The 246,074-nt window shown below is 48.6% G+C and overlaps 9 protein-coding genes and 1 long non-coding RNA gene across 30 annotated transcripts; 5 read left to right on the top strand and 5 right to left on the bottom strand.

Moving 5' to 3' along the window:
• Window positions 1-1,827: 1,827 nt before the first annotated feature.
• Window positions 1,828-10,944, bottom strand: Pgc (progastricsin). Its single transcript, XM_070023780.1, has 9 exons — window positions 10,811-10,944; window positions 8,141-8,300; window positions 7,731-7,848; window positions 6,459-6,577; window positions 5,834-6,033; window positions 4,730-4,852; window positions 4,213-4,360; window positions 2,969-3,067; window positions 1,828-2,107 (listed from the first exon to the last, which is right to left on the bottom strand). The coding sequence occupies exons 1-9, from the start codon at window positions 10,867-10,869 to the stop codon at window positions 1,955-1,957; spliced, it is 1,179 nt and encodes a 392-aa protein (XP_069879881.1). The 5' UTR covers window positions 10,870-10,944; the 3' UTR covers window positions 1,828-1,954.
• Window positions 10,945-28,855: 17,911 nt separating this feature from the next.
• Window positions 28,856-46,087, bottom strand: Frs3 (fibroblast growth factor receptor substrate 3). 2 transcript variants are annotated; one of them, XM_070023774.1, is made up of 7 exons: window positions 46,002-46,087; window positions 37,226-37,369; window positions 35,764-35,852; window positions 33,679-33,865; window positions 30,842-31,003; window positions 30,200-30,333; window positions 28,856-30,108 (listed from the first exon to the last, which is right to left on the bottom strand). In XM_070023774.1, the coding sequence occupies exons 3-7, from the start codon at window positions 35,827-35,829 to the stop codon at window positions 29,251-29,253; spliced, it is 1,407 nt and encodes a 468-aa protein (XP_069879875.1). In that variant the 5' UTR covers window positions 35,830-35,852; window positions 37,226-37,369; window positions 46,002-46,087; the 3' UTR covers window positions 28,856-29,250. The 2 variants fall into 2 exon arrangements, with proteins under 2 accessions (XP_069879875.1, XP_069879873.1); XM_070023772.1 differs by lacking the exon at window positions 46,002-46,087 and adding an exon at window positions 39,136-39,338.
• On the top strand, window positions 39,835-46,611 carry Prickle4 (prickle planar cell polarity protein 4). Of its 3 annotated transcripts, XM_070023775.1 has the most exons (8): window positions 39,835-40,106; window positions 40,205-40,388; window positions 41,872-42,021; window positions 43,198-43,305; window positions 44,509-44,646; window positions 44,933-45,136; window positions 45,608-45,812; window positions 46,281-46,611. In XM_070023775.1, the coding sequence occupies exons 3-8, from the start codon at window positions 41,911-41,913 to the stop codon at window positions 46,556-46,558; spliced, it is 1,044 nt and encodes a 347-aa protein (XP_069879876.1). In that variant the 5' UTR covers window positions 39,835-40,106; window positions 40,205-40,388; window positions 41,872-41,910; the 3' UTR covers window positions 46,559-46,611. The 3 variants fall into 3 exon arrangements, with proteins under 3 accessions (XP_069879876.1, XP_069879877.1, XP_069879878.1); XM_070023776.1 differs by lacking the exons at window positions 39,835-40,106; window positions 40,205-40,388 and adding an exon at window positions 40,911-41,009; XM_070023777.1 differs by lacking the exons at window positions 39,835-40,106; window positions 40,205-40,388; window positions 41,872-42,021; window positions 43,198-43,305 and having other exon boundaries at window positions 44,345-44,646; window positions 44,938-45,136.
• A 220-nt stretch (window positions 46,612-46,831) lies between these two features.
• Tomm6 (translocase of outer mitochondrial membrane 6) lies at window positions 46,832-47,987 on the top strand. 2 transcript variants are annotated; one of them, XM_070023779.1, is made up of 3 exons: window positions 46,832-47,044; window positions 47,422-47,522; window positions 47,747-47,987. In XM_070023779.1, the coding sequence occupies exons 1-2, from the start codon at window positions 46,917-46,919 to the stop codon at window positions 47,516-47,518; spliced, it is 225 nt and encodes a 74-aa protein (XP_069879880.1). In that variant the 5' UTR covers window positions 46,832-46,916; the 3' UTR covers window positions 47,519-47,522; window positions 47,747-47,987. The 2 variants fall into 2 exon arrangements, with proteins under 2 accessions (XP_069879880.1, XP_069879879.1); XM_070023778.1 differs by having other exon boundaries at window positions 47,422-47,526.
• Window positions 47,988-51,831: 3,844 nt separating this feature from the next.
• Window positions 51,832-121,742, bottom strand: Usp49 (ubiquitin specific peptidase 49). Of its 11 annotated transcripts, XM_070023754.1 has the most exons (8): window positions 90,589-90,610; window positions 79,972-80,160; window positions 69,419-69,616; window positions 63,455-64,825; window positions 61,723-61,927; window positions 56,962-57,070; window positions 56,259-56,464; window positions 51,832-55,253 (listed from the first exon to the last, which is right to left on the bottom strand). In XM_070023754.1, the coding sequence occupies exons 4-8, from the start codon at window positions 64,796-64,798 to the stop codon at window positions 55,063-55,065; spliced, it is 2,055 nt and encodes a 684-aa protein (XP_069879855.1). In that variant the 5' UTR covers window positions 64,799-64,825; window positions 69,419-69,616; window positions 79,972-80,160; window positions 90,589-90,610; the 3' UTR covers window positions 51,832-55,062. The 11 variants fall into 11 exon arrangements, with proteins under 11 accessions (XP_069879855.1, XP_069879853.1, XP_069879852.1 ...); XM_070023752.1 differs by lacking the exons at window positions 69,419-69,616; window positions 79,972-80,160; window positions 90,589-90,610 and adding exons at window positions 97,531-97,599; window positions 121,710-121,742; XM_070023751.1 differs by lacking the exons at window positions 69,419-69,616; window positions 79,972-80,160; window positions 90,589-90,610 and adding exons at window positions 97,531-97,599; window positions 120,409-120,713.
• A 121-nt stretch (window positions 121,743-121,863) lies between these two features.
• LOC138827742 (uncharacterized) lies at window positions 121,864-123,203 on the top strand. The gene is made up of 3 exons (XR_011372171.1): window positions 121,864-122,052; window positions 122,231-122,463; window positions 122,791-123,203. It is a non-coding gene; the product is annotated as an uncharacterized lncRNA (long non-coding RNA).
• Window positions 123,204-127,127: 3,924 nt separating this feature from the next.
• On the bottom strand, window positions 127,128-138,344 carry Med20 (mediator complex subunit 20). 3 transcript variants are annotated; one of them, XM_070023769.1, is made up of 4 exons: window positions 138,142-138,344; window positions 136,027-136,181; window positions 131,089-131,360; window positions 127,128-128,878 (listed from the first exon to the last, which is right to left on the bottom strand). In XM_070023769.1, the coding sequence occupies exons 1-4, from the start codon at window positions 138,153-138,155 to the stop codon at window positions 128,663-128,665; spliced, it is 657 nt and encodes a 218-aa protein (XP_069879870.1). In that variant the 5' UTR covers window positions 138,156-138,344; the 3' UTR covers window positions 127,128-128,662. The 3 variants fall into 3 exon arrangements, with proteins under 3 accessions (XP_069879870.1, XP_069879871.1, XP_069879872.1); XM_070023770.1 differs by having other exon boundaries at window positions 131,089-131,342; XM_070023771.1 differs by having other exon boundaries at window positions 138,235-138,259.
• A 146-nt stretch (window positions 138,345-138,490) lies between these two features.
• On the top strand, window positions 138,491-146,974 carry Bysl (bystin like). The gene is made up of 7 exons (XM_070023766.1): window positions 138,491-138,950; window positions 142,089-142,251; window positions 144,114-144,252; window positions 144,543-144,676; window positions 145,487-145,647; window positions 145,836-145,938; window positions 146,343-146,974. Exons 1-7 carry the CDS (start codon window positions 138,689-138,691, stop codon window positions 146,686-146,688), a joined length of 1,308 nt encoding a protein of 435 aa, XP_069879867.1. The 5' UTR covers window positions 138,491-138,688; the 3' UTR covers window positions 146,689-146,974.
• A 1,921-nt stretch (window positions 146,975-148,895) lies between these two features.
• On the bottom strand, window positions 148,896-219,291 carry Ccnd3 (cyclin D3). 4 transcript variants are annotated; one of them, XM_070023765.1, is made up of 6 exons: window positions 154,311-154,887; window positions 153,680-153,787; window positions 153,148-153,363; window positions 150,353-150,512; window positions 149,661-149,797; window positions 148,896-149,292 (listed from the first exon to the last, which is right to left on the bottom strand). In XM_070023765.1, exons 1-6 carry the CDS (start codon window positions 154,662-154,664, stop codon window positions 149,125-149,127), a joined length of 1,143 nt encoding a protein of 380 aa, XP_069879866.1. In that variant the 5' UTR covers window positions 154,665-154,887; the 3' UTR covers window positions 148,896-149,124. The 4 variants fall into 4 exon arrangements, with proteins under 4 accessions (XP_069879866.1, XP_069879864.1, XP_069879863.1 ...); XM_070023763.1 differs by lacking the exons at window positions 153,680-153,787; window positions 154,311-154,887 and adding an exon at window positions 218,849-219,291; XM_070023762.1 differs by lacking the exons at window positions 153,680-153,787; window positions 154,311-154,887 and adding an exon at window positions 218,444-218,556.
• Window positions 219,292-219,434: 143 nt separating this feature from the next.
• Window positions 219,435-237,383, top strand: Taf8 (TATA-box binding protein associated factor 8). Of its 2 annotated transcripts, XM_070023767.1 has the most exons (9): window positions 219,435-219,599; window positions 220,597-220,753; window positions 221,477-221,575; window positions 222,011-222,073; window positions 222,405-222,529; window positions 223,611-223,758; window positions 225,822-225,964; window positions 229,962-230,101; window positions 230,376-232,696. In XM_070023767.1, the coding sequence occupies exons 1-9, from the start codon at window positions 219,561-219,563 to the stop codon at window positions 230,386-230,388; spliced, it is 927 nt and encodes a 308-aa protein (XP_069879868.1). In that variant the 5' UTR covers window positions 219,435-219,560; the 3' UTR covers window positions 230,389-232,696. The 2 variants fall into 2 exon arrangements, with proteins under 2 accessions (XP_069879868.1, XP_069879869.1); XM_070023768.1 differs by lacking the exons at window positions 229,962-230,101; window positions 230,376-232,696 and adding an exon at window positions 236,962-237,383.
• Window positions 237,384-246,074: the final 8,691 nt, after the last annotated feature.

Genomic DNA, 246,074 nt, shown 5'->3' with positions numbered 1-246,074 from the left:
TCCCTCTTTTCCTCATTCTTCTCTTCCTTCTCCACCTCCCTTTCTCTCCACCTGCTGCTGCTGCTGCTGCTGCTCCTCCTCCTCCTCCTCCTCCTCCTCTTCCTCCTCCTCCTCCTCCTCTTCCTCCTCCTCCTCCTCCTCTTCCTCCTCCTCCTCCTCCTCTGTTTCCTCTTCCTCTCTATCTTTCCTTCTCTTCCTTTTCACACCATGTTAGTTCAAATTTCTGAGGGTTTTGCTAGGCAGCTTCTAGTGAAGACAAGTCTACAGGGTCGGAGCAAGTGGGCTTAATTTCCATGTAACTCAAGTAATTCTCCCTCATGTCCATATCTGAGGTCATACCTCCATCACATACTAGTCCTAGGACATACATAGGAGTTTGGACAATAATACCATCAGTCTAAGCCTCACATCTGTAGCTCATGCCTGTTAAGTACCTACTCAGAAGCTGAGATCCAGAGAATCAATTGATGCTTGAACCTAGCCAGGGCAGAAAAGTTTGAGAGTCCATCTCCAAAATAACCAGCAAAAAGACAGGCTGGAGACATAGCTCAAGTGGTAGAGTGCCAGCCAAGCAAGCAAACTAAAGTAGTGGGAGGCCCTGAGTTCAAAGTACCAAAAATAAGAAAGCATAAAAAGTCTGTGTAACTCAGCCTTGGCTCATGGAAGTCCTTCTGGAAATACCTGGCAGCAGCCACCTCCTGAAGGTCCCATATTGCAAGTGCACATAGGTATCTAGCATCCTCCAGAAAATTCCAGTCTAGGGGCTGGGAAAGTGGCTCAGTGGTAGAGCGCTTGCCTTGCATGCCTGAGGCCCTGGGTTCGATTCCTCAACACCAAATAAGCAAAAAGAAAAAAGCCGGAAGTAGCGCTGTGGCTCACGTGGTAGAGCGCTAGCCTTGAGCTGAAGAGCTGAGGGACAGCGCCCAGGCCCAGAGTTCAGGCCCCATGACCAGACCCCCCCCCAAAAAAAAAAGAAAGAAAGAAAGAAAATTCCAGTCTACTTACAGCTAAGGAAAGTGGCACCCAGCTGTGGAAGTGCTTCAGCCCTCCCCCCCCCCACTGTGAGAGGGCATGTATGAGGTCTTGAGTCAGTGGGGTGGTTCCAGGGAGAATCACTGAAGTGGATCAGCAGAGCATTTCTCATTGTTAAGGGTTGAATCCGTATCAGGTGCTAGTGGCTCACACCTGTAATCCTAAGTACTCAGGAGGCTGAGATCTGAGGATCATGGTTCATAGCCAACCCAGGCAGGAAAGTCCATGAGACTTATCTCCACTAAAAACTACCAAAACAACAACAAAAGCCGTAGCTCAAGTGGTAGAGCACTATCCTTGAGCGCAAAAGCTCAAGGACAGCACCTAGGCCAAGAGTTCAAGCCCAGGACTGGCGAGGATGATGATGATGATGATGATGATGATGATGATGAGTTGGCCCCTTCACAAAGACATACACATAAGCAGGTGACTCGCGCCTGTAATCCTAACTACTCAAAAAGTAGAGATCTGAGGATCTTGATTCAAAGCCAGACCAGACAGGAAAGTCCTTGAGACTTGTCTCCAATTTACCACCAGGATATCAGATGTGGGAGCTGTGGCTCAAGTGGTAAAAGCACCAGCCTGAGGTACAGGGGTCAAACCCCAAACCCAGCCTCAGGCACTAATTCTCTTAGAATCTCAGTGACCCACCAGGACACCTTGGGACCACTCAAGTGGACAAAGAGGGAAATCTGCCCTGACTGTTATTCTTCCCTTCCCAGAGACCAGAACACCTTATAGCCCCCACCCCTAACACCTTCAAACCAAAACAAAAGGAATACACAACAAGCTGGCTAATGTGAAGATCTATTTATTATTAGAGAAAGTCCTGGATCCAGAGAAGGAGGACAGAGAGAATATTTCCTGGGATGGTGGTGGGAACTATGAGGAAGAAGGGTTCCCAGGGGTCCAGGCAGGAAGTCTAGATGGCAGTGGCAAAGCCCACTCTGTTGTTGGCTATATCGAAGATAGAATAGTAGGACCTGAGGAAGACATCTCCAAGGATCCAGAAGGGCTGGCCACTCTCTAAGGTGATGTCAATGGACTCGATTCCCACCATGCAGAAACCATCTTCCTGCTCAACAAAGAAAGGAATTTCTTTGCTCACATGAGTTGGACACCACTCAGCCCTGACCCCTGGGTCAACAATTACACTCATTGGCCAGTTGGCCCACCAGAGCAGGGGATGAAGGGAAAATTTCTCCAATTGAGAATCTGGACTCCAGCGGTCCTTTGCCAGTGGCAGGGCATTTTTCTTTCTTTTTTTTTTTTTTTTTTTTGTCGGTCGTGGGGCTTGAACTCTGGGCCTGGGCGCTGTCCCTCAGCTCTTCAGCTCAAGGCGAGCGCTCTACCACTTGAGCTACAGCGCCACTTCCGGTTTTCTGGTGGTTTATTGGAGATAGGAGTCTCACGGTCTCTCCTGTGCGGGCTGGCTTTGAACCGCGATCCTCAGATCTCAGCCTCCTGAGTAGCTAGGGTTACAGGCGTGAGCCACCAGCGCCCGGCGGCATTTCTCTACTTACATGCTCCCCTCCAGCTCCTGATTTGCAGTCTGTTTGTTTCACCTTGGAACCAGACCAACTTGGATGCTAACTTTTGCTTTCTGCTCCATAGCCAAGTGGCCTTAGGTCCATTATTCAACCTCTCTGATCCTCTAAGTTTTCACTCGTAGGATCCAAATGAGGGTCTCCCTCCTCAGATACTGTGACAATGAAGCACATTGCCTAGCCCTCATCAGCACTCAATAGGAGCCCAGTTCCTGTCTCCTCTAATAATGACAATAATCATGGATCATGGATGATGCTCTGGGGCAAATAAGTCAGTGTTGTGATTAACTGGGGCATAGCACAAGGCAAGGAGGTGGAGCCTTCTTGGTGATGCACCCATCTCTAATGCTCCAATCCTGGAGACTCCACCTACCAGGGCCAGGACTTACTTCAAGGATGTAGGCGGAAGGCTGCAGAGGAAACTCCACACCGTTGATGAGGAACTTGAGGGTGGGCAGGCTCTCCACGTTGTTACAGTTCACGTAATACTGCAGAGAGGAACAGAGCCCTCCTAAGCCTGCCTCCTCAGGCCACAGGCCTGAACCCCTCTCCTGCTTCTGTACGGGAGGGCTGAGCTTCAAGGGAAATCCTATGCAAATTTCAATAGCATTCTACAGTGGACTCATAGTACCTAATAGACAGTATGGATTTGGGGGAGACCTAAAAATCTTCCCCACCCCAGCTTGAATTACTGCCCTCACTGCAAGTACCTTTATGCGTGTGAGTGTACGTGCATGTTGGGGATTGAGCCCAGGGCCCTGCCTTATGCTAGGTAAGTGCTCTACTTCTTGAACAACATCCCTCGCTTGGCTGGTGCTCTAGCCCTTGAGCCACAGCTCCACTTCTGGCTTTTTGCCATCCGAAGTCTCATAGACTTTTCTGCCCCAGCTGGCTTTGAACCTCAATCCTTATATCGCAGCCTCCTAAGTAGCTAGGATTTTACAGATGTGAGCCACAGTGCTGGCCTGCAACTATATTTTAAAACACATAAATGTATAGAAAAAGTAGCACCATTGGGCACCCCCCAAAGTTAGCAGGAAGGGGTTCATTAGGCCACCCTTTCACTGGGCTCAGACAGACAGCAGCTGGGGTATGTGGCCTAGAGTAGATTACAGGGTGTCCTTTGTCACTCGCTTGCTTTGCTTCACTTTTTTTTGGGGGGGGGGATGTGGTAGTGGGGCCTGAACTCTGGGCCTGGGCGCTGTCCCTCAGCTCTTCAGCTTGAGCCACAGCGCCACTTCCGGCTTTTTTCTTTTTGCTTATGTGGTGGTGAGGAATCAAACCCAGGGCCTCAGGCCTGCAAGGCGGCCTCAGGCCTGCAAGGCAAGTGCTCTACCACTGAGCCACTTTCCCAGCCCCCTTTGCTTCACTTTCTAGTTATTTCACTGTAAGCCAAAAGGCCCAGAAGGTTTTAGTCCATTTCCCTGAGCAATTGTAGCTCAGAAGAAATTCCTGCCTAACACTCTCCACCTCCGGGCCCCTCCCTACTGCCAGGGCCCCCGGGCTCCTGCTGGCCTCTTCCACCAATGCCTTGGGTCACTAGAGCCCTGGGGACCAAGAATTTAGATATTTGGAGTAATTCGCAAATGCCTCTGGGCTAGCCTGGGGGTGTGGGGGCTCTTGCCGTACCCACCTGTCCATATGCGCTCTCCTGGGCTCCTATGACCTCCAAAAGGGTGCCCAGGTAATTCTTAGGGACGGCGAGCAGAGAGGTGCCTGTGTCCACGATGCCTTGACAGCCCTGAGAGCACCAGCCGGAGGCCTGGTCACCAACAAAGAACCTGAACGCAGGGGGACAAAATGGCAGCCTCGCCCTACGAGTTCAGCACCGCCGGGGTGCGCTTCCCTGCCCCTGAGAAACAGCCCCGGCGCAGACAGGTTCTTATCCTGGGCAAGGTGCAGCCCCTGCAGAGCTCAACCCAGTGAGTCCCTCTCAGACCACCCCAGCCTGCCCCCCCCCCAGCCCTCCAAGTAGCCATGGAATCCATTTCTAGAAAGTTCCGAGGAAGGCTGTCAAAATTCATCAAGCCAGGGCCACTGAGGATTGGTTTGTAAGGACTGAGACGCGCCACAGCAGTGTCAGTATGTGTGTGGCCTGGGGTGCCCACTCCAGGCAGGGGCACGCCCCCAGGGTCCCCACATGGACTCACTCCTCAAGGGCGATCTGCCAGTAGAGCTCCCGGGTGACAGGGGCCCAGAAGATCTCTCCGGTGTACAAGCTCTCGTCCACACCCCCGAAGACGATCACTCCTCCGTCCTCAGAACCCTCCTTGCTGTGGAGACAGAGGGAAGGCTGAGCCACGGAGAGGAGGCCCAGCCCTCGCAGAGGGAAACGCTCCTCCCTGGCTTCAACTGTGAAGCCTGAGCAGGGGCCTGTGTCCCCTCACATTGGGGCTCCCCAGGGACAGGCTGTGTCCCCCTCACACTGGGACCTCCTGTCTAGGCCTCCCTAGCTCTGGGGGAGCTGCTAGTCTGTGGGTCCCACTCCATGCCACACGGTGCTCTCCTCATGCCTCTGGTAGAACATGTCACCAGGAGCCCCACTCCAACCCAACTTGTCATGTTTCTGCTACAGGAGAGGGAAAGACTTCCCATGTCTGTTCCAGAAGCCTTCCCTGCAGGGAGCTGGGTGCTGGGCTGGGAGACGTTTCCAGGGGTCACATGAAGAATGAGTGTACACAGAGGCACAGCGCAAAGCCAAGGACATCAGCCACAGAGGACGAAGCTGAACGTCAGGATGAAGGGGTAAAGCTGTGGCGGGTAGATGGGAGCCATCCCTGGAAGGCGGCTAACAAGAACCGCCTTCTAGCAGCCAGCATATGCTTTCTGGAAGGCCTACACCAGTACGGAGTCAATAGTGAGCCTAGACCGGAAGACTCCAGGACCGCTTAGAACAATAGATCAAAGCAGATGAAGCAATAGATTATAATACAAAAGAGGTACACGGGAGAAAATGGCAGTCAGAGCCATGAGCTCACTGCTGTTAAGGGCGGGAGTCACCCCAAGAAGTGTGGAGAATCTGAGCCGCTGGAAGCAAAAGAATGCAAAGAAAACGCAGAGTAGACTGGGGGCAGACACCATGCTGGGGGTGGAGCCTAGGATCCAGAAGGATCTGGAGCCAGCGTAGCTGGAACCACAAGCCTGCTAGGGCTCCTCCAATCCTGAAAGCACTGAGCTTTCAAATTCCGGGGGGTGGGGATGGAGGGACAGGGGCCCTGGGATAAAAGGTGGGGAGCGGCAGGGAAGTTGCTCACCTGCCCAGGTAGACGCTGAAGAGGGCGTTGGAAAGGGCGCCTTCCTGCAGCATGCCCTGCAAGGCAGTGGTGGCCCCTCCGGCAGCCAGCCCAGGGTAGGCAAGGCCCATGATGCCATCGAACTTCGCATAGACAAAAGTGTAACCTGGCTCGTTCTCGCTCAGGCCGAACTCCTGGTTGGGCACCTGGATGCTCTGGAGCTGGAGGGAGGACAAGAAAGAGGAGGTGACAAGTCTGACTGCTGCCGTCTCCCCAGGCTTTGGTCCAAAGAGAACCTCCTCACTTAGACTCCTCCCCCTTCCCACAGGTCTTGCAAGGGCTTTCTAGGCTGCCCTCCAATTGGTCTCCCCTAACTGTCAATCATAGCATCCCTACCCAATCCTCTCTCTCTTCTCCCAAGCTCTTGAACTCCTAAAGGGAAAGGGCCAGATCAGATTGGTTCATTATGGTATCCCCAGTCCCCAGCAATGGAATGGCCCTCAGCAAGTATCCGAGCCATGCGTGGAGGAAACTCTAGTGTGCTGACTTCCTGTCCAGTATTCCTCACACTTCAGGGGCTGCCTCTCAGCCCCTCTCTGCCCCTCTCCACGCCCCCCCCCATCCTGGGGTGGGAAGAGATGCTCACAGTCAGGGTGTCATAGCCAAAGAAGCCAGTGAGGCTGCCAGTGCCGTACTGCAGGGAGAAGGTCTGTCCGCTGGTGGTGTAGGTGGAAGACTGGCCGGGGTTGAAGCGCGGGTGAGTGGCTGCAGAGGAGGTGGAGAGAAGTCAGGCTGCCACGTGTAGGCCGGGACTGTCTGGCGCTTAGGCCTGCAGGGTCTCCTGCCTCCGTCTTTCCTTAAGCCTGTGCCCCCACCTGAGATGTCCAGCTGTCTGGTCAGTCACAGAAGGATGGCAGAGCTGGGTGACCTGGACTCCTTCTCCATGTTCCAGGGGAGCCCTGGCCCACAGGCTAGTCAGTGACTACTCAGTGAGGATGAAATGGGCCTCTAAGGCACACCTGTACTCTTAGCTACTCAGGAGGCTGAGATCTGAGGATCAAGGTTCAAAGCCAGCCCAGGTAAGAAAGTGTGAGACTCTAATTTCCAGTTAACCACCAAAAAAAAAAAAAAAAGTTGGAAATGGATCTATGGCTCAGTGGTAGAGTGCTAGTCTTGAGCATAAAAACTCAAGGACAGTGCCTAGGCACTGAGTCCAAGCCCCAGGACTGGCACACACACACACACACACACACACACACACACACACACACACACACACACACACACACACACACACACACACACACACACACACACACACACACACACACCCCTCCAGGCTTCCTCTCATCCTCTGCCTCTGCCCCTTCAAGAAGCTGATCATCCCAGGGTCTTGAGGTAGCAGTGCGTGTGGCCAAGGAGGGACCCCCTTGGACTGAGATGTCAGGACCCCAAATCCCAAGGCTTTGGCAGGGAGCCAGATAACCTTCAGGTATTCAGACAATGAGCAGTGTCTTCCCAAACCACTACCGGTGGGGGCATGGGGGGGGAGAGGACATGTCAGTGTAACTCTTTCCTACCTCTTGGAGACACTCAGTGAGAACTTCCTAAGTCGTAGAATAGAATAGAACGTCACAGAATTGAGTAGGATGGAAAGGTGTGGAAATTATCCACAGGAAAAAGAATGAGTTGATTAGAATGGGGTAGGGAGGAATAAGATGGAGATGGGCAAGCTAGGCTGGCACACGTTGAGGGGCACTGCTCAGCTCTAGGTCTATCTTCTTTCCTCCAGCTTGGGCATTCCATGTGACCATGCCTGTGCTTAATTCTCTCGTGAAGTGATGGTGCCCAGCATCTCTGGGGGGGTACCAGCACCCTGCTCTGCCCCCCAGCCCTCCTCGCCCAACCCCATACTCACTGCAGGCCTCGCTCTTGCAGTAGATAGAGGGCACCCACAGGTTGGAGGAGCCGGTGTCGAAAAGGACCAGGAAGTTCTGGGGTGGAGTCCCGATGCTGATCTCGCCAAAGTAAGCAGCCTGGGAGGTCACAGGGCAGGCTCTTAGCACCAGAAGGAGCTAGGAGCTTCTGGGCAGAGTGGCAAAAGGGGCAGCACCTGCTCTCCAGCCTGCACCATCAGCTGCACCCCAAGTCATCCTTCCTTCCATAGCCCTTCTGTCTGGACAAGCACAAAGTTCTCAGTGGGCTCCAACTGGCCACTGGTCAGTAGGAAATGGGCCCCACAGCCTGCTGGCAGGACTGGGAGAAGGCCTAGGCACAGGAGGGCTTTGGAAGCAGGATCAGGGACCACCTGCGAGTGTCAGGACTCACGTTCATGTAGGCCACCGGCTCATAGAGCACGCTGAAGTCATCGAAGCTATTGATGCGGTACTTCTGAGCGGGGTTGTACTTGTGAGTCTTCAGGAAGTCGTCCAGTAAGCCCTTGTCCTTCAGGGTCTCTCGGATTGTCTTACGTCTCTTCAGAGGGATTCTGCAGAGGGATGCGGGTGTCCGGCTCCTGTCCTTTTCCAGTATCTCCCTGTGTCTCTCTGTCTCTATCTCTGTGTGCCTCTCTCTGTCTCTCTTTGTGTGTGTCTCCCTCCCTCTCCATTTTTCTTCCCCTTTCTGCATGCTCTTAAACCTTATCCCAATGCTTGCCTCGAAGTTAAAAAAAAAAAAATTAACCAGGCACCTGTCATTCACACACCTGTAATCCTAGCTACTCAGCAGGCTAAGATCTGAAGATCGAAGTTTGAAGCTAGCTGGGGCAGAAAAATCTGCAAGACTCTATTTCCAATTAAATAGCAAAAAAAGTTAGACTGGAGGTGTGGTTCAACTGGTAGAGTGCAAGCTGTAAAGAAAAATGCTGAGAAAGGGTGCAAGGCTCTGAGTTCAAGGCCCAGTACTGGCACACACACACACACACACACACACACACACACACACACACACACACACACACACACACACACACACACACACGAAGGAAGGAAGGAAGGAAGGAAGGAAGGAAGGAAGGAAGAAGGAAGGAAGGAAGGAAGGAAGGAAGGAAGGATAGGAAGGAAGGAAGGAAGGAAGGAAGGAAGGAAGGAAGGAAGGAAGGAAGAAACAATGGAAAGGAGGAAGGAAAGAAGGAAAGGAAGAAGAAAGGAAGGGAAAGGAACAGTTAACTTCTCTGACACGTGCTGTCACCCCATCTTGCAGGTATTCATGCTGCTGTCCCTCCATTTTCAAATATCTCCAAAATTCCTTCCCAGGAAATGAGAGCGACTTCAGGCACCTCCCTTTATAGGCATCAGTGCATTTGTTAAAAAGATTTCAGAGAAGGCAAAGTTCACCCCAAAGAGAGTCTCCCTCGGGCATCAGCTGGTACTACAGTGCATGGGACAGTGAAGGGCGTCGCCATCTGCCATACTGTTAGCCATATGGACCAGAAGCCACCACCACGCTTCTCAGGTCGCCAGGCCCACAGGGAGTGGGAAGGTAGGAATCATGGATGCCTATATCATCTCTTGGCTATCTTCCTCCCAGACCTGCTGGCAGCCATTGTCCAGGGTTCTCCATGGGGTCCACCCATGCCTCGTCCCAGGATTCAAAATTTCTGCTTCTCTTACCTCTCTCCCTGTCTTAATTTCCATTTGTCGGGACCTTATATTCTCCAGAAATTCTCTGCCAAACCCCTTCACATGAGCTATGGAGCATGAGATTTGCTTCACACCCGTCTATCAAGTCTGCATGTTAGAAAACGTTTTCGAGGAAAGCTAGCTCTTCCCCTAAGATATTCCCATCATACCCTGGGGCTTTGTTTGAAGGAGCCCCATGGGTACCAATGTCTGTGAATGAATAATCCACCCCACAGCTGAGCATGGTCTGTAACATATGTGCACACACCCATGTACTTCAAATCATCTCCAGATTATGTGTGGTATCTAATCCTTCAACTAAACTGTATTTTGTCTAATGACAAGAAAAATATCTACACAGGGGCAGTATATACACAGCTTCTTTCTGAATGAGTTGAATTCACAATTAGTTGAATTTATGGATGCAAAATTGCATGTGCAAATGGCTGACTCTACTCTCACAATGCAATGTGTGGAAGTGTGGCTGGCTGGTTCCATCCTCTGTCCTGTGAGCCAATGCCACGTGTACCACCATGAGATTGCTCCTGGCAACTCACGGTACAGAGAGACTATACAATCACTGCCGCTTCTGCGAATACAGTTTTGGCATCTGCCAGTACCTTGTGGGGGGAGCTGTCTTTAGGGAATTTTTAGAAAGGATTACTTTCCTTTGGCTGGCATTTGAGCCACACTTCTAGATTTTTTGCTAGCTAATTGGAGATAAGAGTCTCATAGACTTTCCTGCCCAGGCTAACTTTGAACCACAGTCCTCAGCTTCCAGCCTTCTAAGTAGCTTGGGATTATAAAAGGAGCCCCTGGTGCCTGGCAAGATTGCTCCTTTCTATAGGAAAGCCACACTGGCCACCCAGGGCTGCCGCGACCATAGTCACCCTAACTCTCCCTGTTTCAACTCCATCTTTTTTTTTTTTCTTTCTTTCTTTATTTTGTCCTTTGTGGAGCCTGAACTGTGGGTCTGGGCGCTGTCCCTCAGCTCTTCAGCTCCAGGCTAGTGCTCTACCACTTGAGCCACAGTGCCATTTCGGGCTTTTTTTTTTCTGCTGATGTGGTGCTGAGGAATCGAACCCAGGGCCTCATGCATGCAAGGCAAGCGCTCTACCACTGAGCCACCTTCTCAGCCCCACTCCATCTTTATCCCAGGAGGGGAAGGGACTGTGCTCACTGAAAGGCAACATCAGTTCTTTTCCCCCACCCCACCCCCCTGGAGAGTCCTGCAGAACACCCGCAGAGGAAACCTTCCTTTCCCCTCCCAGAAACTCCTCCCTAGTGACAGAGCAGCCCTGGGCCCCAGGGGCCTCGCAGGGCTCCAGGCTCCAACCTGGGACACCCAGCGGTGCCACCAGCCCGGCATCAGACTCACCTGACCAGAGTGGCCTCCAGCAGGGGGAGGCAGAGCAAAACCACCACCATCCACTTCATGATGCCAAGTTCCTTAGCTGCCCACAGAGGAGAAACCACTCGGAGTTCACCGGCACAGTGGAGTGAAGCCCTGAGTCCTCCATCTCCTTTTATAGCCCCAGGATCAAGGCCGGCCCCTGCGTCCCTGCCCTGAACAAGCATGACCCCCAAGCCAGGGTGTCCCTTGGGCGCCATGTATCAATGGTTTCTGTATGTTTTTCCCTCTGGAGCATGGCCACCGCGGACTTTTCATCTTATTGACTTTTCAATTTAAGCAACAGAGGCCAGGAGGTACCAGTGATAAGAGAGAGCAAACTTGCTTTAAGATGGAGTAGCAGAGATTACCTCTGTTTGGGCCAAGAACCTCAGGCATGATGTAGGTATTTTGGGGTGAGAGCCAGGAAGGAAAGAAAAAACAAAAAGAAGGTAGAGCCAGAGTGAGGGGCGTGGGATCTATAGACGAGATTTCTCAAGCTGAGTGTTAATGACATTGAGAGTAAATAAGTCCTGGGTACTGTGGGGTGTTTCACAGAATCCACTAGATGCACCTAGTGGCCCCCAGTTGGAACAACCAAAAATATCCCCTCAGGAGGCATAAATTCCTTGAGGACCTCTGGTCTGTAGGTGATGTGCTTTTGGAGGTTCAATCAAAGCCCTTGGGAGGTGGAGTTTGGGGTGTTTGGGGGACCCAAAACTAGATTGATGGTTATAATCAAGGTGGGTTTTGTTTGTTCATTTTGTCAATACTAGGGCTTGAGCTCAGCTCCTTGAAACTGTCCCTAAGCTTTTTCGCTCAAGTCTAGCACAACTACTTGAGCCACAGTTCCACTTCCAGCCTTTCTGGTGCTTAATTGGAGATAAGTGTTTCATAGCTTTTCCTGTCCAAGCTGGCTTTGAATTGAGATCCTCAGATCTCAGCTTCCTGAGTGGCTAGGATTACAGGCCTGAGCCACTGGTGCCCAGGTGAAGAATCTTTTTTTTTCTTTTTTCTTTCTTTCTTTCTTTTTTTTTTTTTGGTCGGTCATGCAGCTTGAACTCTGGGCCTGGGTGCTGTCCTTACGCTCTTCAGCTCAAGGTGAGCGCTCTACTGCTTGAGCCACAGCACCACTTCCGGGTTTCTAGTGGTTTATTGGAGATAAGAGTCTCACGGAGTTTCCTGCCCAGGCTGGCTTTGAACCTTGATCCTCAGATCTCAACCTCCTAAATAGTAAGATGACAGGCGTGAGTTACCAGTGCCTGGTTTTTTTCTTTTTTTGTAGCTCATCTTTTCTTACTAATTTTATTTTTGTGCTGGTCCTTGGGTTTGAACTCAGGGTTTGAGCACTGAGTCACCTTTTTTTGTTCAGGGCTAGTGCTCTACCACTTGAGTCACAGCTCTATTTCTGGCTCTTTCGGTGGTTAATTGAGATAAGGGTCTCAAGGACTTTCCTGTCTGGGCTGTCTATAATCAGAGATCCTCAGACCTCAGCATCCTGGGGAGCTAGGATTATAGGCGGGAGCCACAGGCGCCTAGCACCAGGGTGTTGGATGAGCAATGATGATGTGAGCAAGGTTGATAGTGATAGCTAGATGCTGATGGCTCATGCCTATATTCCTAGCACTCCAGGAGGCTGAGAGCTAAAGCTCAAGTTTAAAGCCCGCCCAAGCAGACAAAATGGTGAGACTTTTATCTTCAGTTAACCAGCAAAAAAGCCAGAAGTAGAACTGTGGCTCAAGAGGTAAAACCAGTCTTAAGTGAAAAAGTCAAGGCTTTGAGTTCGGTGCTGGGGTGGGACTGGGAAGCTGGTGGCTAAGTGGGGTTCTTCCTCTCAGAGGCTTTCCAGGAAGAACAGGCACATGGAGAAATCTTGACCCTAATTCAGTATGTGTCCAGGACTCCAAATAAGCCACTCTGGCTCTGGCTGTGCCTCTCACACAAAGCCGAACACAGCCCTGGAGCAGTACAAGAAGGGGGACACACCTGCCCATCTTTGGTTCTAAAACACCTCTGTCTGTGGCATCACCATCCCCTAAGCTCGGTCTGCCTTTTTCCTGTCGGCCCACCAGGCTGAGCTATGCGGGCTCTCGGTCCCCATCTGTAGCCTCACCTCTACCCTGTCCCTTTCCCCAGCTACCAGCTTCCCATGGCCTGAAGTGGCCTGGGGCTGGACGGCCAACCAGGTCTGAGAAAGCTCTCTGCCTGGGGGGGGGGGCGGGTGTGAATGGAAAAAGTTCCCTGCCAGCGCCCTCTCGCCCTCTCTGCTGCCTCGTATTCACACTCCGGGCCCCAAACAGATTTGTCAGACCCTTGGGCCAAGGCAGGAGGCCAGCCCAACTCTGCCAAGCGCCGATAGCATCCGGCCAGGGGGGATTTTCCACTCCAGCCATCATCGCCCACTGCCCAGCCAGAGCTGGGGTGCCCAGCCCCCTCCCCCGCCCTTCCTCCCCTCCACCCTGTGATGAGGGAGAAAGAGGAGAGACCAGAAATCTGTTTGGGGCCAGACACAGGGAAGTCCCTGTTACATTGTCTCACAGCTAGCGCAGACTTGTCAGAATCTGGGGTGAAAGTATACAGATTCCCCAGGGCTAGGGAACCCCAAGATTTGAATTACATTCCAATCTATTAAAAAAGATGAACTGATCAGCACCTCCCAGGTTGTTTTGTGGTCCACTTTGTGTGTGTGTGTGTGTGTGTGTGTGTGTGTGTGTGTGTGTGTGTGTGTGTGTGTGTGTGTGTGTGTGTGTGTGTGTGTGTGTGTATGTGCTGGTACTGGGGCTTGAACTCATGGAGGATCCAGGAGCTATCCTTTAGCTATCTGGCTCAAGGTGCTCTACCACTTGAGTCATACCTCCACGTTCTGCCTTGTGTTGGTGAATTGGACATTAAAGTCTCATGGACTTTCCTGCCTGGGTTGACAGTGAACTGCAGCATCCTGAGCTCTCTGCGTCCTGGGTAGCTAGGATGAGAGGTGTGAGCCCCTGTGAAAGGCCATGTGGGGGAGGGGGGCCAGGGGAACAGGGCACGGAGGGAGCTGGGCACACAGGATCCCCTGTGACCCAGGAAGAAGTGGCAAAGTTGGACAGAGCGACAAAGCTGGATCCCGCAGGCAGCTCTGAAGTGGGACTTCCCTCCATCCTGGCCAGCCTTGCCCTCCTCTGCCTTCCTCCACACTGTGGACCCTGAGCCCCAGCCTGCTCCCCACTCTGAGGGTCACACCCGATTCAGTCCCTGCAGACCCGTCTCCAGCTCTATTACCCTCTCTCCTTCTCGGGTCATCTGCAGGGCTGGTCGTATGTTCCAGTAAAGGCCGCTCTGGCCGGGTGTCAGTGGCTCACGCCTGTTATCCTACTTACTCAGGAGGCTGAGATCTGAGGATCATGGCAAGAAGTCCATGAGACTCTTATCTCCAATTAACCATCAGAAAACTGGAAATGGCGCTGTGGCTCAAGCAGTAGAGCACTCACCTTGAGCTGAAGAGCTCAGGGGCAGCGCCCAGGCACAAAGTTTAAGCCCCACACCAGACAAAAAAAAAAAAAAAAAAAAGGTGTCTCTGTCTTGTTCTGCTATGTCGTGGGCTCACAGCGAAGGCAGGCTCTGCCCTCCAGCATGGCACAAACTCTGCAGGGGGAGAAAGCTGCCCACAGGCAGGCAGCTGCCCCTCGCCCTCTTTGGCCCCGATTTCTGTCGACAGCTCAGAAGCAGGGCTGGAAGGTTGATATGGCAAGGGGACATCTGCCCATTGCCACTGGAGAGTCGGGTCGCTGACCGAGGCGCACCTCCTTGGCATGGCCCTGCGTGGCTCAGAGCGCTTCCCAGACAGCTACTTAATGGCAAAGGCACCAAGATTTCCTTGCCCCACCCCACCCCACCCCTGCTGCACCCTTCTCCCTCAGGCCTTCTCCCTGTAATTGCCCTCTCCTGGTCTTCCTATTCAAGGTGGCCTTGCTTGCTTGGACTCCATCTTCATTTTTCTTTTTTCTGTTGGTCTTGGGGCTTGAACTCTGGGCTTAGGCAATGTCCCTGAGCAAGTTTGCTCAAGGCTAGAGCTCTATCACTTGAGCCATTGCTTCACTTCTGGCTTTTGGGGGGTTAATTGAAGAGTCTCACAGACTTTCCCACCCAAGCTGGCTTTGAACCACAATCCAATCTCAGCCTTCTAGCTAGGATTTCAGGTGTGAGCCGCCAGTGCCTGACTTCAGCCCTTCTTTTATAGATGTGATTTTTTTTAAATATAGAACTCTATCTCTGAGGTCTGAACACATAAACGCATAGAGGAAGAAGCCCGGAGCGGCCCAGCTGGCTACCTTTCCATCCAGGTCGCCAAACGCAGAGCAAGAGCACTGCAGTCCACAGAGGTCTTGCCTTCTCACCCCGGCCTCGGCCTCGGCCTCTACCCAATGTAAAGAGAGTCAGACCAGCTGAGCCAAGATTGTCATAGCTGTCCTGATGGTGTCCTTATGGACTCAGCAACACATCAGGGCAGAGGTTATTACCCCAATTCAGAGACCAGCACGCTGGGACTCAGAAAGGGCATGTAGATTATCAGGGGCAAACGTACAATCACAGTCTAGATGGATCTCCTAAAGTCAGGTTCATTACACGTCACATACATATGCCTCAGTGTGTGCAGAGGTGTGAAGGAAGGTAGCTGCGAGGCCAGGCACAGCTCAATCGGTGTGGACATCTCTGACATTGTCCCTGCAAACAGCCCTGACTGCTTGGGAGTCCTCCTTTCCCACTGTGAACAGTGCTCCTGCTACCTGCTGGTCCCAGAGGGCCAGATCAGGTGCGGCGCCTGACCCACGCAGGTCCAAGCTGTGGTCTTCCCTAGGAATTTTGGTCTCTGTCTTTCTGTGGAAGTAAACTCAGCTGTTTTCAATCAGTTAACACAGAGAAAGCTAGATGCAACAGCATGGTGGTACCTGCCTGTAATCCCAGCACCTGGGAGGCCGAGGCAAGAAGACCTAAGATCATTTGAGGCCAGCATTGTACCATACAGAGAGATGCTATTTCAGAGAGAGAGACAGAGACAGAGACAGAGAGACAGAGAGAGGCAGAGACAGAGAGAGAGAGAGAGAGACAGATAAAGAGAGGGAGCACACACATGGGGAGAACAGGAATAATAAAAAGAAAGGGTTATAGGAGTCCTTTCTTTCTTTCTTTCTTTCTTTCTTTCTTTCTTTCTTTCTTTCTTTCTTTCTTTCTTTCTTTCTTTCTTTCTTTCTTTTGGTTGGTCATGGGGCTTGAACTCTGGGCCTGGGCACTGTCCCTTAGCTCTTCAGCTCAAGGCTAGTGCTCTACCACTTGAGCCACAGTGCCACTTCTGGTTTTCTGGTGGTTTATTGGAGATAAGAGTCTCACAGACTTTTCTGACTGGGCTGGCTTTGAACCGTGATACTCAGACTTCAGCCTCCTGAGTAGCTAGGATTACAGGTGTGAGCCACCAGCGCCTGGTGTTTTTTGTTTGTTTTTGTTTTGTTTTGTTGTTGTGGGGCTTGAACTCAGGCCCTGGGTGCTGTCCCTGAGCTTTCTCACTCAAGGCTAACATCTACCACATAAGCCATAGTACCATGTCTGGTTTTCTGGTGGCCGATGGAGATGAGAGTCTCATGGACTTTCTTGCCTTGCCTAGCTTCAAACCATCATCCTCAGAGCTCAGTCTGCTGAGTAGCTAGGATTACAGGTATGAGCCACCGACACCAGTATAGGTGGTATATTCTCTCCTTCCTTTTTGTAGCTGGTTGTTCTGTTCATCTACTTTTCCATCAAAGCTAGACAAGCAAGAATCATCTATGAGCAAGGTAGGTTAACTCATAACCCAAAGGAAATATCAATCCATTTTAGCTGAGTGCTGTGGCTCATGCCTATAATCCTAGCTACTCAGGAGGCTGAAATCTGAGCCACCAGCCCCTGATGTTTTTGTTGTTGTTGCTGTTGTTTGTTTTTGCTTTGTTGTGGGGCTGGAACTCAGGGCCTGGGCACTGTCCCTAAGCTTCTTTCTTTTGCTCAAGGCTAGCACTCTACCGCTTGAGCTATAGCATCACTTCCGGCCTTTTTTTTTTTTTTTTGGTCAGTCATGGGGCCTGAACTCTGGGCCTGGGAACTGTCCCTCAGCTCTTCAGCTCAAAGCTAGCACTCTACCATTGAGCCACAGTGCCACTCCCAGCTTGGTCTGCTTCTGTGGAGCTGAGGAATGGAACCCAAGGTCTCATGCACGCAAGGCAAGCACTGTACCACTGAGCCACCTTCCCAGCCCACTTCCAGCCTTTTCTGTTTATATGGTGCTGAGAAATTGAACCCAGGGCTTCATGCATGCTAGGCAAGCACTCTACCACTAAGCCACACACCCAGCCCCAAGCCTAAGTACTCTTGATAGCAGTGGGAAACTGGAAAGCACCCAGATGAATAGGCCCACGGGGTCCTAGCCACCACCATGACAGAGCTATGTGGCCAGCACAGGTGATAAGCATTAGGCCTATCTTAATGCATAGAAATGTACGTGTGTGTGTGTGTGTGTGTGTGTGTGTGTGTGTGTGTGTGTGCATAAGCCTGCCTGATAAGAGAAGAACAGAGTGGTGTTCACACACTGATTGTAGCTATGCTGAAATCTTAAGTGTGTGTAATAAGGGCCAGAAGATAATTTAGAAAGGTGTAAACAGGGCTGGGAAGGTGGCTCAGTGGTAGAGTGCTTGCCTTGCATGCATGAGGCCTTGGGTTCGATTCCTCAGCACCACATAAGCAGAAAAAGCTGGAAGTGGCGCTGTGGCTCAAGTGGTAGAGCACTAGCCTTGAGTTGAAGAGCTGAGGGACAATGCCCAGGTCTAGAGTTCAAGCCCCATGACCGACAAAAAAAAAAAAGAAAGAAAGAAAGAAAGAAAAAGAAAGGTATAAATAAAGGTTGCCTCAATTCTTTAAACTTCTCGGTTTTTCTCTCAGCCCTGGTGATCAAACTCAGGGTTGCACACCCATTAGGCAAGCACTCTACTGTTAAGCAACACCCCCAACTCCGCCTTGATTTTTAGAAATAAAGTGATATGAATATAGACTTTTAAATGAAATTCCATCTCCAGAATTGTTTAAAAACTGGGCACTAATGGTTCATGCCTTGCTACTCAGGTGGTTGACATCTGAGGATCATGGTTTGAAGCCCATCCAGTGGGAATCTATCTCCAAATCACCAGCAAAAATGCTAGAATAGAGGTGTGCCTCAACTGGCAGAGCAGCTGTCACGTGCAAAAATAGCCAAATGAGAATCTTTGAGCCCACTTAAAAAAAGAAAGAAAGAATAGATCCATTATTTATTGTTACCCAACATTAGAAAAAAATGTATAATTCAGTAGTAAAATAGAAATCCTTTTCATGACTACTTAAATTCCTTGTCTTTTTTTAAAGACACTTGTTTTCATCTAAAAAAGTAGGCCTGTCTATTTTCTTCATGTGATTTTGATGATTGAAGGTGCTTAATGAGAAGTCAAAATCTATTAGTAGTCCTTTGCAATCAATTTTCATTTTTTCTTCTTGGAGAATATAATGATCAAAGCAATAGTTCAGAATCAGCAAGCAATAGTTCAGAATCATGCTTTCAGTGCAAGTGGATCACCAGTAGGTAATCCTCAAGACCAGTTTCCACAAAGTTTTGTCACAGATACAATCGGCCTGCCTTCTCTAGCTGCTTTCCTAGCCTGGACCTATTCCTTCATTGTACAGGAAAAGTGTGATTCAAATCATTTCAGTCAGATCTGTTACTAAAATTATCAAGGATTTAGATTCTTGTCTGTAATTTGGTCAAAGCTATGTTTCTTTATGTAGGCTACTAAAAATGTATTTACTAATTTCAAGTAAACACGTAAATTCGATTTCCATCTCTTTTAAAAAATAAAATTTTGCCGGGCGCTGGTGGCTCACGCCTGTAATCCTAGCTACTCAGGAGGCTGAGATCTGAGGATCACGGTTCAAAGCCAGCCCGGGCAGGAGAGACCGTGAGACTCCTATCTCCAATAAACCACCAGAAAACCGGAAGTGGTGCTGTAGCTCAAGTGGTAGAGCGCTCGCCTTGAGCTGAAGAGCTGAGGGACAGCGCCCAGGCCCAGAGTTCAAGCCCCACGGCCAACAAAAAAAATAAAAATAAAAAATAAAATAAAATAAAATTTTGTTTGTTCTATTAAAAAAAAAAAGAAAGAAAAGCCAAATGAGAGCACTGGGCCACAAGTTCAAAACCATCAGTGCATGCGCATGCATGGGCATGCACACACACACACAGATCTTAATTTGATTATGTGGTGGGAAGGATGCTACGGCCCTATCTGAAGACTGTGGGAAAGAGCATCATGCTCGATTAGTGATGTCTGCCCTGGGTTGAAGGATGCGTTTTAGGCACGTGGACAGGGCACTTTGAACACGTGATCACCACGTGGACAGGACATTTTAGGCACATGGACAAGGCACTTTGATCACATGATTGCCCCATGGACAGAGTGTTTTTGGCACGTGGACAGGGCATTTTGATCATGTGATCAGGACATGGACAGGCTTTTTAAGCACATGGACAGGGCACTTTGATCATGTGATCGCCACGTGGACAGGACATTTGGATTATATGATCACTACATGGACAGGGAGTTTCAGGCACATGGACAGGGCGTTTTGATCACGTGATCACCACGTGGACAGGGTGTTTTAGGCACGTGGACAGGGCAGTTTGATCACATGATCGCCATATGGTCAAATGGCAGTGTCCATGAAGGGTTCTCCTGATTAAACAGTGGTGTCCATGTGGACACAATGTGATTAAAACAGTGGTGTGGAGATGGTGTCCATGTGATCAAACGATGGTGTCCACGTGGGGATCACGTGACTAAACAGTGGTGTCCGTGAGGTGTCCACATGATCAAACAATGGTATCTATGTGGGGATCATGTGATTAAACAGTGGTGTCCACGTGAGGATCACGTGACTAAACTGGTGTCCACGTGGGGATCACGTGACTAAACATTGGTGTCCACATGGTGTCCACGTGACCAAACGATGGTGTCCACATGGGGATCACGTGACTAAACAGTGGTGTCCACGTGATCAAACGATGGTGTCCACGTAGGGATCACGTGACTAAACAGTGGTGTCCATGTGACCAAACGATGGTGTACACGTGATCAAATGGTGGTGTCCATTTGGGGATCACATGACTCAACAGTGGTGTCCACGTGGTGTCCACGTGACCAAACGATGGTGACCACATGGGGATCACGTGACTAAATGGTGGTGTCCAGGTGATCAAATGGTGGTGTCCACGTGGGGATCACGTGACTAAACATTGGTGTCCACATGGTGTCCACGTGACCAAATGATGGTGTCCACGTGGGGATCACGTGACTAAACAGTGGTGTGCACGTGGTCTCCACGTGGTTAAACAGTGGTGTCCACGTGGGGATCACGTGACTAAACAGTGGTGTCCACATGGCATCCACGTGATCAAATGATGGTGTCCACGTGGGGATCATGTGACTAAACGGTGGTGTCCATGTGACCAAACAATGGTGTCCACGTGATCAAATGGTGGTGTCCACGTGGGGATCACGTGACTCAACAGTGGTGTCCACGTGGTGTCCATGTGACCACACTATGGTGACCACATGGGGATCACGTGACTAAACGGTGGTGTCCACATAATCAAACGGTGGTGTCCACGTGGGGATCACGTGACTAAACGGTGGTGTCCACGTGGGGATCACTTGACTAAACAGTGGGGTCCACATGGTGTCCACATGACCAAATGATGGTGTCCATGTGGGGATCATGTCACTAAACAGTGGTGTCCACGTGACCAAACGATGTTGTCCACGTGGGGATCACGTGATTAAACAGTGGTGTCCACGTGACTAAACAGTGGTGTCCACGTGGGGATCATATGACTAAATGGTGGTGTCCACGTGGGGATCACGTGACCAAACGATGGTGTCCACGTGGTGATCACGTGATTAAACAGTTTAACCCCTGTTTTCACTGTATTTGATTTTTTTTTTTTTGTCGGTTGTGGGGCTTGAACTCTGGGCTTGGGTGCTGTCCCTGTGCTCTTCATCTCAAGGCGAGCGCTCTACCCAGTGAGCTACAGTGCCACTTCCGGTTTTCTAGTGGTTTATTGGAGATAAGAGTCTCAGGTACTTTCCTGCCCGGGCTGGCTTTGAACCACAATCCTCAGATCTCAGCCTCCTGAGTAGCTAGGATTACAGGTGTGAGCCACCGGCGCCCGGCTTGTATTTGTTTTTATGTATTTTATGTATGTGTTTTTATGTATTTGTGGAGGGGAAGGGAAAAAACAAATTGTTTAAATAGGGACACAGGTGGACCCATTGCAACAATGAGATGTACAAGAGGTTATGCTGAAAAACGAACTTTACAACTTTGGCTTGGGGGTGGGGGGTAGGGAAAGGGGGAGGGGGAGATGGTGTGTGTGGGGGGAGATGGGAAGGGATGGGAAGGGGAAACAAAGGAGGAGGCAACAATACTTGATAAGAAATGTACTCATTACCTTGCCCATGTAATTGTAACCCCTCTGTATGGTATTTTTCACAATTAAAGAAAAAAAAAAAGCCTGGGCTGGGAAGGTGGCTCAGTGGTAGAGTGCTTGCCTTGCATGCCTGAGGCTCTGGGTTCGATTCCTCAGCACCACATAAGCAAAAAGAAAAAAGCTGGAAGTAGCGCTGTGGCTCAAGTGGTAGAGCGCTAGCCTTGAGCTGAAGAGCTGAGGGTCAGCACCCAGACCCAGAGTTCAGGCCCCATGACCGACCAAAAAAAAGCCAGAAGTAGAAGTAGAGTGCACCAGCTTTGAAAGAAAGGCAAGCAGGATTGTAAGGCCCTGAGTTCAAATCCTATTATAAGCACACACAAATGAAAATGCCCTGCAGTGGGCTTTCTAGATATGGAGGTGGAGATAAGCAGGTGGGGGTGGGGGTGGTGCCTGGGGACCTGAGGAGTCCGCTGAGCCGCCCGGGGTCAGGGTGGATGCGGGGGGGGGGGGGGGGGGGGGACTGCAGAGGCCCGGAGCTTGGCAGCTCAGACGAATACCCAGAGGCGTGGAGCAGGGCAGCTGGGGCACAGGGAAGGCCTGGCAGGGACGAGACTGCAGGGCTCCTACGGATCAGGAAAGGTTTCTGGTGGTTTATTGGAGATAAGAGTCTCACGGACTTTTTCTGCCGGGGCTGGCTTTGAACCCATGATCCTCAGATCTCAGCCTGCTGAGTAGCTAGATTTCAGGCGTGAGCCACGGGGGCACAGCAAGATAGCAGGATTCCACGCAAAGCTGAGAGGGCTCCTCGCTCACCCAGACACACACACTCATGCTCAACAAACAGGCATGAGCGCGCAAGACTGGCCACGGCCTCCCGGCCACCCCCGCGCACTCTTCTATTTTGATTTGTTGAGATGGGGTCTCACTGGTAGACCAGGCCCACCTCTGATTCTTCATCCTCCTATCTCTGCCTCCCAGGGGCTGGGATTAGGCGGTGCCACCACCCCCAGCTACCTTCCGGGTCTTGACTCATCTGCCCCCCTTAAGGCTCTAGGCCTAGAGACTCTGCAGAGGTGGCTGGGGCGGAGGGAGGCATAGGGAGGGGTTGTTCACTGGGTGGGTGGGGGCAGGGGAGGGCAGGGCTGAGTGTGGGGATTGGGCAGCTAGGAGGGGAGGGAGGGTCTTGTATCTTGTCGGCTAATCAAAGAGCCGGAGAATCTAATCGCCGGGGGCTGGGTAGGGAGCCGGATTCCAGCCTGTTCTCCAAGTCCCTAACCAAACACCGATAATGAGCTCCCGCAAGCTCAGGCCTGCCCCAGGCAATGAAGCCTCGGGTGTGTGCAGTTACAGTGGGCTCTGGGTCTTCACCAGCCAGGCTTGGGTTGGGGAGAGGTCTGGGTGCCTGTAACCTGCAGGGCAGAGTCGGCCAAGGCGCTTCCAGTGTCCAGGGAGGCTCCCATAGGGTGCCTGGGGCAACAAACAACCTTTAACTCCTTGGCTTTTCAAGAAACCCCACGCTGGAGCACCTTCTGCCACAGGGCCTTTGCACTAGCTGCAGGCATTGCTTATAACTCCCATCCTCAGCTATTGCTGGGCCCTTGTCTTCAAATCTCTGCTTTAGGGTCACCTCCCTAGAGACGTTTTCTCGGGCAAGCCCCATCCCTCCTCCCACTGAACCCCAGGACCCTCTATGCATTTTCTTCAAGGTTTTCTCTTTCCTGAACTTGTCAGGGGAATGTGTGCTACTTTATCTTCCTACTCCTGGTTGGACGGAACTCCGAGGGCGGAGCCTTATCTGTCCCTGTCACTGCGGGTTGCCCAGCGTGAATGTCCACATCTGGGCTCAGCCCAAATCTTCCTCTGGACCCACATCTGGCCCCCATAGAGGATGCTCATGCCCTCAGCCCACCCTTCCACCCACACCCCCAAAGGGGACCCCCCCATCTCTGCATGTAACAAATACCCACAGGGCCCTTGGTGAGCAGTTTTCTTCTGGAACTCGTCCCAACAGTCTGATTAGTCTGATTACGTATCTTTCGTTTTTTCCCAGGTGGAGGAACAGGTTCAGAGCAGTTAAGCGATCTGCCTGAAGTTACCCAGCGGTCATATGGCCAAGAGGCCCTCCCCAATCCGAAACTCCTGTTTTCTGTGCGTCTCTTTCCTCCCATGAGCTTAATAAAGCTTGGGGAGTGGGGGCCACACAGCCCAGATTTCTGTATCTGGGACGTCCTGCGTCTAATGTTTACTTGGGGAAATCAAGGCCACCATCCTGGTGTGTGAACGTGGTGGCCCTTCGCCTGTGTATCAAGGCCCTGATATGGTCCTGGGTAAAGAGAGACAAGCTCCCTCCAAGAACACCTGGTACCTCCCCCCCTTCCCCCCCCCCCTTCCCTGCCCTCCCTCCGCAGCAGCCGTTGGCACACGCAGGCAAGATTTAATCACCTCCCACCCACACAACACAGTCCCATCTTCTCCACCACGCCACTCCTTCTGGAACCATCTCCCCCCCCCCCCCCAGAGGGGATCCAAGCCAGGCTTGAAGGGGGACAGGTGGAAGCAGCAGCAGGGAGGGGCCTTGTTCCTCCGACCATCTCTTAGGAAGAACAGAAAGACAACTTACCTCCACCCACAAACTGGGCACAGAGGGCGCTGGGAGGGGTCGCTGGACCAGGCGGAGGCCCTTGCCAGCCTCCCCCAGGGAGGACCCTTTCCCCCCTTCCTTGCCCTCCTCCTGGGACCCCCTGTTCATCCACCACCTCCACAGCGAAAGCTCCCCTCCCCCAAGTTCCACAGAGCCAGAGGAGCGAAAGGAAACGAATGGCATCAGGACTCAGACCGGGTCAGATTTGAGCAAACCCGACCCCTACACTAGAGGCCGAGGCCAGGTGCGCTGCGGTAATGGTGTGGAAAAGACCTGGGGGGTTCAGGTCAGGTGTAAAGCTCCCAAGAGCCAGCCGGGCCAGCGAAGGGAATTGAGGAGGCGCCAGGCTGATCGTCCGGCAGTGCACACCAGGCCTAGGACCTGTACTGGAAAGGGGTGAGCACCAAGAGTGCTGGATGCCCCGTGTGAGTGGAAGGGATAAAGGCCGAGACTCACTGAAGCCTGGGGCTGTGCAGCTGCGTCAGGCCCGTGACACAGAGGGGGAATCTGTGCACCGCCCATAGCCAAATGGGGACACTAAGTCTCCACGTCAGCATACGCTGCTTCCCTGGTCAGGAACTGAGTTCGTACCCAGTAGAAGGGAATGAGGGCTTCCGAGCCCGTGTGCTCAGAAGAATGAGGACTGGGATTTTGAACTCAGGGCTTTATACAGCTGCCATGCCAAGATTTTGAGATGGAATCTCTGAACACATCAAACTTTTGGCCTCAAAAATCAGTCCTCTGAATCTCCCCTTCCTGAGTGCCTGGAATTATAGATCCATGCCACCACACCCGCCCCACTAGGAGTTGTCTAGAAGGTCCTGGGCTGAAGGCTCTCCTTGAAGGGGTTCTGAACCTCGGCCCTTGAGAACAGCCTCTCTGGAGGCTGAGGCGTGGAGGGCGGAAAGCAGGGAGGAGGAGGCCCAGTCCCCTCTCACGGACCCAGCCAGTTCTGAGGATGGCGAGATGGAGGAACAGAGCTCTGGGAGCAATGGGTGCTGGGCTGGCCCGGGAGAGCGCAGGGCCACCCCGTCTGCCCATCACTCAGAGCCCAGGCTTGGCGCAGCTCACCTGAGGGCAGGCTGGGGGCAGGGGTGGGGAGGAGACTCCCACTGGCACCCGCCTCTGCCCCGGCCACTAATTAACCCCTGGCCCCAGGGAGGCCGGGGCTCTCCTCCTGGCCTGCTTCCTCCCCTGCTCTGGGAGATAGCAGCGAGAGGCTGACAGATAAATGGCGCGGGCCCTGTAAAGGAAGCCGCTGGCTGTTTGTCCCCGTGAAGAGCTGTTATTACCCAGGGGTGGGCTCGGGAGGGCCCCTCCCGGTCCGACCTGAATTGTCACTGGTAGACAGGATGCCAGAGCCCAGTCCTTTCCGGAGGGAAGCCCGGGGGGCTGGGTAGGGCCCCCACTTCTAAAGCAGAGAAGGGAGCCCTCCGTAAGCCCAGCTGATGCAGGTGATGGTGTTTAGTTGGCTGATCCCATCGGCACACCACGCCCAGAGGTCAGAGGCCGGCTGGCCGGGCTCCCCCCCCCCCCGCCCCCCCTTCCTGCCAGGAAAGCTGTCCTCTCACACGCTGCCCTTGCCCTCCTTTGCTAGAGGAAAATTCCTGCATTGGGAATGGCAGGGAGGCAATTCCTGAGGCCTACCTGCCCCCCGCCACATGCACTAAAGCAATGATCGCTCTGTGTGTGTGTGTGTGTGTGTGTGTGTGTGTGTGTGTGTGTGTGTCCCCTCAGGGCATCTGTGGCCTAGAGAATGAGGATAACTCTCCTCCCAGAGTGGTTCACACAGAACAGCCATGAGCCTGAAGACTGGGGCCAGACTGGGTGTTCCTGTCTGATTCTGGTTTATTTAGATAGGGGCCTGGTATATAGCATAGTCTGGTCTTGAACTTGTATGTATCTCAGACTGGCCCCCAAATGGTGATCTTGCCTTAGCCTCCTGTGTGCCAGGTTCCAGGTATCTGCCACCACACCTGTTAACAGCTAGGTTCTGTGTGTGGGGTGTGTGTGTGTGTGGTATGTGTGTGTGTGTGTGTGTGTGGTGTGTGTGTGTGGTGTGTGTGTGGTGTGTGTGGTGTGTGTGGGGGGAAGTGTGGGGGGAGTGTGGGGGTGCATGTGCGTGTGTGGTGTGTGTGGTGTGTGTGTGTGGTGTGTGTGTGTGGTGTGTGTGTGTGGTGTGTGTGTGTGGTGTGTGTGTGTGGTGTGTGTGTGGGGGGAGTGTGGGGGTGCATGTGCGTGTGTGGTGTGTGTGGTGTGTGTGTGTGGTGTGGGGGGTGTGGGGGGGTGCGCGTGCGTGTATGGTGTGTATGTGCGTGTGTGGTGTGTGTATGGTGTGTGTGTGGTGTATGTGTGTGTGTGTGTGTGGTGTGGGGGGTGTGGGGGGTGCGCGTGCGTGTGTGGTGTGTGTGTGGTGTGTGTGTGGTGTGGGGTGTGGGGGGGTGCGTTGCGTGTGTGGTGTGTGTGTGGTGTGTGTGGGTGTGTGTGTGGGGGTATATGTGGGGGTGTGTGTGGGGGTGCACGTGTGTGTGATGTGTGTGTGTGTGTGTGGTGTGTATGTGCGTGTGTGGTGTGTGTGTGTGGTGTGTGGGGTGTGGGGTGTGTGTGTGTGTGGTGTGTGTGTGTGTGTGTGTGGTGTGTGTGTGTGGTGTGTGTATGTGGTGTGTGTGTGTGGTGTGTGTGGTGTGTGTGTGGGGGGAGTGTGGGGGGTTTGGGGGGTGCATGTGCGTGTGTGGTGTGTGTGGTGTGTGTGTGTGGTGTGGGGGGTGTGGGGGGTGCGCGTGCGTGTGTGGTGTGTGTGTGCGTGTGTGGTGTGTGTGTGGTGTGTGTGTGGTGTGTGTGTGTGTGTGGTGTGGGGTGGGGGGGGTGCGTTGCGTGTGTGGTGTGTGTGTGGTGTGGGGGGGTATGTGTGGGGGTGTGTGGGGGTGCACGTGTGTGTGGTGTGTGTGTGTGTGTGGTGTGTGTGTGCGTGTGTGGTGTGTGTGTGTGTGGTGTGTGGGGTGTGGGGGGTGCGTGTGCGTGTGTGGTGTGTGTGTGGTGTGTGTGTGGGTGCATGTGCGTGTGTGGTGTGTGTGTGCATGTGCGTGTGTGGTGTGTGTGTGTGGTGTGTGGTGTGTGTGTGTGTGTGTGTGTGTGTGCTGACAGCAGGGCCTGAACTCAGAGCCTGGGTGCTGTCCCTTTTGTTCCTTCAAGGCTGGTGCTTTAACCACTTGAGCCACAGCTCCATTTGCAGCTTTTTTTTTTTTTTGTCAGTGATGGGGCTTGAACTCAAGAGTGAGTGCTATCCTTGAGCTCTTCTTGCACAAGAGAGTACTCTAAGCCCCAGTGCCACTTCTGGTTTTCAGGTGGTTATGTGGAGATGAGAGTCTCACAAGCCAGGCACCAGTGGCTCACGCCTGTAATCCTAGCTACTCAGGAGGCTGAGATCTGAGGATTGAGGTTCAAAGCCAGACTGGGAAGGAAAAGCCATGAGACTCTTATCTCCAATAAACCACTCAGAAACTGGAAGTGGAGCTGTGGCTCAAATGGTAGAGCACTAGACTTGAGCTGAAAAGCTGAGGGACAGCACCGAGGCCCAGAGTTCAACCCCCATGATCACCAACAACAACAAAAAAAGTGTCCCACAGACTTTCCTGCCTGCACTGGCTTTGAACTGTGATCCTCAGGTCTTAGCCTTCTTGGTAGTTAGGATTACAGTGCCAGCCATCAGTGCCTGGCTGGAACCACAGTTCTTTCATCACCCAGGGACTTGCCTGAGACAGAAAGAGGGCTCCTGCCGTAAGAGGGAGCCCCCGGGTCAGACCTTAGGCGAGGTGGGAGCCCCTGGTGGCTTGAGAGGAGACAGAGGCTGCGGCGCGGTCAGGGCGCATCTGTGAGGAAGACCCCGTGTGTGGAGGCCGAGCCTGGTTACACATTACAGTTTCCTTCTGCTACTTTGGTCTTTCAGTAGTGTCTGGTTTAAAGCTTCTGGCCTGGACTCTGCCCTGCTGAAGCAGCTGAGAACTCACCGTCCCCCTTTGGGCCAAGGTATTCAAACAGAGCAATGCCCCCAGGGCCTGCCCCGAAGGGTTCCAGAGAGGGGACCGCTCTCCACGTCCCCTGGTCCACTGCCAGCCTCACATCTTGTCTCCAGGACTCCAGCCATCCAGTCAATTCCTTTTCCTCTCCCTTTCTCTCTCCTCTCTTCCTCCCCCCCCCCTTTTTTTTTCTTCAGTACTGGGATTGTAAATTCAGGCTTGCTAGGCTGGCACACTACCACTTGAACATCTCGCTGGCCTTGTCATTTGACTTTCAGCATCCATCCCTGAGAATTCTTTTCTTTTGGGTCCGGTCATGGGGCCTGAACTCTGGGCCGCCCAGGCCCAGCTGTCCCTCAGCTCTTCAGCTCAAGGCAAAGTGCTCTACCACTGAGCCACCTTCCCAGCCCATCCCTGAGAATTCGCGCCACAAGTTCTCAGAGATGATAAAGAAATGATCACAGATCTGTGACAAAAGCCTCAACTGCCAGGCACCTGTGGTTCAGGTCTATAATCCTAACTACGGAGGAGGCTGAGATCTGAGGATCACAGAAGCCAGCCAGGGCAGGAAAATCAATGAGATTCTTATCTCCAATGAGCCACCAAAAAACCAGAGGTAGAGCTGTGGCTCAAGTGGTAAAGCGCTAGCCTTAAGCAAAAAAGCTCAGGGATAGTGCCCAGGTCCTGAGTTCAAGGCCCAGGACCGGTGCACGTGAGCTCGCGCGCGTGCGCGCGCGCGCGCACACACACACACACACACACACACACACACAAAACTACTGGCTTCCCCCCAGAATGCAGTGCCTACCTCTATTAGGTTTATTCCTGCCCTCCTGAGACCCACAAGAAGGAAACACACGCTGCGCCAGAATTTAAAAATAAGTATATTAATAATAAATATGTTAAATTACATTTAAAACAATAAATAGAAAAATAAACTGATAAATAAAATCAACAGGTACAAAATGTTTCAAAATTCCAACCAAAAACAACAACAACAACCCAACCCTCAACAAAACAAAAACACACGGACAGCCAACAGACAAGACAGAGGGGCGTCGGGGCAGGGTGCGCACTGCACCCCGAGGCCTTCACAGTTTCCTGGGGGGGGCCTCCCCGGCCCCTCCTCGCCCAGCCCGGGGCCGGGCACTGGGTGGCCGACATCTTTGGGGGTTCCAGCAGCATAGGGAAGCATCTGGTGCGGCCTCCGGGCGGGGGTTGGGGGTGTGGGGGGAGGCCGGCGCGCGGAGGCCGGGGAGGCTCACAGAGGCAGGTCGGTGCTGTTGTGGCGGGTCTTGCGGGCCGTGCCGTCGTCGCGGGGCAGCGCCCGCTGCAGGTTGGACATGGCCACGGTCTTCTTGAGGTCGATCACGGCGTAGGAGTCGGAGCTGCGGGCCGGGTGCGGGGCGGGCGCGGGGGCCGGGGCCCCGGGGGTGGCCGGGCGCTCCTCGCCCCAGCCCTTGAGCTCCACCTGGATGTAGTTGAGCTGCCGCGGGGGCTCGGGGCCCGGCCGTCGGAAGTCGAAGTTGAAGACGCTGGGGGAGCCGCGGCGGCGGGCCCGCGGCGCGGGGAAGCCCAGGCTGCGGGCGGCTCGCGCGCTGCTGGGCTTCTGCAGGGGCGTCTGGTCCTCGTCGCCGCCCTCGCCGTCGGGGCAGCCGTTGGAGGAGGGCGTGAGGCCGTCCCGGGAGTCCGCGTCGTCGGGCCGGGCCGGGCCCTCCCACAGCGGCGGCAGCGGCGGCAGGTTCTCGTAGTGCAGCGGGCGGCGGGGCGCCAGGCCGGCCAGGCCCGCCAGGCCCGCGCCGGGCCCGCGCCGCGGCGCCGCGCTCGCGCCGCCCACGTTCTCGTAGGCGCAGGGCGGCCGCGCCGGGCACTCGGCCGCGCCCTCGTCGTTGTTGTTGTGGTGCGGGTGGGCCGGGTCCTGCGGGCCCGGGCACAGGCCCTGGCACTTCGCCGGCTGCCCGGCCAGGCTGGGGCCCAGCACGAACTTCACCCGGCCCGGCTGCAGGAAGACGCGGGCGTCCCGCGGGGCGGGGCCGGGGGGCTCGGGCAGGGGCTGCAGGCAGCGGCTGCGGCGCGCGGCGGCCTCCTCCCCGGCCGGCGTGTTCACGTACGTGTGGGACTGCGGGGGGAGGGCAGCGGGTGAGGGGGGCAGAGGGCCGGGGCTGGGTCCAGGGACACGGGGGACCCCCGGGGGCCGCGGCCGCGCTCACCTGCTCGTCGGGGCCGATGAGGGCGTGTGTGGACTCTTCCCCCAGCGAGGGGTGGCGGGCGGCCGCGAACCGCGGGCCGTCGCCGGCGCAGCCCGGGAAGCCATTGGAGAAGCTGGAGACCGAGTAGCCTAGAGCTGGGCGCGGGGGGAAGACGGGCCGTGAGGAGCCCTGGCCCACCGCTCACGTCCTCCATCACGGCCTTACCTGCGCGCCCCAGACAGGTGCCCCGCGCACCCCGACCCCAGCCCGGCTGCGCCAGTGAGCTCCCCGAACTTACACGACCATGTTTTCTTCCTTCTGCCCGTCCCCGGCCAACCAGCAGGGTTTGGTCTCAGTGAATGAATGAACGAGGCAGAAAGCTGGGGACCCCTGCAGAAGGCATGGCACCCCTGCCGAGATGCTGGCACCAGCAGCCAGGAGAGGCAGAGAGCGCCATGGAAACCCACCGTCTTCCTGTCTGCTCCCAACCATTCGTCCACGCTAGGCCTCGGGCTCCGCTGATGGCCTGGCCCAGGCCTCCTCCACCCGCTGCTCTCCAGGTTAGCACCTGTCCCGAAGGCTGGCCTCCACCTGCCAGCCTCCACCGGCCAGCCCGGTTCCTGAACCCAGACCGAGGGGGACACAGGGCGGGGGTCTCCTCACCAGTGGGCTGCTGGGGGGTGCGCGGGAAGTCAAAGCCCGCGGGGTGGCTGTTGCGCGTGATGATGACAGGCTCTTCCATCACATTGATGCTGTTGCACTGCATCAGGTCCTGCAGCAGGTTGAAGATCTCCTCCGCCCGGGAGCACTTGAACGCGAAGATCCCTGGAGGAAGGCACACAGAGGAGCTGCAGGGAGGACCTCAGTGCCAGGCTGCAGAGGACAGGGGCGCTGCTCTTCATTCTGGGCATTCTTGGTTTTGTGTTTGTCTGTTTTTGTCGGTTGTGGGGCTTGAACTCTGGACCTGGGCGCTCAGCTCTTCAGCTCAAGGCTAGTGTTCTACCACTTGAGCCACAATGCAACTTCCAGTTTTCTGAGTGGCTTATTGGAGATAAAAGTCTCATGGATTTTCCTGCTCCGACTGGCTTTGAACCATGATCCTCACATCTTAGCTTCCCGAGTAGCTAGGATTACAGGCCTGAGCCACCAGGGCCTGGCCTATCCTGGGCATTCTTGCCATACATTCCTGTAGCCCAGAGTCCAGGGACCTGGCCCAGGGCCTCCTGCTCCCAGCCATGCCACACTCCCATCATCTCAAGACCTGTAGTGCAGCCCCACTCCTCTGAGAAGCTGCCATCTCCCTAAGCACATGCGTTTAGTGGTGAGTGGAGGAAAAACTCTCTCATCAAATTAGATACCTCCAGCCGGGCGCCAGTGGCTCACGCCTGTAATCCTAGCTACTCAGGAGGCTGAGATCTGAAGATCATGGTTCAGTGCCAGCCCAGGCAGGAAAGTCTGTGAGGCTCTTATCTCCAATTAACCACCAGAAAACCAGAAATAGAGCTGTGGCTCAAATAGTAGAGCGCCCACCTTGGGCTGAAAAGCTCAGGGACAGCGCCCAGGCCAAGAGTTCAAGCCCCACGACCGACAAAAAAAAAAAAAAGCCCCCATCATCCTCTTCCTACTACCCTCTGCTCCCCCAGGAAACAAAGTCAAGTCAGGCCGAGCCCTGAACTCAGGGCTCTCTGCTCAGCAACAACCCAGGGTGGGTGGGTTTGTCCTGCCCATGGCCCCTTCAGCCCAGTGCCCGGCCCGGGCGGGCCACCCGCTTCCCACACTTCATCGCCATGCAGGCAGAGCTAAAGGTGGATGTGGCAAAGCAGTCATGGGGCTTGTGGGCACAGCTGGCCTCACAGCTGTTCCAAGCCCAGTGCCACAACTCAGTGTCCTGGGAATCGCAGGACGGGCTGAGCACAAAGATGCTGGGGACTGGGGCGGCCGGGGGTCTGCAGCAGTGGGACCCAGGGCTTGGGGAAGCTCCTAGAAGGTTGGTGTGCATATATCTACAGTGCAGATAAATACGGCTAGGTCCATAACAACCTATGACTACGTTATATTAATAGATTACAATTAATAGGGCACACTGCAGGCCAATGGCGGTCTACAGGAGAGGGCTGGGAAGAGAAGGGAAGTAAGGGGCCTGTTCAGGCAAGATATGTCAGGAGTTAGGAAAAAGATTAGTAGGGTCTAGAGTTCAGGAAGAGCCGTCTTCCTCCCGCCGTCTGCTCACTCAGCACTGTGGGCCTCTGCTGAGCTCCAGGGCCCAGGTGGTGGAGGGAAAAACACCCTGGGTCTCCCAGGCGTCTCGCCTGGCTGTGCTACTGTCTCAGATGCGGAGTGCCCTCTGCAGTCCCGGCCCACGCAGCACCCTTCTGCGCGCTTTGTCTGGACCCTAATAGTCAGGCACACCATGCAGTGCTGGGACTCAGGAAACTACCTCCCAGCCTCTGACCTCGGGGTACAGCCACTCTGCTGCCCCCAGGTAATGGAGATCACGCGTCCTGGCTCCCCAATTTTCATTCCCAAGCCAGAGCCTCCTACAGGACCTTTCCTCCATTATGCACAGGGTCCAGGGAATAAGACCTGGAGGCTCGGGGAAGAAAGCTTTGTTCCTGTTGGGGGCAAGCAGGTCCCGGAAGCCATAACAACAGAGGGAAGAGTCATTTCCTTCTGCCAGGCACGCTCTGGCCTGGAAGCATTGCCACTTTCCCACGGGCTAAACAACAAATGTCCCCACAAGGGGACCCAGGCTGCAGCAACAATCACTTAAGAAAGAGCACTGGAGCCATGTGCTGTTGGCTTATGCCTCTAATTATAGCTACTTAAGAGGTTGAGATCTGAGGATCATGGTTCGAAGCCAGCTCCAGTAGCCAAATCTTATTAAATCTTATTTTCAATTAACCAGCAAAAAAAAAAAAAAAAACCCTTGGAAGTATAGGTCTGGCTTAAGTGGCAGAGCCCCAACCTTGAGTGAAAAAGCTAAGCAAGAACACAAGATTGTGAGTTCAAGTCCCAGTATTGGCTCAATTATCCTCCCTGGGCTTGCAGACCATACAATTTGGTTTTGGTTTTTGTTAGTATGGGTCTTGAATTCCGGGCCTGGGCGCTGTCCCTGAGCTCTTCAGCTCAAGGTGAGCGCTCTACCACTTGAGCCACAGTGCCACTTCTAGTTTTCAGGTGGTTCTGTGGAGATGAGAGTCTCATGGACTTTCCTGCCTGGGCTGGATCCTCAGATCTCAGCCTCCTTAGTAGCTAGGATTACAGGCATGGGCCACCGGCGCCCAGCTGACCATACAGTTTTGTAATACCACGCTTTGTGTCCTTGCCCAGGGCCCGTTCCCTCTCTGGGGAATGTCTGCTAAGTGTGAGGGCCAGATTTGATGTTAAAGCTCATTCTCACGATTTCCCAACAAGCTCTCCAGACCCCCTGGGCTGTACCTTCCAGCCCAGAGATGGCCGGGCACACAGCCCCCACCTTGGCAGGGCAGGTCGGTCCTCACCTTGGCCTGTCTGACAGCGGCGGCCACTCTCAAAGGAGAAGAGGTTGGAGTCGTAGCCATAGCGCCTCAGGCAGAGGTAGGGCCAGTGGATGTCATCCCGCTGAAGCAGGTGCAACACCAGCTCGCTCTGTGTCAGCTCCATCACGCCTGAGCCAAGCTCCATGCCCTCATCATCCACATTCGTCACCTGGAGGGGGGCAGCAGAGTCAGGGAGACTGCAAGCGGGAGGCAGCTCCCTCAGGGTTAGCAGGGAGGCTGAGGGGCTCATCCCATGCACATGCGCTACAGAACACCATGGATCAAGGGGGTCCCACAAAGCAGTACCATGGACCATGGCAATCTTCTAGGCAAATCCCTCCCTTATGGGCCTCAGCTGACCTCCTAGGGCAGGTGGTCCAGTGACCTTGCAGGGCTCATGGCTTAACAGTTAAGGGTCAGATGTCAATGAGGAAGGGGTTCAACTGTAAATTCAAATTCTGAAGCTCCTAAGAAAGTCAGGCCCAAGGCAGAAAAAAAACATACTGCCATTCTCTCCCTAACCTTAAGGCCTTGCTGTGGGCTCCCTCTGCTGGAAGGAGGGAGGAAATCCATTGCCAAGATAAGGCACCCCCTACAGGTACAGAGGTGTTCAGGGAGCGCACAGGCCCATGGGGCCTGGCCAGGACTTCAAGGCAGCAGGGACACTTCATAAAGTGCTTGCCATGTGCCAAGCACCGTTTAAAATACTCTATGTTGGGCACAGTGGCTCATGCTCATATTTCTAGCTACTCAGATGGCTGAAATCTGAGAATCACAGTTTGGAGTAAGTCTGGGCAGACAAATCTTTGAGACTCTATCTCCAGTTAACCATCAAGAAGCCAGAAATAGAGGCACAGTTTAATGGCAGTGAGCAAAAAAAGCTACTCCTGAGTACTGGCACAAGAAAAAAACACTATTATATTAATCCATAAATATAGACTTGTGCCAGGCGCTGGTGGCTCACGCCTGTAATCCTAGCTACTCAGGAGGCTGAGATCTGAGGATCGAGGTTCAAAGCCAGCCTGGACAGGAGAGATTGTGAGACTCCTATCTCCAATAAACCACCAGAAAACCGGAAGTGGCGCTGTAGCTCAAGTGGTAGAGCACTCGCCTTGAGCTGAAGAGCTGAGGGACAGCGCCCCAGGCCCAGAGTTCAAGCCCCACGACTGACCAAAAAAAAAAAAATAAATATAGACTTGTTTTGTTATCTCCAAAACAAAGGTATATATGCCAGGCGCTGGTTGCTCATACCTGTAATCCTAGCTACTCAGGAGACTGAGATCTGAGGATCGCAATTCAAAGCCAGCCCAGGCAGGAAAGACCATGAGACTCTTATCTCCAATTACCAACCAGAAAACTGGAAGTGGAGCTGTGGCTCAAAGTGGCAGAGCACTAGCTTTGAGCTGAAGAGTTCAGGGACAGCTTCCAGGCCCCAAGACCAACCCAAAAAAAAGGTGTATGAAGTTATAAATATATACTTTCAGGACTGAACACTCCTGCTATGGAACTGTAGCATTTATGTATATATATATATATATATATGTATATGTATATATATATATTTTTTTAATTTATTGTTTTGTCAGTCGTGGGGCTTGAATTCGTTTCACTATTCTTGATTGTATCAAAACAAAAAGAAACACTGGAGCCTCGTGGCTCACACCTGTAATCCTTACTCAGGAGATCTGAGGATAGAGTTCAAAGGCAGCCCAGGCAGGAAAGTCCAGGAGACTCTTATCTCCAATTAACCAGCAAAAAGGCAGAAATAAAGCTATGGCCCAAGCAATAGAGTACCATCCTAGAGTGAAAAGGCTAAGGGATGGCATCCAGGCCCTGAGTTCAAGCCCAGTACCAATCAATTGATCATTGAACTGACAGACAGATGGACAGATAGAGACAGATACTACAGTGGCCTAAGCCTTCTCTTCTGACCCTTTAGAGGCTACGCACACAGGGAGCTCAGCCCACTGCCTGGGCAGGATTTCTCTTCCCACAGGGGCTGAGGCAGCCTGACTGTTCGGTGCCTGAGCCGAAGAGGAACTTAAGGGAGGACGAGGGTCTGGGTACCTTGAACTTGGTGGGATGGTTGTCTGAGAGGCCGTCTCTATTCAGGCAGCTACAGCAGCTCCCCATGGCGTCAGAGCAGCCAGGCGGCCCTGGGGAGGAACAGGAGACAAGCAGGTCACCAGCTGGAGTTCAGAAGACCCTGCTCTGGGCAGACCATTGCACAGTGAGCACCTACTCTGTACAAGAGATTCTACAACACACCATCAGGAATCCTCCCTCCATCTGGGCCCAGACACACTGGGAAAAAACATCAAGTTAGAGTGTGACACTCTAGAGAGAGAGCTTCAAGGGGATTACATGCCCTCTGGACCTTGAGAAGCACTCAGGGTTTGACCCATGGAAAAACAAGGAAGAAGACAGAGCTGGAGGAAAAGCATGGACATAAGGCCCGAGCAGTGACTGTCTCAGGAGTCAGGCACACTGCAGCCCAAAGACCCTCCTTCAATTCACTCGGAACTGTCTGGGTTATCTCAGATACTCTGGTCTACCTTTTTCCTTTCCTTTTCTTTCTTTCTTTCGTTCCTTCCTACTTTCCTTCCTTCCTTCCTTTTTTTTCTTCCTCCTTTCTCTCTCTCTCTCCTTTTTTTTTTTTTTTTTGCTGATCCTGGGCTTGGACTCAGGGCCTAGGCCCTGTCCCTGAGCCTCTTTGTGCTCCAGGCATGAAGCCCTGGGTTTGATTCCTCCGCACTATATAAACAGAAAAAGCCGGAAATGGCACTGTGGCTCAGGTGGTACAGTGCTAGTTTTGAAGAAGCTCAGGGACAGTGTCCAGGCCCTGAGTTCAAGCCCCAGGACTGGAAAAAAAAATGTCTTACAGATATTCCTGTCTGGGCTAACTTTGAACCACGATCCTCAGATCTCAGCCTCCTGAGTAGCTAGGACTACAGGTGTGAACCATCAGCACACTGTACAAATTTCTCTTTTTGATGTTCCCTTTGGATGAATTTTTCTATCATGATCATAGACATGTTTTAAAATTCAAAACAGTATGATCTTGATTGGATATTTCTTCATTTAAAAAAAAGGCTGGGAATGTAATTCAGTGATATCCATAAGGATAGGGGATTGATTCCCAGTACTGCAAAACAAAAACATCTTGGGTTTTGTTTGTTCCACATTGGCCAAAATGAGACCCGAAAATGATTTGGCTTTTCCTTCCAGGGTACTTGAAATTGTATCCTATGGCCTAACAACAGTTAGGCCTGTGGCCTAAGGGAACAAGAAACCCATGGCCCAATCAGCAGGTTCTGTCACTTTGGGCACTGAGAATCTGGTTCAGGGCCTCATACTTGCCAGACAAGCATTCCATTACAGAACTAAATCTCCAACTTTCAAGCAGAATGTTAAAGGGTTGGTTACAAGGTGCTCAAGAAATGAGGTGAGATTCATTCTCCTTCCAGATTTCTGCTGCTTGTGTCAGGTCCTGAACAATCCTCTGACGTGGACCCTCCGCAGTTCTTACCTCACCCAGGCCATCGGGGAGCTGCCCATGGGAGGGACATGGGAAAGGGCTCCCACTTCAGTCCCTCTGCCCTTGCTGGGGTGTCATGGCCAACCGTCTGCAGAGAAGTCACCTGGATCCCTCCGGGTGGCACCTGGGGCTCACCTAGCATAGGAGATGAGAGATCACCAATTCATGAGACTTTCTATCCTCATCCTGTTCACGAGACCGACCTTTGGCCAGTCCATCCCACCTGGATCTCTGTCCAGGTCCTAAAGAGTCTGAAACACCAGTGAAAAAAAAAGCAAGATGGACCAAGGGACCATGATCCCAAGCACCAGAGGCCCTGAGAGGGGAAACTCCAATAACATCAATGAGTTTCGTGGCTGAGTCTATGATTTCCCAAGTCAACTTTTAGTCTCCCTCAGCATCCCCCAATCACTACCTTACATTTGCAGAGAACTTCACCTCTACACAGAGCTTTCACAGAAGAACACTACGATAAAATAAAATAGCTGGTGGCTCACACCTCTAATCCTAGTTACTCAGGAGGTTGAGATCTGAGTATCTCTGTTCAAAGCCAGCCAGGGCAGCCTAAGCTAATCTCCAATTAACCATCAAAAAAGCCAAGATGTAAAGGTATAACTAAAATGGTAAAGCACTAGCCTTGAGCAAAAAAGTTAAGTAAAAGTTCAGGGCTGTGAATTCAAGTCCTAGCACCAGCATAAATAAAGAAATGCCAGAGCTGGAGGCATAGCTCAGGTGGTAGGCACGGTGACAATCAAGAGCAAGTAAACAAGCTTTGAGTTCAAACAAACAAACAAACAGAAAAAAGAACACTATGGTGTATTGCAAAGAGTATGGGCATGAGGTTCAGGAAACAAATATTCTAGTCTGTTTTGTTGTTACTAGAATCTAAGAGACTCCATCAAAGGCAACTCCTCACACCCACCTTCCAATTCCTCAATTTTCAAGGGAAACACGTGTAAACCACTGAGCTTTAGCTTAGCTTAAATAGCTTCTAAAGATAAGTATGTAAAACCAACACCATTAAGACAGTTTCTCTTCCAGGATGGGTCCTCAGTCTCACATTTGGAAGATGGGACAGATTTCTGTTCCCCAAGTTCAAAACGGTCCCATTTTAAACATAAATGTTAATAAACTAAAATATGAAGGCAGCTGAGCCCCAGCTACACAAGCCAAGCAACCAGAATCCTGGAAACTCTTGAAATCCCATCTTCATGCTTTGGAAAGACAAGGCCCCTTGCACCCCCAGCCTCTGGGTCTGGGGGGCTCATTACTTGGAAGGAGGGCACAGGCTGCAGTGGTTGAGCGCAGACTAGCCCAGGGTGGGGAGGGGCTGTACTTTCCCTGTCTGCATCCCTTTTTCTTTAAGATATTGGACCTGTCACCAGATAACCCAGAGGGAGGGTATTACATTGGGCCGGACATGGACGGGGCAGGGCAGGGCAGGGCAGGAGTTGGATGGGGACTATGGGGTTGAAAATGTATGGAAGCCTTGGGAGGTGGGGAACAATCTGGATCTACCTAGGTGGCGATTTGGGTTGCTGCAAAGAGAACTTGAAGGGCCCGGGGACTTTGTGGCCGGTGGAAGATCTGGGCGCATCCAGGAGTGGGTGGTGGGTCTGTGGGACCCGTGGGTGGGGGGTTCTGAGGTGCGTCCGGGGAGGGGGAGAGGTGGGCTTTGGGCAGTGAGAGCCGATCTGTCTGCAGGGCGGTCAGGGGATTTCTAGACACGGGAAGGCACCGGGAGGTCCGGGCCGCTTGTCGTGCCCGGAACCCCGCTCCCCGCCAGGGGCTGCGCGCCCCCCCTCCCCCGCCTGCCCGCCCTGGGCTTCCAGGGAAGAGCAGAGACGGCGGCGCGGCCTCGGGGAGCCGCCTTGTCCCCGCCCCGCTGCGCCCAGACTCACATCGCCCCGCGGCCCGGGCGGCGCCGGGCCCCCCGCTCCCGGGTCCCGCTGCAGCAGCAGCCACCGCCGCCACCGCCGCCGCCCGCCCGGAGCCGAGGCCTCCCCGTCCCGCCCTGCAACCGTGAGGTCGGAGGTCACCGGCAGCACCAACGAGACGCTGCGGGCGGGCGGGCGGACCCGAGCGGGGGCGACCGGCGAGCAGCCTAGAACGTCCCTTTGGAGGACTTTGCAGGCGTGAGCGGCGAGCATGCGCAGACGCCAGAGGGCGCTCCGCGCCAGACACTAGGAATCCTGACGGGAGTGGGGCGTGGTGTGGGCGGGACCTGAGGTGGGCGTGGCCTTCGGAGGGCGGGGCGGAGCGGAGTGGAGTTTAGGGACCGGGGCTGAGGCGCTCCCTGGAGACTGGGAGAAGGGCTGGGCCAGGGGTGCCGGGGGAGGGCAAGGAGAGGGAAGGAGGTCGGGGGATCATTGGGAATCAGAGGGCGGGAGCTGACGAGGGGCTGGGGCCCGAGGTCCGGTCTGAGGGATCCTGGGGACCCTCGGAGAGAAAGAGCGGGGCTCAGCACCCTTCCCGCCCAGGTCCATTCTTCAGGCTGCGGCCCCAGGCGCCTCGGTGGTGCTGGCCGGGCTGGGGGCGTGGGGAGGGAGGGCGCGCCGTCGGGGCGGGGCTCGGCCGAGGGGTCCCGGGCTGCCACGTCCCCGATCCTGCCCCAACGAGCGGACTCCAGGACGACACCGCACCCCAGCCTCGCGGGGTGCCCCGCAAAGTCCCTGGGAAACTTGGGGGCAATCTGTCGAAGGCGCTTGGAGGGGTCGGACACGCCCCCTTTCTCCCTCCAGCCCCCAGCGCCCCCGGGGGGGAGGGGTGTGGGCTTGGGGAGTTGCGCCCTCCGGCTGGTGAGCACCTGCGCGAGCGTTGGGAGGAGGATCATGTGAGGAGGGTAGAGGTGAAGAAGGCCGGCCGGTATGGGGTAAGGGAAGGAAGGGGAATGGGCAGAGAATGGATTTTTTTTTTCATTTGGTCATATTTGAAGAATGGATTTTAAATTGTTGTTTCTGTGTCCAACAGTTCCATGCAAGCTAGACCTAACGTAAAGGAGGGTACGAACCCCCCTATAAGGCCTCCGATGCTCCCCTCTTCCTTGTGGCCTGGAGCTAGGAGAAATGGCGACCCCCGGCCCTGAGTGTGAACAGCCCATCCTGGCCACCTTCCACAGGAAATCTGACCTGAGAGACAGAACAGAAGGAAACAGGTGCGTGCGGGGCCAGGAAGGAAGGAAGGGTGGCACCGGACATGTGAAAGGTGGGGTGTGCTGCTGAGTAGAGTTCGGGACTAGAAAGTATGTAATGGTCCAAACGTGGGCCCAACCCTAAAGCTGTATCTTACTGGGGCCAGGGGTTGGATGAAGCCCCCTCCCTACGTGCTAGCCAGTGTCCAGCCCAGCCTACTTTCTCCTTAAATTTCTTTGGCTTTCTGGTGTGATCTTGAGCATGCTAATTAAGCAAACATTTTTTTGACCTGTAAAACGAGAAAGGATTATTGTGAAGATGAGCTTCATTATGTACAATTCTAGAGCAATCCCTGGCACAGAGTAAATGTAAAAGTTTACATTGGTTATCCCCCGCCCCACACACACACACCACCAGGGGGTGTATGTATCTAACCAGAGTATAAAGGGGAAGTTCTGCCTGGCTTGATTTCTGTCTTACCCACTAACTAGCCTGTGAGCTGGAGGGCAGGGCCCATTCTCTCTCTACTTCAGCAGTTACTCCCCACCTCCAAGATATCTTGGGTTGCATCAGGACTGGTGGAGAGGAAGGCTGAAGAGCCTGAGCTTATCCAGTGAAACTGTTGAGAAACATCAAAAGTGAAGGTGGGTCTCAAGTGATAGCGAGTCGGCCTTGAGCAAAAAACTAAGCAAAAGCAGGAGGCCCTAAGTTCAAGCACAACCCCCCCCCCCAAAAAAAAAAGGTGGCTGAGGATGAGACTCAGTAGTAGAGTGCTTGCCTAACTTGCGTTGCTCAGGCCTTGTGTTCAACCAAGGAGAAAAAAGGGAAAGGAGAGAAAGAAGAGATGAAAAGAAAGAAATTGTTCATGTAGATAGCCCAAAATTTTCCAACCATTGAGAAGCTCATAGACTACAGGAGGACTTGAGCGAGACTCGGGACAAAGAGAACCCTCGGAGTGCTGTTTACTCTGTAGCAGAGGCTATTCTAGAATTTCACCAAATATGGTCTGTCCTCACAATAATCCTTCTAGAGCTCAGGATGGAAAGCCAGAATGGGCTAGAATCCTGGTAAGGTGGCCCATTAACCAGGTCCAAACATCCATAGCTAGAAAAATAGGGCTGAGAGAGGGAATGGTGAGCAGGCAGGCACCATCCCGGGCGATGGGCACAATGGGAGTTCAAGCTAGCAAGGTGAGCCTTCCCAAGGGCTCGCCAGAAAGAAAAACGTCACCTCCTTCCACTGTGGGCCTTCTCACTCCATCCTGGTCTACAGGAGTCCCAGCATTTGAACTTCAGAAACGCAGAAGCTGAGAGGCCTGGTTTTAGGATCTGGCTCTGCCACTCCCTTGCTGTATGATCTTTGCCGGATCTCATTCCTCTGTGCTCACTCATCTGTGGTTCAGCCACAGGGACTGCATCGAGCGCAGCCATGTCTGTAAGGCACTTAGCATTGCCTAGCTCATTATGAGGGCCCACTGATTGAGGCCTCCTTATTGTTTTGGGGCAGACTTTGTCACCACTGTTAGTGCTGAACTCAGAACTCTCAATGTCCCATCAAGAGGATAGTCCCATCACCAGGGGACAAGGTTTACCTGCCAACTCAGAGGCTGACTCAGGCCACCAGCCAGAGGAAGACCCTGAGGATATCTTTGCTCAGGTATGACACATCTGCCTTTCTGAGAACCACCTGCCCTCTTTCCCTTTCTACCAACTAGGAGGTCGTTTGCTTTGTTCCCAGTACTAGAGATTGAACCATACATGTGCTGGACAAGTGCCCTAGCCCTATTTTTTGTTGTTGTTGTTGGTTGTGGGGCTTGAACTCTGGGCCTGGGCACTGTCCCTGCGCTCTTCCAGCTTAAGGAGAGCACTCTACCTCTTGAGCCACAGTACCACTTCCAATTTTCTAGTGGTTTATTGGAGATCAGAGTCTCATTGACTTTTCTGCCCAGGCTGGCTTTGAACCGTGATCCTCAGACATCAGCTTCCTGAGTAGCTAGGATTACAGGTGAGAGCAACTGGCACCTGACTTAGCCCTATTTTTTGGTTTGGATTTATTTTTTTCTTTTGTTGGTTATGGGGCTTGAACTCTGGCCCTGGGCACTGTCCTTGAGCTCTTCAGCTCAAGGTGAGTGTTCTATCACTTGAGCCACAATGCCACTTGCAGTTTTCTGGCAGTTAATTGGAGATAAGAGTCTCGGATTTTCCTTGCCTGGGCTGGCTCTGAACCGTGATCCTCAGATCTCAGCCTCCTGAGTAGCTAGGATTACAGGTGTGAGCTACGAGTGGCCAGCTAGATCTCAGCCTCCTGAGTAGCTAGGATGACAGGTGTGAGCCACCAGTGGCTGGCTAGATTTTGTTTTTGAGACAAGAGTTTTGCTATATAGCTCAGAGTGGCTTTGAACTTTCCATCTTTCTCCCTCAGCCCTCCTGAAGAGTATAGGCATATGATACCATTTCTGTCTATGTGTAACTTCTTGGGGCCCTTGTCCCTCTTCAGAATTCCTGCTTCTACACCTTCCTTATGACAGAGGATTTGATTTTCAACTCCTTGACATAAATATACAATACATTCCTAAGAGATCTTTGTTATCAGAACAAATTAAAAGGTGTAAAGGGAGGCAGCTCCGAGTATAAGGAAAACCATTTGGGGTTCCCTCAAGGTAACCCACAGATGCAGCAGGGGATCTGCTGTCCTCATGCTTAGTGAAGGTCTGCAAGGAATATCCTCCAAGAGCAGGGTGGTATCAGAAGTTGCTCTAGATTGGAGAAGTGGTAATGAGGAGGGAGGAAAGGAAATACCTAGCTCCACTCTTCCTCATTGGTCTCTTCTCAGGCTCCTGCAGTCCTGAGCTCAGGTCCACCCCACTTGGACACCAACCAAGCCTCCAATCGGCCTGGACTTCAGACCCTCCTACAGCAGCTCCCTCCACAGGACAGTGATGTGAGTCTCCCCTCCCCATCTTCCCTCTCCCTTGTTCTTTTAACTTCCCGCCTCAACCTTGCTTCACGATTTACTGTAGAAAGGCCCTTGGTCCAAATGTCAAGGGACATGGCTAAGGTCCAGCCATGCCCACTACTTGGGAGAAGTCCTTCCTTTCAGCTTGAGTTTTCACATCTACATAATGGGTGCCAAAACATCTGCTCTGCTTACTACAATGCTTAGTTCAAGAGCAAATGAGAAAATGGACATGAACAACTGTTGAAACCAGTAATGGAATGTACAAATGGAGAACACGTGGTCCTTTAGTATTTATTGAAGCCCTGTATGTGCCCAGCCTAAAGGCTTACAATTCAATTGGGGAGGCAAGACAAGAGCATATAGGAGGTAAGAAGAGAAAATTCAAGGGTAGGAAATGCCGCTGGCTCTAGTTCATTAGGTGTATGTGATAATGCTTAGTGAGGTTTAGGACTGTCAGATCCTGCATGATGACAACTTTTTTGTTGTTGTTGTTGGCTATGGATCTTGAACTCAGGGTCTGGGTGCTGTCCCTGAACTCTTTTGCTCAAGGCTACCTCTCTATCTCTTTTGGGTTTTGAAGTGGTTAATTGGAGATGAGTCTCACAAGGCCTTTTTTGAAGCCTGGGCTGGCTTCAAACCAGAATCCTCAGATCTCAGTCCTCTGAGTAGCTAGGATTATATGCATGAACCACCTTGTTGCCTGGCAACAATTTCTTTTTGTGTGTGTGCTGGTCCTGGAACTTGAACTCAGGGCCTGGGTGTTGTCCCTGTGCTTCTTTTGCTCAAGGTTAGTGCTTTACCACTTAAGCCACAGTGCCACGTTGGGCTTTTTCTGAGCAGTTTATTACAGATAAGACTCTCACAGACATTCCTGCCCAGGTTGTCTTTGAACTATGATCCTCAGATCTCAGCCTCCTGAGTAGCTAGGATTATAGGTGTGAGCCACCAGCAGGCAGCTGATGATGACAACTTCTAAGGGCAGCTAAGGAAAACTCAGGTGCTTGTCTTTTTATTTTTTCTCCCTCTACTCTTAGTGCATATATGCTGTTAGCTCCTGAGGTTGTACAACTTCTCCCAGTAGCTAAGCCTTCTAGAATCTTACAGATCTAGTCTAACTTTGCGTGCTAGTATGTGGGATCTACCTGCTGGCACTGCTCCAGTAATAGAGAAGGTCTGTGTCTGCAGGAGCGTTACTGCCTGGCTCTTGGGGAAGAGGAGCGGGCTGAGCTGCGGTTTTTCTGTGCCCAGCGGAAGCAGAAGGCCTTGGGACAGGGGGTGGCCCGCCTGCTACCTCCTATGCTTGAAGGGCATACCTGTGAGAAGGTATGTTGAACCACCTCCCATCCCTAATTCTTCCTTTTTTCCATCCCTTGACATCTTAGTTCTGACTGCTGGAACTCTGATGAAGAAACAGGCTTCAGGGATTGGTGATTTGGCAATTGTTAGGAACAAAGGAAAATTCAGTCTTGAGTTCTTGGTGGAGGGTGCAGTAAGAGTATGCCAGCCAGAGCGTGAGATACCAGTTAGGTTGGGGTTGCTATGGGAGCACCTGCGGGAAACCTAGGAGGATGGTTGGGACTCTAACCAGACCAGTGTTTCTGCCTGCCAGTGCAGGGAGCAGCTGAAGCCAGGAGAGTATGGAGTGTTTGCAGTCCAGGCAGGCAGGCAGCGCTGTTGGCATCCGCCTTGCTTTGCCTGCCAGACCTGTGGTCAGGCCTTGATAAACCTCATCTACTTCTACCACGATGGGCATCTCTACTGTGGGCGTCACCATGCTGAGTTGCTGCGGCCACGCTGCCCAGCTTGTGACCAGGTAAACACCGAAGGGGGGGGGAGGGTGTTTCTGTGCATGGTCCCATCGTGGCAAGATGTAAGGGGAGCCCCCCTCCCTCCTGAGATTCAACCACTCTAAGTGTTACAGACGGGGACGGGAGAACTAGGGTCCAGTTTCCCAGCCTCTTCCCTCACAATTTTTTTGGACTCAGAATTTCTCTTGGACAAATATTCATTTCAATATGCAAGTTGTCAATGCTGTGTGTGATCATGCTAGAAAGACCCTTAATATCAACAATATTAACTCTGGGTCGGAAGTCCAGGAGGCTGTGACACCTGCTAGCTGGGGGTTCCTAACTAAGCCAATCAGCCCTCACTATGTCTTAGAGCGACGCAGATCAAATGGGAATGTGTGGACATGCTTCGGTTAACTGGGTATAAGGCATGGTTATTGGATGAATGAATGCGTGCATGAATAAATGAAGGCGCCTTTCCCCTCTCCCTCGCCCAGCTCATCTTCTCCCAGCACTGCACCGAAGCAGAGGGACAGCGCTGGCATGAGAACCACTTCTGCTGCCAGGACTGCGCTGGGCCCCTGGGTGGGGGCAGTTATGCCCTGCCGGGGGGCAGCCCCTGCTGTCCTAGCTGCTTCGAGAGTCGCTACTCGGACGCAGACACTAGCCCGGCCGGGGCCCTGGAAGGGCGAGTATCCCTCGGTAAGGGAGGAGAAGGTACTGATCAAAGCGGGAGCTGAAGATGCCTTAGGCTGGGCCAAGGTGGGGCTTCTCCCGGGCAGGGCCCTCCGCCCCAATCCCATACTGTCTCATCCCTGCGGCAGCGCCCCGTCCTCCCACCGCACCTCCCCCCACGCCCCCAAAGCGAGCATGAAGGCCCGCAGCTCTCACCGCGCGTCCCTGGCCGGAAGCGCTCCGAAGGGCTCCCGCACCCACCCCGCGCTGTGATCGGTCGGAGCTGCGGCGCCGGAGTTGTTCCTGGGCGGACGACGCGGCTGCCACTGGCGGACGAAGGCGGGGCGAGGCGGGGGCCCGGGGTGGACGCGCGCGACGGCGCGTGCGGGGCGGCGCGGGAGGCTGTGCCCAGCCCTGGCTGCCGTCAGCCGCTCGCGCGGCCAGGCGCGGCCGCGGGGCGCGGGGCGCTGAGGTGAGCGTCTCTGACCCGGCCAGGACCCGACGGAACTGGAACACACGGCCGAGCCTCGTCGGAGGACGCCACGGTCTCCCGAGCGGCTCTTCCCGCCAGCCGCCGCCGGGACACGCGGGGTGTGCGGGAGCAAGAGCCCGCGGAGGACGCCCCCTGCCCCACCTGCTCCTCCTCCTCCTCCTCCGACTCGGAACCCGAAGGCTTTTTCTTGGGCCAGCGCCTGCCCGGACCGGGGCCGGCCCCGGGCCGCCGGCGGGCGGAGGACGGCGACCCCTTCCGGAAGCGCTGCACCGTGTGCTAGCGGCGGCGCCGGGGCGGGAGCGCGCGCCGGAGAGCGAGGCTTTGCTCCCGGTGTCCCCCAGCACCGCGCGTCCTGTGACTTCACGGGGACTATCTTGGGCGGCCCTGCTCCCCAAAGCCGAGCTTCCCAGCAGAGCGAATCCCCACCCCACCGACTGGGGCGGCCACACCCCCAGCACGTGGCTCCGGAACGACCGAACCAAGTACTCAGCACCGCTAACGGTGGCATGCCGCGGAACCGAGCGTCGCAGCACCCTCCCTCCCCGCCCCCTAGCCGGACGCCGGAAGTGCCGGACCGGAAGTTGCGCGATCGCCGGCGCTAGACGGCCCGGGCCTGTGCGGAGGCTGCGAGTCCGGTGATGGCTTCCAGCGGGGTGGCGGTGAGCGCAGCCGGCCCGGCAAATGAAGCCCCCGAGATTCCAGACAACGTGGGAGACTGGCTCCGGGGCGTCTACCGCTTTGCCACCGATAGGAATGACTTTCGGAGGTAACCGAGCCCGGGTCGGGCCCTGCGCCCGCGGGGATTTGGACCTTGACAACGCTGCGGCCCCCTTCGCGGCTCTCAGTGCTCCAGGCCGAGGCCCTTGACTGGGACCTGTCACGTGGCTATCTTTGTAGAATGTCGCTTTCACCTGGGGACCGGGAGAAGGAGGCACGAACATACAAACAGGCTTCCCGGCCCCAGGCGAGTGCATACCTGGCCTTTGCCTTTGGTCCCGCTCTCCTTAGACCCAGAAGCCAACTCCACATTCCCCCGTGGGTGTTGAACAGCGGTCCACGTAGTCATTTATCAGCGCCTCGGTGACTAGAGGTGGGGATGCACGTGAGCGCAGGTTTAACGAAATACGTTCGTTCTCTATCCAGGAACTTGATCCTCAATTTGGGACTATTTGCTGCGGGAGTTTGGCTGGCCAGGAATTTGAGTGACATTGATCTAATGGCACCTCAGCCAGGAGTATAACCAAGTAGGTAAGCATTTAACCACCTCTCTACGTGGGGAGTTCTAGAGACTGAGAGAAGCAGCAAGTGATTTGTATCAACGATTCACAAAATACAAGAGACAATGCAAAAGCCTTGGCGGTTCCTACTTGTGCAATACTAGATGTGCAAGGATTTAAATGTGTTTCCATGTCTATTTTTTTCCTAATGTTATTTTCCCTTTCTAATGCCACCTGTTATTTGATTGCAGACAATCGGAATTCCTGTGCTCTACCCAAACTTTCCAAAACAATAGTTTATGACCACCACAAGATAATGCTTGATGGCAGCTGAAGTTTCTCCTTCCTTTTCTAACACTGAAGTGTTGCCTTGGTTCTGTAAAAGTTCTGTACATAGTTGTGATGTTTCTGCAGGGAAGTGATCTTTGTTCATGTCCTAAAGGATTAAGATTGGTGTTATAACAAGTATTTGAAATAAAGACTGTACACAGAGACAGCTCTTTTATTCTTTTAATAAGAAACTTCTGCTTACAAAAACAAGGTGTAAAAAGTCGAGATTTACAAAAATCATAAAAACATGATTTATATTTCACACTTGACAGGAACAAGCCCCAGACATGGAATGTAAGAGGTGGTTTGCCTCATTGTAAAAGAAATAGAAACTGCAACCACCCACTACATATTGACACTCACATTACATGAAGCTTATTCTTAGGAATTTCCTTTGTTGAGCCATTTGGTGTTGCATAGCATTTTAGTGCACCAGGTGGGTTTTCCAGGCACCTGGGAGGCATTGTTGGAACAGAATGAGGTTTGGTGGTAGAACAAGGGCAGATACATTAGGTGGAGGCAAGGGGTAGCAAGCCTTGGCAGTGGGCACAATGACACTGCTGAGCAGCTGCTTGCTTCCTTTACAGAGAACTTGATGGGCATCCATCCTAAAATTCATGCTAGTGTCACTGTCAGGGGTTCTTTGGAAATGGAAAATGTACAGAACTGGCATGGAAAGACTACGTAGCCATAAAGAGGTGGAGCTGGTCCTTAATGGAAAGTTTTTCCTAGTGGGTTTACTCTCCTGGACATTTTTAGAAATATATGTCAAGTCTCCTGTGGGCCTGGCATAAGATTAAGGGAAACAGGAGAAGGGTGTCACTACTAGAGTTAGAGATGCCTACCATGATCTTTCTGGCATAATCTTTACTAAAGCTGTTTGAGGGCTGGAGGTATAGTTCAGTGGTAGAACATGTGCTTTTGCATGCATGAGGACCTGGGTCTGATCCCCAGCACCAAAAAGAAAAAGCTGTTTGAGGACTTTTTTTTCTACATTGAAACAAAGAGTTCCTAGCCTCTTGTGAACATTCATCAGATATATCCTATCTGGTAGGAACACATTGTAAGCATGTGTAAATTGAGACCTGGGGGCAGGTTTGATATGAAAACAAGACCCTTTAGAGTCTATACTGGGATCACAGATGCTCTGAGAAGTATATGTATTACTGATTATTAAGGTGAGGGAGAGTCATGAATGTGCAAGCAAAGCTTTAGGTTTGAAACCTCATCCCTCACAGGGGTGACTAGGAGGAAAAATTTAAGCCATAGCATAGATGCAAAACCCCATCAGACCTAGATCAAGACCTGCTAAGATAAAAAAAAAAATTACCAGCACCTTCTTTCTGTTCTTTATAAGAATACAGTCTTAGATCCTTAAAGTTTATTACCTGCTGTGCTCATATTTGAGAATCCAGCAGAATTTTTGCAGCTTCCAAAAGCACAATTCAGAATTTAATGTTTAGCGTCAAATAATTGTGTTTACAGTTGATTGGCTTGTGGGGGGGGGGGGACGGGGAGTGTGGGTGTGTGTGGTGGTGGTGGGGTTGGTTGTAGGGCTTGAACTGTGGGCCTGAGTGCTGTCCCTCAGCTCTTCAGCCCAAGGCCAGCGCTCCACCACTTGACAGCGTCACTTCTGGTTTTCTGGTGGTCTATTGGAGATAAGAGTATCACAGAGTTTCCTGCCCGGCCTGGCTTTGAAACCACGATCCTCAGATCTCAGCCTCCTGAGTAGCTAGGATTATAGGCATGAGCCACCAGCGCTTGGCTTTTTTCGTTGATTAGCTTTTAGTTGATTGGTTGCAGTGGTGTTCACTATTCAAATAAGAATTTAGTAAAGGGGCTGGGAAGGTGGCTCAGTGGTAGAGCACTTGCCTTGCATGTATGAGGCCCTGGGTTTGATTCCTCAGCGCCACATAAGCAAAAAGAAATAAGCCGGAAGTTGCGCTGTGGCTCAAGTGGTAGAGCGCTAGCCTTGAGCTGAAGAGCTGAGGGACAGCGCTCAGGCCCCATGACCGGACCCCCCCCCCCAAAAAAAAAAGAATTTAGTAAACAAAGCTACCAACTCTATAATTCCCAGAAGTCTGAGGGACAGTCATTAGAATGACAGGGCTGGCTTCTGTCACTGCCAACAGCATATTCCCCAAGGGAAGTGAACTTTAGATCTTGTCACTTTTCAGCACTAATTAATATATAGTGCTCCCAAAATCTTTTAATTAGATCTTATTCTTTACAATGCTAGTGTGGAAACTATGGCCTCAAGCATGCTAGATGAGCACTGCCACTGAGCCACATTCCTAGCAGGTAGATGGCCTAAGCATAGAAAATATGTCTGAAAAAACGACTGCTTGTATCATTGCTACAGCTGCTCTGGTATCTTTAGAACATGTGTAGGTTGAACAAGTACACAGTGATTAAGTCTAGTCCTAGTTAAGAGAACATCCTAAATGTAAGATATAAATGCAGTCCTATTTCCAAAGGTGTCTTTAGGCTGAGATCTGAGGGCTGAGGTTCAGAGCCAGCCTGGGCAGACAAATCTGAGACTCTTATCTACACTGCTAGAGGCGGTGTGGCTCAAGTGGTAGAGTGCTAATGCAAAACCTGAGTGATGGGGCTGGGAAGGTGGCTCAGTGGTAGAGCGCTTGCCTTGCATGCATGAGGCCCTGGGTTTGATTCCTCAGCACCACGTAAGCAAAAAGGAAAAAGCTGGAAGTGGCGCTGTGGCTCAAGTGTTAGAGCGCTAGCCTTGAGCTGAAGAGCTGAGGGACAGCGCCCAGGCCCAGAGTTCAGGCCCCACGACCGGACCAAAAAAAACAAAAAACCTGAGTGAGAACTGGAGTTCAAGCCCCAGTACTGGCATGGGGTGGGGGTGGGGGAAAGGGGGGCTGGAAGAGTGAACCACTAGAAAGAGGAATACTTAACTGGTAAAAAACTAAGTGGACTGGGCTGAGAATGTGGCTTAGCAATAGAGTGCTATCCTTGAGCAAAAGAAGCTCTCAGGGCTCAGAGAGAGTGTCCAGGCCCTGAGTTCAAGCCCCAGGACTGGCAAAAAACCAAACAAACACAAAAAGCTAAGTGGCCATCGAAGTTTTACCTCAGAGACTGAACTCTTCACCTATTTAGTCCAATTAACTAGGCTGAGAGACCCAGTTATGGAGTGTGCTTTAATGGAGAGCCTTTAAATGTCCTTCAGTGAAATCTCATGAGCTCAGCAGAAACCTTAGGTTGTAGTAAGAATAACAGGCTGGGAAGAGCCCCAAGTACTCAGTCCTATTGAAAGTCAGCACCCGCAGAAAACAGGATGGCACTGGGACGGGGCCTCTGGCACCATTCCCTTTGCAGGTTATCTACAGGTTCACATGCAAGGGATTGTTTTCTATACTGCTTCCTGATACTTGGTGCGAAAGAACTTCAGCATTGACAAGCATACATACCATTTTGAGAGGAACCATTTTTGTTTTGCCTCCACCAGTTTGCCCAGCATCAGTTTTGATAAAAGCCTTTTCTGATCATTGTGCTCTCCCAACCAACTTAGCAACCCTTCCACTCATACGCTATAACCAGACGGATTCAGTACACATTTAGGAAGAGCCATTCGGACTTTTCCTGCCCAACAAGGCCAGAGTGAACATTAGTGACATACAAGAAGTAGCAAATAAAATGGCAAATCTAGTCATTCACTTGATGAAACATCACAGACACAGGCAGTTCAGACACTACAAGAAGACTTAGAACTTGCTGGTAAGAGTAATATTCATTCATACCTACCATATGAAATGCTTTTAAGAAATGTGACACCAAATGTCCTTTAAACACTACAGAGATCCATTTGCCATTTTAAATAACAAGGAATCCTTTCCCTTAATCTTTCTCATGCAAACCATAATTGAGTACAAGGCACCAAATTTTATGAATTGTATAAAATTAGTTCACAAAGCTTTATCAGTAAGTAATACAAACTCCCTCTCCCTCCACCACCCTTGTCCCACCCCATCCCCTCATTCTCCAACCAAGTTTTCACTGCACCTCTGTGGCCCTCTCCTGGCTTAGTTTGCTGGGGCACGCCCTCTGCTGGTCAGCTCGCACCAGCCGTTCTTCTCGCAACTTGGATGGAGCTATATGCACAGCCAGAGTAGGGAGCTCATACAATCATTGACTCTAGAAGCCTTGCCATTAGAAACAAAAATAAAACTCTGCTATTGAGTCCATAGGACACATTAACACTTCTACAGCTTTCAATTTTGTTCATGACATTTTAAGAGACATTTGGAAATTCATTCCAGTGTGGCACTTGCCTCCCCTTCCCAATCTCAGCCCAAGAGGGGCTAGATCAAAGCTGGCAAGAGGTGGGCCTACCATTTCATAAGACCTTCCATTCCTGGCCACTGAGGGCCTTCCTAAGCATTTCTGCACTAGTATGGATTGATAGTCTTAGAGGCAAACACAGGTTTGAGGGGCAGGCTAGACTGAGGTAAGAAATCTTTGAGGGCCAGAGTGCATTCATCTTGGCTGGCTACAGAAGCAAGTAAACAGGCCAGCCAAATACAAAGCGTTCCTTAAAGTCTCAACTACTTGCCTGGGAGAGAAGCAGCTCCAGAAAGAAGGGCAGGAGACCATGGGCGTGACCAGGCAGCAGTGCTCAACTTCCACCTGTCTTTATTCTCTGCTCTGTAGAACATTTCAATAAGTGAGAATGTATAAATAATGAAAGGAAGAGGAACATTCTTTCCTTACAACCTTGACATACACAGTAGAGAACTCTTGTCGTAAAAATCTCCCCGAATAGCACCTTCCTACATGTGCAGTGCTGCTGCCTCTGGTACCTGAGGGCTTCCTGACTGCAGAGGGTACCTTCACGACAGTGGACATACTGATGCTTATTTCTATTCCAACTAATTTTAAGTAACTATTAATTTGATAACATGGCTCAGCTAAATTAGCATTCCTTTTAATTTTACAAAATCCTTAATCTACTGATATGATTTGAAGATTAAAATTTAAGCTTTTTACGTTCCATTACATTTTTGTGGTTTAAGTATTTCCCTGTAGACAGCAAAGATGAATTCTCTATCTTTTTTTTTTTTTTTGTCTGTCGTGGGGCTTGAACTCTGGGCTTGGGCACTGTCCCTGTGCTCTTCAGCTCAAGGCAAGCACTCTACCACTTGAGCCACAGTGCCACTTCTGGTTTTCTGGTGGTTTTTATTGGAGATAAGAGTCTCACGGAGTTTCCTGCCCAGGCTGGCTTTGAACTGCGATCCTCAGATCTCAGCCTCCTTAGTAGTAGGATTACAGGCATGAGCCACCAGCGCCCAGCTTGAATTCTCTATCTTAAAGTTCTCTTTCTAGTATTTAGTAAACTGATTCCAGGTGAGGTGCCATTCTGTTTCCTTTCCTTTTAATTCTCACTTTTTAAAAAGTTCTCACTTTTTAGATAAGGTCTCACTATGTAACTCATGCTGACCTTGAACTCACAATCTTTCTGCCTTCCAAGTGCTTGGATTACAAGTGTGTGCCACCACACCTGGAGAGTTTATTGTTAATGGCTTTCCAACTGCCCTAATAAGTGATCACCTGTTATGCCAACTTAGAAATGTGGACCTCAGGAGCACAGCTTCCTATCAGAGGCTGGCAGCATGGGCAGCTGGAACACTTTAAAACAGTGTCCAGGAGGGTAAGCCCAGACAGGCAACCATCACCCAGAGAAGCCTGCAGTAGATACTATAAACCAAACAGCATAAAAATGCCATACGCTCTCGCTTCCAAATAAAAGCTAAATATTATAGAAACCTCACAGTGTTGGAAAAAGCAAGTTCAATTTAAAACATAGTCACTCCATCCTGATCAGGGTAAGCCACTTTCTGTCTGGGTCTCTTCATGTCTCAGTGCTCTCTGGCAGGTCCTAGGGAAGAGTTTATTGCAAATGATGTAAACAGCAAATGCTACAGGTGCCTGGGAAATGTGGCTCATCAAAATTGCTAATGCTAGAACCCTCCTCCTTCAGCCCTGCCCTTCTTGTGTCTATTCTACCCAGACTCCTCCACATCTACTCCCTTCAAGCACTTCTACCTGTATTGAAGCATTAACAAATTTAGTGAGCATGCATGGGGGGGAGGGGTGCATGGGGCTCACTGCACAGCCACTGCAATGAGCCTGGGCTTTGCCCTCACTGCCCTCAGTGATGCGCTACAAAGTGGGGTGGCGCTGACGGGAAGGGCTTGTTTGGGCATCATTGAAAAATGGACCCAATCAAGTACTACAGTAAAGGACAGGGCCCTCTTGCTGGCTTTCATGATGGACTGGGGACAGGTCGATAAAGCCACAGTAGAGTAGCAGACTGGGAAGGGAACAGGCCAGGGCCTTCAACAATAGATAGGCACATAGGAATGGAGTCTAAGCAATGTCCAGGCCCTTGGGAGCACCAATACCTTAGCTCTCTGGGTGCAGGAGAGAAGCTACATGCCACAGCAAGGGGAGAGCAGGGAGCAGACATTCAGAAAAGGCCTCCCACCCTCACTGCACCTTGAGGAAGCCTCAGACAATGAACCACAGACTAGCTGAAAGCAAAACACAAGCTTGCCCTAGACCTGAAGCAGGGATCTGCTACACGCTGGGAGAGCCAGTGCCTTTGGCTCAGCATACAACAAAGAACATGTTCAAGTCTGCTTATATGAACTGTGCCTGCACTGAAAGGAAGTGTGGAATGGTTAGATGACAGCCCAGCCAGGGAGGGCATTGCCCGTGGAAACTCCATGCATCTCTTCCTACTCTTCAACTGCTACCCTCTAAAAAGGAACCATCCCATCCCGCAAGCTGCTGGCCCAGCACCCCTCTTCACAGGCTCTGTCCAGTACTGCTCATATGGAGAGCATTTTTCTGGTGCTATGAGGAGGTCCTGACTAGTAGGGGCCTCATGTAATGGACAGAGGCCATGGACATTCTCCTGGCTGGCTTGCCAACACACGTCCACCCCTTCCTCTACCCAGATCCTCATCATATGCAGAGCAATGATGGAAGTCTCCATAGAAGTTACTCCTTTTGGTGTTTTATGAAAGGAGGGAATTTCCAAATGCATTCAACACAAAGTGACTACAAATTTTGACAGGACAGGAATCACTTCTACTCTAGACTCAGTGAGGCAAACCTAGTAATCTGCTCTTGTAGTAGGCCTTATTTCCTATGAGAGGAAAGATGTGTGGACATCAATAGAGTCAAAGCAAGGCAGTCTTTATACGCCTCCCAGTCAGGGGAATGTCTGTGGTCTGCCTTCATCCTTGTTGCTGGACTGCACCTGAGCTCGGAGTTGGGGTTCTGAGAGTCTTGCATTTCCCTGCACTGTTCTTTGAGTGTAAAAAAGAATGTAGGCCTGGGTTTTGCACACTTCCTCCACACTGCATACATTCAGCTTTGAGTCATTGCAGTGAACCCAAAAACCTAGGAAACCAAAGGAGAGAAAGAGAGAAAATAACTACCCAATTTATATTTCTAGTCAGCTTCAGAACCAGGAGATGAAAAAGGGGAGAGAGGAGCACAGGAGATTGCTGCACGTTGACCACTGAGGAGGGAAAGGACAAGTGAAGGAAACCAGGCTCCTCATCATAATCACTGGCTTCTGCCCCACCAAACCTGACAACAAAGACTGCTTATAGTATCAACTCAGTGTAATTTCCATCCTCATCTTACTGGGCTTTTTCATTGTCCATTATAACGGCCACAAAGACAGCCAGGATATAAGGGACTAAGCTATGAGGAGAGGTGGAGAAAACGGAAATAGCAGGGAGAGGTAATGGGAACTAGAGGATAAGAGAGGTAGCTGTTGGCTTCCCCAAGGGCTGAAGGGTTCAAGATCAGGGCACTGCTGGAAAGCCACCTGCCATTCATCTGTCTCAAGGCAGTAGGTGGGAGGCTCCACCCTGGGACAAGGGCTGTAAACTCCTCTGGAGGGGCCCCGGCATCCCTCCACACCCCAGAGTAAGGGAGGTGGTCAGTCAGGACACAGAAAGGACTCCGTGATAGTCCTCATCTTTATGGCAAGCAAGGCTAGTGCAATTTGCAGCATGCCTCCATGAGTTTGCACAGGTGCTACTGGTCATTCATAACTGAGGAGGAAGCTGAGAATGCCGAAGTATACAACCACAGGGATGGGGAAATGATTAATAACCAGTGCTGCTGACAACTCTACACTTCAACACTGAGCAGGCATGGATCTAATAAACACTTTACCTGAGCCAGTTCCTTTTAATTCTTAGAACCACATTATGTGGTTACTTGGTATATATCCCAAACTGGAAACCAACATTCATAATTATTTTCACTGGATCTGAATGTACATAACTTCCCTCTAGGTGACCCAGGGCATAGAAATAAAAGGAAAGCATAAAATGTGAACACACCAACCCTTTTCCGTGTCCCCCACCCCACAGAGTAAAGCGCACGCACCTCCCTCTGTGTTGTAGCAATAGGCTGTGTAGTGTCCTGAGCCAAACCCTTTCCCGTGATGCATGACCACTGCGGAGAGATCATAGGCAAAGGTCTCTTTGTCAAGAGAGGAGAGCATGTCCCTGCAGCAGTAAGGTTCCATGGTTAATACCTGGTCAAAGGCGACATGGACCCCAATCTTCTCTCGATGATTACGGCCAGACCACCTAGAATGTGACAGAAACTTCTTACTAGTTAAGACTGGCACATGTGAGCAGAAGGAGAGTTAGGTAAAACAGGGAACCAAGTAAACTCGACCTTTCAGTTCTGGTTTTCCCATTAATAAAATGGAAATACCCAATGCATTTGTTGTGAATTTTCTATAAAATATTCAAACCTAGAAATCCATAAGCCGGCAATCAGTTTATATCACTGCCTGCCAACTTCTCACAAATTATACTTCATCCTAAAGATAAATCTACATGGCCAAAGCACAGCTAGAAGAGTTTAGGCGCAGACATCAGTACAGGCATGAAACAGACCCACAGAGCAAAGCCCAGTCTGCTGGCTCTAGTACTGATTTGCCCATTTTTCGGTGTGAACCATTCAGTCTCCATGGAAAGCTCCAAATCTCAAGAGCAGATTTCTCCTCCCAACACAAGAGGCCTTTGCGGCAGCTATTCCCATAGCTCACAGCCATCTGGAAGTCCCCGTAGAAGCTCACCTGAATCTCTTAAGGTGCAGCCGGAGGACCTGAGGTAGTCTGTAGATCATTAACTGCTTTCTAGCTTCACTCAGAACAAGGGGTTTTGGATTGGACTTTCGTCGTTTGCCTACACGGTTTGGGAAGGCATAAGACATAGGTTGTGAGGTGTCTTATTTTTTTCATAGTTATGACAGAAACAGTGGCTGGGGCAGGGAGGGCTTGCCTAGTGAGGCCTTGAATTCAAACCCCAACCCTGTCACCTATCATCAGAAAAGAGGGCTGGTTCAGTTGTAAGATGCATCCCTTTGCCAGGCACCAGTGCCTCATGCCTATACCTTAGCTACTCAGGAGGCTGAGATCTGAGGATCATGGTTCCAAGCCAGCCTGGGCAGAAATGTCTGTGAGACTTATCTCCAATAAACGTCTCAGAAAAAGCTGGCAGTGGCAATGTGGCTCATAGCCTTGAGCACAAAGATGCTCAGGGACAGCACCCAGGCCCTGAGTTCAAGCCTAGGATGGGAGGGGGGCAGGTGGAGGGGCGGGGAGGCAGCGCATCCTTTTGCTCTTCCCAGTTTCCTAGAATGTTTTTGGGAACCTGAGGTAACCTTGAGTGGGAACAGAAGCTCTGCAGTACAACAGGACAATAAAACAGAAAGGAGTCGGGGTCCTGAAGAGCATGCCCCCACCCTTCCAGCCCCTGAATGCCCTCCAGACTTCTACTTAACAGAAAAATACAAATATATCTCACTCTAACTCGCAACAAGCAACCAAATCAAATCCTCATATATTTACTGTCAAATTTTTGCTAAAAACAAGTGTGTTGTTGGTATGGGCTCGGGTTGGTGCACTCCAGATGTCCTGATTTATTGATGGTAGTATAATGGATGATTACTCCAACAGTTTGCAGGCAAAGCAGCCTAGGCCAGGGTTCTATGTCTGTATAGATCCCACTTAAATTGTGAGGCCCTGTGATATAATTTACAAAGCGTTAGGCCTAACTCTAGTTCCTCCTCCCAGCTATGGTGTACTAAATGATAAGTTATTAAAAAATCTGAACCTCAATTCCCTTCACCAATAAATGGAGAGTAATGCACATATTCAATACTCAGGACTAAAGGACTGTGAGAGGGGGCTGCACTAACAAGGAGGATGAAAGAATAGGAATGAAGTAGATCATTTCCATGTATGAAAGTGGAACAACAAAATGTACTGAAATTGATTTAGGAAGTGGGTAAGACAAAATGTAGAAAGGGTGTGACACTGACTAGAATACATAGTATACATGTATAGAAATATAGTTCCCTCCTTGCATAATTAATGTATGCTAATTAAAGCAACAAGATATTTAAACAAAATTCAGCATGGTTTGCATGCAACATATACAAATATTTAGAAAAGAAACCTTGGTTGTTTTTATGCCATACTTTTTTTTTTTTTTTTGTCAGTCGTGGAGCTTTAATTCTGTGCCTGGGTGCTGTACCTGAGCATTTTAGCTCAAGGTTACCACTCTACCACTTGAGCCACAGTGCCACTTCCAGTTTTCTGGTGGTTTATTGGTGATCAGATGAGTCTCATGGGCATTCCTGCCTGGGCTGGCTTTGAACCAAGATCCTCAAATTTCAGCATCCTGAGTAGCTGGGATTACACGGATGAGCCACCAGCACCCAGCAGCCAGGTTTTTTAAACCTGCTTCTTAGAAAAAAGTGTTACTCCTGGACATATGGGAAAGGCTGGTAGCCTAGACAAGTTCATTCAGTCCGACACAGAAGCTGTGTTCTTGACACTAATTTTGTTTCTAAAGGGAAAAGGTAGTGAGGTGCTTGTGGCTCATGTCAGGCTACTCAGGAGGCCAAGGTCTGAGATCTAAGAATTGCAGTTCGAAGCCAACCCAGGCTGGAAAGTCTATGAGACTCTGATCTCCAATTAATTACCAAAAAGCTGTGAGTCTTGAAGAAAGCTCAGGGACAGCACCCACCCAGTGTTCAAGTCCCAAAACTGGAACAAAAAAAGAGGGGGGGGAGCAGGGAATGCATTTCTAATATTTAGCAAATAAACAATGGGAAAAAAGTTTTCTTTCGTTCCCATCACAAGCCTCTATAATTAATCATTTACTGATAATCAAAGAGGTAAATGGTTAAAAATATACAATTAGTGGTCCACTGAGATGCCTGTTCATTCAACCATTGCTATCATGGTCTCAGTGTATGATGGATATAGCCACTAATTCCAAGTCTCTTCTGATGATTTGTCACAGCCTTCTATGACAACAGAAGGTGGAGGTGTCACTGCTCATGGCAGACTGCATCATGAGTATGCAGCCAGCATGCAATCTGAACAGGTGGGGACAGGAGCGTTAGAGAGGAGTCCTGTTTTCCATTTCCAGGATTTCTGAAAATCATTTCAGCTGTTTGGGAACCTGGCAGTGACTGGCACGGCCAGCAGAGGGAGTGTATGAGCCCAGATGAAAATAATGTATAACCCAGGCTTTGTTTTCCTTAAATGAAATTCACAAAAGAAAAGGGATTACTGGTTCAATTGAGATTGATCAGTTTTGTCCTGGTGTGATTAAGGTGGACGCAGAGAGGCAGAAGACAAGACATTCCAAAACATCACATGCAATAGATCAGTGCAGCCCATCCCCTCACCACAGCTTTCCTTCCCTGCCATTATTTGCACCTGCTTAAAGCAATCCTGAGGAGTTGGCACACAGGGTAACTGAAAAAAACAAGCCTTAACTGTAAAACCAAGTAAGAGTTATTTCTTGCCTAATTTGTCATATCCAAGAATAACAAAATTGTTAATATATTTTTGTTCCTTGCAAGAGAAAGGCTTTATGAATTACTGTTTTAAAAAAATAGGTTTGGTTGGGCCCTGATGGCTCATACCTATAATTCTAGCTACTGAGGAGGCTGAGATCTGAGAATGGTGGTTTAAAGCCAGTGCAGGTAGGAAAGTACATGAGACTATTATCTCCAATAAATTACTCAGAAAAAGCCGGAAGTAGCACTGTGTCAAGTGGTAGAGCGCTAGCCTTGAGCACAAAGAGGCTCAGGAACAGTACCTAAGCCTGGAGTTCAAGCCCCAGGATGGACCCCCCGACAAGAAAAAAATTGCTCTAATAAAACAATTTTTTCTTTTTTCTTTTTCTTTCTTTCTTTTTTTTTTTTTTTTTGGCAGTACTGGGGTTTGAACTCAGGGCCACTTGAGCTGCACATCCAGTCTTGTTTTTTGCTGGTTACTTTAGAAGATATCTATTGAATTGTTTTTTGCCTGGCCTGGCCTTGAACTGTAATCCTCCAGATCTCAGACTCTTAAGTAGCAAGGATCACAGATGAGAGCTACCATCCCTGGGGTTACTCCAATTTAACTCATCTAGGTATCTCAAAATGGAGCAGCAGGACAGGTAAATTTATACTTAGTCAAGTATAACATTTTAATTTTATGCACAGTAGGATTACAAGTGTGAGCCACTGGCACCTGGCCAATATTTCAGCTTTTAAGATGGCAAAAATATATAAAGTGGGGGCTGGGAATTTAGCCTAGTGGTAGGAGTGCTTGCCTAGCATGCATGAAGCCCTGGGTTCAATTCCTCAGCACCACATAAACAGAAAAGGCCAGAAGTGGCACTGTGGCTCAACTGGTAGAGTGCTAGCCTTGAGCTGAAGAGCTGAGGGACAGCACCCAGGCCCAGAGTTCAGGCCCAAGACTGATACACACACAAAAAAAGATATAAAGTATGATTTTTTTGGGTCCTGATTCTTCATAGGTAAGTTTCCTACAATTTAGTATTTTTTAATGTGCAAAAATACTTTGAAATGTTAATGTATTAAGATTTTTGATTGGTCATGGGATTTGAACTCAGGGCCTGGGTACTGTCCCTGACCCCTTTTGTTCAAGGCTAGAACTCTACCACTTGAGCCACAACACCACTTCCTGTTTTTTCTGTGTATGTAGTACTGAGGAATTGAACCCAGGGCAGCATGCATTCTAGGCAAGCACTGAACCACTAGGCCACATTCCTAGCCTAAGTTTATGTCTTTAGTTTCCAAATGTTTGTATGCCATAAAAACTAAATATGTGCTTCTACATTTTTGCCCTGCATTTCTTCTGAGCAGGCTGGGTTAGCAGAAGCATCAAGTGTTAGTAGACAGAAGAAACTACATAAGATGCCCAGGGGAACCTAATTTAAAATTAAGGAAATAATACAGAAATACTTCTCTATGACTTTCTGTGAAGTGCCAGCCTTGCAAGCATGTGAGAGAAAACGAAACACAGAAAGTGTCTTTGAAACTGCCACTGAGCACCTTGAGATCTGCTGCCTTGCTCCTGCTGTAGCAATTGTTAGCATCACTTCTGCAGTTATAACATCTAGGCTTCTCTGATATCACATCCCTGGAATGAGCCATGTGCATTTGACTACATGGACCTGTAGCACAGTCTGTGTTGTATTGTGAAGTTAAGCACTAATATTCTCAACCCAAAATAAAAAGTGATGTGGGTCAGGAGAGGACAAAGCAGTTCCAACTTTGACCCTCCTCCTTGACTTTGCGGTGGTGGGGATGAACTCAGACCTTGCAGGTAATAAGCACGGTGCCTAACGGAGTGTTCTAAATGAGCTACCACCTGTGCCCTAGATCTTTGTTTGTAAAACAAGTGAGTCTATATTGCTTATTTTCAGAAAATGGGAAAAGCCTTTAAAAGACAACTTAGAAGCACCTTCAAATGACATTCCAGTTGCCCCCCCCTCCCCCTCTGCCCAGTTCTCCACCCAGCACTTACTGTTACACTGGTCACAAGCGTAGATTCTCCCTTCTAGCGCCTCTGTCTCTGTGAACTTGGCCAGCATCTCAGTGAGCAGGCACTCTGTCTGATTCAAAGGGACAAACCCTTTTTCTATGCAGTGATAGCGTTCAGGGAATTCCAGGGACAGATCCCAAAAGGGCTCAATGGTATTGGATTTGTAATTGCATGATACACATGTGACCTAGAATAAAAAGTTTGGTTTGCATATTATCTATAATTTCCATATTTCACACATATAATTTTGCTTGCTTTATAAAAAACATATTACTACCAAAACTAAGTGGATAATTTTCAAAAACCAAAAACCATAGTATTGCCAGGCTTTGGTGGCTCACGCCTATAATCCTAGCTATTCAGAGGCTGAGATCTGAGGATCACAGTTCAAAGCCAGGCCAGGCAGGAAAACCTGAGAGACTCTTATCTCCAATTAACCTCCAAAAAAGCCAAAAATGGAGGTGTGGCTCAAGTGTTAGAGCACTAGCTTTGAACATAAAAGCTCAGGAACAGCATGCTCAGGCCCTTAGTTCAAGACTACTGAAAGGAGGATTGTGGTTTGAAACCAGCCTGGGAAGAAAAATATATTTATGACTCCATCTCCAAAACAACCAGCAAAACATGAGTTGGAGGCATAGTTCAAATGCTAGAGTACCAGCTAAGTAAGCAAAGCTGAGTACCAGGTCTTGAGTTCAAACCCTGGTGCCAGAAAAACACACACACACACACACACACACACACACACACACTCTCTTAAAGAACTGGAGTATTAAAATGTGATACACATTCTAACCATGTGACACTAATTACATATTAGAGAAACCACAGAGACAACATTTCACCCACCAGGTTCCTCTCACAGTGTGCTCTCTACTGCAGGCTGAGCAGCACACACTGCAGGTTAGGGTGGCAGCATGGATGGGGGCAGGTTCTGCTCTCAAGAGCCCCTTAACTTGGCCCTTTCATGCGGCCAACTTGCCTGTTTGCCCTGGCTTCTTGCAGCACCATACCTCAGACTTCCTCACATTTACAACTTTCCCAGATGCACTTCCCATGCTTGAAAAAAAAAAAAAAAGCCTCAATAAACTTTCTCTTCCCAACCTACCAGTCTTTGAAAACTCTAAAAAGTCAAGGTATGAAACGATTGTCTTCAAAGCTGCCTGCCCCTACTTTTAAAATCTATATAAATTTTTTTCTTTCCTCCTGTTTTCGCTAGAAATCTTTGCCTAGGTTACTGCTGGTCACAGATTCAGGAAAGGTGACAGGGTACAGGAAGGAGGCTTGTTTAGACTTTTGGCAGGCGAGCCACACTGCTCCTCCTGTAGGTGATGGAAAAGAATGTCCAACAGCTACTATGGCATCAAGGTAACAGGCAAATTCTGTTCAGTTTCCTAAAAGCGGCTCAAGGATGGGGGATGGCAACAGTGAGTAATTATACAACCGGAATAGTGGGTTATCCATGATTTCATTCACTGAACATACCATGTGTGGCCAGTGAAACCAAAAATCTGTTCAGGAAGGGCAGGCAAGTTCACCAACAAGGCCAACACAGTGTATGGTACAGTGGGCACCCTCAAATATGCATAATCCCCTAAAACGTTTGGCCATACTCATTAGCTGGGCATGTGGGGAGCCATTCACAGGAAGCCAAACTTCCTCCAAGCTTCTTTGATTGTGTTGGGCAGAGCCGGGGCTGGGGTGAGTGTACACTTACCTGACTGAGCAGCTGCCCATGAAATATGGTGTTGACCACCTTTAAGACCTGTTTGGTGAGCTTCCTCTGGGAGAAGGGGATGAGGATCCGGCGCGTGGAGCCCTCGGACTCGAGTTCCTGCTGTACTTTGTGAAGCAACTCGCAGAGAAATTCCTGTGCGTCCTGCTGGTCATAGCCGCGGAAGGCGGGGATGAGGCTCCACACCGAGTGGAGCATCGCGAAGGGCGACACCAGGGCCCACTTCCCAGACCACATGACTCGAAAGAGGGTGTGCAGTTCGTGGCAGAGGGAAATGTGCTTGGAGCTGGGCTCCTTGTTCTGGATGAGCTCCAGGCTCCGGCTGATGGACGCGCCACCGTTCCAGCAGAGGCCCTCCACCCGGTCGCTCCTGGCCGACAGCTGGGTGGCAGAGCTGGCCGGCCTGCCAGGGAGCGGAGCCTTGCCGTTGGTGGCCTGGGGAAAGAGGTGCTCGGTGGTGGAGGGGTCGAGGTTCAGGAAGCACTCCCGGAACTTCTGGAGGTGGCTGAGCACCTGCAGGATGGAGTTCATGTAGCAGGTGTTGCCCAGGTTGCGCAGGCCTGTGACGCCGGGGGCCACGGTGGGCTGGCGGCGAGGCTTGAGCGGGCTGGCGGCGGCGGCGGCGGGGGCGCGGCGGGCAGTGGCCAGGGCGGCGGGCGCGGCGGGCGCGGCGGGGCGGGGCGCGAGCAGAAGCAGGCGCGCGCTCTTGCGCGGGGGCGCGCTGGCCAGCTCCTCCAGCAGCCGCCGCTTCACCTCGCGCCGCCGCTGCCGCGCCGCCTCCTTCTTGCGCTCCAGCACCTCCTCCTGCTGCCGACGCTCCAGCTTGGCCCGGCCCCGCGAGCTCCGGGCGAACCACAGCCGCAGCGTCTTGGCCAGCAGGCGCTGGCGCCGGTACCACAGCGCCGTGAGCATCTGCGGCTGTCCGTGAGGCGCGCGCGGCGGCGGGGGCAGGGCCGCGTCCTCGCCCGAAGCCATGGAGCGCAGCGTCCTCCCGCGCCCGGCCCGGTCCTGCTGGCCCCGCACGGCCAGGAGCGAGCTCCTCAGCAGCTTCAGGTCCCCCTCGGGGTTGTCGTTGAGCACGTAGTCCTTGCACAGGTAGCAGAACACGTAGAGATCCCGGACCTCCATGGCCAGCGGGTGCCCGGTCTCCTGGAAGTGCTTCAGCGCGTGGTCCTCCATGTAGCGGCCGCAGGCCACGTGCGCGCACTTGAGGCACGCCCACACCGACTCGGTGGTGGCGCACTCCAGGCAGCGCCACTTCTGCGGGTTCAGGATGGAGTGGTCCTGGGCGAGCCGTAACCGCCCCACATGTTTGCATCTATCCATGTCTCGCGTAGTCGCCACGCTTTTAACCTGGCACAGCGACCCCCCCAAAAGGAAAAGAATTCTTTAAGCAAAATAGCTTCCCACCGGAGGGGCTGTTGCCATGGGCATTCCAACTTAAGAGCCATTCGTTTTCAACTCAAAATCGGTTCCTTTGAAATCACCCCATTTCCAATTCACAGCTGAGCGCCTTGCACAAAAAGGCACACTCAGGTTGGGCACAAGGTGTTTCCAAGCAGAGACGTAGCACCAGGGAAAGCTAGGCTACAGAAAGCCTTCTGTACATCTCGCTTCCGATGAGCCTCACTTTAAGTAACATGTTTGTCCCTTTGAAAAGAATGTTTACATTTTGTGGAATACGTGGGCATATTTTCATTTTCTTTAGTGAAAGGATAGGTCAGAAAAGAATGAAACAAACCTAACCAGGTAACCCGGTGTACTGTCAACCCTATAATCCTAGCTATGCAAGAGGCAGGAATTGGGAGGATCCCAGTTTGAGTCAAGCCATGACCAAAGTTAGCAACCTCCAAATAGCTGGGAAGGTGGCTTAGTGGTAGAGTGCTTGCCTAGCATGCAGGAAGCCCTGGGTTCGATTCCACAGTCCTTGAGCAAAAGCAGCTCAGGGGCTGTGCCCAAGCCGAGTTCAAGCCCCAGAACTGGTTAAAAAAAAAAAAAGTTAACGATCCCGCTACCAACCCAACAAGCTGAGTGTGGTGGTGCACGACTCTTATCATTCCAATTATGCAGGAAACACAAATGCTCTCCCAGTGTGAATGTAAACTCAAGATACAAAACTCTGCATTTTCAACAAGGGCATAATTCAAACAGTAGTGTAGCTGCCCAGAAAGGGCCTGGACTCAACCTACTGGAATGACAATTGCTGCCAACCATCAGGACAAGATGACAAAAGGAATTAATCTGCTAGATGATATACATGAAAATGTTTTTGTAACCCATGGTAGCACTTTTTCCTTTCTTTTTTTTGGGGGGGGGGGTCCGGTCATGGGGCCTGAACTCTGTCCCTCAGCTCTTCAGCTCAAGGCTAGCGCTCTACCACTTGAGCCACAGCGCCACTTCTGGCTTTTTTCTTTTTGCTTATGTGGTGCTGAGGAATCAAACCCAGGGCCTCATGCATGCAAGGCAAGCGCTCTACCACTAAGCCACTTTCCCAGCCCCGCACTTTTTCCTTTCTAGCATTACTTAATCAGTATTAGTCAGAAAAACCTAATAGTCAACAATTCCGGGGACTGAAGCTAGATAACTATTTTACAATAAACCTTTTTTTTTTTTTTTTTTTTTTTTTTTTGTCAGTCCTGGGACCTGAACGCTGGGCCTGGGTGCTGTCCCTGAGCTCTTCAGCTCAAGGCTAGAGCTCTACCACTTGAACTAAGGCGCCACTTGCGGCTTTTTCTGCTTATGTGGTGCTGAGGAATCAAACCCAGGGCCTCATGCATGCAAAGCAAGCACTCTACCACTAAGCCACCTTTCCAGCCTTTTTTTTTTTTTTTTTTTTTTGTCGGTCATGGGGCTTGAACTCTGGGCTTGGGCGTTGTCCCTCAGCTCTTCAGCTCAAGACGAGAGCTCTACCACTTAAGTTACAGTACCACTTCCCGTTTTCTAGTGGTTTATTGGAGATAGGAGTCTCACGGTCTTTCCTGCCCGGGCTGGCTTTGAACCATGATCCTCAGATCTCAGCTTCCTGAGTAGCTAGGATTACAGGCATGAGCCACCAGTGCCCGGCTACAATAAACCTTTTTTATTCTTTGGAACCTTGAAGTTTCCTCACCCCAAATCCCCAAACCAGAAATTCTCTCTCTTACTTCCCACCCCCTCTTAAGATTGCTCTGCAGATAAGAAACCCTCAAACCACACAAAGGAAAATAATCTGTAGACAGATTATCTTCAGTCAAATTAGATCATGACATTATTTGACTACTGGTTTTTTTTTGTTTTTTGTTTTTTTTTTTGGTCTGTTGTGGGGCTTGAACTCTGGCCTGAGTGCTATCCCTCAGCTCTTCAGCTCAAGGCCAGCGCTCCACCACTTGAGCCACAGCGCCACTTCCAGTTTTCTGAGTGGTTTATTGGAGATAAGAGTCTCACGGAGTTTCCTGCCCATGCTGGCTTTGAACCTCGATCCTCAGATCTCAGCCTCCTGAGTAGCTAGGATTACAGGCGTGAGCCACCGGTGCCCGACTACTTTACTACTTTTAAGGGCTTAATTTCTACTATATTTTTCTAATTATTATCATTCTAGCTACTGCTATTTTCTACTAATTTCCCCCTACAAATTCTTTAAAACATTTCTTGGGATATGTAATTTATCCATTTTCTAACTAAACATAATCTCCTTCAGGGCATCATGCATAAAGGCAAGCACTCTACTACTGAGCCACCTTCCCAGCCCAGCCTGTGAGACTTTTATCTACAATTAACAAGCAAAAAGCTAGAAGTAGAGATATAGGTCAAATGGTAGAGCACCAACTTTGAGCAAAAAAACCAAGGGAGAGCTTGAGACCCTGAGTTCAAGTTCCAGTAAAGGCACATACATCACACAATCCTATAGCTTGAAAATGTCTTTTAGGGCTAGGAGTAGTTCAAGTGGTAGCAAGGAAAAAACCCTAGGTTCAAACCCAGGTACCATGAAAAAAAAAAGAAAATTCCAAAAACTTAGAAAGATAAAGGGAATCTACTGTAACTATATTTGTTTCCTCTGATTTTTTTTCTCAGTTCTTAACTAAGGATTGTGGAATCATCCTACTTGGTCTTGGTCTAGGTGAGACCAAGAGGCACAGACTCCAGCTTCAGCGAGTAGACACATGCTGGCAGCCTTCATTTACATGAAAGAATACTAATTACATGGTATCCTCAACATCTGTGATTCTCCTCACTGCCATATGTGACAGCACTGGGTATTTTAACCCTTCACTACTGAGAATTGCATCTACCACAGAAACTGCATGAAAAGCCTTTGGGAACATATATTTATGAAGAACAAGCTTTAAAAGTGTATTTTAAGAAGTGGAGGGCGGGGGGGGGGAGGAGAAAAGAAGTGGAGGGGCTGGGAAGGTGGCTCAGTGGTAGAGTGCTTGTCTTGCATGCTTGAGGCCCTGGGTTTGATTCCTCAGCACCATATAAGCAGAAAAAGCCAGAAGTGGCTCTGTGGCTCAAGTGGTAGAGCACTAGCCTTGATCTGAAAAGCTGAGGGACAGCGCCCAGGCCCAGAGTTCAGGCCCCATGACTGACAAAAAAAAAAGTGGAGGCTGGCCGAGCGCTGGTGGTTCACGTCTGTAATCCTAGCTACTCAGGAAGCTGAGATCTGAGGATCATGGTTCAAAGCCAGCGCAGGCAGGAAAGACCGTGAGACTCTTGTCTCTAATAAATCACCAGAAAACCGGAAGTGGCGCTCTAGCTCAAGTGGTAGAGCACTCGCCTTGAGCTGAAGAGCTGAGGGACAGCGCCCAAGCCCAGAGTTCAAGCCCCATGACCAACAAAAAAAAGTAGAGGTGTGGCTCAAGTGGTAGTGCACCAGCCTTGTGTGAGAAAGCCAAGCAAGAATACAAGGCTCCTGAGTTCAAGCCCCAGTACCAAAACATACACACACACACACACACACACACACACACACATGCACGCGCGTGCGCACACACACACATACGGATTTTTTTTACTTTTTACTTGCAAGATATAGGTGAAAATATAATTTAATACTAATATACAATTGAGAAAAAAAGGTTTAAGGAAACTTGGTAGAAACCACATTAAGTTGCAAAAAAGTACCACAGGATTCCACAAGACTTTAAAGGGCCATGAGTTCCATGACATCAGCCTTCTGAATTTTTTCATTTAGGGCTAAAACAAAAACTAAAAGTTGGGGCAGACACTGAGATGGATGGGAGGGGATAGAAGTCCTTGCTAAGGGGCAGTATGGAGTAGGGGGTGGTCCCAAGGTTTCCTCTCACCACCTCTCTCCCTGAGGGTTCAGAAGCTCTGACAGCTGTATTCCATCCCTGAGAACTGAAATACCTACTTAAACACGAGTTTTGTTTTCTGATCCTGGGTCTTGAACTCTAGACCTGGGCACTGTCCATAAGCTCCTTTTGGTCAAGGCTTTACCCCTTGAGCTACAGCACCACTTCTAGCTTTTTCTGTGATTAAGAGAGATAAGTCTCATGGAGCCAGTCGCAGATAGCTCACACCTATATCTTAGTACTCAGGAGTCTGAGATCTGAGGACTGTGGTTCAAAGCCAGCCTGGGCAGCAAAGTCTATGAGACTTCTATCTCCAATGAATCACTGGAAAACCGGAAGTGGAGCTGTGGCTCAGAGTGATGGAGTGCTAGCCTTGAACAAAAGAGCTCAGGGACAGTGCCCAGGCCTGGAGTTCAAGCCCCATGACTGACCCCACCTCCACCCCCCCCAAAAAAAAAAAAAAAAAACATCAGAGTCTTATGGACGGTCTTGCCTGGTGTAACTCTGAACCATGCTCTTCAGATTCCAGCCTCCTGAGTAGCTAGGATTAGGGGTGTGAGCCACTGGTGCCCAGCTAAACAGCAGTTTTTGGCCCTGGGTGGAGGGTGGAGGTAGGTGGGCAGAGCCCCGGGGAGATGTGAGGGGTTTCTCTCACCTGCTCTCAGTAATAGAGCTTTTATGCTCAAGAATGCTTGAATCTCATCCTGGGTCACAGCAGATTCAGGTCACACCAGCATGTTAAGAGCTCACTTGCACTAGGATTTGTTTTCTTCAGAGTGAAAGTAGAGTTCAGCTAAGGCCTTGGCCTAGCACACAATGCTGGCTTGCCCATGAGGAAAAGTCGTTCCTGCTTCTGTTTTGACATTTGACACAAAGAAGTACAAATGCTTTGCTCTACACCAAACTCCATCTCCATCAATAGTTAGGCTTATTATAGTTAGTGTGCTTATTATCCTAGCTACATGGAAGGCACAACTAGGAGATTACAGTCTAACCACTAGAGCAAAAAGTAAGACTGCTTTTGAAAAATAACAAAAGCAAAAAGAACTGAGGACATGGCTTAGGTGGCAGAGTGCCTGCCTAGTAAGAGCAAGGCCCTGAGTTCAAACCCCATTACCTTAAAACAAAAACAAAAAAGAAACCATAAACACATACACAAAACAAACCAAAAAAAAAATGCAGGGCACCAATGGCTCATACATGTAATCCTAGCTACTCAAGAGGCTGAGATCTGATGATCACAGTTTGATGCCAGCCTAGGCAGAAAATTCCATGAGGTTCTTATGTCCAATTAACCATTAAAAAGCTAGAAGTGAGGCCATGGCTCAGGTGGTAGAGTGCTAGCCTTGAGCAAAAAGGCCAAGGGACATCAATACTTCTTCAGTGTTTATACGTGCAATATCCTAATGCATGGAATTTGCTTTATAAGATTAAAGAGGGAAGGAGTGGCAGAAAGATAGAACTGTGGAGGTTGGCTGGTGGTTACATGGCATCCATTATTCTACTCTCTTCACTTTTGTGTATGTTTGTAAAGTTCCATAAAAATGAAGGACAAATAAGCACATTATCCTATCCAACAGTCAAGAGAAAACATTAAGACACAAAGAGAGAAAACAAGTAACCTAGATTATAAGACACCTTCACCACTTCTTTTTTTTTTGGTCTGGGCCTGGGCGCTGTCCCTCAGCTCTTCAGCTCATGGCTAACGCTCTACCACTTGAGCCACAGCGCCACTTCTGGCTTTTTCTGCTTATGTGGTGCTGAGAAATCGAACCCAGAGCCTCATGCATGTGAGGCAAGCGCTCTACCACTGAGCCAACGTCTCAGCCTGAATCCCTTCATTTTTATCTTCATTTTATCTCTTGTACTTTGACCAGCACTCAGCCTGGGCCAATGCACAGCAAGTCAAAGCAGCACTCTTCCTGGCAGTGCTGGTCAGACACGGCCTCATGGCTCCTCAGGCTGAGCCTCAGGTCAGCCTTTTCCACTTGGGTGGCGCTACTCTTGACAGGTTCCCCCAAATTTCTTTTGGTGATCTTCTGCCAGATCATTACACACAATTTGCCTACAAAACTGCCTCTAGGAGCTGGGATGTGGCTTGGTGATAGAATGCTTGCCTAGCATACATGAAGCCCCGGGTTTGATTCCTCAGTACCACATACACAGAAGTGTATGTGGAAGTGGCACTGTGGCTCTAGTGGTATAGTGCTAGCCCTGAGTAAAAGAAGCTCAGGGACAGTGCTCAGGCCCTGGGTTCAAGCCCCAGTACTGGCAAAAACAACAACAACATCTGCCTGCGTATTTCTATCTTTTGAGGTATGGAGTCACTTTAATCAGTCCACCAAAATGCATGACCTCCATTTTTTCACACCTTGGCTCTTTCCTTACTGATCTAGTCACGTAGATAATGCTAAATTCGTCTTATGCTTTTCTAAGTTTCTCTGTAGTCTCAAGCAAACAGTTACTTTTTTTTTACTCAAGCAAACAATTACTTTTTTTTCTCAGGTTTGAGATGGGGACTCGAACTTAGTATCTGACACTTTCGTTGATTGACTAACACTCTACCAACTAAGCCACGCCTCTAACCTCAAATAATTACTTTTAAAAACTAGTTTTGCTTTTCAGCCTCAGAATGCAGTTACTCCTTATCCATGAGATGTTTCATTTAGTAACCATACAATACAACACTTTATCATAAACACCAACTAACAGATTATTATTTCCCAGCTGGGATTTTGGAACTTATTTTCTCATCAGCTGGGATTTTGGAACTCACTTTCTCATAGAAATAATGGTATGAACAGAAGCCTCAAGAAGAGATTACTGGACAAGCAGGCATGTGTTCCTAATGTGGGAAGAACACCAGTGCTACACAATGGAAGTCATCTAGCACATAGATTTCCTCTGAGAAAATGAATTCAGACTTGCAACTAGAGATTCCAAGAGCTGCATTGCCAGCTGCAGCCCAAGCAGGGATCTAGGAGCCTGCCTCCTCCCACTCTCTCCACATGGCCTTCCACATATGGCCTTTTGTATGGAAGGCACATCTATACATTAAAGGCTGCCTGCAGAGAAAAAAGAACAATTCTGTGACTAGAAGAGAAATCTGACTAGAATTTACAAATGGATCCTCAGGACTAGATGTCAGTGCTGGTTATTTCAGTGGTGTCCTAAGAAATGAAAGCCCGTCTCCAGATACCCTGCTGCTCGAGGCCAGCCATACCTTTAGGCCTGAGTCTTCCCCATGGCACCAATGCAAATGTGCAGGACAGACACTTTCCCACCCCCACCACGCCTTGCGTGAATGGAGACGTACCTCATTTAGTTTTTGGTGGTACTGAGGACTGACTCAAAGCTTCATACGTGTGAGGTAAGCGCTCTACTACTTGAGCCATGCACCCAAATCCCAAGACACAACTTTTTTTTTGGTCCAGTCATGGGGCCTGAACTCTGGGCCTGGGCGCTGTCCCTCAGCAATTCAGCTCAAGGCTAGTGATCTACCACTTGAGCCACAGCGCCACTTCCGGCTTTTTTCTTTTCTTCTCTCTTTTTTTTTTTTGGTCCGGTCGTGGGACCTGAACTCTGGGCCTGGGCGCTGTCCCTCAGCTCTTCAGCTCAAGGCTAGCACTCTACCACTTGAGCAACAGCACCACTTCCAGTTTTTTCTTTTTTGCTTATGTGGTGCTGAGGAGGAATCGAACCCAGGGCCTCATGCATGCAAGGCAAGCACTCTACCACTGAGCCACCTTCCCAGCCCCTCCCAAGACACAACTTTTAAGCAATTGGTTTCAGGAGCAAATATAATAAAAGTCCAAAGAAGAGCCAAAGCACAGGGGTATTTGTTAAATATACTCAAAGGAGAAAAACAGAAGTTACTTTATCAGGGAATATCATTAAAGTAACACCAACCATATACTAGAAACAACCAGCTGGTAAGAGAGGATGGAGGCAGGGCATTACACGATTCAAAATAAAAGATAAGGGGGAAGCAAAGGGGCAGAACAATGTGTTACAAGTATAAAGAAAAGTCATACACACACATACAACTAGAGAATAAAGGAGAAACTCATAATAGCACATGTCCTGTAGGAAACTGGGAGTGGAGATGAAGAAGAGACTGTGCCTCTTGGGGAAAAAAGACAATCATGTTACCTTTGTCTGGGGGATAGGTTGGGGGTTACCAGTAACGGGGCTTAAACTCATGGCCTGGCTTAAAACTGGTTCTCTACCATTTGAGCCACACCTCCACTTATGGCTTTTTGGTGGTTAATCAGAGATAATAAGTCTCATGGACTTTTCTGCTGGCTTTATACCATGATCCTCAGATCTCAACCTCCTGAGTAGCTAGGATTACAGGTGTGAGCCACCAGCACCTGGCTAGGAATTATATTTTATTTTTATTATTTATTTATTGCCAGTCTTGGGGCTTGAACTCAAGGCCTGGGCACTGTCCCTGAGCTTCTTTTGCTCAAGGCTAGCACTCTACCACTTGAGGCACAGCTTCATTTCTAGCCTTTTCTATTTATGTTGTACTGAAGAATCGGACCCAGGGCTTCTTACATGCAAAAAAGAAGGCAAGCACTCTACCACTAAGCCCCCTTCCAAAGCCCAGAATTACATTTTAATAGCACTAGTAATTCCAAAAAGAACTCTCTTTTCACCCCTCCTCTGTGAGCTAATGACTGGTAAAGTGCAGATACCTTGCTTATGCATTGTGGCAATGCAGCAGAGTTGGAATCAGTCAAGTGTCAGATAGCTGGACATTTCAGATCATATTAACATTTCATATCAACCAAGGAACTAAGACAGAACACTCCCCCAAACTCTCTGTGGAAATGAATTTGTAAAGCAGATGCTTTCTTTTCCCCAACTCTCACAGGCACTGGTGGCTTATGCCTGTAATCCTAGCTAAGACCTGAGGATCACAGTTCAAAACCAGCCCAGGCAGAAAAGTCTGTGAGATTCTTATCTCCAATTAGCTACTCAAAGAACCAGAAGTGGAGCAATGGCTCAAGTAGTAGAGCACTAGCCTTCAGCAAAAGGTCTCAGAGAGAGTGCTCAAAGCCCTGAGTTCAAGTCTAGGACTGGTGTTAAAAAAATAGGGGATGGGGAAGCTAGGAAGGTGGCTCAGTGATAGAGTGCTTGCCTTACATGAGGACCTGGGTTTGATTCCTCAGCACCACATAAGCAGAAAAAGCTGGAAGTGGCACTGTGGCTCATGTGGTAGAGCGCTAGTCTTGAGCTGAAAAGCGGAGGGACAGTGCCCAGGCCCAGAGTTCAGGACCCATGACAGACAAAATTCAAAAAAAGAAAAAGAAAAAAAAAATCTTCATTTTCCTCATGGAGCAGCTGCAAACATTATTCCAGTCCACCGATCAGTAAAATTTCTCTCAACCCTGAGCCAATTCTTCTGAAGGAGTGAGTCTATGTGTGTTAGAGGTAGTGCAGAGAATCAGCCAGATGATGAGAGGCTTACATCCATGCACTCCTATGCTCTGAATGGAGTCGAATCTAACCAAAACACTAGTTGACTTCTCCCCTAGTCAGGATGGTTGATTGAACATTTTCTTTTTTTTTTTGGGGGGGGGGTCCGGTTGTGGGGCCTGAACTCTGGGCCTGGGCGCTCTTCCGCTCAAGGCTAGCGCTCTACCACTTGAGCCACAGCGCCATTTCCGGCTTTTTTCTTTTTGCTTATGTGGTGCTGAGGAATTGAACCCAGGGCCTCATGCATGCAAAGCAAGCACTCTACCACTGAGCCACCTTCCCAGCCCCTAGTAAAACATTCTTATACAATTAGAGGACACTTAAGAAAAATAAGAAGGGCTGGGAAGGTGACTCTGGTAGAGCGCTTGCCCTTGCATGCTTGAGGCCCTGGTTTTGATTCCTTGGCACCAGATAAGAAGAAAAAAAAAAAGCTGGAAGTGGCGCTGTGGCTCAAGTGGCAGAGTGCTAGCCTTGAGATGAAGAGCTGAGGGACAGGGCCCAGGCCCAGAGTTCAGGCCCCACGATCGGACCAAAAAAAAAAAAAAAAAAGATGTTAAAGGCAGGGTGCTGGTGGCTCATGCCTGTAATCCTAGATACTCAGAAGGATGAGAGGATTGTGGTTCAAAGTCAGCCCAGGAAGGAAAGTCTGTGAGACTCTTATCTCTCATAAACTACTCAGAAAAAGCCAAAGTGGCACTATGGCTCAAGTGGTAGAGTGCTAGTTTTGAGCACAGAGGCTCAGGGACAGTGCCCAGTCCGAGTTCAAGCCCCAGGATTGGCAAAAAAAAAAAAAAAAAAAAAAAGATATTAAAGGCAAACCCATTGCATTGGAAAATACAGCCAAGTTAAAAAAGAATCAGCCTCAGCTCTGGCTCTGGTGGGGGTGTGCCCATTGAAGACTTATAGGTCCAGCAGAAAGTGCTATGTGGCAAAAATATAAAAGGGGCCTTCTTTCCAATAAGGCCGAGGAGGCGTTTCAAAGACATGAACTGTGCATGAACCCTCATCTCTTGTATAAGGATAAAGCTGAAATGCTTCTGGGAGCTCAGCTGCAGTAAGCAAGCACAAGAGGTGAGAGGACTGGGCCCTAACAATGCAAGACTAAAGCAAGCTCACCACAAAGAATGGAAGTGCACACCCAGCCAATGTACATGCACCTCATGCCATGTAAGTGCCACTAATCCTAGCAACTATACCAAAGCCAGCCCTGAGATAACAGACATTTGAGTGGCTGCAGAGTTCTGAGGAACACACCCCCCCCCCGCCAAAACCTAAACAAAACAAAAAAAGCTGAACACAATCTCAGAGGGCCAGAGAAAATAGGAATGCTGAGGACTGACAAACTATGCCTGACCACAGAGAATCCCCAGAAATAATCAGGCAGTGCTCTTTCTACACAGCTGAGGGAGCAGGGCTCCAAACTAGTGAAAACAACTGCTCCAACCTGGTGACAGGACCTAGAGCCTGTACTACCAGTCACTAAAGCCATGCCCAGGCTCCCTCTGCACATATTCCTTGTGCAGAAAACCCAAATTGGTTTTCCATTTAGCTTGCCTTCGGGGAGACAACGCAATAACCACCAAACTCAAGTACTAGTGTGCTACTTAGCAGTTTTTCACTGTAAATGCATTTTGATTCTAAGGATCATGAGCACACAAATCAGCTCCCAAGAAAACCAGCCATCATAGCTTGTCCTCAGAAAATTGAGGTTCTGAACCTTCAGAGTTAAGGTCTAGACCCTGGTTATAACTTTACCAAGGTAATGCCACATGGAGGGCTCGGTGAGAAGCTAGCTCACTGCATTTTCAAGGATAGGGAGTTCTCTGTTTAAGATCTCTCAAACAAGCACAGTGGCTCATGCCTGAAATCCTAGCTATTCAGAGCCTACAACTGGAAGGATCAAGACTCAAGGTGAGCCTGGACAAAAAAGGGGGAAAATTTTTTAAGACCCACTGGCGCTGGGGGCTCACACCTATAATCCTAGCTAGTCAGAAGGCTGAGATCTGAGGATCGTGGTTCAAAGCCAGGCCAAGCCCAGAGTTCAGGCCCCACGACCGGACCCAAAAAAAAAAAAAAAAAAAAAAAGCCAGGCCAAGCAGGAAAGTCAGTGAGACTCTTATCTCCAATAAATCACCAGACAGCTGGAAGTGGCTTTGTGGCTCAAGTAGTACATCATTCGCCTTGAGCTGAAGAGCTGAGGGACAGCAACTAGGCCCAGAGTTCAAGCCCTATGACAAGAAAAAAAAAATTAAGACCCTTGTCTCAATTAGTAAAAAGATGGATTCAGTGGTGTGGGTCATCTCAAGGAAGCATATAAGAGAATTGTGGTCCAGATGGGCCTTAGCAAAAAGTGAGACCCTACTCAAAAAGGGCTGGAGTGTTGTGGTATAAGCAACAGAGTGCCTAACTAGTAATTGTCGGAGGCAAGGAGATCAGGAGTTTGAGGCCAGGTTGGAGTGAGACCTTGTTTCAAAAGTAAAATGGTAGGCTGGGAAGTTGGCTCAGTGGTAGCGTGCTTTCCTTACATGTATGAGGCCCTGGGTTCAATTCTTCAGCACCACATAAGCAGAAAAAGCTGGAAGAGGTGCTGTGGCTCAAGTGGTAGAGTGCTAGCGTTGAGCTGAAGAGCGGAGAGACAGTGCCCAGGCCCAGAGTTCAGCCTCCAAACCGACAAAAAAAAAAAAAAAAAAAGTAAAATTGTCTTGATATTTTGTTTTCTAGTATATTGTTACAGACATTTTGGTAAGAAGTTTTTATTTAGAAATTTTAAATCCATCTTCAGGAATGAGTCTGGTCTTTCCTTTCCTTTTTGGCCAGTTCTAGGTCTTGAATACTGTGCCTCACATTCTCTTGGCTCACTTGCTCATAATGGGCACTCTCCTACTTGAACAATATCTCCAGTACAGCTTTTTGTTGGTTAGTTGGAGATGGAGTCTTGTAGACTTTTCTGCCTAGACCCTGACTTTGACTGTTATCCTCTAGATCTCCCTGAGTAGTTAGGATTACAAGTATAAGCCACCTGATCTCAGCCTTTCTTTTTCTTATACTATCCTTCCCTGTTTGCCTATTATACAAACTAAAAATCTGATATGAGGGGTAGGAATGTGGCTTAGAGGTAGAGTGCTTGTATGCATGCAGCCCTGGGTTCAATTCCTCAGTACCACATACACAGAAAAAGCCCTAAATTGTGCCATGGCTCAAGTGGTAAAGTACTATCCTCGAGCAAAAGCAGCTCAGGAACAGTGCCCAGGACCTGAGTTCAAGCCCCAGGACTGGCAAAAACAAAAAACAATTGATCTGAGGAACTTTATTTACCTCTTCTCTAAAGCTTCTGCTCTTTTTTTTTTTGCCCGTCCTGGGATTTGAACTCAGGGCCCACGCACTGTCCCTGAGCTTCCTTTTTGCTCAAGGCTAGCACTCTACCACTTGAGCCACAGTGCCACTTCCAGCTTTTTTTTGTTTATGTGGTACTGAGGAATGAAACCCAGGGCTTCATGTATGCTAGGCAAGTACTCTACCACTAAGCTACATTCCCAGCCCCTGAAATTGCTAATTTGTTGAAAGTGTACAAAGGTCTGATGGAGCTTACTTGTAATGCTATCTCTTTCAAGCCTTTTGCAGTTGCTTCAGTACTTGATTGATATAGATATGTTCACAGCAGGATGCAAGACTCCTCTCACAGATCACAGGTGTCCACACCAGGGGAAAATGGAGTCAGGTAATCCAGTGCTTACTTTAACCCCTTCAGAAATTTCATGATGGTATATACTCTGGTGCTCTCTGTTCAGGCTGATTGACAATGAGAAAATGGCAGGCACCTCCCCTCATCAAGACAACCTGCACTATCACTATAGAGGACTGCCATCACTTTTGAAATGAATGTATAACTTCGTTCCAACTCTCTTGGGCTTCTAACCCATAATTAATTAGCCACTATTTCAAATTAAAACTTAATAACCCACAACTGCCACCTTCAATGGCTTGTCCACATGAAAAAGTGCAAGTTTCTTGCTCACACCTTTAAGAAAATATCAAACAATCTGACCCTAACTAGCCTCTACTGCTATCTCCCATCCTGTCTTTGCATGCACACACTTGCCATTCTGTCTATTCACACACTTCCTTGATATGCTATCTTCCTCTTCTGGTCTACTCCCAAGAGCCCAGCTGAGGTCCTACCATTTTCCTAATGCTGACTCTCTCCTTCAAAGAACACCTTAATTCCCACCATCCTCAGTTGTTTATCTGGTTTCCTAACCATATTCCAAGCCTCTTAAGCAATGGTGGGACCACTTTTTGCTGCCAATCCAGGGCTCCTGATACCAAAATCTTCCCTGGGCATCTACAGGTTTTGACATGTAATCCTTGGTGGAGCTCCTTCACTTTGATGAGAAACTGAATGTTGTGCACTACACAAGAGACAATTACCTTCTGAAACCCCATGATTGCTCATTAGTTAGAAGGAATCAGCTCCCACCAGCAGTGTATTTGTTGCAAGGACAGGAGCAGGAATGCCAAGGATGCCATATTTAATGGCTCCCAGTGTGACACACTTATGCAAAGTTTCTTCCAACCAGACACTCATGTTAGTCTGAAGCTGTGTTATTCAAAGATATCAGATTCCAGAAGGGGCCTTTTTAGCAACAAACATGTTAACCTTAGAAATTAATTTAGCTGGGGCTGGGAAGGTGGCCCAGTGGTAGAGTGCTTGCCTTGCATGCATGAGGCCCTGGGTTCGATTCCTCAGCACCACATAAGAAAAAAGCCGGAAGTGGCGCTGTGGCTCAAGTGGTAGAGCGCTAGCCTTGAGCTGAAGAGCTGAGGGACAGCACCCAGGCCCAGAGTTCAGGCCCCACAACCGGACCCAAAAAAAAAAATAAAATAAAATAAATTAATTAATTTAGCTACTAAGTGTTGTCTGAGAGCACACCTAAGATGCACCAGTCACTAGGCCTTAGCACAGAAATCAGCGCACACAGGATTTCAACTAAGTAAAATCACTACAATAAATACAATTCAGTATCTTTAATTTTTTTGTGATTGAAGATTTTGTGATACATATAGCTACTTTTTCTGTCCCTTTTCACTATTGTTGTTTTGTGGGGGTACCCATAACTTAAATTCTAGTTCATGATAAACTCTAGGACTCATATCCTTGCTATAAAGGAGACTAAGATCTGGAGGATCATGGCTTGAAGCCAGCCCAGACAGAAAAGTCCTTGAGAATACATCTCTAATTAACCAGCAAAAAGCTGGAATGGAAGCATGGTTCAAGTGGTAAAACACTAGTCAGAGCCATCAGCAAGCAAGCCAAGCAAGACCATGAGACCCTGAATTCAAGCCACAGTAATTCTAGTTCAGGAAAAGTTCTTTATCAGATTTTATATTTTATAAAACCTTTATAGAAGTAAATTTTTGTTAGTATTCATTCATTTTCATAGGTGAAATCAATTATTAAAAATTTGAAACAATTTTTCAATTCTGGGGTTTTAATTTGCTCACCTTGCATACAGGACTGGTACTCTACAAGCTGAGCCATGACTCCCACACTGCTTTTTACTGGCTACTCTGGAGATAGAGTCTAATGAACTTTTCTGGCCAGGATGGCCTCTGGGCCTTAGGCTTCATCCTAAGTAGCTAGGTTTACAGGCAAGAGCCATTGGCCCCTGGATAATAATTTAAGAGTTATAATATATGCTAAGACATTTAGGCATTGACCTTTACCTTGCTCCAGTGACTTCTTCCATACTGTTTCAAAAGTGACTCCAGTTTGAAACCCCAAAAGAAGTGTAAAAAATTGCATGTATAACAGCTTTTCTCTCACTAGTTCTTCTTGGTAAAGGAATTTTCTTATGGCTGTCACATGTTATAGGTGAGACACTGGACAAAAAGGCAGTGGTGGACAGCTTCATCCTATGTGAATGTAGGGGAAATATAATAGCAAGGTTTCAATACCCTAAATGGGGCCAAGTGATGAAGAGTAAGTGGGCTGACAATCCATCTGGAAAATCCATTATTAACCTCAGTCCAGGCTACTAAGTGTTTAATTTCAAATGCATTACAATTAGATTACCTATTGACTGAACAGCCTCGTCTAGAAGCACAGTAGACTGAAGGTATGGACTCTTCACCCTCACCACCCTGTAGCTGACCTGGAACTACAGCTTGATGCCACTATCCAGCATAAGAACTGCCTGGAATAATACTAGCCCAGAAAACATCACTATTCAAACTTTGAGGTATGGTTTCTATTCATGTCACAGTAAGTTAGAGAGTGTCTGTACTTGGTTCTATATAAGAAACCAGAAGGGGGCTGGGAAGGTGGTTCAGTGGTACAGTGCTTGCCTTGCATGCATGAGGCTCTGAGTTTGATTCCTCAGCACCACATTGGCAGAAAAAGCCAGACGTGGCGCTGTGGCTCAAGTGGTAGAGTGCTAACCTTGAGCTGAAGAGCTGAGGGACAGCATCCAAGCCCAGAGTTCAGATCCCATGACCGACAAAAAAAAAAAAAATAAAGAAAGAAAGAAAAAAGAAAACAGGAAGGAAACAAATGTGATGGGAAAATGGGGAGATGGTACAAAGAAGGAAAATGTTGGTAATTCTTGAGAAGATGCATCAGTCTGAGCCCATACACCATTAAAGCCTTCGGTCTGGGACTCTACCCACCATCATGTAGTCAAGTCCTTATAATAGGAAACAGTTCACTATGAGGCGTGTGTGTGTGTGTGTGTGTGTGTGTGTGTGTGTGTGTGTGTGTGTGTGTGTGTGTGTGTGTGTGTGTGTGTGTGTGTGTGTGTGTGTGTGTGTGTGTGTGTGTGTGTGTGTGTGTGTGTGTGTGTGTGTGTGTGTAAATTTTTATTTATTTTTTTGGCTGGTTCTGGGGTTTCAACTCAGGCCTGGGCTCTGTCCCTGAACTTCTCTGTGCTTAAGGCTCTAGCGCTTTATCACTTGAGCCACAGTGCCACTTCTTTTTCTGAGCAGTTTACTGGAGATAAGAGGCTCACAGAGTTTCCTGCCTGGGCTGGCTTCAAACCAGAATCCTCAGATCTCAACCTCCTGTGTAACAGGATTACAGGCGTGAGCTGCTGGCACCTGGCTAGAGGCTTCTGTATCTTACATTTTTACAAGTATTTCCCAGAATGACAAAGGTCCAATAATGCCTTTTGGGTGTGTGGCTAAGGAGCTGGAGGATGACAGAGTACACATTAACATGCAAGGCAGCTTTAGCCAACTCAGAGGAATGTTCATGCCATTAACATTCCCATTACAGAATTCTGAGGTGCAGTCATGAAAGACAGCTTGATTGCAATTTAGTTTTGCTAGGTTACTCAAGAATGGAAAATGAAAAGTGACTGGATGGGAACACAGCTATTGTTTTAAGAACCAAAGAAAAAGCTAAGGAAAGGTGGGTAAAGGAAGTTTGCCTAACAACAAAACTGAGTAGGTAAGAAAGAAGTTAACAGCAGAAGGGAGAGTAAACTGGGAGGCAATTGGGAAAGAAGGTATTTATTTTGGCTCATAAGGAACACTACAAGCCTTTTTTCATGAAACAGTACTCAAAATCCCTGAAATAAGATACCCTGACCAATGAATATAAGGTCTGTCACATTAAAAACATGCTAAATACCTGATTCCTTTTCTGCCCATTTCCATGTGTGGCTCCATTACTCACCTGGAAACAAAGTTCTGTCTCATCCACTTTAAATGGAAAAATAATTTCCACCCAATCTCACACAAACACCTTCTTGCCAGAATTGCTTTCAAGAGGAAGTTTATTACCATCAAGAGAAGCTTATTTTTCATTTGCTTCTAAGTTCAAGGCCTTCTGCTTATAAAGTCCCACGCTGAGCTCCTATTACATATAGTTACTAACAACAGGTTATTGGTACTTTTGTACCAACAGCTTTGTACTTTGGTACATGGTACTTTTAAATTTATAAATTTGTCTTCCCAGTCAGAAGAGAAGGTCTTTCAAGGAAATTACCATTTCCTTATATCTCTAATGTCAAGTAAACTGCATTAAAACAGGGGCTGGGAAGGTGGCTCAGTGGTAGAGTGCTTGCCTTGCATGCATGAGGCCCTGGGTTCAATTCCTCAGCACCACATAAGCAGAAAAAGCTGGAAGTGGCACTGTGGCTCAAGTGCTCACCTTGAGCTGAAGAGCTGAGAGACAGAGCCCAGGCCCAGAGTTCAGACCCCACAACCCGACAAAAACAAACAAAACCAAAACAAAACCGTTAAATCGAAAAGGCAATGGAAGGAGTCATTTCAGAGGGTGGTGGTAGATTAGGGAACTATATATAGGTCCTTCCCATAGACACACAGAGAAAGCAAGGGCTGTTCCTTTTCCTGCTCTATCACGAGAGCCAACAGAATCCCAACTGCTATTCAAATTATTTACTGAGCACATAAATGAGTAGAAGAGGGTGTGGAGACCTTTCATAAAAGGGAACAGTAAGAACAAAGATCAGAGGATAATAGGGTCTTTGACAACAATGTATGGACCAGAATATAACTGTGAAAATTCTAAGAAACAGCTAAAAAGCTATGGCACTGAGGCCATTACAAAACCAAAATGAATACAGAAAAAAGGGTAGGAAAACTCACAGCATTTGGCATGCCCGTTCATGTCATTACCCCTACACAACAGAGCAGAGAGCAACTGGGAGGAAATAGTCCCCTGTCACTAATTTCCTCCCTCTGGGCAAAAACAAATACATGAACGATGATTATGGCTTGTCTCATGGCTGCCTGAGGGACTGGTTTCTATCCCACCTCAGAGAAATGGAAAGACATCAGAGTTTGGAAGCCACTACAAACAGAAGAAAGCAGTACCTTAGCATCATCGTACTGTAGGCAGCTGTCCTGGGGTACAAGAGAGCAGAGTTTGAGAGGCCAAGAAATCGTTTGAAAATCAAGAAGTAGAAGCAAGAGGCTGAGAATGTGGCTCAGTGGTAGAGTGCTTGCCTAGCATGCATGAAGCCCTGGGTTCGATTCCTCAGTACCACATAAACAGGAAAAACCAGAAGTGGTACTGTGGCTCAAAGGGCAGAGTGCTAGCCTAGAACAAAAGAAGCTCAGAGACAGTGCCCAGGCCCCGAGTTCAAGCCTCAGGACTGGGGAAAAAAATGGGGGTTGCCAGGTGCTCAGTAGAGAGGGACCAAGAGAAGTGATTAACGGATTTAGAGCATAATGGGATTTAGGTCTGCAAAATGAAAACATTCAGAAGAACTATTTCACAACAATGAACATATCCTAAGTATTCGTGTGCTGTATACTTGGAAATGGTCGTGCTGGTAAACTTTATGTTATATATGTTTACCCATAACAAAAAAAAAGCATTTAAACATTTTATCTAACACAAATAAGACCAGTGACCTCAAAGTTTACAGTTTCATATGGGAGACTGGGTAAGGCCTTCTCAGGGTACTAAGGCAAGAACTAAAAGTTTTACCAGGAAGCAGGGTAAGTAACCATTCAACTCCTATTTCCCCACACACATTCCCACCAATAGAGGATGGTGTCATTGGGAAGTTCATTGGGTTCCAAAGAAATTTATCCTGACCCCAAACAGAATCTAATTCTAGAGTTCAGATGAATGAGTTTCTAACCACTAGTCTTTTTTTTTTTTTTTTTTTTTTTTTTTTTTTTGAGTCCAGTCGTGGGGCCTGAACTCTGGGCCTGGGTGCTGTCCCTCAGCTCTTCAGCTCAAGGCTAGCGCTCTACCACTTGAGCCACAGCGCCACTTCCGGCTTTTTTCTTATGTGGTGCTGAGGAATTGAACCCAGGGCCTCAGGCATGCAAGGCAAGCACTCTACCACTGAGCTACCTTCCCAGCCCCTAACCACTAGTCTTCAGAACAGTAAGTTCATTAGCTTGGGTGAAATTCTTATGTTTTATTCTTGGGAAAGACAGATACTTTGTTAAGAGCTTATATCTCCCCAATCTTCTTGGTGTTAGAGTTTTCTCTTATGGTGAAGATAGCAGATTGTAGTATGTATGTGTATGAGAGAGACAGAGACAGAAAGATAAAGAATGTATACATTTTAAATGCCTCTGAAATCAGACATTTGGGAATCATTTCAGATCAAGGACTCTTAGAACAAAGCCTTGGGAGCCTCTTTATCTTATGCTGTTTAGCATCATGATTAAAAAGAATTCTAGTTCTGTCTATATTAGCGTATGTGACTGGCAAGTGATTTCTCTGGATCACTTTCCTCATCTAGAAAATAGTGCCAATATTATTTCCACAGGCTTACTGTAAGGATTAAGTTAATATCTATAAAATGTTTAGTGCCGGGACTGGGAAGGTGGCTCAGTGGTAGAGTGCTTGCTTTGCATGCATGAGGTCCTCAGTTCCATTCCTCAGCCCCACATAAGCAGAAAAAGCCGGAAGTGAGGCTGAGGCTAAAGTGGTAGAGCACTAGTCTACAGCTAAAGAGCTGGGGACAGCGCCCAGGCCCAGAGTTCAGGCCCCACAACCGACCAAAAAAAAAAAAAAAAGTTTAGTGCCTGGTACACAGTTAAAATGCAAGAAATGCTGGGTGCCGGTGACTCACACCTGTACTCAGGAGGCTGAGATCTGAGGATTGCGGTTCAAAGCCAGCCCGGGCAGGAAAGTCTCAGAGACTCTTATCTTCAATAAACCACTAGAAAACTGGAAGTGGTGCTGTGGCTCAAGCAGTAGAGCGCTTGCCTTGAGCTGAACAGCACAGGGACAGCGCCCAGGCCCAGAGTTCAAGCCCCACAACCGACAAAACAAACAAACAAACAAAAAAATAACAACAAAAAAAGCAAGAAAGGAGTCATTACATAGTGATCCTATGACTTCGTCCAGATCACAAGATGACAGGGCTGACACTGTTTATACGGTGATTAGCTTGCTCCCCACTGAGATCCTTCCAGCACATCCATACACACTTCCTTTCCCAATGGCCAAACATTATAAAGGGTATTTCTGGGCAAATTATTATTCTGAGCTCTCATGTGTTCTCTTCAAATAAAACCCAACTGTTTAGGTCCACACAAACTAATAGTGCTATTTAAATGCTGTAATTTTAAACTATCTTTTTCCCCAACTCATTTTTTTGCTAACACAATTGGAAATGACACACTGAAGCCTTTAAGAACTTATAATATTAATAAGCCATGACACGTTGGCAACCTCTCTCTGAAGCATGCTTTCTGGAATTCTCCACTTTGCATTCCCAAGTAGCTGCTGGGTGGTAAACTGAACAGAGATAAATCAAGCAGAATTTGCAAAAGAAACACTTTGAAGACACATTACAGTGCAACTTCAAATGGTACAGTACCACTGGGGACTCAGAGAATCACAGTGGCAGATAAACCTAGGGGGCCTTGGTGAGCACCTGGAGTCATTTCTCTCTGAAGAGAGGATGGCAGGTGTAAACGATGGCAGGTTTGGTACATGGAATCTGCAAGCACAAATCACAGCCAAGGTGTGCAGCTGGTGGGGTTCTGGGGCTCAACAGCAAGTGCTGGAGTGATTGTCATCTTCAATACAATGGACCAGGTGTGGCTCTCTATATCTGCATTCTTCGACTGGTTATGGACCTTAGTGCTAAAGTGACAGGTGGCCTTGAGGCACATTTATCCATCTGCCTAAAAAATAAAAATGGAGAGAATCATACTCAAAGGGAAAACACACAAAGGGCTTTATAAAATTTGTATTGAGCCATCTGACATGTAATCTCCTTTCAACACTCCGTTCTTCTATAAAAAGGCTCTTGAAACCTAAGAGTCCTAGTTAGAAAGGGAAGTCTTAAGAAGCTTGAAAGTAGCTCTGTTGTTTTTCACCCTGAGTATCCTCTTCTTCCAGCATGGGATCATGTGGTTTGGGAGAAGCTGACCTCAGCACTAGATCAGGCAGGTCCTAGAAGTCTAAGTTAGCCTGTATGAGCTTTTGATGGTTGTTTCGTTGGTTTGTTTTTGTAGTGATACTGAGGCTTGAACTCAGGGCCTGGTGCTACCTCTCAGCTTTCTAGCTCAAGGCTACCACTTAGCCACAGCTTCGCTTTTGGCGCACACACGTGCGTGCGTGCGTGCGTGCGTGCGTGCGTGTGTGTGTGTGTGTGTGTTTTAATTAGAGATTAGCATTTCATGTACTTTTTCCTGCCTGGCTGTCTTCAAATCATGATCCTCAGATCCTAGCTTTTTGGGTAGCTAAGATTATAGGCAGGAGACATAGGTGCCCGGCAGTTGTCTCTGGTCCAACAGATACCAAGTGGCTGACACTTGTCAAATAGAAGAGAAGGCCATGTGCAGGGGACAGATCTCAGCTAAGTGATGGCATCCAGCTTGTCTTTTCTTTGGTACTTGGCAGTCTGAATAATTTTGGATCCTAGGTATTTTATTTTTATTTTATTTTTTGTTGGTCATGGGGCTTGAATTCTGGGCCTGGGCGCTGTCCCTCAGCTCTTCAGCTCAAGGTGAGCATTCTACCACTTTGAGCCACAGAGCCACATCTGGCTTTTTCTGTTTATGTGGTGCTAAGGAATCGAACTCATGCATGCAAGGTAAGCATTCTACCAGTGAGCCACCTTCCCAGCCCCCTAGGTATTTTAAATATAAAAATATGAAACTCTGGGTGGTCTTGTTTAAATCCTCCAAAGAATGTTGATGGTGTGTGTGTGTGTGTGTGTGTGTGTGTGTGTGTGTGTGTGTGTGTGTGTGTGTGTGTGTGTGTGTGTGTGTGTGTGTGTGTGTGTGTGTGTGTGTGTGTGTGTGTGTGTGTGTGTGTGTGTGTGTGTGTGTGTGTGTGTGTGTGTGTGTGTGTGTGTGTTGGGGGGTGGGCAGGTCCTAGGGCTTGAACTCCTGGCTTGGGCACTGTCCCTGGGTTTCTTTTGCTCAAGGCTAACACTCTACCACGTGAGTTACAGTGCCACTCTGGCTTTTTGAGTAGTTTATTGGAGATAACTGTCTCAGACTTTCCTGCCTGGGCTGGCTTTGAACTGTGATCCTCAGATCTCAGCCTCCTGAGTAGCTAGGATCACAGGTGTGATCTATCAGTGCCTGGAGATTTTAAGTAAGCAATTAATCTGGATGGATTCAAGTCAGAGTTTAACCTTCAATGGGTATAATTTAAATAGGTTTCTCATTCAAAGCTTTGTAGTGCTCTCTGGATCTAATTGGCATGAGTACTATCAAGTCTCCAGTTTAAGACTTCAGTAGTGACTAGCGTTTAGTTGAATTCTAGGTCTTTTGAGATTGCTGTTTAGGATCAAATCTACACATGTTCAGTTTATGGGTGTGCCCTTGAAGCCACACTTCCAATTGTGGCTTTTTGCTAGTTAATTGGGAGATAGTCTTCTAGGATCTGTCTGCCTGAACTGGCTTGATCCTCAGATTTCAGGGTCATAAGTAGCTAGAATTAATTATAGGTACCCAGCTTAATTTTAATTATAAATTGAACATAAAAAATAAATTCCTGCTGGGTGCCAGTGACTCACGTCTGTAATCCTAACTACTCAGGAGGCTGAGATGTGAGGATCACAGTTTAAAGCTAGCCAGGGCAGGAAAGTCTGTAAGACTTTTATCTTCATTTAACCACCAGAAAACTGGAAGTGGTGCTGTGGCTCAAGTGGTAGAGCACTAGCTGAGCTGAAGAGCTCAGGGACAGTGCCCAAGCCCAGAGTTCAAGCCCCACAACCAACAAAACAAAAACAAAAACAAAAAAAAATTCCATATATGCTTATCTTATTTACCTTCTGTTATGTAGTTGTTTTCTCCCCTGGCTAGTACAGTCTACAAAATACTGGGAAAGAATGGGGAGGCCATTCAGGAGTCTATAGGCAAAAATTTTCCTCAGAAAGATGAGTCTGATGCACTTGGAAAGCCAGAAGGGGGCGAAGCATAGCTTGTAGTAGAATACATGCTTTGCATTCACAAAGCCCTGGATTCTTTTTTTTTTTTTTGCCAGTCCTGGGCTTAAACTGAGGTCCTGGGCACTGTCTCTGAGCTGCTTCTGCCCAAGGCTAGCACTCTACCACTTGAGCCACAGCACCACTTCCAGCCTTTCTTATTTATGTGGTACTGAGGAATCGAACCCAGGGCTTCATACATGCTAGGCAAGCACTCTACCATTAAGCCACATTCCTAGCCCACAAAGCCTTAGGTTCTATCCCCAGCATAGGAGGGAGGGAAAGGAGGCAAGAAGGAAGATAGTGAAGGGAGAAGAAGGGAAGGAAGGAGGCAAAGTAGGGATAGAGGAAAAGGAAGTATTATACATACTAGGCAGCAGATGAAAAGAGCATAGATTTAGATATTAACCTCTTCTTGTGAAGTTTGTTCACCTTAGCCTATGGTATCCTATAGCCATGGTATCCTATAACCTCCTTCATACCTAATAATATGGCATACCTGTTATTCTATTTGATTTTTTTTTTTTTTTTTGTCGGTCATGGGGCTTGAACTCTGGGCTTGGGCGCTGTCCCTCAGCTCTTCAGCTCAAGGCGAGCGCTCTACCACTTGAGCTACAGCGCCACTTCCGGTTTTCTAGTGGTTTATTGGAGATAGGAGTCTCACGGTCTTTCCTGCCCGGGCTGGCTTTGAACCGCGATTCTCAGATCTCAGCCTCCTGAGTAGCTAGGATTACAGGCGTGAGCCACCGGCGCCCGGCTTGATTTTTTTTTTTTAAACAGAGTCTTACTATGCTTGAGGCTAGCCTCAAACTCCTGAGTGCTGGGATTACTGGGTGCCCCCACCATACCAGGACCTAATTCAACTTTGAAGTTCTAGAGGCTAGGGAATAATGTCACTGTTACCTGTGTAACCCAGGCATCACACACAGACTTGCATAGCTTATGTATAAGTGAAGATTCGGGGATGGATGGATCTCCTGAAACCACGTTTAGTGCAGATGCAGAGTTGTAATGGCTCTGATCTCAGCAGAAGCAGCTGCTATACTATTCAACTCCATTAATGCCAACCAGGAATTTAGCAGCCATTTTAAAAGCTTGGGGATAAGAACAAAATGGAAACCATGCGTGTGTAGTTGTGGCATGTGTCAGTGTTCTCCGTGCTCGTCCACATCTAGCCCCACAAGGCTGTCCCATCCCTCAGGCATCCTCCTAGTGGTTCTGAACAGTCAAACCTGTCCCTAATTAGTGGCAACCAAAAAGCAAAGAAAACCCATTTTGTGGTAAGAGGCTTCCCCCTTCATAATGGATGCAATCAATATTACCTCTTCCCCAAGGTCGTAATAAAAAAGATTTCCATAATCGAATCTAAGCCTGCCTGCCCCAGCTGCTTTATTCTCTTAAAGGAATTCTCAGTGTTGACATTCTCAGCTCACTGCATTCTCTCTGTGATCAAGACTTCCTTTTCACCACCTTCCACATTCTATCAGTTCCTCATGCTATTGATTCTCCCTTACAAACATGGCTTCATTTCTAGCCCTCACATTATGACAATGACTAAGGAAAGTGGCTCTGTGGCTCAAGTGGTAGAGCACTAGCATTGAACACAGAGGCTCAGGGAGAGCACTCAGGCTTTGAGTTCAAGCCCCACAACTGAAGGGGAAAAACAACAAAACTACAATGACTAAGAAGTCAGACCCTCTTGGCTCTCTGATCTCCCAACACTGTCACCCTGCCTAGGTTCCTCTTCAATCACACTGGCCACCTCACTGCTCCTCCAACACCCCCGGAATTCCCTCTTCTTAAGACAGCGCAAGTCTGCCTCACCTGCTCAGAATGGCTGGCTTCCTCACTTCAAGTGTGTGCTTGGATGTGATTTTTCCTGTGAAGCCTTGGCTGTCTACTCTGTACAGCTGTACCGCAAGTCCCACTCTTATAACCCAATCCCGCTCTGATTTCCTGCCTGACAAGTACTGCCTAAACATAATATATATTTACTTATTATACCATTTCTCCCCCCAGACTAGAAGCTGTAGGAGGGTGAGGACCTCGGTCTAGTTTGTTCACAGCATTATCCTAAATGTCTAAAGCAGGACTCAGCAGACAACAGGGAATCTGTGGCTACTTCCTGTCCCAGCACCTGTACATGCCCTTGCGCCTGTGCACATATATACATGCGCACACGTGCACGCATACATGTGCGCACACCACACCCACACACACATAGAGTCTAAATGGTCCCATCTTGCACACTTCTCCAGAGTTTTTCCTTTATGCTATGTCTGTGCTCTAGTGAGACATGGGTTATTTTTAGTTCCCCTATGGAACTGCTCTTTCTCTGAGCATTCCATAAAGGGCTTCTTCCCATCTCCCTGGCCACCCACTCCTTTGTAGCTTTACTCTGCCTTATCCTTCACAGTGGTCCTCAGTTACACATGATTTCCCTTTCTGAAGCCTCTGTTACCTGCATGAGTAATTGGCTAGGTGATCCTCCTCAATGCCTGACTAGCGTCACAAGGTCAGTAACAGCTTAACCCTACATCACAATGTCTATGCCATTCACTTCACTTCCTGTCTTCACAGAGCACTGTATCATCTCTCAACATCATGAGGACAGCAGTGAGTACAGGAGAATGAGACATTCTGAGATAGAGAACCACAGTCACATAATTTTTATTAAAGCATATTGTTAGAATTGTTTAAATTTATTATTCATTATGAACCTCTTATGTGCCTTTATGGGTCTCTCTCTTATGTGCCTATAAAACTCCATCACAGTTATGTATACAGCAAAAAGAAAAGCAACAGGAAAAAATCAGAACACAGAGTCCATAGAGTCTGAGTCTCTATGTGGCCCAGACTGGTCTCTAATTCCTGGATTTAACTGATCCTCCCACCTCAGCCTCTCTAGTAGCTGGGACTAAAGATACTTGCCAATGAACCCATCTTGAAGGGATTAAAAAAAATTTATTGGTATAATAAAGGTGATTTACAAGGGGATTACAGTTATATAAGTCAGGTAAATAATACATTTTCCTTTTTTGGTCAGTCAGGCTTGAACTTGGGGCTTGGGTACTATCCCTGAGCTCTTTTGCTCAAGGCCAGCACTTTATCACTTTGAGCCACAGCACCACTTCCAGTTTTCTGGTGATTAACTGGAGAGAAGTCTCACTGACTTTTCTGCCTGGGCTGGCTTTGAACAAGACACTCAGATCACAGCCTTCTGAGTATCTAAGATTACAAGTATAAGCGCCCCGCCAAGAGTCTATTTCTTTTTGTACAACATCACCTTTTCCTTTGCTCTCTCCATTTTTCCCTCCCATCCCACCCACAAGTAGCATAGCAGTGAGGACCACTGCTGCATTTGTTTACCCTTTGTCCCTATATTTCTGTGGCCCCCTTGCCCTCCCAAAGACAAATAAACAAACAAGACAAAAAGAAAGCAAAAACAGCAACAAAGAAAAAAACCCTCTTGTTTTCATTTCCCTTGAAGGGATTTATAAAGTAAAAGACAATTCCTAGTGTGTTGCATACGTTCAGAATATTATGTTTAACCTTGGACTCCTCAGCAAAGCATGGCAGAATGCATACATGTGTACCTTCTTTCCTTGAAACCCTAGCAAAACACAATAAAGGAGTAGAAATGGAGGAATGGAAACCACAAGGGACAAATGCATGCTAGATTATAAATGTTGCCTATACCACAGAAAAATACACAAGAAACAAGCTGGCTAGAACGTCCAAACTCAAAAAAGCTCAAACTGGAGGCCCCATATTACATACCTGTGGAGGTCTGAAGGTAGATTAATATATAATATATAAGACCAAAAAGAAGAGTTTAGATGTCTTCAATTCCCCCTTCCTCAGCCATGAACAGCCAAATGACTGTCTCTGTCACACAGGCAGAAGACATTCTGGTCTTAGGTACACCAGGTGCAGGTGAGATTGGGGCACCTGCCAGGAAGCAATGCTAAATCGACAACCATCATTTGATTTTTTTTCTTCTCACACTTTCCATGAAACAAAGACTAAACTGCCCAATTTTTTAAACCTGCTATTAAAAGGCTTTAAGATTAAGATAATCTTTAGAGAATATTTTTGGTAATTCACATTTTGAATGCTAGTTCTTTTTTCATTAATATTCTAATGGTGTGCCCTACTGCCTGCACTTGGAAATGGATGAAGTTAGTGAGTGATAAGACAGGAGGCTGATGGCTGATTAGTTAACCTTCAAGTCATTATTAGGTGATTCAAACTAATGAGCCAAGTAATTCTCTTCCTTTATAAAAGTCTCTTTAAAGAAATCACAGGCAAAGAAAATGTCACACATAAGAACAGTTTTCAAATAGTAAATAAAAACATTTAGAATAAAAACTACAATAAATCTTAAAACCACTTGGTAGTTAACTTTTACTAAAGTTAAATTTCTTTATAAAATTCTTTACAATTTCAAAAATAAGCCAACTAAAACAAGAATGCTGAATAGCTGGGCACCAGTGGTTCATGCCTGTAATTTGAGCTGTCAGGAGGCTTAAATCTGAGGATTGTGGTTTGAAGCCAGCCAGGGTAGGAAATCCCAAGATTTTTATCTCCAATTAACCAGCATAAAGCTGGAAGTGGAGGTGTGGCTCAAGTGGCAGAACAATAGCCTTGAGTGGAAAAAGCTAAGGAACAGCACCCTGTCCCTGAGTTCAAGTCCCAGTACCAACACACACACACACACACACACACACACACACACACACACACACACACACACACACACACACACACACACACACACACACACACACACACACACACACACACACACACACACACACATTAAAAAGATGCAAGTCATTCAATCAGCCAAAATTAAGCTCCACCATGGCTGTCAACCCATTTCCCCAGTAGAGGGAGCTGCATCCAGGGCTCAATGTCTGGAAGGAGAATTTTTTTGCTTTTATTTTGTTCACTGCCTTGTTTTTAACCCCTTGTACAACATGATTGTGACATGATAGATGTTCAGTTAACAATGTAAGATAAAGCCGGGCACCGGTGGCTCATGCCTGTAATCCTAGCTACACAGAAGGCTGAGATCTGAGGATCGCGGTTCAAAGCCAGCCCGGGAAGGAAACTCCGTGAGACTCTTATCTCCAATAAACCACTAGAAAAAAACCAGAAGTGGCACTGTGGCTCAAGTGGTAGAGCGCTCACCTTGAGCTGAAGAGCACAGGGACAGCGCGTAAGCCCAGAGTTCAAGCCCCACCATAGAACCCCCCCCCAAAAAAAAAAGTAAGATAAAAGGCTGTCCAGGAGGTATGACTAAAGTGGTACCAGGCCTTCCTAGCAAGTCAAGGCCCTGGAGTTCAAACCCTGACACTACCCCCCGCCCCACCAAACCCCCCCCCCAAAAAAAACAGCAGCAACAACTGTCCAGGAAAGTGCTTCCCGAAGTTGGAAGGAAACCAAACAAAAACACTGGGCTTAGATACTCATAAAAAGGACTTTGTAGCCTACAGTGGGGTGACTGAAATGTTCTGATGTAGAAACAAACTACAGCAAATCTCATGAAATTGACCATGTCTTAAATACTCAAAACAAAAATTTTTATGTTGGTCCAGGGGCATGAACTCAGGACCTGGGCACTGTCTCTGAGCTCTTTTTTTCAAGGCTCGCACTCTAACACTTGAGCCACAGCTCCACTTAGGGCTTTTTGGTGGTCAAGTAGAACCAAGAGTCTCACAGACTTTCCTGCTCAAGCTGGCTTTGAACTGTGGTTCTCAGATCTCAGTCTCCTGAGTAGCTAGTATTACAAGTGTGAACTACTGGTGCCAGCAAAAAATCTTTTTAATGCCCAAAATTAATTAAGGAAGAAATTGGGTTCTCTTGTCTGCTTCTGCATCTAGTCAGCTCCAAAGTGAGGTAGCCCTTGGAAAATTCACTGCCCATGTTAGAGCAAACGAGGGTGGGAAAAGCAAGGTACGTTTTAGCATTGTAATGAAAATAGTTTTGATCTCATGAGCTCCTGAAAGAGGTTTGCCGGTCCCGGGCCAGCCCCCTGAGATATGGCTTTCAATGGCATGCTTGCTGAGAGCCATAACCGACAAGCATTCAGAAGCAATTCTCAAAAGAGAGAAGGAAGGTGGGAGAAAAAAAAGGAGGAGGAAAGACAGAGAAAACACGCCTGAAGGAAAGCCAAGACATTTTATCAGTACAGTTGCTACTTTAAATATCACTCTCTTTGTCCTATAATGTATATTTCAACAAGAAGTGAATTGCTATTTGAAGAAAAGAAAAGCCAAGGCTTCTCTCTGACAAGACAGACCCCAGAACAAAACCCACATACTAAAACTCCATCCAGTTCAGTATAAATGTCAGCTGTTAATGCACATTTACTTTTTAGACCATCACTTATAAGTGACATTCTAATTATAAGACCCATAAGTCACCTTTCCCCTGGCTTTTCTTCTCTTGTACAACTTTCTGCTGACTGTCATTCAATATTATTTAACAGGACAAAAGAGCTATTTCCCATTACCAATCAGTTCCAGCTGCCCCACTGCTAAGTCTTTCAGTCTACCTGTTTCTATGAATAGCAGCCAAACAGTAATCTACACATTAGCACACTCTAATCCTTTCTAAACAGGTGTTGTTCTTGAGCTACTTCAGGTGATTTCTTTCTTTCTTTTTTTTTTTTTTAGGGGGGGGGGTCTGGTCGTGGGGCCTGAACTCTGGGCCGGGCGCTGTCCCTCAGCTCTTCAGCTCAAGGCTAGTGCTCTACCACTTGAGCCACAGTGCCACTTCCGGCTTTTTCTGCTTATGTGGTGCTGAAGAATTGAACCCAGGGCCTCATGCATGCAAGACAAGCACTCTACCACTGAGCCACCTTCCCAGCCCCACTTCAGGTGATTTCTAACACTACAAACTGTAATGAAGCAAAACAGCTATATTCAAAATATGGTAAGTAAAAAAAAAAAACAAAAAAAAAAACTTTAATGAATAATCATCTCACATCAAGAATTTCCTCATAATTAAGAAGATATATGATTTCAAATGTTCTACCCAGAAGCAAGCAAAACAAATTGGTTATGGTGACTTGTCCAGGAAATATTACACTTTTTTTTTTGTCAGTCATGGGGCTTGAAATCTGGGCCTGAGCCCTGTCCCTCAGCTCTTCAGCTTAAGGCGAGCATTCTACCACTTGAGCCACAGTGCCACTTCCCCAAGATACTTTTTTGTTGTTGTTGTTGGTTGTGGGGTCTGAACTCTGGGCCTGGGCACTGTCCCTTAGCTCTTCAGCTCAAGGCTAGCGCTCTGCCACTTGAGCCACAGCACCACTTCCAGCTTTTTCTGCTTATGTGGTGCTAAGGAATTGAACCCAGGGCCTCACGCATGCAAGACAAGCATTCTACAATTGAGCTACCTTCTCAGCCCCCTATTTTCAGAGAATATTTTTTCTGTTTTTTTGTTTGTTTTGTCGGTCATGGGACTTGAACTCTGGGCCTGGGTGCTGTCCCCCAGCTTTTCACCTCGAGGTGAGCACTCTACCACTTGAGCCACCACAGCACCACTTCCCCCAAGATACTTTTATCACCAATTAATCAACAAAAAGCTGGAAGTGGAGACATAACTCAGGTGGTAGAACACTAAGCCTGAACAGAAAAAGCTGAACAAAAGCACAAGCAAGAAAGCAAGAAAGGAAGGAAGTGGGCTGGGAAAGTGGCTCAGTGGTAGAGTGCTTGCCTTGCATGCATGAGGTCCTGGGTTCGATTCCTCAGCACCATATAATCAGAAAAAGCTGGAAGTGGTGCTATGGCTCAAGTGGCAGAGCGCTTGCCTTCAGCTGAAGAGCTGAGGGACAGTACCCAGGCCTAGAGTTCAAGCCCCACGACCAACCAAAAAACAAAAGAAAAAAGAAAAGAAAAAAAGATAGGAAGGCAGAGAAAGGGAGAGAGGGAGGGAAGGAGAGATAGAGAAAAGAAAAAAGAAAATTTGACTGAGTGGTTAGACATAAGAGAACTGTGGGTACTGCCTTGACAGATACTGTTATAGTTGCGGTGAAACTATTATAACATGAAGATATAGTTGCTTATTCACACATACTTGTAGCATCATATACACTGTAAGGTATGAAGTATACAGAGTCTATTCTCACAGTCTAGGAGCAGATACAGAGAGATATGAATCTGGAAGCCAAAATGAAAACTTTCCCAAGAAATCTTTTGCCACCAGGGTTAACCATATCCAGAGATGGTTTAGCTATTAGAGTGTGTGAGAGAAAGATCCTTGCATGGAAGGCTAATACGCAGAAATTTAACTGGGCCGGGCACTAGTGGCTCATACATGCAATCCTAGCTACTCATGAAGCTGAGATCTGAGGATCGAGGTTTGAAGCCAGCCTGGGCAGAAAAGTCTATGAAGACTCCAATTATCTGCCAAAAAGCCAGAAATGGAATTGTGGCTCAAGTGATAGAGTGCTAGCCTTGAACCAAAAAAACTCAGAAACAGTGCACAAGTCCTGAGTTCCAGTCCAAGGACTGGCACCAAAAAAAAAAAAAAAAAAAAAAGAAAGAAAAAGAAAAAAGAAAACACAGAGAAAGAAATGCTAACTAGAATACATATGAAAATTATAGCTAATACTTACTGAACATTTACTATATTCCAGGATTATTTCAAGTTTTTCATGTAGATTAGTTCTCAACCTCACTGTAAAATAGATATTATATTGTCCCCATATTAAAGGTGAGGCATTGAGACACATAGAGAGATTAATTTGCCAAATCTCAAGTAAATAGTAACTGGTCAAAAACAGTCCCTGTGTATCATCACTAGGCAAAGAAGTCTGCAGAAATGCATAGCATACACTAAGAGACTCTGGAAGGGGACCCATATTCAGTTAGAGAATTTTGATATTTGAATTTTTTACAATAAGAATGTGTGGACCTCTAAATTTAAAAGCTTCTTATTGGGTTTTCCCTGAAATTCTATTCAATATCTATCTTACACACATATGCACCTGCCCAAATGAGCAAGACTCCAAGATGAGACTAATATCATAGCTCCTAATGGTATTTGGAAAAAGAGAAAGGATGGACAATTACTCTTGCCAGGTCAGGGGACAGGCATGGCTGCTACTGAGCCCCCAGTAAACTTCACTTCAAGACCTACCCTAGACTTCTTTTAGTATGTGAGCTGATTTCCAGGTTTTATTTTATTTTCAAACATGGCTGTTACCCAAATCTTAGTTAATTCATGGTATTGAAATTTTACATGGCTAACAGAATCAGGGAGCAAAAATTCAAAAAAGGTATAAGATAAAGATCATGACTGATACCTTACTCTGATAGGATTCTATGTCCATACATGATACTATTGTGAACAATTTACATTAATAAAGCTTTATTATAGCTTTCTCTCTTACCCATTAAGTTTTTTCCATCTTCTTCCATTTATTTCACAATCATTGATTATGTTTCTTCTCTTCTATTACCTAAAAAGGGGAAAAAATCTGTAAGCATGTGCTGATATATGACAAGAAAAAGCAATTTCATGAATTTTATTTATAATTTCAATAAAGGTTCAGTATGTTACAATGCAGTGACTTCCCTGTAAGTCCTCAAAACTGATGGGAAAGAATGGGGGTTAAAAAAAAAACAACTATGACTTTGTTTTTAGCTAAGAGCAATCAAAGATTTAGTCATTTATGGATAACTAAGTCATAGATGCAAGTAAGTATTAATGGTCTACTTCCTAAAAAAAATGTGTCTGCATTTGTTCAGGATTTAAAGAAGATATGTTATCTTTGCCTGTAACCTAAAACGGTCAGAAGCAAAATCATTGTAACAAAAACACTGGAATATGAATTGTTTTTGCATAAGTAAAACACCGACCACTTTTACAGGAGACTCTTCTGTGCTAATTGGGTTCATGACCTTTAGCAAGCAGCAGGATTCCTTAAAAGCAATACATTTTCTATATACAAGGACATTAGATTAGTTGAAGATAGCTAGAGTTTATGATCTGGATAAATTATACACACAACCAGTTTTTAGATTTGTGACACTTTATTCCAGATTCAATAAAGCTTGAGATTGGTATTTGTGGCTGTCTTGTAACATGGTGGCAAATTCACTATTTTGTCTTCCCAATGGCTAACAGAATTCCTCTTTGAAGAGGCTTTCTTTGTGAAAGTGTGTTCCCTCGGTACAGGCCCCCCACCTCTCATGTCCAGTCCCCTTGGTGTGGGTGGTTCCCTGCAGAATGGCTGTCAAGATCCCAGAATGGTTGTCAAGAAAGGGAAATTGCTGTGCACTAGACAAGGGGAAGAATTTGTTGTTTTATCTCTGAAAGGAACCAGGAGAAGAATGACAAGGAGAGGGAAAGGGAGAGAAGAAAAGAAGACTTGGCATAATGGAAAGAAGCTGGGATTAGGTGGGGGTGAAGCGCTCAGGTCAAGGGAGGGTTGGAAACATTTTAAGAATAGAGCTTTCTAGGAAAGTGGTCTGCATTCATACAAAGCAAGACTCACCCCATCTCCATTTTGCCCCCACTCTTTGGATAGGTATACAGAATCCACAACTGCCTGTGTAAATAGAGACATTCTGAAAATCAGAGAAGCCAAGTTTCACAGGTAGGTACACCAAGGCACAAAGCAAGAAAGCATGGGTCCAGGAGTCAGAGGAGGTTGCAAGACCACAAAACTCAAGAAACACAAGTATTTTGGGGGAGAGTTTATATTTTTCACACAATTTAAGTACACTTCTCCAGGAAAGCTGATACTGCATGAATGAGAGTCTCCCATCCATAACATATCCCTCTTTCCTATCCCAAATGACTCACCTTTCAAACAAATAAATAACTTAATTACTGTTATAATCAATTAATTTTGCATGTTCTCCAAAAGTTGAGTCAGTTCTAGTTGAGTGTCAGTGGCTCATGCCCATAACTCTAGCTACTCAAGAGGCTGAGATCTGAAGATCCCAGTTCTTTGAGACATTTATCTCTAATTAGATAGCAAAAAGCCAGAAACAGAGGTGTGCTCACACAGTAGAGGGCTACCTTGAGCAAAAAAGCCAAAGAAGAGTGGGAGGCCTTACTTCTTCCTGGTGTGTGTGCCTGGACAGACAACTCTCCCACCACGGTCCCCCGCCTCCCCCCCAAAAGTCCTGGGCCTTGAATTCAGGCCTAGGCACTGCCCCTGAGCTTCTTTTGCTCAAGGATAGCACTCTACTGCCCAAGGTTGCACTCTACTGCCTGAGCCATAGCACCACTTCTGGCTTTTTCTGCTTAGGTGGTACTGAGGAATTGAACCCAGGGCTCCATGAATGCTAGGCAAGCATTCTACCACTAAGCCACAATCCCAGCCCTGGACAGAATCTATTTTACACTTTCCACTCTAGATGGAATGGCAGGTGTGCTATCATATCCAGCTACTGGTTGAAAAAAGGAAGTAACTCAAATTATAGATGTGAGTCACCAGCACCAATGAGACTCTGGGCCTCCTATATATTATTGTACTGATTTCATAGTGTTTGTTAGAAAGGCAACTGCGATATGAAATGTTTTGATCCAGTTCAATAATGTATATATAGAGAGATAATAAAATTCCAATTTGCGATAAATGCTACATAACATTTTTCATTAAAAACAATTTCTTGCCTGGTGCTGGTGGTGGCTCATGCCTGTAATCCTAACTACTCAGGAGGCTGACATCTGAGGATCATGGTTTGAAGCCAGCCCAGGCAGAAAAGTCCATGAGACTCTTATCTCCAATTAACCACTAGAAAACAAGAAGTGGCACTGTGACTCAAAGTGGCAGAATGCTAGCTTTGAGTGGGAAAAACTCAGGAACAGAACTCAGGCCTTGAGTTCAAACTCCAGAGCTGACAATAATTTCTGTCTAGGCTAGCTTTCAACTGTGATCCTCTAGCTCTCAGCCTCCTGAGTAGCTAATATTATAAACATGAACTAACTACCTGTGCCCAGCCAGTGGATTTTTGAAATGTTTCACTACAATAGTCAGGCTAGCCTTGAACTCATAATTCTCCTGTCTCCACTTCGTATGGGTCCTGGAATGAAAACAAAGGTTTTTTTGTTTTTTTTTTGTTTTGTTTTGTGTCCGGTCATGGGGCCTGAACTCTGGGCCTGGGCACTGTCCCTCAGCTTTTCAGCTCAAGGCTAGTGCTCTACCACTTGAGCCACAGCACCACTTCCGGCTTTTTTTTTCTTTTTGCTTATGTGGTGCTGGGGAATCAAACCCAGGGCCTCACGCATGCAAGGCAAGTACTCTACCACTGAGCCATCTTCCCAGCCCAAAACAAAGGTTTTTAAATCTTTCTTGTAGTAAGAAGACACTGGTATTCAAACATTCCAGGGATTCTGGGACAAGCTAGGATAAAAGAGATGAATCAGGTAGAATTCCAAGAATTCTAAAATGTGTTTGGTAGTCCTTTCAGTTAAATGACATCTAGTCTTGCCGGGCGCTGGTGGCTCACGCCTGTAATCCTAGCTACTCAGGAGCTGAGATCTGAGGATCGAGGTTCAAAGCCAGCCCAGGCAAGAGAGACTGTGAGACTCCTATCTCCAATAAACCACCAGAAAACCGGAAGTGGCGCTGTAGCTCAAGTGGTAGAGCGCTCGCTTTGAGCTGAAGAGCTGAGGGACAGCGCCCAGGCCCAGAGTTCAAGCCCCACGACCGACAAAAAAAAAAAAAAAAATGACATCTAGTCTTAACTGACACCTTAATAAATCTTAGCTAGATTGAGAATTATTTCTTGCCAAAAAAATAATATGACCCAAGACCACTGGAAATGGTTATATTCTAATCATCCAAGATAAGTGCAAACAAAAGCAATACCAAATCCTATTTAGTTTGAAAGGCAGCTGTGTCAGCCATAGTCACCCTCCATACCACACACATCAATTTCTTTTTCATTTCTGTTTAAGCTAATCCTGCTTTTTATAGGCTCTGCATATAAACATTATTAATTGGTAGACTTTGATTTGATGGCATATATTCAAGCCATTTTTAAGACATTAATTCTGTCATTATCAAGCACTTCTTTTAAACACTATACAATGATTTAGTCAGCATAGAGCAGCAACCTCAATAAGGAGAGGGCATTTATGGACATACTCCTACTGCATACCACATGCCATGCTATTGAAAATGTTCCCATACACTGTTGCTCAGTGACTTGTCACTGAGTATGCATGTCAATGGCATTTTGCAGATGAAGGAGGAAGGGTTGCATTGGTTAGTAAATGACTAGCCCAGAATCACCAGGATACAGCAGTACCTCAGCCCAAGAAGTGCTTTGAGTTGGTGCAGTTCCAGTAACTGTACATCACTTTTAAGCAACACTAACTTTATTCAAACAGGTTTTGTTTTGTGCTGGTACTTGGGCTTGAACTCAGGCCTCAAAATCTTGTTTGGCTTTTTCCACTAAAGGCTCGCATCCTACCCTTGAGTCACACCTCTACTTCCGGCCTTTTGCTGGTAAACTGGAAATAAGAGTATCTCAGATTTATTTTCCTGGGATTGCTTTGAGCTTCTATCATCAGATCTCAGCCTCCTAAGTAGGTAGGATTACAGAAGTGAGCTACCAGTGCCCAGCTATTCAAGCAGTTCTGTGCCTGTGTAAAACTGAGTTGACAGTCTTGCTTGTTAATTCTACTATTGGAAATATGATGTTAAATATTCAAAGGACTAGAAGAGGAGAAAAATGGAAAGGCCGAGTGCTAGGGAGAAAGAAGACAGGTACTATACACATCAACATTAAAAAAAATTAAATCTTAAAACTTTTTTTTTTTTTTTTGGGTCCGGTTGTGGGGCCTGAACTCTGGGCCTGGGCGCTGTCCCTCAGCTCTTCAGCTCAAGGCTAACACTCTACCACTTGAGCCACAGGGCCACTTCTGGCTTTTTTCTTTTTGCTTATGTGGTACTGAGGAATCGAACCCAGGGCCTCAGGCATGCAAGGCAAGCACTCTACCACTGAGCCACCTTCCCAGCCCCTTAAAAGATTCTTGAAAAGATTAAAATGTTTTAAAATGAGCTCTAACAAGCCAGGAGCCAGTGGCTCAGGCCTATAATCCTAGCTAGTAGGGAGGCTGAGATCTGAGGATCTTGGTTCAAAGCCAGCTCAGTCAGGAAAGTCCGTGAGACTCTTATCTCCAATAAACCACCAGAAAACTGGAAGTGGCACTGTGGATCAAATGGTAGAGGGCTAGCCTTGAACAAAAGAGTTTAGCGACAGTGCCCAGGCCCTGAGTTCAAAGACCCATGACTGAAAAAAAAAAATCAGCTCTAAAAAGGGATTTCTCCTAACAAGATTTTTTTTTTTTTTTGGTCGGTCGTGGGGCTTGAACTCAGGGCCTGGGCGCTGTCCCTCAGCTCTTCAGCTCAAGGCAAGCGCTCTACCACTTGAGCTACAGCGCCACTTCCGGTTTTCTGGTGGTTTATTGGAGATAGGAGTTTCACGGTCTCTCCTGCCCGGGCTGGCTTTGAACCACGATCCTCAGATCTCAGCCTCCTGAGTAGCTAGGATTACAGGCGTGAGCCACCGGCGCCCGGCCCTAACAAGATTTTTTTAGAAACAGGGAAAAGGAATGTCTGCACAAGGGATGATGCCTGCAAGCTCATGCTGGGAAGTCTGAGGCAGGAGGCAGAAGGACTGTTGAGTTTGGGACCAGCTTAGGGCTACCACACTCAGCTTGTGAGGAACATTTTGAGTCAGTCACTTATCCTTTCCTGAAGACTGAAATGAGGAACAGTGGGACTTAGGTACAAATCTGACACAATGCTGATCAATTCTAAGACATTAAGAAATGTCAAGAAATATGGTTTTCTTTGTACCACCAAATACTTTAAAAAATAAAATCCAGGCATGGTAGTACATACCTGTAAATCTAGTTATTCAGGAAATAGAGGCAGGAGGACTAAAAAATTCATGATTAACCTAGACAAAGTTTGCAAGTCCCCGTCTCAAAAATAAAAAACCAGGGGCTGGGAAGGTGGCTTAGTGGTAGAGTGCTTGCCTTGCATGCATGAGGCCCTAGGTTCGATTCCTCAGCACCACATATGCAGAAAAAGCTGGAAGTGGGGCTGAGGCTCAAGTGGTAGAGCAGTGGTCTACAGCTGAAGAGCTAGGGGACAGCACCCAGGCCCAGAGCTCAGGCCCCACAATCGCCAAAAAAAAAAAAAAAAAAAAAAAGTATAAAAATAAAAAACCAACAAATGAGCCGGGCGTCACGCCTGTAATCCTACCTACTCAGAAGGCTGAGATATAAGGATCACGGTTCAAAGCCAGCCAGGGCAAGAAAGTCTGTGAGATTCTAATCTCCAATAAACCACTAGAAAACCAGAAGTGGCGCTGTGGCTCAAGCAGTAGAGTGCTTGCCTTGAGCTGAAGAGTGTAGGAACAGTGCCCAAGCCCCAAGTTCAAGCTCTACAGACTGACAAAAACAAATAAACAAACAAATAAATGCTAACCCAGTCAAGAAAATTGATAAGACTCTTATATCCAATTAGCTACCCAAAAAAAAAAAAAAAAGAAAAAGAAAAAGAAAAAAGAAAAAAATCCAAAAATAGAGCTGTGGCTAAAGTGCTAGAGCACTAGCTCTAGGAGGGCTGGGATGTAGCTCAGTAGCAAAGCACTTGTCCAGCAAGTGCAACATCCTGGGTTTAATCACCAGTACCCCCCCAAAAAAGAATGCAATCTTTACCTGACATGTGACTGTAACCCCTCTGTACATCACCTTTGTAATAACAAAAAATTTTAAAAGAAAAAGCTCAAGGACATTGCCCAGCCTCTGAGTTAAAATCCCAGGATGGGCACAGAAGAAGGGGGAGGAGGAGGAGAAGGAGGAGGAGGAGGAGGAGGAGGAGAAAAAAACTTAGCAGTGCAACTGGCTCATGACTATAATCTTAGCTATTCAGAAAGCAAAAAGACAAAACTAGAGGCATGGCTCAAGTGGTGGAGGGCCAGCCATAATACGCAAGCAAGCTGATTGAAAGTGAAGGTAAATTCAAGTCTCAGTGTCAGCATGCACACCCCCCCCACACACACACCTTACTGGTCATTATAGCTTGAATATGCAGTGTTCCCTACAGGTTCATGTATTGCAAGCTTGGCCCTTGGATGGTAATGCTATTCTGCAAGGTTCGGGAGACTTTAGGCAGCAGTGCCTAGCTAGAGAAAGTAAATCACTTTGAAGGTTACACCTGGTCTTCACTCCCTTCTGGTCATGGCTCAAAGCCAGCCTAGGCAAAGAAAAGTCTGTGAGACTCATCTCCAATTAACCAGCAAAAAGTTGTTAAGTGGGGGGCTGGGAAGGTGGCTCAGTGGTACAGTGCTTGCCTTGCATGCATGAGGCCCTGGGATCCATTCCTCAGCACCACATAAGAAAAAGCCAGAAGTGGTGCTGTGGCTCAAGTGGTAGAGCACTTGCCTTGAGCTGAAAAGCTGAGGGACAGTGCCCAGGCCCAGAGTTCAAGCCCTACAATTGACAAAAAAAAAAAAAAAAGTTGGAAGTGGAAGAGCAGCTGAAGTGGTAGAGTGCCAGCCTTCAGCAAAAAAGCCAAATGAGAGCTTTAGGCCCTGAGCTCAAGGCCCAGTACTAGTGCACACACACACATGTACACAACCACACACACACACGTGCACATACACATGCAGTGGCAAATATGTATTAAGGCTAATAAAATGTTTTTTTTACTACAAGCCGGACGCTGGTGGCTCACACCTATAATCCTAGCTGAGATCTGAGTTTCGAGGTTCAAAGCCAGCCCAGGAAGGAAAGTCTACGAGACTCATCTCCAATTAACCACCAGAAAACCAGAAGTGGCATTGTGGCTCAAGCAGTAGAGTACTTGCTTTGAGCTGATGGGCTCAGGGACAGGACCCAGGCCCAGAGTTTAAGCCCCCAACTACCAAAAATAAATAAATAAATAAAATCAAGCCATTTGTGCTCTCTTAGCTCTCTCTCTGCTCTTTTCTAGCTCTCAGCTTTTTCCTTCTCTTCTCTTTCCCAGCTCCCTTCTCTTTTCTAGATCTCTCTCTGCTCTCACTCTGCTCTTTCTGCTCTCTGTTCTTTTCTCCAGCTCCCTTCTCTTTTCTAGCTCGCTCTCTGCTCTGTTCTCTCTCTGTTCTTTTCTAGCTCTTTCTCTCTCTCTTTCCCAGCTCTCCCAGCTCTCTCTCCCAGGCCTTTCCCCACTGCGTGGAGGACCAAGATGGCCTGGTGCCAGCCTGATGAATAAACCTACTCCTTACCTGAAAAAAAAAAAAATCAAGCCATTTGTACTCAATAAAGAACATTATAGCTGGTTGCTGGTGGCTCATACCTATAATCCTAGCTGCCAGGCTGAGATATGAGGATTGAGGCTCAAAGCCAGTTTGTGCAGGAAAGTCCATGAGACTGTTATCTCCAATTAATCACAGAAAAAGCTGGAAGTAGAGCTGTGGCTCAAGTGGTAGACCACTACCTAGTCTTGAGCAAAAGGAGCTCAGGGACAGTGCCCCAGGCCTAGAGTTCAAGCCTAGGACCAGCAAAGAGAGAGATCATTATAGACAAAATTAACAGACAGCTCAAGAGACAATATCTGTATGGTCCAAAACTATATACACATATAAATATATATGTAAAATTGTAATTATGTAATTACACATTTTTTTTTTTTGGTCAGTTGTGGGGCCTGAACTCTGGGCCTGGGCACTGTCCCTCAGCTCTTCAGCTCAAGGTGAGTGCTCTACCACTTTAGCCTCAGCCCCACTTCCAGCTTTTTCTGCTTATGTAGTGCTGAGGAATCGAACCCAGGGCCTCATGCATGCAAGGCAAGCACTCTACCAGTGAGCCACCTTCCCACCCCACACATATTCTGATTCTTGTAGTTCAACAAGAAATATATGGGAAACAAAGAATACGAAGAGGCAGCTCACAGAAGGGAAGGGCTAACTAGATTATGAAGAAAAACTCATTAGTTATATATTGTGCATATATATGACACATTAATGTGAATGTACAAAGACATTGCTGGTAACATTGTTTATGGTAGCCTAGGTAGCCATCACTATGGGAATAAATGCACACCATGGAATACTATGCTGCAGTTAGGACCAATTAGCTAAACCTATATCCAACACAAACAGATTTTAAAACAGTACTTAGAGCAGAGAGTAAAAACAAGAATAAACCTGGGTGCCAGTGGCTCATGCCTGAAATCTTAACTACTCATGAGGCTGAAATCTGAGGATCATAGTTTAAAGCCAGCCCGGGCAGGAAAGTCTGAGAGACTGTTATCTCCAATTAACCACCAGAAAACCAGAAGTGGTACTGTGGCTCAAAATAGTAGAGCACTAGCCTTGAGCAAAAGAGCTTAGGGACAGTGCCCAGGCACTGAGTTCAAGTCCCAGGAAAACAACATCACCAGAATAAGATCTACAGTGTTCTTTTGTTGGAAATCTAGTCAAAGTCTGGGAATGTGGCTGAGTGGTACAGTACTTGCCTAGCATGCATGAAGCCCTGGGCTTAATTCCTCAGTACCATATAAACAGAAAATGCCAGAAGTGGCACTGTGGCTCAAGTGGGAGAGTGCCAGCTTTAAGCAAAAGAAGCTTTTTTTTTTTTTTTTTTTTTTTTTTAAAGAAGCTTAAGGACAGCTCCCAGGCCCAGAGTTCAAGCCCCACAACCAACCAAAAAAAAAAAAAGGAATCTAGTCAAATTCTGCAACAGTGTAGTTTAATGAGCTATTTTTTTTATTAAAGATACACATAAACACATTTTACAAATGTGAATAGAATCACAAGGAGAAATAGAAAATCTTTTTCATTTGTATACACCTTAATTTATTCCATAAAAACTTGGTGAATATCTTTTATGTGGACTGAATCAGGTTTGAGTAGAAACTTACTTTTGAAGAGTTTCATTAAAACCTCAAAAAAATTTTTAAATAAAAGTAGAATGGGAGGGGCTGGAAGGTGGCTCAGTGGTAGAGCACTTGCCTTGCATGCCTGAGGCCCTGGGTTCAATTCCTTAGCACCACATAAGCAAAAAGAAAAAAAAGCCGGACGTGGTGCTGTGGCTCAAGTGGTAGAGTGCTAGCCTTGAGCTGAAGAGTTGAGGGACAGTGCCCAAGCCCAGAGTTCAGGCCCCACGACCGGACCCAAAAAAAAAAAAAAAAGTAGAATTGGAAAAACATACTATATATACATACACACATTTTATATATATATATATATATACACACACACACATATATATACACACACACACACACACACATATATATATATGTATATATATATATATATATACACACACATACATATATGCTATTATTCAACTTTTTTTTTTTTTTGGTCATTCATCAGGCTTGAACCCTGGGCTTGGGCGCTGTCCCTCAGATCTTCAGCTCAAGGCAAGTGCTCTACCTCTTGAGCCACACCACCACTTCTGGTTTTCTAGTGGTTTATTGGAGGTAAGAGTAGTCTCACGGAGTTTCCTGCCTGGGCTGGCTTTGAACCAGGATCCTCAGATCTCAGCCTCCTGAGCAGCTAGGCTTGCAGGCATGAGCCACCAGCGCTTGGCTCATTAACATTCTTGAATTAGTTCATTTTAATGGGGAGAGACTGTGCTGGAGTCTGAACTTAGCCCTTGTTCCTGCCCAGGCACTCTAGCACTTACTTGAGCCACGTGTCAGGTCCTCTTTGCTTTCATTAAATAGTCTTTTTGCCCAGGCAAGCCTAGACCATGATCCTATTTACAGTTCCCTTGTAGGTGGGATGGCAGAACATCACTATAAAAATGGATGGACAGGGGGGAGGGGGGGTATGATTGGGTGGGGGGGAAGGGGGAGGCTGGGAAGGGAGGTGAAGGGTAAACAAAGGAGGAGGCTGCAATGCTTGGTAAGAAATGTACGCATTATCCTGCCCATGTAATAAAATAAAATAAAATAAAAAAGAATCACTGAGACCACAAAAAAAATTTCTTCTGAATATCTCACATTTATTTGAAATTTAAAAGGGGGTTGAAATTGACAATCAGAATAAATACCTTGTGAAAAGAAAAAAAATGGATGGACACACCAAGTAATATACCAGCTTTCTATTTTTATTGGCTGAGAAGAGAGGGTCTCACTAACTGTTTTACTTGGATTGTTCTCCAATTGCTATCCTCCTGACCTCAGCCTAGGATTACAGATAGCTAGGATTACAGATGTGATCTACTGTACCTGGCTTGTAATTAGTGTATATGTGTATGTGTGTATACTGAGTATCAAACCCAGGGTCTTGTATATGCTAAAGCCAAGTGCTCTACCACTGAGCTATGCTGGCAATTCTACAATTTTTTTTTCATCAAGTAGAAATATACTTTAAATTCTTGAAATGGATACAAATGAACTCCAAACTCTACGTGACATTGTCACATCTCAATCCAGAGCTGAGCTCATAGCTTTCAATGGTGAAACCATCATTTTTTTAAGGAGATTTTTTTTTCTATTTAATCTCCCTTCCCAAAGAAATTTCAACTGCTCAGGAACCTTCTTACCAGATTTCTGTTTTCTAGGCAATTCAAAAGCAGACTGCTAGCTGCCAATATAGTGTTGTAGCAAATACACTCATTATGCCATAGTGCCAACAAAAACTGATTAACATTTTTAGTGTAATGTGATCTATCTACCCCCTGTCCCCTGGGCACAGACTATGACAAAATTTCTGATACTCCCCACTCTCCCTTTCTTCTGTTGTTGTCATTACTGAGCTAGGGTCTCACAGGTTGTCTTTGAACTTACAATGTTCCTCCTATCTTAGCCTCTGGAGGGCTGGGATTACAAGGATGCACTATCACACTGGCATCCTGTCACATACACTATTTAATGAAATAGCACAAATCCCAAACATTAACTAGAAATCCTTACAACCACCCAATGGTCTAGGTATTGATATCTCATTTGATAGATGGCTTTTCAAGTCACATGCTGATCTTTACCATTGTCTCTACAATCTCCACTTGAGTGGTCCCAGCTTCCAGTATATGCTGGAATTCTGACATTTCAGTTCCATTCTGGTCTCATTCCAAACTTTACAAATGTAGCTCAGAGGAACAGAATGTTATACCTTCCTTCAATTAGCTGATCCTCACAAGCTTGTTAAAATTAAACACCAAGCCAGGCACCAGTAAGTAGTTCATACCTATAAATTCAAGTTACTCAGGAGACTAATATTTGGAAGATCATGATTCAAAGCAGCTCATGCAGAAAAGTTCAAGAGAGTTCACCTCCAAAGAGACCACCAAACACCTGGCTAGAGGTGTGTCTCAAGTGGCTGAACAAGCAAGTTGAATAAGCAAGCAGAGTAATTTTGAGGACCTGAGTTCAAACCCATATACCAGCAATAAACAAATATTAAGCAACAGAGTTACACAAGACTAAAAAGTGAACACCTCTCCTCAAAAAGGAAACACTTCAATCTCAGGCTTTACATTTCACAGAAACAGGAATATTCCGTATTGGGGATCTTTCAAAAAAAAAAATGTAACTTAGCTAGGTATTGGTAGCTCGTGCATGTAATCCTAGCTACTCAGGAGGCTGAGATCTGAGGAGCTGAGGATTGTAGTTTCCAGCCCAGGCAGGAAGTCTGAGAGACTCATCTCCAATTCATTACCAAAAAAAGCTGGAAGTGGAGGTTTGGAGTAGCAGCCTTGAGCAAAAAGGCACTAAGACCCTAGTTCAAGCCACAGGACTAGCAAAGTCATTTTTTTTTTTTTGTTTTTTGTTTTTTTTGGCAAAGTCATTTAATACGGGCTGCCTTTCCACATGAGCCAAAAGACAGCAACACTCCCAACTACTAAATGATATTCCATTGTATGAGCCATCACACATTGTTTATCTGACCCCTTACATGACAAACATCTGTGGGGGGGGGTTGCCCCAACAAACAAAATTCTAAAAAGAAACTACTGTTATGCAAGTGCATAAATAAATCTATAAAACAAACTGTAGAAATGGATATACAAGCTGGGCACTGGTGGCTCACACCTGTAATCCTAGCTAGACAGGAGGCTGAGATGAGGATCCCAGTTCAAAGCCAGCCCTGGCAGAAAAGTCCGTGAGACTTTTATCTCCAGTAAACCACCAGAAAACCCGAAGTGGTGCTGTGGCTCAAGTGATAAAGCGCTAGTCTTGAGCTGAAGAGCTCAGGGATAGCCCCCAGGCCAAGTTCAAGCCCCACGACCAGCCAAAAAAAGAAAGAAAGAAAGAAATGGAATGGAATGGATATACACATTTAAATTCCAATAAACATTGCTAAATTTACCTCCAAGAAAATTTACACTACTGCCAGGGATATAGGAGATTTTCAGTTATTCCACATCATTACTGAGTATCATTAACTTTTTTTTTCCCAGTCCTGAGGCTTGAACTCAAGGCTTGAGAACTGTCCCTGAGCTATTTTGCTTAAGTCTAGTGCTCTACCACTTGAGCCACAGCTCTATTTCTGGATTTGTGGTAGTTTATTAGTGAAAAGAGTCTCATTGACTTTCCTGCCCAGGCTGGTTCGAACCATAACCTCAGATCTCAGCCTCCAGAATAGCTAAGAGGCATGAGCCACTGGCAGCCAACAATGTTATTAGCCGGGCGGTGGTGGCTCACACCTGTAATCCTAGCTACTCAGGAGGCTGAGATCTGAGGATCGCGGTTCAAAGCCAGCCCGGGCAGGAGAGACCGTGAGACTCCTATCTCCAATAAAACCACCAGAAAACCGGAAGTGGCGCTGTAGCTCAAGTGGTAGAGCGCTTGCCTTGAGCTGAAGAGCTGAGGGACAGCGCCCAGGCCCAGAGTTCAAGCCCCACGACCGACAAAAAAAAAAAAAAAGTCATTAACTTTTAAGTCATTGCCAAGCTGAAAGATTAAAAGGTGATAATTACATGCTTAATTTTATATTTATTTTAAAATGTTTATTGCATTTACAGCTTAGGCAGATTTTGAATTTATTATTAGTTGTAGGCTAAGTTGAACTGCCAATGTAGAAAAAAAATCCAAGTATCACATTAATAGTGTAATGGGAAGAGAGGTAATATTTAACCAACTTTGGATTTCAGCATGGATATCCAATGAACCCCACCACAAAGGAAAGATCTGTCTGCATCATAGCACAATTACTTCTCACTTGAGATGCACTATTAAAAAATATGCCATATATTTTAAGAAAATGTCTTTTAGGAATTTATTCAGGCCAGGCAACAGTGGCTCATGCCTATCATCCTAGCTATTCAGGCGGCTGAGATCTGAGGATCACGGTTCAAAGCCAGCCCAGGAAGGAAAAGTCCATAAGACTCATCTCCAATTAACCACCAGAAAAAACAGAAATGGCACTATGGTTCAAGTGATAGAGCGCTAGCCTTGAGTTGAAGAGCTCAAGGACAGAGCCCAGACCCAGAGTTCAAACCCCATGACCGGAAAAAAAAAAAAAAATTTATTCAAGCCAGGCCCCAGTGGCTCATGCCTGTAACTCTAACTACTCAGGAGGCAGAGAGCTGAGAATTGCTGTTCAAAGCCAGCCCAAGCAGGAAAGTCCATACAACTCTTATCTCCAATAAACCAAAAAAAAAAAAAAAAAAAAAAAAGCCAGAAGTGGAGCTGTGGCTCAACTGGTACAGCAAAAAAGCTCAGAGACAGTGCCCAGGCCCTTAGTTCAAGCCCTAGGATTGGCATGTAAATAAGTAAGCAAATAAATACTTCAGTTCCATAGTCATATATTTACTTTCTCATCTTGATTTATAACATTCTGTGACAATTCACTTTGAAGGTATTTTACTTTCCTATATGCACTGTCATTAGCCTGACCTTTGACTTCCTCTAGATGTTGTAAAGTACAAAGGTGCAATTAGTGTCTAGCCATGAGCACCCAATAAAATCAAGATATAAGATTGCACTAGAGCATAGAAAAGGGAGGGAGAGTAAGAGAATTCAGTGCCAGCAATGGGCATCCAGAGGGATGTTGTAGATATCTTTGTTTATAAACACAAGGCACTAATATACCCCCATAGACTTTATGAATGCATATCCAAATGAGATGGCCTCTGTTCAAAAGCATCGCTTTGCTGTCAAGAGCTCAAGGCCTATGATTACAATGCTAATAGTAATAGTGCTGAACTGAGCTATTTACACTTGTCCTGCCCCGATTTTCTGTGACTACCTTCAGGTAAATCTAATTAGCTCAAACAAGGACTTTGACCTTATTATCCTGATAAACAGTAGCCATAACTACAAAAATAAGTACTATAAATTGGCATTTTAGAAAGGTTTTAGCTCAAAACTGATCCATCAGTAAGCCTTCACTTAATTTTTAACAAAAATTTATATGCACAAAAGACTCAGATCTTTATGATGATTTCAAAGTCTCCGGGCTTTCATGCATGCCCACCTAGCCCATCCATGTTCACATGAGAGATCCTGCATGCTTTCTTTCCCATGGCAGAGACTGATGAAAGAGAAAGAAGTCACCCAATGTGACAAAATGCTCAAATTAACCTATAAATTATTTTTGGGCTCTCTCTGCTGTTTTTTGAAATAGCTGCCACAGAGGTAGGGCTAGTCCTTCCTTTTGGAAATAGGAGCCTCAGAGGAAAACATCTTCCAATTCACCAGCCACAGCACTCCCTGCCTCCCCTCCAGCTCCCGCTCCCGCTCCCGCTCCTGCCCCAAACTACTTGCCTAGCAAGGGAAGTGCTCACTGCTGGGTGGCTTCTAAAGACAATGCCTGGTATCTTATATTCTGATCAGGGGAGAGAGCAGTGAAGACCAGCTTCCTGGGCTCTAAGCTATGCCACCAGACTGCCCTTCTAATCCTCCCCAAATCCAGCTACACTGGTGGCGTGGGGGTGGGGACAGAACAGAAAAAGCAAACTGAATGGAGAGTGGTTGCTTTGGTTAGAGAAGGGCCAACATTCCTGTGTTAGAGGAAGAAATGATAAAAGGGTAAAGATCTACACAAAAGTCTTTAAAAACACAATGCAAAAATGATTTTTATTCCTGATCCTTCTGATGTGCTAACCAACATCTGCTCCTAATCACTCGACAGCCCTAACTGCATGGAAGGCATAGAGTAGCAGGCATTTTCACACAGTAAGGCTGGGAGAGATGCTACTAGAGTGTAAATTACTAATTAGCTCAAAGGAAGACAAAGAGAGAAAATACCTGTCACAGAATGCTGTTTACAACTTGACATATAATAAAAACAGCCCTGAACATTTCAGAAGACTGCTTTACTTCCCAGACTTCTATTAACATGTGAATGGAAAAGGAACCGTATTATAGTCTTTTAAAACTGCCCATGTCTCAGTAACAATAATACATGACTAGAAACAATGCCTTCCAAATAATTTGTAATTTTCCCGTCCTTATGAAAGGGAAGTGTTTTTAATTATTACAATCAGCTTTAATAAAGAGCCATATTTCATAGCTTTGATAATAGCTTAAGGGGAGGGGACGAAAAGCAGCCCACAAGCACCATATTGTACATTTGTCAGAATACAGCTAATCGTTGTCTCACATAAATTGGACAGCCCTTTCTGCAGGTTACACCTTTACCAAATGGATGAGCCATCATTTTCATGAAGATTAGCGGTGACTGGAGGTGAGAAGGAGGTCAGTTAATTTTCTCAAATGACAACAATCGAGAAGACTCAAAATTTAGGTTTATTTTAGGGTGAGGTAATGGAATGGCAAGACATTTCTATTGATCCTCTCACCATAAACCAAACCTATTTGTATTAATCCCAACCAATATGCTGAAGCCAGTACATTTTGTTCTTTTATCATTCCAGCTCCTAGACACTAACTTATCTTCAAAATTTGCATTTCACCTAAACATTTTTCTGTCATGGTGTCCAAAGGCCCTGTATCTCCTTTCTCATACAGCCATCACCAGAAGACATCAATGGCTAACATACTGTGAGGACACACCACACCAGGTGACAGGAAGCTTCCCTAGGGAGAGGCACTGGACAACACAAGTTTTGCTGATGAAAGGGACTTATAAACCTGTCAGTCACATATGAAAGAATCTTTCTCAGATTATACTGCAGTAAACAGATCAAACCACCACAAAAATCTGCTCTAAATCGAATCTTGATAATCCTTTGCTCTAAGTGCTGTGACTAAAATCAAACATACACCAAACTCTGATGTACACAATTGAAGACACTGTTAAAATTGAGGCCATCATATGGATTTTCTGTTTTACTTGTTTAAAAATACTTATGTGAGAGAAAATGCTAAAGGAAATGAGGCAAGATAAAAAAAAAAAAACAAGTGATGATTTAGAATAAAGGTAAACAAAAGTTCCTTTCTTTTCTATATTTTTTTATTCCTGGCAGTACTGGGGTTTGAACCCAAAGCCTTGTGCTCAGGCTGGCACGCTATACTTAAGCCATGCCTCCAGCCCTGCTTTGTGATGATTATTTTAGAGATGGAACCTAACAAACTTTTCTGCCTTGACTGGCCACAAATAGTTATCCTCCAGATCTCAGCATAAACAGAAATATAAGCTGAATATGAATATATGCTCATGAATAGCTGTGCTAAAATTTAAATTTCTTTTTTTTCCTCAAATAGTAATAATCTTTCAACTACAAAACTGTTGGAATAGGGCTGGGAATGTGGCTTACTGGTAGAGTGCTTGCCTACCATACATGAAGCCCTGGGTTCAGTATCTCAGTACCACATAAACAGAAAAAGCCAGAAGTGGTGCTGTGGCTCAAGTAGCAGAGTGCTAGTCTTGAAAAAAAGAGCTCAGGGACAGTGCCCAGGCCTTAAGTTCAAGCCCCAGGACTGGAAATAAATAAATATATAAACAAAAAACTGTTAAAACAAAAACAGAGCCTTTCATACTAGAAAAAATAGTAGACAGGAAATGTGCAGTTCAGTAAGTCATTTTTAAATTTGTTTGGAGTTATTTTGGTTCATAAATACAATTTTGAAAAAAAATAGAAGCAGGTAAGAATATCAGTGTAATCAGAGAATTACAGATATACATGATATTTGTCCCAGAATTCCTACTTACAAAGGATATAAGGTAAGATTAAGAACAGAGCTGCGGTGACTAAGGGTTGGCAAACAAGACCCATTAAGAAGTGAACTACAGGGGCTGGGAAGTTGGCTCAGTGGTAGAGCGCTTGCCTTGCATGCCTGAGGCCCTGGGTTCGATTCCTCAGCACCACATAAGCAAAAAGAAAAAAGCCGGAAGTGGTGCTGTGGCTCAAGTGGTAGAGCGCTAGCCTTGAGCTGAAGAGCTGAGGGACAGCGCCCAGGCCCAGAGTTCAGGCCCCACGACCGGACCAAAAAAAAAAAAAAAAAAAGAAGTGAACTACACAAGCAGTGATGAACCTGCAGAAGAGCATATCCAGGATGACCACAAGAGTCAAGTGGAGGGAACACCACAGCCCAGGCTTTGCCAGCGCTAGGCCAAGCTCACAATCATATCCCCACCACTGGGGGAACTACAGCTCAGTTGCAGAGTATGCTTAGCATATACAAGGCCCTGAGTTCAGTCCCCAGCCCCAAAAATAAAGATTAAATGCATCACTGGGTTAATATTTAACAAAAATATCTAAACAATAGTTGTACTAAAAGAATATCAACTACCAAACAAGTCACTGCAGAAATGTCTTAGGTTTCACTAGGGCAAATCACTTACTCTGGAGAACCCTCTATTTCATCCCATGTAAAATGAGAACAGTATCAGCACCTACCTGAGAGGATTGCTGGGAGAATAAATGAGTTACAACTGGCAAAACACTAACCACAGGGATTGGTGCTAAAGCATTACATACAGGCTAGCTACTAGTGTTAAGTTTATGAAGAACTAAGATGATAAAAATTACAGTAAGCAGACTTTTTTGAAATCAAAGCTTGACAACAGGCCAAGAGGAAACAAACACAAATACAGCATGAAGTATAGGCTAGACAGAAGACAGACCCTCCGGAGAGAGAAAGAAGTACATGCTGGAAGAGATTATCTGCAAAGACTGCCGCGTTACCATTTAAGATTAATAAGAACAGGATAAATGCTGAGGTCCTTTCAAGGTCTCTTCCCATCCAAAGATTCTACAATTAACCAGAAACACGTTTAATTATGTACAGCCTACTCATTCAAATTTCAAAATATAAATTTAAAAGGCTGGGATTTTTTTTGCCAAGCAATTAAGATTATAACCAAAATAAGCCTGGTGCCGGTGGCTCATGCCTGTAATCAGCTACTCAGGAGGCTAAGATCGGAGGCTCCCAGTTCAAATCCAGCCTGGGCAGGAAAGTCCATGATACTCTATCTCCAATTACCACCAGAAATCCAGAAGTGAAGTTGGGGCTCAAGTGGTAGAGCACTACACTTGAGCAGAAAAGCTCAAGTACAGTGCAAAGGCCCTGAGTTCAAGCCCAATGACTGACAAAAAAAAAAAAGATTATAATCAAAATAAAGTTGAGTAGAATTCTACTTGACCAACAAGAGAAAATTTAAATTTTAGAGTCCTTATTGATAAATAGTACTATCTGAGCCAAAAGAACATTCATTGCCAGTTTTAAATATCAGCTGATATGACTCCAGTGGCTCTAGCCTGTAATCCTAGATACTCAGGAAGCTGGCCTAGGCAAATGAGTCCATGAGATTCTAATCTCCAATTAAATCACAGAAAAAGCCAGAAGTGGCCCTGGGGCTCAAGTGGTAGAGTGCTAGCCTTGAGCAGAAAAGCTCAGGGACAGTGCCCAGGCCCAGAGGTCAAATTCCATGACCAGCTACCCACCCCCACTGCCCCCCTCCAAAAAAAAAATCAACTGGGAGCTAACCATTTACAATAATCAGTGATTTAACACATTAAGTTAATACACAGAAACAAAAGGCAAGACTCAAAAGACTCTGCTCTGGTTGAAGATAGTGTTATGTGTGAGTATAAGTGTATGTATGTATGTGTGTGTGTATGTGTGTGTGTGTGTGTGTGTGTGTATGTGGTTGGTCCTGGGGCTTGAACTCAGCTTGGGCACTGTCCCTGAGCTTTTGTGCTCAAGGCTAGGGCTTTACCATTTGAGTTACAGTTCCACTTTCTGCTTTTTAGTGGTTAATTTGAGGTAAGAGCCTTAGGGACTTTCCTGACCAAGCTAGGTTTATACCATGGTCCTCAGATTTCAGTCTCCTGAATAGCTAGGATTCCAGGCATGGACCACCAACATCTCGTTAGTTTTTACTTTTTTCTCTACAAATACCAAATTAAGGTAAAACAATATATATATATATATATATATATATATAAAAATATATATATATATATATATATATATGTATATACATATATAGACATTGCATTTAAAACAAATACATTACAAAAAACATAAGAAAAATACATTATAAAAATTACAATATCATACATAGGACAACCTACTAAAGGCCAAATATATCCACCAATGAAAGGAATACACACACACACACCCAATGCAGTTGCAGGTACCTCACATCTGTCTTGCTCTTCATCTTCAAAGTTTACATTTCCAAACTAATCTCAAAACTTAGTAGCAAAAATAGTGATTTAAAAAAAACAAAAAACATATCTTGGGGCTGGGAAGTTAGCTCAGTGGTAGAGCGCTTGCCTTGCATGCCCGAGGTCCTGGGTTCGATTCCTCAGCACCACATAAGCAAAAACAAAAAAGCCGGAAGTGGTGCTGTGGCTCAAGTGGTAGAGCGCTAGCCTTGAGCTGAAGAGCTGAGGGACAGTGCTCAGGCCCAGAGTTCAGGCCCCACGACCGGACCCAAAAAAAAAAAAATCTTGTTCAATTACTAAATAAAGCTACTAAACCTGAACACCTCTGAACTGAGTGCAGGAAACAGACCAGAAACTAAATGCTATGCCCTTAACATAGTTAACACTAAATTCAAAAAGAGTTAAGATTCTAAATAATTCACAGATATTGATAATTGATGTTTCTGATATCCACAAATACAAATCATTTTTTGCATCTATTACAAATGTCATAAACCTAATTTTTGCAATTCATATAAATGCCAACAAACTAGTAGGTAGTAATCCCAAATATACCCAACTTTGAAATAATTATTTTGAGTTTTGAGGTGGTTATTTGTTGTGCTGGGGATGAAATACAGAGCCTTGTAATATGGTAGGCTACAACTCCAACTTCTTTTTTTTTTTTTTTTTTTTTTGGGGGGGGGGTCCAGTTGTGAGGCCTGAACTCTGGGCCTGAGCTGGGCACTGTCCCTCAGCTCTTCAGCTCAAGGCTAGCACTCTACCACTTGAGCCACAGCACCACTTTCAGCTTTTTTCTTTTTGCTCATGTGGTGCTGAGGAATCAAACCCAGGGCCTCACACATGCAACACAAGTGCTCTACCACTGAGCCACCTTCCCAGCCCCTACAACTCCAACTTCTAATACAACTTCAGAAACAAAAGTATGTATGTAACTGAATGTACCCTAAAGCAATAATACTAATAAATAAAGAGTCTCAAATAGTTTGAGCCAGACATTGTTACTCATCTGTAATCTCAGCTACTCAAGAGGTGAAGCAGGAAGATTACAGAGTTCTAAACTAACCTGGACAAAGGTAGCAAGGCTCTGTCACAAAAACAAAATAAAAACAAAAGACCTAAGGGTCTAACTCAAGTAGTAGAGCACTTACTTAGAACATGTAAGGCCCTGGGTTCATTCCTCAGTACCAAAAAAAAAAAAAAAAAAAAAAAACTTCACATTTTTTCTTAAGCAAACATTACACAATCTTTTGGCACCATCAAATGCAGGGTAAATATTCATTCATAGTCTTAGCTAAATGTAAATGCTTCAGCATAAAAATCATTAAAATACTAAAAAAAATAACATATTATCCCCAATTCCTTTCTTTCTTTTTTTTTATTTTTGTCGGTCTTGGGGCTTGAACTCTGGGCGTGGGCACTGTCCCTGAGCTCTTCAGCTCAAGGCTAGTGCACTACCAGTTGAGCTACAGAGCCACTTCCAGTTTTCTGGTAGTTTATTGGAGTTAAAGAGTTTCACGGTGGGCTGGGAAGGTGGCTCAGTGGTAGAGCACTTGCCTTGCATGCATGAGGCCCTGGGTTCGATTCCCCAGCACCACATAAGCAAGAAAAAAAGCCGGAAGTGGTGCTGTGGCTCAAGTGGTAGAGTGCTGCTAGCCTTGAGCTGAAGAGCTGAGGGACAGCACCCAGGCCCACAGTTCAGGCCCCACGACCAGACCTCCCCCCCCCCCAAAAAAAAAAGAGTTTCACCGACTTTCCTGCTTGGGCTGGATTTGGACTGTGATCCTCAGATCTTAAGCCTCCTGAGTAGCTAGGATTACAGGCGTGAGGCACTGGCGCCCTGCTTATCCCCAATTCCTTATACTGCAAATTCCTTTCTTCCTTTTAATTTCCAAGTGTCTAAAAAGTGAATAGCTTCTAGAAACGTAATGTTAATATGGCTTTCTTTATTCCTAGTCATAAACTATTAGAGACAGTGGAGCTGTCCAAGACAGCTTGCAAGATTATCTTGAAGAGATTTTTTTGCATAAAAATTACTCATACACTCTTTAACCTAAAGGTAAGTCCACTAGTCTACAATCTTCCACAACTTCACAATTCTCCCTCTATTCCATTCTGTAAAACTGGTGAGCTCTACACAAAGCTGAGGGAAACTCAAAGCTCTGAGTTAACTCTCTCCCCCTCAGTGATCTTCACTAGTTGGTTATTTGCCTTTTCTCTGGCATGAGTTCTCAATACTCTCCAGCCACTGAAAAGACAATTAAGCAAAACCCTGGAAGGTTCACAGGAACAAAAAGATTCCCATCTTCATCCCAACAACAGTGTACTCTCCCCACTGAAAATGAAAATACTAGGGGAATAGGGCACCCTGCCCAGCACTTGTCAGTACAACAGGGTTCCAATACCAAAACTAGCACATTACACAGGCACAATGTTAAGTCAGCACAACCCATTTCCCCATCCTCACAACAGGAGAGAAATTCAGGGTTGGCTGCACCCAGACTGACACTTTATCCTTCATCCAAGAACAAAATCAAACCAAAATGGGTTTCATCGGTTTAAAGCATGGAAGTCCAATTAAAAGCAAAGAAAGGTGGTTGTGGATTCAAGATTCCTTGAAGACAGAAAGGGCTTTCTGGAATTCCTTACTTTTAGGGACAAAAGGACTCACAATTTCAACACACAATTCTCTCAACAAAGGATTCCTTTCCTATCCCCCCGACCTCAGCCCTTCCTTTGCAGTCTTTACCCGTCTCTTAAGTCCCCTTTCACTCACCATGGCTCCTCTCGTGCACCAAGGGCCCCTGCACTGGACCTTCGCTACCGCACTGGCGCCCTGACCCTCGCAGACCTGAGCATCTCGTGGGCCAGACGCACATTCGTTCCCACCTCAAGGCCGTCTAGCCTAGCTCTGCATCCATCAGGACTGCCCCAGCTTCCCTTCCCTTCTCTTCCATACTCCCCATCCCACCCCTCAAATCCTGGGGTCCATCTCTTCCTGGCTCGGCTCGCGGTCGGCTTCCTGCCCGGTCTTCTTCACCTCATTAGTTTCTACCCTAGTATCTTTGTCGAGCCCCTCCTAGGAGCACGAACCCCCCCCCTTCCCTGCCCCGGATCGCCATCCCTTCTTAGACCCTTACTCTGTGGGCTCCTTACAGCCTTTCTGGTCCCAGGATTGCCCGATGAACGCCCATCCCTCTCATCTCTCATTCCCTTCGCCCTTCCATCGCGCTATTTCCGACTCCCCTGGGCTCGAGTCCGGGGTCTCGGGCGCCCCTGCCCGCTCTCCGGGACCCACAGCCATCCCCACCTTTCCCGGAGGCGCCGGTCGCTCCCACCCCGGCAGCGCGGCGGCGGCGGCGGTGCCGGCCCCCGGTTCGACCGGCCACCCGGGTCGCCGGCCCGGCTCTAGTTCTCACCCTCGTCACGTCTGGCTCTCCGCCGCCCGCTCCCCCTATTCCCGACGACCACCCCGGCTCTGCCTCCTCGCCCTGCACCTCCAACTCTCACCCGGTCTCCGCGAAGCCCCCAGGACCCCTGTCCCCAGCCGGGGTCCGTTCCCCTCGCCGCCTCCCGTGCCCGGCTTCCTCGACGCCCAGCCCGCTGTGACCCCCTCACTCCCCGCTCCCCGGCTTCCAGCCCTCTCTCCTCTGGACGCCCCTCATCGCCCTCTCCGCCCGGGCCTCAAGCTTCCCTTCCTCGGCTCCCCTCAGCCTTTCCCAAGCCGTCGCCCACCCCGCCAAAACGCGGCGCGGGCGCCGGGCTCCCGCCCCCGTCCCCAGCCGGCCGGCCCCGCCCGCGCGCCCCCGGCCCGCCGGCGCTCGGCCCCGCCCCCTGCACCGCCCGCCCGCCCGCCCGCCAGGCGCGCGCCGCCTTTGTCGCCCCTCACCCGGTGCAGGGGGATTTTGCTTCTTTAAGGGGAGGGCCAGCGTGAGGGAACTCCCGTCCCCGCCTCCAGCCTCGCAATGCTCTCCCCGGCCGCCGCGGCCCCCGGCCCCGGCCCGCCACCCCCGGAGCTGCCCCAGCGCTGCGCCCCCGCCCGCCCTCCGCCCCCCTCCCCAGCCCCCCTCTATTTACCGCCATCATCAGCACGCGCGAGCTGTCACCAGGGCGCGAGACAACTGACGCGGGCACGCCCCCTACACTCCCATTGGTCCGCCTGCAGGAACCACGCCTCCGAGCCCGCCCCCCGAGCCCTGCATTGCGCCAACCGCGCAGCGCTGGGCCACGACCGAGGTACTCGCGCCCTCTCCGTGGGTTCGCGCCGGGGGCGCTAAGTTTAGGGTCCGCCACAAACGCGCGGCCGACTCGAGCAGGGCGTAAGGAGCGGCGGCGTACACAGGCGCTGAGAATCACCGGCCGAAGTTTGGTTGAAGCACAGGAGGGTAAACAAGGTTTACAGACAAAGAGCCTCTTAAAGGTACAGAGGCTAGGATCTGCCCTTCCTCTTTAAAGGGCCAGGGGTCCTCCCGGGACCCTTTCCGCCCCCTTCTCCATCCCCCGATTCCCCATACTCTTCGGCTCACCTCCAGCCTCTCCCGCCTCGGCAAGCACAGCTTTTCCCACTGCCCCGTCTGCTTTTGTTTTGTGGTCTTTAGGATCGCTCCGAGCCCCGGCGGCCGAAGTTACCGTCGGCTCCCGGAGGAGCGCTCCCGGGCTTAACTGGTGGCCCAAGCGGGATTCTGAAGTCCGAGTGAAATCCCCGAAGTTGAGCGGAGACTGGGGAGGTGGCCCGGGACTTCTAGAGTACCGAGGGAGACCGTGGGGAAGTTGCCAGCTTTACAGAAGGATCCCAAATAAGACAAATGCTGCTACCATCCGGCTAAGGCAGGTAAAGACTTCACGCTTTTTAATAATAACAATAAATAATAAACTGGTAACAGAACTAAAAACGAATTATTAGCTACAGTGGTTCAAGGCTTCACATATGTAAACATGAAATAGGGAAGTAAAGATGCCAGAGAGAGAAGGGAAACGACAATGCCTCAACGAAAAGATTTCCAAAGGCAGCTAAACTTGTACATTTTTAAGAGTACACAGGAGAAGGCATGGAATGATAGGGTTTGGTCAGGGTTGGCCCTTTGGTTCAAGAGTTACATTAGGTCCCTCCAAGACAAGAACTTAGCCCTCCCTTTGCCATAACGTTTGTTTTTGCCAGTCCTAGGGCATGAACTTTGGGCCTGGGCGCTGTCCCTCAGCTCTTCAGCTCAAGGCTAGTCCTCTACCACTTGAGCCACAGCGCCACTTCCGGCTTTTTCTGTTCATGTATACTGAGGAATTGAAACCAGAGCTTCATGCATCTAAGCAAGTACTCTACCACGAAGCCACATTCCCAGCCCTGCCATAACGTTTTCAAATTTTCCTTTACCTCTGCACAGCATATTTACAATAAAACTTTTTTTAAAATTCCTTAATTATCTTTCTTCTCCCTTGCTCCCCAGTCTCACAAAAATTCCAGAAAAAGCCAGGCTGTGTCTTACTCAGTGTTAGTTCCCTACAAAGTGCTTGTGAGGATAGCAGTCCAGGGGAAAAGATTATTGGTTCTGTAAGCATGTTATTAGATCTGTGGTTCTCAAAAGCCTGGCCTGGAAGCCCTAGGGATCCCTGAGCCTCTCTAGGGAGTCCTGAAATTAACACTAAGGGTTATCTCTCTTAGTGGATGTACTGACATATGCACTGATGATACAAAAGTAACAATGGGTAAAACTGCTGCTGTTCTGCACAAATCAAGGCAAACCAAGCAGCCTCCCCAGCCACAGCAAAACTGTGCCACTATTTCACCTTGGCAAAACACTAAGCATTATTTGCTTTAAATATGTTTTAAACGCTATTTTGGGAGAGAAATGGATATGTGGATGCATACATAAAGCACTTCCAAGTACACCATTTCTCTTGGGGATTAAGTATGTGGGCAGTTTTTTTTAGTGTGGAGCTGGATTAACAGCCTTCCTCGTGGAAGACCATTTTTACTTGAAAGAATGGCTAATAGACAACTGTGGTTATTATCTGACAGACATTTTCTTCAAAGTAAATTTTTTTTTTTTGGGTCCGGTCATGGGGCCTGAACTCTGGGCCTGGGCACTGTCCCTCAGCTCTTCAACTCAAGGCTAGCGCTCTACCACTTGAGCCACAGCACCACTTCCAGCTTTTTTCTTTTTGCTTATGTGGTGCTGAGGAATCGAACCCAGGGCCTCAGGCATGCAAGGCAAGCGCTCTACCAATGAGCCACCTTCCCAGCCCTCTTCAAAGTAAAATTAACTCAAGCTTTTAAGCAAAATGTTTGAAAGCTTGCATTTGCCACATTGAACATAATAGCTTCCTAATGTTTTCTTAAGACCAGTAGTGAAACTAACAATTATGATTTTATATTGCTTAATGAGTGTCAACATTTAGATCTCCAGTATTTTCTAAATGATTAAATGACATGATGCTAAGAAATCACACATCAACAAAATACAGTGTGCAAAATAAGCCATTGAGTATTAATATAATATGGGGGGTGGCTGGGAAGGTGGCTCAGTGGTAGAGCGCTTGCCTTGCATGCATGAGGCCCTGGGTTCGATTCCTGAGCACCACATAAGCAAAAAGAAAAAAAGCCGGAAGTGGTGCTGTGGCTCAAGTAGAGCGCTAGCCTTGAGCTGAAGAACTGAGGGACAGCGCCCAGGCCCAGAGTTCAGGCCCCACAACCGGACCCAATAAATAAATAAATAAAAACTAGAATAAAAAGGCAGATGGTGCTAGGCACCAGTGGTTTATACCTGTAAACTGTAATTAAATCCCAGTACAGGCACACATGATGCGCAAGCACACACACCCCTGCAGTATAGTCATATTCTAATAGGAACTAACAAATTCCCTCATTAAGCACAATGCAATCTCCACAATCTGGGAGGGAAAGGACAGGTGAATTCTGTTGTGGTTTGGTTGGTTTGTCTCAGAGCCAGTAAGAAATAAACAGGAAGGGAATTCCCTAGACAAGGGTACCCAAAGCTGCATGGCCTCTGGGAAGGATGGTGTAAGGGAAATCCAAGTGGTGTAAAGACTGACTTGACAGCCGGGCGCTGGTGGCTCACGCCTGTAATCCTAGCTACTCAGGAGGCTGAGATCTGAGGATCGCGGTTCAAAGCCAGCCAGGGCAGGAGAGACCGTGAGACTTCTATCTCCAATAAACCACCAGAAAACCGGAAGTGGCGCTGTAGCTCAAGTGGTAGAGCGCTCGCCTTGAGCGCCCCACGACCGACCAAAAAAAAAAAGAAAAAAGAAAAAAAAGACTGACTTGACAACGTTCTACCCAAAGGCAAAAACTCACATGGAGATCCCACCATCAAGGACTCACAGAGCAGACACCAAACCCCCAAAAGAGGCTCCAACTTATAATACTGTGGGCTCAGCTTTTCCACGTGCCCAATGGAACCTGCATGACAGATAGCATGCAGACAGTAACTGATGTGGAAAGGGAGGACGTAGCAAGGGAATCACAGGTCACATATCTATGAAGGTCAAATGTCTAGATATCTAGCCTTTTGGTTTCCTACATACTGAACAATCCATCAATCTACCCACATATCTATTATTGTGGTGCTGGAATTTGAACCTGGGGCCTTGAACATGCTGGACAAGCGTTCTACCACTTGAGCAATACCCTCAACCTCAGCACTTGTATATATATATTTTTAAAAACTACCTATTTTGTACTTGAACTCTAGCATTCATGATATCTGACTCTATGTGCTTTTATTTTATTTATTTTTGACCAGTCATGGGGCCTGAATTCTGGGCCTGGGCACTGTCCCTCACCTCTTCAGCTCAAGGCTAGTACTCTACCACTGTAGCCATAGTGCCACGTCTGGCTTTTGCTAAAGAATCAAACCCAGGGCCTCATGCATGCAAGGCAAGTACTCTACCACTGAGCCATCTTCCCAGCCCTCTATATGCTTTTAAATGATATGGGACCACTGTCCCTGATTTGACAATAGTACGTGATGAAGGAGCTTCCAGCACAAAGTGAGAGATAAATGAGTTCATAAAAGACATAAAGTGAAATGGATGGGTAGGTATGCCAATCCTATAACTAAATAAATTAATTAATGAATAAATAAGGATCACTACTGCATGAACTGCACATTTGAACCAGAATGTGGATTCTAGGAAATTATATAATTTCCAACTATATTTATTTCTGTAGCTCATCTCCATGTGAAATTTGTTTTCTATCTGATCATGAAAGGTGATATACAAATAAACTCAAAATATCTGGATAGACAGCACATACCTAGAAGTAAATGCCAGTTATGTCCACACATTGGGTTACTGCATTTTCCCCCCTTTCTCCTCTTCCTGATCTCACCCCACTCCTTTTGAGTACCTGTTTCCTGGTGTTTTATTTTTGCTGATTTTGACTTTGCCTAAGGAATTATACTATTTGAGATCTCACTTGACCCTAACGTATTTCAGTTCATATGTCTGTATATGCCTGCCTACCACCAAACTTGGCTAGAGGAGCAATAGGTCAGAATGAGATGGGGTGATCAAGATAGATTGTATTCATAAATGCCTTCATTAAATGATAACTCCTTTGTATAGCTTAAATATTAAAAACTCAAAAAAATTATTATAAAGGTGATGTACAGGGGGCTTAGTGGTAATGTGTTTGCCTAGCATGCATGAAGCCCTGGGTTCAGTTCCTCAGTACCACATAAATAGAAAGTGCCAGAAGTGGTGCTGTTGCTCAAGTGTTGAGTGCTAGCCTTGAGCAAAAGAAGCTCAGGGATAGTGCCCGATGTACCAAGTTCAAGCCCCAGGACTGGGGGGGAAAAGTGATGTCCAGAAGGGTTACAGAACTCAAGTAATGACCATTGTTTCTTTTTGGACAATAAACCCCTTTCATTCTGAAGCCCTTGTATTTTAAGTTTCAATTTTTGATATCTGGAACACATGCTCATGTAGAACTTTTTTATTCCTTCCTTCCTTTTGGCAGGGGGGATGAGATAATGGGGCTCATACTCTCAGCTTTCTTGTTCACAGCTGGTGCTCTACCTCTTACTCACAGCTAGTGCTCTACCACTAGAGCAACACCTCTCTGGCCCAATTTAGGTGGAAATTCTAACCACTCCCCTTACTCTCCAGAAACAGGAGAGAAAATGTTCAGAAGCCACTTCAGGCAAGGAGAAGGGGCTAGCTTCTTGGTATTTCTCCCAGCTGTGCCTGGCACCAATAGGTCAGGAAGAAAATGGAGTTGCTTGATGCTCAATAACTGAGGGAAGCCAGCAGGAGGCAGTAAGGGGACAGGAATAGAGAATCAAGCATCCCAAGGACAAGAGGAAAGTGTGGCTAGTGCAGAAATGGGTCCGTGGGTGCAAGACACAGACAAGATGAGAACAGTGGTTCTTTTAACATGACTAAAATAAACTAAAAACCTATCAATGAAATCCTCCCAACAATACTTCTATCATCTCTGCATCCTGAGTAGCTGAGATTATAGGAGTACACCACCACAACTGGAAGATGTGTTTTATTGTTTGTAAATGCTATCTAAAACATCTCAATTTTTAAAAAGCAAACAATAAGCAAGCAACAACAAAAGCAGGAGGAAGTGAAAATAAAAAGCAAAAACTGGGAAGACAAACTGAGCTTCCTGTCAGCCAAAGCTACAAAGGAAACATAACCAGTACCTAACTTCTGTTGCAGAAATCCTGTTGCTCCTCATTGTGATGCTTTCAATGTTCCTAAGACCATCTCTGTATTTCAAATGTTAGCCTGGCTGAACTTTTATGCAGTAGGAGTGGGGCAGGCCAGCAAGGCATGCCCAACAAGTAGCTCCAAAACTCACAGGAGTCCTAGAGAACTGACAAAGTGTGGATCAGTGTTCTGACCCTACATTCTGAGTGCTTAGAGAGGCCTCAATGATAAGATTCAGGCATGGGGTACAGAACTGACTTCCCAGCACGACCAGTCCTCACCCAAGCTAAATCCTAAACAAATGTCTTTGTAACAGAGGTACTGACTACAAAGAACATTCCTGGGCAAGTCCTCAGAATTCCACGAAGCCCACGTCACCAATTGAGGACAGCATCCATATCCTCCATCTTTTAGTTACAGAAGCATTTGTATTTTAACTGGGCCATAGACCACTCATACTAGAAGCTTCACATTCCAGCATCTCTTTTGACCAGTGATTCCCTCCTTTCTCCCCCAGTAGAACAAGGACATGGAGCCAGTGAGTCTACGTGAATCTTGTGATCTTGTGGATAAGGATAATGTGTGTGGGTTTTTTTTTTTTGGGGGGGGAGGGGATTGACAATAAGACAGATATACAACTGGTTCCTGATGATGCAGTAAAGTTAAATTTGCCCAGGAACCATCTGATTACCTCTGAACTATTAGGGAGAGAAAATGAATTACCTAGGAGGAGCTCCGGTCTTCAGTTCTCTTTCAGTAGTTAACCTGTGGCTTCATATAAGTCACAATGAAAGCAGAAATGTCAGAAAGACATTCAAAGGACCCTGGCAACACCCTAAGAAAGTCAGTTCACAAATGACTTCAGCAAACTGGTCATTAAGTGAAAGGCATCCAGCTGTGCCACTTCTTGACAAACAGCAGATGGGTCCTTGAGCAGAGGAGGAACTTCAGTACAAAATGGCCCACAAAAAGATCAAAGCATGATCACTGAAGCCTAGGCCAAGTCTTCAAGCTGAGGATACAGTTTTCTCTCTCCACTGCTAGGCCAGGATACCTCTGCCCTACCTTTTCCCCTGGCCGCAGGATTAAGTGTCTCCATTCTTCATAATTACCATTCCTCAGAACAGGACAAATCCAGTAAGGCATAAAGTAAAACAGATGTTGATGGGGGATTGCATGTGGGAAACAAAGGAGGAGAGCCTGGAACCCTGGAACAAACACCATAGCTGGGAAGCAAAAGGAGAGAAGCCTCCATGTCTGCCCAGGGTTTGTGGGGACCAGAACCTAATTGTGCAGCACCTGTTCCTCCTGGGCAGTACCCCTGGTAAGAGCTCAGCCAGAGTTTCCAGTCACTAACGAATCCCAGCCACAGGCACCTGCTGCTGCTTGCGGATCTTGTTGAAGAGTTCCATGTACTGGACCATGGTATCTGCTGGGCCATAGACTCCATCATGTCTGTTCCCAAACACGGCAGGAGCCGCTGGTGTGTGGCTGCCTAGAAAACTCTGAAGGAACTCAAGCAGCAAGCTCCAGCAGTCACTCGCCACTACACAGGGGCCATATTCCACCTGGGACCAAAAGCACAGAGAATGAGGGTGAGGATGAGTGCAAGGAGACCCAAAGACATATACTACCTACAGAATGCTGGTCTGCAGAAAACGTGCAAACACACTCCAGGGACTGAATGCACCCAGCACCATTCCTACTGCATCTGATACTCTCATCCTAGAGCTGTGCCAACCCACTGCCCTGTCCACAAGCTCCAGAGGCAGACGCAAGCTCCTTCTAATTAGCCCCACTATGCTGAACAGCAACTCACGGAGAGCTCAGGAAAAGTCTGAGAGACAGCAAAGTGACAAGGAGAAAATATGGAGGGTAGGAAAGGGGTGAGGGAGAAGTACAGCAAGCAGAGTGAACACACACTTGGATAAGATTTTTTTTTTTTTTTGGTGCAGGTTCCAGGCTTCTTGTGGTCAAGGTTGGTACTCTACACTTGAGAGAAAGCTCCACTTCTAGTTTTTTGGGAGGAGTTGTTTATTAGGTTTTGTTTTTGTTTTTGTTTGGTCGGTTGTGGGGCCTGAACTCTGGGCCTGCACTCTTCAGCTCAAGGTGAGCGCTCTACCACTTGAGCTACAGCACCACTTCTGGTTTTATGGTGTTTTATTGGAGATAGGAGTCTCACAGTCTTTCCTGCCCTGGCTGTCGTTGAACCGAGATCCTCAGATCTCAGCCTCCTGAGTAGCTAGGATTACAGGCGTGAGCTACCAGCACCCAGCTAGGAGTTGTTTATTGGATCTAAGAGTCTCGTGGACTTTCCTGCCCAGGCTGGCTCCCCCTGAGTAGCTAGGATTACACATGTAAGCCATTGGCAACTGGCTTTCATACTTTCTTTTTTTTTTTTTTTGGGGGGGGGGGGTCTCGTGGGGCCTGAACTCTGGGCCTGGGCACTGTCCCTCAGCTCTTCAGCTCAAGGCTAGTGCTCTACCACTTGAGCCACAGAGCCACTTCCGGCTTTTTCTTTTTGCTTATGTAGTACTGAGGAATTGAACCCAGGGCCTCAGGCATACAAGGCAAGTGCTCTATCACTGAGCCACCTTCCCAGTCCCTGGCAACTGGTATATATGCCTCTTTTAAAACTAAAACATGACTCCCAGTATAGACCTACGCTAATCCTAAGAATTTCTAGCCAGTGTGGCAAGAACCAATGGGCACTGGCTGCTACTACAGCTTTTCTCATAAACTTTCTCTGGTGAAACATCAGGGCAATTTCTCAACAAGAAAAAATAATTAAGGGAACAGCTGAGTGTGTGTGTATACACCAAAAGGTTGGAAATGTGGGGACCTGCTGGGTGACCATCACAAGCTAACAAGAGTTAGGAAATCTTGGCCCTGGAAGCTGAGAACAAACTCCCACTAGGGTCCTTTTCTACTTGGGATTCTTCCCAGACACACTTTTCCCCAAGTGTTTCTTTATAAAAGAAATAAATGTATGCATACGTATATTCGTTATTTTAGATTTTTGTTTGAGACAAGGTTTCATTAGGTAGCCCAGGCTGGCCTTGGACTTAATAGTCCTCCAGAGTGCTGAGATTACAGGGGTACACCACTACACCTGGGCTCAGGTCTCTACTAAACACTGCTCCTCCAGGAAACATCACAGCATGGAGTGATGCTCTCACCACTCAAATCCCCATAACCAACTGTGCCTCTTTCACGGTGTTTCTTAGACTAACTTGAAAAATAGTTGTATATTTCAGTTTTTCCTTTATTAAATGGTAAATTTTAAGGAGCCTTGCAAGTCTATGGCGTGTGAGTATGTGCATGAGACATTGTTTTAATCTCATACCATGTTGCACATATGGTAGGATTTTCACTGCTCCCAAGGCCAGTGATCACATTCCCTGTCATTTTTATTATGTGCACTGTCAGATGCAAAGGTATAGCAACTCTTTTCTGCCATGAAAATGTATGTGAAAAGGTATGTGTTTGCCCCACAACTCCAGAGGAGAGGCATGTGACCCAGGATTGAGAGCCCATCTCCCAAATATCAGTCCTGTGTGTTCCAGTATTTGGGGAGGATGGCAGGTCCCTCTACATTGGAACTTATCTGCCCCCTTGACTCTCCCTTCCCTTTTCCGACAAGCCAGCCATCCTAAGCTTTCTATTTGCTATGAGCCTGCTTCCCTCTCCCTCCCTGGGCTAGAGCCTGAATGATTCAAGGAAGCCCAGATGCCCAGTGCCAGCAGTACACTTGGCTCCCAGTCCCCCAGGGTCTTACCTCCACAGAGATGCCCCGAGCACTGGGCCCCATTGCAACGGTGCCCACCTTCACCAGGAAGTCACAGTACTGGTAACGCGTGCCCCGGGTCTCAATCTTGCTGGCCTTGGCACTCTGGAAAAAGCCCTTGAGCTTCACCATCAGCACATCAAAGTTGGTGTCGGCGATAAGGCAAGGGCCATTCTCAAAGAGGGCAAAGCAGCTCAGTGGGTACTCAGAGTTGTGCATCACGTACATCAGCTTCCCAGCCTGACCTGCAAGGGACAGGCGTCCTACTCACCATCAGGACTTTTGTCAACATATCCCAGGATAGAAGCAAGTGCACAGAACAAGGCCAGATGGCAACCTAGCATTATCTTCTCAGATTAGGATGAGAGGTCCCCTAAAAAGGATAGCCTTTTCCACAAAGGAAGGGAGAGAAGCAGCAGGCTAGACTGCATAGGCTAAAATCTACAGGAAAAGGGGGAGAGGGCGGAAGCTGAGAGTTGACAATAGCTATGTTGGCTCATAGGCAGACGCTTAATTGTGATGACAAACAGCTTGCACAGACTCCATACAATCCTTGACACATTATCGTGCATTATGCATTAAGTAAAAATAAGGGATGGAAATGGAGCTCAGTGACAGAGCACTTACCTAGCATGAGTGAGGCCCTGAGTCCCATCCCCAACACCTGGCGGGGGGGGGGGGGGGGGGATAGAATAACAGCATTTTGGCATCCCTATCTACCCTGGTTACTTCATTTATATCCAGGAAACATCTCACAGCTCAGGAAAGAGAGTCTGTGAGCATGAGGCTGGAAGAGTGAAAAGAGCCCAACTCTGGTTAGTTCAAATAGGTTGGCATTTCATTTGAAAGACAAAGGTGAACACCTGGAAAATTTTAAGAAGTCTGGCTGAAGCATGAAGTCCCAAATTCAAACTATAGTATTGCCAAGGAGAACCATGGTTCAAAGCCAGCCACGGCAAGAGAGTCAATGAGACTCTTATCTCCAATTAATCACCAAAAAAGCTAGAAGTAGATATGACTCAAGTGGTAGAACACTAACACTGAGTGTGAAAATGCTGGGATTACAGGAATATATCAAGTTTGCTGGAGGGTTTTGTGTGTGTGTGTGATTTTCGTTTGTTTGTTTTTGGTGTTGGGCCTGAGTGCTGTCCTGACCTTTTATGCTCAAGGCTAGTGCTCTAACTAATTTGAACCACCACACTATTTCTGGCTCTTTTTTGTTAATTAATTGGAGATAAGAGTCTCATGGACTTTCCTGCCCAGGCTAGCTTTGAATTGTGATCCTCAGATCTCAGTGTCCTGAGTAGTTAAGAATTATAGGCATGAGCCACCAGTGCCTGGTGGAAATTTTTTTTTTTTAATCTTAGAAGTTATTATTTGCACAACTGTGTAAAGCAACCAGAACCGGTGTTGCTATTGCTTTTTTTTTTTTTTTTTTCTGTCAGAACTAGTGTCTTGTGCTTGCTGCCACACCCCTAACATTGCTTTTTTCTTCTCTTTTAATCAGACCTCAGAACTTGGGCTCAACTCACAGCCTCCTAAGTAGTGAGGGTTACAGGCATGAGCCACCAGTCCCTGGCACTTTCCAACCTTATTATAGAAGACTTGAAGAGATGAATGAGAAAACTGATTTCTTGGGGACAGTAATGTATACAGGGGCTTGAAGCTAGATCTTCAGATTCTAATGTACTTCCCCCAGAATAGCTCGTATTTCCCCCAAAATAGCTCTTTGCTATTGTTATGTAACAACCTCATACAGTAGTTCTCAATGTTTCCCATGTACTGACTTACTTGTAAGTACTTTTTTTCTCCTTGTTCTGGTCTTGGGGCTTCAACTCAGAGCTTGAGTGCTGTTCCCTGAGCTTTTATGCTCAAGGCTAGCGCTCTACCACTTGAGGCACAGCTCTACTTTGTTTTTTTGCTTGTTAAATACAGATAAGAGTCTCACAAACTTTCCTGTCCAATCTGGCTTTAATCCTCAGATCACAGCCTCCTGAGTAGCTAGGATTATATGCATGAGTAACAGGTGCCAGCTGTATGTCTTTTTTTTTTTTTTGTCAGTCGTGGGGCTTGAAATGTCTTTATTTTATAGGTAAGACAACACCACCAGGAAAAACCCAGAAATAGATACCATGCCAAATAGTTTCAGAAGGAATTCATACAGGGGTTGGAAGAATGAAAAAACCAAACAGGATAATCAAGCAAAACAAGCAACAGTAACACAGACCAGGCTCCGGTGGCTCACACCTGTAATCCTAGCTACTCAGGAGGCTGAGATCTGAGGATCATGGTTAGAAGCCAGCCTAGACAGGGAAGTCCATGGCACTCTTTATCTCCAAATAACCACCAGAAAACTAGAAGTGGTGCTGTGGCTCTAAGTGGTAGAGAGCTAGACTTGAGTGAAAAAGCTCAGGGACATTGCCCAGGCCCTGAGTTCAAGACCCACTGCCAACAACAACAAACAAAAAACAAGACAGTAACAGGAAACTCTGCCACCCCTTGGGCTGGAAAGACAAAGAAAAGATGTACTGATCAGATCCAGGGATGAGGGATGCCTAGCAAGAGCCAGATCCAAGGAGACCAGCCAAGGCTAGAGAGACTACCCAAAGCAGGAGAGGAATACTATGGTCTTCCTTTCTCCTAACCCCACCCCAGTGCTTTGCACTGACCATAGGTAACCATAAGGGGGCTTGGAAAATATAGTTTTCAAGGGAAGTACCCAAAACACAAACAATAAGGAAATTTTGGGATATGTGTAGCATCTGGTTCTGGTGATGGTATCAGAAGGGAATGTCCAAACTGATTAACAACATGTATTCATTAAGGCCAGGGATGGTAGATCATGCCTGTAACTGTAGCTACTCAGTAGGCAGGAAGATCTCCTGTTCCAGGCCACTCCAGGCAAAAGTGATTGAAAATCTATTTCAAAAATAAAAGCTAGGTGGACTGGGAAGATAGCTCAGTGGTAGAGTGCCTGCTTTGCATGCATGAGGCCCTGGGTTCCATTCTTCAGCACCACATAAGCAGAAAAAGCTGGAAGTGGCACTGTGGCTCAAATGGTAGAGCGCTAGCCTTGAGCTGAAGAGCTGAGGGACAGTGTCCAGGCCCAGAGTTCAGGCCCCATGACCCACAAAAAAAAAAAAAAAGATAGGAATCAATAAAAAGTAGCTCATGCCCATCACCCCAGCTATGTAGGAAGAATGAGAGGATTGCAGTCCAGGCCAGCCTGGGATTAAAAAAAAACTAAGTCTATCTGAAAAGTAATTAAAGTAATAAGGGCTTGAGGCATGGCTAAAGTGATAGAATGTCTGCCTACCCAGTATAAGGCCCTGAATTCAAATCCTGGTACTACAGAAGCAGGGGAGGGTATAGTTCAGTGGTAGAATGCTTATCTTTCATGCAGGAGGCTCTATATTCAATCCTCAGTACTGCCTTCAAACAAAGAAACAAAATTGCTATTAAAAAATGTTTACTTGCCTGTGCTGGTGGCTGAGGCCTGTAATCCTAGCTACTCAGGAGGCTGAGATCTGAGGATCAAAACCAGCCTTGGGGGCGGGGTGTAGCTGAGGAGGTGGGAGGGAAGGGATGGTAGGGGGAAAACAAAGGAGGAGGCAACAATGCTGGATAAGAAATATACTCATGGGCTGGGAAGGTGGCTCAGTGGTAGAGCACTTGCCTTGCATGCTCGAGGCCCTGGGTTCAATTCCTCAGCACCACGTAAGCAAAAAGAAAAAAATCCAGAAGTGGCGCTGTGGCTCAAGTGGTAGAGCACTAGCCTTGAGCTGAAGAGCTGAGGGACAGCACCCAGGCCCAGAGTTCAGGCCCCATGACCGGACCAAAAAAAAAAAAAAAAAAGAAATATACTCATTACCTTGCTCATGTAACTGTAACCCCTCTGTACAGTATTTTCACAATAAAAAACTTATAAAAACAAAAAAATAAAAATAAAAGCTAGGGCTGGGAATGTGGCTTAGTGGTAGAGTACTTGCCTTGCATGCATGAAGCCCTGGGTTCGATTCCTCAGTACCACATAAACAGAAAAAGCCTGAAGTGACGCTGTGACTCAAGTGGTAGAGCACTAGCCTTGACTAAAGAACTAAGGGACAGTGCCCAGGCCCTGAGTTCAGGCCCCACGACTGTAAAAACCAACAACAACAATCCCCACCCACCCCCACACACACAAAGAAAACAAAATTAAAGGTAGTGAGTGGCTCAAGGGGTAGAGCACTCCCAAAGCACTCCCAGTATCACCATCAGCACCAAGAGAAAGAAAGGGGGGGGCGAGGGAGGGGGGCGGAGGATGTATCCATTAACCCATTAAATGCGTAAAATTTACAATTGTGTGTAATGGCACTCACACACCAAGTGGTCAAACAAGGCTATATAATGGCTTTAAGGCCAGCCTGAGTTACACAGTGAGATTCTGTCCCAAAATACCTAAAGTATAACTAGTGGCAGAAGTGCCTCTCTACCATGTGAAACACCCTCCATTCCATTCTCAGCACTGAAAAATACAAAAATGTTCAAGCAGCTGGGCAACTGTAACCCTAGCTACTCAGGAGGCTGAGATCTAAGGATTGAGGTTCAAAACCAGCCCGGGCAGAAAAGTCCATAAGACTCTTATCTCCGATTAACCACCAGAAAACCAGAAATGGCGCTGTGGCTCAAAGTGGTAGAGTACTAGCTTTGAGCTGAAGAGCTCAGGGACAGCACCCAGGCCCAGAGTTCAAGCCCCATAACTAAAAAAAAAAAAAAAAGCTCAAGCTACAACATTTAAAACAGCCCCCAGTCTAAGAGATATTGGATCAAAAATGGATGAATTCAGAAAGATGTCCTACCACATACTTGAGAATATTAACACTGTTAGCAGAAAAGCACAAATGGAACTCCAAGCCAGGTTCCAGTCAGCCCCCAGAGCCATCTACTGACCTTGACTGCCCAGAGTAGCAGCAGCCGTATGGTAAGTCTCACAGTCCACACAAAATGTTCCTTGCTTTTCTGCCCCAAGCATCTCCAGCTTCCGGGTGAGGAGCTCCACTGTTTGTTGGACACTCTTGCCCTCAGCCACAGGCATCTGGGACACACTGAAAAGAAGAGCACCACGTCAACAGGGTCCAGAAACAACACCCATATACTGACTGAGCCACTTGCTTTCCCACAAAATGACAACTCAGCAGGTCCAGGAGTTTCCTTAGGCAACACTAACACTTGATCCCACCCCTTAAACCTAAGAAAATAAGAGGCAGAATATCTCCCACTGAGGCAGTAAGCGTCCTGTCACACCAAGTTGAGGGTTGGCAGGTGGGCCAACATTCATATAAAGATGATAGCCTGTGGGCTGAGCTCTCAGTGATGTGGAATTAGACAGTGAAAAAGGAATTCCTTCATAATGCTTTCAATTCGATATTCGTATGTCAAGAAAAAAGTAGAAGTTTGGGGCTACTATGTTTGGGGTTTCTTGGTCAGTCATGGAGCTTGAACTCTGGGCCTCGCTACTGCCCTGAGCTCTTCAGCCCAAGGTGAGCACTCTACCACTTGAGCCTGAATGCCACTTCTGGTTTTCTGGGGGTTTATTGGAGGTAAGAGCCTCATAGGCTTTCCAGCCAGGCTAGCTTTGAACCATGATCCTCAGATCTTCGCCTCCTGAGTAGCTAGGATTACAGACCACTGACACCCAGCTGTTTTGTTGGGTTGTTTTTTGTTTTTGTTTTTTTAACTCTTTGAACTTGAGCTGTCTAGTAGAGAGCCACAAGCTACAGGAGGCTAGTGGATAATTTCCTAAACAAGGATAATACAGAGAACATTCTCTACCATCAAAGAAAGCTCCATATGACAACCCTAAGGAACAAAGAGAAAAGCATGGAGTCATAGTCCTTAAGAGTGAGCAGAGGGGCTGGAGAGGTGGCTCAGTGATAGATTGCCTCACATGCCTGAGGCCCTGGGTTTGATTTCTCAGCACCACATAAACAGAAGAAGGCGGAAGTGGTGCTGTGGCTCAAGTGGTAGAGTGCTAGCCTTGAGCTGAAGAGCTGAGGGACAGCGCCCAGGCCCAGAGTTCAAGCCCCACGACTGACAAGTAATAATAATAATAACAACAACAATAATATAGCAGAAATGATATTTAGAAGAATTTAATCAAAAAGTAGAAAAAAATTATTTCCAAGGTTTCCTCCTATGGTGAGGCTTTCTACTTGGAATGGTAGGTTAACACACCAACTATGCACCAGGAGAGGCCTAATGCTTTCAGATGAACTAAGTCTTCAAATCTTGCAAACAATCTCTTCCTTTCTTATCTCCTCTCCCATCTCTCCTTTCCCCCTTTCCGCTGTCTCTCCCCCAAGATCTTAAAGTGACCAAACTGGAACCCGAGAGCTTTAAGTGCACGTGCTAGCTCTAAGAAGGAACAAGCAAAGTGTTTTCTTAAAAAAGGAGGAGGAAGAGGAAGAGGAGGAAGAGGCGGAGGCTGGGAAGGTGGCTCAATGGTAGAGTGCTTGCCTTGCATGCATGAAGCCCTGGGTTCAATTCCTCAGTACCATATAAACAGAAAAAGCCGGAAGTGGCTCTAGGGCACAAGTGCTAGCCTTGAGCACAAGAAGCTCAGGGACAGCGCCCAGGCCATGAGTTCAAGCCCCAGGACTGGCAATAATAATAATAATAGCCTGTATTCCCACTGCCTATTCCGCCTCCCCCCTTTACCTCTGTCGGCAGGTAAGTCCGAGCTGGGAGGTCCTATTTCCAGCCATGCGCCCCTCCCTACAAGTACTATAGCCACAGGGGCTGAAAGCCGTACAAAGAAAAAGGGCAGAAGGTACAGAAGCACTGCAGAGGTCCCGGGGAAGACGCTCGCCCCGCCGCCGCCTTCCCGAAGCGTATCCACAAGGAACAGGCCTGGAGAAGGCGCAGCCCGCTCCAGCTCCGCGCACGGGCTCCGCGCCCGGGGGACGGCCCGTGGACCCCGATCCTCTCCTCCGCCCGGCACACTCCGGACTCGGACGGCCCGGCACGACCTCCAGACCCACCCTACAGAGGCCATGGCCGTCTTACCAAGTGACTCCCATGGCGTCAGCCGGGGAAGGAGGCAGGAAGAGGGACGCAGCGCTGCCCAACAGCCCACAACCAGAGAAACCAGGTACAAACCGTAGTCTCCGGAGAGCACGCCGGAAGTACGTATAAACGAAGCGCCCGGTAGCGGCGCCCACGAGATGGGGTGTGTCTGGGCACTCCTTTGATGACGCGCTGGGCTACGTCATCTTCAAGGCTCCGTCCCTGTTTTGACTGGGCCTAAGGCCCGGATTTGTGAAACTCGAAGAGCGTGGCTCCAATTGCCACCACTTAGAGAAGCCGACTTGAAAAGTAACGAGTTTATCTGGGAGTTCCGGGAGGCCAGCTTCTGGACTCCCGAGCCTTTTCAAGGGCGGGTCGACGCGTGCTGCACTTCCGGCCTCCCGACAGTAGGCGGCGCGGTGGTCTCGACGTGGCCTCTTGAGCACGCGAGTTACTGCGCAAGCGCACTCCGGGCCTTTCGCCACCGGGCCCCCCACCCCCACCCCCACGTGTAAACTGTCTCCGTAGTTTTTTCGGGGGGAAAAAGATGCCCAAGTTTAAAGCGGCCCGAGGGGCCGGGAATCAGGAGAAGCATGCGCCCCTGGCCGAGCAGATCCTGGCCGGGGACGCAGTGCGGGCCGGGACCCGGGAAAAGCGTCGAGGTCGCGGGACTGAAGAGGAAGAGTACGTGGGGCCCCGGCTGACCCGACGGATCCTGCAGCAAGCCCGGCAGCAGCAGGAGGAGCTCGAGGCGGAGCATGGAGCCGGGGACCGGCCGGCCAGGCCGCGGGAGCGCGCCACGCGGCTGGGTGAGTGCCGGGGCGGCGCCCAGTGCTTGGTGTCCGTCCCTCAGCCCGGCGCCAGGGGCTCGCGCCTGTAATCCCAACTGCTCCGAAAGCTGAAGTCCGAGCGTCGCGGTTCGAAGACCGTGAGAACCGATCTCTAATTAACCACCCCAAAGCCGGAAGTGCCGCTGTGGCTCAAGTGGTGGAGCGCTAGCCTTGAGTACGAAAACCCAGACGTGCGGCACCCTGGCTCTGAATTCAAGCCCTGGGGCCCGCACGCGCGCGCGCGCGCGCACAGTCCGTCGGGAGACTCGTTTGGAATTACAAGGAGAAGGGCACATTACACTAATTTTGTAAGTGTGTGTGGAGTACCCGTAGTGCTTTGCACTCTGCTAGGAATTTGGATGGATAAATTCAGACAGGTGTCTTGACTGTAGAACCAGAAGTGTAGCGAGGAGAGATACAGACAAATAGAATAATACACTCGTTAGATAAAGCCACATATTCCTGGTTACGATGGCATTCATCTTAGAGGTCAGTGTCAGGCTTCCAGTTTTGTTTTGTTTTGTTTTGTTTTTGGTCGTTCGTGGGTCTTGAACTCTGGGCCTAGGTGCTGTCCCTGAGCTCTTCAGCTCAAGGCCAGCGCTCTACCACTTGAGCCACAGTGCCACTTCCGGTTTCCTGGTGGTTAATTGGAGCTGAGAGTCTCACAGACTTTCTTGCCCGGGCTGGCTTTGAACAGCAATCCTCAGATCTCAGCTTCCTGAGTAGCTACAGGCCTGAGCCACTGGTGCCTGACTGGATTTTTTTATCTTCAAAGCTGAGACTTGGAAAGCCATTGTGGAGTATTCAGATCTGGGAAAGAAAGGAAAGGAGAGTGGAAGGAAATGGAGGAGAAAAGGGGAAAGGAAACAGGGCCAGATGGAGAAAAGCGAAGCCAGCCTGGAAAGCCTCCCAGGCTAAATAATGGAGTTTGGGTTCCAACTGGCCCAGACAGAACAGCTTAAACAAATATTTTTTTTTAAAAAGGGCTGGGAAGGTGGCTCAGTGGTAGAGTGCCTGCCGTGCTTGCATGAGGCTTTGGGTTCAATTCCTCAGCACCACATAAGCAGAAAATAGCCGGAAGTTGTGCTGTGGCTCAAGTGGTAGAGCGCTAGCCTTGAGCTGAAGAGCTCAGGGACAGCACCCAGCCCCAGAGTTCAACGGCCCCACAACCGACAAAAAAAAAAAGCCCAAGCCGGGCGCCGGTGGCTCACGCCTGTAATCCTAGCTACTCAGGAGGCTGAGATCTGAGGATCGCGGTTCAAAGCCAGCCCGGGCAGGAGAGACCGTGAGACTCCTATCTCCAATAAACCACTAGAAAACCGGAAGTGGCGCTGTAGCTCAAGTGGTAGAGCGCTCGCCTTGAGCTGAAGAGCTGAGGGACAAGCGCCCAGGCCCAGAGTTCAAGCCCCACAACCACCAAAAAAAAAAAAAAAAAAAGCCCAGGGCTGGGAAGGTGGCTCAGTGGTAGAGCGCTTGCCTTGCATGCCTGAGGCCCTGGGTTCGATTCCTCAGCACCACATAAGCAAAAAGAAAAAAGCTGGAAGTGGCGCTGTGGCTCAAGTGGTAGAGTGCTAGCCTTGAGCTGAAGAGCTGAGGGACAGCACCCAGGCCCAGAGTTCAGGCCCCACGACTGGACCCAAAAAAAAAAAAAGCCCAGCATATTTTTTGTTACTAGGGTTTGAACCCAGCACCTCACACTTGGATAGGCACTTTACCACTTGAGCTGTGTTCTAGCCCCTTTCTGCTTTGTTTTTCAGATAGGATCTTTCACGTTTTACCTGGGTCCAGCCTCATACCTTGAGCCTCCTACCTCTGCCTCCATTGTAACCAGAATTGCTGGCATATGCCTCACCTTTATTGAGATGGGGGGGTCTCACTAATTTTTGGCCAGGCTGGCCTCAAACTGTAATCCTCCCAGTAGCCTCCTCCCAAGTAGCTTATGGGTGTGCCCCTCCACACCCACCATTTGGCCACTTCTGATTTTTCATACTCAATAGATGCTCATAACCAGTTCAGAGTTGTTAACTTAGATCTGGGACAGACTCCTCTTGCACTCAGACTGTCCATTCACAGCCTAATTACGTTCTACCCATCCTCTTATGCCCATGCTACTCACTTTGGCCCAGTATCCAGACCATCCAGCTGTGGGCAGATCAGCGTTTCTGTGCATCATTGTCCCCTTTGGAACTGGGTATAATGATGGCAGCAGATGTTGAGGTTATCGAGGTTAACCAGGTGGCACTTGTGATATAGAACTGTTCCCACTACATAACTGAGGGTGGTGATATGTTACCATTATTCATTGCTATCTCATTATTTCATATGTTCCATTTTGCTTCTCAAGCAAGATTGCAAGTTCCTGGGGACAGGAAGATAGTGTGTATGTGCCCATCTTTTTCTTTGCACACATCTGTATTATACTGCATGGCTAAAAGTTAAATTGAATGTGGAAAATGCACTGTACAACTTGTAGTAGGGCTGAGAAGGGAAAAGTGGGGAAAGCAGAGGAAGGGTTGACATTGTCTAAAAAGAAACATTCACTATCTGATGGTAACCATCTGTACAACACCTTAACAACAACAATATAATTCTACTGAAAAAAATTAGATTGGGAATTGGAAGCCAGTGGCCCACACCTAAAATCCTATCTACTCAGGAGGCTGAGATCTGAGGACGGAGGTTCGAAGCCAGCTCAGGTAGGAACATCTTTAAGACTCTTACCTCCAATTAATCAACAGCAAACGGGAAGTAGTGCTGTGGCTCTAAGTGGTAGAGCACTAGCCTTGAGCAAAAGAGCTCAGGGATGGTACCCAGGTCTCAAGTTCAAGCTCCACAACCAACAATAAAAACAAAACAAAAAAATTAGGCTAGGAAAATGGCTTAGTGGTAGAGTGCTTGTCTAGCATGCAGAAGCCCTGGGTTCAAGTCCTCAATACCACATAAACAAAAAAGTCTGGAAATGGTGCTGTGGCTCAAGTGGTAGAGCGCTATCCCTGAGCAAAAGAAGCTCAGGAATGGCGCCCAGGCTCTGAGTTCAAGCTCCAGGACTGGCAATAACAACAAGAAGCCCTTGTGTCACTCCTAGCCATTCTCATCCCTTCATCTTCCCTCCTCCAGGGCCGGGATTGCCGCAGGATGGATCGGATGAGGAAGATGAGGAGTGGCCCACCCTGGAAAAGGCAACCAAAATGTCTGGGATGAGCCACCAAGCTGAGGTGGTTGTAGACCCAGAGGACGAGCGTGCCATGGAAATGTTCATGAACAAGAACCCTCCAGTCAGGTAGGGCTGGGAATTCAGCCAGTGGTCTTGCCCACCTTCCCTTCCTCACCTCTGCAAAGTGTCTGAGCATTGCTAGTTGTAGGGAACCACATTGGCTAAATTGGACCTTCCCATCCTCAGAGGGAAGGGCCCAGATTCTCTGGGGAAAGTTTTAGTTGAAGACTATGCAGGACAAAAAGTTATTGAGACTCCATCTGATCGGTGTTTCCAGCTACTCTGGGAGCATAAGTAGGAAAATCATAGTTTTGAGAGAGGCCAGGGCAAAAAACATGAAAACCTGTCTGAAAAAAAAAAACTACTGCAGGGCTGGGAAGGTAGCTCAGCGGTAGAGTGCATGCCTTGCAAGCATGAGGCCCTGGGTTCGATTCCTCAGCACCACATAAACAGAAAAAGCCAAAGTGGCGCTATGGCTCCAGTGGTAGAGCACTAGCCTTGAGCTGAAGAGCTGAGGGACAGCGCCCAGGCCCAGAGTTCAGGCCCCATGACCAGCAAAAAAAAAAAAAAAAACTACTGCAAGCCGGGCGCTGGTGGCTCACGCCTGTAATCTTAGCTACTCAGGAGGCTGAGATCTGAGGATCGTGGTTCAAAGCCAGCCCAGGCAGGAAAGACCAAGAGACTCCTATCTCCAATAAACCACTAGAAAACCAGAAGTGGTGCTGTAGCTCAAGTGGTAGAGCGCTCGCCTTAAGCTGAAGAGCTGAGGGACAGCGCCCAGGCCCAGAGTTCAAGCCCCATGACCGACCAAAAAAAAAAAACTACTGCAAGAAGGGCTAGAGGCATGGCTCAGATAGTAATGTGCCTGCCGAGGCAGCACAGGATCTTGAGTTCAAACCCTAGTAGCTCCAAGAAGAGCTTTACACTCTTACATCCCTCCCACCCCAACCCACCCACACAATTGTGAGTTATTAGCCTCCTGAGCCTGCGTTCCCAAATCTGTGTAAGGGGAATAAAAACACCTCTCATAATGTCACCTACGTGTCACACAAACTACATAAAGTAGTGTCTGAGAAGTCCCAAACTTTAAAGCAGTGCTGGGGACTGAACCCTGGATCTCAGTAGTGCTGAGCAGGTAGCACCCGGAGGTGGTTTTCAGTGCACATTGGTAGCCTGGGACCACAGCCCAGAGCAATGGCGGCCTGACACTGGCAATGGCGGCCCCACACTGTACGGTGGGACTGTGTGGTGCGTCCTGCTGAAAGAGGCTGAGGAGAATACAACTGCTCTTAGAAAGACTGCCACAGGTTTTAATAAATAACAAAGCTGCTTGAACCCAGGCACCCTAGAGAGGGCAGAGTGGAGACTTGTGATTGCAACGATGTCCCCTCTGCCAGCTCAGGGTGGGTATATCTGTAGCTGGCATTCCCTGCCTACAGAGTCCTTAAGTGAATCATGGGGAGTGGGCAACACTTGAGGGAAACCGAGGCATGGTCATAGGCCCAAAGTTATAACAGTGGGAAAGCCAGGATTTAAACCTGAGCAAGCTGAATTCTCTTTTTTTTTTTTTAATTTTATTTTATTTTATTTTATTTGTGAACATACTGTACAGAGGGGTTACAATTACATGGGCAGGATAATGCGTACATTTCTTACCAAGCATTGCAGCCTCCTCCTTTGTTTACCCTTCACGTCCCTTCCCAGCCTCCCCCCTCCCCCCCAGCAAGCTGAATTCTTAACCTCTGCTGGCTGCCAGCTTTGTCCTAAATCAAACAACTCAGGACCTTTTGCTCTCTGCAGCCATTTGTGGTGGGTGGGTGGACACGGTGGGCCGAGGCTACATGTCTCCGTGAGTGCTCTCAAGGGATTGTGACTAGCATCCCAAGCCTCCTGGGCAGTGACCATCGCTCCCTCCCTGTCCCGCTCAGGCGCACCCTGGCAGACATCATCATGGAGAAACTGACTGAGAAGCAGACGGAGGTGGAAACGGTCATGTCGGAGGTGTCAGGCTTCCCCATGCCACAGCTTGACCCCCGGGTCCTGGAGGTCTACAGAGGGGTCCGAGAGGTACGCGCAGGGAGGGCAGCCAGGGTGACATAGTTGTACAGGGGTGGCAGGCTCAAGACATTGGTCCCCCCACCGGTGTCAGATAACATGACGGCTGGGGAGGAAGGAGGCAGAGATCGTGGGTTCAGATTCCTGCCCTGCCTGCAGAGGCCGAGGGTAAAGACATTGAACTCTGATCCTCGGGAGAAAGGATAGTTACGCGACCGTGCTGCGGGGAACCTGGTGGGTGGTGAGTGCCGATGGTGGCGAAGGTGCCTGAGCTTGCCACCCCTTCCCATGCGCATGCTCAGGTCCTGTCTAAGTACCGCAGCGGGAAGCTACCCAAGGCTTTCAAGATCATCCCTGCACTCTCCAACTGGGAGCAGATCCTCTACGTCACAGAGCCTGAGGCCTGGACTGCGGCCGCCATGTACCAAGCCACCAGGTAGTGAACATGGGTTCACATGGCCGCTCTGCAGGGGAGGCGTGGGTGCACAGCTCTCGCAGCTTTTACTATCAAATTGGAGCTGTGGTCAAAGCTCTCTCCTAACACCATTCACAGCTCTGCTGCCTTCAGCCTGGGCGCCAAGACCCAGTTGGCACTGCCTTGAGTGAACCTCTAGGGAAGAACTATGGCTATTGGGACAATCAGAGTGGCCTCAGAAGTACGTGGCTCTCCAGGCAGGCTCAGGTCCCTCATGACAGCAGAGTAGAGGAGACCCATGATTTTGGGGGTGGAGGGGATGGAGAAACAGCTGAGGAAAAGCAAAGATTTGGCTGGAGGGTGTGGCTAAGGGAGCACACTAGAAACCCTAACATTTAAAACATGCATGCCCACTTGGGTGCCCGGGCTCATGCCTGTCATCCTAGCTACTCAGGAGGCTGAGATCTGAGGGTCACAGTTCAAAGCCAACCCGGGCAGGAAAGTCCATGAGACTCTCGTCTCCAATGAACCACCAGAAAACCAGAAGTGGCTCTGTGGCTGAAGTGGTAGAGCGTTCACCTTGAGCTGAAGAGAACAGGGACGGAGTTCAAGCCCCACGACTGACCAAAAAACAAAAACATTCCTCACAGAAAAAACACCCTATTTGGGGGCATCCTGTTGCCTCTCCTGTGCCTCTCTAAGCCAGCCTGGGGCAGGCACACAGCTCCCACAACTCCTCCCTACCCTTGGGTCAAATCCTGCACCCTCCACAGTGACGTGAAACGCCAGGTGGAGACTTATTCTGTGACTGGGCAACTCCCACCCCACTAGGATTTTTGCCTCCAACCTGAAGGAACGCATGGCCCAGCGCTTCTACAACCTCGTCCTGCTGCCCCGCGTGCGGGATGACATAGCCGAATACAAGCGCCTCAACTTCCACCTCTACATGGCACTCAAGAAGGCCCTGTTCAAGCCAGGAGCCTGGTTCAAAGGTGAGAGTCCAGAGGCAGGGAGGAAGGGGAGCGAGGAGCTCTCCTCCACGGGTGGTTGAGACACATCTGACTTGGGCGTGGCTGGCTGGCTGTCTCTTGGGCAAGCATTCCCAGGAGGGTCCCTGGGGTGTCTGGACCTCCTGCGTCTCAGCTCAGACTACAAGTGACTGCGCTCTGGCCCTGCCCAGGAATCCTGATCCCACTGTGTGAATCGGGCACATGTACCCTGCGGGAAGCCATCATCGTGGGAAGCATCATCAGCAAGTGCTCCATCCCCGTCCTGCACTCCAGGTCAGCGTCATGGGTGGGGTGAGGGATTAGCTGGCAGGACTTGAGCATGGGGAGGGGAAAAGTATGGATGGCTTCCGTCAGTAGGTGTCATCACACCATTAGAATGCAAGTTCCACAAGAATAAGATACCCAGAGCCTAGCATGTAGTACGTGCTCAGTAAATGGCTGAGTGAGTGACTGTATGGGGACCTGGGAGAAAGTAAGGACTGCTTGTAGTCCCGGTCAGAGGCAGAGGGGTGGAACAGGTGTATGTGGAGATGGAGACTGGCATGCGGGAGTATAGTAAGGTTGCCTAAGTGAGGAGACACTTCTGATGGGCCCCTGGGGAACACCATAGTGAAGGGCCGGCAGAGGGCGAGGAGACTCAGGATTTCCCCCTCTTCCCCCATGTCCCTTTCCTGCAGTGCGGCCATGCTGAAAATTGCTGAGATGGAATACAGCGGTGCCAACAGCATCTTCCTGCGACTGCTGCTGGATAAGAAGTACGCGCTGCCCTACCGCGTGCTGGACGCCCTTGTCTTCCACTTCCTGGGCTTCCGGACAGAGAAGCGCCAGCTGCCTGTGCTCTGGCACCAGTGTCTCCTGACATTGGCCCAGCGCTACAAGGCAGACCTGGCCTCAGACCAGAAAGAGGCCCTCTTAGAACTGCTCCGACTACAGCCTCATCCACAGCTATCCCCCGAAATCAGGCGTGAGCTTCAGGGCGCAGTCCCCCGAGACGTGGAGGATGTCCCTGTCACCATGGACTGAGAAGGGTCACTGTCCTCGTCCAAGAGGCGTGAGGGGGAGGGGGGGACGGCACCAGAACTTCTTGGTGTCCGAGGTTCGTGACAGGACCTTGGGGGTATCTGTGGCTCCTATGCCATTGGTCCCCTCCCTGTACTCCACGTGACTGGCTCCTAGTAGACCTTGGTGCCTGCTCATTTCTGGAACCTGATTTGAGGCTCCACACACCAGCTAGATCTTGAGTACTTCCTCTCCAGCTGTGCTGCTGGCCACTAGGATGTAGATTAAACAAAGGCAGGTATTTATTGAACCTCTGTGCCTTGTGTAGTCATGGGGACCTTTCTACTTCCCTCTGGCTGGAGATGGGGGTTGATCTTCCTATTCTTGTCTCAGGAGGTCCCCCCACCCCTTGAGCTCCAAGTTCCTTTCTCCAGGCTGTTTCCTTACCTTTTTGGTACTCACAACCCTAGGGCTACTTGGGCAGTGCCTTCCTGTCTGAAAAGGACGTGAGTTGAGTTGGGACAGCGGCACGAAAGGACTGCCCCTGCCCCCAGACAGGCAGGAAACAGGAACAGTTGGGTCTAGGTTAGCACCAAACAGGTCTCTTCCTAGCTTTCTGGGCAAGGAAAGCTTTAGATCAGTGAGGAGCAAGCTGGCCAGATGCTGTTGGCAGAGCAGATGAACAAAAAATGATTCACATTTTGAAATAGTGGGGGCAGTTAAAAGGACAGCCAGTTTGTGATGCCAAGACAGGAGAATCACATAGAACCCAAAGTTCGGTGCCCATGGGTTTTTTGTGGCACGATTCTACCTACCCCACCCATCTTATTTCCTGTGGCTGCCTTTTGTCAACACCAGCATTGACAGTCAGGCCACTGTAGATCTGGATGATTTATTCCAACCTATTTGGGGACTGAAATTTTTAAAAATTTAAGTTTGCTCCTGATACAAATTTCACATCTGCTTATATGTAACTTAATTTTAGCAGGCACTGGCTAACTATAGCAAACTACCCAGCTGAACTAAGCCAAATCACCCCCCCCCAAAGCACCAGTTCCTCACCCCACTTCCTGTGGGGTACATCCACATCCAAGGGGTGCTGCTTCATTCCCACCCCTGTACCAGACCATATTCCTCTTGTAAGGGCAAGGATTATAGGCCGTCCCACCAAACCTGGCTTTGGCTTCATTCTGTGCCTCAAGCCCCAATTTCCACGGCCCTGCGAGCTTTGCCATGCAGTTTCCGCAGTGCTCAGCACTAGTGATTTTTAGGAATGCCTACGTCAAAGCAAGCCCAACCCACCGGGGCAGAGACCATCTGGCTCTCTCCATCAGGCACTCTGCTCAGACATGTGACTCCTGCCTCCTCACCTCATGGCCCCTGGAAACAGACTAAAACCAAGCAATCGCAGAAGCCAGAGCCAGTTTTATTCCAGAGTTTTTATTAAGGCAGCATGATGGTCCTGGGCCACCAGCCGGAACCTTGTGACCTTAGGAAAGACCTGTGTCGATGGGGCTTGCCACCCTCTCCAGATGGGAGCTCCGTCACCTCCAGGGTCCCCCACATCCTCCGACTGGAGGCTGGGGCAGAGGGTCAGAGGGAGAGGGGGGCATGGCCCCACCCCAGGCTGTAGCAGCTCCTGGGTCACAGTGAACCTCTAGCTGGTAGCAGAAGGAAGGGAATCAGCAACCACCAGGGTTACTACCACTTAGGGGGTACAGGCCCCACTGTACCCTTATAGTTGTATTCAATGCAGTTAATAAATTAAAATGACCTCATCCTTCAGCACCAAACCCTCAATCACAAGCTGAGCGGAAAGCAAAGCGAAGAGGGATCTGTTTGTTGGTTCTTAACCCTCTGACCAAGGCCTCCGCCCTTCCCTCTAGGAGCAGCTGGGAGCATGGATTATATAAGGGGCCTCCAAATTGCTGAGGGAAGCCATCTCAGCTACATTCCCCCTCATGTCAATCAGGATGCCTGAAGGACCCCAATCCAAATGCAATAACCCTAGGAGGGGCAACACCTTCGGAAGGCACTGGGGCATTTTGGCAGTTAAGAACATGAGAACCCCAAAAGGGCAGGGATGGGGCAGGGGGGAGCCTCAAAAGGGAATGCTGGTGCATGGATTTTACCTGTTCAAATTCGTCTGACCAGCCAAGGCCCAGCTGCGTTTAGTCAAGGCAAGAGCTGAGCTGGTGGGGGGGGGGGGGGGGGGGGGGGGGGGGGGGGGGGGGGGGGGGGGGGGGGGGGGAAGGGCTGGCTGGCCAAGCAGGCAACATGGCCACCCAGGCCCCTTAGTGCACTGCGGGGATAGGCAGAGGACCTGGCCCCTTGGGGTTTGTGAGGGGGGAGGAGGAGCCCCCTCTAGCTTCAGATGTGGCATGGATTGTTCTAGAAGCAGGGAGGGGATGGCAGCGGCCCCTCCTCTGCTTGTGGCCACTCGAGGGGGCCTGTCCTGGGCTACAGGTGGATGGCGGTGACATCTGTGGGCGTGCTGGTCTGGCTGGGCCCCTGGCTGCTGGAGCCGCGGGGGGCTTTGGGTGCTGGGCTGGGGGTGGGCTGGGCAGCTTCCCTGAGGCTCTCCCTAAGCGCAGCTTCAATCTGCTCCTGGCAGGCCCGCAGACAGTCCTGGGAACAAGAGAACAGTGAAGAGCAGCTCTCTCCAGGGCATCTGGCAGCAGGTGCAGGGAGGGAAAGGATGCCCACGATGAGGGAGGCCACAGCCCAGCCCACAATCAGTCTTCAGTTCTCAGAAACTGGCAAGAGGATGTGGCCAGAGGATGCACAACCCTGCATCTAACACCAAAGCCCCACCCTCACCACAGCACACCCCTTAGCAAGAAAGGGGGGGCCTACAACACCAAGACAGGAGTTACAGATGGCCAGAAAAGCAGGCAAGAGTGTGGAAAAAGTAGGAGCTGGGCCGAGGTTGGAGATGCCTCCCTCTAGTGGAGGCTTGGGGAACAGCAAAGGGCAGGGAAGCGCCAGCAACTCACCACTTCAGTGCCTGTAATGCCGGCCAGCAGCTCAGTGAGCTCATCCCCAGACATGGAGCAGGCGCCCAGGCCTTGCACTGCCGCCCCTATGCTGCCCGTTGCGATCATGGATGGTGGGTACATGGCGAAGGTGTAATCTTGGAAAGCAGACGAAACCATGAGACAAGGAAACCTTAAGACTAGATATAATCACTCCAAAAAGTAGAGGGAGGTTGGGAGGGGGAGGGGGAATAGACCAGAGCAGGGGCATTCTGGGAAAACCCAGCAGGGCAAAGGAGAAAAGCAGGAAAGGGCCTCTTTCCTAGAAAGGATCAGATTTGTGTTTTGGTTTATTTTGAGGGTTTCTGTGGCACTGGTGATCCAACGCAGACCTTCATTTTACCAGGCAAGGGTCTCTACCCCAAGCACAAAAAGATGGTGGTAAATAGCAAAATGTCGATCCATCCAGAGTGGATAACCCAGGACTGGAGGATGCATGAAGCCAACAGCTTGAGACTTTGGGCAAACCCTCCTGACTAATACAGGGAGCAGCCATCAGGACCTGGATAGCTCTGACTATTGAAAATGGAAATGCAAAAAGAGCACTGCTTTCTCAAATGAATTTTGAGAACACACAGCAAATCATCTAGATACTTCTCTACCCTTCCAAATTTAAAAAAAAAAAAAAAAAAAAAAGTGTGCAGGATTCTTACCGGTAGCGCACAGGGCCAAAAAAGTCTGGGCATGCTTTTTGACCAAGGCCTGTCGGTCAGTGGGCAGAGAGAGTCGGTGCAGAATCAGGGCCAGGAAATCATGTGCGATGACAGCCGCCAGGTCCCACTTGAGCTTCCCCAGGACCAGCACCTCCCATTCCTGGGGACAGGGGAGGAAGATGGAGTCAGCACTGGGGAACACAGAACGCTCCCTAGGAAGGAAACCCATGAAACTCTGGAAGCTCGAGACCTGGATTCTGCGTCTGGATTTAGGGACAGGCATGTGGGGCATAGAACAGCCGAGACATTTGCTTTGATCATTTTACAAGGTGCTAGAACTTCACGAGAATTACCCCTTTACTCCTCATTTCAGCACCCCATGAACTTGAGGCTCCTCTCCAAACCTTAAGGGGTTGAGATGTCACGGCTAGCCTCCCTCTCCCCCCACCCCCCACCAATTCTACATCTCAACCAAGTCTACCCCTCCTTAAAGGAACAGAAGTTAGCAAGAGGCTGCTCCAGTGACACAATCTCAGAGGTTCCTCAAAGGGGAGGTTGCCCAACCCAACCCACATCCCCTTGGTAGCACCTCAGGGGTGGATGCTGGGGTGGCGCACTCCACCCTACTCTAGCTAGAACCCTTCATGCCTAGTGCCCCTTGACTCAGGAGAGCAAAGGCAGATGGGTCATGAGAGCCCTGAAGGACCAAGCTGCATCCCCATGTATTTGCCCACCAAGCCCACATACCAATGCTAGGTCTTGGAGGTAGGAGGGAACCCCACCCCTGTCTACTCAAAAGTCTGGGGTTCCCAGACCTGGCTCCATTTCCGAGTTGCACACATGAGGATTTCTTCATTGTTTTATCTCAGGAAGGAACTCGTGGGTTTGACTCCTATTGAGGCAGGAATGGCAGCCCCACCCAAACCTTCCAGATCCCCCCCATCCCCCCCAGAGCTGTCCCTCTCAGCGCCTTCCTCCCACCTAGGTGTCAGCCCCAAACTTCTCAGGCCCCACAGAAAGAAGAAAACAGTCTGAGAGGGTGCTAGAAGTAAAGCAGAGAAGCCAGGCTTCTGCTGCCAGAGCCAGGCAGGATACCCAGCTTCTGAGGGAAGGCCACAGAAGACATCTGCCTAAGGGCTCTGAGTGTGGGGAGGCCGGGGTCCCAGTGTGGGGAGGCAGCTCCCCCCTCCCCTGTACTCAGATGACCAGCCTTGCTTGGACAAGCTGCAGTAGCAGGCATGGACCCTGGCTGAGCCGAAGGCATCCTGGCTGGCTCAGTGTACTGCCTAAGCCGAACCTCTCCCTCCTTTCCTGGGCCCCAACCTTCAGGGCTGCGGGAGGCTTTATTCTGGCGTTCTTTTTCAGACTTCCCTCCCAACTTGTCTGACCTTATAGGAAGTTGTCTGCACTCCACCCCCAGCCCAGGCAGGCAGGCAGGGAAGAAGAGTTCTTTCTGTCTCTTCTGATCTCCCCCCAACACACAGGCGGGTACCTCACCCTAATCTTTACACAAAGAAGTCCCTTTCTACCTTCCATCCCCAGCCCCTCCAAAAACATCCTGCTCCTCGCGCAGCCTTGGGAAACCAGCTCCACCTTCAGATTTGCCCCCAACTCCACCAGACTTGTCCCAAAGAGCTGTGGGGCCTCCCAGAATCCCAGCTCTGGCCTCCTATTCCCATCTCTGAGAGCTACTTGGCAGGAAGAGGAATCCAGTTCCCCGACTCACAGCAGTCAGGGGCCCCAGTACCCTCGCTTCCCCGCCAGCCAATCACAGCCGCCGCCTTGCTGCCCTCCTCCCTGGGACATGGGGCCCAGAAACTCCTCTCAGGGTCAGGAGAAGTCTTGGCTGGCCTGTCAGCACAGCAAGGTGAAGGGAGGTGCCAACGCATCCACCCCCTCCCTGAGGCCCCAAAGGAGGTGATGTTCAGGCCCCTAAATGCCCCCCACACACACACACTTCTCCAGAGGAACCCAACCCAAGTTCTCAGCAAGAGGCCCAAGGAGCCACTTCCCAACCACAGAGTGCCAGCAACTCCCCACAGGGTTATGAAAGCCTTGGGCAGGAGGGGAGGGCCAGGGGAGGGGGCGTCAGGACCACATCGGAAGCAGCTGCAGGGCGGCCTCCGTCCGTCTCTCCCATCCCGCTTTCCGCCAAGAGGGAAAGGGAGAGACTTTTCCACTGGCCCACAGCAGCTGCTGTACTTTTTCAGAATGAGGTCGAGGAAAGGAAGATTAGGAAGGAACTGTGTCTTTGGGGAACAGAAGGGAAGGGGGAAAGAAAGGTGGGTGGGCTGAGACACCTTAGCAAGTCCTTCCCAGCAATTAGGGGGCCTGCCTTTAATCCACTCAGGGAAGCTATTTTCTATCACAAAGTCCACGTGGGGGATAAAGACTCAATGGAGGCAGCCCCCTCCCCCACATAGAGCACATTCCACTCCCCCACTCCAGCGGGGGGTGCCCAGGCATGCCCCAGGGTTCCCCATAAATAACTCACAGTGTCTATGTTAAGCCCAGAGGCAAAGCCGTTGTGTAGTTGGCCTTGTTGCTATCTGGGGGAAAGACTAGGAAAGCTGTCGCACCCCTGAGGTCAGATGAAAGTTTACTTAAGTTCAGGCCTGCCACCCCAACCATCACACGGCATTTGACCCACCTTTGTGGGACTCCAGTCTCTTCCTCTCCCCCCACCCCAAGAAAAAAGCCTACCCGCCCTTTCCCACGGGAAAAACACCTCTGAAGGCTTGTCTTTTCCAGCTTAATCAAGAGACACATGTGTTGGGGGGGGGTTACATACGCACCCGCAACTGCCAGGCAGCCACAGCTTGGTCGGTGTAGAGGCACAGTTTCTCGATGGTCAGGGGCGTGGTCTCCCGCAGCTTGGAGGCCAGCAACAGGCAGACTGACCCCAGGAGCTGCAACTGGGCCTTTCGGGTAGGGACGCAGGATAGGTAGCGATCCAGGTAGTTCATGGCCAGGGGGAAGACTTCCTCCTCGCAGCGCTGCTCCTCGCATACCTGGGGGTGGCACACAAGTCACTCCGGGGCTGGGGTGGGGAAACACAGCGGGGGGGGGGGGGGGGGGCAGAGGGGATGCAGGGGGGAGGGGCAACGAAGAGCCTCAGTGGGAGTGGGGATGAGCTATTTGGGAAGCTGTGCCCCCCCACTTCCTCTGCCTGCCCCCCCTCCCCGACGGGGAGGGGGCCTCGGCGCCCTTCCTCACCAAGATTCCAGGCCCCCTCCCCCACGGAGGGAGGAAGGGGGAGCGGGCGGGTCACCGCGGTGGCCAGAGGGCTGGGACCTCACCCCCATTTCCACCACCCGCGGAGCACACCCCAAAGGGGGAAGGGAGGGGACCCCGGCCCGGGTTCCCTCTCTGCTTCTTCCTGCCGACCGGAACCGTACGTGGGCCACCCCCGCCGGCTTCCCCGCCAGAGCCCATCTCACACACACACACACACACACACACACACACACACACACACACACCAAGAAACCAGTTCACACAAGCACGCACACGCACACACACACACACACACACACACACACACACACAGAGGAACCAGCACATGCGCGCGCACATGCGCATACAGGAACCAGCACGCGCGCACACACACGCACACGCAGGAACCAGCATACTCGCACACATAGGAACCAGCACAGGTGCACGCGCACGCACACACAGGAACTAGCACACGCGCATGCACACGAGCCAGCACACCCACAGGAACCAGCACACGCGCCCAGGAGCGAGCCCGGCCGCGCCGGGGTTTCCGCGCCGCGCCGCTCGGAGCCGCGGTGGGGGAGGGCGCCGGAGCCGCACGGAAGCCTAGGGGAGGCGGTGGCCCTTGCCCCGCTTTCCCGGCCCGGAGAGAAGCGGAGTGACCGCGCCGAGTGACCCGCAGTCACAGCCCGAGGGAGCCGATCAGGACGGGGGGGGGGAAGGGCGGAGGGAAGGGGGGGACACAGGGGCAACTGGATGGGGCGCCCAAGGGCCAGGCCCGGAGGCTCGGGGCCATCGGGTCACCCCGCAGCGTAGCGGGGCCCACGCTGTCCCCGCGGGGGGACTGGGGGAGGGGGAGGGCGGTCGGCGGGGAGAAGCGGGTCCCGTCCCCGCGTACCTCCAGCATCCAATATGCCAGCATCTTCCGCATCTGCGGCTTGATCTCCTTCTGCACGCACTGGAAATAGGAGGCCCGAGGCACGTAGCGCTCCTCCAGGCGGAGCAGGCTCTGCAGGACACGCTGGTCCCCGAGCAGCCGCGGGTCGGGCCCGGCCCGGGGCGCGTGCCGGGTGCCCTCGCAGCACAGCAACTCCATACTCGGGGCCGGGCGAGAATCGAGAGAGCAGATCGGGAAGGCGGGCGGGCGAGCGCGGGGTGCAGGCCGGGAGAGCGCGGGGTGCGGGCGGGTCTGGCGCCGGCGCTGGCACTGTGCGGAGAAGCCCCGGCCCGCCCGCCACCCGCGCGCGCGCCGCTTCCCTGACAGGCGCCCCGCCCCTCGCGACGATGTAGCAACCGTGGAATGCTCGGACGTCGCGACGTCCCGGGGGCGGGGCCGCGCGAGCGCCCAGCGGAAAGGACTGGCGGGCGCCCGCCCCGCCCTCCGCGGGGCCCCATTGGTCCGCAGGGCCGGGGCCTGCGGGCTTCCGGGCCCTCCCGCCCCAACTCGTCTGAGGGGGCAGAGAACTTTCTGGGAGGGTGCTTTTCCCCCTCCACCCCCCCCCCACGGGCCCTCCCATTTTGCTTCTCGGACTCTAGTCTCCCGGAAAAGAACTTTGCTGCGAAGGTCATTCATTCATTCATTCTTTCATTCGTGTCTTCCCGCGCCCAGCCCTCCTTCACCCACAGCTTGCAGCAGGGAATGTGCTCACAGCTTAGTGGAGACCGAGGGTTAACTTAGCAAATTTTCAAGCAAACTCTAAACATGTTATCTTCTTACAGATGAGGAGCCTGAGGCCCAAATGCTGCAAAGGCTCAAACTTCTCGGTCGGGGGCAAAGCTTGCATAGGGAAAGCTGGCCATCTTGTTCCAAAGTCTTGTATTCTTGTATTTCTTCTTTTCTACTTAATGTAACTGCATGGCCTAGGGTTTCGCAAACAAAACAAAAACCCTTCTGAGGACTATGTTCATTTTAGCTAGATGCCTGTGTACTTTTAGGTCTGAACAGCTATGGTCTAAATCAACACTTAGAGAAATACAACAGATCACGATGACCATGAGTTCAACCCTAGTCGTTGTTGATTGGGTCGCCTTAGTTTCTGTTTGAGCAAAACCTGAGTGCAGAGACTGGATACTCCTTACAGAAATTTTTGTGCAGACTCTCTATGACCTTCCACCTCTCAAACTCTGGGTTACTTTGTAGTTCCCCCTCAACTCCACATTCCTAGATCGCACACGACCAAAAAGCAGACCACAAACATGTAGAAATGTTGCAAATCAGAGGAGGCTCTGAAGATCCCTGCCTCTCCTGGTGCCCTAAAGATAGGAGCGACCAAGGAAGTAACTAGAAAAACACTGCATGTAGAAAGTGGAGGAGGCTGGGAATGTGGCTTAATGGTAGAGTACTCGCCTAGTATGCGTGAAGCCCTGGGTTCGATTCCTCAGTACCACGTAAGCGGCACTGCATCTCAAGTGCTAGCCTTGAGCCAAACAAGCTCAGGGACAGTGCCCAGATGCTGAGTTCAAGCCCCAGGACTTGAAAAAAGAAAAAGAAAGAGCAGAATCTATACCAACCATTTGCAAGAAATTCTCTTTTCTTGGGGCTGGGAAGGTGGCCCAGTGGTAGAGTGCTTGCCTTGCATGCATGAGGACCTGGGTTCGATTCCTCAGCACCGCATAAGCAAAAAGCCGGAAGTGGCACTGTGGCTCAAGTGGTAGAGCGCTAGCCTTGAGCTGAAGAGCTGAGGGACAGCGCCCAGGCCCAGAGTTCAGGCCCCACAACCGGACCCAAAAAAAAAGAAAAAAGAAATTCTCTTTTCTTATAATCAGTTCTATGACATTATTATTTTGGCAGTACAGAGATTTAAACTCAGGGTCTTGTACTTACTAGCCAAGTATTCTACCTTTAGTTAGACACCACCCCCTCAGCTAGGTAATAAACTTTATTATAGGGGAGTTTTCACATCCTGAAAATATCCTTTTGTACTACAGAGGAGGTAGAGGAAAACATGAAATTTCACCATCCTGAAATAACTCTTTAAGATGTTTATGATTGGAGGCAGGCACTGTGGCTCACAGCTATTATGGCTAGCTACTCAGGAGACTGTGATATGAAAACCAAAGTTTGAAGCAAGCCTGGGCAGGAAAGTCCACAAGACTCTTATCTCCTTTTAATAAGCAAAAAGGTTGTGGTATTGGAATGTGGCTTTAGTGGTAGTGTACTTCCCTAGCATACACAAAGCCCTGGGTTCAATTCCTCAGTAACACACATACAGAAAAAGCCAGAAGTGGTACTGTGGCTCAAGTGGTAGAGCGCTAGCCTGAAGCAAAAAGGTCAAGGATGGGGCCCAGGCCCTGAGTTTAAGCCTCAGGAAGTGGCACAAGGAAAAAAAGTAGTTGATGATTAGAAGTAGAGGTGTGGCTCAAGTGGTAGAGGTCCAGCTTTGAGTGGAAAAAAACAAGCAAGGGCTTGAGGCCCTGACCTCAAGCCTCAATATCTGCTAGCATTCGTGCACACACACACACACACACACACACACACACACACACGCACGCACACATGCACACACAAACATACAGAGGCTGATAGTTATTTTTCTACTTCTCTTCTGTGAATAGCAGTGTTTTCATGGTATCCTAAACCTCCCACTAAAAAAATATTGTTATAACTTTTGTATGGCATTAAATATGCAATGACATCTTTTTGCCAGTCCTAGGGCTTGAGGGCTTGAACTCTGGGCCTGCGTATATCCAAGAGCTCCATTTGCTCAAGGCTAGCACTATATTACTATACTACTTGAGCCACAGCATCACTTCTGGTTTTTTCTGTGATTAATTGGAGATAAGACTCTCAAAAACTTTCATGCCCAGATTGGTTGTGAACAGCAATCCTCAGATCTCAGCCTCCTGAGTAGCTAGGAGTACAGGCAATGAGCCACGGGCATCTGGCTTCTATGATACCTTTTTAATGGCTGTATTGTCCACAACACTGAGTGGATCCATCACAATGTATTTTACCAAACTTGTATTCTAGTTCTTCCCTATTAGAAAAAAAGCAATGTAAAACATTTTTGTGGTGAGAGTGCAATGCATACTCATGATTATTTTTGCAAATGAATTAATTTGCTAGAACTGGAATTTCTCAATTTAAGGTTATGAAACATTCTTAGCCTTTTGATACAGTTTAAAACACACACACACACACACACACACAAAGAGGGCTGGGAAGTTGGCTCACTGGTAGAGTGCTTGCCTTGCATGCATGGGCCCTGGATTCGATTCCTCAACACCACATAAGCAGAAAAAGCTGGAAGTGGCACTGTGGCTCAAGTGGTAGAGTGCTAGCCTTAAGCTGAAGGGCTCAGGGACAGAGCCCAGGCCCAGAGTTCAGGCCCCATGACCAACAACAACAAAAAAAGTCTTTATAATTAGAATATAGCTCTACAGTGGGGTTTTATTGAGAACATTTCCATACATGCATACAACAATAACTCAATCAACCTTGACCTTTGTGCTTTTTTCCTTTATTTTTCTTTTTTTCTTTTTCTTTTTTTTGGGTCCGGTCGTGGGGCCTGAACTCTGGGCCTGGGTACTGTCCCTCAGCTCTTCAGCTCAAGGCAAGCGCTCTACCACTGAGCCACCTTCCCAGCCCCTGTGCTTTTTTTTAACCCTGCTAAAAGGCCTAACCAATCCATTTCACCAACATTAAATCTTTAATTATAGTTTATTTGCGATCATGGGAACTAAAGCCAGGACCTCCTGAATGCTAGGCAAGCACTCTACTACTTAGCTACACCCCTAGTGCTAGAGAAAAAATTGTGGCGGGAGGGGGAGTAGACATGTAGACCTAGCCTAAATACTCAGGAGGCTGAGATCTGAGATCAGAGGGAGAAGGTTAAAGCCAGGCCAGAAAGTCAACTCTGAGACTCTTTATCTCCAACTAACCAGCCAAAAGCGGGAAGTGAAGGTGTGGTGGCTTAAGTGCTAAAGCACTAGACTTGAGGGAGGAAAAGACTCTGAGCTGTGAGTTCAAGCCCATTCACTGGCCTAGGTAAACACACACACACACACTCACACATACAAAGTTACAGCAAGGACCAGAGTTCATATGGTGAGAAGCTTCAAGCCAAGTGCATTCAATTGGAAAAAGTTACTCAATAAAATGGTAAATTAGAGGAGGGCTGGAATGGAATGTCTCAGGCCAGAGGGGCAGCCCCGAGCACCAAGGACGCAATGCTTTCTACCTCCTCCCACTCTTCCTCCACTGTACCACTGAAATATTTCCCACGTGAGAACTGGAAGGAGGAACAAGGTGACAGGTGAGGCCATCATGGTCCATTCTGTGACTCAGTTACCTTCAGGCCCAGGGAGATGACAGTAGGTGACAAATGGTGAGCATAGCTCTGCGTCCAGCTGCTTTCAGCTCAAACACTGGCTCCCCTCCATTTAAGACTGTGAAGAAATTACTGGAAGCTTTCCTGTCAGTTTTGCCTTTGTCCAGTCAGGATTAACATCAGCTTTACCATTCTCAGCCAGGCAACATGGGGCATACATGTAATACCATCACTCTAGAGATGGAGGAGAGGAGAATGGAAAGTTTAAGGCCAGCCTCCAAGCAAAAAGTTAGTAAGCCCCTGTCTTAAATATGAAATACCAAGCTGGCACCAGTGGCTCATACCTATAATCCTAACTACACTGGAGACTGTGATCTGAAGATGATGATTCTAAGCCAGGTTGGACAGGAAAGTCATTGAGATTTTTTCTTTCTTTGTCGGTCATGGGGCTTGAACTCTGGGCCTGGGCGCTGTCCCTGGCTCTTCAGCTCAAGGCTAGTGCTCTACCACCTGAGCCACAGCACCATTTCCAGTTTTCTGGTGGTTAATTGGAGATAGGAATCTCACAGACTTTCCTGCCTGGGCTGGCTTTGAACTGTGATCTTCAGATCTCAGCCTCTTGAGTAGCGAGGATTACAGGTGTAAGCCACCAGCGCCCACCTATCATTGAGACTTTTAAGCCACTAAAAAGCCAAAAGTGGAGCCAGCCTGAGTGAAAAAGCATCCAGTCCTCAGAGGCAAGGCACAATACTGGCACTAAATAAATAATGAATGGTAATATATTGGGATTCTCTTGAATTTACTAAAATATATTAGCATATTATTTTCTTTTTTAAAAAATCACTATTTTTCATGACACCAACAGATTTGGAAAGGGGTGATCATATGATGACTTCAAGAAGTGTCAGCAAAGCATCTGACAAGTCCATATCCATTCAGAATAAATGTTTTAAAAACAATTTCTTGGCAAAGCAGGGAAAGATGAGAAGATCCTTCATCTTACATCAGACATCTACTAAAACCCTACAGCAAACATCTTAATGGTGATACATCAAAAGAAAACTAGGCAAAGCACATGCCAAAGTAGTTGGCAGAACTTCTAGGGCCTTCACAAAGGCTGGGAAAGACCACGTTGTGCTGATTCCTCCTCCAGGACCAGCCTGACCAGTCTTTCCTGCAACTATCAAGACCACCTCTTCTTCGTAGTGTCCTAAAGGTACGTCATGTCTTCCTACCGCTCTCTCAACTTGTAACATGCTCTCCTCAGCATCCTCGGACTTTAAACCCTGCTACCACCTAGGATTTCTTCCTTTTTTTGATTCTGTCTATTACCTGGTACAACAAAACCACTCCCTTCAAATCCCAACTATTCACCTAGCTGGCTTAAAACCAATTTCTCAAAACCTGTCATCAAGCTGGGAATGTGGCTTGGTGGCAGAGTACGTACCTAGCATGCATGAAGCCCTAGGTTTGATTCCTCAGTACCACATACATAGAAAAAGCTGAAAGTGGCGTTGTGGCTCAAGTGTTAGATAGAGCACAGAGAGGCTCAGGCACAGAGCCCAGTCCCTAAGTTCAAGCCCCATGACTGGCAAAAACAAACGAACGAACAAACAAAAACCCTTTGAGGAATCTCAGAGCATGGTCTAAAGTGGTCCTTTGAAAACCTAAAATTTAACTGACGCCTTCAACCAGGTGCTGGGTGGCATTATGCTTGTAATCCTAGCTTTTAAATCAAGAGTTGAGATATGAGAACCTGAGCAGGAAAGTTCCTAAAATTCTATGTCTAATTAACTTCCCAAAAGCCAGAAGTGGTGTTGTGGTTCAAATGGCAGAGCACTAACTAGCCTTGAATAACGAATTGCAGGGGCAGTGCCCCCATCCTGATTTCAAGGACTGGCACCAAAAAAAAAAAGTAGTTTTGCTCAGTCTTAAGCAAAAAAGCCAAGGGAGACTACAAGAACCTGCACTGAAACCTAAGCAAAAATAAATAAATAACTGAAGTCCTTCAGTCTATCATTTATATATAATGTACGTACCATATATAGAAAAATTTTATAGATATATAATGTAATATATACAATACATATCATATATATTACATGTGATAGAGAAAGCTACAGAGAGATAGGTAGATACATATTTTGGATTCTGGCCTACAATGTAACTCTAATTCTTACAATATATAAATGATCGATTCAATTACTTCTTAGGACTAAAAAGGGTGAACTCCAGAGAAGCTATCTGTATCTCTGGACTGGTGGACGTTTCTCTAAGCCCTTTTAGACCCTCCCTTAAAAGGCTAAGCCACAGGGCTCTTGCAAAAGGTTCCAGATCACAGCTCTACCCAGCTCTCAGCCCCAGAAGCTGATCCATGGCCCAAGGCTATCACGTTAATCTCTCACCCACACTCCTTTCATCTGGAGTCCAAGGACCCTGTTTATCAGGTGAAATTTAAAAGTCAACAAGCCAAGCTTTTAAAGTTCTTCCCCATCCTATCTCATTTTATCTCATCCTCTGCCCCACAGTGCACCTCAGGGCCTTTTCACAAGCCACATTCAGTTTTTCCTCTCTAAATCTAGCTGCCCCACCTCCAAGCTTCACCCACCTCTTCCACCTCAGCCAAGGCTTGTAGGATTACAGATTGAAGATCCTGAACGGGAAGTTTCCTGGTTATGCTAGACTATCCTGGGGGGTTGGGGGGAACTATCATCGTTGGTTCTGTACATAAATTCTCTTTTCCTTCCAAGATGGGAAACCCCTGGGGGTAGTTTTAATGGCAAAACTGAAAGTTCTTGGCATAAAGATATATACATTGTTCCCTACTTCCAGGATATTTTTTGGGGGGGTCCGGTTATGGGGCCTGAACTCTGGGCCTGGGCGCTGTCCCTCAGCTCTTCAGCTCAAGGCTAGCACTCTACCACTTGAGCCACAGCACCACTTCCAGCTTTTTTTCTTTTTGCTTATGTGGTGCTGGGGAATCGAACCCAGGGCCTCATGCATGCAAGGCAAGCGCTCTACCACTGAGCCACCTTCCCAGCCCCTAGGGTATTTTTTTCCTACTTGATTTTCACCCTTCATATTTGCAAAATCTACTTGAAGATACCTCTAAATAGAGCTTAATTTTTAATGTTCAAACTAATCATTAGGGTACAAAACACTAGTCATTAGTCATTAAAACACTGAACAAAAAAGTGAAAAAATGCATTTTAAGAAAAGATCCTGGGGGGCTGGGGGTATAGTCCAGCGGAAGGGCACCCGCCTGGCACACGCAAGGCCCTGGGTTCGGTCCTCAGCCCTGGAAAAAAAAAAAAAGAAAGAAAAGCTACAAAGGAAAGATCCTGGGCTGGGCACTGGTGGCTCAGGCCTGTAATCCTAGCTACTCAAGAGGCTGAAATCTGAGAATCACGGTTCAAAGCCAGCCCTGGCAGGAAAGTCCGTGAGACTCTTTTTTTTTTTTTTTTTTTTGGGTCCGGTCATGGGGCCTGAACTGTGGGCCTGGGCGCTGTCCCTCAGCTCTTCAGCTCAAGGCTAGCACTCTACCACTTGAGCCATAGCGCCACTTCCGGCTTTTTCTTTTTGCTTATGTAGGGCCTCAGACATGCAAGGCAAGGACTCTACCACTGAGCCACCTTCCCAGCCCCATCCGTGAGACTCTTATCCCCAATAAACCACTAGAAAACCGGAAGTGGCGTTGTGGCTCAAGCGGTAGAGCACTCGCCTTGAGCAGGAGAGATCAGGGACAGCGCCCAAGTCCTGAATTCAAGCCCTAGGACCAGCAGCACTCCTCCACCAACAAAAAAACTGGGGGGGGGGCGTTAGTTATGGGATTTAAACTCTGGGCCTGGGTACTATCACTGAGCTCCTTAGCTTAAGGTGAGTACTCTAACACTTGAGCCACAGCGCCACTTCAGTTATTTTGGTGGTTCATTGGAGATAAGAGTCTCACAGACTTTCCTGCCTGTGCTGGCTTTGAACTATGATCCTCAGATCTCAGCCTTCTGAGTAGCTAGGATTACAGGCTTGAGCCACCAGCACCCAGCTTTCATTGTTGTCTTAGTCATCGTTGGCTGTGGTAGTTGAACTCTGGGCCTGGGCTCTCTCTGTCCCTGAGCTCTTCAGTTCAAGGCAAGTGCTCTACCACTTTCAGCCACAGTACCACTTCCGGTTTTCCGGTGGGTAACTGAAGAGTCTCAAGGATTTTCCTGCCTGGCTTGGCTTTGAACCACAATCTTCAGGTCTCAGCCTCCTGAGTAACTAGGATTACAAGCAGGAGCCACCAGTGCCTGGCCAATCGTCCTAATTGACACTATCAACTCAAGGTGCTCCTGGGGACAGGAATAACACTAGTAAGACCCACCTTGTATCTCTTTCCTCCTCTACCTTCCTCCCTCCCTTTTCTTTTCTTTTTGATAATGAAGTCTCACTAGTGGTTTCCCTGTTGTGGCCAGGCTGGCCTTGAACTCCTAAATGCAATAGATTCCCCCCATAGATCCCCCTCCTCAAGATTAAAGCACCCTACCACCCCCGGCATGGTCATGTGTATGTGCACACATGCGTGGCACTGGTCCTGGGACTTGAAATCAGGGCTTCCCGCTTTTGCTTGGCTTTTTCTGCTCATGGCTAGTTCTTTACCACTAGAGACTCATCTTCATTTCTGACTTTTTTTTGCTGGTTAACTGGAAATAAGAACCTCCCAGTTTTGTCTGTCTGGGCTGACTCTGAACCTTGAGAACCTTGATCTTCAAGTCACAGTCTCCTAATTAGATAGGACGATAGGTGTGAATCATCAGCACCTGGATCCAGCTAGTTTTTTGTTTTTTTTTTTGGGGGGGGGGTCTGGTTGTGGGGCCTGAACTCTGGGCCTAGACGCTGTCCCTCAGCTCTTCAGCTCAAGGCTAGCGCTCTACCACTTGAGCCACAGTGCCACTTCCAGCTTTTTTCTTTTTTCTTATGTGGTGCTGAGGAATCGAACCCAGGGCCTCATGCATGCAAGGCAAGCGCTTTACCACTGAGCCACCTTCCCAGCCCCTCCCTTCACAGTTTTCTGAGACAGAGTCTTCCTTTGTAGCTCAGGCTATGTTTCATCACCCAGTCTCTACTTCATTCTTTTTTTTTTTTTTTTTTGGTTAGTCAAGGAGCTTGAACTCTGGGTCTGGGCACTGTCATTCAGCTCTTCAGCTCAAGGCCAATGCTCTACCACTTGAGCCACGGTGCCATTTCCTGTTTTCTGGTGGTTAATTAGAGATAAGAGTCTCATAGACTTTCCTGCTCAGGCTGGCTTTGAACCACGATCCTCAGATCTCAGCTCCTTAGTAGCAAGGATTACAGGTATGAGCTACCAGTGTCTGGCTTGAAATTGTTTTAAGAAAAGGGAACAGGGAGGATAATAGAGAGAGAGAGGGTACATTGTATGCAGATATGGAAATGTCCCAATGAAATCCCTCTTGAAAGCTTGCTAATAAAAAATACTTTTAAAAATTATGCCAGCACATAATAAAGTAACTGAAATGTCTTCTTAATGTACTTGAATACCAAAGGGAGGGAACTAGAAGATGCAATTTCTGATTTCAGGGGACTTTCTGGGTACATAATGAGTCAAAGCCCCCAAACCCACAAAGTTAATTCAATTAAAGAATGAAGTAAGCCAGGCGCTGGTAGTTCATGCCTGTAATCCTAGCTATTCAGGAGGCTGAGATCTGAGGATCGAGACTCAAAGCCAGCCTGGGCAGGAAAGCCCATGAGACTCTTATCTCTAATTACCCACCATAAAACCTGAAGTGGTGCTGTGGCTCAAGTGGTAGAGCAGTAGCCTTGAGCTTAAGAGCTCGGGGACAGTGCCCAGGCCCAGAGTTCAAACCCCACAAACAGCGAAAGAAAAAGACAAAGAAAGAAAGAAAGAAAGAAAGAAAGAAAGAAAGAAAGAAAGAAAGAAAGAAAGAAAGAAAGGAAGGAAGGAAGGAAGGAAGGAAGGAAGGAAGGAAGGAAGGAAGGAAGGAAGGAAGGGGAAAAAAAGAAAACTGCCAATTCCTCAAACTGATAAACTCAGTTAGCATTTAACAGAGCACTTCAACTTCTACATACTATATCAAGACAAATAATATACATCCACACAAAATAGACATACAAATATCCTAACAGTGTTTATTATTCATAATACCCCATAATTAGTTCCAAATATCTACCATACTGTGGTATAGCCACACAATGAAATATCACTCAGCATGAAAAGGAGGGCAAGGGCTGGGAATTTGGCTCAGTGGTAGAGTGCTTGCCTCGCATGCCTGAGGCCCTGGGTTCGATTCCTCAGCACCACATAAGTGAAAAGAAAAAAGCCAGAAGTGGCACCGTGGCTCAAGTGGTAGAGTGCTAGCCTTGAGCTGAAGAGCTGAGGGACAGCGCCCAGGCCCAGAGTTCAGGCCCCACGACCGGACCCCCCCAAAAAAAAAAAAAAAGAAAAGGAGGGCAAGCCCTACACCAGAGGTGCAGACATGTAATCCTAACTATTCAGGAGGTTAAAATCTGAGCATCAGGACTCGCAACCAGCTGGGGCATGCAAGTCCGTGAGACTCTTATCTCCAATTCACTACCAAAAAGCTGGATGTGGAGCTGTGGCTCAAGTGGTTGAGCACTAGCCTTGAGCTGAAGAGCTCAGGGACAATGCCTAAGCCCAGAGTTCAAGCCCCAAGACTGACAAAGACATCCATATTTTGTATTATTTTATTTACATGAAATGTCTAGAACAGGAAACCTATAGAGACAGAAAATTTTGTTCAGGTCTGGGGAAGGGGAGAGAGGGGTAACAAGACTGCTAATGGATAATGACTATGTTCTAACAAAAGATTATGGTAGGGCTGGGAATATGGCTTAGTGGTAAAGTGTTTGCCTAGCACACGTGAAGCCCTGGGTTTGATTCCTCAGTACCACATAAAGAGAAAAAGCTGGAAGTGGTGCTGTGGCTCAAGTGATACACTGCTAGCCTTGAGCAAGAGAAGCTTAGGGACAGTGCCTAAGCCTTGAGTTCAAGCCCCAGGGCTGGCAAAAAAAAAAGTTTCAGTTTGGATAAATTTTATAGTCATCTTTGCAGGGAGATCACATGAATAAGTTGAGAGCACAGGGGCTTTTGGGTTATATCTGGGTCTGAATCACCTCTACCATTTGTTAGTGTGTGAGCTGCAGGAAATGACTGATTCCTCACAAAATACTTGGTAATCAAGCCCATGAAAGAGGGTGGCTGTCATGTATAATACTGCCCATCAGTGCAGGGAGCCTCCAGTTCCCATGTCCAAAGCGTTCTACTTGTTATTTTTTTGCCTGGAGCTTGAACATTCAAAGCTAACATTCTACCACTTGAGCCACAGTGCCACTTCCAGCCTTTTCTGTTTATTTGATACTGAGGAATCAAACCCAGGACTTCATGCATGCTAGGCAAGGCTTCTACCACTGAGCTGCATGCCCAGCCTAGAAGTGCTCTATTTTTAGCCTTGTGTGTGTGTGTGTGTGTGTGTGTGTGTGTGTGTGTCGGTCTTGGGGCTTGAACTCTTGGTCATGGGCACTGTCCTTTAGCTCTTCAGCTCAAGGCAAGTGCTCTACCACTTGAGCCACAGCGAAAACTTCCGGTTTTCTGGTAGTTTATTGGAAATAAGGGTCTCAGGACCTTCCTGCCTGGGCTGGCTTTGAACTGCAATCATCAGCTCCTCAGCCTTCTGAGTAACTAGCATTATAGGTGTGAGACACCAGCATCTGTTTTTAGCTAATCTTTACACTAACAAAACTCTAACAAACCTCAAGGAGGCTGAGATATGAAGATCCTGATTTGAAGCCAGCTTGGGCAGGAAAGTCCATGAGGCTCATATCTCCAATTAACCACTAAAAAAAAACCAAACCAAACCAAACAAACAAACAAAAAAAAAGTGGAGCTGTGACTCAAGTGGTAGAGCACTTGAGCAAATAAGCTTTGGGATAGTGCTCAAGCCCTGAGTGCAAGCCCCAGGACTGGCTGGTGCACACACACACACACACACACACACACACACACACACACACACACACACACACACACACACACACACAGATTGCAAACAGGCAGATGGATGATGGATGGGAATGTAGATAGATGGACAGGTGGACAGATGGGTAAGTAGATGAGTAGATGGACAGGTAAATTAATGGTTAGGTAGGTGGGTGACTAGGTAGATTGGTGGGTAGATAGATAGATGCACCTGTGCATGGACAGATGGATGGATGGATGGATGGACAAATGGATGGATGGATGGATGGATGGATGGATGGATGGATGGATGGATGGATGGGAGTGTAGATAGATGGACAGGTGGATGGATAGAAGTATAGATCGATGGGCAGGTAGATGAATGGGTAGGTGGATGGATAGGTAGGTGATGGATAGATGGGCAAGTAGATGAATGAGTAGGTGGATAGGTGGATGGATGGACAGATGAGTAGGTGGACTAATAGCAGAATCAAACAAAGAATAAAGTTGGAAGCAACTCAAGAGTCCGAGAACAAATGGCAACCATTCTTTATAATGTGCCCCCAGACTGGGGGCCAGGAGCTCACACCTATAATCCTAGCTACTCAGAAGGCTGAGATCTGAGGTTCAAAGCCAGTCTGGGCAGGAAAGTCCATGAGACTCTTATATCCAATTACCAACCAGAAAACCGGAATTGGTACTGTGCTTAAATGGTAGAGAGCTAGCCTTGAGCTGAAGAGCTCAGGGGCAGCGCCCAGGCCCAAAGTTCAAGCCCCACAACCAACCAACCAAACAAACAAACAAACAAAAAAGTGCCCTGGGAAGAAGGTAAAGCGGGACCAAGGTCATGTGTCATCCATGTGACTTCACCATTCAGGCCTCTGCTAGTGTGCTGAGCCTGCCAGTGTGTGTCCTTTGGGCCAAACTTCCTGGAGCGTAATGGGGGCAAGTCAGAAGGCCCATCCTTAGGCCTTTATTCTCTAGGGCAGGGCAGGGGGCTGGTTGTGTGGCAGGGAAGGATGGCCACACAAAGGCCACATAAGCAAGCCTGGGCTGACCAGTCAACACTGGCTTCTCCCAGACAGGGCCTATCAGGTGCTGAGACAGGTAAATAGTTTCGGCAAAGCTTTACACAACACATTCTTCCTCCCTTCTCCCTCCCCACTCACCCTCCTCCCAGCTGACCCCTCCCTCTGGTGCCTCTAGATTAAGCCAAAACTCACTCTACTCCCGCTAATCCCTGCCCCCACCTCTCTCTGCTTCCACAGCCTCAATGGTCATGATTCTCCAGCTCCAATCTTCATCCTAGACACACACACACACACACACACACACACACACACACACACACACACACACACGTGCGCGTGCACACACAATTGGGATGCCTTCCATTGTAAACGCCCTTCTCTTCTGTACTGTATGTTACCTAACCCTGAGCTGCTGAATCACCCCAGCTAAAATTAGCACCCTCATTCTTCCTCTGCCCTTCCTAAGCCCACAGTCTCTCTACTTCAACCTCCAGGCAAGTCCTGTCTCTAGCGTTTTCTAAAATGTCTCTGGAATCTGGTCTCTCCACTTGATGCCTAGATGCTCCTATCTGATGCCTACACTGGAGATGTAGTCTCTCTGTCTCTGTCTCCACCCCCCCCCAACCCCCGCCCAACCTGTGCTGTCCACTGCAAGCTCAAGCAACCTTTTAAATTTGCCAAGAATGCACATATGCCTTAAGTGTGTGTGTGTGCAGAACCAAGTTCCTGTGCAGGTCCTGGGGTTTGAGCTCAGGCCCTTAGCTTTTCCCATCAAAGTTGACTCTCTACCATTTGAACCACACCTCTACTTGTAGCTTTTTGCTGATTAATTGTAAATAAGAGTTGCCTGTACTTTCCAGCCTAGGCTATCCTGGAGCCTCAATCCTCAGATCTCAGCCTCCTGAGTAGCTAAGATTACAGGTGTGAGCTGCCAGCCTAGCTCCAACTCTCTATAGAGATGATCCATGGCCTCCATGAACACTCAAGATGCCATCTGCAAAGAGCTTCTGGTCACCCTTCTGAAGGAAGGGGTGAGGTAAGGTCAGGGAGCTGCCCACACAGGCATCTTGATGACTGGCTAATATAGGGGAATGAGTCTTGGACAGGTCTCCAAATCTCAGCTTTGTGTCCGGGGGAAGGGGAAGCTTGCTGTGTATATCTGCCTAAAGATCCAACACTAGGGCTGGGAAGGTGGCTCAGTGGTAGAGCTCTTGCCTTGCATGCCTGAGGCCCTGGGTTCCATTCCTCAGCACCACCTAAGCAAAAAGAAAAAAGCCGGAAGTGGCGCTGTGGCTCAAGTGGTAGAGCCTTAAGCTGAAGAGCTGAGGGACAGCGTCCAGGCCCAGAGTTCAGGCCCCACGACCGGACCAAAAAAAAAGATCCAACACTAGCCAGGTCCTGGTGGCTCATGGCTCACGCCTGCAATCCTAGCTACTCAGGAGGCTGAGATCTGAGGATTGTGGTTCAAAGCCAGCCAGGGCAGAAGTGGTTCAAAGCCAGCTAGGGCAGAAAAAGTCTGTAAGACTCTCATCTCCAATAAACCACTCAGAAAACTGTAAGTGGCACTGTGGCTCAAGTGGTAGAGTGCTTGCCTTGAGCTGAAGAGATCAGGGACAGCTCCCTGGCCCAGAGTTCACCCCCCACAACCAGAAAAAAAAAAAAAAAAGATCCAATACAATACCACGGGGTCTAATAAAGGCCACAGAAGCACACAGAAAGAATGAACCTCGGGCTGGGAAGGTGGCTCAGTGGTAGAGCGCTTGCCTTGCATGCCTGAGGCCCTGGGTTCAATTCCTCAGCACCACATAAGCAAAGAGAAAAAAAGCCGGAAGTGGCGCTATGACTCAGGTGGTAGAGTGCTAGCCTTGAGCTGAAGAGCTGAGGGATAGTGCCCAGGCCCAGAGTTCAGGCCCCACGACCGGGGGAAAAAAAAAAAAAGAATGAACCTCAACCCCAAGCTCCCTGAGGAGCCCTTCTTTTCCAGTGGGAGGGCCAAGGGCTGCTCAGGGGAGACCGGACCCAGGCAGAGAGAGGGGCTGGGCAGGAAGCCAGTGCCTAAAGGAGAATTCAACAAATCTCCAATTGAAGCTGGGTGTGGTGGAGCAGCAGGCTTCCCAGGTTAGTAACAAAGGAGGTTCACTAGCCTCAGCCTCCACTACACGGCCAGACCCTCTCTCACAACAAACAAAACGGTGTACGGTCAGGCTGCAAAGTGAATGCTGACCTCCGTTAGTCCTTCTTTTGTATGTGCCTTGGTCCTAGGACTTGAACTCTACCATATGAGCCACAGTACCACTTCCAGGTTTTTTTTTTGGTTAATTGAAGGTAAGAGTCTCATGGACTTTCCTGCCTGGGCTGGCTTTGAACTGTGATCCTCAGATATCAGCCTCCTGAGTAGCTAGGATGACAGGTGTGAGCACCAGTGCCCAGCTCTTTCCCATCCTTCTGGACAAGTTGAGGCGGGACCTCTGGGAGCGGAGCCCCCGATGGAAAGTGGAAAGCAAGAGCCCAACACACCAAATTGTCACGCCGAGAAGGAGGGGCCAGAAGTCAAGCAAGTCACAGTAGGGGCAATTATTTTAGTGGACAGTCCCTTCCCCCACCCCTCTGGAGCTGAGAATTAGGAGTGGAGCTCAGGCCCACCCCAAGACACCTTCTTCCCTTAGATATGCTAACAGAGGCCCAGAGGCTGGGAAAGGTGGAGGCTTTCTCTGCCTCAGAGCCTTTGCATATCTTTGCACTGAAGCATTCTGGGACCATTTTAGTTTACATATGACTATCTTAATTTCAATTTCGGGGAAGTTTTCCCCAGGCTGACTCTCTGCACTGTGGGGTACGCTAAATTAGGTACAGTGAAGATTGTCAGTGAAATTCAAAAAGAGGCTCTGCTGTAGGACCTTACAAGTCATTTACACTTTAGTGTTTTGTTTTTTAATCAGTCCAGGGGCTTGAACTCAGGGCCTGGGTGCTGTCCTTAAGTTCTTTTGCTCAAGACTAGCTATACTAATACTTCAAACCATAACACCACTTCCAGTTTTCTGGCAGTTAAATGGAGAAAAGAGTCTCACCGACTTTCCTGTCTGGGCTAGCTTTGAACTGTGATTCTTAGCCTCCTGAGTAGCTAAGGTTACAGGCGTGAGCCACCAGAAGTGGTGAGGGTGAGAGGAAATGTACCTTCAAGTTTAATGTTAAGTAGGCTGCGAAGGTGGCTCAGTGGTAGAGTGCTAGCCTTGAGCAAAAGAAGCTCAAGGACAGTTGCCTAGGACCAGAGTTCAAGTCCCAGGACTGGCAAAAGAAAAAGAAAAAAAAAGTGTACAGTAAGTCTACTCTTATGACATTTACTGTTCCATTTCCTGCCCAGATCACCTACCTAATGCACTTATGAAGCTTTTTTTGCAGACATTCCTGGGGCTTGAACTCAGGGCCCAGGCAATATCCTCGAGATTCTTTTGTTCAAGGCTAGTACTCTACCACTTGAGCTACAGCGCCACTTCTGGCTTTTTCTGTGTATGTGGTACTGAGGAATGGAACCCAGGGCTTCATGCATGCTAGGCAAGCACTCTATCACTAAGCCACATTCTCAGTCCACTTATGAAGAATTCTGTTAGAACTGGGCATGGGTGGCTCTCACCTGTAATCTTTAGCTAGAAGGCTGAGATTTGGAGGATTGAAATTTGAGGTAAGTCCAGGTAGAAAAGTTCAAAGATTCCATAAAATAAAATGGCCAAATACCAGACTGGAGGCGTGACTCATGTGGTACAAAACCAGCCATGAGCGAGCAAGTCAGAGAGTTTTAGGCCCTGAGTTCAAGTTCCAGTACCAAAATATGAAGGCAGGCAGGAAGGAAGGAAGGAAGGAGGGAGGGAGGGAGGGAAGGAAGGTAGGAAGGAAGGAAGGAAGGAAGGAAGGAAGGAAGGAAGGAAGAGAGGAAGGGAGGAAGGGAGGAAGGGAAAGGAATCCTTCACATCCACCCCAGGGGACCACGCAGAGGCAAGCAGGTACAAGAGAAAGATTAGTATAAGGTTTATTAGAGGAGCCATATTTCCCTGAAGAGGAAACACACGGCACTCTTGACTATTCAGGTAGCAGGAGGGGCAGGGGGCAGGAAGTGAGGTAGGTGGGTGCTCGGGTGGGTGTAGGCGGAGAGGGAGTGGCCAGCTGTAGGGCGGGAACTCAGGTATGAGTGGAGCTGAGGACCAAAGATGGGCATAATGCTAACAGGAAGGAAGGAAAAAAGGGAAGAAGGAAAGAAGGGAGGAAGAGAGGAAGGGAGGGAGGGAAGAAGGAAGAAGGAAAGAAAAATTCTGCTACATCTCAGAATCACAATCTGTGGGCATGAGCCCAGGTTCAATTTGTCCTTAAATTCTGAAACTCATCCAGAGCTGAGGGTCAGGCAGGAATTGCGCTTTTCTTCATGGAGAATTCCTTGCAGTCACCCAAAAAGGTCTCTCTTCTACCCCACAAGAGGGCTGCCCCCGCCCCCCCAATCCTAGACTGGATGTAATTATTCCCAAATCAACAATCTGTTGAGTCAAACCTCTTCATCCATGACAATAATCTCATTTTCAGAGGGCAACCCAAGCTTTCTAATTTATTAATTTATTCACCCATTTGCAGTTGTTCCCTAACCCCTCACAGCGTAAATAATCGAGAATTCCAAAAAAAAAAAAAAAGTCTAGGGAAAAAGAAACTAGAATAGATGAAAAAAGTTCAGCAGAAGTCCACCCCAGTCTCCCCCAGGCATTAATACCTGCTCCATAATTAATAATAATGACAATTACATAACACTATGTTGCACTACACTGCACACCATTCCTTTTTAATTCTAGGGTATATATTTATTGCTTTTTTTTTTTTTTTGCCAGTCCGGGGGCTTGAACTCAGTACTTTGGGCACTGTCCCTGAGCTTTTTTTGCTCAGGGCTTCCACTCTATCACTTGACCCACAGCGCCATTTCCAGCTCTTTCTGTGTATGTGGTACTGAGGAATCGAACCCAGAGCTTCATGCATGCTAGGCAAGCACTCTACCATTAAGCCACATTCCCAGCCTGATTGTATGCTCTTTTATCTCCAACTAACCAGATCAAAAAGCAAAAAACAAGGACGGGTGCTAGTGGCTCAAGCCTTTAATCCTAACTACTCAGGAGGCTGAGATCTGAGGATCACAGTTCAAAGCCAGCCCAGGCAGGAAAGTCTGTGAGACTCTGGTCTCGAATAAACCACCAGAAAACCGCAAGTGGCGCTGTGGCTCAAGTGGTAGAGTGCTAGCCTTGAGCTTTATAACTGAGGGACAGTGCCCAAGCCAGGAGTTCAAGCCCTACAACTGACAAAATCAATCAATCAATCAATAGAGCTTGGGGGTAGTAGCTCACACCTGTAATACTGGCTACTCATGAGGCTGAGAGCTGAGAATTGTGGTTTGAAGCCAGCTGGGGCAGTAAAGTCTGAGACTCTTACCTCCAATTAAGCACTAGAAAACTGGAAGTGGAATTGTAGCTCAAGTGGTAGAACGCTAGCCTTGTTCAAAAGAGCTCAGGGATAGTGTCCAGGTCCTGAGATCAAGCCCCATGACTGAAGAAAAAAAAAAAAAAAAAGAAAACAGAAGAGAGGTGTGGCTCAAGTAGTACAACACCAGCCTTGAATGAAAACACTAAGAGAGAAAGCAAGGCTCTCTGAGTGTGTACTGGCACAGAATCAATCATTTTCAGCCTAGGAATGTGACAGTGCTAGAGTGCTTGCTTAGCATGCATGAATCCCTGGGTTCCATTCCTCAGTACCATATACACAGAAAAGGCTGGAAAAGTGGAGCTGTGGCTCAAGTGGTGGGGTGTTAGCTTTGAACCAAAGAAGCTCAAGGACAGTGCCCAGGCCCTGAGTTTAAGCCTCAGGACTGGCAAAAAGTAAAAACCAAACAAACAAATAATTGCCAAGCAAAGGAGATGAGGGCTGGGCAGGCCTGTGAGCTTAGAGTCCAGAATTCTGGAGGAAGGAAGATGATGCGGGCCGAGGCCCAGGGAGAAGCCCGGAAGAAGAAAAGGTCAACCTCAGAGAAGAGGGACTATGGGACACATGGACCACAGGCCCGATCCATTTCCTGGATTTCCTGGCAGAGGACTGAATGACATGAAAGGGAAATTCTTTCAGGAAGAGAACACATTTTTGAGGCTTTAACATTTTTTCCCCCTCATCTCTGATTTCAGACCCATGGTGTCTTTGCTGAGTCACAGGGACCAACTAGAAAGGGAGGAGAACGGGCGGCCCTGTTATAAAAAACTTGGCCAAAGGGCTGGGAAGGTGGTTCAGTGGTAGATCGCTTGCCTTGCATGCATGAGGCCCTGGGTTCGATTCCTCAGTACCACATAAGCAGGAAAAAAAAGCTGGAAGTGGCACTGTGGCTCAAGTGGTAGAGCGCTAGCCTTGAGCTGAAGAGCTGAGGGACAGCGCCCAGGCCCAGAGTTCAGGTCTCACGACTGGACCCCCCAAAAAAAACAAAACCCAAAAACTTGGCCAAAGCTGGGCACCAGTGGCTCACACCTGTAATCCTGGCTACTTTTCCTGCCTGGGCAGGAAAGTCTATAGGACTCTTATGCGCAATGAAGCACCATAAAGTGGAGGTGTGTGTGGCTTCAGTGGTAGAACACGAGCCCTAAGCTAAAAAGCTAAGTGAGTGTGCAGCCCTGAGATCAAGCCCCAGTACCAGCACAACACACAAAGAGACTTTCCCGAGAAGGGGCCTGATCCACAGTGCATCTGTCTCCTTTTCAGTGATATTAATGAATGTGAGTGAAACATCTCCAAGTCACTCAATCAACACTGACTGACTGGTTAGGAATCTGAACTCCCTGGATTTGAGTCTCTATTTATGATCCTGAGCAAGGGACTGGGTCTTAGTTTCTCCATCTGTAAAATGGGGTGGCGTGTGTGAGCCCAAAAGCCAGAGGCAAGGGCCAGGTGATTTAAGGCAGATGGGGAACTTGGAGTGCAGTGGGCATTCCACAGATGGCAGCTCCTGTGTGCCTGGCACGGGGAGAAGCTGGCAACCACAGAGCATGCCTGTGTCCTCTGGGTGGGAAGACAGAGAGGTAATGAATGCACATAATGATGACCCGTTTGGAAGAGGCAAGATCTGAAGGCCAAGGACACAGAGAGAATGAGATCCAGCCGCCAGCTGGAGCAGAGGGCAACAGGAAGTCCCTGCAACAGTTCTGGTGGAGCCAGAGAGCCCTCATTTCTACCAGATAGGAAGACCACAAGGAGGTGACTTGAAGCTGCCCCTAACACAAGTGTAAGTGTGGTGTGTGTGTGTGTGTGTGTGCGCGCGCAGGCGTGTGTGCAAGCACACTACTACTGGCTTGAATTCAGGGCTTTGTGCTCCCCCCCCTTGAGCCATACCCCACTTCTGGCTTTTTGCTGGTTAATTGGAATAAGCATTTTACACAGACTTCTCTGCCTGAGCTGGCTTCTAGCCATGATCTTCACATCTCAAGCCTCCTGACTTAACTAGGATTATAGGTGTGAGCCACAACCTCTCCTAGACATTATGCTTTTTTTCCGGTGTGTGTGTGGGGGAGATCATGGGGCTTGAACTCAGGGCCTGGACATTGTCCCTGAACTTTTCTGCTCCAGGCTAATACTCTATCACTTTCAGCCATAGCTCCACTTCTGGTTAATCGGAGATACAGACTTTCACAGACTTTCCTGCCTGCACTGGCTTTGAACCACAATCCTTGGGCCTCAGCTCCTGAATAGCTAGGATTATAGGCAGGAGCTACCAGCACCTGGTTCCACCCATTTTATCCATTTTAGGTCAGCCAGTGTGCAGGTGATTTATAGGACTGGTTAACTGTGCAACAACCCAAGTGGCTCCCCAGCCCCCAGGGACAAAGTCTCAGCCACACCCTATAGGTTCCGCACCCTCCCAGGTCCCCAGCCTCCCTTTGCCAGACTGAATCTTTCAATGTTTTCTCATCTGGTATTTTGTAATGAATTCCCTGTGAATGGTAGGAGATGAAGGAGAAAGGAGTTTAATTGTCGGACTGTTACTAATGTAAACCAGCTTCCTAGAGTGTACACAAGCAGAACCCAAGCTGTATGCAACAAGATTAGGATTTCCTGCTGATTTGACACAAAATGCTGATATCAAGGAAGATAATATTTAGCTGACAGCAAACAGGGTATGAAGTATCACCAAATCCAGGATTATGGGGGAGGAACCACTACACCAGAAAATAGAAGGAAATGTCCTAAAACCTTACAGCACATACATACAAGAAATTTGGATAGAAATTTGGTGTCCCAGGCTGGGAAGGTGGCTCAGTGGTAGAGCGCTTGCCTTGCATGCTTGAGGCCCTGGGTTCAATTCCTCAGCACCACATAAGCAAAAAAGAAAAAAACCAGAAGCGACGCTGTGGCGCAAGTGGTAGAGCGCTAGCCTTGAGCTGAAGAGCTGAGGGACAGCGTCCAGGCCCAGAGTTCAGGCCTCACAACCGGACCAAAAAAAAAAAAAAAGAAGAAATTTGGTGTCCCTAAATCTGAAAACAGTCCCAAGTTTGCTGGTTGAGATGAGGTCTCTGGAACTTTTTTTCCTGAGATCTTTCAGATCTCAGCCTCTTGAGCAGCTATAAATTACAGCTCCTCAGCTAAAGGATAGCACTCTATAACTTGAGCCACAGCACCACTTCAGGCTCTTTCTGCTTATGTGGTGCTGAGGAATTGAACCCAAGGCCTCATGCATGCAAGGTAAGCGCTCTAAAACTCATATTAAAAAGTATTACTTTACATGCCTGTAATCCTAGCTACTCAGGAGGTTGAGATCTGAGGATAGTGGTTCAAAGCCAGCCAAGGCAGAAAAGTCTGTGAGACTCTTATCTCCAATTAACCACCAGAAAACTGGAAGTGGTGCTGTGGCTCAAGCGGTAGAGTGCTAGCCTCGAGCTGAAGAGCTGAGGGATAGCACCCAGGCCCAGAGTTCGGGCCCCACAACCCACCAAATGGAATGCTTTCATATCAGAATTCTATACTGTTGAAGATTGTTCTTTATTGCTGTTGCTTATTATTATTATTATTATTATTTGCCAGTGCTGGAGCTTGAACTTAGGGCCTGGGCACTGTCCTTAAGCTTCTCTGTGTTCAAGGCTAGTACTCTACCACTTGAGCCACAGCGCCACTTGCAGCTTTTTCTGTTTATGTGGCACAAGGATCAAACCCAAGGCTTCATCATGCTAGGCAAGTACTCTACCACTAAACTACATGCCCAGCCCTGTTGCATATTATTATATTTTATGATTTAATATTAAAAGGAGACCACATGGGCTGGGAAAAATAAATAAATAAAATAAAATAAAAGGAGACCACAGTGGCTCATGCCTGTAATTATAGCTACTCTGGAGGCTGAGATATGAGAATCCTGGTTTGCAGCTAGTCAGGTCAGGAAAGTCCCTGAGATACTTATCTTCAATTAACCACCAAAAAGACAAAAGTGGAGCTGTGGCCCAAGTGGTAGAGTGCCAGATTGAGCAAAAAAGCTAAGAGACAGCACCCCCACCCTGAGTTTAAGCCCCAGCATGGGCGCCCACCCCACTTACACACGCGCATGCATGCATGCGCACATGCGAGCCCGCGCACACACACACACACACACACACATGCATGCACACACAGAAACCACAGGCCTGAAGAAGCAGATCAGTAGGAGAGTGTGGGACTAAAAAGTCTCAGCATCAAAACTGAATGAATGATTAAATGAATGAAAATAATCATGGACACAGACTAGAATCCTGGAGTTGGACTTAGTTGATTCTGAGATCCTCCACATACCATCCATGCTACCTTGATGAGTCTCTCTCTGCCTTAACTGTTATCAGAAAAACGAGAATAGAAATCAAAGGGCTCTGATACCACAGTCTGACTTCCTGTGGAGGGTGTTGTGTGTGTATTTGCTGGAGAACAAATCCAGGGCCTCCCACATGCTAGGCCAGCACTCTACCACTTGGCTACATTCACATTCCTACCTGGTTTCAATTCTGGTTCTGTCACATCCTAATTGTTGTTCAATCTTTGTTGTTTTTTTTTTTTTTGTGCCAGTCCTGGGTCTTGAACTTAGAGCCCAGGCACTGTCTCTGAGTTTAGTTTTTTGTCTGTACAATACTAGTATTCTACCATTTGAGCCACAGCTCCACTTCTGTTTTGTTTTGTGTTTTTTTTCCCCCCGGTTGTGGGTCTTGAACTCTGGGCCTGGGCGCTGCCGCTGAGCTCTTCAGCTCAAGGCTAGCACTCTACCACTTGAGCCACAGTGCCACTTCTGGCTTTTTCTGTTTATGTGGTGCGGACCACTGAGCCACCTTCCCAGCCCTTTTTTGGTGTTTAATTGTAGATAAAGAGTCTTCTGCCTGGGCTGGCTGCAAACCATGATCCTCAGATCTCAGCCTCCTACATAGCTAGGATTACAGGCATGAACCATGCATGCATGGCTCATATGTCCAATCATAGACAGTGAATTGACCTTCTGCTTCCCTATTTTGCATCTGTAAACAGGATATACTACCCAAAGATTTGGGGGTAACAATGGAAGGAGCCAACACAGAGAAAGCCCTTAGAGCAATGCTCGGCATAATTCATGATATTGTCACCACTGCACCCATACCCCATCTCTAATCCCCCAATGCTTTCTAAATCTAGAAGTATGTGCAAGTCACCTCGTAAAGACACCTGTTGTGCTGCAGACGGACAACCTGGACAGGCAGCTGGCTCAGGTGGGCTCTGTGGTGTGCGGTGCTTAAGCAGGCACTGGCAGGGTAGGCTGCTGGGGGCTGACTTTAATCTAGGGGGAAAACAACAAGCAGAGCTCAGCAGTGAGCCCCGCATCCATCAGCTACTTGCAAAACTAACTGGGGATCTTGTGGGGTCCTGATGGGGGGGGAGTCCCAACGTTCCCATTCAACAACAGCTCAGCTGGGGTGGGGTCACAGGCAGGCAGCCACCTGGTGAACCATAGCATGGTTCTGCTCCTACTCAGCTCTTTCTCTGGGTAAACTCAGGCACTATTATCAAATGAACTCTAAGGGGGTGGGGGTGGGGGGGTTGAGTGGTCAGACAGTGCTTGATATCCAAACCTAATGCCAATTTCTGCTTAAAACGGGATTAGGATAATTCATATGGCATTTTATTTTGTTTTATTTTATTTTTTTGGTCGTGGGGCTGGAACTCTGGGCCTGGGCACTGTCCCTCAGCTCTTTGTCTCAAAGTTAGTGCTCTACCACTTGAGCCACAGCGCCACTTCCCGTTTTCTGAGCTGTTTATTGGAGATAAGAGTCTCATGGACTTTCCTGCCCAGGCTGGCTTTGAACTGTGATCCCCACATCTCAGCCTCCTGAGTAGCTGGGATTACAGGTGTGTGAGCCACTGGCACCTGGCTGCATATATTATTCTTTTCAAAAAATTTACATAGCTGGTGCAGCTAGTGGGCTTATAACTAAAATCCTAGCTTCTCAGGAGACTTGAGATCAGAGGATCATGGCTCGAGGCCAACCCAGGCAGTAGTCTAAGACTCTTATCTCCAATTAATCATCAACAACAACAACAAAAATGGAGGGCTGGTAATGTGGCTTAGTGGCAGAGTGCTTGCCTAGCATGCATGAAGCCCTGGGTTGGATTCCTCAGTACCACATAAACAGAAAAGGCCAGAAGTGTTACTGTGGTTAAAGTGGTAGAGTGCTAGCCTTGAGCAAAAGGAGCTCAGAAACAGTGCCAAGGCCCTGAGTCCCTGAGTTCCTGAGTTCAAGCCCCAGGACTGGCCAAAACAAAAATGGAGCTGTGGCTCAAATGGTAGCATGCTAGCCTTGAGCAAAAAAGCTCCGGAACAGTATCCAATACTGGCAACAAAAAAAAAAAAGTAAACTAATAATATAATAAATGGCTAAGCATTATACTGCTGTATGTTATATAATGAATGTATATAATGATTATGTAGATATAATTTCTTTTTTCTTTTTTTTTTTAGTGCTAGTGCTGGGGCTTGAATTCAGGATCTGGGGGCTACTCCTTAGCTATCCCAAGGCTGGCAATCTACCACTTGGGCCACTGCTCCACTTCTGACTTTTTGCTAGTTAACTGAAGAGTCTTCTTTAATGGAGTTAGCTTTAAACCATGATTCTCAGATCTCAGCTTTCTGAGTAGCTGGGATTACCAGTGTGAGCCAAAAGCACTTGGCTGTATTTGGGTAAACTGAGGCTCTGAGAGGTTGTAATCACAGAACTGTCCTTTGATCTAGACACTGGTGGCTCATGGTGGTAATCCTAGTTACTCAGGAGGTTGAGATCTGAGGATCATGGTTCAAAATTAGCCCGGGAAGGAATGTCTATGAGACGCTTATCTCCAATTAACTACCAGAACACCAGAAGTGATGCTGTGTGGCTCAAAGTGGTAGAGCTCTAGCCTTGAGTGTACAAGCTCAGGACAGCGCCCAGATCCTGACTTCCAGCCCCATGACTGACAGAAAAACAAAACTGTCTTTTGTATATAAAGGTGTGCAGACTCCAAGCTCCTAGGGCTGGGCACCCTGGCAGACTCCCTCAGCAACACAGACCTCTCTTTAGCACCCACTTGTGAGATGTTTGAGGGGACAGCAGGGCCTATATCAACTGCTTTACTGCCAGAAAGGCATCTGTGAAGAACTGCACTGGCCAATTATCTCTTCAGTCCAGTCCCCATCCAAAAACTCCTGTGGTCACATGACTCAGTGGAGCCAGGGGACCTGTCAGGGGCCCTGAAATGAAAGTCTCACCAGAACCTTTCTCAGCTTAACCAAACTCTTCACTTTTCTCTAGTTCCCAGAAACTTACATTTTAAAGACCAATAAAATTTCCCCTCAAATTTTTGACACCAAAAATGTAAAGTTGCTGCCAAATAAGAGGTTAGGGAAAGAACCTAAAGTGTCTCTCTGTCCAATATATATATATATATATATATATATATATATATATATATATATATATGAGAGAGAGAGATTATATATGTAATGTATTATATATATATATATATGTGTGTGTGTGTGTGTATGTGTTCATAAAATAAAAAATATCTGAATACCAGCTCTTAGAAAGGATTCAGAACAAAGGGTAGCACTTTATTTTTGTTGGTTGTGGGGCTTGAATTCTGGGCCTAGGTGCTGTCCCTGAGCTTTTGTGTTCAAGGCTAGCACTTTATCACTCCCACAACTCCACTTCTAACTTTTTTGGTAGTTTTAGTGGAGATCAGAGTCTCATGGACTTTCCTGTCCATGCTGGCTTTGAACCCCAATCCTCACATCTCAGCCTCTTGAGTAGCTAGGATAGCTAGCCCAGGCAAGAAAGTCTTTGAGACTCTTACCTCCAATTAACCACTAGAAAACTGGCAGTGGTGCTGTGGCTCAAGTGGTAGAGCACTTGCTTTGAGAAAAGAAGCTTAGGGACAACACCTTGGCCCTGAGTTCAAGCCCCAGGACAGGCAACAATAACAGAGAGAGAGACAGACAGACAGAAAGAGAGAGAGACAGACAGACAGAAAGAGAGAGAGAAAGAGAGAGAGAGGGAGGGAGAAAACTTGAATCTAATTATACATATCAAAACATTTTCACAGTAATTTTCCCAAGTCACTTTTCATATTGCTATACATAGTGTTTGTCAGTGTAAAAATTAAGCTCTGATCAGACTAGTTACTGTTCAAAAAGTTCTACTTGCCTCCCCAGGCCTATCAAATCAAATCAATGTTCACTCCTGAGCTTGGTGTTCAAGGCCCTCTATCACCCTGGCCTGGTGTTTCCCTCTCCCTTCCACACCACATTCCTACCTGATGTGATCACCGTTGCCTGAGCCCTTCCTGTACTTTCCCACCCCCCCACACACGTGTTCTTGATTTTGGAGGACACGTGCAATTTGGACTGGCCCAAGCTTGAAGGGAACTCTGATTCCCGCCCCCCACCTATTTCTGCCCCCCTTCCCCTAGACCAAACCCCATTATCATTCATGGGGTAGGGAGGAGGAGGGGGAAGGAGAGGAGAAGGGGGAAAATGTGGCATCTTTTCATTTTTTTAAGGTACTGGTTATTGAACCCAGCACCTCATGTGTTAAGTACCCCTCCTACAATTAAGCTTCACCGTCAGCCCTTGCCACAGGTGATTTAAAGTCTTCCCAGGCTGGAGAATCAGAACAACGCCAGACTTCCCCAGGGCTCTTCGTCACTCAGGCATCTGCTCTAATTTCATGTCTCAGTAACTCAATTAAAATGGCCAGGTATCACATCTGTAATCCCAGCTACTCAGGAGGCTGAGATCTGAGGATCACAGTTGGAAGCCAGTTCAGGCAAGGAATGCTCAAGGGACTCTTTTCTCCAATTAATCACCATAAGACCGGAAGTAAAGCTGTGGTTCAAGTGGCAGTGTGCTAACCCTGAGCTAAAGCAGCGCAGGGACAGTGCCCAGGCCTTGAGTTCAAGTCCCAGGACTGGCACACACCAAAAAAAAAAAAAAAAAAAGAAATTCTTGTAGCTTGTAATAGGTCTTTGGAAAAGCTTTTTTTTTTTTTGGCCAGAACTGAGGACTTGGGCACTGTTCCTGAGCTTCTTTTGCTCAAGGCTAACACTCTACCACTCGAGCTACAGCTACAGCACCACTTCTAGCCTATTCTGTTTATGTGGTACTGAGGAATCAAACCCAGGGCTTCATGCATGCTAGACAAGCACTCTACCACTAAGCCACATTCCCAGACCTGGGGAAGCTTTTATCAAAGCCTTTTAAGCATATTCAAAGCCTGAAAAAGTCCCTGAGTGAGCACTGCAGCAGTCTTTTCTACAGAGCATGTCTGGGAGACTTTCACTTCTTGGTGTATTTCTGTGTAATTTATTGAACAATGAGCCAAGTGCTCCTTTCAGAATCCACCCCAACTCCAGGGCGCTCTTTCTCTCTCTCTCTCTCTTTCTCTCCCCTCTTTTCTCCTCTCCCTCCCTCTGTTTTTTCTTTGAGGACCAGGCTAACTTTTCTTTTCCTTTCTCTTATTTTGCTGGTTGTGGGGCTTGAACTCTGGGCCTGGGCGCTGTCCCTCAGCTCTTCAGCTCAAGGCTAGCGCTCTACCACTTGAGCCACAGCGCCACTTCCGGTTTTCTGGTGGTTAATTGGAGGTAAGACTTTCCTGGATGCTCCTGCCCAAGCTGGCTTTCAACTGTGATCCTCAGATCTCAGCCTCCTGAGTAGCTAGGATTACAGGCGTGAGCCATTGGCACCCGGCTTCTTATTTATTTAATTTATTTTTTATTTATTTATTTTTGGTTGGTCGTGGGGCTTGAACTCTGGGCTTGGGCACTGTCCCTGCGCTCTTCAGCTCAAGGCGAGCACTCTACCACTTGAGCCACAGCGCCACTTCTGGTTTTCTAGTGGTTTATTGGAGATAAGAGTCTTAGGGACTTTCCTGCCCAGGCTGGCTTTGAACCGTGATCCTCAGATCTCAGTCTGAGTAGTTAGGATTACAGGCTTGAGCCACCGGTGCCCAGCTTTTATTATTTTTTTGTGGATCATGGGCTTGAACTCAGGGTCTGGGCTTGGTCCCTGAGCTCTTTTGCTCACGGATAGTACTCTACCACCAGCCCACACTCAAACTTTTAACTAACAATCCTGTATCTCTATCCTAAAAACAAAATTAACCATTGAAAAGGGGGGGGGGGGGCGCTGAGAATGTGGCCTACTGGTAAAGTGGTTGCCTAGCATGCACAAAGCCTTTAATTTGATTCCTCAGTACACCACATAAACAAAAAAAGCCAGAAGTGGTGCTATGGCTCAAGTGGTAGAGTGCTAGCCTTGAGCAAAAGAAGTTCAGAACAGTGCCAGGGCCCTGAATTCAAGCCTCAGGACTGGCGCGCGTGCGCGCGCGCGCGCGCGCGCGCACACACACACACACACACACACACACACACACACTCTCTCTCTCTCTCTCTCTCTCTCTTAAAAATAGAAAATATCAAGCCCAGGTGGGCTCACTCACTGGTGAATTCTACCAAATATTTAAAAAAGAATCTAGAGCAATTTTTTTTACAATCTTTTTTGAAAACAGCAACGGAGAAAATACTTCCTCACTCACTCTGAGGCCAGCATCCCGCCTAACATCTGACAAAAACATTACAAGAAAACAAATCCAGTAGCTCCTATTAGCACTGATGCAAAAACCCTAAACAGAAACCAACAAAATGATGTGAGCAAGTCAAGTTCATAATGAACAAAGCCACTCTCATTCTCTAGCCTTGAAGTGTTTGTCCTAGGTATGCAAGACCAGTTCAACATTTGAAAATCATTTAATACAGTCCACCACATCAAGGTACTTAGGAAGAAACATCAAACGATCTTATCAAAAGATGCTGAAAAAGCATCTCACACCTGTTCATGATGCAAACTCAGCAAACTAGGAATGGAGGCAATCTTCTTCAACACCGTAAGAAGCATCTGCAAGCCGTGCACTGGTGACTCACGCCTGTAATCCCAGCTACCAGGGAGGCTGAGATCTGAGGATAAAGATTTAAATCCAGATCCAGCAGCAAAGCCTGTGAGCCCCTTCTCTCCCTGCTGCTCCCTCTCCAGTTCTGGGGCTTGAACTCAGGGCCTGGGCACTGTCCCTGAGCTCCTTTTTGCTCAAGGCTAGCACTCTACCACTTGTGCCACAGTGCCACTTCTATCTCTTTCTGTTTATGTGGCACAGAGGAATTAAATCCAGGGCTTCATGCATGTTAGGCAAACACTCTACCACTATGCCACATTCCCAGCACCTGTCAGATTCTAATCTCTATCTAATATCTATCTCTTATCTAATAACCCCCCAAAAACACCCCAAAACAGAACAACAAAAAACCCTCAAAGTTGACTTGTGGCTCAAGTGGTAGAGCTCCCGGGTACTGCATCCAGGCCCTGGTTTCTGGTTTTTGTTTCTTAATTTTTGTTATAAAGATGATATACAGAGGGGTTACCATTTCATAAATCCGGTAATGAGAATATTACCCTTTGGATGATGTCATCCCTTCCCTCACTCTCTCCTAGTTTTTCCCTCCATCCCCACCCACAATTTGTATTGTTCATTGCCAACATTGTGTCTAGTGAATACCGCTGCTGTATTTGTTCAGCCTTTCTCCTTCCATTTCTGTGTTCCACTTATACTCTCAAAGACAAATAAATGAATGAATAAGACAAAAAGAAAAAGAAAAGAAAACTCGTTTCCATTTCCTAGAGTTCATTTCAATAAACATTATTTTATGTTGTCAGAGGCACTTAGACATTGCACCTTTGTGCAAACCAAACCAAACCAAACCAAACCATGAGTCCTTTGGTCATGGCTCTGTTTTTTATTTTTATTTTTTTGGTCGGTTGTGGGGCTTGAAATCTGGGCCTGGGCGCTGTCCCTCAGCTCTTCAGCTCAAGGAGAGCACTCTACCACTTGAGCTACAGCGCCACTTCCGGTTTTCTGATGGTTTATTGGAGATAAGAGTCTCACAGTCTTTCCTGCCCAGGCTGGCTTTGAACCCTGATCCTCAGATCTCAGCCTCCTGAGTAGCTAGGATTACAGGTGTGAGCCACCAGCGCCCGGCATGGCTGTTTTTTTGTTTGTTTTTTTTTTAACTCTCCTAAGGCCTATGCTTCTTTTAGCATTGGGATTTATTTATGTTTTTTGTCTAAGACTGGGGACTCAAACTCAGTGTCTGACTTTTTGCTCACTGGTTGGCGCTCTACCACCTGAGCCACATCTCTGACCGGCTCTGACCATATTAATTTTAGATATTTGTCTCTTGTATGTGTGTGTGTGTGAGTCCTGGGGCTTGAATTCAGGGCCTGGTCATTCTCCTTGAGCTTTCTTTTGCTCAAACTAGCACTCTACCACTTGAGCCACAGTGCCACTTCCGGCTTTTCTGTGTATGTGGTACTGAGGAATTGAACCCAGGGCTTCATGCATGCTAGGCAAGTACTCTACCACTGAGCCACATTCCCAGCCCTGGATGTTAATCTCTTTAGGCATATGAATTTATAGTTGCATATGTACATTGTCTTAGTTGCATCTTACAAACTTGTTGACCTTTTCTTTTTGGTTGGCAGTACTCAGGGCCTGAACACTGTGGCTTAAATTATTGAAAAGCTGAAGGTTAGTGTTCTACTCGAGCCACAGTTCCACGTCTGGCTTTTTTTCTGGTCAATTGAAGATAAGGATCTCATAGTCTTTCCAGCCTGGGCTGACTTTGAATTGCAATCCTCAGATCTCAGCCTCCTGAGTAGCTAGGATTATAGGCGTGAGTCACTGGAACCTGGCTCAAACTTGTTTTCTTCAAAGAAGCTACATAAGTCTTGATTACCCATGTATCCTCCAAGAGATCCAAGTTCAGGACATTTCTATCATTCTAGAAAGTTCCAGGAGGGCCCATTTTGGATCCTTCTGCCCTTCACATCCAGAGCTAACCACAGTCAGAATGAGGGTGGAATTTCATCTAAATAGAATCATTCAGAATGTTTTTTTTTGCTTGTTTGTTTTTGGCCAGTCCTGGGGCTTGAACTCAGGGCCTGGGCACTGTCCCTGAGCTTCTTTTGCTCAAGGTTAGAACTCTACCAGTTGAGCCACAGCACAACTTCCAGCTTTTTCTATTTATGTGGTACTGAGGAATCAAACCCGGGGCATCATGCATGTTAGGCAAGCATTCTACCACTAAGCCACATTCCCAGCTCACGTTGTCCTTCATGTCTGGCCCCTTTCACTCAGAGTGAGTGGCCTGAAGCTGTGTGTTCCTCTCCAGAGCTCTGATTTACTGCATGCTATGGATAGGTGTAACTGTTCATTTATTCACACTCCTGTGGGTATTGGGATTCTCTTCAGGCTTGGGCCGTTAGCATCTATGAAGATTTTTGTACAAATCTGTGGTGTACACAGATTCCATTTCTGTGAAGTAGCCAGGATTGCGATGGCTGAGACCTATATTGGTATATCGAGTTTCATGTTATTTTGTATGTTTCCTCGCCAACCCCATGCCCCAGGTTGGTCTCAAACTCAACCAAATCCTCCTGCCTCTCAGCCTACTGAGCAACTGAGTCTAGAAGTTCAAAGCGAACCTGAGCAACACAGCAAGACTCTGTCTCACAAAAAAATACCCCTCCCAGCAGAACCCCAAGAAAGTAAAAAGGATAAAATATAAGTAGAAATTAGGATTGAGGGAATAGCTCAAAGGCAGAAGGCCACGCCCCCAAGGCGCTAGGTTCAATTCCTAGCACTGCCACAAAAATCATTATCATCAAAGAAGCCAGGAGCTGTGGCTTACACCTGTGATACTTCCTATTTAAAAGGCTGAGATTGCCGGGCATTGGTGGCTCACTCCTGTAATCCTAGCTATTCAAAAGGCTGAGATCTGAGGATCAGGGTTCAAAGCCAGCCCAGGCAGGAAAGTCTGTGAGACTCTTATTTCCAACTAACCACCAGAAAACCAGAGGTGGTGCTGTGGCTCAAGTGGTAGAGTGCTCGCCTTGAGCTGAAGCCCTCAGGGACAACACTCAAGCTCAGAGTTCAAGCCCCACGACCAAAATATAACTATATATATAAATAAATAAAAGAAGATCTGGAGGATCTTGGTTTGAAGCCAGTCTGGGCAGAAAAGACTGGGAGACTCTATTTTCAATTAATCAGTCAAAAGTTGGGCAGGTGACATGTCTCAAGTGGTAGAGCTCTACTCATGAGTAAGAAAACTGAGCTGGCTCAAAGCCCTGAATTCAACCCCTGATACTGGAACCAAGTAATAATAATAAGAATGACAACAACAACAATGAAAGAGAACAGAAATTTACCGAAAAGAACTCAAGAAGAGAAAAACCTACATTGTTTATACATTGAATAACCATACATGTTGTTATCTGAGTCAGGACATCTTTGAAAGTGAATGCTGTGCTAGTAACAAACATCCCAGGACAAAAGACACAACTTGGTTCTAGCCCAGGCCAACCAGTATGGATAATTGCTTTACCTATGGCCAGAAACGAAAATTCTACCAATGTTTTTTAACATCCTTCCTGCGAAAGACGATAGTAAACGCCTAAGGTGTAACAAGAATGTTCTACCAAATATTCAAGAAAGCACCAGTTCCAGTCATGCGTCCTTTCTCAGAAGTTCAAAATGGATGCACTCCAAACTCATTCAGTGAAATTAGCAAAATATGAACTCCAAAACCTGCCAAACAGTATATGAGACAGAGTAATAAAAGGTTAATCTCACTTAGGAACACAGATGCTGATTTACCTTGTTCAGTAAACTACCTTGCAGCACATGAAAAGAGAATAGATCAGGTCCGAATTATATTTCATTCCAAAAGTCCACAGAAGAAATTAGTATTAAAAATTAATATGGCTGGGCCTTGGTGACTCACACCTGTAATCCTAGCTATTCAGGAAGCTGAGATCTGAGGATCATGGTTGGAAGCTGTCTGGGATAGCAAAGTCCATGAGACTCATCTCCAATTAACCACCAGAAAACCAGAAGTGGAATTGTGGCTCAAAGTGATAGAGTGCTAGCCTTGAGCACAAAACCTCAGAAACATCATCCATGCCCTGATTTAAAGCCCTATGACTGACACAAAAAAAAAGTAATTAATATAAGGGTTTGCTGGGCACCAGTGTTCACACCTGTAATCCTGGCTATTCAGGAGGCTGAGATCTAAGGATAGCAGTTCAAAGCCAGCTGGCGTAAAGTCTATGAGACTCTTAGCTCCAATTAACTACCCAAATAGTTTAAGGGGCTGTGGCTCAAGTGGCCGAGTGAGCCACAGCACATGAGCCATGAGCACAAAAGTTCAGGGACAACACATAGGCTCTGAGTTGAAGCCTTAGAACTGGTGCCAAAAAATGTGTGTGTGTGTGTGTGTGTGTGTGTGTGTGTGTGTGTGTGTGTGTGCATGTGTGTTTTGTTGAGAATGATGGGAGAGAATGAAGGGATAACATTGATCAAGATGCATTTGTTTTTCTAAACTGATTTGTCGCATTGAAATCCTTTGTACAATTAACCTAAGGTAATTTAAAAAATTAACATAAGCTGGATACTGGTAATCACAATTATAAGCCTAGCTACTCTGGATGCTGAGACTCATGATTTGAAGCCAACCTAGGTGGATAAATTCAAGAGACAAGAGACTCTTATCTCCAATATGCCGACAACAATAAGCCAGAAAATGATGTATGGCTCAAATGGCAAAGCATGAACCTTGAATGGAAAAAGCTAAGCAAGATCATGAGGCCCTGAGTTCAAGTCTCAGTTCTACTCCCCCTTTCCACCATAAAAGGATTTCTTCAAGAGATAAAGTAGAGGCTGGGAATATGGCTTAGTGGTAGAGTGCTTGCCTAGCATGCATGAAGCCCTGGGTTTGGTTTCTCAGTAATCACATAAACAGGGGGGGGAAAAAAGCCAGAAGTGGTGCTGTGGCTCAAGTGGTAGAGTATTAGCCTTGAGCAAAAGAAGCTCAGGGACAGTGCCCAGGACAAAAAAAAAAAAAAGATATAGCAAAGGAAAGGGGGCTGGATGTCAGAATTAGACTGATGGGCTGGGAGATGGCCACCAGCGTGGCTAAGGAGGCTGAGTTCAAGAGAAGGCAGAGTAACAGCCCTCAGTCAATCAAGGACTAGGGCTTCAGGGAAGATCAATGACGTGACCTTTAGGGGGACAGCTTTGATAGACTGGCAGGAGGCAGAGCTCAAACGCAGGGAGTTCAATGGTGAATGAATAAATAGCAAATAATTGGAAAACACCCAAAAGCCTAAGAATCAGGGCCTGGCTAAGCAATCACAGTCCCATTCATAGAGGGGCTCATGCTGGGTCCATACATAGCCAGCCTTACAAAATAAGGTGACGTAAAACATTTTCAGACACAAAATGGCATTTGTGCAGATTACAATTATGAAAGGCCATGTGTGTGCTTCCAGAGCAGAAAGGACTGGACAGGATCAAGAGATGCTCATGGCTGCTGTTTAAAGTCTCCGGTTTTCTTTATTCGGAGGCTGGCCATAAACTGTCTATGAAAAGGCAGGTGCTAATGGCTCACTCCCATAATTGTAGCTATTCAGGAGGCAGAGATCTGGTAGATCACGATTCAAAGCTCTATCTCCAAAATAACCAACCAGTAAAAAGCAGGATGGGTTGGGGGTGGGTCAAGTGGTAGAGCACCAGCCTAGCAAGTTTGAGAGCCTTCTTTTCTTTCTCTCTCTCTCTTTCTTTCTCTTTCTCCCTCTCGCTCTTTCTTTCTTTCTCTCTTTCTGCCAGTCCTGGGGCTTGAACTCAAGGTCTGAGCACTGTCCGTGAGCTTCTTTGGCTCAAGGATAGAGCCCTACCACTTGAGCCACAGTGCAACTTCCAGCTTTTTCTGTTTATGTGGTGCTGAGGAATGGAATCCAGGGCTTCATGCATGCTAGGCAAGCACTCTACCACTAAGCCACCTTCCCAGCCCATGTGTACATATATATTCTTATGCACACACTCCACTTCCATCTTGAAGTCATTTGTTTTCACAACAGCAGAAGCTCTTTCTACCTGCAGTTGAGCAAATTCCTTTTGCAGGGTGGCTCAGTGGATTCCTCCCAAGCCATGCCACCCCACGCCACCACACATACCACACCACCCCACACCACACTATACCACCCCACCCCATACTATACCACAACATACCACACTATATACCACACCATACCATATCACACCACACACCACAGCATACCACACCACAGCAGCTATAACCTCATTCCCTGTAGTCTACAGAATATAATGGAGAACAATCTTTCCCCCCCATTGACTAACTGTGAGTGCAAGTGGGATTGCTTGGGAAGCCCGGCTAGGGACCGGGGTGCCCAGTGAGGGTTTCCTTCCACCCAAGGGCCCTCAAGCATGGGTAAGAACCTCAAATGGCTGCTCATCCTCCAGCTGGGCCTAGGCGCTAGATTCATGACCCCCCAACAGAGAAGACCCTACAGCAGCAGCAGCGGCCTCTGGGAGGGAACAAACTAGAAATGGAAGCATGGGCTGCAGCTCAGGCCCCAGGAGCAGGCCCTCCCGCGATGTGGACAGGCCCAGCTCGAGCACCTTTGTGCTAGAATGTGAATCTGAATCTGACCCACAAATCCATTCCCTTAGGAGACAGAGTAGGCCCAGAAAGAATGCTTATGCAACTTCAGGGGCAGCCTTTAGTGCACCCCAAGGCTGCAGATGAACTTGGGGTACCTCCCCCATCTCCCCATCCCCTCAGAATGCATCAGGAAAGAGGAGTGGCAGGGGAAAACTCAGGCTTTCCAAGTTCCCTTCCCCAGGTCCCGTGTCCCCACCCCTGGGCGCTGTCCTCTGCAGGATGGAGGGCAGAGAGGGGAGGGGAGCGTCTGATTGGGGGGAGGGGAGGAAATGGGATGTGGCTTCAGTGTGGCTGGCTGAGGGAGGGCCACCATGTCCTCATTTCACCCAGCTGCTAGGCCTGCACCTGTTCTGCCTGCACGGAAAAGGCACCAGCCTCACTGCAAATGAAACTCGGCCCTGCCCCACCCAGTGCACCCCTTCCCCCATGGCCGCCTGGCTAACCGACAGGAAAACGGCGTGATTTCAGGTGCCTGCACTAGTGCAAGGGGAGCAACTGTCTGATTCCATCTCCCTGGCTCTCAGGGCCTGCTTAGGGACCCACCCGCCTGTCCCCAGATACTGAGAGACTTCATAACCACCACACCAACAACAACAACATCGCCATCCACACAGCTACCAGTACTGAAATTCTGGGCTAAGTCCTTGAATTCAGGGCCAGAGTGCTGTCCCTGAGCCTCTCTGTGCTCATGGTGAGCACTCTATCACTTAAGCCATAGAGCCACTTCCGGTTTTTGAGTGGTTAATTGGAGTAAGAGTCTCAAGGATTTTCCTGCCTCAGCTTGCTTTGAACCTCAGTCCTCAGATTTCAGCCTCCTGAATAGCTAGGATTACAGGCCTGAGCGACTAGTGTTTGGCTGATGGGTTGTTTTGGGTTTTTGTCTGTTTGTTTTAGCCAGTCCTGAGGCTTGAACTCAGGGCCTGAGCATTGTCCCTGAGCCTCTTTATGTTCAAGGCTAGAACTCTTACCACTTGAATCACAACTTACTTCTGACTTTTTTTTGGTCCATCCAGGGGCCTGAACTCTGGGCCTGGGCGCTGTCCCTCAGCTCTTCAGCTGTATACTAGTGCTCTAACCACTTGAGCCTCAGTCCCACTTCTGGCTTTTTCTGCTTTTGTGGGCTGAGGAATTGAACTGAGGGCCTCATGCATGCAAGACAAGCACTCTACCACTGAGCCACCTTCCCAGCACCTACTTCTGACTTTTTAGTGATCAGTTGGAAAGAAAATTCTCACGGATTTTCCTGTCCAAGCTGGTCTCAAACCATGATCCTCAGAGCTCAGACTCCTGAGTTTTAAGATTACAGGTGTGAGCCACTGGAACTGGGCCTAATTTTTTTTTTTTTTAAGATTTTGCTCATTTGTGACAGGGCCTTTTACATGACTGCTTTTTTCTTTTAGTATATGTTATGTACTTGTTGTGTTGAATAAAGAGAAATATACATATTAAAAATAAAAAAAGACTTTGCTCAAAAGTTCCTTGCTTATTCTTCAAAAGTGTGAATGTCTAGCTACTCAGGTTGCTGAGATCTGAGGATCCCAGTTCAACATCAATAGGAGAAGACAAATCTGAGAGACTCTAATCTCCAATTAACCAGCAAAAAGGCAGAAGTGGAGGTTTGGTTCAAATGATAGAGCACCAGCCTTGAGCAAAAAGCAAAATGAAAATAAGAGGCCTTTAATTCAAGCCCCATTACTGGCTACCTCCTCTCCCCCAAAAATGAGGATATTATGAGACAAAAACTAAGGAAACATTCCTCACTAAAGGAGACTCACAGCCAGGCGCTGGTGGTTTACGCCTGTAATCCTAGCTACTCAGAAGGCTGAGATCTGAGGATCTCTGTTCAAAGCCAGCCCAGGCAGGAAAGTCCATGAAACTCTTGTCTCCAATAAGCCACCAGAAAACTGGAAGTGGCGCTGTAGCTCAAGTGGTAGAGCACTAGCCTTGAGCTGAAGAGCTGAGGGACAGCGCTCAGGCCCAGAGTTCAAACCCCATGCCCACCAAAAAAAAAAAAAAAAGGAGACTCATAGAAGCCAGGCACTGGTGGCTCATCTCTGTAATCCTAGCTACTCAGGAGGCTGAGATCTCAGGATCACAGTTCGAAGCCAGCCTGGGAAGAAAAGTCAAGTGAGACTCTTATCTTCAATAAACTAGTCAGAAAAAGCCAGAAATGACACTGTGGCTCAAGTGGTAGAGTGCTAGCCTTGAGCAAAAAACGCTCAGGAAGAGCACGCAGGCCGTGAGTCAAACCCCAGGACTGGAAAAAAAAAGAAAAAAAGAAAAAGAAATGACCTCATTCTAAATATATACATGGTTTAGGACATTATAACAGCAATTTAAATAATGTGTGTATGTGTGTGTGTGTGTGTGTGTGTGTGTGTGTGTGTAGGCGTGTGTGTGCTAGATGGAATGATAAAGCAACTATAAATGTTAAAGCAACTATAAAAATGTTAACACTTAGCTGGTACAGGTGGCTGATGGCTGTAATCCTGTCTACTTAGGGGACTGAGATCTGAAGACTGCAGTTCAAAGCCACCCCAGGCAGACAAAACCTGAGACTCTTTAACCAGCACAAAGCAGAAAGTGGAGGTGTTACTCAAGAGGTAGAGTGACTACCTTAACGAAAAAAATTAAGAGTGTGAGGCCCTGAGTTCAAGCCCCAGTACTGGCACAATAAACAAAACAAAACAAAAAGCTATTAATACTTGGGAAATCTCTGTGAACACTTGTTATGAATTTTTGGTACAATTCGTACAGCTGTCCTCCAAATCTGAAATTACATCAAAATAGAAAGTGTATGTGCTTTGCCCAGGCCTCTATTTCTCCCATAGAACCTTCTGTCCCTGTCTGGGACCCCACACAAACATAAGTGAAGTTTGGAGAACTGATTTCTGCAGGCTGGGATTCTACATACAGCGTGGGTGCCTACTGGCTGTAAAAGTGTGCAGAACAGCTGGGCGCTGGTGGCTCACGCCTGTAATCCTAGCTACTCAGGAGGCTGAGATCTGAGGATCTTGGTTCAAAGCCAGCCTGGGCAGGAAAGACTGTGAGACTTCTATCTCCAATAAACCACCAGAAAACCAGAAGTGGTGCTGTGGCTCAAGTGGTAGAGCTCTAACCTTGAGCTGAAGAGCTCAGGGGCAGCACTCAGGCCCAGAGTTCAAACCCCACAATCAACAACAACAAAAAAGTGTATGTAATAGCTGGGCATTGGTGGTTCACACCTGTAATCCTAGCTACTCAGGAGGCTGAGATCTGAGGATTGCGGTTTGAAGCCAGCCTGGGCAAGAAAGTCTGCGAGACTCTTCAATGAACTATTCAGAAAAAGCCAGAAGTGGCTCTGTGGCTAAAGTGGTAGAGTGCTAGTCTTGAGAAAAAGATGCATAGGGATGGTGGCTCACGCCTGTAATCCTAGCTACTCAGGAGGCTGAGATCTGAGCAACATAGTTCAAAGCCAGCCCGGGGAAGGAAAGTCAGTGAGACTCTTATCTCCAATAAACCACTAGAAAACTGGAAGTGGCGCATGGCTCAAGTGGTAGAGCGCTTGCCTTGAGCTGAAGAGCTGAGAGATAGCACCCAAGCCCAGAGTTCAAGCCCCACAACCAACAATAACAACAAAAAGATGCATAGGGATAGTGTCCTGCCTGAGTTCAAGCCCCAGAATTAGCTTAAAAAAAGTGTAATGTGGAATTTTATATACTGTACATTATTTGCAGAAACTTTTCCCCCCTCTCCTTCAGATATAGTACATGAGCTGGAAGGTACTGTATCATTTATTTTTTATTTTATTCTATTTTGTCTGAAATTGGGACATTTGCTTTTGTTCACTGGCTGGCATACTACCACCTGAGCCATGCCTCCAACCCTGTATATATAATTTACTCCAAGTTTCTACCATGTTCCTCATTAATATATCCAGATCTTCTTAATCCCTTCTAGAAATAGAAGGATTGACTTCTCTATAGCCTGACCCATCTATGGTCAGTCTAGAACACTATAAAATTCCTTGACCTACTGAACTGAAAGCTATCTTTCTGAAGCTTCCCAACCCAGCTCCCCCCCTCCTATTTTTTTTGGCCAGTCCTGGGGCTTGAACTCAGTACCTTGGGCACTGTCCCTGAGCTTCTTTTGCTCAAGGCTAACACTGTACCACTTGAGGCACAGCATCACTTCCTGCTTTTTCTGTGTATGTGGTACTGAGGAATGGAACCCAAGGCTTCATGCATGCTAGGCAAGCACTCTACCACTGAGCCACATTCCCAGCCACCACTTCTTCTTCTTCTTTTTTTTTTTTTTTGGTGCCAGTTCTGGGGCTTGAACTCTGCCTTACGCTCTCACTTTTTATTTTTTGCCCAAGATTGGCATTCTACCACTCGAGCCACACCTCTACATCTAGGTTTTTGCTGGTTAACTGGAGATAAATTCCATAGATTTGTCTGCCAGAGTGGCTTGGAACCTCAATCCTCAGCTTCCTTAGTAGCTAGGATTACCGGTGTGAGTCACTGTGCTGGGCTGTATTTCTCCAGTTTCTATAATCTTATGTGTTTCTCTTCCAGTGACAATTCCAAGGTACAGGTATATGCCATGAAGTCATTGTCCAGACTGCTCCTTCGGCCACATGTCCTCCTCAGGGCTGTGGGTGCTCAGGTGAATCCTCTCCTGAAACTGACTCCGTACTGTTAAAGCCCCTGGTCCATGCACACACATACATGCTGCTTTCAACGAAGCACACTCTATTATTATAATCTCCCTATCAGAGATAAACTGAGCCTCAAAGAGGCCAAGAAAACTGGCCAATCCTCATAGGGGGAGCAGGGATCTGAGCCAAGATAGACTAAGCAGCAACCTGTACTTACAGCAATGTGCATACTAATGGGGGCGGGGCCAAAGTGGGGAGGGGGCAGAGTCACCATTTATGACTGTACTTTGTGCTAGGTGCTTGATATACATTATCTGATTAATTCCAGCAACTTCCCTGTTTTTACAAAGTAGCTATTTTTTAACTGACAAATAAGATCATTATATATTTAGAATAGACAACATGATGTTTTAAGAATAGACACTGTGAAATGGTTAATTAGCCATTCATCAAGTTAATTAACACACCTTAGTTCATATGCTTATTTTCTGTGGTGAGAACTTTTTTTTTTGTCCGTTGTGGAGCATGAACTCTGGGCTTGGGCGCTGTCCCTGTGCTCTTCAGCTCAAGGAGAGCGCTCTACCCCTTGAGCCACAGCACCACTTCTGATTTTCTAGTGGTTTATTGGAGATAAAAGTCTCATGGACTTTCCTGACCAGGCTGGCTTTGAACTGTGATCCTTAGATCTCAGCCTCTGAGTAGCTAGGATTACAGGCATGAGCCACCGGCGTCCTGCTCTGATAAGAACATTTTAAATCATATATTTTGTTTAGTGTGTGTGTGTGTGTGTGTATGTGTTTGTTTGTTTTAATGGTTCTGGGGATTGAATTCAGAGTCCTTTGGACTTTGCAGGCTGGAGTGGTTTTGAACTACGATCCTCTCTACCTCAGCCTCCTGAGTAGCTAGGATTACTACAGGCATGAGCCACTGGTACCTGGTTTACTCATAGCAATTTTTGAGTATACCACCCACATGTTGAGAGTTGATCTCTATGATTTATTCCTTCTATTTAATTGAAATTTTGTATCATTTCACTTACATATAAACATATTTTCAAACCTGTGTCCTATGTGAGGAAACTGAATCTGGGGTGGAGGGGGTGTTCAGTCTGTTGTGAGAGTTCAAGTGCACTAATCTCTCTTCCCCCTGTAACACGGGAATGAGGTCAGTTCCTACCCGCTGGCCGCTGGGAGCTATTCTGTGAGAGAACAGATTGGAGCACGTGTTACATGCTTGGCCAGCTGCAGCTATGGCTACTATTCTTGGCTCCATAGTTCACGTTCTCTCAAGTCCAACCTGCTGACTTAGTGAGAGGAGGAAAGAAGCTAATCCTGAGTGATGCCTTCAGGAAATGTCAGAGGAACCAAAGGGACACAGCCACTTGTGTGTCTCTAGGCAGAAGAGCGCAAGACCCGCCCAGGTGGCCCCGAGGGGCGTGGCCTGTCTCTCTCCCTCAGCTATGCTCTCCTCTGCAGGGCACCTGCTCCTGTCCTGCACCTCAGTCCCTCCTTGTGCCTTCCAGCTCCCCCACCCTGCCTGGGGTCCCCTGCCTCAGCTGTCACCCTAATCAGGGCTCCGCAGCTTCTCCAGCAGGGAGTGGGCACCCCTGGCACTGGGGGGCCTGGGAGGGCCCCTGATAAACAGCTGCAGTCCTTGTTCGCAGGATCTGTCATCTTGGAAGGAAGGGCAGAAACAAACCAGCGCAAGGGCTGATAAGCGGTCACATTGTTGCTGTCCTCCAGCTGCTGCTACAGGGACCTCTCACTTGCCCTTGTGAGTCTGGCCCCCACAAAGCCTTTCTTCACTGCACCCCATCACCCAGCCCCTGAAGCTTCTGCTGCACCCACCCAGCTCAGGGGCATTACTGCCAGGCATTATATGAAGACGACTCTGGTCATGTGTTGGGGGTGGGAGGGCAAGCAGCCTGGAAGTTCTAGTAGGCAGGTAGGTTCTCCCCCCACCCCCCAACCGCAGCCCCAGTCCTGGGGCTTAAACTCAGGGCTGAGTGCTGTCCCAAGCTGCTTTGGCTCAAGGCTAGCACTCTACCACTTGAGCCACAAGCCACTTCTAGCTTTTTCTGTGTATGTGGTACTGGGGAATCGAACCCAGGGCTTCATGCATGCTAGGCAAGCACTCTACCGCTAAACCACATTCCCAGTCCAAGGCAGACAGTTTTTCTCCTGGATCTAGCACAAAACAGAGGAACTATCTGTTGGAAAAATGTATGCGCTGACTGGACAACCTGTAGGTGGAATACTACATAAAAGTCTATATACCAAGCTGGGTGCCAGTGGCTCACGTCTGTCATCCTAGCTACTCAGAAGGCTGAGAGCTAAGGATTGTGGCTTGAAGTCAGACTGGGAAGGGAAGTCCCTGAGACTCTTATCTTCAATAAACTACTCAAAACATCCAGAAGTGGTGCTGTGGCTCAAGTGGTAGAGTGCTAGCCTTCAGCAAAAGAAGCTCAGGAACAGTGCCCAAGCCCTTAGTTCAAGCCACAAAACCCACAGAAAGGAAGGAAGGAAGGAAGGAAGGAAGGAAGGAAGGAAGGAAGGAAGGAAGGAAGGAAGGAAGGAAGGAAGGAGGGAGGGAGGGAGGGAGGGAGGGAGGGAGGGAGGGAGAGAGGGAGGGAGGGAGGGAGGGAGGGAGGGAAGGAGGGAAGGAAGAAGGGAGGGAGGGAGGGAGGGAGGAAGGAAGGGAAAAGAAAACCACCACTAGATGCTGGTAGTTCAAGCCTGTAATCTTAGCTTCTCAGGAGGTTGAGAATCTGAGGATCAGAGTTCGAAGACAGCTGGGGCAGGAGAGTCTGGGAGAGTCATCTCAAATTAACCAGCAAAAAAAGAGAAATAGAGCTGTGGCTCAAGTGGTAAGAGTACTCAGGGACAGTGCCCTCTAAACTCTGAGTTCAAGCTCCTGGACCCGTGGACCAGCAACCCCCTCTGCTCCAAAAAAAGAAAAATCTATATAATGCTAGGTGCTGGTGACTCATGCCCAGAGGATCACAGTTCAAAGCCAGCCTGGCAAAAAAGACTTTGAGGTTCCATCTCTAATTAAACAGTAAAAATGCCAAAATGGAGAGTGTCAGTTATGAGCAAGAAAGCCAAGGGAGAGTAAAGGATCCTGAGTTCAAGGCCTGATATTGGAACCAACCCCCCTCAAATATATGTGTGTGTGTGTGTGTGTGCGTGCGTGCGTGTGTGTGTATACATATATATATATATATATATATATATATGTATATATACACACACATAGAAGGAAATGATTCATTACTATGGAGTAGAGCGTAAAGATTTGGCATTTTAATTCTTTTTTTTTTCTTTCTTTTTTTTTTTTTTCTTTCTTTTTTTTTGCTGGTTGTGGGGCCTGAACTCTGGGCCTGGGCGCTGTCCCTCAGCTCTTCTGCTCAAGGCAAGTACTCTACCACTTGAGCCACAGCACCACTTCTGGCTTTTTCTGCTTATGTGGTGCTAAGGAATCGAACCCAGGGCCTCATGCATGCAAGGCAAGCACTCTACCACTGAGCCACTTTCCCAGCCCGGCATTTTAATTCTTTTTTTTTTTTTTTTGGGTCCGGTCGTGGGGCCTGAACTCTGGGCTTGGGTGCTTTTCCTCAACAATTAAGCTCAAGGCTAGCACTCTATCACTTGAGCCACAGCGCCACTTCCGGCTTTTTTCTTTTTGCTTATGTGGTGCTGAGGAATTGAACCCAGGGCCTCAGGCATGCAAGGGAAGCGCTCTACCACTGAGCCACCTTCCCAGCCCCGGCATTTTAATTCTTGAAAATAACATTTTATATGGTAGCGACAAAGTGGTCACCTGAGTGAACATATTCACTGAAACTTTCTCCATTTTTTTGGGTTTTTTTGCAAGTCCTGGGGCTTACACTCAGGGCCTGGATACTGTCCCTGAGCTTTATACTCAAGGCTAGTGCTCTACCACTTAAGCCATGGCTCCACTTCTAGCTTTTTCTGTGTATCCAGTACTGATGAATGGAATCTAGGGCTTTGTGCATGCTTGGCAAGCACTCTACCACTAAGCAACGTTCCCAGCCTCTCATTTAGTTTTATATACCCGCAAAAAGTTGAATAGGTATCTTTTGACTACTTATCTTTCTTTTTAAAAAATTTTTAGCTGTATATTTTTGTCTTTTCTTTTTTGGTCCGGGGGATTGAATCCAGGATGCTGTACTTGCTAGGCAAGGGTTTTGCCACTGAGCTACACCCAGTCCTACTTTCTGTAATACTATAACTAGATATTAAACACTAAAATTTACCACATAAGCAAAAAGAAAAAAGCCGGAAGTGGTGCTGTGGCTCAAGTGGTAGAGCGCTAGCCTTGAGCTGAAGGGCTGAGGGACAGCGCCCAGGCCCACAGGCCCCATGACCAGACCCAAAAAAAAAAAAATGTAAACAGTAAAATTTTGTGCTGGGCACTGGTGGCTCACTTCTGTAATCCTAGCTACTCAGGAGGCTGAGATCTGAGGATCGCAGTTCAAAGTCCACTGGAGCAGGAAATGACACTTTTTTTTTTTTTTTTTTGGTCCGTCATGGTGCCTGAACTCTGGGCCTGTACTCTGTCCCTCAGCTCTTCAGCTCAAGGCTAGAGCTCTACGACTTGAGCCACAGCGCCCACCTCCGGCTTTTTGTTTATGTAGTACTGAGGAATGAAATGTAGGGCCTCATGTATGCAAGGCAAGCGCTCTACCACTGAGTCACCTTCCCAGCCCTGACACTTTTTTTTTCTCGTCATGGGGCTTGAACTTAAGGCCTAAGTACTGTTCCCTATGCTCATTTTTGCTCAAGGGTAGTGTTCTATCATTTGAGCCACAGCACCACTTCTGTTATTAATTGGAGATAATAAGAGTCTCACAGACACAGGGCTATGGTGACTCACACCTATAATCCTAGCTATTTCAGGAGGCTGAGACCTGAGGATCACAATTCAAAACCAGCCTAGGCAGGAAAGTCCAGGAGACTCTTAGCTCCAATTAACCACCAGAAAACCAGAAGTGGCACTGTGGCTCAAATGGTAGAGTGCTAACCTTGGGCTAAAGAGCTGAGGGGCAGTACCCAGGCCCAGAGTTCAAGCCCCACGATAACAACAACAACACAAAAAAAGTCTCACAGACTTTCCTACCCAGACTGGCTTTTAACCACAATCCTCAGATCTCAGCCTCCTGAGTAGCTGGGATTATAGGCATGAGCCATTGGCACCCAGACTTTGATGAGACTCTTAACTCCAACTAATCACCAAGAAGCTGGAAGCCCAGACGCTGAGTTCAAGCTCCAGCAGTTCCAGCACCTGTGCACGCATACATGCACACATGCGCGCGCGCGCGCGCGCGCGCACACACACACACACACACATATACACACCATGCACACACACAAAATAATAATGAAAAGGGTGGAGATGGAGGAGCAAATGGAAAAATAAAAAGCAATCGTTTGCTACCACTTCCTCTGGGGCTGGGTCACGGTTATAACGGTGTATGTAACATATACTGTCTAGCACGCGCACACCCACCCAGACACATGAATAGCTATTTATTTCCTCTGTGAGGGGTAAATAAAGACCAAACCAAAACAGACTCCCCCAAACCACTGGGGGGTCTTCCCCAGGTGTTGATGCAGTCCTTGGCCAAGAGGAGTCACAGGCGGTTGCCTGCCTTTCTTCATGCACGTGTGGGTCGGGACGCCAGGGAGGCCCTGTGTACAGAGAGGAAGAGGAGAGGGGGCAGGGCAGGGTTCCTCACCCTTCCTCCAGCACAGCCCAGGGCAGCAATGCACACCCACCATCCCACTGGCAGAGCTGCAAGCAGTCAACACGTAACCCATCACTGGTGGCTCACACCTAGCTACTGAGGAGGCTGAGATCTGAGGATGGCACTTTAAAGTCAGCGGGGCTAAAAATTTCAATGGGAGTTTTACCTCCAGTTAATCAGCAAAAAGCTAGAAGTGGAGCCGGGCGCTGGTGGCTCACGCCTGTAATCCTAGCTACTCAGGAGGCTGAGATCTGAGGATCGCGGTTCAAAGCCAGCCCGGGCAGGAGAGACCGTGAGACTCCTATCTCCAATAAACCACCAGAAAACCGGAAGTGGCGCTGTAGCTCAAGTGGTAGAGCGCTCGCCTTGAGCTGAAGAGCTGAGGGACAGCGCCCAGGTCCAGAGTTCAAGCCCCACGACCGACAAAAAAAAAAAAAAAAAAGCTAGAAGTGGGACTGTGGCTCAAGTGGTAGAGCTAGAGTGGAAAAAGAACATGAGGCCACCAGTTCAAGTTCAATACCAGCACAAGAAAACAAACAAACAAACAAACAACAGATCTTCAGAACTGAGACCATGACACCACTAATCACCAGCCACATACCCTACCCCTGAGCAAATCGCTTAGCTACTTTCCTGTGCGTGCGTGCGTGTGTGCATGGGTATGTGATTCCTAGGGTCTGAATTTAAGGCCTGCGTGCTGTCCTTGAGCTATTGTGCTCAAGACTAGTGCTCTCCCACTTGAGCCTCAGCCCCACTTCTGACTTTTTTTTTGGTAGCTAATGAAGTTTCCTGCCCAGATTGGCTTCAAACCACAATCCTTAGATCTTTAGGCGTGAGACACTGGTTCTTCCTAGGTTCTTCCTTTATAAAACATAGGTAAGAGTCGCTGTTCATCCACCTCCAGTGCTACCTCTATGACTGGCACACAGTAAGTACTCACTTAACCACAGCCATTGTTACCATGGAAGTGAGTTTTGGAAATGTTGCAGACACAGCTAGAGAAAAAGACCTGAACACCCTTCACCTCCCCCATGGATGGTGGCCAGGACAGGAAACTGTGGCAGTACAGACAGAGGAGGAAGAGAGGCAGAGCTGGAGGTGACGCCAGGGAGGGGAGAGGAGGAGAGCGCTCAGGGATGCCCACACTGGGCTGGGGGGGGGGAGGACACAGCTGTGGCATCTATCAGCCGCCTGCAGCTGATGGTTCCTGTGTACCCATCTCACGCCTGTCCCCGCCTTGGCATTTTTCCCGCCGCCACCGCCACCACATCCCTGCTGTCACCCTGTCAGCTGCTGCTTCTTGCCCCATCTTCCTGCCCCTGAGGAGGCAGACACAAGAATGGGGAACAGGGTTCAGGCTCAGGAGACAGGTAGACTGAGTGAGGTACCCGGCAAGGGAGGGCTGTCACCTCAAGTTTTGGTGGTTGTTTTTTGTTTGTTTGTTTTTTGTCTGTTGTGGGCTTGAACTCTGGGCCTGGGCGCTGTCCCTGAGCTCTTCAGTTCAAGGCTAATGCTCTACCATGTGAGCTATAGCGCCACATCCAGTTTTCTGGTGGTTAACTGGAGATAAGAGTCTCAGGGGATAGCCGGGCGCTGGTGGCTCACACCTGTAATCCTAGCTACTCAGGAGGCTGAGATCTGGGGATCGCGGTTCAAAGCCAGCCCGAGCAGGAGAGACCGTGAGACTCCTATCTCCAATAAACCACCAGAAAACTGGAAGTGGCGCTGTAGCTCAAGTGGTAGAGCGCTTGCCTTGAGCTGAAGAGCTGAGGGACAGCGCCCAGGCCCAGAGTTCAAGCCCCACGGCCAACAAAAAAAAAAGAGTCTCAGGGGAGCCGGGCGCCAGTGGCTCATGACTATAATCCTAGCTACTCAGGAGGCTGAGATCTGAGGATCGAGGTTCTAAGCCAGCCCAGGCAGGAAAGGCCGTGAGACTCTTATCTCCAATAAACCACCAGGAAACCAGAGGTGGTGCTGTAGCTCAAGTGATAGAGCACTAGCCTTGAGCCAAAAAGCTCAGGGACAGAGCCCAAGCCCAGAGTTCCAGGCCCCCCCCCCAAAAAAAAAAGTCTCAGGGATGTTCCTGCCTGGGCTGGCTTTGAACTGTGATCCTCAGATGCCAGCTTCCTGAGTAGCTAGGATGCCAGGCGTGAGCCTTTGCTTGTGCATACATATGTAGGGAGAACAGGGGTGTGGAGCTGAGGCATGAGGCCAGGCAGGGCCTGAGCCCACAACGCCTCTGTCATCTAGTCTGTTGGTTCTCTCAGTGCCTCTGTCCCTCATTTCCGCTCCCTCGGGTCCCGTGTTCAGAGGCGTCCCCCGCCTGACTTCATCTCACCATCTTGAAATCCTTGAGCCTATTTATTGATTTCTGCCCATACTGGGGCTTCAACTCAGGGCCTTGTGCTCTCACTTAGCTTTCTGGCTCAAGGCCGGTACTCTACCCACCTGGGCCACAGCTCCACTTCCAGCTTTGTTGATTAGTGGGAGATAAGGATCCCTTGGATTTGTAGCCTAGGCTGGCTTGGAATCCTGGTCCTCAGATCGCAGCCTCTTGAGTAGCTAGGATTAGAGGGCATGCAGCTACCAGCCTCCAGGTTGAAAGCTTCAATTTTTATACCAAGTGCCTTGCAAATGGAGGAACTGTTTCTTGCTACTGTGAATATTCATCTACTGGGTCTGCTGGCTGGCAGGGACTATGTAAGGCACGGACATGTCCATAAATGTTGAAGATGGGGGGACTTCAGAGGCCTTCGGGAGGGGAGTGGTCTCAAGGGGGTCACTGACGTAGAACCAGGTCAGCTCACGAGCAGTTAGAGGCTAAGGGATTAGTGAGAGCCCCCACAAACCTCTCTTGGGGCATTTGGGGGCCCATGTGACCTTTCAACCATCTACCCACTACAGGCAAAGTAACTGGTGTAGGTGAGGGCAAACTCGGTGCCTGTGCCCTGAATACCTGGCAGAGGCTTACCCCACCCAGAAACAAAGATGTCACATCCCATCTTCTACACATGGGACCCTTCCCAGTGCCACCCAGGGTGGCTCTGAAGTCTCCCATAGTGCGCATGTCCAGCTGGGGCCTTCTGGGGTTCACAGATGAAGTTGGGGGGGAAGGGGGGCTAATGACTACTTTTGGTGGCCTTGGCCCAGTCCTTTGTGGTGGATGGCAAGTATGGGCTCTTTGGAGCTCTTCAACTTTAACTCCAGTTAGGGACGTGTGGGGCACTGCTGCGGGTCACAGGAGATGAACCCTGCAGCCCCCTCCTTGCCCCCCCCCTGCCCCCTGCCGGAGGGTATACTGAGATACCAAACTCAAGAGGCTTGCTGGGCGCTGGGGGCAAGTGCCTGTAACCCTAACTACTCAGGAGGCTGAGATCAGAGGATGACGAAGCCAGGCCAGGCAGCCAAGTCTGTTGAGACTCTTATTTCTAAGTAGCCATCAAAGGGCCGGAGCTGTGGCTCCAAGTGGTAGAGCACTAACCTTGAGCACAAAAACTCAGGGACAGCGCCCAGGCCCTAAGTTCAAGCCCCAGGACCGACACACACAAAAAGGAAGTGGCCAGCAGGCCCTTCTCGGACCCACTGCCTGTGTCCCTGACTGGACGGGGCAGTTCTGGGGCAGAGCTGACCAGCTGCTTACAGACACGGGCTCCAGGACCACTCCGATCTGCTCTCTCCAGCAATCCTCAACTCCCCTAGGCCCATCACCGCAGCCCAGTGTCCTGTTCCCAGGCCTTCCTGGCCTGCCCAGGGGAAAGAGTCTGGGGGTGGCCCAGCCTGGCAGGTGGAGGCTAGCCCTGAAGAGGCCCCTCTTCATCCACCTCCGGCCACCTGTCCTCACTCCTCACGCCTTCCAAACAGCTGGAGAGCCCCCAGCCTCTGGAGAAGGGGGGCTGGTGTGGGAAGGCAGCTCTGAGGTGGCCTGAGCCAAGGCTGGAGGGGAACCCCAGGGCTGAGGGCGGGGTACTGGGGAGGAGGGAACTTGGGGCTGGGATGAGGGGAGGAATGTCTCTGAGTTCCTGGGGGCGCAGCTGTTTAGTTTGATCTCCCTGTCAGCTGCTGCCGCCCTTATCTTGGGACTCAACCCAGACTCCACCTCCTCCCCTGTTGCTGAGCTGGGGAGGCAGATCAGGGGAGAACTTCCTGTTCTCACTGCCTTAGTCTCCCCAGCCGCTCCCTTTCTAGGCTACTAAAAGAGACAAGGGGAAAGCCTGCCCTCCTCCGTCCTGCTCTGTGTCCCTCCCTCCATACATGATCAAAGCTTGTGGGTCAATTGTCATTTGTGTCCATCTACCCTAACTGGCTGGACACTGTGCGTGTGTGTGCACATGCATGCCTGTGTGCATATGTGTTGTATGTGTGTGTCTCTGTGTGTATGTGTTTTGGTATTGAGACTTAAACTCAGGGCCGTCCTGAATTTAAGTGAAGCTGTCCCTTCACTTTTTTACTCAAGGCTGACACTCTACCACTTGAGCCACCTCTCCACTTCTGCGTTTTTTGTGACTCCCTCCCACCTCCCCAGTCTGCCCTGGGCCTTGCTGAACCTCTCAGATGACCATCTGAGAGGCCACTAAAGTAGTGAGATTTATTTTGTTGTTGTTGGTCATGAGGCTTGAACTCTGGGCCTCAGTGCTGTCCCTGAGCTCTTCAGTTCAAGGCGAGCGCTCTACCACTTGAGCCAGAGCACCACTTCTAGTTTTCATTGGAGATAAGAGTCTCACAGACTTTCTGCCCGGGCTGGCTTTGAACCAGGATCTTCAGATCCCAGCCTCCTGAGTAGCTAGGATTACAGGCGTGAACCACTGGCACCCAGTTGAGATTCATTTTTCCATAAACAAATTTATGGGAACATAATTCAAAATGTGACTCTATTTTTCTTTTTGTGCTGGTCCTGGAGCTTGAACTCAGGGCCCTGAGCTTTTTTGCTCAAGGCTAGTACTCTATCACTTGAACCATAGCTCCTCTTGCAGCTTTCTGCTGGTTAACTGGATGTAAGAAACTCATGGACTTCCCTGCCCAGGCTAGCTTCCAAATTGTCCAACTGTGATCCTCGGACCTCAGCCTCTGAGTAGCTATAGCTAGGATCATGAGTTCAAGGTCAGCTAGGGCTGCACAGAAGTTCCAGGAAAGCCTTGGCTACACAGGATCCTGTCTCAAAAATAACCCAAAACAACAACAAAAAAAATGTATCCATAGTAACAAAAGGAAGAATTGTTTAGAGAACTTCTTGTTTGGTTTATTTGTATTTATTCATTGGTTTGTTCCAAAGTACTGGGAGTTAAAATTAGGGCCTACGGCTGGGAAGGTAGCTCAGTGGTAGAGTGCTTGCCTTGCCATGAATGAGGCCCTGGGTTCGATTCCTCAGCACCACATAAGCAGAAAAAGCCAGAAGTGGCACTGTGGCTCAGGTGGTAGAGCGCTCGCCTTGAGCTGAAGGACAGCACCCAGGCCCAGAGTTCAGGACCCACGACCAACAAAAAAATAAACAAACTGGGGCCTAGCCATGACTCCAGCCTTTTTGGTTGACATTTAAGTATGTATCTTATATGTGTGGATAAAAATGGGTTAAAAAAAAAAAACATTTCAAGTGTTGAAAACATTATTCTAATTAAGCTTGAGTTACTTAACACTAAAAACTGAAACTATCTTCTGGCTATTTTTAAATTTCTTCCCAAATCTTTAGTTCCTAGAAAAATAGCCTTTCTTGCCAAGAGAATGGTAAACTTTAAGATCCACTTGTGATTTCCCTTCCACCTTTCTCCACCCTTTACTTAATGATGCTTGGTGATCGCCGGCAGCTTTTCCTCAAAGGCTTCAGAGTTTCTCCAGTCACCTGTGCTGAGAAAGCTCCACGGCTGGGCTGGGTCCGCGCGGCTCCCTGGTGAGTGAACCTCACTCAAGCACACACAGTCCAGAGGGCAGAGGCGCGGGCAGCAAGCGCACAGCAGGCCGCGTGTGCAGCAGGCCGCATACTTCACTGGGGAAGTATGCATGGTGCCTCCCGGGGGAGGCAGAGGGTTCTTCCTGCTTCCCACCAGTGACTAAGTCCCCTTGCTTCTACCTTCAAAACACTTTGCCATATGACTCCTTATTTCCACTGGTGTCCCCCAAGTTTTAACCTTTTCATAATGTTATATATAGATTCTGCCTGACCAATTGTTATTCTGCTCCTTCCCCCAGAAAGCTTCTCTCCCACTAAGCGTCTTCACCCCGCCCTCCATTCTTTCTACCTCTGTGTCTCACTAGACACACAGGCCCGTCTGTCCATCTGTCCTTCCTTCCTTCCTTCCTTCCTTCCTTCTTCCCTCACCCCTCCCTCCTCTTTCTATCGGCCTCACACTCAGCTTCCTTGCTCACAGCTGGTGCTCTACCACATGAGCCAGGCCTCCAGTCTGGCATTAACTCTCCCTTTTCCAATGACATTATCTGCCTAAGGCCATATTTGTCTTTGTCTACAACAACCAAATTCATACCGGGCCACACCCTGGAGCAGGGCAGCTCCCATTCTTCCTCTGTATCAGGCATTTAAACAAATTTCAAAAAAAAATGTAGGGCTGGGAAGGTGGCTCAGTGGTAGAGTGCTTGCCTTGCATGCATGAGGCCCTGGGTTCAATTCCTCAGCACCACAGAAGCAGGAAAAAAAAAAAAAGCCAGAAGTGGCGCTGTGGCTCAAGTGGTAGAGCGCTAGCCTTGAGCTGAAGAGCTGAGGGACAGTGTCCGGGCCCAGAGTTCAGGCCCACGACTGGACCCAAAAAAAAAAAAAAAAAAAAGAAGTAAATCAAGCCCACAATTCTCATTATTTTGTGGTTTGGGAAAATATACTCTTTTTTTTTTTGGGGGGGGGGTCCAGTAGTGGGCCTGAACTCTGGGCCCGGACACTGTCCCTCAGCTCTTCAGCTCAAGGATAGCGCTCCACCACTTGAGCCACAGCGCCACTTCCGGTTTTCTGGTGGTTTATTGGAGATAGGAGTCTCACAGTCTCTCCTGCCCGGGCTGGCTTTGAACCGCGATCCTCAGATCTCAGCCTCCTGAGTAGCTAGGATTACAGGCGTGAGCCACCAGCGCCTGGCTTACTCTTTTTTTTTTAAAGTGGCTCACGCCTGTAATCCTAGCTACTCAGGAGGAGGCTGAGATCTAAAGATCTGAAGCCAGCCCAGGCAGGAAAGTCCGTGAGACTTTTTTTTTTTTTTTTTAATATCCGGTCGTGGGCCCTGAACTCTGGGCCTGGGCGCTGTCCCTCAGCTCTTCAGCTCAAGGCTAGCACTCTACCCCACTTGAGCCACAGCGCCACTTCCGGCTTTTTTTTTCTACTTATGTGGTGCTGAGGAATCGAACCCAGGGCCTCATGCATGCAAGGCAAGCACTCTACCACTGAGCCACCTTCCCAGCCCGACTTTTTTTTGTGTGTGTGTGTCTGTCATGGGGCTTGAACTCTAGGCCTGGGTGCTGTCCCTGAGCTCTTCGACTCAAGTACTTGCTCTAGTACTTGAGCCACAGCACCACTTGAGGCTTTTTCTGTTTATGTGGTGCTGAGTCATTGAACCCAGGGCCTCATGCATTCGAGGCAAGCACTCTACCGCTGAGCCACCTCCCTAGCCCCCATGAGGCTCTTATCTCCAATTAATCACTCGGAAAACCAGACGTGGCACAGTGGTTCAAGTGGTAGAGCGCTAGCCTTGAGCTGAAGAGCTCAGTGACAGCACCCGGCCCAGAGTTCACAAGCCTCAGGACCGACAAAAAAAAAAAAAAAAGAAAACATCTATTTCCTCAAATGGTACTTTTTTGTTTTGCTCCCATTCAAGGTTGGTACTCTTTCACTTGAGCCACAGCTCCACTTCCAGCTTTTTGCTGGTTAATTGGAGATACAGTAGCCATGGCCTTTTTGCCTGAGCTGGATTCTTGATCCTTTGATCTCAGCCTTCCAGGTGGAAGCCACGGTACCTTGGCTTCAAATTACATCTTTTGAGAGGAAAGGTCAGCCTGTCCATTATGCCAAAAGTAACTTCTTTCTTCTGCATTCCCAGTGTTGTCACTCCACCTTTACAGTGGCCCGTTCACCTCAGAAGTATGTACACACCCAATTCCTGGATGTGCTCACGTAAGGTGCTCACATATCACAGCATGTCATAGGAGGAGACGCCAGTCAGCCAAGAAACCTACATAGCTATTCTCAGACTCAACAAAGACTTGGCCATGTGTCCCAATGAGACCCTGCTACGCTGGGTCTCCTTAGAGGAAGAAGGCTGCTCACATGCGTGCTGGGTTGTCTGAACCATGGAGGGATACTTCTACAACCTCTTAGGTCACTGCACCCAGTTTAACCATCAGCTCCAGAGTTGGGCTTCATTGGGCTTTTGGCCCTGGCCTTGGTGCTACCCCCACCAAAGCTTTTTTTTTTTTTTTTTTTTTTGTCGGTCGTGGGGCTTGAACTCTGGGCCTGGGCGCTGTCCCTCAGCTCTTCAGCTCCAGGCGAGCGCTCTACCACTTGAGCTACAGCGCCACTTCCGGTTTTCTGGCGGTTTATTGGAGATAGGAGTTTCATGGTTTTTCCTGCCAGGGCTGGCTTTGAACCGCGATCCTCAGATCTCAGCCTCCTGATTAGCTAGTATTACAGGCGTGAGCCACCAGCGCCCGGCCAAAGCTTTTTTTTTTTTTTTTTGGGGGGGGGGACAGCAAGGGAAAGGAAATGAGCACGGAAGGGGAAGTCCAAGGAAAATCTTGCTTGTATCATCACTGCAGTTGGCTGGCTGTGGTCGGGCTGATTCATTCAGGGCTCCCCAGATCAATCAGTACCCCTACTCCACGTCGAAAAGCTGACTACCCACTCCTGCTTCCGGGGTCATGGGTGACCCCTGACTTACCTGCTGGGGCAGGACTGAGCAGCTGGTCCTTGCTCACCCCTCCCTTCCCATCCATCTGGCTTCGTTTAGTGGACAATCCTGAGCCTGTGGCCAGTACTGAGGGCAAAAAACTAGGCTAGAAGTGTGGCTCACGTGGTAGGGCACTCACCTAACAAGCAAGCTGAGTGGATGCAAGGAATGACTTGATTTCGATGCCAAGTACAAAGAAAGGAAGGGAGGGAGGGAGGAAGGAAGGAAGAAAGGAAAGGAGGGAGGGAGGGAGAGGGAGGGAGAGAAAGAAAAAGAAAGAAAGGGATAGAGAGAGAGGGAAGAAGAAAAAAAGAGAAGGAGGGAGGGAAGGAGGGAGGGAGGGAAGAAGGAAGGAACCAAGCAAGCAAACAAGTTCACAGGGCTCCTATGAGAAATGAAGTAATAAATAGAGATTTCAGGCTAGGAATGTGGCTTAGTGGTCCAGTGCTTGCCTAGCATGCATGGAATCCTGGGTACCATTCCTCAGCGCCACATACACAGAAAAAAGCCAGAAGTGGTGCTGTGACTCAAGTGGTAGAGTGCTAGCCTTGAGCAAAAGGAACGCAGGGACAGTGTCTAGGCCCTGAGTTCAAGCCCAGGATTGGCAAAAAAATAATAATAATAAACACATTTCTTAAGACTTAGATTTCTCTAAATGTACTTATTTACAAGTGATGTGTAGCAAATGAAGGCACTGACAACCCAGAAAAGTGTGGCGAAGACTTGCTATATCAGCAAATATTTGCCGAGTTCTCAGAGGAAGCACACCAAACTGCCTTGTGGCCGCTGTCAACGAACTGGAAGCAGCAGGAAGGAAGACACTGAGGAGCACCTAGAGGCCAAGCTGCTCTCAAGGTTGTACAGAGTTCCATTTTTTTTTCTTTTCTTTTTTTTCTTTTTTTTTTTTTTGTTGGTCGTGGGGCTTGAACTCTGGGCCTGGGTGCTGTCCCTCAGCTCTTCAGCTCAAGGCGAGTGCTCTACCACTTGAGCCACAGCACCACTTCCAACTTTTTTCTTTTTGCATATGTGGTGCTGAGGAATCGAACCCAGGGCCTCATACATGCAAGGCAAGTGCTCTACCACTAAGCCACCTCCCCAGCCCTCCATGAAACTCTTATCTCCAATAAATCACCAGAAAACCGGAAGTGGTACTGTAGCTCAAGTGGTAGAGTGCTAGCCTTGAGCTGAGGGACAGCGCCCAGGCCCAGAGTTCAGGTCCCACGACCAGCAAAAAAAAATCTCCCAGGTACCAGCCTTCAGGGAAAGAGGGAGGGATGGAAGGAGGAAGTTAAGGAAGAAAGGAAGTAAAAGAAGGAAGGAAGGAAGGAAGGAAGGAAGGAAGGAAGGAAGGAAGGAAGGAAGGAAGGAAGGAAGGAAAGAAAGTTGGTTGATTATTCTGGGAGAGAGAGAGGAGAATTGGGGGGTGGGTAAGGAAGAGAGAGGAAACTAGTATATTCTGTCCTGTACTTGGCCTACACTCTACCTGTGGTGAGAACAGATCCTACTTTTTTTTTTGGTCAGTTGTGGGGCTTGAACTCTGGACCTGGGCGCTGTCCCTCAGCTCTTCAACTCAAGGTGAGCACTCTCCCAATGAAGCCACAGTGCCACTTCCGGTTTTCTGGTGGTTAACTGGAGATAAGAGTCTCATGGACTTTTCTGGGCTGGCTTTGAACCATGATCCTCAGATCTCAGCCTCCTTAGTAGCTAGGATTACAGGCCTGAGCCACAGGCGCTTGGCTCAGATCTCACATTTGAAGAGACTGTGGGTCTGTAGCAGACTCTGCTTAGTAAGAGGGGACAGAGCTGGAAGGAAGGAGAAGGCAGCCATGAATCTGAGGAGGAGCTGAGCCCTCTTCCCTCCATCACCCCTCCCCTGCGGCTCATCACAGTGGATCCTAAGCAACCAGCCCAGCGAGTTTAGCAAACTGCAGCTTAGGACAGATTCTGTGAGAGATGCTTTTCAGGGACAAGCACACCCCAGAAAGAGGGCCCCAGGTGCCCCCTCTTCCGCCCTGCCGGCCAGGCCTCTTCCCCCTCCAGCTGCAGGCCAAGTTGGAGCTGAAGGTCTCCAGCTGTCAGAGGCCCCTGCCCCGAATTCCTTTCCCAGAACTCAGGGAGCGCAGGGGAGGGGCGGGGAGGAGCTGCCCGAGGGTAGCGTGACTTGGAGCAGAAACGCTGGGGCCAGAACTGGGAGTTCCAGCGATGGACGGCCCTGACTCTCAAGGATTCTATCCAACCGACTCACCACGGGCCAGCACTTGCGGGTCTATTTTTATTCTAGAAGAAACCGGGCGGGGGGGGGGGGGAAGGGGGCCATAGGCAGCAGAGTATGGAACAAAATGAGAGCAAAATCTTTTAAGTGCCCACCCAAAGCAGGGCAGACTAGGAGGCGATTAATAATCATGGCAATGTAAAGAGAAGGGTGTGTGTGTGTGTGTGTGTGTGTGTGTGTGTGTGTGTGTGTGTGTGTGTGTGTGTGTGTGTGTGTGTGTGTGTGTGTGTGTGTGTGTGTGTGTGTGTGTGTGTGTGTGTGTGTACACACGCTAGGAGGCGATTAATAATCATGGCAATGTAAAGAGAAGGGTGTGTGTGTGTGTGTGTGTGTGTGTGTGTGTACACACGTACCAGCTCTGGGCCTTGAACTCCATTCCTGAGTGTGTGTGTGTGTGTGTGTGTGTGTGTGTGTGTGTGTGTACACACGTACCAGCTCTGGGCCTTGAACTCCATTCCTGAGACCATCCCTAAACTTTTTTTTTTCAAGGCTGGCGTTGTACTACTTGAGCCACAGCTTTTTGGTGGTTAATTGGAGATAAGACCCTCATGGACTCTCCTGTTCTGGGTTGGTTTCAAAATGTGATCCTCAGATCTCAGCCTCCTGAGTAGCTAGGATTACAGGCACCTAGTTTTGGTCCTGTTCCTTCCTTCCTTCCTTCCTTCCTTCCTTCCTTCCTTCCTTCCTTCCTTCCTTCCTTCCTTCCTTCCTTTCCTTCTGGGCTTGGACGCTGTCCCTGCGCTCTTCAGCTCAAGGCAAGCACTCTACAACTTGAGCCACAGCATCACTTCCGGTTTTCTAGTGGGTTTTTATTGGAGATAAGAGTCTCATGGACTTTCCTGCCCGGGCTGGCTTTGAACCTCGATCCTCAGATCTCAGCCTCCTGAGTAGCTAGGATTATAGGTGTGAGCTGCGGATGCTCAGCTGGCCCTGTTCTTTTCTAAGTCTGAGGGACAAAATCAGATATGGCAAGATAGGAGAAAGTAGCATCTCTCCCCTGAGGTTTTTCTAGAGACACCACCCCTGAGCCTCTTGGTTAAACCGCCACCTTTTGTCAGTCGCATGGATTGAGCTCGGCCTGGGTGCTGTCTCTGAATTTTTTCTGCTCAAGGCTAGTCCTCTACTACTGTGAGCCATAGCAGTACCATTTTTGCTTTTCTGCAGGTGCACTGCCTTTCCTGCCCAGACTGGCTTTGAACCACAATCCTCAAATCTCAGCCTCCTGAGTAACTAGGACACAATGAGAACCATGGGCTGGGGGGGGGGGGGGGGGGCTGAGTCCCCTTCTGAAAAGAAGTCCACTACACATTAGGTAGCCTGTGGTGCCCACCAGGGCAACTTTCTTTGCCTTTCTAGCCCAAGGGCAAAGCCCTTTGTCTTTCTAGCCCAAGGGCAAAGGAAGGTCAGCAAGGAAAGAGTGGGGGTGGGAGGGGTCCCTGCCTTGAGGAAAGGAATGGAGGCCTGCTTACTAAGAGCACATTTTATGGAGGCTCAATTGGGTCAAAAGCTGCTCTCTGGGTCCTGGTGTGTAAACAGCTGGGAATGGGGTGGGGACACAAGTCCCTGGAAACCAGCTGGCGCCTGAAGGACCAGGTGGCGTCCTTCACCCCATCCAGGGCCCCCAGAGCAGATGGCCTGGGCAACAGCGCCCTCTAGTGGATAGTAGTGGACAGACTAGGACTACCATGGGAACAGCAGTTAAATAGATGATCACCAGGGCAGAGCATCCAAGGGGAAGGGGCTCTGAGGTCTTCTCCACAGCAGAGGCCCCTCTTAGCGCACACATGCTGTAGACACCCCTAGGTAGCACTCACTCCTTTAGGCAGATTAGACATTATTTGTTTTTGCTGGCACTGGGATTTGAACTCAGGGCCTCTTGCCTGTTGGACTTAGCTTGAGAGTTTGGCACTCATCACTTGAGGCATCTAGGCTACACATTGTTTGTTAGAGAGTGTTAACGTTTTTTGTTGTTGTTGTTGTTTGTTTGTCGTGGGACTTGAACTCTGGGCCTGGGCGCTGTCCCTGAGTTCTTCAGCTCAAAGCCAATTCGCTACTACTTGAGCCTTGAGCCACAGCGCCACTTCTGTGCTAATGCTTTTTGGAAATATGCTTTTCAAAAGGACCTTCCTATTTTTTTTTTTTTTTTTGGCCAGTCCAGGGGCTTGAACTCAGGGCCTGGGCTCTGTCCCTGAGCTTCTTTTGCTCAAGGCTACCACTCTACCACTTGAGCCACAGCGCCACTTCCAGCTTTGTCTGTTTATGTGGTACTGAGGAATTGCACCCAGGGCTTCATGCATACTAGGCAAGCACTCTACCACTAGGCCACATTCTCAGCCCACGGACCTTTCTAATTGTGTGTGTGTGTGTGTGTGTATGTGTGTTAGTACTAGGATCTGAACTCAGGGCTTCAATGGTCTGGCTTTTTTGCTCAAGGCTGATGCTCTGCCAGCTGAGTCACAGCTCCACTTTGATTTTTTGCTGGTTAATTGGAGATGAGATAATCTCATGGACTTTTCTGCAAGGGCTTGGGTGTGAATTGTGATCCTCAGATCTCAGGCACCCAAATAGCTACAATTATAGCCACTTGTGCTCTAGGTTCTCCCAAATATTTGACTACAACTTCTTCCCATTCCCTTCCTACATTCTTCGGAGTGGAAGGGCTCTAAGGTGTGTGGGAGCACTCAGTGGCAAAGACACTTTCCTGGAATTAGCTTTTCCTACCTCGCAGAAATCCCAGGTGACAGGGGCCTGCATGACATTGTTGGTGGGCTGGAGGGTTGAGATCACCTCTACTACCCCAACAGGCCAGCACAGTCCTAATCAACTGTGAGGATTTAAAATTTAAATGTCTTTGTGGGCAAGATAAACACACCTACTGCTCAGCAGGAAAAGGGAAACTTGGCAGTGGCCCCAGACCTTTCCCCGCCCCCCCAGCCCTCTTTAAACTTCCTCTTGTGGTTTCTCAAGAGTACAACCTGTACTTCACAGAGGAGGAAGGAGATGGGGCAGAGGGGTTGGGGGAAGGGGGGGAGGGCGCACTCCACTCCAGGGAGGAAGGGGTAGGGTGGGCAGAGCTGCAGCCTAAGTGGAGACCTGTAAAGTTCTGGGTTTTCACAGGGTACCCTGCTCTGTCCCTCTATCCTCAAGCCCAGCACCCATTTCTACCCTTCCATACACCTTTCTCCAGGATGGGTGCCAGAAGTAGGGTGTTTTATATGTGTGCCAGTATTCAGTATTCAGGGCCTGAGTACTGACCTTTAACTTTTTACTCAAAGATGGTGCTCTACCACCTGAATCACAGTTCTACTTCCAACTTTTGGGGGGTAACTGGGGATAAGAGTCTCATAGACTTTTTTTTTTTGTCTCAGTTGGCTTGGAATCATGATCCCCAGATCTCAGCCTCCTAGGTAGCTAGGATTACAGGTGTGAGCCACCAGCCGCTTGGCTGGTGAACACCTTAAACATGCTCACTGCCAGATCACTTTCCTGACCCAGTTCCCCAGCTGGAACCATTCTCTTAAGAGTCCAGAATATGAGAGTCTCCACTACTCTTAAAAGATACAGGAGGGGGATGGGAGTGTGGCTTCATGGTAGAGTGCTTGCCTAGCATACATGAAGTCCTGGGTTCAATTCCTCAGTACCACATAAACAGACAAAGCCAGAAGTTGTGCTGTAGCTCAAATGGTAGAATGCTAGCCTTGAGCAAAAGCAGTTCAGGGAGCATGCCCAGGCCCTGAGTTCAAGCCCCAGGACTGGAAAAAAAAAAAAAAAGATGCAGGAATCCCTGGATTCTAATGCCTCACTCACAGCTATGTTTGAGATGGCCTTTATTGTGTCTGACCTTAGTCTGTTTTTCTTGGCTCATTTATATTCCCTTCTTCCTGATGAGTGAATCTTGCATGGACATACGGATGGATGGACATGGAAACACACACACACACACACACACACACACACACACACACACACACACACACACACACACACACACACAGCTCTCAAGAGAGGACACCAACTCTGTGCAGTTTCCACAGCCTTGAGCAGACCTGCTGTGGCTCTCTGTACACAAGCTCCACTAACACCCCAGAACTCCCCAAAACACAGGGCTTATGGGCCATGGATTCCCCTTAGGAAACTTCCTAAACCCTTGGCTCAAGAGCACATTCTATGTGGTCAGAGAGGCAAACTGGCCTGGAGATTAAAAACAGAGCTCACACTTGTAATCCCAGCTACTCAGGAGGCTGGGGATCTGAGGACTGTTGTTTGAAGCTAGCCTGAGGAGGAAAGTCTGAGAGACTTACTTCCAATAGACCAGTCAGTCTCCATCTCTCCTTCCTCTTTACCAGTCTACACTGCTGTGGGAGCAGTCTTGCTGTGAACTGTAACCGGGCATGAATATTCTTTAATGGTCTTCCACAGCCCGTATACAACACCAGGGTCTCTCTCGTTGAGTAGGGTTGAGATCCCAGCTCTGCTGTTACTGTCCTGTTCCCTCTTTAGGAAGGTACTTAGTCTGTGCCCTTTTCCTCAGCCATAAATGATGTTAGTGAGACCACAGGTCTATCAGGAGGATTAAATGAGATGATACAGCACATTCACTGAGCAGACCACCTGACTGCCCTACATTCCCAGGAAGGGGAGGAAGAAGGTTTGGGACCATGGAGGCCACAGGAAGCACAGACAGGAACCCTTATGGAATGATCTGGAATGCCTTCAGTTTCCAGTCACCAGGACAGAAGCTCTATGTGTGCACACCACCAGGACCATGGCATCGAGCAGAGAGTGTGGCTGCAGCAAACAGTTACGTGAACTCCCAAACTGCCGCATTTCAAAGGAGCCAGGGATGAAAACATCGAAGAATCTGCCCAGAAGCAGTGTCCATATGCACAGCTGATATTAAAGGACTGAGGTTGGGGGCTGGCAGAGGGCACAAGGCTTGTGAGAGGAAATAGCCCCAGAATCTGGGATAGGATTGGGTGTGCACCACGGCCAGGAGTGTGGACAGTTGCTTTAAATCTAACTGGGAGTTCCTAGGATCTTGGGAATCAGTCAGCAATTTGTCTTTCCCAGAATTCACCCTGTTCGTTCCCATCTCTTCTGCACAATTAAGACAGCCAATGGGAGAGATCAGAAGTTGTAGTTGAGTGAACCAGGGATCTCAGTACCGACACCACAGCTAGGGTTCAGTCCGGCTGCAGGGAATAAATAAACGTCTGCAAAGCCTTGCCACTGACTTCTCTACCTAGGGAGCCATCCACACTCAAGAATTCAGCGCACAGGTCCTTTCCTGGCGTAAACCTCCCCAGCCCAAGCCCAAGGCGCCTGTCTGTGTCGTGACCACAGGAGGACCAGCTCGGTATCCTCAGCATCCACACCATGCCAAGCACCGCTCGGTTTGGCAGTGTGCAAAGGAATGCTGCAACCTTAGCCACGGCAGCCGACGTCAGCTACTCGCCCCTGTCCACAGCCGACCAGACAGACGCACGGGAGGCTCAGGCCACGACCACCATCCCCAGCGCACATCAGACTCGACGGATGACGACGCTGAGCCCCGGGCTCTGCCCTCTCCCTTGGCGAGACCCCCAACCCCCAGCCCCGGGGCCGAGGCGGACGGCCAGTCCGCTAAGCTTCCCAGTCGGCTGTGCAGGCAAACACGCTCGGTGGACTCAGGGCCTGGGGTGGGGTGGGGTGGGGGGGCTTCTCTGTCCCTCAACTTGGAACGAAACAGCTCACCCTGAGGGAAAGTGAGGTGCGTGAGCTTCAGGGGTGATCAGGGAGGTAAGGGGGCGCGGCGACCCTCTGAACCCACCCACTCCCGACTCCCCACTCCCGTGTCCAGCCCAGGCTTGCAGTAAAATCCGAGAAAGGGGGCGACGCCCGCAGCCCCCCACGCCTACCTCTGGACAGGTGAGTCCTCAGCACCGACGTTGTCTCCCACAGCCAGGGCTTCTGTCTTTTGGGGGGACGGAATCCCATCACCGGGCTCCCCACCCCCTCACCCCCCCACCAGCGCGGTGTGTTTACAAAGTCAGCGCCGCGGAGCCCGAGCCCCGGGCTGGGCAGGAAGTGGGGGAGAGGGGGCGGGGGAGACAAAGCGGGGCCGGGTGCTCCACTCAAGCCTGGTGCCCACCCACCCGCCCGCAGCGCGGCCCCCCACCCCTCCCGCGGCCGGCAGGCCCCTCGCCCCGCCCCAGGTGAGGGGTGGGGGTCGCGGGGGTCAGGGGTGCGCTGCGGGCGGCCGCGGCCGGCGCCGGGCACACGCCGCCCAGGAAGTAAACAACATCGGGCGTGATTGCACTTACTACGCGTCAGGCTGTCATCAGGAGGGGAAACTGAGGCACCGCGCGGCCGGGCAATGCGTCAGAGTCCTACAGCTGGCGAGTCTTGGGGTGATTCAAACCCGGGAGCGAGGCGGGCCAGGGCCAAGCCCCCCACCGCCCGGGCGGGACGCCTCGGAAGACGCGGACCGAGTGGTCGGCGAGGCTCGGCGTCCCGGGGGGACACGGACGCGGGCCATCCGCGGGAAAATGAAGAGATTGGAGGCTCCGGGGCGCTCCAAATCATCCGCCCATCCGCATCAGCCCGGGAGCCGGTCGGCAGGTCCAAGCCCCCGCGCAGAGCGAGGTGTCCCGGACTCGGCGGGCTCCGCCAGGTGGGGCGCGTACTCAGCCCCCTCGGGGCCTTCCGGGAGCCTGCGCTGTGAGGAAAACAAGTCCTCCTCAAAATAGGTTTAAACCCGTGAAGCCGACGGCGCCTTTTCCAGGCCCACAAGCCAAAAACACTTGGCTGACAAAAGGTCACGTGAGCGGAGGGACATCGGAGGTCCAGTCATCCACGCCCCCGGGCTTCGGAAACGCAGTGCGGACTGAGCGCCCCGCCACGCCCCCGCCACGGCCACGCCCACCAACCAACAAACCACGCCCCCGCAGCGCCTCCGCCCATCGCACAGTGGCTCCGCCCCCTCGACTACAAGTCCCATCCGCCCCGCGCTCGCGCACATTACGCCACGGGAAGATGGCCGACACTGCGGCCGGAGCCAGTGGCTCCGGAACGGTAAGGGTTGGAGGCACAGGACCAAAACTGAGGGATGTGGGCACGGACTGGGCAACAAGCTCATACCCACGAATCGAGGCCCACAGTGAGCTCCTAGAGCAGAATGGACCTTGTGGCCATACGCCTCCCCTCCCCATTCCCCAGGGACTTGGCAGCGGCCTCCTAAGTTGAGGTACCCGAGACTTGATTGGCTCGTTTCCGGTGGGAGGTGGGAACCCGGAACACCTTCTGATTGGTTGGAACAGAACGTTTTTTCCCTCTCATTGGTCAGCCAGAGTCGGGAGGGATTCCCGTTTCAAAATATTTAGCTTCCCTGCATTTCCGTGCTGCTTACCTTTGCCTGTGTTTCCCTGGAATCGTGTGGTGTAAACTGTTTTAATTTTCCTTGTTAATGAAATTATATTAAGATGGGAGGAGGGCTGGGAAGGTGGCTCAGTGGTAGAGCGCTTGCCTTGCATGCTCAAGGCCCTGAGTTCGATTCCTCAGCCCCACATAAGCAAAAAGAAAAAAGCCGGAAGTGGCGCTGTGGCTCGAGTGCTAGCCTTGAGCCGAATTGCTGAGGGACAGCGTCCAGGCCCAGAGTTCATGCCCCACGACCGGACCCCCCCCAAAAAAAAATATGGGAGGAAAGGGAGATCTTGTGCCCCCCACCTTTGGAAAGTAAATATATTAGTTCAACTCCATCATGCATGTTGTGTATTCTGATAATCTGCTACCCTAGAAAGTGTGTGTGTGGCCGGGCGGGGGAGGGACCGGGAAACCCCACCAAAATACTCTGCCATATATCCTGTTGGAATGCTTGTGTGTGCAGAATGGTTGTCTCTTTAGAGCATTCTGGGTGCTCAATTAATACTCAAAGTCAAAAACATTAAACAGTGATTATAAAGAGGATTTAGCTAAAGAGCTTTTGCTTGTCATTGATGGTGTGTGAACTACCCGATCACATCCTGTCCTGTGGTTGAAAGTCTTTCTCTCTTTATGGGCTGCTGATTCACAGAGATCAGGAAGTAAACAGTCCACCAACCCTGCAGATAACTACCATCTGGCACGGAGAAGAACCTTGCAAGTGGTTGTGAGCTCCTTGCTGACAGAGGCTGGGTTTGAGAGTGCAGAGAAAGCATCTGTGGAAACACTGACAGAGATGCTGCAGAGCTGTGAGTACCAAGACACCCTAGGCCTTCTTTTGAGTCACTGCCAGCATCAGTGCCCTGGATTGTCATGCTGTTAGAGAGGACTGAAAGGGGGACTGGGGAAAGCATGGTGCAGTTTCTTACAGGCCTTAGAATAAAGTAAGTCTGGGTGTAAATCATCACTCTGCTGTTTGATAGCTTCTGAATCTCACATTCCTCGTTTGTGAAATGGTATAATAATTTGTTCCTCATGAAGTTTTATTTTGTGTGTGTGCCCATACTGGGGCATGAAAGTTCCTCAAGCTCTTGCTTACCTTTTTCACTCCAGGCTGGCACTCCACCATTTGAGCTACAGCTCCATTTCCAATTCTTTGGGGGTTAATTGGAGATAAGAATCTCTTAGACTTTCCTGCCTACTCCAGGTTCAAATAGCAACCCTCAGATTTCAGCCTCTTAAATAGCTAGGATTACAGACAGGAATCACCTGATCCTAGCTCCCTAGCTAGCCTTGAACCATGATCCTCCCAATCTCAGCTTCCCAAGTGACTAGAATGTCAGGCCTGAGCCACCAAAGCCCAGGCTCCACCTCTTGACTGTTTGGACAGTACTACCGCCCACATGGGTGAATCTGCCTGAGTCCTTGCTTTCAGTTTATTTGGGTGTAGACCCTGAATGGAATTGCTGGCCATTGTGTGTTTTAAGTTTGAGAACTATGAGTAAGACCCTATGCCCTTGATCCCTCCACAGACATCTCAGAAATCGGGAGGAGCGCCAAGTCTTACTGCGAGCACACTGCCAGGACTCAGCCCACACTGTCAGATATTGTGGTCACACTGGTTGAGATGGGTAAGTAGTTCACTTCAGGTTTCCACTTCTTCTATTTAGCCAAGAGAAGGAGGAGTCTGTTTTCTTGTTTTTTCTTCCTCTTCTTCTCCTTCTCCTTCCTTCCTTCCTTCCTTTCTTTCTTTCCTTTCCTTTTCTTTTCTTTTCTTTCTTTTTCTTCCAGTCCCAGGGCTTGAACTTCTTCCTTCCTTCCTTCCTTCCTCTTTTTCTTTTTTTTTCTTCATCTTCTTCCAGTCCTGGGGCTTGAACTCAGAGCCTGGGCACTGTCCATGAGTTTCTTTTACTCAAGGCTTGCACTCTACCTCTTGAGCTACAGGGTTACTTTTAGCTTTTTTCTGTTTATGTGGGTACTGAGGAATTGAACCCAGGACTTCATGCATGCTAGGCAAGTACTCTACCACTAAGCCACATTCCCAACCCTGTTTACTTGTTTCTTAGGCTTCAATGTGGACACCCTCCCTGCTTATGCAAAGCGGTCTCAGAGGATGGTCATCACTGCCCGTAAGTTCCACATGCGCCCCCTCCCCCCCTTAGCCTTTAAAAAGAATGTTAGCATCCATCCAACTTCTTGTTCTTCAGCATGCTCTTTTACATAGCAGCCCTGACTAGAAGCCACCTTCCTATCTACCTAATAGCCTAGATTATTGTATATGGGGGTATTAGTCAAAGTTACACAAGGTCACAGGCAGGGTTACTCAGCAGAGCTGGGAATTGTGGGGAAGTGATCATCTCAGATCCTTATGTCATTGATTGAAGTATAAAGTACCTTCTATTTAGAAAATTGTGGTCCAGAGAGAAAAGGTTGTTGTAACCATCTATGATTCTGTTGCAGCTCCAGTAACCAATCAGCCAGTGACTCCCAAAGCCCTCACCGCAGGACAGAACCGGCCCCACCCGCCACACATCCCAAGCCACTTTCCTGAGTTTCCTGACCCCCATACCTACATTAAAACTCCGGTGAGTGATGGAGCCGCCCTGGGGACTCTGCCTGGTGTAAAGCAGTCTGTTACTCCTGAGCCTCAGACTTGTGTCCTGAAAATTCTTTTTTTTTTGTCATGGGTCTTGAACTTGGGACCTGGGTGCTGTCCCTGAGTTCTTGTGCTTAAGGCTAGCACTCTACCCATTTGAGCCACAGCACTACTTCCAGTTTTCTGGTGGCTAATTGGAGATGAGTCTCACAGAGTGGAAGTGGTGCTGTGGCTCAAGTGGTAGAGTGCTAACCTTGAGCTGAAGAACTGAGGGACAGCACCCAGACCCAGAGTTCAAGCCCCACAACTAAAAAAAGACCTCTCACAGACTTCCCTACCTGGGCTGGCTTTGGACCACAAACCTCAGATCTCAGCCTCCTGAGTAGGTTTATAGGCATGAGCCACCAGCACCCAAGATAATAATATAATATTTCACGTAGCTCCTTTTATTTTATTATTATTTTTTTTTTTTTTTTTTTGGTCGGCCTTGGGGCTTGAACTCTGGGCCTGGGCGCTGTCCCTCAGCTCTTCAGCTCAAGGCGAGCGCTCTACCACTTGAGCTACAGCGCCGCTTCCGGTTTGCTGGTGGTTTATTGGAGATAGGAGTCTCACGGTCTCTCCTGCCCGGGCTGGCTTTGAACCGCGATCCTCAGATCTCAGCCTCCTGAGTAGCTAGGGTTACAGGCGTGAGCCACCAGCGCCCGGCACATAGCTCCTTTTAAATCCATCTGGACCTGGGGCCAGTGGTTCATGCCTGTAATCCTAGCTACATAGGAGCTGGAGCTCAAAAAATCATGGTTCACAGCCATCCCAGGCAGACATACTGAGACGTTTATATCTAGCTAACTAGCAGAATGCCAAACTGTGTGGCTCAAAGGGTAGAGCACCAACTATGAGCAAAAAGGCTGAGTGAGAGTTGGAACCCTCATACAGGCACATAAACACTGCAGCACTTTCGAGGCCCTGGCTGTACGTCAGTGGGTGGAACACCCTAGCAACCATAAGGCAGAGCCCCAAGGGGATCGGAGCTGCTTCGGCTCACCTTAGTGTCTTCGCTGTCCTCTCTCTAGACCTACCGAGAGCCTGTGTCAGACTACCAGGTCCTACGGGAGAAGGCGGCATCTCAGAGGCGAGATGTGGAGCGGGCACTCACCCGCTTCATGGCCAAGACGGGGGAGACCCAGAGCCTTTTCAGGGATGACGTCAGCACCTTCCCATGTAAGTCCCTCTCCCCCCCAGAGGCCCTGTCTTGCCACCTGAGACCCTCACCATCTTCCCTTTCTCTCAGCTGGGTAGGGAGAGTTGGCTAAGCTTCTGTCTTTCTCCTGGATGCACTTAGGCTTCAGATTTCTGGCTCCTTTACCCAGGTCTTCTCCTGTCCTGGAGCCATGATCCTAAAACAGAAATTGCCTTGTGAGCTCGGCTGCTGCAGGGACTTTGAGTTTAGGTTTCCTGGAGAGTAGTTGAGCCTGCCACAGATCTGATGGCTCAGGGTGAAAGGGACGCTGGGATCTGGGCCAGTTGCCCATCGCGATGCCCTTGCGCAGGTCATCTTTTATATAACTACATCGCAGCAGTATTTGGTGGTGCTAACCAAGTTGTTTGTTTCCATAAGAGGTCTCAGGTTCTTACCTCAGAGGGCACCAGGGAGATTGGTTTGGGGTTGGTTCATTTAGCAAACCTTATGAAATGTCTGTTGGGTGCCCAGTGCTGGAAAAATACTGGCCAAGAGTCACCAAGTGACAGATACTGGCGCCCTGTTTTCCTTATGTCATGGTATTCAGTCTTCCGGAGGGCCTGGGAGTTAGGGCCTGGCAGCAACCTTTGCAGGAAGCTGAGACCCAAACAGGAGAGACATAAAGTAGCTAGCTAGAGGTCATGGGTTAATATGTAACATTCACACCTCCTTTTGGCTGCCTGGCCACATTAAAAAATAGTATTTTAAATATTTATTTGTTTAGAAATTGGGGTCTGAGCCTGGCACTGGTGGCTCACACTTGTGATCCTTGCTACTCAGGAGGCTGAGATCTGACAGGATCCTGGTTCAAAGCCAGCTGGGTAGAAAAGTTCATGAGCCTGTCTTTACTCCAGTTAACCAATAAAAAGCCAGAAGTGGAAGTGTGCCTCAAGTGATAGAGCATCATCAGTGAGTGAAAAAGCTAAGGGAGAGTTCAAGCCCCATAATCTGCAGAGGGAGAGGGAGAGGAGGGGGAGGGAGATTAGAGCATTGCTATGTTCTGACTTGGCCTCAAACAACTTTGGGCCCAAGTGATCTGCCTCAGCCCATTGAGCAGCTGGGACTACACGTGCGTGGGTTTCTTATTCTCATTCTTACTGAACTGAAGCTCTCTCTTTTTTTGTAGTCATGGGGCTTGAACTCTGGACCTGGGAACTGTCCCTCAGCTCTTCAGCTCAAGGCTAGTGCTCTACCAATTGAGCCCCAGCACCACTTCCGGTTTTCTGAGTAGGTTTATTGGAGATAAGAATCTTACAGACTAAGCCGGGCGCTGGTGGCTCACGCCTGTAATCCTAGCTACTCAGGAGGCTGAGATCTGAGGATCTCGGTTCAAAGCCAGCCCGGGCAAGACAGACCGTGAGACTCTTATCTCCAATAAACCACCAGAAAACCGGAAGTGGTGCTGTAGCTCAAGTGGTAGAGCGCTTGCCTTGAGCTGAAGAGCTGAGGGACAACGCCCAGGCCCAGAGTTCAAGCCCCACGACCGACAAAAAAAAAAAAAAAAGAATCTTACAGACTTTGCTGCCTGGGCTGGCTTTGAACCCTGATCTCAGCCTCCTGAATAGCTAGGATTACAGGTGTGAGCCATCACCGTCTGACTCCATACACTGCTTTTAAGTTCAGTCTGTGGACCTAAGTCGTTTGGGCTGGAAATATCAGTATCCCTGTTGGAGAAATGAGGCTTGAGGCAGAAGATCCCAAAGCCAGTGCCCCATTGGGCTTCTGTATCTCCCATTCATCTGAGTTCAGTTGTACCAACTAAAAGGGGGCACTGATGTCTGCTTGCCTGAGTTGGAATCTCACTCTGCTATTTCCCCCGAGGCCAGTCTCTATTATTTCCCCTTTGCCCTCTGCACCTCTGCTTTCTGCCGTGTCATGTGGAGGAAGGAGCGAGGATGACAGGCACAGGTAAAGCCACAGCCTGGCCCTGAACCATGGTGAAAGGGAGTCCGTGTTGTCTCTGGGTGCCGCTCGCTGATGGTCCTGAGGCTTCAGGCAGCTGCGGGGACTCTGTGACGTGGAATCACACCTCTCTCCCACTCAGTGATCGCGGCCAGGCCTTTCACCATCCCCTACCTGACCGCCCTCCTCCCCTCTGAGCTGGAGATGCAGCAGATGGAAGAGACCGACTCCTCTGAGCAGGATGAGCAGACAGACACTGAGAACCTGGCTCTTCACGTCAACACGGTGGGTCCCCGCTCTGCCTGCCCTGGACTACCCGAAAGCTCATCCCCTCTGCCCTCCCTCTAGGAACTGGACGTTCGGTAACCCTGGCCTCTGGCTGGATGTTAGATGGCAGGCATTAGATGTTTTCATGATGGCCCAGGAAGAGCCATCCCCTGGCGGGCTAGGTCAGAGCATGAGGTAAGTCCACTGGATGTGAACCACGGCAGCCTGTGGACCCCTGAATTCTGAGAGGCACCGTAAAAAGTGGGAGGCCCCGCCCCTTGGAGCCAGACTGACCCAGCTTCAAATCGCAGTTGTGCCTGGATTAACAGGTGTGTGGCTTGATTGACTCACAAACCACTGAACATGCGTCAGCGCAAGTAGGAATAAAATAGAGTATCAGCCTACATGGGACAGGGGAACCTTCAAAGCCAAAGATTCTTACAACAGTACAGAGACAGCCCTTCTAACTTAGTAATGCTATTTGCAGGGGCAGGGGCAGAAAGTATAATTGTACGCTTCATAATTCAGAAGTATAATTGTATGCTTCATAATTAACCAAGGGGCAGGTGGCGCCAGGTCCCCCTTATACTGTGCCCTGTCCTCCCTTTCCTTCACGGAGCCGCTGTCTCAAGTCTCTCTCTCATGGGTCCCTCTGGACACAGCACTGTTTTGGTTGTTTTAAACTGGAACAGCAAATCACCAAAAGAGCTCTCCTGCCTTTTCCCCTTTCACTGTACACATCTTGGTAATCACTCCACCCTGGTATGCAGATGTCATAATTAGTCCCCTGTGGACGTTTAGGTGGTTTTTCTGTCTCTGGCAATGACATTACAGTGGATTAAATGAGGCTTTAAATTATGCTTTTAGTGTTGATAACAGTACCTCTCAAGGACTGTTGCCAGGCTATACTTCTTTTGAGCCTAATTGTAGTTTCTCCATGTACTTGAACATGAAGGAATGATTCATGTTAAATTAGTGTACAGTCAAATTTTATTCTACATCTGAACTGTCTGCCTGATGCAGGCAATCCAAATATTTAAACTTGTACTCTTAGGGAAAATGTACAAATTATTCCACAAGCATTTATTTAGCACCCAAAAATCGGTACTGTACTGGCTGCTTGGGATAAAACTGTGACAAATACAAAACAAACCTCTGCCTTTTAGGAACTTGTGTTTGGCAGTGGGAGAGAAGAAATAAACATAACATATGCCATCGTTTTGCATAGAACCAGAGGTTAGGTCCAGGGGGAGGATGCGGGTTTGGGTTTAAAGCCAGTGCTGAGGGCTGCATCTGAGCAGAAACTGGAGGAAGCAGGGTGGGGATAGGGTGGCGCATGCGCATATCTGGGAAGTGTCTGGGCAGGGGGCCTGAAGATCAGGGATCAAGGCCTTGTCGGCTGCTTTCAGAGCTGGGTGAGGTTAGTCATTTCTGAGCTTGTGAAAGTATCACTGATTCAAGGGAGTGGACCTGAGAGGGAGAATGGAGAGGAAATCTAGGCAAGAAATGGTGGTGGAACTGGCTAGATGCTGCTGATAGCCTGCCAGACTGTAGTGGTGGGCAGAAGGGAAAGCAGGAAGGACTGCAGAGTTCAGTGGCATTGGAACAACGGCACTGCCATCACCCAAGATTGACGCAGGGGCCAGAGAAGAGCTGGTCAGGCCCTGGAGACCCTGAGGCATGTTAGGAATGCCTAGAGAAGCCGATGCCCGAGTGGAGGTGCTGAGTGAGCAGCTGGCTGAACTCACGATCGCAGGAGAGAGATGAAGAGACAGATTGGAGTTGCTGGTCTGGCAGTCTCTCTCAGCCATGAGACCGAATAGGTTTGTTGGCACTGGTGGACTCCATCTAAGTCCAGCCTGTGCAGGCCCAAGGAATTCCTCCCAGGCCCTCTGCCACCATCTTTTCTGCAAATCTCTTGATCAGTTGGATGTTTTAGTTTTTTTTTTTTTCCATCTGAAGCCAGGACTCAAACTTGCTGTTTGATGCTTTTTTTTTTTTTTGGTCAGTCGTGAGGCTTGAACTCTGGGCCTGGGCACTGTCCCCCAGCTCCTCAGCTCTACTACTTGAGCCACAGCGCCACTTCCGGTTTTCTGGTGGTTCATTGGAGATAAGAGTCTCACAGACTTTTCTGGGCTGACATTGAAAAGTGATCCTCAGATCTCAGCCTCCTGAGTAGCTAGGATTACAGGCGTGAGCCACCAGCACCCGGCTGAGCATTGAACTTTTGTGGAATCCATGGAACCAGTTGGTGGCAGTCTCAGTATTCTCCCATCTTTGACTCAGAAGGAGCTTTAGGCCTCCTGGAAATGACCTTGAAGTCACCTTGGAGACAGGAAGTAGACCATAGACAAGTAGCATTATAAAGGAGGAAGTAGATGCTATTCCATGAAGCCAGTAAGAATTTGAGGAAGGCTGGCTTGTGGCAGACCTGTGCCTGGCACCTGACCTGACACAAGCCAGGTTGGTCTTGGCCTTCATTTTGAAGAGGGGCTCCAGAAGGCCCAGAATGGCTCCAGGTCTTGTGGTCCCACTGGGACGGGGCAAGCACCCAGGTCCTGCGGGACAATGGCTCTGTGCAGAGGACAGACTTGGTGGACAGGCCGAGCACACAGTGCACCCTGGGAAAATGTGTTTTCTCCAGCAATCTGGAGGCAGGTGTCTGCACCCTTGCCAGCTATCCCTTGTGGGGATCCTGCCTTTCATTTGGTGCCAGCTGACCGTGGCATCCTGATGGAAGGACAGGATTTGACCCTGGCTGGGGGAAGTGTGCCCTCCTTTGCCTCCAGTTGCAGAAAGAGAATTTCGGATTTGTCCCTTATAGAAACCTTGGCATGCCTCCAGGGGGCGCCACCAGACCAGCCTCCGTCAAGACTGCGCTAGGTTTTTTTGTTTTTTTTTTTTTTGGTTTGATTCTCCACCAACTGGTGCTGCTTGCTGCTGCTGCTGCTATTGTATGAGATAAGAGTCTCACAGATTTTCCTGCCTAGGCTGGCTTCAAATCTTGACCTTCAGATCTCAGTCTTCGGAGTAGCTAGGATTATAGGCATGAGCCACTGGCGCCTAGCTTGCTGCTTATCTTAAAGAACAGGAAAACAGAATATATAAGAGTAGAATAACCAAACACTCAGACTGCTGGGACAATTTTTAGATTTTCAACCCATTACCCTTTCTTCTGTGTCCATCCACAGTTGTGTGACTTCTAAAAAAATGATTGGGATCATACCAATTAAATGTAAATATTTCTTCAAAATCACATTTTCCTGAAAACAGAAACATTAACAACAGCAGAGGGTCTGGGAAGGTGGCTCAGTGGTGGAGTGCTTGCCTTTCATGCATGAGGCCCTGGGTTCAATTCCTCAGCACCACATAAGCAGAAAAAGCCAGATGTGGCGCTGTGGATCAAGTGGTAGATTGCTAGCCTTGAGTTGAAGATCTGAGGGACAGTGCTCAGGCCCAGAGTTCAGGCCCCATGACTGACCAAAAGCAAACAAACAACAACAACAACACAACCCCACCAGAACCCGGATCTCAGATGACACATTGGTACCTGCAGGCTCTGTTCTGCCCCGTTGCATTTCTCAGGAGCATGATAGTTGGTACCTTGCCACAAGTACTAGATATTAGAGAGCCACTGTGGCTTTGTCAGCTTGGGTCTAGGAAATGCCTTCTGCATGTGATTTGTCTCTCTGGTCATTCTTTTTCTCGCCATTCGACTGGTATTCATTTGTCTCTGTCCCTTCCCAGTCTGCATCTTTCTAAGTCTGCATGTCTCGCCTGCAAGCGCCTGAGCACTCTGCCATGTGCTTCCCTTTGTCAAAGCCAATAGTCCCAGCTTCCCGCTGCTCCTTGTAGTCATTGCTGGGCCTCGTGACATCTAGGGTGGAGGAAAAAAAAAACTGGAAAGAAGGTGGCTTCCAATTTCAGTGAATGAGACGTGGATGGTAGTTCCTATGAGCATGATCTCTTGCCTTATGCTACTGGTGTTTTGCTTTATTTCGGCTTTTGCTCAAAGGACGATTCTGGAGCTGAGAAGGAGAACACTTCTGTCCTGCAGCAGAACCCCTCCTTGGCAGGAGGCCGGAACGGGGAGGAGAGCATCATTGATAACCCCTATCTGCGGCCCGTGAAGAAGCCCAAGATCCGCAGGAAGAAGTGAGTTGGAGGCCGGGTTCCAGCACCCGCCCCCATGCAGCCTGTGTGTTCCTTGGCAGGAAAGAGGCCTCACCCCTGGGTGATGGCTGGGGAGCATGGCTCCGCTGAGCGCATTCTCCCCGTGCCTCTCCATATCCAGCTGCGCGTGCACCTCGTATTGCTGCGTGCATCGAAGTGTTGTGCAGTCCAGGGACGGCCCCCTAGCAGCCCGGGGCTGCCTCTCCCGCGAGAGCCGGCAGGGGCCAACAGGCAGCCTCCGTGCTTTTCTTTCTAGGTCCCTCTCGTGAGCGGCAAAAGAAGCTGGCCTGGGAGGGCTGCAGACTCCACCCTCCTGCGAGAGGAAAAGCCACCGGAGGGAAGAGGAGAGGGGACCTCCGTGTGGTCAAGCTGAGGCCGCAGGGTGTGGTCCAGCATGATTTTATAACAAAGCTTCTGTTCACATGACCTGTTTTGGAAGTGGAGCTGTGGCTCAAGTGATAGAGCACCAACATTGAGTGGAAAAGCTAAGGGACAACACCCGGGCCTTGAGTTCAAGCCTTAGTACCAGCATGCTTCCTCCCCCCCCCCCAAAAAAAAAAAAAAGTGTGTGTGTGTGTCTGTGTTTCTTCTGGATGTTTGTGCTGAGGAAGAAATGACAGTACAAATGACATTTTCTTAACCAGGCCATGCTGCTACAAACCCAGGTACAGGGCTACTAGAGACCCCATTTTTATCACAGGACTTGATTTCTTTGCAGCCCTGAAGAGCAGGAGAGGTGGCAAGAAAAGGAAGCATTCTTTGCCACTTTGCTTGTTTTCCCATGGTCTTTGCCCAGTGTGTTTGGTGTCACAGGTCCCCGCATTAGCTCACAAATCAGTGATCAACCCAGAACCTCCTTCTGATTTCTCCTCTGGATCATGTTGGATGCTTGCACGGGCAGCTGGCGGAAGTCTGGGAGCGTCGTGAGCAGATGCATTAATGTGCAGGATGATGAAGTATCAGGGCCGCACTGATTGTCTGGCCAGCATTGGATAAAAGCTTCTCAAAGCAGGGCCACTGGGAGATTCATCATCTGTCACCCGCTGGGCACTGTGACCTGCCCCACCCAGGCAAGGAGCCAGGAGTGGGGGTTATGTTATGCTGTGACTTGAGGAGCCCTGGATTTGAAGCAATGGAAAAGGACATGAAGAGGGGGAGCTGGGAGCTGGACTTGGCCTTGATGGTGAAAGTTGAGGACCCGGCCGGTGTACTGGAGGCCAGGATGGATGGAAGGCCGCAGTCCCTGTCTGCTGGCGGAAGTGGGCTCAGTGGGCCAAGCCAAGGTGTCTCCTTGAGAAGCAGATCTGAATCTGTTCAACCTCGTCACCTCCTCTGAGAGGCAGCTTCTTCCTTGAGGAACCCAGCAAACGAAACAAATTTTTAGGGAAAGTGCTGGGCAAACTGCTCTCTTTTGGCAGGATGGGAAGGAAGACGTTTATGACAGCGCAAAACCAAGGAAGGCAAGTGCCAGTGGCCCCTGGAAACTGGCAGAGGCCAGACACAGTGCTTCCTGAACTAGAATTGAATTTGATTTTATTTTTTTTGTCCGTCATGGGGCTTGAACTCAGGGCCTGGGTGTTGCTCCTGAGCTCTTTTTTTCTCAAGGTTTAGTACTCTACCCTGTGAGCCACAGCAGTACTTCCAGTTTTCTGGTGGTTTATTGGAGATAAGATTTCCTGCCTGAGCTGGCTTTGAATCACGATCTTCAGATCTCAACCTCCTGAGTAGCTAGGATTGTGGGTGTGAGCCACCAGTGCCCAGCTTTTTTTTTTTTTAAGTAAGGATATGAACTCAGGACCTTGAGCTTGCTAGGTAGGTGCTCTACCACTGAGTCATACCTTCAGCCTCTTGGGCTGGAATTTGAAGGCCCATATTTAACTTCTACCCCCCTGGGAAGCCATCTCTTACTCCTCTATTCCCATGGTGAATTTGGATCGTGTAGAAGAAACTGCATGGTGGTAGGCTCCTGGATCCTGTGGTCTTGCTGATGTTCGGGGCCCTCACTGGCTTTGTCTCAAAGGAAGGAACTGCTTGTCAGGAACAGACTAGCAGAAGACCATGACAAAACTGGATTTCCCAACTCTGGACCAAACAGGAGCTCATTGTGACCTGAAAGTTAGAGTTGAAAGCAGGTAGACTAGACTTTTGTCCAAGTTCGTGATTGTTCTTGGGGGTCTGTCGTCCAGTCAGATGGAATCCAGCCCCAGCCATGACGGGGCTCAGCCTGCTCTCCCACTGCCTCTGGGGGAGGTTGCCCCAGCCAACACCAGCACCCATCAGGTGCGGTGCCGCATTGGGGCTGGGAAGCAAGGCTGCGCTGTGATTGTGTTCCAGATGAGACACACACACACGCACACACACACACACGACGTGAAAGGCTGACACAACTGCTGTTGCTGTAGTGAAGGCTTCTGAGTCTCCGTATATATTTATAAATTTCTATTTTTTTAAAACGGGGGATTCTTGCAGGTAAGAAGCAGTCAACAGAAATAGATTTACAAGTGTGATTTGCGAGAGACCCATAATACAAATTCATAATAAAAAGCTTTGTAAATAAACAGAATTTGGGTTGACTTTGTGTTCAGAATTATTACAACATGTAAAGCTACCTGTAGATTAAGTATCTTCAGCCCTTCTGTTGAACTATACTCTGGGAGCTTTTTTTTTTTTTTTTTTTTTTGTAAGTTGTGGGACTTGAACTCTGGGCCTAGGCGCTGTTCCCCAAGGCTAGTGCTCTTTCCACTTGAGCCACACTCCACTTCCAGTTTCCTGGTGGTTCATTGGCAATAAGAGTCTCATGGACTTTCCTGTCCTGGCTGGCTTTGAACCATGATCCTCAGGTCTTAGCCTTCTGAGTAGCTAGGCTTACAGGCGTGAGCCACCAGCACCTGGCTTCTGGGTGCTTTTATATTGGAAATTATCAAACACAAAATTGGCAAGTATGCAAATTATCAAACACAAAATTGGCAGGTATGCAAACCCATTCCATATATCTCTTAGCCTGCTTCAACACGTGACAGCTTGTCAGTTCTGTGTCACTGATTTCTCTCATTTTTCCCTTTACTTCTTCCTGGAGTAGTTTTCATCTTTTCTCCTTTTCTTGTGCTGGGGTGGAACTGGGGCTGCAGGCTTTGTGCATGCCGAGCCTGTGAGCAGGTGTGAGCAGGTAGGATGCTCTACAGACACTTAGCTACATCTTACACTCTTGCAGGGTTTTTTTTTTTTTTTTGTCTTTTTTTTTTTTTTAAAGCAAATTCCAGTTTCACATTGCTTAATTGACAAATATATCATTTTGCAGCTCTGATCTTTAAGTTTTACTTTTGAGAAAATTACAGATTCACGGGATGTTTCAGAAAGTTGTACAGAGGGGCTGTGCGCCTGTCATCCAGCCTCCCCGTGACAGGGTCTTCATAAATGGTAAAACACCAAAGCACGCGCACAGTCCCCCAAGCTCATTCACTCTGTGTGTGTGTGTACACAGATTCCTGTAACTATATCGCAATACACATAACAGTTGTACTTAGTAGTCAGAAGCTCTGGATGAGCCACACATCCAACCCTTAGGCTTTCTCTCTCCTGGGGCTTGAACTCAGGGCCTAGCTGCTATCCCTGAGCTTTTGTGCTCTGCCACTTGAGCCACAGCTCCACTTCCAGCTTTTTATTTATATTTATTTATTTATATTTTTTTTGGGTCCGGTCGTGGGGCCTGAACTCTGGGCCTGGGCGCTGTCCCTCAGCTCTTCAGCTCAAGGCTAGCGCTCTACCACTTGAGCCACAGCGCCACTTCCGGCTTTTATCTTTTTGCTTATGTGGTGCTGAGGAATCGAATCCAGGGCTTCGAGCATGCAAGGCAAGCACTCTACCACTGAGCCACCTTCCCAGCCCCACTTCCAGCTTTTTGGTGAAGAATCTCACAGACCTTCCTGCCTAGGTTGGCTTTAAACCATGATCCTCAAATGTCAGCCTCCTGAGTAGCTAGAATTATAGGTGTGACGCACTGGTGTCCAGCTAGGCTTTCTCTTTAGAATCATATCCAAGTCTCTCTTCTTTCTCATCCCTAACTCTTACCAGTTGCTACTTTGCTCTCCAGCTCTGGAATTTTATTTAAAGAATGTCATATAAATGAAATCATAAAGTACATAAATGTTTTCAGTTTTTTTCCATTCACATAATTAATTTGACCCACCTAGGTCATTATGTCAATAGTTGTTTGTTTGTCGATTGTGGATCTTGAACTCAGGACCTGGGTGCTGTCCCTGAGCTCTTCAGCTCAAGACAAGCACTCTACCCTTGAGCCACAGAGCCACTTCTGGTTTTCTGGTGGTTTATTGGAGATGAGTCTCATGGACTTTCCTGCCCAGGCTGGCTTTGAACCATGATCTTCAGCTCTCAGCCTCCTGAGTAGCTAGGATTACAGGCGTGAGACTTGGGCACCTAGCATCATTGAGCTTTTTGGGGTGCTGATGCGGAAGCTGGGTTACAGGGGACGAGCCTTAGCAGAGACGTGGAATATCAAATGGCAACTTTAGGGCCCTGAAAGGAAGATGGTAGTGCATGTGGGGAACTTGAGGCAGGTTTAGTAAAGGAATCCCCTTCACAGATGAGGACAAAGTACAGGAAAACCACAAGGTCAGTGTCAAGCCTGCGCTAGTAGCTGACATTTCTGGAACCCTCAGGGAGGAGAGGCATTATGAGAGTTAGGGCTATGTTGTTCTAGAGGCTGTTGCAGAAATGCATGCTGGGAGACGAACCAGGTAGTGTGTTTCTCCAAGAGGAGACTGGTGGATGAGGTCTGGGGGGTCGGGGACCACCGCCATGCTCAGAGTCTCTTGGCTTGATGGGCTCAGAGGGAGATGGGTGCCAAGGGAGGGGCAATGGTGAACTTGGGTGTGGGCTTGACTTGGAGGGGGCTATGGGAGCTATTAGTTCTCAAATAGTTCACACACACACACACACACACACAGGTTGGCATTTGCCAATCATGACTCATTAATGGGATAACCAGTTGCCCTGAAACTGGGGAGCTTGGTCCCAGAGAGCTACCTGTCATAGCCTAAGCCCAAGGCGGAGGCAGGAAACCCAAGCCCAGAACACCTGGATGCTGCCCTTCCCCTGGGAGGCAGCTGCGGTAGTCAGGGAGACAGACCAACACACAGGAACCCGGTCAGACTACATGACAGGGAGGCAGCTGTCATAGCGGGCTGGCCTGCAGGCCTGCAGCCAGAGCCCTGCAGAGCCCGGTGTGGGCCGGCCACAGCCAAGAGGCTGGAAGAGCTGAGTAAGCAGAGGTGGAAGGAGGGAGGGCAGGAGGGTGGGGCTCTATCCTTGCCAGCCAGACAGAGGACTGGGCCTGGTCCCTCCCGCTCCAGGCCAGTCTGGTGTTACTGGGGCGAGGCCAGAGAGAGCCTTGTAAAGATGGAGAGCTCCCAGTGCCCCTGGTCCTCAGATTGTACCCAGCTAGGTAGGGTTTAGGGTGTTGCTGCCAGCTCTGAGTCAGGATTGCTCCAGAAAAGGGGTGACTGGAGCTGGTGGTCACTGCCATAATTTTTCCTGCTCAGTCTTTCCTGTGGAGGTCACCTGGCTTCAGGTTTTGAACTCCACATTCTTTTTTTTTTATTTTATTTTTTTTATTTTTTATTTTTTATTTTTTTGCTTATGTGGTGCTGAGGAATCGAACCCAGGGCCTCTGGCATACAAGGCAAGCGCTCTACCACTGAGCCACCTTCCCAGCCCCATGAACTCCACATTCTTTTACCAGGCAGGCTGGAGGTCTCTAGAAGCTACCATTGAGCTTGTGAGCAGATGGTCAAGAACCTCAGAGACGCTTAGCAATAGTTTTGGGGGTACAAGAAGAACTGTCAGAGCCTTGTGATTAGCCACAGTAGACCCCAAAATTGTAATCTATGAGTCTTTTTATTTTGGTCAGTCATGGGGCTTGAACTTGGGGCCTAGATGCTTCTCAGCTCAAGGTGAGTGGCATTTCCAGTTTTCTGGTGGTTAATTGGAGATAAGAGTCTCATGTAGGCTGGGAAGGTGGCTCAGTGCCTTGCAAGCATGAGGCCCTAGGTTCGATTCCTCAGCACCACAAAAACAGAAAAAGCCAGAAGTGGCGCTGTGGTTCAAGTGGTAGAGCGCTAGCCTTGAGCTGAAGAGCTGAGGGACAGCGCCCAGGCCCAGAGTTCAGGCCCCATGACTGGCAAAAAAAAAAAAAAAAAGAGTCTCATGTAGGGCTGGGAAGGTGGCTCAGTGGTAGAGTGCTTGCCTTGCATGCCTGAGGCCCTGGGTTCAATTCTTCAGCACCACATAAGCAAAAAGAAAAAAGCTGGAAGTGGTGCTGTGGCTCAAGTGGTAGAGTGCTAGCCTTGAGCTGAAGAGCTGAGGGACAGCACCCAGGACCAGAGTTCAGGCCCCACGACCGGACCCCCCCCCAAAAAAAAGTCTCATGTATATTCCTTCCTAGGTTGGCTTTGACCCAAGATTCTCAGATCTCAGCCTCTTGAGTAGCTAGGATTACAAGCGTTAGCCACCAACACTCAGCTCTTTGACTTCGTGGGGCTTGAACTCTAGGCTTGGGCGCTGTCCCTGTGCTCTTCAGCTCAAGGCGAGTGCTCTACCTCTTGAGCCACAGCACCACTTCCTGTTTTCTAGTGGTTTATTGGAGATAAGAGTCTTTGCTGCCCAGGCTGGCTTTGAACAGTGATCCTCAAATCTCAGCCTCCTGAGTAGCTAGGATTACAGGTGTGAGCCACTGGCGCCCGGCTCTTTGACTCTTTATTATACATTCACTCACAATTTTTCCTTAGCCACTGATAGCAGGTTTGACAATCTTCTGTTTTCCCCAGGCTCCTGCCGAAACAAGTGCCTAATTCTCTGAACATCAACCTTTGCTGCCCAGCTGCAAGGGGGGAGCAGCTGGCCCGAGGGTAAAGACTTTCCATGGACCATCTCACCCCCGGAAACAAAATGAAGGTATCACCTTTACCCCACCCTACCCACGCTTGGTGCTTACCACTGACTTCACCTCTACTTTATGGCTTTTTATTCACTTCTTTGTCAAAAAAGTGTTTATTTTATTTTGAATAGATAATATATGTACACAGTGTAAAAATGTAAAAGACAGAAAAAGGTCTAAATGAGAGATCATTGTGTCCCCCCCCCCTTATTGGTTCTCAAGTTCTTGGGCCTCATCCCTGGAGGTTACTAGTATGTTTTATCTGTAGGGTCCTTTGTGTTCAGCATCAAATTATAAATGTTTGTATTTTTTTTTTTTTTTTTTTTTTTTGTCGGTCGTGGGGCTTGAACTCTGGGCCTGGGCGAAATGTTTGTATTTATTTGTGTGTGTGTGTGTGTGTGTGTGTGTGTGTGTGCCAATCATGGGGTTTGAACTCAAGGCCTGGGTGCTGTCCCTGAGCTTTTGTGCTCAAGTTTAGTGCTCTACCCCTTTGAGCCATGGCTCCACTTCTGCCTTTTTTTTCTGGTAGTTAATTGGAGACAAGAGTCTTATAGACTTTACTGGCTCCAGATCCTCAGATCTCAGCCTCCTGAGTAAGCTAGGATTACAGGTATGAGCCACTGGTGCCCGACTTATGCTTGTATGCTTGTTTTTTTGTTTTTCCAGTCCTGGGGCTTGAACTCAGGGCTTGGGCACTGACCCTGAGCTTCTTTTGCTCAAGACTAGCACTCTACCACTTGAGCCATGGCACCACTTCCAGCTTTTTCTGTGTATGTAGTACTGAGGAATCAAACATAGGGCTTCATGCATGCTAGGCATGCACTCTACCACTGAATCACCTTCCCAGCCCATGCTTGTATTTTTTTTTTTTTTAGTTGGTCGTGGGGCTTGAACTCTGGGCCTGAGCGCTGTCCCTCAGCTCTTCAGCTCAAGGCTAGCACTCTACCACTTGAGCTACAGGGCTACTTCCAGTTTTCTAGTGGTTCATTGGAGATAAGAGTTTCATGGCCTTTCCTGCCCGGGCTGGCTTTGAACCGAGATCCTCAGATCTCAGCCTCCTGAGTAGCTAGGATTACAGGCGTGAGCCACTGGCGCCCAGCTCCATGCTTGTATTTGTATGCCATGGCATTGTATAAGGTGCTGTGCTTGCTTCTTGCTGGTCAGCAATAAAGAGCTTCTCTGTCTCATGGCTGCACGATGTTACATGCAGTGCCTGCCCTCTTATTCACCATCCGCAGGGATGGACACAGAGCTGGTTCTCAGCCTTCACTTATTTCCTGCATGGAATTAATGTAGCTTGTACAGATGTCATCAGCTAGATATGGGCCGAGAGAGCCCTCCAGTTCTTCAAGTCAGCACCAAGTCACATATACCAAGTAGCACTTCCTTGTGTCCTGGGATCTGTGGAACTTTGCCAGTCTGAAAGCTAGCAAACAGAATATTGTGGTTTCCATTTGTGTGTGTGCACATGCACGCATGTGCACAAACATTCGTGTGCCAGTACTGGAGCTTGCCCAAGGTTATTGCTCTACCACTTGTGTCACAGCTCTACTTCTGCCTGTTTTTGTAGTTTACTGAAAATGAGTCTTGTGGACTCAGATGAGTAAATGAATAAAGCTAAACATGAGCTCATTGCCCTGAGTTCAAGTCCAGTGCCACACGCACTGGTGAACTTGGGTGTGAACTTGACTTGGAGAGGGCTATGGGAACTATTACTTCTCAAGTAGTTCGTGTGTGCATGCACATGCGCGTGCATGTGCGTGCACACCCACACACCCACACCACCTACACTCAAAATGGACTAAGGTGGCAGCTACTGCCAGTTGCCTCCTGCAAGGATTACATCAATTTAGTCTTTCTTATTCCACGAGGGGGAAAAAAAAGAGCCTGTTTTCCCACACGAAAGCACCATGTGCTTTCACCTTTTGCCAATCTGATCAGTAAGAAATGGTATTTCAGTATTTCGGAGTAGCATTCTTTGGCAGTTTGTGATGGTGGCTGAGGTGTACTTTCCCATGGTGTGATTTTGAAATACAAGGGCCCAGTCCTCAACCCTGCTACGGACAGCCGAGCTGTTCGGCACAGCTTTCTTCACGGCCCTGTGTTACCCATCAGCAGCCTTGGTTCTTTTGCACTACACAAGTAAGAACGTGACTAGATGGGGAGAAGCTCTTGCAGTGCTGGCAGTCCTAATGCCTTTGAATGCCTGAGGCCTAGGGGCTGCACTCAGACCCAGAGGCTCTCAGCTCCAGATGCTGAGAGTCAGCGGCCTATTGCTCCAGGACTTAGATAGCTCAGGCTTGTGGCTATAGACCAGCTTGATGCTGACTTTCCTGGGATTTAACCACCAGTGACCCTGGCTCCTGGCAGCTATGGCAACCCTCAGTTTCCAGCAGCAGATGATAGCAAGCAACAGCAGGTGGCCCCTGCTAGTGTTAGAACTGTCACAGGTCTTAGGAGAGGGACCCTCAGCTCTCCAGTGACAGGTATTACTGCTCTTGGACCTACCATGTATGAGGCCCTCAGTCCCCCTTCCTGAAGGCCTGGCAGGTCTCTGGACCTCTTCCAGCATCCAGGGCCTACAGTGTCTCTTCTCTGGCTCTTCATAGCTTTCATCTCTCTTCAGCTTTGGCTCTTGGTCCTCCTTTGCTTTCTTTCTACTTTAGTCATCCCTCATTGTCTACAGCCGCTGCTCCCTGTCATTTCTGCCCTGCCACACCCTGGAATTCTTCAACTGCCTTCTCATTACAAGCTATCACTGCTAGGTTTCTGGGGCAGTGGCTGCCTCTGCCTCTACCTCTGCTATCTTCTAAGCTCCACTAATGATAGAGATCAAAAGTAGGGAAAAAAAGGACCACATGAGAGAACCCATTTATTGAGCTTAAAGTTGCAGCACAATAGAGCATGTCCTGGCTGCTGCCTAGAAAAGTTAGCCTTCTTCTGTAGTCAGAAAGTTTGCCTCACCCATAGCAGGCACCCATGCAAATGAAGGTTTGTGTTTACACCAATAACAGGCCCACTGGGCCACCAGGAGAAGTACTCCTGTCCTGAAAGAAAATGCCCATAGTGTCATCTGATGCTTATGAAGAAAAGTCTGGCACAAGCCGTTTGACACAGTTGTGGCTAGGACTTTGTCCTGAGGAGCTCCATCTGTGCTTCAGCAGCAAGCAGCCCTGGTTGCTGTATAGCTTCCTCAGGCATCTGTTGAGTCTTCAAAGCGTAGCCAGCGCTGGCACGAGGGCAGTCCATCAGCTGCTGGGCTGACAGTCCCTTGCCCAAGGCAACTGGGACATCAGGGAAAGGCCTAACAACTGTGGATTAGGGAGTTAGTTCAATGGCCCCAACATTTTAGATTATTTAAAAGAATTATTTAAAGGAAAAACAAACATGAAAAGAAGTGTTTACATTTGTGGTAAGGGTCACTTATCCTTGACTTTAACTGTGATCTAACCGCATTCAACAGGGCTCTAACAATGTTTGACAGAACTTTAACAGTGCTCTCCTTTAACCAAATACCTTTGAGGAGCCTCAGGTTTCTTATCTGTCCTTCCTAGAGGGCCTGGCCTGCACTGGGCCTCCCACATCAGGAATTGTCCAATGAGCATGTGTGAGAAGGGAATCGCTTCTGAAACCTAGTGTTCTCATGAGGAAAACTAAACCATGCAACTCACCCCACTGCCCCCTGACCTGCACCGCCCCTCTGCAGGCCCAGAAGCTGTCTCCTCCCTCCATCACCCTCTCCTGACAATCCAGAGCAAGCAGTTTCCTTTCCCTACCTTCCCCAGGCCAGATACATTTTGTCCTAAATCACCAAGTGCTCCCAAAGGAGGTCAGTGTCCATGAACAGCAACAAAGGCCAGAAAGGACACATGTCCTAGCCAGGCACAAAGGTTCACATCTGCAATCCTAGATACTCAGGAGTTTGAGAATGAAGATTACAGTTTGAAGCTAGCACAGGCAGAAAAGTCCACAAAAAGCCAGAAGTGTAGCTGTAGCTCAAGTGGTAGAGCTCCAGCCTTGAGTAGAAAAGAAAAAAAAAAAAAGCTGAGGGAAATGGCTCTGGCCCTGAGTTTAAGTCTTAGTATTGAAAAACAAAAAAATAAATAAAAGACTCAGTGGCACTTCTGAGTCAGCAGTTGGCTAGGTTATCTGGGAGTCATCAGGGTATGAGTGAGACTTGAAGATACCTTCTCTATCATCCGGAGATCTGAGCATCATGCTCCCTAACCCCAGGAACACCCCTGTCTCAGACTAGGCTGTTCTTGATTTTGCTCCTGTGGTTCTGTGGTGTTTGGCTGGACAGTAGCCCAGCGTTCCTGCACCTCTCCTGACTCCCCCAGACATAGGCACAAGGTGGTAAAGGGATACAGTTGACTGTCAGGTGATTTTCCCTGGTAAGGCCTGCACGTGCCAGGGCACAGAAACACCTCTAGCCATGCTGAGTGAACTCGGGTTAGAATGTCCTGGAAACTCAGGAAAACCTCCAAGTGCTTTGCCTCTCTCAGCCCTCCTGATCTCACAGAGGCCGGCTTGGCCAGGCTGAGTAAGGAGCATGGGCTAAGTACTCAGGAAGGACTCCTGCCTTGGCCTCCCTATGTACATAATGCTAGGGGTGTTGGGGGAGGGATAGGAGATGTACAGTCAAGGAAAGGGATCCCTTCAGAACTCAGCCCTGTGATCTCCCCCAGAACTAGCCTGGGATCAGACACTTCAAGGATGTGAACCCACACCCATCCCCCACCCCACACTCCAGCCCCTCTGACATCTTCACTGATGTTTGCACCCAGGCCGTCACGGAATGGCTTAGCCTGTTGGTAACACACATGACCACCTCCTGGGGGTTGTCAGGAGAAATAAGATATGTCAAGTGCTTAGGACAGCACCAAGCAAGCAGTGAGAGAGGCTCGGGGGAGACGGGTCTGTGTGCAGGAAATCTCTCAGCGCTCCAGGCCCCTGTGAGATGCACCTGTGTGGAGAAGCGGGGGACGGGGTAAGGTGGGTGGGGCTCTGGGCCCCTCAGAGTTCTCCTGAGGATAGGGAGAGATGGCAGCCACACAGCACTCCTGGACACTAGCGGGGTGTGTGTGTGTGAAAGAGAGAGAGAGAGTAAGATAGACAGAACTTCAGTCCTGCGGGCTCTGGGGGACAGCAGGTGTTCCCTACCTGGATGCTGAGGGCCATTATGAGCCCTGAATTACATAGAAGCTTCAACAGCTCTGAGCACACACAGCTGACGCTGACCCTGTGACCCCCGCCCAGCTGATCCCAGGCTACTGTCCACCTCTCTGCCCTTTGCCACACCCACCAGCCACACTGCCCTGGAGGCAGAGGACAGAACACGGGGTGCCATTTGGCTTTTCATTGCAGTCGGTCCAGCTGTGGCCCTGTCCAAGTCCCTTGTCCTGTGAGGACTCTGGTGTCCTCCCCGGCTGCTGGGAGTGACATAGTCTGCACAGGGCGTGGGATGATTAACAGCCACTCCCAGTGTCTCCTCAGGACCGCATTCCCCCCGGGGATGGGGGGGGGGGAAACCTGTTTGAAAAGCATATTCTCTGCCCTGCTCCCCCAGACTCACCCCCCTCCCCCTGCCCTCCAGAGCTCTGGGAATGACACACCTCCCCAGACTCCCAGTGCCAGAGGGGAGCACTTAGCCACAACTGCCAATGAATGAAGTCTGAATCTAAACTCCACCCACCAGGCCTAATTCAGGCACTCGAGAGCAGAGCACCACCTGCTGGTTATTCTGGCTTTGCACACATGGGACATGGGGCTACCCATACCACAGCCACCCATCACCAAGTTGTCTGCTCATTGCCCCCCACACACACACCTGGAGAAATCAGGTTAAAGTCAATGTCAAGGGGTATTTTATTTTTGTTGGCCATGAGACTTGAACTCACAGCCTGGGTGTTGTCCCAGAACTTTTTCCACTCAAGGCTAGCGCTCTACCATGTTTAGCCAAAGCACCACTTCCGGTTTTCTGGTGGTTAATTGGCGATGAGTCTTCCAGACTTCCCTTCCCAGGCTTGCTTCGAGCCATGATCCTCAAATCTTGGTCTCTGAGTAGCTAGGATTAGAGGTATGAGCCACAGGGCTGGCTAAGGGACACTCGAAATGGCCAAGAGGCCACAAGAGGACAAGAGAGGTCACCAAAAGGGCAGCAGTAGACACGGCTGCTGTGATGAGAAGAGCAGGCTGCGGGTGCAGTGGGCACCTTTAGTAACAGCTGATGTGGCCCAGCAGGCAACCTGAGGTGAGGAAGGGAAGAGGTGGGGCAGGGCAGGTCTGAGTACTGACATCAAACGAGAGGGCCATCAATCCAGCTGCTGTGGTCTCACAGCTGCAAACAAGGGTGCATTAAAAAGGTGTCATTTCGGGCTGGAAAAGTGGCTCAGTGGTAGAGTGCTTGCCTTGCATGCATGAGGCCCTGGGTTTGATTCCTCAGCACCACATAAGCAGAAAAGGTTGGTAGTGACGCTGTGGCTCAAGTGGTAGAGTGCTAGCCTTGAGCTGAAAAGCTTAGGGACAGTGCCCAGACCCACAGTTCAGGCCCCACGACCAGCAAAAACAAAAACAAACAAAAAAACCCCATGTCATTTGGTCTCCGCCCTCCCTGCAGTGGCAGCTTGTTACCTTCCTGGCTGGAAGCAATCATAGAGGTCTGCAGTGCCTGGCCAACCACGGGTCCTCCAAGGGAGGCCTGGACTCAATGGCCGCCATCCTGGACAGCTATGAGAATGAGACACCTGCACTGTCTGTGTGCTGGGCAGATGAAAAGAGCCACACATAGCTTCTGGGGTTGGCAGGTGGGGCCAGCAGGTGAGGGCAGGCCTGGCTGACTCTTCTGCACCCCTCCAACTCTGCACAGAACAAGTCCAAGGCTCTTCTTCAGCCAGGGGTCTCAGCCATAGGAGTGCTGAGCATGACGTTTCACAGGATGCGGTTCCAGGCTCCCAGCAGGGTCTTTGCTGGTATTTGTCATTACTGCCCTGGGCCAGGCTGGGTTTCTGGCCACTGGTATGGAGGGCACACCCAGGAAGCAAGGCAGCTTTGGAGACCAAGGTGTGGCTAACAGGACAGGAACACCTGCTCCCTCCACATCCATAAAGCTTCCTCTGAGAGCAGATAGATTAGGGGGCTGAGAATGGTACAGCTGTGAAAGTGCACGCTGCCTATTCAGACTGTTTTCTCAGTGACCTAACAGAACGTAGAGCGTCACATGCTTTCAAAGATGGTCATGGGAGAGAATGAACAGACTTTCCAAACTGTCAAGGTTGAGCATGTGCTGGGCTTCTCCCCCAGTTTCCCTTCCTTTCCCGCCACTCTTTTCCAGTGCTGGGGATACAACCCAGGACTTAGGATCTGAGGCGCCCTCAAGCCACGTGTGCAAATGCACGTGTACAAGTTTCTGGTGGACCAGTTTTTGTGTGTTGCAGTTCTGGGGCTTGAACTCAGCATCTGGATGCTGTCCCTGAGCCTTTGTACTCAAGGGTAGCGCTCATCATTTGAGCCACAATTCCACTTCTGGCTTTTTTGGTGGTTTATTGGAGATAAGAGTCTCACATTTTCCTGCCTGGGCTGGCTTTGAACCGCAATGCTCAGATCTCAGCTTCCTGAGTAGTTAGGATTACAGGCGTGAGCCACCGGCACCTGGCTTCCATGGCCAATTCTTGTAAGAATTTAGGGACCTAAAAAGTTAAAGACACGGCCCAAGCCCGCCCCAGGCACTTCCGGATGAGTTGACGAAGTTTCAAGGCATGTGCCTAACTTCACCCTCAGTCCTCAGTTAACTGCTACTTACTCCCTGTTGTTCATGTACACACCTACGTAATATATATTCTGCTGAGTGCTGGGATGACAGGCGTGCACCACCATGCCTGACTTGTTGATATATGATTTCTGATGTTTCTGGGCACTCTTGTCTTTATTGTCTCCTCCAGTAGACAGTGATCAAGCAAGAACACGACGCATGTCAGTGTACAGCAGGCTGTGTGCCCATGCCTGCCACCTAGCGGCTGTCATGGGAGTGCAGGGGCTGTCTCTAATCTTTGGGGCAGCTTTAAGAGGGAGGTGTGGCTATCATGTCCAGAGGAGGAAACCGAGGTTCCAGGAGTTAGCAAGACTTGCTTAAAGACAGCTTGTTATCACCAGTCTTCAGCCCCATTCCTTCTCCTCTCAGGATTTGGAGAATGAGAGCTCAATGGGTCAGGAGAGAAGGCTGGGCCTGGCAGAAAGGCTCAGCAGCTCCCACAGTGCCCTGTGCTTGGCTCCCTCAACTGAGACCAACCAGTGCCCCATTCCAGCCCAGTAACGCCAGTCATCAGTCCACAGTCCCAGAGCTGGGGGCCAGTCCAAACCGGCTTGTTTATTTCACTCACCCCAGAGTACTCTCCAGCTGGGCGTCCACACCCCCTCCTCAAGCCTGGACACTGGAGAAATTAGTCAACGGCACACAGGGGAAAGGCAGCCATATTTATAGAGCCAGTGCTGGCATTTGGGTGGAGTTGGTTTCTTGAACACAGGTAAACACTCTGCTCCATCAGGGTGTCTGGCCTTAATCACCTGGGCACCCACCCCCGCACTTCCTTTCCCTGAACTGCCTTACCTGCTGCCCCAACCGCCCAGTGCTGGAGTGGTCACCATGAATCATTAAGGTCGAACATCGGTGCTCCCCAAAGGAGCTCCTCTCAGCTGCCCCCTACCGGCCGGAGATGCGCCGCTCCCCTGCCCTTCATTTTTTTCTTTTTCCCTGGCTGGTGCTTTACCACTGGAGCCACAGCTCCACCTCCCTGTCCCTCTTCCTACCCAGGGAACCTGCCTAGACTCTGTCCCAGAAATGTGACCATCATCATTGCAGGTGGAGAGGCGGGACCAAGGGAATTGGTCTGGTAGGTTTCTTGTTTCTGGCATGTTTGGCAACCACATCCATGTAAACCAGGAGACACACACACACACACACACACACACACACACACACACACACACAAACGCACGCACGCACGC

The sequence above is a fragment of the Dipodomys merriami genome, unplaced genomic scaffold (assembly GCF_024711535.1).
Source record: "Dipodomys merriami isolate MVZ:Mamm:240054 unplaced genomic scaffold, mDipMer1.0.p SCAF_16, whole genome shotgun sequence".
Classification (NCBI taxonomy): Eukaryota; Metazoa; Chordata; class Mammalia; order Rodentia; family Heteromyidae; genus Dipodomys; species Dipodomys merriami.
This window is presented reverse-complemented; position numbering and strand designations above follow the sequence as displayed.

Bases quoted from the DNA above. Each gene is read 5' to 3' on its own strand.
- Pgc (XM_070023780.1), bottom strand. From the start codon at position 10,869: ATGAAGTGGATGGTGGTGGTTTTGCTCTGCCTCCCCCTGCTGGAGGCC. The intron at 4,853-5,833 runs GTGAGCAACTTC...CTGTCTCCACAG, and splicing joins TTCAGCGTCTACCTGGGCAG to CAAGGAGGGTTCTGAGGACG. The intron at 3,068-4,212 runs GTGGGTACGGCA...TCCTCTCTGCAG, and splicing joins AGGAGAGCGCATATGGACAG to TATTACGTGAACTGTAACAA.
- Prickle4 (XM_070023775.1), top strand. From the start codon at position 41,911: ATGTCCCATCAAGAGGATAGTCCCATCACCAGGGGACAAGGTTTACCT. The intron at 43,306-44,508 runs GTGAGTCTCCCC...CTGTGTCTGCAG, and splicing joins TCCCTCCACAGGACAGTGAT to GAGCGTTACTGCCTGGCTCT. The intron at 45,137-45,607 runs GTAAACACCGAA...TCCCTCGCCCAG, and splicing joins GCTGCCCAGCTTGTGACCAG to CTCATCTTCTCCCAGCACTG.
- Med20 (XM_070023769.1), bottom strand. The intron at 131,361-136,026 runs GTCAGTAGATGG...GATGGTGAGTAG, and splicing joins TGCTACTCTGGGCAGTCAAG to GACGCCTGTCCCTTGCAGGT. The intron at 128,879-131,088 runs GTAAGACCCTGG...TTTTGGTCCCAG, and splicing joins CTCGGGGCATCTCTGTGGAG to GTGGAATATGGCCCCTGTGT.
- Bysl (XM_070023766.1), top strand. From the start codon at position 138,689: ATGCCCAAGTTTAAAGCGGCCCGAGGGGCCGGGAATCAGGAGAAGCAT. The intron at 138,951-142,088 runs GTGAGTGCCGGG...TCCCTCCTCCAG, and splicing joins GGAGCGCGCCACGCGGCTGG to GGCCGGGATTGCCGCAGGAT. The intron at 142,252-144,113 runs GTAGGGCTGGGA...TGTCCCGCTCAG, and splicing joins AACAAGAACCCTCCAGTCAG to GCGCACCCTGGCAGACATCA.
- Frs3 (XM_070023774.1), bottom strand. From the start codon at position 35,829: ATGGGGAGCTGCTGTAGCTGCCTGAATAGAGACGGCCTCTCAGACAAC. The intron at 33,866-35,763 runs GTACCCAGACCC...GCCCCCCTCCAG, and splicing joins ACCATCCCACCAAGTTCAAG to GTGACGAATGTGGATGATGA. The intron at 30,109-30,199 runs GTGAGCGCGGCC...CTCCCCCCGCAG, and splicing joins TCATCGGCCCCGACGAGCAG to TCCCACACGTACGTGAACAC.
- Ccnd3 (XM_070023765.1), bottom strand. From the start codon at position 154,664: ATGGAGTTGCTGTGCTGCGAGGGCACCCGGCACGCGCCCCGGGCCGGG. The intron at 153,364-153,679 runs GTGTGCTCCGCG...TGCCACCCCCAG, and splicing joins CCCTCCCTTCCCCCTTTGGG to GTATGCGAGGAGCAGCGCTG. The intron at 150,513-153,147 runs GTGCGTATGTAA...CCCTGTCCCCAG, and splicing joins TGGCTGCCTGGCAGTTGCGG to GAATGGGAGGTGCTGGTCCT.
- Taf8 (XM_070023767.1), top strand. From the start codon at position 219,561: ATGGCCGACACTGCGGCCGGAGCCAGTGGCTCCGGAACG. The intron at 220,754-221,476 runs GTGAGTACCAAG...ATCCCTCCACAG, and splicing joins GACAGAGATGCTGCAGAGCT to ACATCTCAGAAATCGGGAGG. The intron at 221,576-222,010 runs GTAAGTAGTTCA...CTTGTTTCTTAG, and splicing joins GGTCACACTGGTTGAGATGG to GCTTCAATGTGGACACCCTC.
- Usp49 (XM_070023750.1), bottom strand. The intron at 57,071-61,722 runs GTAAGTGCTGGG...CAAACCGTGTAG, and splicing joins CGCTTGTGACCAGTGTAACA to GCAAACGACGAAAGTCCAAT. The intron at 55,254-56,258 runs GTGCGTGCGCTT...TTGGTTTCCTAG, and splicing joins TTGCTACAACACAGAGGGAG to GTTTTTGGGTTCACTGCAAT.
- Tomm6 (XM_070023779.1), top strand. From the start codon at position 46,917: ATGGCTTCCAGCGGGGTGGCGGTGAGCGCAGCCGGCCCGGCAAATGAA. The intron at 47,045-47,421 runs GTAACCGAGCCC...TTCTCTATCCAG, and splicing joins GATAGGAATGACTTTCGGAG to GAACTTGATCCTCAATTTGG.